Here is a 286,829-nt window from a genome sequence, read left to right as displayed (position 1 = left end):
GAACAACCACCTCTGGCCGTAATTACGGCCTTGATACGCCTGGGCATTGAGTCAAACAGAGCTTGGATGGCGTGTACAGGTACAGCTGCCCATGCAACTTCAACACGAAACCACAGTTCAAGAGTAGTGACTGGCGTATTCTGACGAGCCAGTTGCTCGGCCGCCATTGACCAGACGTTTTCAATTGGAGAGATATCTGGATTATGTGCTGGCCAGGGCAGCAGTCGAACATTTTCTGTATCCAGAAACGCCCGTACAGCACCTGCAACATGCGGTCGTGCATTATCCTGCTCAAATGTAGGGTTTCCCAGGGATCGAATGAAGGGTAGAGCCACGGGTCGTAACACATCTGAAATGTGACGTCCACTGTGCAAAGTGCCGTCAATGCGAACAAGACGTGTTCGAGACATGTAACCAATGGCACCCCATACCATCACGCCGGGTGATACGCCAGTATGGCGATGACGAATACACGCTTCCAATGTGCGTTCACCGCGATGTCGCCAAACAACGGATACGACCATCATGATGCTGTAAACAGAACCTGGATTCATCCGAAAAAATGACGTTTTGCCATTCGTGCACCCAGGTTCGTCGTTGAGTACTCCATCGCAGGCGCTCTTGTCTGTGATGCAGCGTCAAGGGTAACTGCAGCCATAGTCTCCGAGCTGATAGTCCATACTGCTGCAAACGTCGTCGAACTGTTCGTGCAGATGGTTGTTGTCTTGCAAACGTCCCCATCTGTTGACTCAGGGATCGAGACGTGGCTTCACGATCCGTTACAGCCATGCGGATAAGATGCCTGTTATCTCGACTGCTAGTGATACGAGGCCGTTGGGATCCAGCACGGCGTTCCGTATTACCCTCTTGAACCCACCGATTCCATATTCTGCTAACAGTCATTGGATCTCGACCAACGCGAGCAGCAGTGTCGTGATACGATAAACCGCAATCGCGATAGGCTACAATCCGACATTTATCAAAGTCGGAAACGGGATGGTGCGCATTTCCTCTCCTTACAGGAGGCATCACAACAACGTTTCACCAGGCAACGCCGGTCAACTGCTGTTTTGTGTATGAGAAATCGGTTGGAAACTTTCCTCATGTGAGCACGTTGTAGGTGTCGCCACCGGCACCAACCTTGTGTGAATGCTCTGAAAAGCTAACCATTTGCATATCACAGCATCTTCTTCCTGTCGGTTAAATTTCGCTTCTGTAGCACGTCGTCTTCGTGGTGTAGCAATTTTAATGGCCAGTAGTGTATTATATGTTTTGAAATAGATATGGTAAATGTATATTTCTTTGTTGGTGTTGATAGTTCATTGATACAATTTATAAAAGCTTTCATGTTCATGTACAGAGTTTTGTGGATAAAGAAATTCATAAAAATGCTTAATTTCATAATAAATACTTTGCAGCTTATTGAAATTGAGTGATATTTAACAATGTATTGAAATAATTTTTTGGCTTCTGCTGACATGTGGTGTTAGGTGTGATGAGGTGAGGTGGACCTACGGCGAGGGCTCGATGGTAATCGATCTCAGGACCCCCGATGGAAGGGCGTGGCTCTAGGCGATGCATACGCTAGTGGAGGACAGGGTTGTCGAAAATTCATAGTGACGTCAGGCAGCTCATCAGCATTGTACAGGAGAAATTTGTCCATCAATATCAGGGATGCAAAATATTTAGCTTAATGTAATTGGTTCTGAAATAAATATTTGTTATTATGTTTAACTTTCTATGAAATACATTAAAAATGACTGATTGATCATGCGTATTAGACACATCCTTGTTAGACTGGGGGACTTTATTTTCATTCCTACTTCATTGGCCAGGGTTTCTTATTGTGCGCCAGCTTTAAAATCGGACCAATCAGGTCCCCTCCTCCAAACCAACCAACCGTTAAATTTGATGAAGACGTGCGAATGGACTGGGTAATATGTCACAGAAGTGAAAGACAGTTACGTTGACATGTTACATCCGACACAGTTTACTGACTCATCTTACAGGAACGCTAATATTTAATCTGCCATTTCTTTCTCACTCAGCAAAATTCCTTGCGTTCCTTTCTGACGAAATGTCAACTTCGGCAACCGTTGTTGCTTTGTTTATAGTTGCCATTGCTCTGCTTTGAGTTGGGGCTGGGTTGTTTGGGGAAAGAGACCAAACAGCGAGGTCATCGGTCCCATCGATTTAGGAAAGGATGGGGAAGGAAGACTGCCATGTCCTTTCAAAGGAACCATCCCGGAATTTGTCTGAAGTGATTTAGGGAAATCACGGAAAACCTAAATCAGGATAGCCGGACGTGGGTTTGAACCGTCGTCCTCCCGAACGCGAGGCCAGTGTGCTTATCACTGCGCCACCTCGCTCGGTGAAATTAAATGCTCATTACACATGTCTCTGAAGAGATAGTCATTAATTGTTTCATCACACTTTTTGAAATTTTTGTGGAACACATGAATACAGTTTTTTTGGAGACGACAATTAAGTGTGATGCAGCTGGTATTGTCGCACACCAAAGGGATCAACTGCCGAATTCGTTCACTGTCCCGTGTGTACATACGCTCGTGTGTCATAGAGTATCCCGAGTTCATCCAAAGCAGAGGCTGTCATTGGATGAATCACACGACTACGCTGCAAGCGAAGCTTGAGTAAGGTAAATGACTTACTTTCTTATGTTCAAAGATTACGTATCACGTCTTGTTAATGTCGTTCGTGATACGACCTCCACTGTCCAGTTCAATAAACAGCGGTACTGTTACTTTAGCTGGTCCCGGCGGAGGTTCGAGCCCTCCCCCGGGCATGGGTGTGTGTGTGTGTCCTTAGGATAATTTAGGTTAAGTAGTGTGTAAGCTTAGGGACTAATGACCTTAGCAGTTAAGTCCCTTAAGATTTCACACAAATTTGAACATTTTGTTACTTTACCACTGGATTCTCATCGCACATATTTAGCGTTTTATTTCACGTCCCGCATTTTCATTTCACATGGGAACGAAAATTGTCTCTTCTGCCCCTACGGATCTTTTGTGAATAGATGTATTCACATTATTTGCAAAATTCCTTGTGAACAAAATATAATTTTTGATTTTCGATCTGTATGGCCCTGTGTCTTACCTTTATGAACACTACCCTAATACTTACAGATTTGACTACTGTTCTGGTCATTAAAAATGCATGTAGTAATACTTAGGACATCACTGTTTTCATCTCACCAGTAATATATTATGACACGTCCTACCGCTAACAAAGCATGAGATGAAAAATTCAAAACATATACGAAGAGATGCACCTGCAGGCTCAAGGAACGCCTGTACTGAGTATTACTCTGTCATATGTTCAAATGGCTCTGAGCACTATGGGACTTAACTTCTGAGGTCATCAGTCCCCTAGAACTTAGAACTACTTAAATATAACTGACCTACGGACATCACACACATCCATGCTCGAGGCAAGATTCGAACCTGCGACCGTAGTGGTCGAGCGGTTCCAGACTTTAGCGCCTAGAACCGCTCGGCCACCCAGACCGGCTCTGTTATCTGTTTATCAGTTACACTATGGATGATTCACGTCTCACATTGGCATGTTATTCTAACACGTTGAATCACCTACTGGTCACACGAAGAATTGTATAAGTACTATTGTTAGAACAATTATCACCATTTGAACTAATAAATGTAAATCTACACATACATATATACTGTCTGTTTTGCTGATGGCACCATGTAACACAGCGTATCATACCATATGTTACATAGAAGCTCATACGCTGTCCATATATTACGACATTATTTTATGAGTTTTCGCATGTCACTGCTTCAGTGGTAAATTCTATAGAATTTTTTAAGATTTCACTTATTAATTGGAAACTGTCTCTTGTTTAAGTAAAGAAATTAATCCTTGCTTTCATACATCTTCATACAGGCTACTAGACTGGAACCAAATAGACTACTTATACAGGGTGTTTATTTTAATTGAAGGCACTGAAAACTACACATCAGATCAAAAATAGTTATAATTTAATTTGTTTGTCTCGGAGGAGAAAATACGATACCACACTCGACCCACCCACCCAGCCCCGGGCGTGGTTGGAGGGGGGCAACTTTTAAATTCAATGAGAACCCCCGTTTTTTATTGCAGATTACGATTCTATGACAAAATGTACATGCATTTTGTCTGGAGCATTTTCTTCGTTACACCACAGATGGCGCTGTAATTAGAGGAAATGTGTACACAACAGTAATTTACGACATGCTACTCAATGGTCCTTCAATATCCAGTGGCACGAGGGACCCAACTGCCATGCTCCGAGGGTAGGACCGGATAATATTTCATAACTTCTAATTGAAAACCAAATTGGCAACATTGTAATGCTCCGGCATTTCAAACGGGGGACTACTCGACGCGCCACCGTGGCCATGTAATGAACTACGATGTAGTATTACCCTTTGAATATCCTCATACACTTTCTCTATCTCTTCATCTTCAGCTTGCGACGTCGGCGTATATACCTGAACTATCGTTGTCAGTATTGGTTTGCTGAACTGTTCACAGAAACACATTCTCTGACCTACCTTCCTATTCATAACGAATCTTACTCCTGTTACACCATTTTCTGCTGCTGTTGATATTACCCTATACTAATCTGACGAGAAATCCTTGTCTTCTTTCCACTTCACTGACCCCTACTATATCTAGGTTGAGTCTTTGCGTTTCCCTTCTCAGATTTTCTAGTTTCCCTACCACGTTCAAGCTCCCGTTGATTATTCAATATTTTTCTACATGGTAACCTCCTCCTTGGCAGTCCCCTCCCGGAGATCCGAATGGGGCACTACTCCGGAATCTTTTGCCAATGGAGAGAACATCATGACACTTCTTCTGTTGCAAGCCACATGTCCTGTGGATACACGTTACGTGTCTTTAATGCAGTGGTTTCCATTGCCTGCTGAATCCTCATGCCGTTGATCATTGTTGATTCTTTCGCCATTAGGGGCAGTTTCCCACCCATAGGACAAGAGAGTGCCCTGAACCCCTGTCCGCTTCTCCGCCCTCTTTGACAAGGCCGTTAACGGAGTGTGAGGGTGACTTCTTATTCCGGAAGTCTTCGGCCGCCAATGCTGATTATTAATCAAAATGTAAGCCCCTATGGGATTCGACCCGGGACCGAAGACGTTTTGATTATGAATCAAAGACGCTACCCCTTTTTTTCATCTCATTTTGTTCTAAATTGATCGTTGAATTCGTTCAGGGCGGACTTCCGATGACATCCGTTCAGGTTCTTCGTTGAGCCATTCACTCAGTCTTTTATTACAGGGGGTACCTAACCCTCTGAACACACTGAGCTACCGTGCCGGCTGTCCTAGACCACGTGTTTCCTACTGCTTCAACATCTTGTGTAACAGGTAAGAAGGCAAAACCTGCGAGGTGCCGGGGCTAGCAGTGTATTTAACACTAAATTCTTCTAGAATCTTCATATGGAAATGATGCTCTAAGCCCCCCCTTTTCTAACTCCGACTTTTGCTGTTGCACCTGGATTAAGAAGAAACGCGAACTGACTGTAATCGGCCCTGCAAGTGGAGTAGAAAAGGGTTTGTCACCTGCAGTAATTTAATTTGATAGAAATTAATTTGATAAATAAGTTTCATTAACGTGGTGAGAAATGAAAGGGTTGCTCTACCGATCTACAAAATGGAAGTTCTGTCCAACATAACAATTTGATTTATTATGACTAAACTCAAAGTAATAAACACAACACATGAAACATTTACAATACGTCAAATTGGATACTCAAATAAATCCTGTGAAGGTGAAATTGTCGGTAAACTAGCTTGTGACGTTTATGACCAAGTGGTATGTGGAGCCAATTCCTTGCAACTCAAATCTTAAGAGAAACTCCCAGCCAACCCAACATTAATTGCTGTTACAGTAGTGAGAACTCAGACAATGAACACCCAAGACAGAACCACGTAAGAAAAGATGGGAACAGGCACGCTCTGCTGAGCTCTGATTATCACAAAGCAAAATTCCCTAATCTGCCGGTGCTGCAGACATACATTACCAAGCTGTCTTCTTAACTGCAAGGACACGATCTGGCGTACCAGAAGCGATGGCTGGTTCCTTCGACGTCCAGTCGTGGTGATGATAATGTCACGAGTATAGCCTGAAACAAATTATCCAGACTAAAGACTTCCTTTCAATACAAATGCACCTCTGAGGGAGACGAAGAAGGCTCGCCACACAATCACTGACGGTACAGTGATTGATTTTAACAAGCGAAGTCACACAGTAACTCTGATACAGTCAACTTTAGCCAAAACTGCTCAAGACAGACAACATAGGCCGCTTGTACACAGAACACTCAATTGCCAACTGTACTCGGAAAGTTACGTTGAAGTCGAAACTTCAGCAACTCAGTCAAACAGTAACAATTAAATGAAAGTATATTAGACAGCCAACGGAAAGCAGGCTGTCCAGAGCAGTGAGAGCTGTCTTGTAACCTATTCTGACCGAAAGGCGAGAACCGACACCTTCAAGAGCACCCGTACAAGCTGAACACAGAACATTCCCGCCCCCACGACAGTGCCGTGGTTAAACGTTCCAATCAGCAATTCGAAAACCGGCGGAAAATTCCACTCTATTGCTGACGCACTACTATGCCACCAATGGAGATACTTGGCGCCAATTTCTGCGCCGATTTTGCTACGTCACGGAGCTATCCCCTGAGCAAGCCAATCACAGTCATGATTTTGCAGAAAACGCGGGAATTTGCCGGCCGAGACTGCCTGGGAACACAAGTCATTCCCACGCCTCGCTGGTAGCCCGCCAGAAAGTGTTTTCACTAAGTTTCTGCGAAGTAACGGAGTCTCTAACCCAGCCACTCCGTCAGGCATCTGTGGGCATGTCACCCCCGCTCTTATGACAATGTCAGCGTCTGGAAAGCATCCACCCGACTCCCTCACCCCTGTCGGCTTAACCCTTTCAAGATCAGCATAACCCGCCTGTCACCAGACCACCCGGGTAACGAGAGACGCTGTGTGGGAAGTCCGCGTGTGAAGGAATAGCAACTTTTCACCGCATGCATTTAGAGAGGAAAATCGAATTACTCAGAGTAAGATAGAAATATGAGAGGAGGCTCATGCCACCTCTCAAACCCTCTAGCAATAATCAGGGGAGCGCTGGCGGGGGCCTGCCGAGGAGCCAGTTGAGTTCGACGGAGCCTTCGCAGTGGTGTGTGTGGTAGGCCATCGACGTGTTGCCGTCTTTGAGAGTTGCTACAAGTGGTTTGGTTTTTTGGTTGATAGTCTTGAAGAACTGCGTAGTTACGAGATCGCTGACTGCCTTATTTAGCTTCCAGCCATTGAAGTTTGTGAGTTCAATGAACTTATGTTTTTCTGTTGGCGTTAGATGTTGTTCTAATAATTTGTCACTCTTGGTAATATGTTGTTGTGCTTGTGTATTTTTCCTTGAGAGGAATTCGTTTGTTATTTGTTAATATGTGGTTTGCATTAGTATAGTTGTTATTTAAATATTTATATAGTTTTAAGTACTGCACCGATTATCCTGGTACATATCAAGTGTGGTGTGCTGATGATACGTCATCATCATTTTACCATGTACGAGTCCATCTAGGTGTTAGAAATATTCATGAAAAGCGGGTTCAATTCCTGTATAAGTACATCCATTGAAGGGGTTTGCCTTTGGTCGCAAGTATTTTCTTAAATAGCATGTTAGTAAACATTAATGGGGTAACATTTCACTGTGTTATATTGCAGCACACTCAGAGTTGAGTGGGCTTAGTTCAACAAATTTTTCTAATACATCACTACGTTCAGCTGCTCATATTTATTGTTTTATCACTAAGTTGGAGTAATTATTTGTGCTTCAGTGGCTTTCCAATTAGTTTTATCTGGAGATCTCTAGTTTTCGAAGTTGTTAAGCAGGACAGTCACTGGTGTATCCAGCTAGAGATGACGTATGTTGTAGTGTTAGTATTGTTGCGCTTGCTTTTCGCTTTTTAACATAGCAGTGGTTGCGCACTTCATGTTTAAGGCCTTAAGGCAATTCTAAATTGAGGTGGAGCTAATGCCTGATACGTCCGGTGATGGTTAAAGCGGGTCACTTGCTGTATGTAGTTCTTGGTCTCCATATGAGGTTATACTTCAGCGTATTTGAAGTTGACCAGGGATGCATTTCTAAGTACGTGGTGAAACACGTATGATCTCAAGTTTTCCAGAACGGTAAAGGGTGAATGACTTATTTGGTATAGTTGATTGTTGGTTCTGGCCGCCGGCCGGAGTGGCCGAACGGTTATAGGCGCTACGTTCTGGAACCGCGCGACCGCTACGGTCGCAGGTTCGAATCCTGCCTCGAGCATGGATGTGTGTGATGTCCTTAGGTTAGCTAGGTTTACGTAGTTCTAAGTTCTAGGGGACTGATGACCTCAGATGTTAAGTCCTATAGTGCTCAGAGCCATTTTTTTTGGTTCTGGTCCCTGACTTGGGTGTTGCAATGAGAGATCCTTTAAGTGATGAACCCCAGCCTTCTACTCTAGTATTGCTCGTGGGGTCGAGCAGAGGTTTCATTATTTTGCGACTCTAAAACATCTTCATTTCCTCAATTTATGGACAATAATTTCAGCGACTGTATTCTTTTTCATTCTTCTGTTTTTACTATTATTTATTTAAAATCCACCCAGCTACTCCTTCCTTCTCTTTAACTTGTAAACAACCGATCTCACAGTTAATTTGTGCTTTGTACTGAGCATCCAGTTCTTTCCTAACGTAACATTCATATTCAACAGAGGGATGACTAAAAATTCACGCAAAAAACTCAGCTCTCCTAGTCCAAACTCCAGCAATATCTGTTCATAATGGGCTTACTCAATTTTCCTGTCACCCCCGTGACGATGATATTGATTACCAGCATTTCTGTTAAGTTTGCTTGGTCTTTCAAAATTTCATAGAGAGGTCCTGAATATTAGATATTTCACTAGCTTAGTCGACTAACTCATGGTCTGCTATGCTGTATACCTTTATATTAATTACGGGTTGACATATATTCAGCTCTTCCTCCATAATTTCCTCTTCTAGTAGACCATTTTCTAACATCTCATATCGATTACTTTCATTTATCTCTGCACTAGGGACATTTCCTCATGATTCCTTTGTACGACTTGATCTCTCAGTACTCTTGTTTGTTTGATAATTTCCAAACCTCTCCAATTTTTCCCTCTCATGGTGTCAACCAACGGTTACTTCAAGGACAGCTCCGAGCCAGACGCAACTGATCGAAAACCACCGCCTCTTGCAACTTCAGTGGAATCAAGCGAGAGTTCATTGGAGGGTGGAGCGGAGGTCTGTTGTGTTTTCGAATGAAAGTCAGCTCTGCCTCGGTGCCAGTGATGGTCGTGTGGTGGTGGGAAGGAGGCCAGGCGAGCGCGTGCGACAAACTTGTCGGCGGCCTAGACACATTGGGCCTACATCTGGAGCTGTGGTCTGGGATGCGATTTCGTATGACAGCAGGAGCACTCTCGTTGTTATCGCACGCACCCTGACAGCATATTTGTACGTCAATCTGGTGATTCTATCCATTGTGCTGCCATTCATGAACAGCTTTCCACATACCGCTGTTGTGTGTCAACATGCTCTACAGTGTGTCGACATGGTGCCTTGGCCTGATCGATCAGCAGATCTTTCTCCAATCAATCTCGTGTGGGACATCATCCGACGAACCTCAGGTCATCCACAAGCAGCATTGACCGTCCCTGTACTGACCGACCAAGTGCAACAGGCATGGAACGCCATCCCACAAACTAACATCCGGCACCTGTATGACATAATGCATGCACGTTTGCATTCTTGCATTCAACATATTGTCTTTTACACCTGTTATTAATATGTCACCATTTCACATTTGCAATGGATTTTCTCGCGCTTACATGAACCTGTGATCTTGCAGCGTAGATCACTTAAATATGTTGCGTAGACAAATGTATTCCTGAAATTTCATTACTCTACGTTAATTATTTCTTGGTGTTGGGATTTTTTAATCTGCTCCTTCTCCTTATCAGTAGACATTGGCTGTAAACGTTATTAGGCCGCTGGTGGATTTCTGCCCCAGTTGAGTCCCTTACCGATGAATTGTTTCTACATCTACATCTACATCTATACTCCGCGAGCCACCTTACGGTGTGTGGCGGAGGGTACTTATTGTACCACTATCTGATCCCCCCTTCCCTGTTCCATTCACGAATTGTGCGTGGAAAGAACGACTGCTTGTAAGTCTCCGTATTTGCTCTAATTTCTCGGATCTTTTCGTTGTGATCATTACGCGAGATATATGTGGGCGGTAGTAATATGTTGCCCATCTCTTCCCGGAATGTGCTCTCTCGTAATTTCGATAATAAACCTCTCCGTATTGCGTAACGCCTTTCTTGAAGTGTCCGCCACTGGAGCTTGTTCAGCATCTCCGTAACGCTCTCGCGCTGACTAAATGTCCCCATGACGAATCGCGCTGCTTTTCGCTGGATCATGTCTATCTCTTCTATTAATCCAACCTGGTAAGGGTCCCATACTGATGAGCAATACTCAAGAATGGGACGAACAAGCGTTTTGTAAGCTACTTCTTTCGTCGATGAGTCACATTTTCTTAGAATTCTTCCTATGAATCTCAACCTGGCGCCTGCTTTTCCCACTATTTGTTTTATGTGATCATTCCACTTCAGATCGCTCCGGATAGTAACTCCTAAGTATTTTACGGTCGTTACCGCTTCCAATGATTTACCACCTATGGCATAATCGTACTGGAATGGATTTCTGCCCCTATGTATGCGCATTATATTACATTTATCTACGTTTAGGGAAAGCTGCCAGCTGTCGCACCATGCATTAATCCTCTGCAGGTCCTCCTGGAGTACGTACGAGTCTTCTGATGTTGCTACTTTCTTGTAGACAACCGTGTCATCTGCAAATAGCCTCACGGAGCTACCGATGTTGTCAACTAAGTCATTTATGTATATTGTAAACAATAAAGGTCCTATCACGCTCCCCTGCGGTACTCCCGAAATTACCTCTACATCTGCAGATTTTGAACCGTTAAGAATGACATGTTGTGTTCTTTCTTCTAGGAAATCCTGAATCCAATCACAAACCTGGTCCGATATTCCGTAAGCTCGTATTTTTTTCACTAAACGTAAGTGCGGAACCGTATCAAATGCCTTCCTGAAGTCCAGGAATACGGCATCAATCTGCTCGCCAGTGTCTACGGCACTGTGAATTTCTTGGGCAAATAGGGCGAGCTGAGTTTCACATGATCTCTGTTTGCGGAATCCATGTTGGTTATGATGAAGGAGATTTGTATTATCTAAGAACGTCATAATACGAGAACACAAAACATGTTCCATTATTCTACAACAGATTGACGTAAGCGAAATAGGCCTATAATTATTCGCATCTGATTTATGACCCTTCTTGAAAATGGGAACGACCTGCGCTTTCTTCCAGCCGCTAGGTACTTTACGTTCTTCCAGCGATCTACGATAAATTGCTGATAGAAAGGGGGCAAGTTCTTTAGCATAATCACTGTAGAATCTTAAGGGTATCTCGTCTGGTCCGGATGCTTTTCCGCTACTAAGTGATAGCAGTTGTTTTTCAATTCCGATATAGTTTATTTCAATATTTTCCATTTTGGCGTCCGTGCGACGGCTGAAGTCAGGGACCGTGTTACGATTTTCCGCAGTGAAACAGTTTCGGAACACTGAATTCAGTATTTCTGCCTTTCTTCGGTCGTCCTCTGTTTCGGTTCCATCGTGGTCAACGAGTGACTGAATAGGGGATTTAGATCCGCTTACCGATTTTACATATGACCAAAACTTTTTAGGGTTCTTGTTTAGATTGTTTGCCAATGTTTTATGTTCGAATTCGTTGAATGCTTCTCTCATTGCTCTCTTTACGCTCTTTTTCGCTTCGTTCAGCTTTTCCTTATCAGCTATGATTCGACTACTCTTAAACCTATGATGAAGCTTTCTTTGTTTCCGTAGTACCTTTCGTACATGATTGTTATACCACGGTGGATCTTTCCCCTCGCTTTGGACCTTAGTCGGTACGAACTTATCTAAGGCGTACTGGACGATGTTTCTGAATTTTTTCCATTTTTGTTCCACATCCTCTTCCTCAGAAATGAACGTTTGATGGTGGTCACTCAGATATTCTGCGATTTGTGCCCTATCACTCTTGTTAAGCAAATATATTTTCCTTCCTTTCTTGGCATTTCTTATTACACTTGTAGTCATTGATGCAACCACTGACTTATGATCACTGATACCCTCTTCTACATTCACGGAGTCGAAAAGTTCCGGTCTATTTGTTGCTATGAGGTCTAAAACGTTAGCTTCACGAGTTGGTTCTCTAACTATCTGCTCGAAGTAATTCTCGGACAAGGCAGTCAGGATAATGTCGCAAGAGTCTCTGTCCCTGGCTACAGTTCTGATTGTGTGACTATCCCATTCTATACCTGGTAGATTGAAGTCTCCCCCTATTACAATAGTATGATCACGAAACTTCTTCACGACGTTCTGCAGGTTCTCTCTGAGGCGCTCAACTACTACGGTTGCTGATGCAGGTGGTCTATAGAAGCATCCGACTATCATATCTGACCCACCTTTGATACTTAACTTAACCCAGATTATTTCACATTCGCATTCGCTAATAACTTCACTGGATATTATTGAATTCTTTACTGCTATAAATACTCCTCCACCACTGGCGTTTATCCTATCCTTGCGGTATATATTCCATTCTGTGTCTAGGATTTCGTTACTGTTCACTTCCGGTTTTAACCAACTTTCCGTTCCTAATACTATATGCGCACTATTTCCTTCAATAAGAGATACTAATTCAGGAACCTTGCCCTGGATACTCCTGCAGTTTACCAATATTACGTTAACTTTTCCTGTTTTTGGTCTCTGAGGACGGACATTCTTTATCAACGATGATAATGTCCTCTCTGGTAAGCCGTCAGGTATTTTATCGTTTCGCCCAAGGGGGGGTCCCTCTAACCTAAAAAACCCCCGTGTGCACGCCACACGTACTCTGCTACCCTAGTAGCTGCTTCCGGTGTGTAGTGCACGCCTGACCTGTCTAGGGGGGCTCTACAGTTCTCCACCCAATAACGGAGGTCGATGAATTTGCAACCATTATAGTCGCAGAGTCGTCTGAGCCTCTGGTTTAGACCCTCCACACGGCTCCAAACCAGAGGACCGCGATCGACTCTGGGCACTATGCTGCAGATATTAAGCTCAGCTTGCACTCCGCGTGCGATGCTGGTTGTCTTCACCAAATCAGCCAGCCGCCGGAAGGAACCAAGGATGGCCTCAGAACCCAAGCGGCAGGCGTCATTCGTTCCGACATGTGCTACTATCTGCAGCCGGTCACACCCAGTGCGTTCAATAGCTGCCGGAAGGGCCTCCTCCACATTACGGACGAGACCCCCCGGCAAGCACACCGAGTGCACACTGGCATTCTTCCCCGACCTACCCGCTATTTTCCTGAGGGGCTCCATAACCCGTCTAACGTTGGAGCTCCCTATAACTAATAGGCCCGCCCTCTGTGACTGTCGGGACCTTGCCGGAGAATCGGCCACTGGCCCAACAGGCGAGGCACCCTGTGGTGGCTCGGAAACGATGTCATCACCACTAGGAAGCACCCCGTACCTGTTGGAAAGGGGTAAGGCAGCTGCCACGCGGCCAGATCCCACCTTCGGCTTTCGGCCAGGCACGCGCGAGCCCACCACTGTCCGCCATTCACCCTGGAGTGATGGCTGACCGGTAAGATGCTCACTGCCGGAAGACGCAGCGACATCAGGGGTTCCATGTGATTCCAAGGCCACCGAAGTAGGCATAGGTCTCACCACAGTTGCCCCAACGCCACTACGAGCCGACACCTGCGCCTCGAGCTCGATGAGCCTAACAGACAAAGCCTCCACCTGCCCCCGAAGAGTGGCCAATTCTCCTTGCGTCCGCTCACAACAACCACAGCCCCTACACATGACTATGTTTACCCTACTCTATACGGTGACAAATTCCCAAGATAATCTTCTGATGAGCTACTCTGATAATCAAGAAACACTCACTGAAATACGAGACGCGAAAACTACGCTAGGTTTTCCCAGAAAAACTATTTAAAAGCTAAGCGCACCAAATAAGTACAAAAACGCTTTATACAAACAGTATCCGCATTGTATTCTCTACCACCTCAGTCATATCCTCGATCTCTTCATCCTCTCATTTCTGTACAACACCCTCTAGTCATCTAAACTGATCTTATTCCAAACTCATTATCCTGTCTCCAGTCTCTATCTCTCGCTCCTTCCCAATAATGCCGGTTTTGTTCCTTACTATACCACGTATCTACCCCGTTTACTCGACTCAAAAACGGATCAAAGTCAATGTATGTTACACTAACGTGTTTTTGCATTTTCCTTGGTAACCTTTGGTGTATGGACCAAATTAAATCTTCCTCATACATCGGTGGGTCAATGAGATCCAAAATGCTAGTCAATCTAACACAATATTCCTTCGTGGAATCGCGAGAATTTCGTTGCTTTCCATTTCACATTTGCAATGGATTTTCTCGCGCTTACATGAACCTGTGATCTTGCAGCGTAGATCACTTAAATATGTTGCGTAGACAAATGTATTCCTGAAATTTCATTACTCTACGTTAATTATTTCTTGGTGTTGGGATTTTTTAATCTGCTCCTTCTCCTTATCAGTAGACATTGGCTGTAAACGTTATTAGGCCGCTGGTGGATTTCTGCCCCAGTTGAGTCCCTTACCGATGAATTGTTTTCCGCATTGTATTCTCTACCACCTCAGTCATATCCTCGATCTCTTCATCCTCTCATTTCTGTACAACACCCTCTAGTCATCTAAACTGATCTTATTCCAAACTCATTATCCTGTCTCCAGTCTCTATCTCTCGCTCCTTCCCAATAATGCCGGTTTTGTTCCTTACTATACCACGTATCTACCCCGTTTACTCGACTCAAAAACGGATCAAAGTCAATGTATGTTACACTAACGTGTTTTTGCATTTTCCTTGGTAACCTTTGGTGTATGGACCAAATTAAATCTTCCTCATACATCGGTGGGTCAATGAGATCCAAAATGCTAGTCAATCTAACACAATATTCCTTCGTGGAATCGCGAGAATTTCGTTGCTTTCTTTTTCGATCTTTCGACAAGTATTTAGGTTTAAACAGCTTAACTTACTCTTTGAAAGTATCGCATCCTTCCAGTGCTTTAACTGCCCAACCTCGAGCACCTCCAGCAAGACTCTGCTCAAACAGGCGAATTTTTTCCGATTCTGTATAATTACTTAGTACCCAACGCCTACATTTCTGTATGAATACCACTGGATTACGTTACCTTTAGGATCAAACTTCCCGTCGTTATTACCAACCCCATGATACCGATTTATGATATACAGCATATGACTCGTTCCCTTATTAGGAGAGAGTGTTGCACCTTGGTACACTTTTCAAACTTTCGCCTCTAGTCAGCCCTGAATAGAATTTTAATATATTTTCTTATTCCAGATTTACATGATGGAATTCCCTTTTTAGATGTTATGGTCTTTTCTGAAGTTACAAAAATTGTCTTGGAAAGTTAAGGTTTTTCCAAATATGAAAACAGATTCTTAGGTACAACATGGTAATGTAAAAGGAACAAATATTCGATTCTAATTCAAATGCGTTCCAACTGAGGAAATTGACTGATGTACATTAGATTCCTCTCATATGTTTCTGCCTTTGTTGACTGTTCATTTACTAATGCCTTTCGCTGCTAATTTGCGAGTGTTATCAGGCTCTCGAAGGAAGAATGTCATTGTATTCTTTAGGTTTTCACGATAAAGAAAGAATGATGGGAGCCCTTACTCCTTTCGCGAGCCAGCTAATAAGGAAATTCATTCGGAAAACAGATAAGAAAGATAAATAATTAATTAGGGGACAGAAAGATGCTGGAGTATGTCCCACAATTCCGAGTGACACTTACCCCTACTGTAATGAAAAGTTGTGTAATTTCCGCCAGTTTTTTCAACGTAAGTGTAAGTAGAGTAGAATTAACTGCAATCAGCCTAGTAGAAGTGCTAATAACGATGCCGCAGCGGAACACCGGTTCCCGTCAGATTACCGAAGTTAGGCGCTGTTGGGCTTGGCTAACACTTGTACGGGTCACTATGCGGGTCTGCCGAGTGCTGTTGTTAAGCGGGCTACACTCAGCCGTTATGAGGTCAATTGAGGAGCCACTTGAGTCAGAAGTGGTGGCTCCAGTCACGAAAAATAATAATGGCCGGGAGAGCGGTGTGCTGACCACATGCCCCTCCAGAACCGCATCCAGTGACTTCTATCGGCTGAGGATGACACATTGGTCGGTCGGTACCGTGTGGCCTTCCGCGGTTTCTTCGGACGGAGCTTAATCTAGTTTCAGTAGCTAGATCCCTTTTCAGCCCCATTTATATATCTAATTCGATGGTAATCTAAACATGGCAAGGAATAAACAGATCAGATTTTATTAAAATAATAGTATTTTCGTCTGGAGTAATGCTTCGCCTGATAAGATTCTCACTGGAGACGTGTGTCTCCTGGGCAGAACGGCCTGTGTGTTCCTCAGACAGTGGTGACTCCCTTCACATAGTGTATACAGGCAACACTGAGTCGGACGGTTGCTCGCGCACTCTTTTCAGGGATGGCAGTAGTCCGTCACGATAAAATGAGCTAGAGAAGACAGCCTTGCGATTGACGCTGGGATACCTCCCACGTCTGCCTCGGTGGTGGTTGTCTCTGACCCATGGGTATGCGCGCTCTTCTTCTTGACGCAGTTAAGATGTTTCGAAAATATTCCGAATGGAACTGGAAGTCGCGAGCATTTCCTCTTATCTCGTAAGCTAAAGACAAGACTAGAGCTCCGATTGATGGCTAGTATATTGCGAAGGACTTCTCTGGCACTCATCAGAAGAGAGGATGGGATTATTTTCCCTTCTCTGATAGTTCAAAAAATAACCATGAGCCCTGGTTGGCTGATGCGGGTTTTGGCGGTCGTCATTTTGGGGAGACTCCAGAATTAGAGAGCCGAAAAGTTCAGAAAGTGTTCAGGAACCGATTTTGATGGAGAAGACATTCGAGGTCGGAGGCTGCAGAGGTATAAATTAAGAAACTGAGGATGGTGAAGAGTGGATAGAGGCTCCGTCGTTGACAACATGCAGACTGATAAGAGACGCAGAGTTTTTGTGGTGATGGGGATCCGATTCCGGTGCTGTGTAGGCTGGTAAGTGTTCTCGCTTCAGTGTTTGAATTTAACCGAGATTGGCACTGTGTGAATTTTAGGAACGTCACGATAAAAACAGATGTGTGTTCCATTGTAAATGACCTTCTTCTGTTTACAAGGGACAAGATGGTGCACGACCGACGAAGTTAAGTGTTAACTGTCAACATGTTACATAAAGAGCTCTAAAGTACACACATCAAAAAAAGTTTTGCATTACCCAGTTCCCAGAACTCCTGAAGATAGACGTTGACTGTGGATATTGTATCACAGACACAGACCCTTTGAATGTTCAGAGATGTCACTAAACCCGTCCAAAGATGTAAACAACCAAGCATGAGCAGCGCCTATTAGGCGGAGGGGTCCGACAGCCGATCAGTTCCAGTCATTCCACCAGGAAGGAGGTACACGGCTCGTGTTGTCTGTAGTTCAATCATGCCAATATCGCGGTTTGATGGCATCCGCGTTGTTACTTTGTGCCAAGAAGGGCTCTCAACAAGGGAAGTGTCCATGCGTCTCGGAGTGAACCAAAGCGACCTTGTTCGGATATGGAGGAGATACAGAGAGACAGGAACTGTCGATGACATGTCTCGCTCAGGCTGCCCAAGAGCTACTACTGTAGTGGATGACCGCTATCTACGGATTATGTTACGGAGGAACCCTGACAGCAACGCCACCATGTTTAATAATGTTTTCGTGCAGCCACAGGACGTCGTGTTACGACTCAAACTGTGCACAATAGGCCGCATGACGCGCAACTTCACTCCCGACGTCCATGGCGAGGTCCATCTTTGCAACCACGACCCCATGCAGCGCGGCACAGATGGGCCAGACAACATGCCGAATGGTCCGCTCAGGAATGGCATCACGTTCTCTTCACCGATGAGTGTCACATATGCCATCAACCAGACAATCGTCGGAGATGTGTTTGGAGGCAACCTGGTCGGGCTGAACGCCTCAGACACACTGTCCAGCGAGTACAGCAAGGTGGAGATTCCTTGCTATTTTTTTTTTTGGGGGGGGGGGGCATTCTGTGGGGCCGACGTACGCCTCTGGTGGTCATGGTAGGCACCGTAACGGCTATACGATACGTGAATGCCATCCTCAGACCGATAGTGCGTCCATATCGGCAGCATATTGGCGAGGCATTCGTCTTCATAGACAACAATTCGCACCCCCATCGTGCACATCTTGTGAATGAGCTCCTTCAGAATAACGACATCACTCGACTAGAGTGGCCAGCATGTTCTTCAGACATGAACCCTATCGAACATGCCTGGGATAGATCGAAAAGGGCTGTTTATGGACGATGTGACCCATCAACCACTCTGAGGGATCTACGCCGAATGGCCGTTGAGGAGTGGGACAATCTGGACCAACAGCGCCTTGATGAGATTGTGGATAGTATGTCACGACGAATACAGGTATTTATCAATGCAAGAGGACGTGTTACTGGGTGTTAGAAGTACCGGTGTGTACAGCAATCTAGACCACCACCTCTGAAGGTCTCGCTGTATGGTGGTACAACATGCAATGTGTGATTTTCACGAGCAATAAAAAGGGCGGAAATGATGTTTAAGTTGATCTCTATTTCAGTTTTCTGTACAGGTTCCGGAACTCTCGGAACCGAGGTGATGCAAAACGTTTTTTGATGTGTGTATATAGCATTTTACTGCTCTGGGCCTGAAGGCTTAACAATATATTTCAACTACATTTAATATCCTGTATTACGTGACACTTAAATGTGCAAAACGCGAAATTTTTACAATTACTGCGCAAAACACAACCATACGACTAATAACAACAAAAACTGTAGAAAGTGGCGGAAACTGACGTAGTGACGTTTATGTGACACTAGAAGCAAAAGGCTGTTTACAACTTGTGCAGAAACCAGATGGCAGTTTGAAGAGTCGAGAGACACGAAAGGGAAGCACTGGTTGAGAAGGGGGCGAGACATGGTTGTAGCCTATCGCCGATGTTACTCAATCTGTATATTGAGCAAGTAGTAAAGGAAACAAAAGAAAAATTTGGAGCAGGAATTAAAATCCAGGACGAAGAAGTAAAAACTTTGAGGATTACCGATGACATGTTAATTCTGTCAGAGATAGCAAGCGACTTGCAAGAGCAGTTGCACGGGATGGACAGTGTCTTGAAAGGAGGATATCAGATGAACATTAACAAAAGCCAAATAGGGATAATGGAATGCTGTCGAATTAAATCAGGTAATGGTGAGGGAATTACGCTACTGGTCATTAAAATTGCAACACCAAAAAGAAATGCAGATGACAAACGGGTATTCATTGGACAAATATATTATACTAGAACTGACATGTGATTACATTTTCACGTAATTTTGGTGCATAGATGCTGAAAAATCAGTACCCAGAACAACCTCCTCTGGCCGTAATAACGGCCTCGATACGCCTGGGCATCGAGTCAAAAAAAGCTTGGATGGCGTGTACAGGTACAGCTGCCCATGCAGCTTCAACACGATACCACAGTTCATCAAGAGTAGTGACTGGCGTATTGTGACGAGCCAGTTGCTTGGCCACCATTGACCAGACGTTATCAATTGGTGAGAGATCTGGAGAATGTGCTGGCCAGGGCAGCAGTCGAACATTTTCTGTATCCAGAAAAGCCCGTACAGGACCTGCAGCATGCGCTGGTGCATTATCCTGATGAAATGTAGGGTTTCGCAGGGATCGAATTAAGGGTAGAGCCACGGGTCGTAGCACATCTGAAATGTAACGTCCACTGTTCAAAGTTCCATCAATATGAACAAGAGGTGACCGAGACGTGTAGCCATTGGCACCCCATACCATCACGCCGTGTGATACGCCAGTATGGCGATGAGGAATACACGCTTCTAATGTGCGTTCACCACGATGTCGCCAAACACGGATGCGACCATCATGATGCTGTAAGCAGAACCTGGGTTCTGCAGAAAAAATGACGTTTTGCCATTGGTGCACCCAGGTTCGTCGTTGAGTACTCCATCGCAGGCGCTCCTGTCTGTGATGCAGCGTCAAGGGTAACCGCAGTCATGGTCTCCGAGCTGATAGTCCATCCTGCTGTTAGAGCAGATGGTTGTTGTCTTCCAAACGTCCCCATCTGTTGACTCAGGGATCGAGACGTGGCTGCACGATCCGTTACAGCCATGCGGATAAGATGCCTGTCATCTCGACTGCTAGTGACACGGGCCGTTGGGATCCAGCACGGTGTTCCGTATTACCCTCCTGAACCCACCGATTCCATATTCTGCTAACAGTCATTGGATCTCGACCAACGCGAGCAGCAATGTCGCGATACGATAAACCGCAATCGCGATAGGCTACAATCCGACCTTTATCAGAGTCGGAAACGTGACCAGGCAACGTCGGTAAACTGCTGTTTTGTGTATGAGAAATCGGTTGGAAACTTTCCTCATGTGAGCACGTTGTAGGTGTCGCCACCGGCGCCAACCTTGTGCGAATGTTCTGAAAAGCTAATCATTTCCATATCACAACATCTTCTTCCTATCGGTTAAATTTCGCATCTGTAGCACGTCACCTTCGTGGTGTAGCAATTTTAATGGTCAGTAGTGTACTTTCCTGTAGACTACAGCATCATCGGCAAACAGTGTAATGCCGCTGTCAGTACCACTAACCAGATCGTTCATGTAAATCGTAGAAAGCAGCAGACCTATTACGCTGCCCTGGCGCTTGTTTCTGTTGAAGTCACTCCGTTCAGGACGACGTACTGCTACCTGTCTGTTAGAAAACTTTCTATATAACAGCATATGTCATCGGATAGACCGTAAGCGCGCACTTTTTGGAGCAAGTGACACAGTTACCGATATCCTTATCCAAAATACAAAATTTATCTCAAGAGAAAGAAGCGACGCGAAGAACAGAAAATTAGGAACACAAACATAGTAAAAAGAAGAAACACAAAGAACTGAAGACTAGATACCATTACACTTCTCTTAACAGACGCAGAAGGATTTTAGGTCACCTATAAAGATCCTACCTGACTGTACCTTCTTCATACCGTGTGCAAATTCGACGAAAACTTGGCTGCTTCAAAATATACACCCACTTACCTTGCTGTATATTCTGAGGATCTTCCACATCATCAACTCTGCGAGAGACTTGTAATCTGACGGGATCAACAATGGGCTGAGGGTCCAAAGACAGACTTGAAAAGCCACCATGACCGATCTCAAACAGTTTTTGAACCATTCTTCGCATCCTAAACTTCACAAAAAAACTGTAGCTTCCATCCCCGTACACAAATGAAGAAGAAAGTGTGTTGGGAAATTCGAATCAGTGTGTGACTCCGGGTATAAAAAAAAGCAGTATAATTTCATGAATACTGAAAAGTTACACCCACAAACAAACAGTTTCCGAAATATTTATCATTTTTGTAAAAATCTTGTACTTATGTGAGACCTGAGTTTCTCCTGGCGTATACAACTTTCAAATAACTTCCGGGAATTCAGCCAGGTAACACTTTCAGCGACCGCCGATATTTCGGCGGGAGAACACCCCGCCATTTTCAAGGCAAACTGCAACGGACAGGCGGCATACATGCAAATTTAAAACCTCGGTTCTCAGACTGAAGCAGGGAGGATAACACACATACTGAACACTAGTGCCACCAAAGATGACCAAAGTCAGAGCTATCGATAGTGAGACTATGAATTCGCAGGTGAGGTAGCATTGACTCTATGTCTCTCTGTTTTTTGACAAGGGAGAGAGCCGGAATCCAAACAGAATTTAAACGGAAACCTCCATCCATGTTAACGAGGTTGCTCCCTAATTTAATCTCAACTGCCTCCCTAATAACACTGTCCCAATAGCTGGACGTGCATGCCAATATCTCTGTGTTATTATACAACATGGGGTGACCAGTATCCAAGCAACGTTCGGTAATAGCATGTCTACTTGGCTGCCGTAATCGTGTGTGCCGTTTATGCTCAGTACATCGGTCCTCCACGGTCCTGATATTTTGACCAATATATGCCATGCCGCAGCTACAAGGAATACGATTACACCCGCCTTACGCAGTCCAAGATCATCCTTAACGGAACTCAAAAATTCTCTAATTTTAATGGAGGTCGGAAAACACATTTCACATCGTATTTCCGTAAAATACGACCGATCTTGTTGGACGTGTTTCTTACGTAAGGCAAAAAGGCAGTAGACTTAGGTGTTGATTCAGAATTATCATCAATCACCCGATGTACAGTTGGTCGATAGCGCAACGCACGTTCAATCTGTCTATCTCTATAACCATTTTGACGAAACGTAACTTCAAGATGGGACAGCTCAGCTGGCAAAGTCTCAGCGTCAGAAACGACATGTGCCCTGTGTACCAAGGTACGAAGTACCCCTTCACCGCCTGTCCGTTGCAGTTTGCCTTAAAAATGGCGGGGTGTTCTCCCGCCGAAATATCGGCGGTCGCTGAAAGTGTTACCTGGCTGAGTTCCCGGAAGTTATTTGAAAGTTGTATACGCCAGGAGAAACTCAGGAGACACATTGTTTACCTCTACGGGGAGGAAATGTATCGGTGTTTACGTAAGTTGGATAAACTTCGTAGCTGTCGAGTTAGACTGCAATGTGCTTTGTCGTTTTTATTGAGGTGTCGTGATGAAAATCATGTCCCAACATTTGCCAAGGTTGTGCACCATATTAATTCTCGTGCCGCCAGTCGCATCAAGCAACGTGCTGGCTTGGCTCTTGTTCGCGAAAGGATTCGTTTACCCGTCGACCTTTGGATTCTGTTTCCAAAGAGTTGTATCGTTTTCATTTAATGGCTGCATCTGAAGTGTCTGATTTCATTTGGGATTGGTTGGACGGTGCCTCATGGACTCAAGCTGACTGGGAATACAACTCCGTCACTTCCCGGCATTTGGCAAAGTTTGGACGTTTTCATCGCGCGGAGTCGGATGTTATATCTCGACGTTCGCCGGCCGAAGTGGCCGTGCGGTTAAAGGCGCTGCAGTCTGGAACCGCAAGACCGCTACGGTCGCAGGTTCGAATCCTGCCTCGGGCATGGATGTTTGTGATGTCCTTAGGTTAGTTAGGTTTAACTAGTTCTAAGTTCTAGGGGACTAATGACCTCAGCAGTTGAGTCCCATAGTGCTCAGAGCCATTTGAACCATTTGAACCATCTCGACGTTCTGTGATAAATCTCACAGAGAAATCTTTTGACGACGCAACCTTATCCGTGCTAGGGAAGGGTTTAAATTTTGCACCCACTCCGAAGAGTTTGGTTGGTTCAAATGGCTCTGAGCACTATGGGACTTAACATCTGAGGTCATCAGTCCCCTAGAGCTTAGAACTACTTAAACCTAAGTAACCTAAGGACACCACACACATCCATACCCGAGGCAGGATTCGAACCTGCGACCGTAGTGGTCGCGCGGTTCCAGACTGAAGCGCCTAGAACCGCTCGGCCACACCGGCCGGCCCGAAGAGTTTGCCGGTAGTTGATTTTATTAGTTCAATTGAACAGGCAGTTTGTAAACTACTTCCTGATGCTCCAGAGGAGGTTAGGAGTGAGGCATGCCGTGTTTTGACTAGAGCTCGTCCACCCAAGAGTAATGTAACAGCAGCAGAGAGGACTGCTTTACGCTCTCTCAAAGTTGATCCTGATATTGTTATTTTACCTGCGGACAAGGGCAATGCCACCGTTGTTTTAAATAAACATGATTATGTACAAAAGATGCAACGCTTACTATCTGATTCAGCGTATCGCAGAATCGATGCTGACCCCACAAAAAGTGTTCAGAGAAAGACCAACAGCCTCCTGAAGAAAAGTGGTTTGTCGCAGGACACTATTAACACCTATAGTGCTGTTCCCTCTAGGTTATATGGCCTTCCGAAGGTTCACAAAGAAGGGGTTCCTTTCCGTCCTACAGTGAGTAACATCGGCGATCCGACATATCGCGTAGCCAAGCATCTTGCTTCTCTGTTGAGTCCACGAGTAGGTCGGTGTGAACATCATATCAGGAACTCAGCTGATTTTTTACGTCGTTTGGGGGGACTGCGGTTGAATGACTCTGATATTTTAGTGAGTTTCGATGTGGTCTCTCTCTTCACTCGTGTTCCTCTGTCTGATTCGTTGCGGTTAATTGTGGCCAGGTTTGGTGCTGAATTAATTAATCTCTTTCGGCATGTGTTGACATCCACTTACTTTTAATTTAATGACCAGTATTACGAGCAGACAGATGGAGTTGCGATGGGTAGTCCGTTGTCTCCTGTGATGGCAAATTTGTTTATGGAAGACTTCGAGGAGCGTGGATTGGAGTCGACGCCTTTGAAACCCGCCTGTTTCGTTAGATACGTTGACGATACCTTCGTTGTTTGGCCTCATGGTAGGGAGAATTTGAATGTCTTTCTAGAACATCTGAACTCGATCCACCCGAACATTCGTTTTACGATGGAGGTGGAAGAGGATGGTTGCCTTCCCTTTCTTGACGTGTTGGTTAGGAGGAAGGATAATGGATCATTGGGACATGCTGTCTACAGGAAACGTACTCACACCGACTTGTACTTACAGGCTAATAGTTGTCACCATCGGGCTCAGCGTGAAGGGATACTTCGTACCTTGGTACACAGGGCACATGTCGTTCCTGACGCTGAGACTTCGCCAGCTGAGCTGTCCCATCTTGAAGTTACATTTCGTCAAAATGGTTATAGTGATAGACAGATTGAAGGGGCGTTGTGCTATCGACCAACTGCACATCGGGTGATTGATGATAATTCTGAGTCAACATCTAAGTCCACTGCCTTTTTGCCACACAGGGCACATGTCGTTCCTGACACTGAGACTTCGCCAGCTGAGCTGTCCCATCTTGAAGTTACATTTCGTCAAAATGGCTATAGTGATAGACAGACTGAACGTGCGTTGTGCTATCGACCAACTGTACATCGGGTGATTGATGACAATTCTGAGTCAACACCGAAGTCCACTGCCTTTTTGCCTTAGGTAGGAAACACGTCCAACAAGATCGGTCGTATTTTACGGAAATACGATGTGAAATGTGTTTACCGACCTCCATCTAACATTAGAGCAATTTTGAGTTCCTTTAAGGATGATCTTGGACTGCGTAAGGCGTGTGAATATTGTATTCCTTGCAGCTGCGGCATGGCATATATTGTTCAAACTATCAGGCCCGTGGAGGACCGATGTACTGAGCATAAACGGCACACACGATTACGGCAGCCAAGTAGAAATGCTATTGCCGAACATTGCTAGGATACTGGTCACCCCATGTTATATAATAACACAGAGATATTGGCATGCACGTCCAGCTATTGGGACAGTGTTACTAGTGAGGCAGTTGAGATTAAATTAGCGAGCAACCTCGTTAATAGGGATGGAGGTTTCTGTTTAAACTCTATTTGGAATCCGGCTCTCTCCCTTGTCAAAAAACAGAGAGACAGAGTCAATGCTACCTCGCCTGCGAATTCATAGTCTCACTATTGATAGCTCTGACTTTGGTCATCTTTGGTGGCACTAGTGTCCAGTGTGTGTGTTATCTTTCCTGCTTCAGTCCGAGAACCGAGGTTTTAAATTTGCATGTATGCCGCCTGTCCGTTGCAGTTTGCCTTGAAAATGGCGGGGTGTTCTCCCGCCGAAATATCGGCGGTCGCTGAAAGTGTTACCTGGCTGAATTCCCGGAAGTTATTTGAAAGTTGTATAACGCCAAGTTATTTGAGAATCTTGTACTTATTTTTCAGGGTAGTCTTAAAAAAATATTTGTGTATTTATGCATGTAAAATTATTGTTTGTCATTCTCTTTGATAATGATGCTATATGCTTCAAAGTTTCTAAATATTTGTGTATTTATTTTGTAAAATTATATTTTGTCATTTTCTTTGATAATGGTACTATGGGTTTTCAACGTTTTAATGTATTACATTTTTATACACTGTGAACAAGAAGATTAATTAAAATTGGTGGTCGATCCACACTATTGTTACAAAAATTTGTTGTCACAGCACAGTAAATGTAAATGCAGTCTGTCAAAGAACGCTCTGCAATATAAGATTTGTGAAATGTTTAAAGAGTAGAAACGTTGGGGAAACACTAAAAACACTAGACTCGGACAATCAGTTTTTTTTTTTTTTTTTTTTTTTTTTTTTTTTTTTTTTTTTTTTTTTTTTTTTTGCAAGCCAAGAGCATGAATATTTCTTGCCTCAACATATGTCTTAGGCTGTAAGACTAAAGATAGATGGGAACTCTCATTTTTGAAAGAACGTAAAAAAATCTGTAATGTTAGTTAACATGGGTTATTTTGCGTGTTATTGTGTATTACAACTGCCATGACTTGAAAAATTGTTCCAAACGTAAGGAGCAGACAGATTAAATAATAAACCTGTAGTACATAAATTTATGGCAGTAAGCACATGAATGAACGCAGAATGTAGAAGAACATATCATGATTCAATTGTTCCTTTGCTCTCGTTTTCTTATTACTTCACTTGTACAGACAATTGAACGTTATATTATTTTGTACTGCATGAGATAATACTATAAGAATTACCCTATCCTAGTAGAAAATAATTCATTAGGTGGGGGTATTGTAAGGTGGCTGTAATTTCGCACCTTACAAGCACTCATCTACATACTTTGCCGTGATTTACAACAGGAATTAGGTATCATTTTATAGGTTGTACATCGTGTATATGAATATTTAAAGAAGAATGACATTGTCACGTACACCTTGTAAATAGTTGTTTACGCATATTGCAAGAAAGGTGACGGAGTGTCTTTATTATCAAAACAGCATAATAAATTATGCCTATGAATGAGATTTTCACTCTGCAGCGGAGTGTGCGCTGATATGAAACTTCCTGGCAGATTAAAACTGTGTGCCCGACCGAGACTCGAACTCGGGACCTTTGCCTTTCGCGGGCAAGTGCTCTACCAACTGAGCTACCGAAGCACGACTCACGCCCGGTTCTCACAGCTTTACTTCTGCCAGTACCTCGTCTCCTACCTTCCAAACTTTACAGAAGCTCTCCTGCGAACCTTGCAGAACTAGCACTCCTGAAAGAAAGGATATTGCGGAGACATGGCTTAGCCACAGCCTGGGGGATGTTTCCAGAATGAGATTTTCACTCTGCAGCGGAGTGTGCGCTGATATGAAACTTCCTGGCAGATTAAAACTGTGTGCCCGACCGAGACTCGAACTCGGGACCTTTGCCTTTCGCGGGCAAGTGCTCTACCAACTGAGCTACCGAAGCACGACTCACGGCCGGTTCTCACAGCTTTACTTCTGCCAGTACCTCGTCTCCTACCTTCCAAACTTTACAGAAGCTCTCCTGCGAACCTTGCAGAACTAGCACTCCTGAAAGAAAGGATATTGCGGAGACATGGCTTAGCCACAGCCTGGGGGATGTTTCCAGAATGAGATTTTCACTCTGCAGCGGAGTGTGCGCTGATATGAAACTTCCTGGCTGATTTAAACTGTGTGCCCGACCGAGACTCGAACTCGGGACCTTTGCCTTTCGCGGGCAAGTGCTCTACCAACTGAGCTACCGAAGCACGACTCACGGCCGGTTCTCACAGCTTTACTTCTGCCAGTACCTCGTCTCCTACCTTCCAAACTTTACAGAAGCTCTCCTGCGAACCTTGCAGAACTAGCACTCCTGAAAGAAAGGATATTGCGGAGACATGGCTTAGCCACAGCCTGGGGGATGTTTCCAGAATGAGATTTTCACTCTGCAGCGGAGTGTGCGCTGATATGAAACTTCCTGGCTGATTTAAACTGTGTGCCCGACCGAGACTCGAACTCGGGACCTTTGCCGTGAGTCGTGCTTCGGTAGCTCAGTTGGTAGAGCACTTGCCCGCGAAAGGCAAAGGTCCCGAGTTCGAGTCTCGGTCGGGCACACAGTTTTAATCTGCCAGGAAGTTTCAATTATGCCTATACTAGTAGAGGTTGGAACGCCAATGGAAATGAAACGGCAGGTGTAACTCAGGCCCTGGGTGGAAAAACCCGCACAGGTGTGTTTGTCCTGCTTAACAGATGAAGTAGCCCTGGCCGAACGGTCGCGGCACCTGAGCGCTGAAGCACAATAGAGTGCTGGTATGGAGCTAGGCTGGAAGGATAACCGGAAACTCTGAAAATCTTGGACGCAGCAGAGCGAAACCAGGAAGCGTTACTTCAGAAATCACGCAGGCTGGGTTATTTCCGAGGCTTTTGACTCTGAGAAGCATCCCATTATATGAATTCATAATTAACGGGGATAGGTATTTCCTCACAAACTTTCCGCACTGGGCGAAAAAAGACTAAAATATGGTTGGGCGGCGTTTGGAAGAATCTGTAGAGAGGGAAAATATTCCGTGATTTCGAGCATATGATTCGTCTTCTGTAGTTAAGAGGGAGGGGAGCCAAGCTTTACTGGTGCCGGCCGAAGTGGCCGTGCGGTTAAAGGCGCTGCAGTCTGGAACCGCAAGACCGCTACGGTCGCAGGTTCGAATCCTGCCTCGGGCATGGATGTTTGTGATGTCCTTAGGTTAGTTAGGTTTAACTAGTTCTACGTTCTAGGGGACTAATGACCTCAGCAGTTGAGTCCCATAGTGCTCAGAGCCATTTGAACCAAGCTTTACTGGGAAGCCAGCGGTGGAGAGAAAGGGGTCTTCCGTTTTGAGCGCCCGTGTTTGACAGTCACGCAGTATCAGCTTTCTTTGGTACAGACGGACTTGCTGTCTATGCTCTCAGGAGATTTTATGGTTAGAGCGATTAGGTACTGTACTGTTGCCAACTTATACGATTCTGGACTTTGGCTCCGGGTAGGGAGTCGTCATTGAGTACGCAGTGTTCAGTGATTGAGAGCACTTCTTCTGTCTACACTCACGTAGAGATGTTATCTGAATTCCGTCCTTGTGGTTGGGAGTTCGTGTTTCTTGTCTGTAGAACACAGAGAGGAGAAGACAGTATTAAATAATACTAGTCAGAGGACCGCCTGCTGCCGGCCTAGTGTTTGAAAGAGTCGCAGATATGTACGAGAACCATCACTCCGACGCATCGGACACAGTACATACGGTTATATTGCTAATTGCTTTGGCTTATTGAGGCTATAAGGCTAAACAGCTGTGATCACGTAAGTTTTATTTCCACTGAGGTTGCACACCACTGTAGATCATCTTTGAGAATAGAGTCTTGGTACGTAGATGGTGTCAGTCATCTCGGGTTATTTATATTACACTACTGGCCATTAAAATTGCTACACCGTGTAGATGAGGTGCTACAGACGCGAAATTTAACCGACAGGAAGATCTTTGATAAAGGTCGGATTGTAACCTATCGCGATTGCGGTTTATCGTATCGCGACATTGCTGCTCGCGTTGGTCGAGGTCCAATGACTGTTAGCAGAATGTGGAATCGGTGGGTAAAGGAGGGTAATATGGAACGCCGTGCTGGATCCCAACGGTCTCGTATCACTAGCAGTCGAGATGACAGGCATCTTATCCGCATGGCTGTAACGGATCGTGCAGCCACGTCTCGATCCCTGAGTCAACAGATGGGGACGTTTGCAAGACAACAATCATCTGCACGAACAGTTCGACGACGTTTGCAGCAGCATGGACTATCAGCTCGGAGACCATGGCTGCGGTTACCCTTGACGCTGCATCACAGACAGGAGCGCCTGCGATGGTGTACTCAACGACGAACCTGGGTGCACCAATGGCAAAACGTGAGTTTTTCGGATGAATCCAGGTTCTGTTTACAGCATCATGATGGCCGCACCCGTGTTTGGCGACATCGCGGTAAACGCACATTGGAAGCGTGTATTCCTCATCGCCCTACTGGCGTATCACCCGGCGTGATGGTATAGGGTGCCATTGGTTACACGTCTCGGTCACCTCTTGTTCACATTGACGGCACTTTGAACAGTGGACGTTACATTTCAGATGTGTTACGACCCGTGGCTCTACCCTTCATTTGATCCCTGCGAAACCCTGCATTTCAATAGGATAAAGCACAACCGCATGTTGCAGGTCCTGTACGGGCTTTTCTAGATACAGAAAATGTTCGACTGCTGCCCTGGCCAGCACATACTCCAGATCTCTCTCCAATTGAATACGTCTGGTCAATGGTGGCCGAGCAACTGGCTCGTCACAATACGCCAGTCACTACTCTTGATGAACTGTGGTATCGTGTTGAAGCTGCATGGGCAGCTGTACCTGTACACGCCATCCAAGCTCTGTTTGACTCAATGCCCAGGCTTATCAAGGCCGTTATTACGGCCAGAGGTGGTTGTTCTGGGTACTGATTTTTCAGCATCTATGCACCAAAATTACGTGAAAATGTAATCACATGTCAGTTCTAGTATAATACATTTGTCCAATGAATACCCGTTTATCATCTGCATTTCTTCTTGGTGAAGCAATTTTAATGGCCAGTAGTGTAGATCGCGTAGCCATAAAAAGGGGCAGATTTGGGCAATCGATCAGTAATATTAGTTAGGTAATATGAACTTTGTTAGTATAAAGGGGTTTTTAATCTACAATAAATGTATAAGCAGAAACAACATTTGTCATTTAGTAGTTTCCTTAATCATTCATTTATGTTTAGGTTGTAATTTATATGTTAAAGAGCAAGAAGGAGGAAATAATATCACAATTAAGAGATCCTAAGATCTGCTTCAGGGGGTAGTCAGACATGGCATTCAGTATTTTCCGTTGTGTACATTCATTTTACACCCACCTGGAGTAGCATCTTGTAAGCTTCTTCAACACCACCCATAAAACTTATCAAAGCTAGTGCCCAATACAGACAGCATCACATCGTCCAAATTCTTCCCTGTCAAGTTGACAACGGAACGTCGTGCAGTAATTCTCTGTGGCGACGGCTGTTGTGGCACCAAACGATCAAATTTTGACATCTGCTGATAACTTGTATCCTTATATATCCAATCAAACTTGACTGTAGTCACTCGATCAACCCAATCCCATGATGCGGGAGATAGAAGGGCTACAACCTTCTGATGTAGGTGGAACATTTCTCCTGAAACGGCGTCCAATCTTCGTCCCGTATAACAAATCCTCTTCTTAACAATAGTATGACTGGCGCTTACAGCTAGTGCACTAGTTAATGGAGTTTTTACATAATTTTAACTCTATTCATGAGAAAATTCGATTTACTACGGAATTAGAGAAATATGGTTGTCTCTCATTTCTGGATGCTTTGATTAGATGGATGAGTGACGGCTCCCTGGGGCAATCTGTTTATCGTAAGCCCACTCACACTGATTTGTACTTACACTCTTCGAGGTCCCAATCCCATCCCTGGCCATGACTGTCTTAAAACCCTTGTACACAGAACCCGTACAGTGTCGGACGCAGATACACTGGTGTCCGAAATAGAAACAACAAACGGAAAATTTGCAAGGTTTCGTTTATTTTGCCACAACACAGTATAGACAGGTGACAGTAAAGTAGAAAAAAATGTAAAGAATACAGAACGTAATGAGCTGCAACAGGCATAACGGTAGACAAAAATGTTCTTCTTTTTTTTTCAACTTAACAGATTTCCAGACACATTCTGACAACTGGTCAGTGTGCTCAGTACGGAGTGTGATCACCTCAGGCACCAATAAAGCTCTGACAACGACGGGATGTGCTGTGAATGATGTCATCAATCTAATGTTGAGTCAATAACACCCATTCCTTCTGCAGAGCTGCTCACAACTCTTGGAGAGTGGTTGGTGGATGCTAATGTGACGCAACCCGTCTCCCTAGTGCATCCCAGATATGCTCTATGGGGTTCAAATCGGGAGATGAGCAGGCCACTCTACGTGTGAAATATCTTCCGTTTCCAAAGAAACATCAACCACCCGTGCTCTATGACGTCGAGCATTATCGTCCATCAGAACGAAGTTTCTCGCAACAATCGCTCATGAGATCCCAAGATCTCCTCACGGTATCTGACAGCTGTTAAATCCTGCTGCTTCACCCATACAATTTCATGAAGAGGTGTGAATTTTAAAATTTTCCCGGCGAATTGACTGTTCAAACAACTTGCAGCCGGTCGTCGTTCAATACTTCGCACGATATTTCAACTGGACACCTGCCAGTCATCTTCAGGTGAGCCGTCACTGACTGGCGAAAACGTCCTCCGTTCCGCAATATATAGCGTACTGTAACTATTCTGCGCATGCGTCGAAAACTTGATAGTTGAACCACACTGCCCACCGGCAGATTGTCCTTAACTGATCCCACAAGGTCCGCAATCTTCGATGATGGGCGGAAAACCACTTTTATCTGAAATTTTCGGAGGATTCTTGCTATTTTAAACGAAGTGTTGCCAACGAAAGGAACAAAAGCTAAAGATTGTTCCGGCATGTTCTCCTCTTTATTTATTTATTGAAGAGAGAGCGCTTGAATCAACTGCCCTGAAGCCAACAGTTTTTTGGCGGTATGTGGATGACACTTTTATAGTGTGGCCTCATGGAGAAGATAAATTAATGGAGTTTCTACATCACCTCAACTCCATTCATAGCAACATCCTGTTCACCATGGAAATAGAGGAAGATGGTTGTTTGCCTTTCTTGGATGTCCTGGTTCGAAGGAAGAATGATGGTTCTCTAGGGCATTCAGTTTACCAGAAACCCACTCATACTGATTGGTACCCGCAAGTATCGAGTTGCCATCACCCATCGCAAACCATGAGTTCGCTTAAAACACTTGTTCATAGAGCTCATACTGTCTCAGATCTAAATAGCTTACCTCAAGAACTCGCCCATCTAAAGACAGTATTCAGCGAAAATGGGTATTCCATCCGGCAGATTAACAGGGCACTAACAGTTAAAACTAAGAAGCAGGAAGTGAATAAAGAGGAGAACATGCCGGAACAATCTTTAGCTTTTCTTCCTTTCGTTGGCAACACTTCGTTTAAAATAGCAAGAATCCTCCGAAAATTTCAGGTAAAAGTGGTTTTCCGCCCACCATCGAAGATTGCGGACCTTGTGGGATCAGTTAAGGACAATCTGTTACTACGAAAGGCCGAAATTTACAAGATACCGTGCCAGTGTGGTATGGTTTACATAGGTCAAATCACACGCACCGTGAAAGAACGCTGCACTGAACATCAACGTTACACCCGCATTTTGCAGCCAAGCAAGTCCGCTATTGCTGAACATTGTATTTCTACTGGACATTCAATGGAGTATGGCAAAACAATGATTTTGTCCACAGCAACGTCTTTCTGGGACTCCATTATTAAAGAATCCGTAGAACTACGACTGGTGGAAAATCTATTAAACCGTGACAGCGGCTACCAGCTGGACAGTGCATGGAATCCCATCATCTCCACGATTTGCTCAAATCGAAGACGACAGAGTGCGTCGACGGCCGTGGCAAACAGCAACGCAGAGGGCGACTGAGTTCCGCTATTCCACCAGCGAGGGCGCTGCCGGCGGGCAGTGTGGTTCAACTATCAAGTTTTCGACGTATGCGCAGAATAGTTACAGTACGCTATCTATTGCGGAACGGAGGACGTTTTCGCCAGTCTGCGACGGCTCACCTGAAGATGACTGGCAGGTGTCCAGTTGAAATATCGTGCGAAGTATTGAACGACGACCGGCTGGAAGCCCGAAATTTGTTTGATCATGAAGAGGTGTTCGTGTGGTCAACATAATCCCTGCCCACACCATTAGGGATCCTCTTCGATATCGGTCTCTTTCCACAATGTTTGGGACTCGAAATCGTGTTCCACGTGCCCTCCAGATGCGAATCTGTCGAGAATCACTCTCCAGACAACATCGGGACTCGTCTGTGAAAAGAACATTGACCCACTGTTCGACTGTCTAGGTGGTATGTTGACGGTTCCACTCTAGACGTTCCCTTCCGTGAAGACACGCCGGAGGTAAACATCTCCAACATTAAAGGCCACTCTGCTGAAGGCTTCTATACATCGTTTGCCTCGATACAAGACGTTCAGGGGGTTCTGCGAGGTCAGATACCTGTTGTAGTGCAGTACTAAGGCTGTACCGTCGTGCCCTTAACGGTCCACCCTCTCTGATGTCACACGTGATTGGACCCGTCCTGGTCTCCAAGATACAGTTTCGGTCTCTATAAACTGTCGTCTCATCCGAGAAGTAATAGAACTATTCACATTAAGCCATCGGGCCATATCAGTTTACGACTCCCTTGCTTCCATTCTTCCTACGGCCCTCCACAGCAGAGAGTCTGTAGGGTCTTCTCTGTGCCATACTGCACCGCCTCTGACCGTGCACACGGCGATTGCTGATGTGGGACTACCCGGCAAAATACTACTCCTCTTGATAGGTGCCCTGACGTCACTGATGGCGTGGTTGTCCGTTGATCAGGGTGCTATCTTCCGTGTAGAACACGACCGTAACGGCATCTGTTGACAGTTTGTATGATTATACAGTGAATTAGACACAGGACGGGGAAACAGCAGTTTTTTGGTCTAATTTTTGACACCAGTGTAGTTTGCCTAAATAGATTTCTCATTTAAAGACAGTGTTCAGAGACAGTGGAACTCTACCTGGCAAATTGACAGAGCATTCTCAGCTAAATCCAAGAACTGGGACGTGGATAAAGAGGAGAACGCGCCAGCAAAGTCCCTACCTTAATTTCCTTCGTTGGAAATATTTCCGTCTAAGTAAAAAGAATCCTTAGTAATTTTCGGGTGAAAGGGGTTTTCCTCCCACCATCTAAGATTTCGGACCTGCTGGGATCAGTGAAGGATAATTTGTTATTGCAGAAGGTGGGAATTTAGAAAATACCTTGCCATTGTGGTATGACCTATGTAGAACAAACAATACGCACAGTGGAAGAACGCTGCACAGAACATAAACGTTTCACTATCCTTTTACAACCCAACAAGTCTGCAATTGTGGAACCTTATATCTCCAACGCACATAAGTTGAAGTATGACATAACATTAATTTTGGACAAAGCAACGCCTTTTTGGGACTTCATTGTAAGAGAATCTGTTGAAATGTAATGAACCGTGACAGCGGTTACCAACTGGATAATGTGTGCAATCCCGTCATCTCCGAGATTTGCTCAAGACGAAGACGCCAGGATACTCCGGTGGCTGCGGCGAGCGGCAACGCCGAAGACAGCACATATTCGCAGTTCCACCAGCGAGGGCGCTGCCACCGGGCGTTGTGGTCCATCAACATGACTGACGCATGCGCGGCAATACTCTCAGCGCCTTACATAGATGGGGCAGCTCACCTGAAGATGACTTTCAGGTGTCCAGTCGAAATATCATGTAGAGAGGTTTACCACGACCGGCTGCAATCCCACAGTCTGTTCTACCATTTAATTCGCCGGAAAAATTTTAAGTTTCACATTGTATGTCGTGCAAAGTTATTCAAAAATATTGAATTTTCCCTTAGTAATTTCATTAATAAGTCAAACATTACAGCAAACTTTCTTCAAATGTGTATTTCGTTCGTGGTTCGTAGTTAAAATTCCAAATATTTGGACAACGATCGCTTCCTGCGATTACTAGATATGACCTTGCCTCCTGTTTTCCTCCTCTCCCTCAGACGCGTTACGGAATTCGCTTGCCCTGTAAACTGCCAGCTAGCATTTGTGACCAGCATCAGCTGTTCTCAATGCGTCGCCAGAACAGGGTACAGTGAAGTGGAAGAAGCAAACGTTTCTACAGGGCAGCCAGAAAAAGATCCATCGGAAACAGAGTCGTGTGATGAGCGGTCGAATGGCAACATGATTTCTGCTAACTCCATAGGTATTGGAAATGCGATATCGAGCGAAATGGAAGATCAGTTCGCCGAAAGACGAGTCACAGCCACGGATGATTTAACGGATTTTGGTGCAAAAGACATATTGCAAGAATATGACGCCTTAAGTTCTACTTTTTTGTAGTTTTCTTTCCTCCGGATAAATTAAAAAACTTCGTCGCAGAAGAATTAGCACGAGAACCGGCGGATTATGCACATTTATCTAAGAAAACAAGCGTAGACACTAGCACAGCAGCTCATCCAAGATGATGCTCGAAGAGTCTGCAGTCATAGGGAGTCTCTCGATTGAAACACAAAGCAGTTCTCTATCAATGGAAAGATCATGTTAAACAAGGACGAACCCTGGAAAACTATTGATCGTAAGTCGTACGAACGATTTGTCGAAGATAGGCAGAATTTGCAGCAGGTAAATAATATTAACAATATAGTGTACTTCACACATACTGTAAAAAAGAGAATAGCTTGTGAAAATAGCATCAGTTTTTTCCATGATCAGGTAACAATGTGGACTCTGCAGTAATGGGCAATGAGTTCTGGTTCGCCATTTTCATTGGACAGTTTCAGTTTCGAGGCAATCTCGATCTGCGGTGAGCGATTAAAGAAAAAGTCATACAGTCACGCAGAGGAAAGTCACAAAATGTATCAGTTCCAAAGAATTCGCGACGATGGGCGAAGTAATAGCAGCTGTGGAAGGTTTCCAGATGCGGGTGAACAGCACTCAGTCCCGGCTTTGACCTCCATTATGCAATTAATACCGATCAGACTGGCTGCCAGTACCAATCGACGTACACTAGGTCCCTTGGGGAACAAGGATCGAAAACCGTTCCTGAGCGGAAAAGAGATTTTAACAAGATTAGTCATTCCTTCACACCGCAGTATACTATAACTGCATCAGGAAAGCTATTCTCTTACGTTTTCTTGTGTGAGCAAAAACCATTCGGGAAATTTGATCGAATTGTTCAGGAAAGAGTTGACTAGTTGACTCATCAATTGAAAAATGTGATTGTAACCTCCACGGAATCAGGGAGGTTCGCAAAAGTGCTGTACGAAGAGTTTTTAAATCCGTCATTCTTTCGCACGTGGGACAAGACATATTTCCTTACAATATTGATTCGTGGGGAGGGCAGACAGAACAGACACTTTACGATCAAATCTTTGTAGATGAAAAAAAGGATGCACCTGTACTGTAAAAATTATCCCACCAAAATGTACTCCACTTTGCCAACCATGTGGTGTTTATTTTTACAGGCTGGCTAAAATGTTCACGAAAAAAATTCAAAATGCTCCCGAGTTGCTAAAAAAGACTAACAGAGAAATCACTTCGAGGGAAGATTCGAGAAAGATATATTCTTTCATTCTGCATCGTTTTAGTGCTCCAGATTTCTCATGAATGACGAAATACGCGTGATTTGCATCAAAGTTGATCGCAGAAAGAACAATCTTTTTTCTCTTCAAACGAATTGTGTTTTCCACGGTCGCTTCTGAAAAATCGGTGTGCCTGCAAGGCAGTAGATTTCATTAAATGTGCGTGGTGCTCTACGAATGCGTATTTCGGTTGCTCCTACGATAAATACCATCCAGAATTCTGTTCTTGCACTGCAAACGATAACGAATAAGACGATCTGTAACGAACGGAATACATAGTTGAAGAAAGTTTGCTGTAATGATTGTTCTATTAATGAAATTACTACGGCAAAATGACTATTTTTGTCTGCCTCGTGATGACTGGGTGTTGTGTGCTGTCCTTAGGTTAGTTAGGTTTAAGTAGTTCTAAGTTCTAGGGCAGGGCTTTTACAACTGGCCGGTTTTGAGCGCGAGTACTCGCGTCTGCTCAGGCACGTGCTCGCGAGCAGGTGCAAGGTCGCGGAGTAGGGAGGGAGGGGAAATGCGCGCGCACGTATGAACAAGACCGCAGCGTGCCTATTGAATTCGCGCCGACTGTGTAACGTTAAAAGCACTACGATCAGCTCTAACAGTCGCTTCGCTGGTTAAGAATCATGTCAAGTCGCCGTTGTGTAACTCCAACCATGCTTTCGCAGCTCAACCCCCATTGGGAGGAATTGTATCTGTTTACAGAAAAAGATGGTGTTGCAAAATGTTTCGTATGTCACAAAACGATGAATTCTTTTAGGAAATTTAATTTGCAGCGACATTATATGTCGTACCACGCGAAAGACTACGGAAGTGGAAAATGTGATGGACCAGATCGTGCACAGGAAGTTATTAAACTTAAAAGGGAGCTATCGGAAGAAGATCTGGATGACGAAGAAAAATCAACTGAGGCAGCTCTCAGAGTGAGCTACAAAATTGCTTTGTTTTTAGCAAAATCCCTGCGCCCCTTCACTGATGGCGATTTAATAAAAGATGTTTGGTAGTTGCAGCGGAACATTTGTGTCCATCTCAAGTTGAACAGTTTCGGATTGTGCCATTATCTGACATGACCATTATGCGTCGCATACAGGACATGGCAGACAACGTCCAGAGCCAGCTTGCAAATATCTATAAAGATTTTATGGCGTATTCTCTAGCTCTGGACGAAAGTGTTGATATCACTGGAACAGCGCAGCTTTCCATATTTAACAGAGATCTTCAGGTGAGGGACGAGCTCCTCAATGTAGTAGCCATGAAGAACACTACAGCCGGAGGTGATATTTTAAGTAGTGTTGAAGAAAGTGTTGAAAATATAGGATTGTCGTGGAATTCTTTAGTTTCAGTGTCTACAGACGGTGCACCAGCGATGACAGGGAAAAAATTAGGTTTCGTTGCGCTGTTGAAGGAGAAAATGCAAAAACTGACCGTGCCGAATGAAATAAGGGGCGTTCACTGTGTGATCCACCAGGAAAACTTATGTGCAAAGAGTATCACTCTAAAAAATTTGATAAGTGTTGTTGTTCGTACAACCAATTATATAAGGAAGCATGTGCTACAACACAGACAATTTAAAAGCTTTCTTGAGGATGTAGAAAGCCAGTATGGTAGCCTGCCTTATTACAGTGAGGTCCGCTGGCTTAGTCGTGGCGAATTATTAAATCGAATTTTTGCCTATTAGATGAGATAAATATGTTCATGGAAATAAATAACATGTGTGTTCCTGAATTGAAAGAGCCTTCATGGAAATGTGATCTCGCGTTCTTAGCAGATTTAACTAGCCATCTGAATGCTTTGAACATTTAACTACAAGGTAAAGATCTGCTAATTACTCATTTCATAGATCGAGTACGAGCTTTTAAAATGAAACTGACACTTTGGGTGAGTCAGCTGGACACAGGAAATCTAGCTCATTTTCCTGAATTATCATCCATGCAAGATGTTCACAAAGACTGTGAACGTTATTCACGCAGTTTAGTTGCCCTTAAGGAAGAATTTGATCAACGCTTTCAAGATCTGACAGCACTAGACAGTGATTCTGGTCTGTTCTCCTCTCCATATTCAGCGAATATTGAAGAGATTCGTCCTGAGGTGCAACTTGAAATTATTGACCTGCAGTGTGACAGAGAATACAGATACAAATTTCAGAACAAGAAAAACATTTTGGAATTTTACTGACACTTCCCTCAGGATAGATTTCCTCATTTGCACAAACTGGCGGCTACAATAATATCAATGTTCGGTTCCATGTATGTTTGTGAATAACTGTTCTCTGCAATGAAATGTAACAAGACGCGCCTGAGAAACGCATCGTCTGATCGAAATTTAAACTGCACGCTGCGCCTACGATGCACAAGAATAATTACTCCGAACATAGACGCAATTGTAAAGGGCAAAAAGTACAAGATAACAGAGAATCCCACACTTCAGTGACACCTTTTATTGTGTAACAGTTCACAAATTAATACGAATGTAGAGGCATTCACTAAGCTAATAAAATTATGTGGCACGTGTACATTCTCCTTTATTTGTTTCATTTGTCACAGTAATAATTCGTGAGTGATATCCCTGCAGGTGGCCGCGGATTTACATTGACTGGCGGCAGCTGTTGTGTGCCCCACGTGACTCTCCGCACTCTCCGCTCTGGTCCGGTAGTGGGGGTAGCGTGCTCGCGCTGTTCCGTGCTCGCGCCTTGCTGCTCACAGCTTGCTCCGCGAGCACGTATATTGTGAAGCCCTGTTCTAGGGGACTGATGACCATAGGTGTTAAGTCCCATAGTGCTCAGAGCCATTTGAACCAAAATGACTATTTTTGACTAATTTTGTATGGCATATACTGTCTTATGATATTCTGTACGATGATATCAAATATGTATATATGCTCGGGAAGGAGGGTGTGGAGGGCAGAGTGGGCAGGGGTCGTAACCCGAGGGCTGGCCGCGGTGTCTCCCTCGCCGTCACGGGATTAGGAGTGCTGAGAAAAGATCAGACAGTGGGACCTTTCTTTTATTTTTCTTATTTTATTTTTTCTTTTATACCACACCTAGAATACGTAGAACTAGCACCGCATCCTGCACTAAGTAAACAAAACAAATAATCCCGGATTTTCCTAGGCCGAGGCATTATACAGGGTGATTTTTTCCACCGTGCAGCCAACTTTACCGATTGATCGATGACAGGATAAGGGACAAGAAAGGTCTAATGAACGTGTGTCTGCAAATGCATGGTTTCCATGCTAGAGACCATTTATTCAATCAAATCTTGTTACAGAGACTGCGGTCTAATAAGCGCTGTACCATGCAGCCACAGTTACAGAATGCATAATTTCCTCCTAGAGGGTGGAACTGTTTCTCATACGTCATACCTTAGCGCACTCTCCTGCCGTAGTAATTGTTAATGTTATATGCTGACTCACCATGTAGTGGATGTGATACAGCGTTGTATACAATGGTTCCGTATTCGAATCGAGAGCTTGCGAACATGGTGTTTACTTAACAGAAACGCAAAAGGCAACGGGCGGCGGGCAGCAGGGTTTAATCAGACCTATACCCGCCGACAACAACCACAGCATTCAATGTTTGCAACAGTGTTTCTCCGTTTGTCTTATCACTTACAGGGTGTGCAGGGTTTACTAGCGACATACTTTACATATCGGGAACAGCGTTGTCACTGGTTTCTTTACCAGGTAACCACAATTCCGGGATTTGTGTCATCCATCCTATACACAGATGAGGCCACCTTTACGCGGAGTGGTATTTTCAACTTTCGTAACCAGTCAGCATCGGAGCAGTCGGAAAATGTGGACCGGGATAATTGGCGACCGTACTTTGGGACCAGCCTTCCTTCCACGTCGCCTAACAGATCGTAACTATCGGCGTTTCTTGCGGGTGACTTTGCCTCACCTACTGGAAGAAGTGCCATTGATGATTCGAAGGGTAATGTGGCTGCTACATGATGGTACTCCAGCCCATTTCGCCGCTAATGTCCGGACGCATCTCACTTCTCTTTTCCCTGGTCAAAGAATCGGACGAGGGGATCCAGTTGCATCGCCTGTTCGTTCATCGGATGTCATCCCATGCGATTTCTGGTAATGGGCCATCTCAAAAGTACCTTGTGTGCAGAGCCCACTCCAGATGTGGAGACACTGGAGCAGGGGATTCATGCTGCCTTTGACACTGTTTGGGTGCAGCCAGGCCGATGTGAACGTGTGAGACATAACATGCTACGGTGCATACATGCATGGAAACCATTTTCAGAACATACTGTAACTGTGGCTGCATGGTACTGCACGTATTAGGCTGCAGTCTCTGTAACAATGTATGATTGAATAAATGGTCTCTAGCATGGAACCTATGAATTTGTGGACATAAGTTCATTAGGCCTTTTTTGTTCCGTATCCTCTGATCGATCAATCTCTATAGTTAGTACACATTTGTAAAAATCACTCTGTATATGGGGAGACAGAAAGTATGCTTCGTAGAACGATGCAGAAGAGTGCGCCGCTGCTCTCCTTACGCTTGAAAATCCATCTATGTCTTCACGCATGTCGTAGGTTATTCCACAGGTATCCGGTCGTGTTGTCGTCAGCTCAGTCAGTGGGTATCTCCTCCTACCGGTTGATGATCCAGCTGCGTGGAGGGTCACGTAGGGCATTACCTAAGGAATTACAAAAATATTGCCTGTACTTTGGGTTCCGGACAGTCTTACAATGACGTTCTTGTAGGTACTTCCAGAACTGCAATACATTTTTAGGTCCATCGTAAAATAAATTGTTCACCGCGTGCTCACAGACTCACATGACTGCATTTTTTTTTTTTTTTTTTTTTGGTGCGTGGGATACAGTTCATCCGGTAAAAGTAGGAGCCGACGTGCGATGTGTTCCGGGGTAACTCGTAGAAAGAACACAAAAATTTGTCACACCAAGCTTCATATGTCTTCTGTTTCGCCCGTGTCTGATACACCGCAGTACACACATAGAGGTGAGTCCGTCAAGTGTACCGTGCGAAGGCGTGATCAGACGACCTGTTTATCGTTGACTGTAATGTACGATATTGATCGGACGTCTGTATCCAGTGTAACTGCGAATATCGTCCGCCACACCACATTCAAACTAACGTGTGGTTCTTGGCCTCCACAACGTTTGGTGGACGCCTCCGTTGTAGGACGCGATATATCTCTCGTGCCGCCGCCTGTTTCGTCGTTGGTAGTGCGATACGGGCATAACTATATTTGAGTGAAAATTGACCAAAGTAGTAAAAGGCAGGTGCATGTCTTGCGTCGTCAGTGGTGGCGAAGGGGAGAGGGGAGCCAGGGACTACAGCAGCAAACCTGCCAAACTTTCAGGGTGGTGGAGCCACTGCTTGATATGCGAGAAGGCAAACAGGGCCACCGCTCTGTCGTGGTTTTGGACAGGCCAAGACCACCTCTGTCTGGGGTAAGGTTTAGCGATTCATAAATGATTTTCAGGAGCATGCCTGTACTGACGTAGTCTCCAAATGCCGCTAATATATGTTAAGCCATCAGTAACGGTACTGGAAGTACATGCACTGTGTATGGAATGCGTGATGCTAGGTAAATATTGACTAAGTGTGTTCTTTGAAAAATGTCGAGCGTCCGCAGACGAAGGTTGGTGACCTTGAATTGAATTTGCTCTAACAAGCGGCGGTAGTTAAGGGCTGTAGTGCGCCGTATGCCGCAATACCACATAGCTGACAATACCACATAGCTATAGCGGGTCGACACACGTTGGGGCCAAGCCGTCTTCTGTGTTAACGGCGACTGATTTGGTGACACTGAGGCATCTCCCGGAAGCCACAAAGTATGTGTCAGTCCGTTCTAGTGCTCTGGCTACATTGTCACCGCTGCGGAGCACGAGAACCAGGTCGTCTGAATATGCTGAGCAGCGAAGTGTGACGCCACGTAACGTCAGTCCGGTGAGGCGTTGACGGAGGCCGCAGAGGAGTGGTTCCAATGCCGGGGCGTAGAGTAAGGTCGCCGACGTTGACGCACCGATCAGAAAATCGGGAGGGATTGAGGCAGACGCCCGTTGACGAGCGCCTTGGAGATTGCCCCTCGGAGGTGGCGCATCACGATGTCTATAAATTGCTGTGGGTACTGCAAGTGTTGTAGAACGGACTTCAGGTACACGTGATCCACCCGATCAAAAGTTTGGCTAAAATCTAGTGATGCTAACGCCCCCAGGCTGCGGCATACCTTCGCTAGGGCTATTATGTCACGGTATCGACGCAGTGCTGTATGTATGTTATTGATCTCCTCCAGAGAAGCCTGATCTGGTGCGATGACTTGAGGCTTGGTCGGCCGTAGACGAGTCGGTAACAGTCTGGTGAATATCTTCATGTCGCAGCTGAGGAGTGTCAGTGGTCGGTAATCATGCAATCGAGCTCACCTCTCGCTTTGTCGAATGTCTAATAATTCCTTCGACGATGGCTATGGGGAGCGGCACCTCGGAAGACATAAACTCCCGACAGACGTCCGTCAACTTAGCAGCCAGTAAATACTGGAAAGTTTTATAAAACTCCACAGGGAGTCCGTTGGAACCGCGAGACGTGTTCGTTTCTCCTATACCTATGGCACCGGTAACATCTTGTTCCGTAATTTCGTCCAGTAATTCAGTTTGTAAGTCCTGGGGAACAGTGCCATAAACCAGTCGCGAAACTCGGGTCACAGTCGTCAGGTTGGAACACTGAACCGAATAAAGTAGTGTGTAATGGTCGAAGAAGGCTGCACCAACGCCGCGTTTCGTGATGAGGCGACGGCCGCCTGCAGTAGTGATGGCTTGTATCAGCGACCTTCGTCTTATTTTACGTTCTCGAACGATGCGGTTCATGGTGGGTCGTTCCGGTGCTATTCGCGTTCGGATGATCATTCTTTCGAGGTTTCGGCACATATGGGCTACGATCTGTGCCTTCGCTTGGTGTACTGTCGTCTGTCGTTCCGACTTCAGTGCTAGGGAGGTACATTCGCGAAGGACGGTGAAATAAAAATCTAGGGTGCGCCGTCACCAAGCAGCACTCAAGGTTCTTCGTAGTGCTGGTTTGGTGCAGTTTAACCACCAACTGATCGATTTAGGATACACTGGGGGTTGACGGATGCACGAACTCCGTGTGGCCTAGATGGCGCGCCCACAATCATGAGGAACGAGATGGGCGAGGTTTAACTTCTAGGCATTTCTCCTTCCCCACACCCATTGGGAACGAAAGGTGGCGGCACATAGGCTTATCTAGGCCGCGTGATTAGAGAAGGCTACAGGCGACACCCCCGAGTCGCTCGCTGTTGTCACGAGGTAATGGGAGACATAAATCCTGGCAATGAGATACAACGATTGACTCGTAAAATGATTCAATTCCGGCCGATTGACGTGGGCATGTTCCAATGTATCTACCAGCTGGAGATAGCTGCTAAGTGCCCCAAGTTTGGGGCACAGTGAATTGCGTGGCAGCTGATCGTGAGGCGCATGGACGGTATTGAAATCGCCCTCTAACACCAAGTCGACGTGCCTGCCCTGAAAGAGTGGTGCCACTCCTTCCGCGAATAAGAGCGATTGTTCGAGACGTAGATTCGTTCCGGTAGGAGTGTATACATTTATAAACTGGACGCCTACCACCGTTACAGCCATTCCTCTAGCGACGGGAGATACCGTACTTCGTCAGCTTCGGGGCTCTCCCTGACGAGAACTGCAATACTGCCGTTAGTTGGCGAGGCGTGGGACACACAACTGTACATACCCGGGAAATAGGTCGACGTACATCCCTTGGAGAAAGTCAATATCGATGTCTGCTGCAGTGAGCATGTCTTGGAGCAGCGACAACTTCGTACATGTCCGAAGAGTGTTAATGTTGATAGTCGCTAAGCGATATGTCTGTAGATCATCTCCTGTGATGGGGACCGCCGTCAGCGTCGCCGTAAATGATGTGGCCTGTCATCTGCACGTTGTGTCCGCTCCGTCCTCTGCTGCTACTCTGGAGGGACTGATGCATGTGAGGAGACACCTCTCTCCTCATCCACCACAGTGGGCATAGAATATTCTTCGATGTCGACCACCCTCAAGGTCCGTAAATTAACAGTGGCTGCGGTAGCGCACTTGCAAGTCAGGTGATCAAAGTTGAACCCACAGTCGTTTCCTGTTGTGTATCGGTGACGGGCGCTGTCCCCATTAAATGTTTGCCTGAGAGACTGGAAAGGGCTGTCAGGGAGAGCAACAAGTGAGAGCGATCCTGGGTCATCCATGTTTCCTGTGGAGTAGGGCGTCCAGTCGTCAACAGGGGAAGACGTCCGCAGGGTGTACGTCGTCGCTTTTTATGTTTCCTCAGCGATCTCTGTTTGCAGACGAGGGTTTCCGTGTTCGAATGAATCTGTGGTTCCTTCACAACAGCACCTTCAGGGAGAAAATCAGAGGTTGGTGCAACCTTAGTATCGAGTTCCCTTCTCTCATCTGAATCTCCCTGCGCAGTCGATGGGCGGCCGCCCCTCAATCTGTGACGACTCTGTCGTGATGTCAGTAAATCCCAAACTTGCTACGAGTGTGTGGTCTGGCGTTCCCTGTCTTCCACGTGGTCCTCCGACTGCCATAATGATCGACCATGTCACCCCTGCGTAATTGAGGGGGGTTAGCCGTTATCGTAGGGGGCGGTGCCGAGTCACTTAAAGGGATCTGTGTAAGTTGACATTGAATACATACTGAACGTACATGATCTTCTAGCCACAACTGGAACATGTATGTCGATATCCATTGTACGTCACGACTGCCTGGCATCCAAGTGTAATTAGGTAGGATGGCACGTGTTTTGTTAATTCAATTTTAACTTGTCATACGCCGTTGAGGATCGGGTACACCTCGAAGATGTTCCATTTTTCTGCCACATGGCTGATTACCGTCTCATACAGTTGGAAAGCCCCGTTCTGAGACTCGTAGAGTGCATAATACTAGTTCCCACATGGTCGACAATAACCGCCCCGATGTGGCCATCGGAATGTTTGAACTTACGAGTTTTTGCGCATCTGCTCACAACAGCCTTACATATCGCGTCATCGACCATCTTGACGTAGACGGCGCTACTTGTGACGGATAGGTGGATACTGACGATGGCTCAAAATGGTTCAAATGGCTCTGAACACTATGGGACTTAACATCTGAGGTCATCAGTCCCCTAGAACTTAGAACTACTTACACCTAACTAACCTAAGGACATCACACACATCCATGCCCGAGGCAGGATTCGAACCTGCGACCGTAGCAGCCGCGTGGTTGCGGTTCCGGGCTGAAGCGCCTAGAACCGCTCGGCAACCGCGGCCGGTTACTGACGATGCACTGTGGTTCTATTTGAACGTTGTCACAGATAAAGTATTTGATTTCGAAGGTTCATGGTCTTTTGTGGGTGGGATGAAGCTGATCTTGATTGTGGGTTTTCTGTAAGAATAAGCCATTGCGTCTCAATGTCAACGGACTCGAGTTCTTGCTGCGACGAGGAAGTAAACAGACTATGCGCGCTTGCGACTCTGCGCGTGGGACGCAAACAATACCTCCTGTCCGCTCTCCAGCCGAAGTCAGAGTTCACTTTAGCCGCTGTGTTACGTGACTAACGTTATGGGTATAGGAGGCACGAATAAAATTTACGTCGATTTTCACGGATACTAGGACCGTCGCACGAAAAGCCGCTAGCCAGGTACTCGCAACTGGTCCCTCTACAACACATCAAAATCCTTGATTAACAGGTCTGATGTTCCCCTTTTTAGAAGGGGCAAACCCATTAGTCTCTTGGTCACTTTGAATAAGCGTACACCGTGGCTGGAGACCAGTTCGTATACTGTAAATGCAGCACTCTGTAATGCGCCATTGTAGTATCGTGTTAATGACGTCTCTGTGGAATTGGATTTCTATGTGGATACAACTGGCACTGTTTCCTAATTGCTTACGACAGACTCGGCATTCGTTCTGAAATTTAACGGCTTGAAAATTGCAGGATTTGCCCTGGTCCATTTGTGAACGTGTTAGGCACCTGCCTGAACATTACTCCAAGCACCATGTAACTGGACTCGCCTATCGTGAGTGTAAATAATAATTTGTGTTTTTATCCAGTGGAGTACAATATCAAGGATCTTCTGGATTGTCAGAGTCATTCTGTATATACACAGAGGAGGATTCTGTATAGTATATAGTATAGTATGCTCTGCCATAGTACGCAGCTAAGTGTGCACGCGTGCACGCCCGTTCGCTAGGTAACTGTAAGCAATACGGATGCAGGCGTAGGACTACAGCGTCTCTTCGAGAAGGGCGAAGTGACTTTCACCACGTCTTGGTGGAAGCGTTTATTCTTGCGTATTTGTTGGGCCACATATGGGTCACCTACTCTTCTCCGCCGGCCGCGGTGGTCTCGCAGTTCTAGGCGCGCAGTCCAGAACCGCGCGACTGCTACGGTCGCAGGTTCGAATCCTGCCTCGGGCTTGGATGTGTGTGATGTCCTTAGGTTACTTAGGTTTAAGTAGTTCTAAGTTCTAGGGGACTGATGACCACAGCTGTTAAGTCCCATAATGCTCAGAGCCATTTGAACCATTTGAACCACTCTTCTCCCTATTCTTGTAAAATATTGTATCTCAGATACACCCGTAAGTCAGCTTCTGGGATTTGTATTAGCTAGTAGCAGATCCATCGTAAAGGATTCCTTAGGTAATGTATCAGCATGGTCATTGCCCTGAATGCCTATATGGATCTACGTCCAGAGGAATACCATGGAGGTTCCTGCATTGTTGAGGTTGTACAGGAGATCGTGAATACAAAGTATGTCGTGAATAATTTTCAGTCGCGTTCAGAGTCACAGAACAAGAGCATATTTCTGGCAGGTTGAGGTTTTCCGTTTGTGAGGGCTTCAGGCACTGCTCCTTATTCTGTCATGCAGGTGCTGCGTCGTGCGACGGGGCGGTAAATATAATGAAGAAGAAGTGCGGTTGCAGCGTTTTCACACGAATGCGCATATACAAATGCTGGTTAAAACAATGTTATTGCAAATTTTGGCTCTCACGTGAGTCTCAGAGGATGATTTCCACACTTGGTGCATTAGCACACTTCCACACTCACGTATTTGTTATACTTTTTGAATTAATTATTCACTCAGACATAAGTATAGTTTATGCTAGGGAACAAGAATTAGGCGATTATTATATTAAAATCAGTTTTTCACGACACAGTTCAATCACTATTTATTGGCGTTGTTCTTTTCTTTCACACAATAAAATTATCACTGGTGAGACGGTTTACAGTTTTACTTTAATAATAATTTGGCTCCGAGCCCCCAATAGCAGTAATGTAGGCTGCTATAATCGAAAGCTTTTCAGTCAATTCGAACAGAACCACAACTCCCACTGTCCTCTTTGTTCTAACAGTTTTGGCGCGAAATCACAGTTAGCCACATGTTCACTTACTCGTAAATCGTACTCACACAAATAATAGTAGCACTTCCAGTTCACCAAATATATGCTTGCACACTTGCATTGTTAAACAATACTCTTTGTCGAAATAAATCGGCGCCAAAAATTCTTACTTAAACGACCACATGGGCCACCCTCAAGTGGGGTTAGCTCGCCACTCACCCTTCAAAACGACTGACCAACGACTGACCCCTGGCCAAGATGGCCGCTAGCTTATATAAGCTCGGACGTCAACCCCCTGGTTATGCAAGTACCAGCCTCACCAGTTAAGGTTACAAATTTTGAAACATACATCCCTCGACAGAAATAAGTAAACCATCGGAACTGCGCTAAAACGTACATATCATATACTATTTTACATTAATTTCTAGGATTATTCTATTGCCCGTAAATCAAGTTTTAGTTTTTGCAAAATTTCACCACTTAGCGCAAATTTGTTTGTTGACATCTGTGCTGCAAAATTTTAACATAGAACTGCATATAACACCGTTTTTACACGTAATCTATAGCGATATACACATTGCGCTGCTCAAAATCTTCGTATCTATAATAATTAATTAATTATGGGCGATAAAACTTAATAATAATTTGCAAACAATGAAAACTATTGCAAGTTAAGTGTATAGCATAACTAAACTAGTTTAAAATACGTGTGATGCCACCCAAATACTATATAGTGCCTTTCTTTACGTCATGAGTTTTCTAGTGAATTTTATAAACAATTTTCCCTCAAACTTTGTTTATTGCTCTTTACGGGCTTAATTATTTATGAATCTTAACATATGACTACGGCACTCGATCCGCTATGACGAAACGTTTTTAATGAGTGCTCGCTCATCCCTGTAAGTTGGTATTTACTATTTTTATTAATCTTTCAGTATTCGTGATATTAACCGATTTTGAGGTTACTATAACTTTTGCGTCTCGTGACTTGAAATAAAGATCGATCTCTCAGAAGGTGCATATTGCTGACCACAATCCACTGCCGCATTGCTCTTCACCGTAAGTTACATAGTTTTCGCGTAATGCGCGAAAAACCAAACAATGCCCCAAGCTGCAGGCCACGTGGCCGCCCCCTGGGCGGAGACATCCCACCGACCGTTGCAAATCCCGCGCGGGCGCGCGACGCGCTTCCGCGAATCACGCATGTAGCGCGCTCGCTCTTCACAAAGCAATCCTTGCATACTAGAAATATTCATCTAGTAACTGGGGTTTGTACCGTCACAATCGGGACGGGAGTGTTGTTCATAAAAATTTTTGTCGATAAATGCTTAGTCGAATACTTCATTGTTCAATTCTTCATTTGTGTCGCCATAGTGTTCGTAGTTTCTTTATAATGCATGAGGGTATTTTTGATGCGTAATTGCAACTACAAAAATGAGTTATTTTTTCACCAGACGCGTTTCACTTTATTGAGGTAAAGCATCATCAGTGCTCTGTAATTAAGTTAATTTATATTTTGATTTGCTTTTTAGATCGAAAAACAGCTCGTTAAGAATAGGTTGGTTTGTACTTACGGTGATTTTTTGGCTGCTTTCTCGCTTACATCGGGAAATGCCGTCTGTTAGCACATCGTTGTTTTTCTGGGTTAGACATTGATAATTTTCGTCAACTTTTTAGATGTTCTGCAGCACTATGCATTTCTCACAACACACTTTTGTGAGAAATGCATAGTGCTGCAGAACATCTAAAGAGCAGACGAAAATTATTAGTGTCTAACACAGAAAAACAACGAAGAGCTAGCAGACGGCATTTACTGATGTAAGCGAGAAAGCAGCCGAAAAATCACCGTAAGTACAAACCAACCCATTCTTAACGAACTGTTCTTCGATCTAAAAGGCAAATCAAAATGTACATTAACTTAATTACAGGCCATTGATGATGCTTTACCTCAATAAAGCGAATCGCGTCTGGTGAAAAAATTATGCATTTTTGCAGTTGCAACGACGAATCAAAAATACCGTTAGGAACTTCATCGTTCTCTGGGCTGTTGCTATATATAGGACTAAATATTGCGTAATTATAGGGGACCGAACAGAACCTACCGGTACGAATATCAGGGTCTATGTGATCCTCGATGACTCACCGAAGATCCATTCGTATTACATGATGAGGAATACATTGTTGTGGGAACTCGATCTGTGGCGTAGGTGGGCAAGTAATTGGAAGGAAAAAACAGTTCTTGGTACTTGTCTTTTAGCCTGACTTCTGCTGTTCTTCGTGTTTTCAAATGATTCATAAGATGACGTCAGTTTTCTGGAGAAATGTTATGTAATAGGGATGTTCTGACCTACAATACGTCTTAACAGTGTTAAAAATGGTTCAAATGGCTCTAAGCACTATGGGACTTAACATCTGAGGTCATCAGTCAACTAGACGTAGAACTACTTAAACCTTACTAACCGAGTCAGGATTTGAATCGCCTAGAACCGCTCGGCCACAGTGGCCGGCCCAATGTAGTCGAAAGAAATGGACAGGCAAGTAAGATTATACGTAAAATCTGTGGCAAAATTCAAGATTTATGTGATTTAGCGGAAGAGCAAAACCTTTGATTAGTTGAGATATTACACTGTCCAGTCACGTTAATATGACTACAAGTCAAAGCCTGAATAACCATCTTTTGCAGCACGAGACGAGTAGGACGAGAGTGAATGAGGCTCTGGAAGGTACCGAGAGGGATGTGGAAACATGCCGACACCAGTGCCGTGCGCTAGGCCTCTCATCCATGGCGCGAACAGCCCTATCGAGGTTGTCCCACAGATTCTCGAATGGATTTCAATCCGGGGAGCTTGGTGGCTAGTGCAGTACGGTGAACTCATCCTCGTGCTCTCTGAACCACGCACATACAGTGCAAGCTGTGTGACACATTGGCCGGCCGCTGTGGCCGAGCGGGTGTAGGCGCTTCAGTCTGGAACCGCGCGACAGCTACGCTCGCAGGTTCGAATCCTGCCTCGTGCATGGGTGTGTGTGATGTCCTTAGGTTAGTTAGGTTTAAGCAGTTCTAAGTTCTAGGGGACTGATGACCTCAGATGTTAAGTCCCATAGTGCTCAGAGCCATTTGAACCATTTGTGACAGTTTGCATTGCCCCTCCTGGTACATGCCATCGTGCCGAGGTAAAACAATCTGCATGTTGGGGTGGACATGGCCCCCAAGGATACAAGCATACTTGTGTTGATCCATTGTGCCATCTTGAATGGCGAAATCACATTCCCCAGGCCATAACGCTCCCTCCTGGTTGGTGCGGTGATTTGCTTTCAGATGTTTCACGCCATACACACCAACAGCCATCTGTCCGATGGAGCATAAAACGTGAGTCATCTGAAAAGACCATCTGTCGTCACTCAGTGGACGTCCAGCTGCGATACTAGCGCGCAAGTTCCAGCCTTCGTCGCCGATGAACTGCAGTCAGCACGGGTGCATGAAAGAGGCGCATGCTACGAAGGCCCATACACAGCAAACGTTCGCTGAACGCCGGCCGGTGTGGCCGTGCAGTTCTAGGCGCTTCAGTTTGGAACCGCGTGACCGCTACCGTCGCAGGTTCGAATCCTGCCTCGGGCATGGATGTGTGTGATGTCCTTAGGTTAGTTAGGTTTAAGTAGTTCTAAGTTCTAGGGGACTGATGACCACAGATGTTAAGTCCCATAGTGCTCAGAGCCATTTGAACCACCGTTCGCTGAACGGTCGGTCGTTGAGGACACACTGTTGGTAGCGTCTTGGTTCATCCGGATGGTCAGTTGCTCAACAGTTGCACGTCAATTTGCCTGTACACATCTACGGGCCGTCGTTCACCTCTGTCAGCTATGGCCCGTGCTACACCACAGTTGCCTCGGCGCCGATTTTGGGTAGCGCAGTTTTAGCATGCGTGACACACTTTAACCAAGGCGGCACGCGAGCATTTTAAGAACTTTGCGATACCGGAAATTCGTCGACTGTTGGTCGAAAACCAATGATCATGTCCTTTTGGACTTCATATAAATCGCTCCGTTTCCATATTACGACAACAACTGCACTGTTTTCCGCGGCACCCTGACACGCTTTACATAAACTCCACTGCTAGTGTTGCCACCTGCCATCTGCGAGTGGTTGTTACATGTTGATGTCGAACACAGGCGGTGGTTAGTGTAATATAACTGTACCATGTAAAATAGTCATATGTTGTTTTTTTTAATAAAGCTGTGTTATTGAAGGACTGTGAATGCAAGTTACATATTAACGAGCATAAGCTACTCTTTTTTAGAAGGAGACCGTATATTACTTCTTCAGCATAACATGAAGTTGTGAATCAAGTAAATTAAAGGAATTCTGCAACTCTTTTCAAGATACGTTCGTCTTTATCCTTTGCGTAAACCTGTTAATGCTCAAAAATTAGAAAAATATTATTTCGTGCGTATTGTGGCAGACACCGTAGGCGCCGGTCCACAAGACTTCAAAACTGCGAAACACTGATGAACAGTTTAAGTCATGACAGCACCAGTATGCCACCATGCTCAGTTTTATTCAATCAAAGGAAATCAAGTATTTTCGAACATTACGTGACGTACCCACAAAAAATCGAAGTCTCACGTGATGAAATGTTGCATCAAGTGCTAGACCACATTAATAAGAAAGCTAATGTTGGCAAACAGAAGCGCGATAAATTAGTGAAGGCTTTAATATATGCGGTGAATGATAGGATTCCCGTCAAATCTCATAAGAAATCTTCTAAGGCCAAAAATGATATTGAGAAATTTAATCATTAATATGTTGGCCCCTTCAGAATTAGAAAGATTGTGCATCCTTATTGCATTGAAGTGCAATACATGAGCGCAGGTTAATGGTTCAAATGGCTCTGAGCACTATGGGACTCAACTGCTGTGGTCATAAGTCCCCTAGAACTCAGAACTACTTAAACCTAACGAACCTAAGGACATCACACACATCCATGCCGGAGGCAGGATTCGAACCTGCGACCGTAGCGGTCGTGCGGTTCCAGACTGTAGCGCCTTTAACCGCTCGGCCACTCCGGCCGGCCAGCGCAGGTTAATATTATGGATAACAGCATGCAGAGACTATTAAACTGTACCACAAAAGAGATTATTTGGAATCGCACGTGTAGAGTTTCTCGTATGAACAGACAGTTTCTCCGTTCTACAGACAGTGACTGACCTGACGGAGACATCGCAGCTGTGCAGTTTATATGAACTACATTTTTCTGCGTGAACTTACTAAAACAAGTGCTTTAGCAGGAAGAACTCTAAGGAAGAGAGACTCATTTAAATTATGTGACGGCATGTGTTTTCTTGTGTAAATTACTGCCGGTATCATTTTGTCTATTTTCATATATTTGAGCGCACACGCGTCCCCGAGAGCGACATACCAGAGATCTGATGCAACAGCGTCGTCGCGGAGGTATGCCGTAGCTGGTTCAGATTCCTTAAGTTCCAGTCCACTACGGAGTAAACAATAAACTGGGTCATTGTACCGCGCTGCCCTCTTCCCTTTGGTGGTGTCAGCGGTCGACAGCTACAAACATCCAACGACCTCGACCAGTCAACATCGCCACACTGCGCATGCTTCGCAGATCAGCTGTCAACGTATCGCTTCGTAAACCAACATGAATTTTGCGTGTGTCATTCATCTCAGAATATAGGTTGTGCAGTGATAATCAGAACGTGTGTCATTTATCTCAACAAATAAGTTGTCCAGTGATATAAAAAATGGTCTGCTCGAAAAAGATTGTTCACGAATGATTCAAGGCTTCGATAAAAATAAGTGCAAGAATTATTAATAAATTGTCCCAAGCATGTATGAAGGTGCTCTATAATAGAGAACCACAACGCTGTTGCTCAAATGGTACAAATGGCTCTAAGCACTATGGGAGTTAACATCTGAGGTCATCAGTCCTCTAGAATTAGAACTACTTAAACCTAAGGACATCACACACATCCATGCCCGAAGCAGGATTCGAACCTGCGAACATAGCAGCAGCAGGGTTCCGGACTGAAGCGCCTAGAACTGTCACAGCGGCCGGCTACTGTTGCTACGTATGTTTTTCTTTTTTAACTACGTATTCATGTTGACTACTGTAAACGCCATGTGTAATATAGATCATCTCTTCTACATCTACAGTACGTCGACACTCCGCAATCCAAGCGTGGTGGAGGGTACCCCTTACCACTACTAGTTATTTCCATTCCTGTTCCAATCGCAGCCAGAACGAGGGAAAAACGACTGTCCATATGCTTCCGTATGAGCCCTAATTTCGTGGTTCCTACTCGCAATGTGTGTTGGCGGCAGTAGATCGTTCGGCAGTCAGCTTCAAACGCCGGTTCTCTAAATTTTCTCAATAGTGTTCCTCGGAAAGAAAGTCGTCTTCCCACCAAGGATTCCCATTTGAGTTCCCCAAGCATCTCCGTTACGCTTGCGTGTTGTTAGAAACTATCGGCAACAAACGTAGCACCCCGCCTCTGCATTACTTCGGTGTCTTCCATTAATCCGACCTGGTACGGATCCGTAACACTGGAGCAGTGATCAAGAATAGTTCGCACTAGCGTCCTATATGCGGATCACCTTTACAGATGAACCACACTCTCCTAGCCGACCGGAGTGGCCGAGAGGTTCTAGGCGCTACAGTCTGGAACCGCGCGACCGCTACGGTCGCAGGTTCGAATCCTGCCTCGGGCATGTATGTGTGTGATGTCCTTAGGTTAGTTAGGTTTAAGTAGTTCTAAATTTTAGGGGACTGATGACTTCAGATGTTAAGTCCCATTGTGTTCAGAGCCATTTGAACCATTTGAACACTCTCCTAGAATTCTCCAAATAAACTGAAGTCGATCATTTGCCTTTCTTACCACAGTCCTCACGTGCTCGTTCCATTTCATATCGCTTTGCAACGTTACGCCCAGATATTTAAACGACGTGACTGTCAAGCAGGACTATAACAATGCTGTATTCGAACATTACGGTTTTGTTTTCCCTACTCATCCGCACTAGCTTACATTTTTTTCCCTACATTTAGAGCTAGCTGCCATTTATCACACCAACTATAAATTTTGTTTAAGTCATCTTGTATCCTCCTACAGTCACTGAACTTCGACACTTTACCATACATCTTAGCATCATCAGCAAACAACCGCAGGTTGCTACCCACCCTGTCCGCCAAATCATTTATGTATATTGAGAATAAGAGCGGTCCTATGACATTTCCCTGAGGCACTCCTGACGATACCCTTGTCTCTTATGAACACTCACCATCGACGACAACATGCTGGGTTCTAAAACTTAAGAAGTCTTCGAGCCACTCACATATCTGTGGACCTATTCCATACGCTCGTACCTTGTTTAACAGCTTGCAATGGGGCACCGTGTCAAACGCTTTCCGGAAATCTAGAAATATGGAATCTGCCTGTTGCCCTTCATCCATTGTTCGCAATATATCATGTGAGAAAAGGGCAAGCTGAATTTCGCACGGGCGATGCTTTCTAAAACCATGCTTACTCGTGGACATAAACTTCTCGATCTCAAGAAAATTTATTGTATTCGAACAGAGAATATTCTCAAGGATACTGGAGCAAACCGATGTTAGGGGTACTGGTCTGTAATTTTGCAAGTCAGCGTCTTTGCTCTTCTTATACACAGGAATCAGCTGCGCTTTTTTCCATTCGCTTGAGATTTTGTGCTAGGCTATGAAACGTCCCCTTTTAACAATTTATACAAGACTGTCCTTAAACTGACACACAATATTTTGTTAGCGCAACGCAATCTGACTTTCAAAATTCCCTACAAAAGAATGGCCCTGACTAACATTAAACTATACCTTTCACAAATCACTTACCTCACAAAAATCTTCGCTGCTCAAGCTACTGCAATACAGCGAGCGCCACTACTGCCAGCTAAATAAAAGATTCAAACTATGGAAGGCACTAACTACTGATAGGGATAGTTAGCAAATGAAAGATATTAATAGAGAACAAACAATGTATTTACCTTGATATCATCATATATAAATATAGCAGTTCATGACAAATTTCAAAACTCCGCCATCTCTCTCCCCACATCCACCACTGCTGGCGGCTCACCTCCAACTGCGCAACGCTACGCGCTGTTCGCATCCAGCTGCCGCTGCCCAACACTACAATGGCAGACAACAATGCAAACCAGCCACAGACTGCACACAGCACAGCCAGTGATTTTCAGAGCGCTACGTGGCGTTACCAATATAAGAACCTAAACAGCCTACTTACATAGCCCCCATGCTCCCCACAAAAAATTTTGCTAATTTTTTTGGGCACTGGCCAATACATATTTGTTAAAATTTTTTCACAATTACAATAACAAAGAAATCAAAGGCACACACTTATTGATACAATATTGGTCAAAAGCTAAAATTTTCTCACAGTCCATAAAGACAGTCCTGATTGTTCATTACGGTAAAATAGTAGTGTTTTTCTCAAAGTATGAGCAGTAGAAGAAAATGCACACGGAAGTAGTGGATTTCCATGCAGTCTTGAAGAAGTAGTGTTGTCCTTCCAACGGAAAGACAGTGCTGACTGTTGACATGCAGACAAGTAATGGGTCACAACAGAGCAAACCCACAGCAGAGTCATTCGAAGTTTTGAAGAATATTGGTAGGTAGGTCATCACAGAGCAGACCCGCTGTAGTCCTGGTAGAGAGTATGGTATTGGTGGGCCACCAGAGGTGCAGACCCACTGCAGTCCTTGTAGAAATAATGGTATTGGTGGGCCATCAAAGATGTAGACCCACTGTAGTCCTTGTGGAGATTACGGTATTGGTGGGCCACCAGAGGTGCAGACCCACTGCAGTCCTCGTAGAAATGTCCAGCAGCCATCTGTTGCGATTGTGCAGGTGCACATTCACCATCGAAGAGTCTTGCGGAGAACATAGCAAGTCCATAAACCACCACTTGTGCACTCACAAAGTTTTTGGAATTGTCCTTAGAACCAGCAATGCTGTTATCCAGTCCCTTGCTGAATTATTAACACACATGCAAACACTATCAGTCCCTACTTCTTACATATTGTCCATATACTATGACCAACAGAAACGTGTGCAGTGAAATGTAACTTACAAGTTAATAATAAGATGAACTGGTGTCAATTACAATTTTATAACATGAGAATACAATTACAAAGGTACAAAATACATCATTAAAGTACATAACAATACAGATAACATTAGTAGTACAGGCTTTACAAAAGAATAGAAATAAACATATACATCAGTGTTACAGGAATTATGACATGAGTACAAAAATAAAAGATCAGAATCACTTTCGAAACATCAACTTCACACATGAGCATTAAAACAAAACAGAATAAATAATGTGTAAGCATATTTATAAGGTAAATAACATATTATTAATGCCAATTATATTTGAGGATAACAGTATTCCTCATCATAGTGAATGTAGCTGAGTATTAGAAAAATTCTACAACATAAATCGTATCAGATAAACACATAAAGACAGGATGAACACAAATACACAAGGGTACACAAACATATAGCGGAATAATACAAAAGGAAAGGACAGGGTTTGTTTTACTGCAGTATTTTGCAAACAAAACTTTCTTTACTTCTTGGAGATCTCCCTTCGTTCTTCATTATTTCCAAAAGTTCTATCTATACCTGCTTTCTGTACTTTTCTCGTATAGCCTCTCAGTGCATTTCTTCAAATTCATCGCAACTCATTCTCTTAGAGGCTACCCCCTCTTAAGCTAACTTAAATCTACTGAGCTCAGATGCTAAACTAAGGGACGAGGCAATGCAGCAGCACATAAAACAATTATTATAAACAGCAATAAAAAAATGGAAAATCGCAAAGCAAGCTACAGTAAATCTAAATTACCAAGCAATGCAACATTACAACTAATATGAGCCAATGTGCAGCAACAATAAAAATAAATGAGTAGTAAAACTGGCTTAGCAGAGTAACACAAAGTCAAATTCAGTAACACTATGCCTGGCAAACAGCAGTAACTTATACCTAAACATGACATAGCTCAAGCAGAAAAAATAGTACACTAAAGATAACAATGCAGATAAGGGAAATGTATAATCACATCTTAATGTCTAACTAATTAAAGTGGTGCACCACAACAACTTATTGTAAAAGAAATATTACCATGTACTTGAAAAGAAAATTATGTGTCCAGTTACTGTTACGAGTCCCTTCTTATTGTTCTTTCCTTTCAAAGTGCTCCTTTTTTTAAAGAATGTGGATTACAAAATTATCATTTAATAGATCTGTTGACAGAAAGTGTTCACATTAGCAAATGCATCTAAGTTTATTTTATAAAACTAATGCTGTAACACAGCTGAAAAACAGGTATCAAATGAAATAAGCAATTACGCAAACCAAAGCATAAAAACATCATTCAGTAGCTATGTGGCATTTCGTAAGTCAGTAGCTCTCAACTCTCGTAGAAAGACGCTTATCGTAATCAGGTGTGCAGATGTAAAAATATTTCTCGTCATTTCATTAGGCATTTCAGTAAATATCATAAATTACGAGCTCCACAGTACCGAGGATAATGGCCTCCCCTTTCTTTTTTTTTTCTACCTGTGCTTCCGGAAAGGCACACCCTAATGGCTTGTTCTCCAGGTGTCTGACACAGCGGTGTGCCGACGACGCACGTGCAGGTGGTCACTTAACTTTCTTACGGAAATATTTACGACAGCAATTTTCGCTACAGTGACAGTCTCACATAAAAATATTTCACAGGTCAGGAATTAGCGTTGCAAATCTGTAGAAACAAAATCCTATAAATATAAGTGTCCAAATAAAATATTCGTCAGCATTGTGATACAGTCACGCATTTACGCACATTTCATAACTCTTAAAGTACGATTCTTGGTTTCCAACATACTTCTTATTCCTCATATACGGTAGCATCATCTTATTGATCATAAACATATCTCAACAGCATAGTACACATCGTCGTCGTAATAATAACATCATAACACCTCAGTCAAATCTCAAAATCGTCGTAGCTTCCTCCAATAATTTCAAAACCTAAAAAAATTCTCTGCTCATGTCAAAAGTGTCATCTGCCTCAAACGCACTTTAAAAATCATGATCCCATACCAAATATCTCAAAGCTCTCATAGTATCACAATGGTTCCGAAAAATGTGAGCATTTCTCAAAGTACAGACAAAATACAATTTCGTAAGTGTGAAGTTATCCAACTGTGTAATTACGTAAACATCTGTCACTGATGTAGTAAAAACGTTTGTCTGTCTCAGTTAAATGATCAGATAGCTGTGTAATTATGTGTTGGAGAAATATGGTACCGATGTGTAAAGTTGTATAAGCAAATACCATATTAGCTAGGGTTCCTTGTGGTTGCCACACACATGGTACACAAAGTAAGCGTGTACCCCCCTGAGGATTAATGTAATTATACTCTCAGGTGTTACAGATTACAGCAATGAAATGAAATGTATCACTGAAAACCTTTGTATCAATGTACTTCAAATATCTTTAAAAATAAATGTTTTAAGTACAAAATTAATCACTCAAATGCGTGTCCTGTAGCGCTAAATGTGCGTCTTGCTGTAAGATAATTCTGTGGAAGTGTCGTACTTATCGTCCTCCGAAAGCTAAGTTCTGCAGAAGTCAATGTACTTACCTCATGATAAACAAAAGTGAAATGCTTTATGTATAGATATCTTAGTTATTACGCTTATTGCCATGATGAAGAAAGTACTGTGCTGTAACGTATTGTTGTGCTATGGAAAAGGCAATCTCATTGTAGCTATACCACAAAAGTTACTACTAAAACATGTTTTACTTTGCAGAATAAAACAGAAAAACTGTGCAGAAATAAAACAGAAACACTACAAAAGCAACATTGTAAATTGTCACTCATTAGTAGCGTCGTGATAAAATCGTGTAACTGTCACATAAACTAACACTGTGTCATCTGGTATCTCACAGAAAGTACTTTAAATCCAGAATATATTTTCAGGTCAACCAAAATGTTGCATTAAAATCTCATTAGCAGTACTGGGAAATGTTCTAAGTATGTAAGCCTTATAGTCGTTCCATAATCGTGCAACTAACAAGCAAGAATATACACACACAATAACACTGCGGCGTCTGTTCACTATAACAATGCATTCGTCATTTCTGTTTAAATAAGTTCTCTTGGTTCTTGATTGGATATTTAACTTCAAACATTGTTGTATGTTAACAGATTCTAAGTCTGACAAAGCATATTAGAAATGTGAAGTGAAAAGTTTTATACCAAAGACTAAGTTAAAAAGCAGATTATCTCTCAATAAATGGTTTTACATGTGAAATGTGGTGTAAACCTTTACTCTTCCTAGTACGCAGAGTTTCAACTTCAACGCAATTATCATGTGGTATACGTCGGATTCTGTATGGTCCATTGTAAACGAGAAAGAATTTGTGACTCAAGTGTTTCTTCTTATGTGACAATGAATGAGCTTTAATGAGAACTTTCTGACCAATATACAATTTCTTTGCATTTGCTTTACCGTGTAGTTTTCTCCTTTTTTCTGCTGCAGATTTTATATTTTTAAGAGCCAAATCAATTATGTCTTTGTGTCGAAGTTTACGTGTATTCGGGAAAGGTACAAGCTCTCTGATTCTGTTCGGTGGTTCTTCATTCTTCAGTACAAGAGTAGGTGGTAAAGCAGTGGAATCATGAGGCATTTCATTCAGCACGTTTTGAAATAAGTGTAAATATCTGTCCCAATGCTGATACTTTCTGTGACAATAAAGCCTGCAAACCTTATTGATTTCTTTCATAATCCGTTCGGAGGGGTTACAATGTGGTGAGTACAATGAAATAAAAACAGGTTTGATTTTATGGTTGCGAAGCATGCGTGACCAAACAGCAGATCTGAATTGCGGTCCGTTATCTGAAATGACTTTACTAACGTGTCCAACTTCACGTAAGAAATTTTTAACAAAGGCGTTGGATACAGACCGTCCAGTGGCTTTACGTAACGGTGTGAAAGAAACAAATTTTGAAGTAAGTTCAACAGCGACTAGAAAGTACGAAAATCCATTAGATGTTCTGACAAGCGGTCCCAAGAGATCAACAGCAGCAAATTCTTTTAATTTAGAAGGAATGATAGGAAACAACGGAGCACGATGTGAGACAGTAGATGGTTTCGCCTTTTGACAAAGTTTACAAATAGACAAGACTCTTCGAATTCGCTTTTCCATATTGTTAAAATAACAAGTCGTTCGAAGAATATGATAACATTTTCGTGGACCAAAATGTGCGTAGCTGAAATGAATGTACCAAATGAGCTTATTAACAAAATCGTCTGGAATGCAAAGTACCCATAGCTTGTCATCAACAGTGCAGCGTTTGAAGAGTATGTTGTTTCTAACCAGGTAATAATGCCGAATCTGTGTGTGTGTCTTTTCATGCCATTTGCTCTTGATGTCTTTCCAAATCGGATCTTTATCTTGTTCATGAGCAATGTCCTTTAAAGATGTGGTGATGAAGTTTTCAAAGGCGACTTTCTGAATGTAAAGAATATTGAAATTTTTCTCGAGGTTGCCTTCTGTGGTACTTTTCTCAAGCCCAGCCGGTGCGCGTGACAGTGCGTCCGCAACAATGTTCTCCTTGCCGGGAATGTAGACTATTGTGGAGCGGAATTCTTGCAGAAACAATGCCCAACGTTTTAACCTGTCATGATTTAATTTTGAAGGCATAAGAAATTGTAATGCACGATGATCACTGTATACTTTTACGTGCTTACCAGAAAGAAAGAAACGGAATTTGTTAAATGCCCAAACGATAGCTAAAGCTTCTAATTCAGTAACGGAATAACTTTTTTCAGATTTTGTTAGCACTCGGCTAGCAAAAGCAATGGTTTTCTGAATGGTAGTGCCATTTTCTATGGCTTCTTGAAATAAATAGGCACCAAGACCGACTTTAGAAGAATCCGTGCTAAGGCAGAAATCTTGTGACAGATCTGGATGAGCTAAGATTGGCGCGTGAAGTAACGCTTCTTTCAGAGAATTGAATTCCAACTGTGCTTGTTCGTCCCAGTTCCAAATAGTATTTTTTCCAGTGAGAGAACAAAGTTTTGGTGTAACAAGAATTTGCATATTCAGAAAACGACGGTAAAAATTTACGAGACCTAGAAAACTGCGGACTTGTCTTTTTGTGGATGGAACTGGAATGGCTCTGATTGCTTCTAACTTTTCAGGATCCGGCTGAATGCCTTCAGAAGAAATAATATGCCCCAAAAACCTCACCTTTGACCTACCGAATTCAGACTTTTCCAAGTTAACTGTAATTCCAGATTCTGCAAAAATACGTAACAAACTGTTGAGGATGCGATTATGTAGTTCCCATGAGGCTTCTGCTATTAGAATATCGTCCACATATAAGGTGATGTGACGTTTTAAGAACTCAGGTAATATGGAATTTAGCCCACGAATGAATGCTGCTGAAGAAATGTTCAAACCAAAGGGAAGTTTCCGAAACTGATAACAAACGCCGAAACAAAGGAAAGCTGTGTATTTTCTACATTCTGGATGAAGTTCGATCTGATAAAAGCTGGATCTGAGATCAATGGAAGACAACACTTTTACACCATTAAAATTTTGAAGAAGTTCTTCTAACGTTTGCGGCCTGTCTGTTTCAGGAATAATGATCGTATTGATTTGTCTCGAATCTAAGACAAGCCTGATCGATCCATTTTTCTTCTCAACAACATGTAATGGATTGTTGTATGAGCTTACTGCAGGCTCAATAATGTCCTCGTAGAGCATAGATTGTATTTCTGTTCTAACACGGTCCCTATAATGTGCTGGAATTACATATGGTCTAACACAAAATTTAGTATGCTCACGAACACGAAATTGGTATTGAAATCCCTTGATTGTTCCTGTTTTATGAGTAAAAACTGTGGAATGTGCTTGTAAAATCTCAAAAAGGTCCTGCCTATGAGTGTCATTACAATTCTCAATTGTTTGAATTTTATTCTGAATTAACTTACTAGTGTCAAATGCGCCGTCGATATCATCCCTGTCAGTACTTGCAGAATGATTGTTAGCGTCAAGTTCCGTAGAAAAGTCCGAACTGTTGTCTAACAGAAGGTAAAGCCGATTAATTTCCTCGTCATGGTTTGAGAGCCAATCTTCAAATTTCAAAGCTATTGACTTACCTTCTTTCTCTAAACTTATTTCAGCATCGTGAAAGTTTAAGATTGCTTTGTATTGATTCAAAAAGTCTACTCCCAATATAATTTCCGTCGACAATAATGGAACAATGAGAAAGTTCATAGAGAAGCTGTGGCTTTGACAAAAGAATTCTAAGTTGGTTTGTTGGCGTACATCTACACTTTTTCCAAAGATTGCACCTTGTAATTTAATCTTACGTAACGGAAGTGTGGGGCAATCGTTCGATTTGTTGCATTTGCTAAAGGCTGTTTCACTGATTACTGAAATGGGACTGCCAGAGTCAAGTACTGCCGTAAATGTTATGTCATTTACTATAATGTGAACCACAGGATATGCAATGTTGTTATGTTTTACGTCGTGTTCTTGGAGTAAGATGTCCCTAATGTCTTCCATTTTTACGTAATTACTAGCTTCGGCAGCTGCGTCGTTAGTGTCATAAGAACGTTTTGTGGCTGCCAGCGGTGTGAGTCATTGCCTATTGTCTCTTTGTTGGCGAGCGTCGTTATTGGGATTTGGAGACCTAACTTCTACAAATTCACCGTGACGAGAGGGCCCTGCCCTGTTTAAATCCCGTCAGTTCTGATGCAATTCAGGTCTGTCGTTACGATCACATCGTCTGTCGTCATGTCGATAGTTCCTGTATTTTCTTTCTTGTCGGTTAAGTGGTGGAGAATTTCTCCCTGAATCGTAACTGCACGCTGGACCGTTGCATCTAAAGTTATTCTGTCTCCCTTGATAATAATTATTTTGGTTCCCAAATTGTCTGTTTCTCTGATTGTCTCTGTGATAGTCACTACTGCGGAGAGGTGATATTTCCCTGTAATTATTACTACTCTGCCAACGGTTGTAATACGGGTGGTGTCTGTTTCGGTCACGATTTGTGTTGTGAGAATAGCCTTGTCGCGTCCAGTTATTATTTCTTTCATCGCGGAATTGCGACTGATGTGATCTGTAATTGTTGTGCTCCTGCGTTCCGCGATTGTCACTGTCACTTTCCAGTTCTTGTAACAGTCCCTGAAAAGCTTCAATGTCGTCTTTGCAACGTCCTGCCAAAATAATATGTCGTAAATGTTCAGGTAATTTAATTAAGCAAATGCGGATGAGTTCTGAGGGGCTGTATGGGTTTGACAGGTACTGATTCTTGTGCAACATGTCTTCAAAATATTTCACAAGACTGGAGAATTCAGATTGTTCGAAATGTTTCATCATTATGATACCATGTTTTACTCGGTCTTGTGTGGCTTGAGACCAATATGCTGAGAGGAAGGCATGGTAAAGTTCTCCTTCACTGTGGCAATCGTGAATGACCGATCGCATTCTTACAGCTGGTTCATTCTCTAAGTAGCCACACATAAATTCTAATCTGTGTTCCAACGACCAGTTGGGAGGAAAACAATGAGAGAATTGATGGAGCCATGCTTGTGGATGAATGTCGTTGGCAGAATTCTTAAACGTTTTGAATTTACGTGTAGTAATGAACAGCTTATAGTCAAAATCATCATGTCGGCGAGTCGCATGTCGGTCATTGTTACATTGCTTCGGCGGTTCCAACTCAAAATTCGGTGCACCTTGCCAATTTCTTTCATAACTTCCGAAATGCCCTGTGTTATTATTTTGCGGCTTTTCCGTATTTCTAAGTCCCTCTTCCCGTGTTGGAGCGCGAGTGTCCTCTGAAATACGTAATTCTTGTATTACCTGTGTCAGCTGATCTTGTACTTCCCGGATTTCTCTTTGGTGTTGTGTATTAATTTGATTCTGATTTTGTTTGAATTTCCTAATTTGTTCGTACTCTTCTGTGTCATTAAAGACTACCGGTCTTGCGTCAATCAGATTATCATCTACCTTCGTAGATAAATTAGTGAACTGATCCAAAAGTTCGGCTACTTTCTCCGATAGTGTACTTATTTCCTCAGTGTGTTTTTCTGAACCAAGTTTCAGAGTATCTACTGTGTCCTTAAAGTTTTCCTGAGTTTTTGCAAGTTGCGTAACCGAATCGGTAGATGCAACTGAGTCAAATTTAGCTTGCAAGGTCTCATGATTTTCATGAACAATAATTTGCAGTTCTTTTATGGCTGCTTCGTGATTCTGTAATGCATTTTCATGCCGCGAAAAAATAGGTTGAAAATGCTCACAAATTTGAGTTTTTACATCATTACAGACTTTTTGATATTTCGATTCAATGTTATGTAACTCAGTAGTTAAATCTTCACGCGTTTGTTCAAGAGTTTGTTCCAATGAGTCTAACTTTTGAAGCTGTTGTTGTGTTTGTCTCTGATTTTGTTCCAGTGTGTCTAACTTTTCAAGCTTTTGTCCCATTTGTTGCATTAATTGTAATAACAATGCACTGGTGTCTGAAACATGTTCCTCAGTGCTTTTCGGCAGTGAAGTTGCACCGGCAACATTCACATTTTGACAAGCGGAAAATGTGTCTTGACTCATTTGAGAAAACGGTGAGAACCCAAAACCTGAGTCTGCAGTATTTGCAATATTGTGTTCTGTCATTCCCGATTCCTGAGGCGAGCTGTTGCCGACCAATCGATCGATAACGCTTCCCTGTTCACTACCTGTTTCACTGTCTACACCATTGTTTGCCGCCCGCTCCATTTCCCTATGCGCAATTACCAAATTACTACTTTGAACATTAGTTAATTCATTACTCTGCGGCGCTAACACACTGCTTTCGTCTTCACTGTCATTTCTCAGTTTACTTTGGAGCCTAGTATTACGTTTTTCACACGCCATAATTGTCACAATATTTCACACGATAACACAGAAAAGCGCAATTTGAAGAGCAAAATAAAATAACATAGCAATGGAAATAATGTCTACTAAATTGCCAGCGCAGCTGCGAAATACTTCGTGCAAATCTACATGCATGCCACAACTGTTTTACTGTACAACAATGAAAAACTACAACTACAAAGGAAATTCTCTCTATGATTACGCGCTATCAATAAACAATAGCTACACTAATTACACAAACTACAAGAAAAAAATCAGAAGATTCCAGTGAGGTATCCTGGCAGGGTCGCCATATGAAACGTCCCCTTTTAACAATTTATACAAGACTGTCCTTAAACTGACACACAATATTTTGTTAGCGCAACGCAATCTGACTTTCAAAATTCCCTACAAAAGAATGGCCCTGACTAACATTAAACTATACCTTTCACAAATCACTTACCTCACAAAAATCTTCGCTGCTCAAGCTACTGCAATACAGCGAGCGCCACTACTGCCAGCTAAATAAAAGATTCAAACTATGGAAGGCACTAACTACTGATAGGGATAGTTAGCAAATGAAAGATATTAATAGAGAACAAACAATGTATTTACCTTGATATCATCATATATAAATATAGCAGTTCATGACAAATTTCAAAACTCCGCCATCTCTCTCCCCACATCCACCACTGCTGGCGGCTCACCTCCAACTGCGCAACGCTACGCGCTGTTCGCATCCAGCTGCCGCTGCCCAACACTACAATGGCAGACAACAATGCAAACCAGCCACAGACTGCACACAGCACAGCCAGTGATTTTCAGAGCGCTACGTGGCGTTACCAATATAAGAACCTAAACAGCCTACTTACAGCTAGAGATTTACGATAAATGCAAGCTAAGTAAGAGGTCAGTGCCCTAGAGCTTTGAAACAGCGAATTGAGATTTCATCCGGACCTGGTGACATTTGTTTTCAACTCCTTCAGTTGTTTCCCTGCACCAGGGATGCTTATTACTATGTCGTTCGTATGTGAGTCTGTTCGATGGTCGAATGAAGATATATTTGTACGATTCTCCTGTGTGAACAATTTTTTGAACGTGAAATTTGTGGTGTCACCGCCAGACACCACACTTGCTAGGTGGTAGATTAAATCGGCCGCGGTCCATTTAGTACATGTCGGACCCGCGTGTCGCCACTCTGTGATCGCAGACCTAGCGCCACCACAAGGCAGGTCTCGTGATACGAACAAGCACTCGTCCCAGTTGTACGACGACAGTGCTAGCGACAATACGGACGAAGCCTTCCTCTCATTTCCCGAGAGACAGTAGAATAGCCTTCTGCTTAGTCCATGGCTACGACCTAGCAAGGTGCCATTAGCCTTACCTACTTTGAGAGTTATAGTATAAATGTCTCAAGAAGAATGCTGTAGTCATCAACTAATAAAGTTAAGTATAAAGCAGCTACGTACTTTTCTTGCTACCATTCAATAGTTATCCTGTTTCAGAATTCACGCCCGTCGGCGTGTGTGTACGCGTGCCTTTCTTACTTTCGGCTACTACCGTGTGGCGTAACAGTCTTGTTACGTCACTACAGATTGGCGACGAGTCTACAAAGGATCTTGTGTTTTACTTTGCCCTAATTTATTTGTGTCATGGCTTCGCCACATTCTCCAGATGTACTGTCCGAATTTTATCGCTTGCAGAATCAGCAGACGCAGGCGTTATTGGATGCCCTTGGACAGCTCGTCCAGGGTCAACGTGCCATTCAAACCGATGCGGCCGCAGCCGCTTCACCGGTACCGCAGCCACAACCTGCCGTTGCACCACCATTTCGAAGTTTTGACCAAACCCACGAGACTTGGCGGGTATGGTCCCGCCAGTTTGCCTTCCACCTCGCCGCCTACAGAATTCAAGGTAATGAGCGGCAGCCGTTTTTGCTTTCTTGTGTCGGTGTGTCCACATACCGTGTGATAGTGAAATTGTTTCCCCGACGCGACGTAGCAACTCTGTCCTACGAGGAAATTTTGTCTGCTTTAGATGCCTATTTCAAAGAAACAGTTAATGTGGTTGCAAAAAGGTATACGTTTTTTCGTACAAAACGTACGGCCGGTCAAACTAATAGGGAGTGGGTAGCAACATTGCAAGGACTTACTAGAGACTGTGCCTTTGACTGTGCCTGTGGTCTTTCTTATTCAGATACAATGGTACGTGATGCAATTGCACAGAACGTTTCTGATGTTCGCATACGGGAGCAAATTTTGAAACTAGTTCATCCCTCCCTTCAACAAGTGATAGACATATTGGATAGACAAGACACACTTGACTGTGCTCAGGAATCGTTTGAAACTTCGCCAGCAGTGTGTAACATTAACCGGCCCGCCGGGCGAGCTGCGCGGCCCGGTCAAGTGCCCTCGCGCAAACACACGCAGCTGCCGCCGCGCTCTAAGCCACGTGTGCCGCGCCCGCCCACAAATGCAGTGAAATCATGCCCGCGGTGTGCTACTAGACATTCACGTGAACATTGCCCGTCACGCCAAGCTATTTGCTTTTTCTGCAATAGGAAAGGACATGTTCAAAGTGTTTGCCAGAAAAAGCTCCGATCAGACAATCACAATCATTCCAGGCCCTTTGCTTCGCGCCGGACTCGAACCAAGGACACTCAGGCTCGTGGACCTTCGCCCATGGACATTCATGTCGTTAATTCCGATTCGTCCAGTGACGCTTTCTCTAACAGTGACTGTGATCGTCCCACAAAAACTGTGCGTCGATGTCGCCGGAAATCACGTCAATTAGCAAGTGATTCTGTACCAGTGTCTGTTCAAATTGCCCAAAACAGTCGCTCTTGTCGTCAGCAGGACAATAAACTTTTTGTGGACTTAGACTTTGAAGGCAAAGTGATACCATTCCAGCTCGATACCGGAGCTGCAGTTTCATTGCTCAATCACGACACGTACAAACAACTGGGCGCACCTCCGTTGCGTGCCGCAAATGTTAAGTTACATAGTTATTCAGGACAGACAATACCTGTGTTAGGACAGTGCACTCTTGGTGCAACATATAACGGACAAACAAAACTTGTGTCATTTTACGTTCTTCGTTCTTCTACTGCAGTGAACTTGTTTGGTTTAGATTTATTTCAGTTGTTTAACATGTCTATTGTAAATCAGGTGCTATCAGTGAATCAAACTGTGCCTACGGACAGTGTTTCTAGTGTATGTGAAGAATTTGCAGACATTATTGCCCCGGGCTTAGGTTGCGCTGAACACTGTGAAGCACAATTGGAACTGAAGGTCAACGCGCAACCGCACTTTTTCAGAGCGCGCAATGTTCCTCACGCATTGCGTCAGGAGGTCGCAAGAACATTGAACAATGTAGAATCACAAGGTGTGAGTGAATGTGCGCAATGCCTCTTCTCTTTCAGCTCCGCTTCATCGCTTACGCCGTACAGGTGTTCCGTTCGTCTGGACGACGGAATGCGAACGCGCCTTTCGCCAGTTGAAATCGGCGTTGCTTTCTAATACTTGCCTTACGCCATTCGATCCCCAGAAACCCCTTTTGTTGATGGTAGATGCATCGGATTTCGGGATCGGTGCTGTGCTTGCGCACAAAGTTGGCTCGCATGATCGCCCTATTGCCTTTGCGTCCAAATTGCTCTCGTCTGCGCAACGAAATTATTCACAGATAGAGAAAGAAGCTTTGGCTCTCGTGTTTGGTGTTACTAAGTTCCATGATTTCTTGTATGGTCGTCACTTTACCATCATCACAGACCACAAACCTTTGACATCGCTTTTTCATCCGAACAAGCCTGTACCTCCACGTACAGCGCAGAAATTCATTCGCTGGTCTATTTTTCTCTCGCAGTACCGCTACGATATCTTGTATCGGTCCACTGCTAAGCACGGCAACGCTAATGCGTTGTCCCGTTTGCCTGTTTCTGAGGATAAAGCATTCGATTCTTCCGAACTTGCTTGCCTGTTCATTGATTCGGAAACCGATGAAGTGGTCGAATCGTTTCCGATTGATTTTCGTCGTGTAGCTACAGCCACAGCTGCTGACCCTGTCCTTGCTACTGTTTTGCGTTTTGTTGCTACGCAATGGCCTTTGTCAAAGTCTCGGATCGAGGATCCGTTGGTTCGCCGATTTTTTGCTCACAAGGAGAGACTTTTTGTTCGACGTGGTGTTTTGTTGTTGCGTTCTGATAATGATCAGTCAAGAGTCGTGGTCCCACGTTCGTTACAGTCCTCTGTCTTACGGCTTCTTCACCAAGGACATTGGGGTATAGTGCGAACGAAACAACTTGCTCGTCAGCACTGTACTTGGTTCGGAATAGATGCTGCGATTATGAATATGTGTTCTTCTTGCCCGGCGTGTGCCGAACAACAATCCGCACCGCCGCGGAAAGTCTTTGCATGGCCAAAAGCCACTTCCCCTTGGCAACGCTTGCACATTGATTTTGCTGGTCCATTCTGGAATGCTCGATGGTTGGTTCTGGTCGATGCCTTCAGTAATTTTCCTTTTGTTGTCCGGATGTCTTCCACGACGTCCTCCGCCACCATCCAAGCGTTGTCTGCTATCTTTTGCATAGAAGGTCTTCCGCAGACTGTTGTTTCCGAGAATGGCCCACAATTCATGTCCGCAGAATTTCAGTCATTCTGCCAGGCCAATGGTATTCAACATCTGACATCCGCGCCGTTTTCGCCTCAGTCAAACGGTGCCGCTGAACGATTGGTCCGGACTTTCAAGTCACAGATGTTGAAATTGAAAGAGTCGCATTCTCGGGAGGACGCATTGTTGCTCTTTTTGTCCTCGTATCGCTCTCAGCCCCGAGATGGTCGCTCGCCGGCTGAGTTGCTCCACGGTCGTCCTCATCGCACCTTGATGTCTTTGCTGCATCCGCCGCATCAGGTTCCTGTGCAGCGGCAGACTCCTGCTTTTGCTCCAGACGACGTTGTATTTTATCGCAACTATCGAGGTTCACGGCGTTGGCTCGCAGGGCGCATTCTTCGCTGCCTCGGCCGCGCGATGTATTTGGTTTTGGGGGCCTCTGGTGAGGTGCGTCGGCATCTCAATCAGCTGCGCCTCTGTCGTCGCACGGGTTCTGCCGCTCCCCGTCTGCTTTCAGCGACGGTGCCGTCCGGTCAGCGCCCTGGGGACCCATCTACTGGCTCGCCTCATCCCCAGGTGTTACCGACGATGCCTTCCATTTTGCCCCATGGCGACGCGCCGCCGCAGCAGCCGCCGCCGCCGCCGCCTGTTCTCCCGCTGGCGCCGCCCGCATTCGACGCTTCGCTGCAGCCGCCACGCGCCTCCCTGGGTCACGTGCCGCCGATCGCTTCCCGTGACCAGCTGTCCTCCGCCATGGAACTCTTGCCCGCTCCGGACCACATGACGTCATCACGCGTCGGCTACCCCGACGCAATGGAGGTCGACCCTTCGGCCCCTCTTGTCTCATTACGGGCGCATACACCGCATGTTGACGTGCACTCTGGACTAGGTTTTCAGGCGTTTCCTAGATCCCCTCGGACCGAATGGCCGGGTGCGGGTGGCACAGCCTCGCCTGTTGTTAGTCTCCCTACCTCATCGCATACGTCAACATGGGGTCCTCCCCACTGCGGGCGGAAGCCTTATCACAAGACCGTTCGCCGATTTGCGGGGGAGGAATGTGGTGTCACCGCCAGACACCACACTTGCTAGGTGGTAGATTAAATCGGCCGCGGTCCATTTAGTACATGTCGGACCCGCGTGTCACCACTGTGTGATCGCAGACCTAGCGCCACCACAAGGCAGGTCTCGTGATACGAACAAGCACTCGTCCCAGTTGTACGACGACAGTGCTAGCGACAATACGGACGAAGCCTTCCTCTCATTTGCCAAGAGACAGTAGAATAGCCTTCTGCTTAGTCCATGGCTACGACCTAGCAAGGCGCCATTAGCCTTACCTACTTTGAGAGTTATAGTATAAATGTCTCAAGAAGAATGCTGTAGTCATCAACTAATAAAGTTAAGTATAAAGCAGCTACGTACTTTTCTTGCTATCATTCAATAGTTATCCTGTTTCAGAATTCACGCCCGTCGGCGTGTGTGTACGCGTGCCTTTCTTACTTTCGGCTACTACCGTGTGGCGTAACAGTCTTGTTACGTCACTACAAAATTTAAAACTTCGGCTTTCGTTTTGCTATCTTCACCTGCCACACACAACTGGTCAACAAGTGAGTGGATGGAAACCTTAACCCCACTCAGCGATTGTACATAGCCCATCTCGTTCTCTGCGAGATCTTTTGCTAAGGTACGACGGTGGTTAGTATGCTTCACGCATACATATTTTCATAGACGACCGAATCTCTACTAACCTTCGCTTGCGCGTTCTCTTTTGAACCGAGAGTGCAATAGCCTCCGCTTCCTCAGCATTTTCCGAATCTTGTTATCAAACCACGATAAATCTTTTCCGTCCTTAATCCGTTTACTAGGCACATAACTCTACAGACCAAGATTTACAATCTCCTTAAACTTTTCCCATAATTCCTCTACGTCCATCTTACTGAAACTAAGTAATGTCAGTTCACTGTCTAAATGAGATGCTAATAACTACTTATCTGTTCTTTCTAGCAGAAACACTCTCCTAGCCTTCTTAACTGATTTAGTAACCATAGTTGCTGTAATGATGTCATGATTGCTAATCCCCTTTTCTATACTGACGTTGTCGATAAGGTCCGATCTGTTTGTAGCTACAAGGTTTAAGATATTTCCTATGCACGTGGGCTATCGAACTAACTGCGCAAGACAGTTTTCAGAAAACGTGTTCAAAATTATTTTACATGAATGTCTGTCTGCACCCCCTGCAACGTTTCCATAGACATCTCAGTCCATACTCGGTAGGTCAGGTCGCGTCCAACTAGTAATGCATGATCTGGGTATTTACGCGCTACTGACCGCAGACGTTCTTTGGATGGGTCTAGAACTATTAGAGCAGGATCGGGCGGCCGGTAAAACATCCAACAATTAGCTCGGTTTCACCTAGACCTATTATCGGCGACCAGATAACTTCACTGTCACACTCAACTTCAACCTCAGTAGAGACAATATTTTTGTCAACTGCAATTAATACTCCCCCTCCTATGGCCTCTAATCTGTCCTTCCGATATACGTTCCACGACTCGCCAAATATCTCAGAGCTAATCACTTCAGCTTTCAGCCAGTTATCGGACCCGAGAATAATGTGAGGGCGAGAACTTTTCTGGAGAGCAGTAAATTCGGGAACTTTGTTGCCAATACTTCGACAGTTTACTGATGAAATTTTGACAGTCGAAGTGTCTTTATTCTGTACGCTGTCTAAAAAACTCCACAAGTACTCTGATAGCCGAGTAGCTGCTTCCTTTGTGTAGTGCACCCTTGATCTACCAACGGGAGTCCAAAAAATCCCCAAGCGATAACGCACTGATTAACATTTAACATTAACTTCACTATCATCATAAGCATTTTGCATTGTGTTTACGATATGAGCTTAATACTTACCAGTACTGTAAAGGGTAGATGATGCCTTGTGTTTCTTTGTCTTTATGTAGGACACTTTCATAATCGTTCGACTGCTATCATATGCGTGAATTACAGAATACTTCTCTTGTACAGTAGTTCTATGAGTATATTCCTCACATTTTCAGCCAGTTTTGCAAATATTTCTGTTATTTACAGTTATATATGTGAAATTATTTTCTTTATTGCTCAGATTACGTCATAATCTTTGATCACTCCAATATATGCTTTGCAAGTATTTTCGTTTTGCAGATGACATTTTACTAAATCAAACTGCCATTATTAAAACTATGTTTATTAACACTCACCAATAACAAGTTCACACGGCCTCTATCTTGTCTACTGATTTGTTAATAAATTTTGTACATGTATATTAAAATATACTCGTATTATTTGATTTCTGTAGACTGGTAAGGATGCTATTGAAGTTGCCATTCGTTTACGGTCATTGTTGGCTGTTTTAATTTGCATTAAAATGATGCATTTACATGCTGCTGGAATAGTAGATCTCAATAAGCAAAATTCAGTGATATAACTCTTTTATGAAACTAACAACAAGTCACGGAGTACAAATAAATTGCGCTACTGTTGCGACCGTTGAATGGCCCGCCGCCCGAAAGTTTACGCCACTCTCCAAGAAAACTCAATAGATGCAAAATTATAACAAGTTGCATGACAATATTTATTGTTTAAATAACATTTGAAAATGCATTAATTCACGGAATAATGTAGGTAAAGAAGTAAAAATGAACAGACATGCCTCAAATGACACGGGGTTCTATTGAAACCGAAAACGAATGTAAAAACTAGCCAACAAATGGTGCTGGACAGCAATACATCATTGAAGCCGCATGAGAATCTTGTATAAAATGAGCTGTAGTGAGAGAGGGAGTCAGATAATCTCTATGCTGGATTATAAACATTTGCTGAAAGATACGACTGTTATGCAGGTTGGCCTCCACCCCATATTCCTACACGTGTGAAAGATCTCTTGCACACATCATCTGGTGAGGATCGCGCGCTGAGCCTCCACGTCCATCGTGCTTGGCCTCCCATGTCCTGCGGTCGCAGGTTAGAATCCTGCCTCGGGTATGGATGTGTGTGCTGCCCTTAGGTTAGTTAGGTTTAAGTAGTTCTAAGTTCTAGGGGACTGATGACCTCAGCAGTTAAGTCCCATAGTGCTCAGAGCCATTTGAACCATTTTGCAAATAGGCAATTTCGGTTTTCCTTGAAAACAATCAAACTGTAACACCAGTGTATATTAGCATTGGTCGTAGAATATGGAGCGAGCGTTTTGGCTCATAGATTGCAGCTAGTGAAGCCAGTCTCATTAGTGCGAAGATTTCAACGAGGAGTGCTACCAAGATTTGAACCTCCCAGGTCCCTAGACCTCCGTCCGTGTGATTATTGGTTGTAGGGTTACCTGAAGTCGCAAGTCTACCATGATCGTGCGACCTCATTAGAACTGCAAAAAGACAATATCCAACGGCAAGGTCTCACCATACCTACTGATATGCTGTGCAGTGCTGTTCGCAACGTAGTCCCTCGACTACAGGTAATGTTGATGAATGACAGCCGACATGTTAAGCATTTGTTGTAAAGAACATCGTCTTTGGTAAAAATCAATTGTTATACTAATTATTGCTTTTGTATCATGTGAAGCGTCATCAATTGGTCATTTTGTGCGAATTTTTTGATTTAAATAAAAACCCATGTCATTTCAAGCAAGTGTGTCAATTTACTTCTCCACCTACATTATTCCATGAAGTATTGAATTTCCAAATGTTAACGGACTTCTTGTCACCCTGCTCTTGTGAACTGTTCCGTATCAAAGAAGATCTTATATAGCTGGTGAGTCTTTCAGACGGCATTAAGTCTAGATGATTGACGTTTTTACCACCACAGGATTCTAGAAAATGCCATATTCCATGAGAAAATCGTATGATCGCAAAGAAATATTTGTTAGATACAAAATTATAAGAAGTTGCAGAACAAAATATACTGTTTAAATAAATGTTAAATAATCTCTTCGATCTGTTTACATATGCTGTCATTTATACACCGTTAAAAAAGTCGTAGATTAAAATAATACCTAAAATGAAGTTTGGAAGGTAGAAGATGAGGTACTGGTGGAGTAAAGATGCGAGGGCGGATCGTGCGCGGATAGTTAAGTCGGGCACAGTCTGCTTGAGGCAGTGGTGAGGCGCACATCTGTCCGGTAGGGGGCAACCAGGACGGTCTGCGCACTGTGTTATGGAGAAGCCGGAAGCCGCCACAGCTCCCCTCAACTAACTAAATGGTTCCAATGGGTCTGAGCACTATAGGACTTAACTGATGTGGTCATCAGTCCTCAAGAACTTAGAACTACTTAAACCTAACTAACCTAAGGACATCACACACATCCATGCCCGAGGCAAGATTCGAACCTGCGACCGTAGCGGTCGCGCGGTTCCAGACTGTAGCGCCTAGAACCGCTCGGCCACTCGTGCCGGCCTCAACTAACTGACCTTACTATATGTATTACAGATATAGAAGTAATCAGAAAATGTCTGCTGTCAGTCGCGTAGATGCACTGCAGTGTAGCTTGACAGAAACCATCAACGTCTATCTGCTTTTGTAAATGGAAGGATCAGCAGCGAGCTAAAACTGTAGGAATCGGAGATATTTGAAAGTCAACTGGAGTTTGTAATTAGCTGTCTTTTTTGGAAAATGAGTAGTAGTGCTATATGCAAACGGAATGTATCAGACAGTGGGGACACTATAAAGTTGAAGTACAATGACGGAAGCGTCAGTGACGTAGTTACACATCAGGCTGGAAATGGTGTCAAGAATATTAAGATACATAATCTGACTTTTGAATTTTCAAATGATAAAAATTATTCGGACACAGCGTGGCTTAGGCAATGTATTGAGTGTGACAAATGACAAATGGTCCTCCACGTTCAGATTCTGCGTTGATTCGTGGGTAAGAACCGTTAGGATCGATTTGAAAAATCACTTGCCAACCTTCTCGATCATAGCAAGACACAGGGCTTTCGTCTCGTATAGCAGCCAGCCGCAGACCTGCTCTGTTTGTGAATAGCGCAACGGCTTGTGTAATAACTGCCCCTGTAAACAGCCGTTATAGCTCCCGACGGGAAGTGGCGTAAAGCTATGATGGCAGCACCGCTAGTGCAGTGGCCGCGGAGCCAGAAACCGCTGCGTCTGCGAATGCCTCTATGTTTGGACCTACGGCACTTACTAAAGAAACTGTTTTCAAAATGATACACAATAAACAAGCAGTAACGGACCGTAGACCCGTGGAAGCGTCCAATTCGAAAAAAAAAAAAACTGTTACAAGCACTGTTAATGCAGCACCAGACTGTAAGAAAAGTGAGGTCGAAAAGAGGGATGACAGTGTTCCTCTAAACAATGATAAATAATCGAACAGGAACAATATAAACAGATGTGAATCCACATGCAGCTGCCAGAAGTGACCGCATCAATAGAGGGGGAAAAAAATAACGTAACCCCGAGTGAAGTGAAACAAATGCATGTTGATCTCCTTGCGAATCAAACAGAAACGTTCAGGGTCCTGAACGCAAATACACAAAGAAGAAGCGTCTTCAGGATGAAAGGAACAGATGAAAAGCTTTGACAGGAAAGGTCGAAAACGACAGGGAGACCCCTCTCCCCCCACTCCATCCAGATCTTAGGATCTCTTAATTCCATAAATTACAATCTAAACATAAATGTATAATGAAGGCAACTAATGCTACTAAATGATAAACGTTGTTCCTGCTTATATATTTATTGTAAATTACAAAAAACTTTAGATTACAAAGTTTACATTTCCTAGGTAAAATTACTAATCGACTGCCCAACTCTGCCATTTATTATGACTGCACGGTCTAATATCAATGACGCGAAATGACTGACATCATCTACGTCTCAAACACTAGAAGACACTACTTTCAAAGATGATCTACGATGGTGTGGAACCTCAGTGGAAATAAACTAACGTGATCACAGCTGTTTGGCTTTTATAGCCCTAATAAGCCGAAGCAATTTGCGATATTGTTGTGTCGGTAGCTGGGCCGACACCGTGAAGTTGAGATGGCTGAAAAGGCAAGCTAGACTAACGCTGTAGCCGATAGGGCACGCAAGGCTAATGCCGACGGGCGTGAAGTCTGGAACATGAGAACTTATAAATGAATAAGAAGAAAAGTATGTAGATGCTTATTACTTATCTTTTAATTAGTCCTTGGAATACATCTCTCTTGAATACTCATAAGCTATAGGCACTGATACAAATGGCGCCTTGCTAGTTCGTAGCCATTAACTTAGCTGATGGCTATTCTGTCTCTCGGCTAATGAGAGAGAAAGGCTTCGTACATCTGGTCGGTAGCTAGGTTCTCGTACAACTGGGCGGTAGCTAGGTTCTCGTACAACTGGGCGAGTGCTCTCTCGTATCACGAGACCTGCCTTGGTGGTGGCGCTAGGTCTGCGATTACACAGTGGCGACACGCGGGTCCGACATGTACTAAATGGACCGCGGCCGATTTAAGCTACCTCCTAGCAAGTGTGGTGTCTGGCGGTGACACCACATTCCTCCCCCGCAAATCGGCGAACGGTCGTGTGATAAGGCTTCCGCCCGCCGTGGGGAGGACCACATGTTGACGTATGCGATGAGGTGGGGAGCCTAACAACAGGCGAGGCTGTGCCACCCGCACCCGGCCATTCGGTCCGAGGGGAGCTAGGAAACGCCTGAAAAACTAGTCCAGGGTGCACGTCAACATGCGGTGTATGCGCCCGTAAAGAGACAGGAGGGACCGAAGGGTCAACCTCCATAGCGTCGGGGTAGCCGACGCGCGATGACGTCATGTGGTCCGGAGCGGGCGGGAGGTCCATGGCGGAGGACAGCTGGTCACGGGAAGCGATCGGCGGCGCGTGACCCTGGGAGGCGCTGGGCGGCTGCAGCGAAGCGTCTAATGCGGGCGGCGCCGGCGGGAGAACAAACGGCGGCGTCGGCGGCTGCTGCTGCTGCGGCGGCGGCGGCGCGTCGCCATCGGGCAAAATGGAAGGCATCGTCGGTAACACCTGGGGATGAGGCGAGCCAGTAGATGGGTCCCCAGGGCGCTGACCGGACGGCACCGTCGCTGAAAGCAGACGGGGAGCGGCAGAACCCGAGCGACGACAGAGGCGCAGCTGATTGAGATGCCGACGCACCTCACCAGAGGCCCCCAAAACCAAATACATCGCGCGGCCGAGGCAGCGAAGAATGCGCCCTGCGAGCCAACGCCGTGAACCTCGATAGTTGCGATAAAATACAACGTCGCCTGGAGCAAAAGCAGGAGTCTGCCGCTGCACAGGAACCTGATGCGGCGGATGCAGCAAAGACATCAAGGTGCGTGTTAACCACCAATACGCGCTGGGATTCGTCGTCCACCGGTATTTGCAAGTACGCATCGGCGAGGTCCAACTTTGAAAAATATTTTCCCGGGCACAGTTTAGCAAAAAGATCTTCCGGGCGGGGCAAAGGAAAAGTAGCACTCACTAGCTGTGGATTCACTGTGGCCTTGAAGTCCACGCAAAGTCTCAATTTTCCGGAAGGTTTTGGCAAAATTACTAAGGGTGAGGCCCAGAGAGAAGCTTGCACACGTTCAATTACACCCTGTGATTCGAGATCGTGCAACGTTCGTGCGACCTCATCACGCAATGCGTGGGGAACATTGCGCGCCCTGAAAAATTTCGGTTGCGCGTTTACCTTCAGTTCTAAATGTGCTTCATAGTTTTTAGCGCAACCTAAGCCCGGTGCAAAAATGTCTGCAAATTCGTCACACAGCCGAGAAACACTGTCTGTAGGCACAGTCTGATTCACTGATAGCACCTGATTTACAATAGACATGTTAAACAACTGAAATAAATCTAGCCCAAACAAGTTCACCGCAGAAGAAGAACGAAGAACGTAAAATGACACAAGTTTTGTTTGTCCCTTGTATGTTGCAAGAAGGCTGCACTGTCCTAACACAGGAATTGTCTGTCCGGAATATGTAGTTAGCTTAACATTTGCGGAACGCAACGGAGGTTTGCCCAGTTGTTTGTACGTGTCGTGATTGAGCAATGAAACTGCAGCTCCGGTATCGAGCTGGAATGGTATCACTTTGCCTTCAAAGTCTAAGTCCACAAAAAGTTTATTGTTCTGCTGACGACAAGAGCGACTGTTTTGTGCAATTGGAACAGACACTGGTACAGAATCACTTGCTAATTGACGTGATTTCCGGCGACGTCGACGCACAGTTTTTGTGGGACGAACACAGTCACTGTTAGAGAAAGTGTCACTGGACGAAGCGGAATTAACGACATGAATGTCCATAGGCGAAGGTCCACGAGCCTGAGTGTCCTCGGTTCGATTCCGGCGCGAAGCAAAGGGCCTGGAATGATTGTGATTGTCTGATCTGAGCTTTTTCTGGCAAACACTTTGAACATGTCCTTTCTTATTGCAGAAAAAGCAAATAGCTTGGCGTGACGGGCAATGTTCACGCGAATGTCTAGTAGCACACCGCGGGCATGATTTCACTGCATTTGTGGGCTGGCGCGGCACACCTGGCTTAGCACGCGGCGGTCGCTGTGTCGACGTGCGCAAGGCCCGGTTACCGGGCCGCGCAGCGCGTCCAGCGGGCCGGTTAATGTTACACACGGCTGGCGAAGTTTCAAAAGATTCCTGAGCACAGTCAAGTGTGTCCTGTCTATCCAATATGTCTATCACTTGTTGAAGGGAGGGATTAACTAGTTTCAAAATTTGCTCCCGTATGCGAACATCAGAAACGTTCTGTGCAATTGCATCACGCACCATTGTATCTGAATAAGAAAGACCACAGTCACATTCAAAGGCACAGTCCCTAGTAAGTCCTTGCAATGTTGCCACCCACTCCCTATTAGTTTGACCGGCCGTACGTTTTGTACGAAAGAACGTATACCGTTTTGCAACCACATTAACTGTTTCTTTGAAATAGGCATCTAATGCAGACAAAATTTCCTCGTAGTACAGAGTTGCTACGTCGCGTCGGGGAAACAATTTCACTATCACACGGTATGTGGACACACCGACACAAGAAAGCAAAAACGGCTGCCGCTCTTTACCTTGAATTCTGTAGGCAGCGAGGTGAAAGTTGAACTGGCGCGACCACTCGTGCCAGGTCTCATCGGCTGCCACGTATGGTCGAAAGGGAGGTGCAACAGCGTTTAGTGGCAGCGGTAGCGAAGAAGCGGCGGCGGCCGCATCGGTTTGAATGGCACGTTGACCCTGGACGAGCTGTCCAAGGGCATCCAGTAACGCCTGCGTCTGCTGATTCTGCAAGCGATAAAATTCGGACAGTACATCTGGAGAATGTGGCGAAGCCATGACACAATTAAATGTAAGCAATCAGAAAACACTTTAAATCGTCGCCAATGTTGTAAACGAATTAATACAAACTCTTTTGCTCGTCGCCAATAAATGTTGTGTCGGTAGCTGGGCCGACACCGTGAAGTTGAGATGGCTGAAAAGGCAAGCTAGACTAACGCTGTAGCCGATAGGGCACGCAAGGCTAATGCCGACGGGCGTGAAGTCTGGAACATGAGAACTTATAAATGAATAAGAAGAAAAGTATGTAGATGCTTATTACTTATCTTTTAATTAGTCCTTGGAATACATCTCTCTTGAATACTCATAAGCTATAGGCACTGATACAAATGGCGCCTTGCTAGTTCGTAGCCATTAACTTAGCTGATGGCTATTCTGTCTCTCGGCTAATGAGAGAGAAAGGCTTCGTACATCTGGTCGGTAGCTAGGTTCTCGTACAACTGGGCGGTAGCTAGGTTCTCGTACAACTGGGCGAGTGCTCTCTCGTATCACGAGACCTGCCTTGGTGGTGGCGCTAGGTCTGCGATTACACAGTGGCGACACGCGGGTCCGACATGTACTAAATGGACCGCGGCCGATTTAAGCTACCTCCTAGCAAGTGTGGTGTCTGGCGGTGACACCACAGATATCACCGTATGTGCTGCGTCCGGTGCGTCGAAGTGATGGCTCTCGTACTCGTCTGCGACAATGGAAGAACTCCAGCCACAAATAAACTCTTTCAGGCACTAGGGCGGCTAATACTGTCTTCTCCTCTCTGTGTTCTACAGCCGACAAACGAGCGAGGTGGCGCAGTGGTTAGACACTGGACTCGCATTCGGGAGGACGACGGTTCAATCCCGCGTCCGGCCGTCCTGATTTAGGTTTTCCGTGATTTCCCTAAATCGCTCCAGGCAGATGCCGGGATGGTTCCTTTGAAAGGGCACGGCTGACTTCCTTCCCTAATCCGATGAGACCGATGACCTCGCTGTCTGGTCTTCTTCCCCAAAACAACCCAACCCAGCCGAGAAACGCGAACTCCCAGCTACAAGAACGGAGTTCAGATAACGTCTCAACGTAAGTATAGGCAGAGGAAGTGCTCTCACTTACTGAACGCTGCTTACTCAACGACGACTTCCAACCCGAAGGTGAAGTCCAGAATCGTATAGGTTCGCAACAGTACAGTGCCTAACTGTTCCAACTATAAACTCTCCTGAGAGCAAAGACAGCAAGTCCGTCCGTAGCAACAAAGTTGATATCGAGCAACCGTCACACACGGGCGCTCACAACGGAAGACCTCGTTTCTCCATCGCTGGCTTCCCAGCAAGGCTCGGCTCCTCACCATCGTAATTCCGAAAACGAATCATGTTGCCGAAACCAAGGAATATTCTCCTTCTCTACAGATTCTTCCGAACGCCGACCAACCGTATTTTAGTCTTTTGTCGTCCAGCGCGGAAAGTTTGCAAGGAAAACCCTATACTCGTGCAATGGTACGCTTCTGCGTAAAAATCCTTGGAAATAACCCAGCCTGCGTGGTTTCCGAGGTACCGCTTCTTCGTTCCTCTCATCTGCGTCCAAGATTTTCAGCGTTCGGAGGTATTATCCGGTTATCCTTACGGCCCCTACTACAATAGCGGCCGGCTGTCACCCTATTGTGCTCCAGAGCTCAGCTGCCACGACGTCTGTCTAGCTACTTCCTGTGTTTAAGCAGGACCAACACCTGTGCGTGTCTTCTACCCAGAGCTTGAGTTCTGCCTGCCGTTTCATCTCCACTGGCGTTCCAACCCCTACTAGTATAGCCAATCATTCATTACACCGTTTTTATAATAACGACACTCCGTCACCTTTCATGCAATAAGCGTTAACAATTGTTTACAAGACGTAAAAAAAATGGTTCAAATGGCTCTGAGCACTATGGGACTTAACTGCTGTGGTCATCAGTCCCCTAGAACTTAGAACTTCTTAAACCTAACTAACCTAAGGACATCACACACATCCATGCCCGAGGCAGGATTCGAACCTGCGACCGTAGCGGTCACGCGGTTCCAGACTGTAGCGCCCAGAACCGCACGGCCACTCCGGCCGGCTACAAGACGTACATGATAATGTCAGTCTCATTTATATATTCATATATACGATGTACAACCTGTTACATGATCCTAATTGTGTTTGTAGATCACGACAAAGTATGTGGATGAGTTCTTGTAGCCGACCGGGGTGGCCGAGCGGTTCTAGGCGCTACAGTCTGGAACCACGTGACCGCTACGGTCGCAGGTTTGAATCCTGCCTCGGGCAGGGATGTGTGTGATGTCCTTAGGTTAGTTAGGTTTAAGTAGTTCTACGTTCTAGGGGACTGATGACCTCAGCAGTTAAGTCCCATAGTGCTCAGAGCCATTTGAACCATTTTGAATTCTTGTAAGGTGCGAAATTATAGCCACCTTACAAATGAGACTAGCTGAAATGACACTTACATGCAAAGCAAATCACGTATCGATACCACCTCACGGGCGTCTTCAAGTTGGCAACAGAAGTGCAAGTTTCCATTAGACGCTAGTAGTGGCCTTGTGGGATCCGGCAGAACCAATGGTGGACGCCCACTGAACCACTCCTCCAGTGGCACTCGACTACTAGCGCCATCTGCCGCCGAAATATAGGATGGCCGGTAGCATCCACCTACCACATTCGCGTTTGGAACCCTTTCGCTACGTGACGCTACGCAGATGCTCCCTAGTCGCGGCTCCGACACCATCGTTCGTGGAAGTGTCTCACAGGTAGTGGAAGTGTTAGTTATCCAAGTGCGCGTTTCTCGAAGAGATATTGAGTGCAAGCAGGGTAGGGCGAGTGACTTAAAGTTTTAAGTGGGATAGGTCGCCGCCAGCGTGGAGGGATCGTCGCTCTCCCGTTGGTGCAGAATGCGTGTCGACGTTTGCGCTGCGTCAGCTGAGGAGAGGCACGCGGGCCATAGCACTGCATCACGCGGCCGCTGCCTACACTGCCGTCCCGACCAGCCGCGGTCGGCGCAAGGCGCGCGACACCCGACGCGTACCCCGCTGCTTCTGCCAACACAGCGGAAAGCGACGTAATAAGTCAGCGGTGCAACTCAAAGTAGAGGCACCGTGCACTGCAGCGTGTTCGACATAAAATGGGCAAACAGATGTAGTCAGGATGGCTACCCAGAAAGGAACAGTGGCGACTGGCGTAGCTAATTCAAATGAGAATGCCGAAGGGAAAACTGCAACAATTATAGAAGCAGTGAATACAAACAGCATTATGAAGACTTGACGACATTTAAAAAAATGAATATTCTGGGCAAAAGATGACACAGGCAAGAGAAAGCGAACCGAAAGTGGAATTAAAGGGGAGAATATCGCAATGGGCGATAGAGCGGGCGTTATTAATTAGCAGTTTGGAATAGCTACAAAAATAAAACGAAAGTTGTAGAGAAAAATCACAAAAACCAACGACAACATACGCAAGTGTAGTGCTAACTGTGCCACATAGTAGAGATGTATCCAAAACAGCTCCTGCAGCTAAAATCGTGGCAGTGCAAACAATGCAACAAAATACTTTGTTGCTAATGTCTAGAACAAATAAAGAGACTAAGGTAGTTCGACGAAAAATAACGACTTTAATAAACCCCACCAAAGAGAAAATTTGTATAAGGGAGATCAAGCAGACCAATAATGTTAGTCAGCCTGGAAACTGCTACATAAAGTGACAAGGAAAAGATAATGAACAACAAAATGGTACAAGAAACACTGATTTGTGAACAGCCTAAGAAAAAGAGACCTTTAATGATACTCCACGACATCCCAGACCACGCAGATGCAAAGACCCTAAAAGACACGATATACATGCAGAACCCTGAAGATGAACTGACTCAGGAAAGCTTCAAAAAAGTGGTTCAAATGGTTCTGAGCACTATGGAACTTAACTGCTGAGGTCATCAGTCCCCTAGAACTTAGAACTAATTAAACCTAACTAACCTAAGGACGCCACACACATCCATGCCCGAGGCAGGATTCGAACCTGCGACCGTAGCGGTCGCGCGGTTCCAGACTGTAGCGCCTAGAACCGCTCGGCCACCCCGGCCGGCAGGAAAGCTTCGAAAGCGGCTTTACAGTACGATTCAGGACAGGATCAGTGGGAAGGAAAATGATCCACCACGTTATTGAAGTGAGCCCTGAGGTTATAACAACTCTCATGAAGCGACAAAAATTATATCTTGGGTTTCATTCGGTTTAAGTGAAAGTCTATCTAGTAGTGAGACGGTGCGTTCAATGTCAAGACCTTGGTCATTTGACAAAACGTTGTGATAAACGAGTAGTAATTTGCGGACATTTTTGGGAAGAAGGCCGTATCAGAAAAGACTGCAATAAAATCAAACAATCGGCAGTATGTGTGCCATTTCAGTAAAGGATAAAAAGTGCACAGGGGACAGAGATGAATGTCACACGTATCAAGGCCTCCTAAGAAGGCAGATTTTAAGAATGGATTATGGGTTGTCGTCTCATAACACTAGAAAGCAATGAGGACTCTGATGACACCATCAAGTGTCATCCATGCAAGAAACATAAATCACCATCGAGGAGGAGGAGGAGGAGGAGGAGGAGGAGGAGGGACGCCGAAAGAGTGAAGAAGTCGTGGCAATAAGTGAACATTAAGCGCCATAGAAAAGAGCATGCGACACAGACCGAAGTAAAGCATCATGCATTTACAAAAAAGCAGGAAAGAAGTTTTTCGTGAAAATTTAGAACTACGTGGTATAACAGAGTAGCAAGATCAGAGACGGATGTAGGAGTGACATGTGATACAGGCGGTCAGGATTTGGTGACACAGACTGGGCAGTTGTACGTAGAATGCAACAGCACGCATTCTGAGGAAAACACAACTCTGCCTACAGAGGTAAAAGAAAATTTGCTAAGGCGGGATGAGAATCTGCAACAGAAACAGAACGAGACTCAGAGCTAGTTCGTACAGGAAACAAACACCTACTACAAAGAAGGATATAATAAAACACAGACCAGAACAGATACTTTTGAAAGCTTAGAAAACGGTATGCAACTCACTAGACTGAAAGAGCCGATGACGCTTACTACAGCGTTAAGACATCTAGTAAGGAATAACCATCCAGAAGGGGAGTGTATCACTTTTCCTGTACATGACTTCGTAGATAGAATCCATCTCTGAGAGAACAGTCTGCCAAGAGAAGTGAAAAACTGGAAAAGTTGCTGAAGCATGTTTCTGCTAGAAGAAATGAATCATTATCCTTAGGTACGTTGTACGTGCACTTCGCGATGATGCATGGTCGTGTAGCATGGGATTACAGGTGAGAAGGGCAAGATTGTCGTATGTATACTCATCACCCCTAATGCAGATAAAGAAGGACAGCTTAATCCCGTGAAAAGTGTCAGTTTATTGCAGTTAGATGTATTGTGCCTCCAACAACCGTATACGAAAGCAGGAAAGATCCCCTGTATCCCAATAACTACCCAGGTAGTCACAGAGGGGCAGCAATAATAGTATTTAGCAAGGTCATAACAGTGTTAAAAATAACGCAGTACTCTTCAGAACAAGTAATTTGCGTGGAAATGTTAACCGGAAGGGAGAGTTACATCCTGGTTTCCATCTAGTTTCAGTTTAATGATGAGATCGACGCGTATCTGCTAAGACTAAAGGATATTTGTCACCTAGGACGAACTATTTCTCTTGTGCACTCCACTAATGCAAATGGGAAGTCAGTACTGTGGCATGGCCGCCTGACTGTTGACTGTGGAAGACAACTAGAAGAAGCCATTATGGAACTCTACCTACAGGTATTGAATGCACCTCGCAACCCGCGAGTCTACGAAGGGAGGATCGGAGCAACGTCAAATACTGACGTCACTCTAGCAAATACGGCAGCGCCGCGCCGTGTGAAAGGCTGGAAGGTTGAGAATGGAACTGCATAGAGTGACCACAGTATCATACATTATACCATCACTGGAAGGGAAATCCAAGACGCCACAGAAAACGTGTGCATAAGACTCAAATACAACATCAACGACTCTAAATGGGAAGACCTAAGAAGGGTGTTTCAGTGTTCGGGAAGTCCATCGCTGGGTGATGATGTAGGTGTTAAAGCGCAAGAACTGACAGTGGCTATACGAGTACATAGTGCAATGTAGGCATCGCTACCTCTCAGCAGAAGTCGTTCTAAAGGAGAACCTTACATCTAGATCGACGCGCTGCAGAAATTAAGATGCGAAACAAGGAGAGCCAGGAAGCTATACCAGAACAGCATGACTCTATAAGAAAGAGTCCGAAGGTTGCATAGCTACAGGTATGTTAAACAACATTTTAAGGAGGGTTACGGAAAACAAAACTGGATCGATGGAAGCAATTCGTAGAGGCTAACTTAGAAACCAATCTCTGGGATGTACCACACAGAAAAGCCTGCGAGAAAATACGATCACCAACAGTCTAAACCACGCTCAAAAGGAATGATGAGACGGTAACAGAAAGTTGGGAACATTCAGCTGCCCTGCTAATGGAAACTCTACTTCCTTACGATGGAGAAGAAGGCGAGATAGATGATCAGCGTAGGTTACGAAAAATGCTATGGGAAGACTATAGAAACAACAAACTTTAGTACCCCTTCGCACAAGAAGAAATTAGGCAAATAATTTGAAGACTGAAAAAGGAAAAATCTCGAGGACTGGACGGGATCCCTACCGAAGTAATACAAGCCCTATGTGACCAATTATGTAGTTACTTGCACGAACTGTATAACGAGTGACTCTTGCAAGGAAGCGTTCCTACACCGTGGAAGAATGCTGGAGCGGCAATAATCAGTAAATGGCAAGATAAGGATCCAATGATACCCAGATCCTCAGACCAATTTGTCTTTTCAACTTTTTGACAAGATATTTGAAAAACTGTTACGCAAAAGATTACAAGATCGTAGACTGTTACAGGGGACAAGCCTCACCAGTATGAATTTAGAAGAGACAAGTCAGGTGAAGAAGCAATTAATAAGGCGATTTCGATAGCAACAGTTACTCAATCTAAGTAAGCCCTAGCGATGATGATCGATATGGCTGGCGCTTTAGATATCGTATGGTGGCCGTCTTCCTTTGGACGCCTTAGGGATTTTGAGTGTATAGAAGCACTGAACAACTATCTGAGAGATTATTGCACGAGCGATATGCTTCTTTAACATGCCCAGTAAAGAAAATAACAAAGGCTGTCCACAAGGATCAGTGTGTGGTCCAGCGTTCGGGATGTAGCACTGGAACCTATACTACAGAAGTTGCTTGGCGGCGGTACCATAAGCCGACTGGTAGCATTTGCATGTGACGAACTTGAGGGCTGGTTTCGAAATATTAGATTGTCACTACACCTCAAAAAACAACGTACGTCCTGTTGAAAGAGAACCTAGTAAGAAACCCTAAAATAAAATTAAATATTGGGACGATTAGGGTCCGCAGCTCGTGGTCGTGCGGTAGCGTTCTCGCTTCCCACGCCCGGGTTCCCGGGTTCGATTACCGGCGGGGTTAGGGATTTTCTCTGCCTCGTGATGACTGGGTGTTGTGTGATGTCCTTAGGTTAGTTAGGTTTAAGTAGTTCTAAGTTCTAGGGGACTGATGACCATAAATATTAAGTCACATAGTGCTCAGAGCCATTTTTTTTTGTGACGTTTAGGAGCAACACACTCAAAAATAAAGCTTTGTCAATTACCACAAAGATGAAGATATACAACACTATTATCTGCCCCATAGTACTGTACAGTTCAGAAAGCTGGACGCTTACAAAGAATGAAAGAGAAAATCTGAATGTTTTCAAAAGAAAAGTAATGGGAAAAACCTGGGGACCTGTGTTAGAGAATGGCGTATAGAGAATTCGAAAGAACAATGAAATTTATCAGTTAATGAAGCAACCCACTATCATCCAGAAATTAAAAAGTAGGAGACTGCAATGGGCTGGACATGTGGCCAGAATGGAAAACAACAGAATCACGAAGAAAGCATTTGAAGGAACTCTCCAGGCAACAAGACCATTGGGCTGACCTCGTACAAGGTGGAAAGATGACATAGAGAAGGACGTCGCAGCATTAGGAATTTCCGCAGGCTGGAGAGAGGCTGCGAGAGATTAAAGGCGGTGGAAGCAGATCGTTGATGTAGGGCGTGGTGTACAGGGCCTGTGATCTCTGAGAAGAGAGAGAGACGATTAGGAGAAGCGCAGTAACGAGATATAAGGGGTATTTATGGACGAATGTCGTAACTTTGGACATCATACAGAGGAGGTAGGCAAAAAAGGGACACACGTGATGGATAAAATTATAGCCATTGCAAACAGGCAATGTCGGCTTTCCTTGAAAACAATCAAACTGTAACACCAGTATATATTAGCATCGGTCGTAGAATATGGAGCCAGCGTTTCGGCTCATCGATTGCAGCTAGTGAAGCCAGTCTCATTAGTGAGAAGATTTCAACGAGGAGTGCTACTAAGATTAACAGGAGCCTACTGCACTACCCCCAAATGATGCTTTGTTAGTAATTCTAGGATTATGCCCACTCGACATGGAAATTAGGAAAAGGGAAGCAGAATGCGCGGCCCCTCCCGCCGGAGGTTCGAGTCCTCCCTTGGGCATGGGTGTGTGTGTTGTTCTAGCATAAGCTAGTTTAAGTAGTGTGTAAGTCTAGGGACCGATGACCACAGCAGTTTGGTCCCTTAGGAATTCACACACATTTGAACATTTTTTGAAAAGGGAAGCATTTTACTGGTTAAAATAAAGGCAATCAATTGGAAGTATGAACGGTGGTGCTTGAAACTGAGGCTAATTCGAAAAGGTAATAAAAGATCGCATATTAAACTGTAGCAAAATGAATGGGACTCATTGCAGAGGAACATACAAATTTTTCCCTAAAGTCAGGGAGAGATAAAAATGAGATTTCTTAACTCGTCGAGTGGATTGATACATTACCTGACTGGCCATGGCCCGTATGCTACGTGTATATACAAAATCAATCGACAAATGAATGATAGCTGCGCCCGCGGCAGTGTGGGGGCATCAAAACACACATTACGGGTCTGCGAGCTCTATGGAGATGCGGTGGGGTCGGCAGTTATTAAAGATGTTGGATTTCAAAGCAACACTAAGGAGCGGGTCGACCTGGCGCATCTTGGACGATACTGCAGCCGCAGTATTCAGGACGGCTAAGGCAGGCATCACGAGGCACTCAACTATAAGTCAGCAGGAAGACAACATACTCTGCATGTGGAGAGAATATAACTGAGTTCGGTGACCACCGAATGAAATAGTTTCCCAAGAACCTACACTGTGTTGGTGCAAGTGATCATGGAAGTGTGGACTTCAAGATGTAACACTGGTGGATGGAATTGCTTGCTATGGTGGGAACGCTGCTGACGTGCAGCCCGACGCCCAAGGAATCCAGCAGATAATGACTGTTGACCCGGTTAGTATGAGGGCGGATCCAATAGCGGAAACAAACATCTACAAGCTAAATGCACTAAAACAAATGACCAAACGGAGAACAGATTGTGTAGGGCTTATAGCAGTATTAGCAGTTGCGTAACTGGTTAAGGATTTTACTGTCGTTTTGTAGTAGTAGAAGTAGTATTTGGAAAGTTAAATAACAGAAATAAATAGTTAGTATATAAATTAATTACTATCCAAGGACATGTGATTTGTATGGCCTATTTCAGCTGTTCAGATAATATGTTGTAATTATGAAGAATAAATAAATAAATGCATAAACCATCATTCGTGCTGTAGTGCAGGGAGTCTTTTCCTTGTTGACATTGAGAGATGGATTCTGTATCTTGCTGCATTATTTGAAATGAGTCTTCATACACTTGGAGAAATACAGGTTAAGTAGATCCTCGGTTTAGCTTGTTTGCTAATTATTTCTGCTCCTGTCCAGCTTTCCTACGACAGTTGCCACACCAATCCGTAGCCCACCGCTCCTTAATGTTGTGTACGAAGCCGTCCACAACATGCCTGGCGACGAATCATCGTGGCTACGTGTGACAGTCACGTCTAGTTACTTTCTTTCTGTTCTTTTGTCTTTTGGCGCGGGATTAGTCGAGCGGTCTAAGGCGCTGCAGTCATGGACTGTGCGGCTGGTCCCGGCGGAGGTTCGAGTCCTTCTTCGGGCATGGGTATGTGTGTTTGTCCATAGGATAATTTAGGTTAAGTTGTGTGTAAGCTTAGGGACTGATGACCTTAGCAGCTAAGTCCCATAAGATTTCACATACATTTGAACACATTTTGTCTTTTTGATTGGTTTTTGCTGTTCTTGCTTGTCTTCTGGGTACCAAGTGTTTGCCTTGCTTGTGCTATTTATGTTCTAGATTCCGAGGTTGCAGCTTTTGCACCACCCGGTTTTCTGTCTCTGTGCTATTCTTTTCTTTTTGCTGCTTGCATTTGTGCTTTGGTTACTTGATAATGGCTACAGCGCCGCAATCGCCTTCTTCTACGCCGCCTGCAGTTGATCTCAGTTTATGGGGTTTCAGAACCAACAAGTGGTGCAACTACGCTTGAAGTGATGAATCGCTTCATGGCAGCGCAAGATGATTTCAATCAAGACGACGGACCTAAAGGAAGCACCACCACCCGCACTACCTGTGTATGTGCCACCATTTCGTGAGTTCGGCAAGGCAGAGGGAGACTGGAATGAGTACCTCTCACAGTTCAACGCAAACATCACAGTACATCACTTACAGGGTACTGACAAACATTCTTATTTCTTGGTTACAGCGGGAGTGACTATCAGTTTTACACGAAACTTTTTCCCCATGTTTCCCCCGGAAGTAGTACAATATGAGCAACCACTGCAGGCGCTTGCAAAGAATTGTGAGGACGGGGTACAAGTAGAGGTTGCCCGTTACACATTCCTTAAGTTGCGTAAAAAACAAGGACAGACACGTCGTCAGTGGCTGACTGAATTGCAAGGCCTTACTAGACAGCGTAGATTCAAATGTGACTGTGGCAAATACTACAGTGATGCAATGATTCATGATGACGTCACGCCCAACATAGCTGACTCTCGAATTCGGGAACAGATTCTTAAACACCCGGACCCTTACTTGCAACGAGTTCTGCAGATTATAGATATCACTATTCTTGCGAAAGTGCAGCAGGCAGTTTTGAGGTAGCTCCTGTTAGTTCTGCAGATACCTGCGACAAACAGCGTCCCCGCCGGCCACAGCCACAGCGCCCACGTAAACATGTGTCACATTTGGCACAAGGTGCGAAGTAGTGCCCTCTCTGTAATACGGCACGTGTTCGCTGATCTTGCACCTTGCGTGAAGCTACTTACCTTTTCTGCGGTAGACAGGGACATATACAGCCTGTGCGCTTACAAAACCGTAAGACAACCACTTCTCCTATTCCATCATGCAAGTCTAAAAAGGGGAGGCCGCTAATTGTGAAATTCAGATTCGATTCATACTGCGCATAATAAAAGCCCATGGCCAGAGGTGTAATGTGGCAAAGCACCAAGATGCACTTCTCAGCCGTTGTCGAGAAAATCGACAGTTAAAAGAAACCGTTGCAGTGAAATACTCTCTACGATTAATAATTTTTCTACATCGTCGTGGCGCAGCGGTAAGCGCTCGGGTTCATAATCCGAAGGTCGCCGGATCGAATCTCGCGCCATGCAACCTTTTTTTTTTTAGTATTTGTTTTTTGTAATTTTAATGTGTACACACACACACACACACACACACACACACACACACACACACACACACACACACATATATATATATATATATATATATATATATATATATAATTCCCGGCAATCAGTTGCAACAATTATGCATATAATAAGTTGTTGAAACTCGTTTCTCGTGGAAAAACTGGCGACTTCGAACATCATTATGTTTTCCGCAAACAAAGTTGTATTTCACAAATGTTATTAATTGTCTTCATAATGTTAACCACGTATAGTTAACGGAAGACGTAGAAACGATATTCCGAAACGAATACGTGTAGCGTAAGTCAAACGTTCGAATTAGAACAGAGACCCCACGAACACAAATTTGCTGTGGCAGGTATGAAATATAAACTCCGTTACTCGCTCGTTACACTTGAAGGACAGATGTTGAATGGGCCGAGAAGAGCAGCCGCATAACAGCGTAGTTGCCTGCTAACTTCGAAAGAAGGTAGATGCGGTCCCTAGCGCAACTTATAACATCGTCGAAAATCAGTGCGAACGGGAAAGCTTTGGTACACCCTGTTAAACTAACGGAAAAATGGAGGCGGTACAATTGGAGAGCGATCCGCCTTCACCAACATGCATAAGCAATTCATCAATAGTTTATAGTACAAAAAACTAATAAAAAAGTTGCATGGCGCGAGATTCGATCCGGCGACCTTCGGATTACGAACCCGAGCGCTTACCGCTTTTTTAAATTTTTTTTTCATCACTTTTTTTTAATCTCATTTTGTTCATTTTAGTTCGTTGTATCTGCTCGGCGCGGACATCGAAAGACACCCGTTTCAGTTCGTTGTTGATCCATTAACTCAGTTTTTTTATTACAGAGGGCAGCTAACCCGACCGTACATGCTGAGCCGTGCCGGCATCCGCTGAGCCACGACGCCGTAGAAAATTATTAATCGTAGAGAGTATTTCATCGCAACGGTTTCTTGTAACTCGATTTTCTCGATAACGGCTGAGAAGTGCATCTTGGTGCTTTGTCACATTACACCTCTGGCCATGGGCTTTTATTATGCGCAGTATGAATCGAATCTGAATTTCACAATTGGCGGCCTCCCCTTGTAAGTCACAAACAGTGTGCAGTGTGTTTCAAAGCCCCACAGTGTCGTTGGTGCAAAACAACGGTGTAATAACCTGCAGGAAAGGCTCACGACTCATTTGCAGTGCTATGTGGAGACGAATGCTTCTATTGTCTCTTACAACTGTTGGACAATCAGTCTGTTTGCAGCTTGACACTGGCGCAGCAGTGACTTTGCTCAACCGTAGCACTTACGAATTGGTTGGCAAACCTGAATTGTGCGCATCACGTCATACGTTGACGGCGTATAACGGCCAAGACATTCCTGTCTTAGACATTTGTAGCCTTTCTGCAACCTTCCGAAATTTGACGAAGACAGTGGCATTTACAGTGCTTTCCTCCCGAGACAGTGATAATATTTTTGTTCTAGACTATTTAGATTTGTTTGGGTTAAGTATTCAGAAGAACGTACTTTCCGTTTCTTCCATTGATCCTCGGGAATAAGTTATATGCAGAATTTCAGCATTTGTTTTCTGAGGGTTTAGGCATGTCACAACAAAGGACAATCCACAGCCACATCTTGTTAGAGCTTGTCCTGTCCCACAGGCTCTTCGAGAGCAGGTGGCTCAGGAACTTACTGCTCTGTAAGACAGTGGGGTTGTAGCACCCGTTACTGCCAATCAGTGGGCATACCCTCTTGTTATTCTAAGGAAACCCTCCGGCAGTCTCCGGCTGTGAGCGGATTAAAAAAAAAAACTCTGAATCCTCAAACAGTCGTTGACAGCTACCCCTTGCCGCGCCCGGAAGAACTGACGGATAAATTGGCGCCGGTCATTACTTTCCCAAAAGCAATTTGCGCGACGCTTACTTGCAAATACCTCTGAATGAGCAGTTGCAAGAGAGTCATCGACACCCATCTAGGTCTCTCGAAATTTTTACGACTGCCGTTTGGCAGCGCTTCTGCTCCCACCATATTTCTGCCGTTTCTATAGCAGCTGACTGCCAAAGTTCCTTTTCGCTCGACGTATTTAGATGACATTGTCGTCTCAGATCGCTCTCATGAAGAACACACTAGCAATCTTCGCACTCTGTTTCAAGTGTTGCCTTCAGCTGGTCTCAAATGTAACAGAAAAATGTATTTTTTTTTCGGACAGAACTTGAGTTCTTAAGATATGTCATCGACAGTCAGGGTGTTTAGCCATTGCAATCACATTCGCTTGCTATCCCAATAACAATGTGCGCGTATTGCAGTCTGTGTTACGGGAGCTCACGTATTACATCCGATTTATTTCTAACGCTGCTGAAATCGCTGCTCCCTTGCATCGCTTGCGCAGGAAGAATGTTTCTTTAGTTTGGTCGCAAGAGTATCAGTCTGCTTTCCAGAAGGTGAAGGATGTTTTCGTTGGTGATCGATGCCTTGTTCGTTTTGATCCAGCCAAACCTGTGGTCTTGGCTGTGGATGCTTTCTCTTACCGTACCTGTGCAGTTTTGTCGCATAAAATTGGTTGTGTTGACAGGCCGATTGCCTTTACTTCGAAGCTGTTAAACAAAGCTCAGCGCATGTATTCGTAGATTGAAAGTGAGTCTCTCGCCATTGTCTATGGTGTCACTAAGTTTCGCCAGTATCTTTTTGGCAGAAAATTTTACTTGGTGACTGTCCATAAACCTTTACAATCTTTGTTTAGCCCTTCTCAGTCAGTCCCAATGCGCACAGCGCAGAAGCTACAACGGTGGGTTCTTCGTTTGTGTAATTACCTATATGAGGCCGTGTATCAGCGCACTTCTAAGCGTGCCAACGCAGATGCACCTTCTTGCCCCCGTGTTATCACTGATCCAACATTCTAGTCCTCTGCTTCCTGTTGCTGCACTGATGCACAAGACACGCATGCTTTGCACAGCTTTCAGTTTATTCACTGGCAAATTGCCCAGGCCACAGCAACGGATCCTAATTTGTACATTCTGTTGCACTACATTCTCAGTGGTTGGCCGTGTTAACCAGACAGATTCATAGTTCGGTGGTTCGACGATATTTTGCCCGTCGGCACTCCCTTGCGGTTCACCAAGGTGTCATCCTACTTTGCACCGATAATAACGAGTCACGTGTTGAGGCTCCCCAGGCTCTCCAGCCCGTTTGCACCAAGCAGTTGACGCGACGCCATTATACTTGTCACGGTAGTCATGATTAAAATAATAATTTTGAAGCTCAGGGTTAATTTCGTATCGCGTGAGTTGTTATATAATTAAAAGGCGATCGTACAGTAAGGAATCGGGAATGGTAATCTCATATAAGTTCGTGATACGTAAGTGACTGTAACTGTAGTGTGAGTGCGATCACATCAAGTAGGGACATTATACATGAATTTAAGGAGAAATAAATCAACTGTGTCGTACGAAGGTGTTCATATATTACAACCTCTTCATTATTTTTAGAATAATTTGGAAGGCAAGGAGTTATAGAACAGTGTGGAGGAATAAATAGAGCGTGCTTCGTAAGTTCACAGTCAGAACTTTAGTTATCACGCATGTATCATGAGAGTAAATTAGCCTTCCAAAACTGGCTACTCACGAATGTCCAGTGCCTAATTTTCCAACCAGCCAGACTATAGCAAGTGATAATCAAGCGTAAACCAGTAAACAGTACGGAGTGGCGATCTACAAAATTCTGGTCGTGTGTAAAGGCTGCTGGTGGCACCAAAGTTAGTGTCCAGTCACTCGCTGATGAGACTGGAACTGAAACTGAGGGTAGCAAAGCAAAAGCAGAAATGCTTAACTTCATTTTCAAAAGTTTCTTTACAAAGGAAAACCCAGGAGAATCGCCCCAGTTTTATTCTCGTACCACTGAAAAGATGGGTGAAATACACTCCTGGAAATTGAAATAAGAACACCGTGAATTCATTGTCCCAGGAAGGGGAAACTTTTTTGACACATTCCTGGGGTCAGATACATCACATGATCACACTGACAGAACCACAGGCACATAGACACAGGCAACAGAGCATGCACAATGTAGGCACTAGTACAGTGTATATCCACCTTTCGCAGCAATGCAGGCTGCTATTCTCCCATGGAGACGATCGTAGAGATGCTGGATGTAGTCCTGTGGAACGGCTTGCCAATGCATTTCCACCTGGCGCCTCAGTTGGACCAGCGTTCGTGCTGGACGTGCAGACCGCGTGAGACGACGCTTCATCCAGTCCCAAACATGCTCAATGGGGGACAGATCCGGAGATCTTGCTGGCCAGGGTAGTTGACTTACACCTTCTAGAGCACGTTGGGTGGCACGGGATACATGCGGACGTGCATTGTCCTGTTGGAACAGCAAGTTCCCTTGCCGGTCTAGGAATGGTAGAACGATGGGTTCGATGACGGTTTGGATGTACCGTGCACTATTCAGTGTCCCCTCGACGATCACCAGTGGTGTACGGCCAGTGTAGGAGATCGCTCCCCACACCATGATGCCGGGAGTTGGCCCTGTGTGCCTCGGTCGTATGCAGTCCTGATTGTGGCGCTCACCTGCACGGCGCCAAACACGCATACGACCATCATTGGCACCAAGGCAGAAGCGACTCTCATCGCTGAAGACGACACGTCTCCATTCGTCCCTCCATTCACGCCTGTCGCGACACCACTGGAGGCGGGCTGCACGATGTTGGGGCGTGAGCGGAAGACGGCCTAACGGTGTGCGGGACCGTAGCCCAGCTTCATGGAGACGGTTGCGAATGGTCCTCGCCGATACCCCAGGAGCAACAGTGTCCCTAATTTGCTGGGAAGTGGCGGTGCGGTCCCCTACGGCACTGCGTAGGATCCTACGGTCTTGGCGTGCATCCGTGCGTCGCTGCGGTCCGGTCCCAGGTCGACGGGCACGTGCACCTTCCGCCGACCGCTGGCGACAACATCGATGTACTGTGGAGACCTCACGCCGCACGTGTTGAGCAATTCGGCGGTACGTCCACCCGGCCTCCCGCATGCCCACTATACGCCCTCGCTCAAAGTCCGTCAACTGCACATACGGTTCACGTCCACGCTGTCGCGGCATGCTACCAGTGTTAAAGACTGCGATGGAGCTCCGTATGCCACGGCAAACTGGCTGACACTGACGGCGGCGGTGCACAAATGCTGCGCAGCTAGCGCCATTCGACGGCCAACACCGCGGTTCCTGGTGTGTCCGCTGTGCTGTGCGTGTGATCATTGCTTGTACAGCCCTCTCGCAGTGTCCGGAGCAAGTATGGTGGGTCTGACACACCGGTGTCAATGTGTTCTTTTTTCCATTTCCAGGAGTGTAGATATTAGCGTCACCAGTGTTAAGAAACAGCCGAAATCGTTAAAACTGGAGAATACTACAAAGCTCCAGGGACCGGTAGAATCCCTACCAGATTCTACACTGAATTTGCTGGTGAGTTAGCCACTCTTTTAACTATAACTTATCGTAGATCCCTCGAACAGAAAACGGTACCCACTATCTGGAAGGAATCTCAAGTCACACCTGTTTACAAGAAGGATGGTAGAAGTGATCCACAGAACTATCCTCCAATATCCTTGTCATAGATTTGTTGTAGAATCTTACAAAATGTTCTGAACTCAAACATAATTAGGCATCTGGAACAGAATGACCTCCTACATGCCAATCAGCATGAATTCCGAAAACATTGCTCATGTGAAACCTAACTTGCACTTTTCCAATCAAGGCAGTCAGACAGATCCAGAATTTCTTGATTTCCCAAAAGCATTTGACTCAGTATCAGATCTACGCTTATTATAAAAAGTACGATGGCATGTGGTATCAAGTGAAATTTGCGATAGGATTAAGGGCTTTTTTATAAGGAGGACACAGCAAGTTATCTCGCATGGAGAGTCATCGGTAGATGTAGGAGTAACTTCAGATGTGCCCCAGGGAAGTTTGTTCGGACCCTTGCTGTTTATGTTGTACATTAATGACCTTGAACACAACATTAATAGTAATTTCAGACTTTTTGCAGATGATGCCGTTATCTATAATGAAGTTCTGTCTAAAAAAGCTGCATGAATATTCAGTCAGGTCTTGATAAAGGTTTCCGTTTGGCAACGTGCTTTAAATGTTTAGAAAAGTAAAATTGTGCGCTTCTCAAAACGAGAAAACGTAGTATCCTATAATACCACTGAGACATTGTTAGAATCGGTTAACTCATACACCATGGATGTAACACACTGGAAGGATAAGAAATGAAATGATCACATAGGCTCACTTGTGGGTAGAACACATGGTAGACTTCGGTTTATTGGAATACAATCATTCTAAAAAGGAGATAGCTTACAAACTACTCGTGTGACCCATTCTACAGGATTGTTCAAGTGTATGGGACCCATACCAAATAAAGGGGATATTTATTGACCGTACGCAGAGGAGGGCAGCGCGATAGTCACATGTTCGTATGATCCATGGGACAATGTCACAGAGACACTGCAAAACTGAAGTTGCAAGAAACGGCTTTAAATCATGATTCGAGGGATATAGTACAATCCCCTAAGTATCGTTCCCATAAGAATCGTCAGGACAATATAACAGGGTGGCGCACGAAATGTGTTACCAATTGTTTCTTTCACAATTTACGACGCACATTAGATATCCCGCTGGGATCTCTACAGCAGTACCAGCAGAGCTTGGAAAAACAAATGAGTTACGAAATGTCGTGTAATTCACGATACTGCCGCTAGGAGACTTGTAAGCAGCACTGGCTGACAATGGAAGACTGACGACACAGCAACGATCGGCAATTGTGCTACTTTGTCATGAAACGAAAAGCCTTGTTGTGACTCACAGGCGTTTCGACATCAGTTTATCACACGATGGGTCACTTTCAAGAAGACCATTCACAGGTTGTACGATGGAGCAAGGCCACATACTGCAAACACTGCGTTGGAGTTTTTACACGAGCATTTCGACATGCGGATCATTTCACTCAGGTTTCCAGGTCGCTTCAATGACAGACAAAATTGGCCCCCCAATAGTCCAGACCTCAATCCATGTGACTTTTTTCTTTGGGGGTACCTAAAGGAAAAAATTTTCCCGAAACGTCCACGTGATTTAATGGAGCTCAGAAGACTTATTCTTCAAGCTTGCAGTGAAATTACGGAAGACATGGGCCGTAGGGTAATCACTAACTTCTGTGTTCGTTTGAAGGAAGTTAGGAAACGAAATGGTGGACATATTGAGCATGTGCTGAGCTAGAACAAATCTCCATGGACGGCTCTTCATTGTAGTATATGTTCCTTTCAGATTGTATTGACAATAAAGTTTATAGTCAAAAACAAAATGGTAACACATTTCGTGCGCCACCCTGTAGATCAGTTAGGACACACACCGAGACATTTAAAATATATTTCTTCCCGCCCTCCATACGTGAGTGGAAGAGGAAAAAATCCTAATAACCGGTATCATGGGGCGTACGCTTTGCCATGTACTTAGTCATTCGGAGAGTATAGATGTGGACGTACAGTGTGAGCTAGAATTTACACAACTCTAAATTCAAATAAATTAAAATTCTTATTCATGTACTGATGCCGCGCGGGATTATCCGAGCGGTATAGGCGCTGCAGTCGTGGACTGTGCGGCTGGTCCCGGCGGAGGTTCGAGTCCTCCCTCCGGCATGGGTGTGTGTGTTTGTCCTTAGGATAATTTAGGTTAAGTGGTGTGTAAGCTTAGGGACTGATGACCTTAGCAGTTAAGTCCCATAAGATTTCACGCACATTGGAACATTTTTGAACATGTACTGATAATATACACACTCTCAGTATAATTATATTGACGCACAAAAGATGGTGGAAATGTACTCTATGTGGTACAACACACGCCTCAGCACGTTTCTTTATGTTAGCTGCTATTTTTTGAATAGCCGTTACACTTATGTTAGTTATTTCGTCTTCGATGTTGTGGTTCTGATGGTCGTTGGTGTGAGGTTATCAGTCAGACGCCCCCAAGGAAAAAGCCTGGGGGAGTTAAATCTAGGGGAACAGGTGGCCACAAGTCGCGTGAAGTGATGTGTTCCCTAAAGAACTCGCAACATTATCATGGTACCATTCGTCATGTGCACTGTTGCACCACTTTGCTGCAGTCAGTTGCATGACAACGTGCTGGTAATTTTCAGCTGTTATCGTTTTCGAGAAAATAATTGGGCCTAAAATTCTTTTGCGCGAAATTGTACACCGAACTCCAAACTTTTGTGAATGCAGTGGGGTCTCATGGAAAGCGTGAGGATTTTTTGAACTCCAATATCAGTCGTTCTGGCTGTTTACACAGCCACTTAGATGAAAGCGTGCTTTACCAGAGCAGATAACATAATCCAACACCGGAACAAGAATGAAACGTAAAAACGATTAACAGTAATACAGTCTTTTTCCTCTATCAGGTTATCGATGCTCATGCACCACGTGAATGCAATGTGGACTGAATTTCAGCTTTTTTGTGGCTCTGCAAACACTTCTGTAACACATTTTAGTTTGCTGACATAGTTTTCGTATCGACTTTCTTGGTGAAGGTAGCGAAGATTTGCGCATATTTTCCAATGTGGCTTCAGGTAACACGGTAGGCCAGCGGGGACATATACATTCATTCACACTACCAGTTTGTCTAACGCACGAAAGAGTTGATGTGTTAGGCACCTTGTTTCAGGAAAAGCTATCCTAAAGTCCTCTTGAGATTTGAAGAAAGATTGAGATTTGAAGTAACTTTCAAGAACGAACATACGTTTAGCCTGGAGAAACTCATGTTTGCTCGCTCATAGCTTACTCAATCTAACATCAAAAGGGCGAAACCTGATTGAATATCACGTTCTTTGCGTCTCCCACAAGATCATCCGTTGGCAACACAAACATTTCCGCCGGCAAGAAACTCAGTTTCCCACCATACTATTTTTTGGAATTTAGGACTGCGTAACTTCTGGCTCACCCTGTAGTTGGAACCTCCCTTGAACACCCCTTGCTTTAAATGGTCCCTGAATAAGAAGTCTATTGGCGTTAAGTCAGGCGATCATGCTGGGTACGTCTGAGTTGAACTGCCTCTTCCTATCCATCAGTTTGGATATAAGCGGTTCAATGCATCTCTTGGTACTAAAGAATTATGGACAGGACATCCATAATGTTTGGACATCATTTGACGAGTTTTAAAACGCTTATATTCCAATAACAAGGATAAATGGTTCAAATGGTTCTAAGCACTATGGAACTTAACATACGAGTTCAGCAGTCCCCTAGACTTAGAACTACTTAAACCTAACTAACCAAAGGACATCACACACATCCATGCCCGAGGCAGGATTCGAACTTGCAACCGTAGCAGCCGCGCGGTTCCGGACTGAAGCGCCTAGAACCGCTCACCCACAACGACCGGCCAACAAGGGTAATGTATTTAACAGAAAATGCATATATTTTTTACCTTCCAACACACCGTCAGGGAAATAAGGGATGATTACGTGTTGTCCGATTATGCTATACCATCCATGCACACTGCACTGTGTTTGGATGAACACCTGACGGAAACAATACGCGTTTTCCGTTAACTGTAACTGGTTGTTTCTCAGATGTACATTTCCGTGATTTGTAAAAGTGGCCTTATGAGTAAATAATAGTTTTTTCCACAAACTTGCTGCAGAACCCACTGAAAAAACTCAAAACGAGTTTGAAAATCCCTGCCATTAGCTTTTGATGTAGAAAAATAGCGAACGGGTGATATTTAAGTCTATGAAGGGCACGCAAAACGCTTCTTTGACTGATAGTAACCTCTCTTTGTAGTTGACGAGGACTGACATGCAGATTAATTGCTGCAGCTACAAGGTTAGGTTAGGTTAGTGTTGTTTAACATCCCGTCGACAACGAGGTCATTAGAGACGGAGCGCTAGCTCGGGTTAGGGAAGGATGGGGAAGGAAATCGGCCGTGCCCTTTGAAAGGAACCATCCCAGCATTTGCCTGAAATGATTTAGGGAAATCACGGAAAACCTAAATTATGATGGCTGGAGACGGGATTGAACCGTCGTCCTCCCGAATGCGAGTCCAGTGTGCTAACCACTGCGCCACCTCGCTCGGTGCAGCTACAAGAACCGCTAGTTATGCAGCTTCGTTGTTAGCAGTCTTCCGTTGTATACATTTTCTCTGGGTGAGACTTCCAGTCTCACAAAGTCGTTTTATGGTATTAACGAAAGTAGTGCATGTTGGACAGATGTACCTGTGAATCATGCTGTACACAGCTCTGCTGCTCTTGACATATTTTAGTGACATTCGCCATAAATTATGAGCACATCGACCAATTATCTGTAAGTAAATGAAACTGATTTTTTCTGGAAACTGTTAATGCCTTACCGCCGATGAGACTATGTGGATGTTTTACAAGCACCACACTGTAAATGAACTGCAGCACTACTCATTACAAACCTAAAATACGTACACAGTACTTTCAGTGCACTTCATTTAATTCCTCCGAAGGGCAAAACATAACTGACGACGACGCAGATTTCCATCGAGAGTTGCGTAAACATGACTTACCTGTTGCCTCGGCAATGCCCGTTTCCTTGGATGCGTGAACTTCCTGGTGGTGATCCATCCGATGGCGGCAACATCACAGAAACCCCTTTGTTCAATGTATTTTTAGCCCATGATTTATTATTAGATCTACAAAAGAGCTGTGTCACTGAATTTGTTTCGACGAGATCTGCTATTACGATGGCAAAAAACAGCACAATTCCATTTACAAAAATGTAGTTGATGCTGCATCACGGTTGTTAATGAAGTTGCGAAAACGCATTATTGTTTGTTTCATGAGTGCTTTTTCACTGTTAGTGTCGACAAAACCATATTATGTTCGTCTTTAACGGGTAAAAAGCAATTTGAGGTGAAAAAGTTAGGTGCCCCACTCTGTATATCCAACAGAAGTGTTTGGAATTGGCGAATACCTGGAGAACGTTATCAGCCATCATGTGTAGTGCCAACAGTGAGGCACGGAGGAGATGATGTTACAGAGCTTGGGGGTACCTTCGCGATTATGGTGCGGTGCCCTTATTGTTCTTAAGAAAACACTGAATGCGAAAGGATATGAGCACATTTCACACTGTTGTGTACTGTTTTGTAAAGCAGAGGATCAGTCTGTTAGTAGATGATGATGCTGTATGGCTTGTGGGGCGCTCACCTGCGCGGTTATCAGCACCCGTACAAATTCCCAATCTTTACTCAGTCCAGTCTCGCCACTTCCATGAATGATGATGAAATGATGAGGACAACGTAAACACCCAGTCCCCGAGAGGAGAAAATCCCCAACCTGGCTGGAAATCGAACCCGGGACCCCGTGATCCACAGGCAACAACGCTAGCCACTACACTAGCTGCGGACTTTACTAGTAGAGGAAACGAATTGCAGGAAGACCCGCAGAGTGTCGACGCATGGTCGAATGATTGCCGAACAACCAGTGGAAACGGTCACATCAGCTTAATATCCGCGCGTAGACATACGGAGTGATTTAAAGTGGTACGGACCACTTTTTAAACTTCTTTTTCTTGTACCTTTGTCTCAAACTGGCGCAGGGTTGGGGTGGTTATCAACGGATTTGGCGTGGTTAGTTTGAAGGCTAGCCGGATGTCCTTCCTATCGGCCGCCGTTACTCCCCAGGACGAAATATGTGTACCGCAGCTATCTGCATGCAGTGGTATTCTAGTGAAAGTGTGCAAAATTTTTCCGAATCGTTGGGACTTGGGTACCACCCCGATGTTCACCTAGTGGAATATGGAAAACTGCCTAAAAACGACGTCCAGGCTGGCCATCACATTACCCCGTCCTGGAAGCAGCGCTTTAACACGCACAGCTGTTAAGAAGGGAGGTGCGACAAGACTACATAAAACTAATTGTAGGAAAGAGGGATGCCAGACTGAAAAGTTCACATGAAGAATCTTTGGGTAGTGTAGTCCACTCACGAAGAAGGTAGCTTACAAAACCCTCGTTCGATGGAAACCTGAGTATTACTCGACAGTCTAAGACACTTACCACATGAGATTGATAGGTGAAATGGAGAAATGCCAAAGAAGAGCAGCCCGATTCGTCACAGGTTTTTTTGGTGAGCACAGTAGTCTCACAGAGATGATCACTGAACTACAGTGGCAGACGTTGAAAGAGAAGCATTGTGATTCAAAGTGTGGTTAACTGTTAAAATTTTGAGACCGTACACTATCTGATCAAAAGTCTTTGGACACCCACTAGTGGACATTAATATGCGTATTTATGACAGACTGAACTCTGCTAGCGACACTTTTAGTGAGTTTTCTGAATGTCTTTTGAGGAATGGCAATCCATTCTTAATCAAAGGGCCGAAACCAGTGATGTTGGACACTGTGAAATGGAGCGATGTCAACGTTCTAACTCATCCCAAAGATGTTCCATCAGACTCAGATTGAAAGTCTCTGAGGAGGACAGTCCATTCGGGAATGTTACTGTCCACAAGCCATGGCTTTCACAGATGATGCGTTACGACACGGTGATCGATTCTGCAGTCATAGTCCCTGAACTGTTCCCCTGCTGTACACAACAGTACACAGCGCTGTGAAATTTGTTCAGATCTTTCCACATTTTGTGTTTTATTAGGAACAATGAGGGGACCACACCATAATCACAAAAACGCCCCCATACTCTGTAAGACCATCTCCTCCGTTCTTCACTGTTGGCACTACACACTATGACAGGTAACGTTCTCCAGACGTTCGTCAATCCCAAATCCTCCTTTTGGATTGTCACAGGGTATAGCGTGATTCATCACTTCCAAACATTAATTTCGAATTATCCACTGCCGAGTGGCGTCTCTCTTTACACCAATTCAATTGTCCCGCAGTACTGACTACATAAACGTATGCCTTACGAGGGTCTGCTTGACCACTGTGTCCCATTCTTCTTACCTATCTACGCACAGTCATTGTGTTAGCTGGACTGCTAGTAGCATTTTGGAAATCACAAGTTATTCCTTCCTCTGATTTTATGCGGCTTTCTGCAACCGTCCTCCAGAATGCTCGATTTTCGCTGTCCGTCAATACACGAGGACTGCCCGATCTTGGTTTAGCTTTCGAGGTTCCTTCGCATATCCAGTTCACAATCATATATCACCAACAGCCGACATGAGCATGTTTAGAAGGGATGTCGCTGATGGATTTGCTACTCAGGGGACATTCGATGCCTACTCCACGTTCATAGTCAGTGACCTCTCCTGACCGACCCATTCTGCTGTTACTGCTTCTCTACTGACAACCCAATACTCCCCGACTAATTTTATACTGACTGGTCCGCCTATCGTATCATCTAGTGGTCAATTCCACATTACATAAGGGAGTCCGGATACTTTTAATCAGATAGTATACGGTTCTGAAAGAGTCAAATGGTTCAAATGACTCTGAGCACTATGGGACTTAACATCTGAGGTCATCAGTCCCATAGAACTTAGAACTACTTAAACCTAACTAACCTAAGGACATCACACACATCCATGCCCGAGGCAGGATTCGAACCTGCGACCGTAGCGGTCGCGCGATTCCGGATTACCGCACCTAGAACCGCATGGCCACCGCGGCCGGCTGAAAGAGTCATTCAGTATATTTTTTTCTTCCTCCGTATATCTCGAGAAAGGACTATGGAATAACGTTAGAGAGATTCGATCACATACGAAGTATTATCAGCAGTCTTTCTTTTCATTCACTACTCGAGCAGGGATGGGAGGAAGTGACAATGATATCTAAAATACCCTTCGCCACGCACCATAAATAAGCTTTCGGAGTGCAGATGTAGACGTATATGGAACCATCATTAAATAATTATCCGAGCAGATTGATTTAGACTTTAGTCGCTTTCGGTATAGCGTGGGAATGGTTCCTTAGAAATGCCAGATAAATTTGCTTTATCAAACTCGCTCGAATTGGTTCGTATTTAACGTCGAGAGGGCGCACTAAAATGCACAAAATAGGATATTCATTTTATTGTAAAGGACAAAGAAAAAGACGTTTGCATGAGAATACAGCTGGCCACAGCTCTTCCTACACATATACGACTCGAAAATGATGAGAAGAAGCGGTACTGTCTGTAAGCACCTCCTGCTGCTCACTGCACAGTAGCTTGGGAAGTACGTAATCAGATGCAAAAATACAGCCCGTATCCCGGTCTCTATTATGTTAAACCAGTAACGTATTTTTTCCCTGAAACAACAGTCCACATCTACTCTTTATTTTTCTAATTGTTTTGTTCTGTGCTATTTTCTGTGTTGCAGACCCATTACCGTTCAAATCAGCGAAGCTGTCTGACACAGAGCTTAAATTGCCGGAGAAGAGTGCAAGGTGTTCAAAGTGATTCAAATGGCTCTAAGCACTATGGGACTTAACATCTGAGTCCCCTAGACTTAGAACTACTTAAACCTATCTAAGGACATCACACACATCCATGCACGAGGCAGGATTCGAACCTTCGACCGTAGCAGTTGCGCAATTCCGGACTGAAGCGCCTAGAACCGCTCGGTCACATCGGCCGGAGTGCAAGTTGTTAACTGAAGCCCTGTTATCTGCTGTAACTCGGTATGATCCTCATTTTGAAAGTACTTTCTATCGTGTACTGTTTGAGGCCACCTATTTCATTCTTTAAAAAATCACTAATGAGAACCAATTTAACTATCGGCAAGTTATGCATTTTCAAGCATGAGCAACAACGTGTTTCTCACTGCAAATAAAATGACAAGAATTTAATGTAATCAGAGTAGCCTTTTGTGGAACGATGCTGTAAAATCAGCCCCTAGATGCTTACCAGAAGAATCACAGTATGTCATTCCCATTGGACACAGCATAAAGCTTTTCAATTGATCTTCATGTTCAGTTCATCTTGAGAATGCTCTGTAAGCTAAGAGAAATCTTTTATTACAAAATGATTTGTACTAAACAACTTCTATATACAGTTCGTTAATTGTGTAATACATTTACAACTTTTGTGTGATATTTTATACGGTACATAATTTGGGAATTTCTAGTCCATAAATAATTTTGAGATCGACATCAGTCAATAGTATGTGCAATTTCAAAGCTACGTGGTTAGTACTTGGGATCCTATCTGAGAAAACCAAACACTTTAGTTTTGAATAGAGTGACGGCGATAATTCCAATGGTGACCATTAAAGAACTCCATTTCTGGGAGGATTCGTTGTCAGTCTTCTCGGCAGGATCGTTTTCTGGCTTCAAGTCATCCGTTTCCGACAACTGAAATGATAAAAAGTGCATGATCGTTTATAAAACTGAGACTCACTTACGAATAACATCCATTTACATGTACTTCGAGATAAAAAAAAGTTTTGAGATAGATAGGGTGAAGTGGTACCATAAAATGAGATCACCAATGGACAGTTTGAGTGTACGCAAATGTCTCACGTAACTGTTTAAGGAAGACTCATACTAAACGTGCAAGTCCGCCTCGGTAGCTGCACGGTCAGCGCTGTGGATTCCTAACCTAAGGGCCCCGGGTTCGATTACCAGCCTTGGCGGGGATTTTTCTACGTTCGGGGATTTAGTGTAGTATTATCCTTACGTTCGTATCGTCAGAAATGACAGTACGCTGTTGAGATGCCTCAATGGGTACGTCGTGCAAGTCAATAAATTAAAAATAAAGTACTAAACGTGCATGGAACAGAAAGGCAGGCGATGGCACCGCAAATGGTGCTGTGTCTGCGCTAGACGGAACGTCAGTACAACGTCACTTCGCCCAGCCCAGCACTGATCGGTGAAAGTGAGGTAGTGAGATACCATTCGTGATACAAAAATTCGGAATATAGGATCAGAGTTAAGGAATTAGTAAAGGTAAACTTTATTGATCAAAAAAATGGCTCCAAGCACTATGGGACTTAACATCAGAGGTCATCAGTCACCTAGACTTAGAACTACTTAAACCTAACTAACCTAAGGACATCACACACATCCGTACGCGAGGCAGGATTCGAACCTGCGACCGTAGCAGCCACGTGGTTCCGGACTGAAGCGCCTAGAATCGCTCGGCCACAGCGGCCGGCTAGGCCCCAAAAACGCTTCTGTAAGTCTATACTTCCCGAGAAACCTTGACGCTGACGTCCTGTGCCGTTCCGTTGCGTTAACAGCCTCTGTGAATTTCGTCATTTGAAATACATTGTGAAATTGATGAAGTTCCGTTCCGATTCGTCAAATGTGAATCGACCGCTTAACTTAAGGGGACGTGGACGTGAACGGCCTGTGTTTTTATGCTTCGCTTTCGGTGCGCGTTACCCGTGACCCGAAATGCGGAGTAAGCTGCGGTTTTGTACCAACACTGAATGACATTAACTGAAGCTGTACAAGGAAAATTATTAAATTGTCAGTTATAGTTCAAGAATTACAACATTTCCTCTAATAAATGGTTTTCTAACACTCGTTTCATTTCTGGTACTATTTTCTGGTGCATCATCAGTCTAACAGCATTCATACTGTGGCAGGCTGCTGTCAACATTCATAGGAACACATTATGCCTCTCGTTTTGTAGTTTGTAGTGCACCTAAGGAAACACAAAAATCTTTATTACACCACATAATTATTTTGCTCAGAAATTACCGCTAAAATTATATGCAGAATGACAAACATAGAAATTTTCTGCAATGAGACTTGCAATGAGACTATACCATTCTTTACTTGGGAGAAATTTGGTGAACATAGCTGAAACCATAGTGAAGATATATGTACCTAAAGTTCGGAAAATGTAGTTTCGAGAAAATGAGAAAAGACAGTTCACAGTACTTTTGACTCACCAAATGCCTCTTTCAGAACATTCCAGCAGCATATTCTTGCTGGCCAGCTGTTTCTATATCCTCTACACTTTTTCAGGAGTCTTTTCCTTACTCTGAACTCTTCAGTAGTGGCCTCCGCAGCCTTTCAGCTTCAACTACTCGCTGACGATCTTTGGCAGTCGGAGGAACTATTATATTATTTCCTGGTTAGATGACCAATTTGTAAGTTATTTTTGTTCTGCTAATTGCAGCATCATTGAAACAGATGACAGCATCCATCACACCAATTTTGAGTACCATCCTTCCAACAAACACTGTTTTTGGTACTTGTTGCCACACACAACTGTTGAAACTCTTATTATGATTCTGTGTGTGGTCTTGTAGAGATCTGATAAATAATTTTGTATCTGCAATTCCTGTGTATTGACTTTACTGTTTGCAAGACTGTGGCAGTGCGACAGTGAACTGAAAGGGGACGTGGCTGCTGTACAGACTTTTGCTCAAAGAGCGTTTAAGAACAAATAAACAATTTGAAAGTTGATAATGCACACATTTTCGGAAACGGTAGAAATTGGTCTTTCAGATGAAGATAATTTTTTTTTCTATTTTTCAGTAATTTTCACGTCCAGGTCCCCTTAACACCGACTGAAGAGAAATAAGCAGCTAACGACAAGACGATGTGAAGTATAGAATTTTGCATGAAAGTTAGCAAGTGTGCTCAGACCAGGGCCGGTTCGAGAACATTTTTTTATTCAATCGAGTCATCATTTGGCACCCACCTCCTCCCTTTCTCCTTCTACACTTCCACCCGTGTCAGTGTTCACTAGTAATTGTGGTACGCACCGCATACAAATCTTGTAGTTGGGTACCTCGGGCGCCCATCTCCGCTTGTCGCCCCAAGCGGTGGCTCGGGTGGGTTGGGCCTCAAACCGGCCTTGCCTCCGACGCAGATGTCTGTTCGGAATTGTAAGTAGAGACGTTACCAGTGCCCCAAACCGGCAACATCTGATCTCGTGCAGAGGCACCAGCGGAGAACGCGGCCTCTAGTGAGATAACTTGTAGCATAGCGTATTATGTAAATGTTTGCCCTCTCCACGACTTGCTTAAATACTTTTCTTTAACATAACTTATTGATAATAATAATGTTTCTAAAGGCTTTGCCTAAGTTTAATACAGTAAGAATCCCGTCTCTCATAATGCGAAAATGATGAATGTTGTAGGATTATAGCTTAGTCTGTTTTCTTTCGCACCAAAGAGAGTTGTGCAGCGCACGGGGTACGAGTGATATAGGAATGTGTAGAAACTATACTTACAGGGGGCGGTAGGTTGCTCTGGGCAGCAAACCTACCATAAATACAAGTGGTGTTTTATTGTAGAAGGCTGGTTACACAACCATGGGCCACCCCGTGATCAGGAATATTAGCATCATTGTACTAACAGTGGAAGATTAAAAAAAAAAAAAAAAAAAGCTACGTTCCAAGCGTTAGGAGAGCTATAACCTCTGTGGAGCTGCTTTAGAAAGGAGGCGCGCTTCGTTACTGTAGTAAATGAAGCTCCTAGTAACACGATATCATGGTATCTGAGGTTGGATGTGGCTCTGTCATTTGATTTACACTTGTAGTTTTCTGTTCTGGTTCTACGAATATTGACTAACGATAGCTCTAGCTTGTTATCAGAATGGGTATTGTCGCATAGGACATACTGCATCTGAAATTGCGCTAACACTCGACATTCACTGAAGCATCCTGTCAATTGCTGCGGGAAGTAGTCTATGAATAAATTGTGATGCGCTGTGAATAGAGCAGCAGAAGTCCGGATCTCTTTCTGAACAAGACCAGTATCGGAATTGTAGGAACTATCCGAATCCATGGTTACGAATCCAGTTCCGTGTACTGACACTGACGGGTTATTTGGTACAGACCGGCCGACGTGTCATCCTCTGTCAATGCCGTCATTCGGATGCGGTAAAGAGAGGCACGCGGTAAGCACACCACTCTCCCGGCCGTCGTCAGTTTCTCAGACCTTGGAGCCGCTACTTCTCACTTAAGGAGCTCCTCAGTCGACACAACGAGGCTGATTGCTCCTCATTCCACTCGTCCCGTCAAAGAAAAATCCCTTGCAGTATCGGCAACTGGATATTCAGACACACAGAACACTTAGCTAAGGATGTGAACAATACTGACGAATGTGATATAAAAATTACAAGAGCTGTCATATGTGAATCCAACTGGATAGGAAGAACTATCGTCCATACAGTATGGGAACATTTTCACAATCATAATATTAAAGCAATACACTTTCACGCTAAAATGATTAATTTTGTCCACAAAACAGGGCGTTTCTCTGCCCCTCTACGCGAGGCCGTGACCGATACCCAGATTGTGCGAGTTTCGAGCATTACTCTAAATTTCTTGAGCGTTTAGGCCTCTTGTTGGCCTCCGTAGCTAATAGCCACTCTTCAGCTCGTGGCCAAATTTTGCAAATTTAATGTTCAGAAAAGATTCCACGGTCTCACAGGAAACTCTCAGAAACTTGTACAATGAAAGCTTTCCGTACTGTCTTTCGATACGACTTTACTTCTGCAGAATTGTGTAAGCTGTCCTTTCCTTGTAACTAAAAAAGAGTTATTTTCGAATATACACTCCCTAACAAAAAAAGTGAAGCACATAGAAGAAGAAGAAGAAGAAGAAGAAGAAGAAGAAGAAGAAACGGAAAGAAACTGCATAGCTGAAAGGGTGTGTGATGTTATTTCGGTGGTCATGAAACAGAATCACATTTACAAAGAACATGATAGTATTAGCCCACTTACTAGTATGACCTTACACTGATTCGATTGGGAAGGGTGTCATAAAGCCGTTGTATCCTCTCCCGAAGAAAATTGGTTCGCAAATGTTGTAACTGGTCCTTGATATCCTGGACACTGGCACTGGGACAGAGATTATGTTCGAGCTTCTCGCACACGTGTTCTATTGGGGACGGATCTGGAGGTCTTGATGGCCACAGGAGTCCCTCAACATCACACACACACTTCCTAGCCACACTTGCCATTCCATTGTAATCAGAATAGCACAGGCACTGCTATGATGTGTATATCTGCCGATACCGGGCATGTACAACGTCTGGCCTGTACTGGAATATACATAATGTATGTACGAATACAGATCGTAGACACATTGTTGACGACATATGGATGTTTGGGTCGTGCTATGAGTCGTGCACGGATAGCCAAATTGTAAGACGACCGCTCGCGATAAGCTGGAAATCCGGGTTCGAGTCCCGGTGCGGCACAAATTTTCATAGTCCTCATTCCAGTCTATAGCTGATGGTTGTTATTATTCGCAATTTCGGAAATGTACACGTGTCATTTGTGGACGTCCATGGCGCTTTTGAAAAATGGTAGTGCTATACTGCCGCATGAGAGGTTGCGATGTGCCAGGTGTACAGTAGGGCGATCCTCCTAGTAATGATCAGAAGTGGTCGATCAGAACTTTGAGGACGCAGGACGTCTGTGATGTGCCGCTGTGCCGTCATAATTCCCTCAAACACTACCGGCCATGATCTCCAATCGTAACCCAGATTATGATGCCTCTGAAAAACATTGTAAGACTATGACCTCTTCGCAGGTCGTCGTCATACGCGCTGACGATAATCATCGCTCACAGTGATCACTCAGCATCTGACACTCGTTATACAAATACCCTACCATGCCTGGTAACAACACCTAACACGAAAACATTAAGTACTCTCTGTCGCCAGTATAAGATAGCAACCTCAGTTTCAGTAAGTTATGGATTGTTTGTGAAACAAATGTAAGAAAAGTCTTGCTGGGGATACAATGCCCCATGACTGACCAACTGTAAGAGCTGTTTTGCAGTTCAGAGAGTAAGATTTTTGAACTTTCAGATTCTGTCACTTCCTTGCCGAGCTCTTGAGGGTGAAGACGTTCGGTCTGGCTGGTGTTCCCAGTGTGTATTAAGGGATCTATCGTAACTGGGGTTCCAAGATAATACTACCATCATAATTTACATGTACGTCTCCATATCTGAGCGGTCAACGCGCCAGACTGACGTGTGGAAGACTCAGGTTCAGTTACCGATGCTGCTAGATATTTTTCTTTTTGTAGATGACTGAAATGGAGTACTCTCAGCCTACTTAAATGGAAAGTAGCGGCTCTAAAGTCTGGAAAGCTACTAACGGCAAGGAGAGCGGTGTTCTGACTCTATGTCTCTCTGTACCATATCCAACGACGCCAATTGGCAGATGAAGATACATCGGCTGCTCAGCAACACCTGGTTCTCTGAACGTGATTGCGTACATACATTTTCAAGTTAATTTATAACACCACTCACATGTTTTTGGTACAACTGACTTTACAATCTATAAACTGTCTTTTTTTAGGCAAGTATTATTCTTACCTGAACTGTAAAGTGATGGAGAAACCTGAGGTTGTGATAAACACACTCAGCTGCCGTCATAGCCTCTCTAGCCTGTGTAGCCAACTTCTTTGTAATGGGCATTTTTGAAACGGGCTGATGCTGCTTTGGTACACTGTCTAGCCTCAACCGCAGATAGTAGATAGTTTCGTACTGCTGATAGAACCTCCTTTTCAGTTCTTCTATCTTGCTGAGGCCATCCTTCAGTCTGTAAAATTAGATACGTTTAGCATTCATCACTGTTAAGCTAAATGGCGATTTAGAACATCAGGAAAAAGAAATGACATAGTACTTCCTCCAGTGACGACGGAATTGCAGATACTGACGTTTTATGTAGGTATGATACTCATCCGGTCGCTTGTTGAACTTAATACGATTTATGGCGCTATTAACTAGTTCTCGAGCCACTGCAACCTCATCGTCAGATGAAGCTATTACAGGAATGTTATTATCTGAACTATGGGCGCTATTCAAGTGTATGGTAGAGGTATTACATACAATGTAATGGGGTTACTAAAATTTCTGACATCGATACTCATCGGCGAAAGACGCAGGAACCTAATCTCAAATAATGTTCATCCACTTGTTCACTTGAAGTATCTTACAGGCTATTGCCGCAACACAACAGACAGTCTTTTAACTCAGACCCTAATTTTAGAACTAAATGACTGTAACGCACTGTTTAACATTTGTTATTTAAATATATAAAATTTTAGTACACAGTTTATGTGTTAATAAACTGATGAAGTTAAAAAATTAACGAACCGGTATCATTAAGGTATTCAATATGATTTGTTAACATCATTATGAACAACTATACTTTTTTTTAAAGAAAATGTTGGGATTCATGTCCACCCAAAAATCGGTATTTCAGTTTAAAATAACATACTGTAATTATAAGCAAGCATGTTTGTTAGGCAAATGAAAGTTATCAGATGGACTATAACAACCAAGAATATTTTAATTATACTTACCTCAAATACAGTACTTTCCCAAACAATGAGCCCTAAAATGAAAGTTTCAAATAATCTTATTGGTTACTGCATATGCGCCTACATTTAATACTGATGAAGCTACTTATAACATCAAGGGACCGATGACCGTAGCAGTCTGGTCCCTTTAATCCCACAAACCAACCCAACTTACTTATAACATCTCCATAGCTTAGTTGGCTTAAAATATAACTATCGATTCTAAGCGAAGAAACAACATTGAGTCTATCTTCTGACATGGAGATTCGAAGTCTGTTTGTGATCAACTTTAATTCTGAAAATGGCTATTGACTGCTGTTTTTGACCTATGTCGCAGGCAAATTCTTAAAGCGGCTTCGATATTAGAGAAACAACATTAGACTTTTTCTTGTTGAGGAAGGGTTTGTACATCCACCTCTACTGACTAATTAGTTTTTCATTTTCCTCGTCGTATTTTTGAAATTTGTGGTAGAAAACCTTGAACTAAGTAAGTTATTTTCTATTTTATCGTCTAAGAAATTAATGCATTGTTATACATCTAGACTAAAATGTGAGCTACTGCAATGATTTCTTCGTTGTAGAGAAACCAAATATGGAAATCAAGTAGTTTGTATGCCCCAAGCCATTGTCACAGTGTAGGTGTAAACCGTTCTATGGCAGGAAGGAATGTCTTGGTTTGTAATTTTTCTTGTAAAGTCACTTCGAGTTCCAAGTACTCCGACACAAACATGAGCTGATAAACACACGTTTGTTTTGCACTTGCGTTGTGTTTCACTTTTCTACTAAGCCCAATGAGCTAACTCAGTAACTTTCACATCATGTAATTCAAAGTTATCCCTTTTTGATTCTAGGAGCCTTGTTATGGATGCCAGTGCTAAAGCAGCCGTGATCACGTCCAGTCGAGTATTCTGCAGAGTTTCACTAGTTTGTTTAATAGTCCCAAGATATCACCCCAATATTCCAAACAAAGCCACGTTTTCATTTTCGACATGTGGATAACAGTGAATCAGTGGTTAATACTTCCAACTGGTGCTAGAACACAGCAAACATGATCAGTATAACATCTCTGATACTTCGTTGCGCAAACTTAGAGAGGTAACACATGATTTCTCTAACTCTTCTATGTCGTCTAAAATTACAAAAAATGCGTTCTTTATTTCCCTATAGGCACGAGAATTGGTTTTTCAGTTCCTGCTTTTTCAAGCAATAGGTTAGAACTTTGTACCTGTTAGTTGAGGCTGTGATAAGTACATAAATTTCTTCCAAAAAGTCAAAAAACCTCATGGTACTTAGGCAGCACCTTGCTGCTGCGTGCACTACAAGGCTGAGTGAATCCCCAACGTAAGGCCCTCATATTGCCAAAATATTTTCTGCAGGAAATCTACTTCGCGCGAGTTGGAACTCATTTCATATCACAAAAATTCCGTTAGCCGTTCTCTCAAAAGTATTAGCAATTTTGCCTACTGCAGGGCCACGTGTCGGACATGGCGCCACTGGGGAGTTTGATGCGATGGAGCGCAGTGTTTCAGAGGCGAATGCTGACTTAACTCATATGAAACGTGAACTGAAAAATTCAGCGAAATAAGTCTATAAAAAATAATTACATCTACGGCTGTTATGATTACAGAAGGCCAACACCACACAATTAAGACTAAGTCTTCTTTACTTAAATTTTTGTGGTGTGGTCCTTAGACTTCAGCCTTGACACCCTGCGCTTACCTTGCCGTTGTTCCTGAATTATAACGGAATCATTTGAAATAAACTTTACAGGGGTGAGGGTACTTGTATGGCCGTTCATGTTACGTGGTGTAAATCGCAGTGAGCACATCTGAGATTCCATAAAACAGGAGCAGTCTAGTTTTGGATTGCATTGAACTGTCATCAGCCAGGGTGTTTCCTCAGTGCTTTCGGTATGCCACAAAATTCATGCGACGACGTGTTACTCCTGCGTGATACTGTATGAGTAAGTATCTCCAAGTCCATAGCTTGTGAGTTAATGCAACAACACTATAAAAATTGACAGCGAACGCTTGCAGCTATATACAGTAGAAACCCTATGGTGGATCAATATATTGATATTTATAACTGGTTATATAGAATGTGAAGTATCGACAGACGACGCTTCACACTTATACTTAGAGAAGGTGTAACTGTTGTGATTCGTGGCCAAGAGAAATGTTTTGAAAATTTAAGTAAAGTTGTCCGATAAGGCGTCAAGGGGCCAAAAACGAACGCCTTAGTTACTGTAGCATCGTGAAAGGCAGGGATGGGCGAGGGCCCCACCAACAAGCAAGAAGTCTGTCATTGGTAGCGAGCTAGCGAACGAGTTTCAAAGAGAATGTTTCTAAAGTAGCTAATAAACCTTGGAATGTTTAATTTAACACTGACAAAGAGGGGAAGGGTACACACGAATCTAAAATACTAACTATATTATTTTCTAAACCACGCGAAAGGTTAAATGTAGTAAAGAAACAGGAAGCCGAAAAAACTGACCAATGGGTGGTCCGCTGGTGCGAGAAGGCTTGGAGAAAGCGACGCTACGAAACAGCTGGGGAGACGCAGATGGACTGTTGACAGTGACATTTGCATGTCATGCCATCGTCAGCCACCACCAACGGCGAAACGTTGGCTACAGGTTTGGAGGCTCTGGCCAGAAACACGAGAGAAATCGGATTGTAGCATACAGTCTGCACAGGGAAGAGTCCCATCCACAAAACTGTCAGCAAGTTATTATAATATAACTTGCTGTCGCTGAGGAAAGGGCAGTAACTTCACAGAACTACTGGGAAATCATCTAATAGTGGCCATTAACGGTTTAACACTTTGGTTCAGAATTGTTTTACCAATTAATAAGGAATATAGTGTTCAGAAATGGTTTCTTGGACTGCTGACTTTTCTTTCACTGAATCTTTAAATTTAGCTGACACTGATATTAAATACCTATTTATGGAACTTTGCTTGGGGCATAAGATTTGGCCAGGTATGACGCAGCCTGATATTGCTGCAATGACAGCTGCATCGTCAAGCTGGCGAAAGGTGAGTAGACCTTACTTATAACTGCAGTCACGTTCTTGGAAGATTTCGTTACTGATGTGGCTTGTTTCTGGAGTCGTCGTTAAGCTGATTAGTCTTATCCTCATCATTAATAGTAGTGTAAAATCCAGTAGAATTTATTAGTAGTTTTGCTTCTTCGAGTATAAGTCGGGATGACTTCTTCTTTGGAGCAAGTTTGGTATTCCTGCGTTGATATTTTCTCAGTTGTGCACAGTATTATCGTTGAGAGTGAGAAGCGGCTGTACATAAGAAGTTGTTTTTCGAATGTTAGCAGTGACAGCGATGAAGAGTTCTGACGCCGTTAAGAGAGTGAGACTGGCTTGGTCGATCGGCTATTGGCGGGCCATGGGGTAACTTTCTCTTCTTTTTTGCGGGCTTTACGATGCTGAGTAGACGGGCCAGGCACACAACCATTTTTGGAGACTGCTGCTGAGAGTCGCAAAATAGGTGACGAACGTGCTAGAGTAAGTAAATGAAAGGGGGTTGAAACGTAACAAGAATTTGGGGTAAAGAACAATTTCCTTCAGGAAAGCTGATAGGATTCTGGTTGGTACGTCACCAAGACTTTAAAACGAGTCAGTGGATAAATATACAACGTTCCAGTGGATAGAGTGGTGAAACTCTAGCTTAAATAACAGAATGATGAAGTTTGATCGCAACAAAAGAAAGCCGGGAGATCAGTCACAAAGAGTGAACTTCATATTACATATTATGTAACTTCCATGTTACAGACATTCTGTACAAATGAAGTTGTATGTTGGTTGACGTTAAAATACTTTCTAATTATTCCCACACAGCTTAATTATTTTTAATAGACTTCTTGGACAACTTTTTAGGAAAGCTACCTTCATATATTGACACAAATTTGCTGTGGAATGTACTGAATTTCGTATTAGCATTTCATTCCATACTGGCTTGATCCCATTCCACCTATTTTAACTTGTTCTTAAAACACTGTACCTTGTTCTCATTAATAAGTCACTGTATGAACTTGCCTCAGAGATGTGAGGAGTTACATTGTTTATTTACGTTAATTGTCCATCATGATCAAATAGTCCATTTACAGTCTGGTACAAATTAATTGTTTCATCTAGAGCACTGTCTACAAAAATGTTATCAACTAGGGTCCTGCTATATTGCTGCACATGAGTTGGAAATGATCAGTTTCTCTTGTCAGAATCTTTTAAGAAATCTACCTTGAAATTTCTATACATACCAAATATTTCTTCTTATCTGACAGGGACCTCAACAATTAATCTACATTTCTCACATGCAACTGCCAACGTCCTTGCCACATAGAATACAACGGTTTTTCCTCGATCACTCAACCTACATTGAACCCAGTTGGTATTTAGATAGCTGACCACGTGCGTATGATGGGTGAAGTTGTTAGGTGGCCGTTTTAATCAAACTGTCCCGTAACTTGTTAAAAACCTGTAAGGGATAATCAAGTTAAATTGGAATAAATTAATCCCCACCAGGTAATAAAATCTGAATTAGTACTACTGCTTTCCAACACATGACCAATTGGATTTTGATTTCATACATTAACTTACATGCATAGCTATATAAAAGGCCACTGGAAAATCAAAATCAATGCTTGTAAGAAGGTCTAGGTCTTGAAACTCCCAGGGAGTCTACCCCCTTCGCCATTCGCAGAACCATCCGTTTGCCTCCCTGTGTGAAGAAAGACAAGAGACAGCTCTGAAAATGGTCAGAGTGGTGTTTTGTTTAGTTGGGAGAGAGAGAGGGAGAGAGAGAGTAGCCCCGAAGACAATGCGGAGCACATAATACATCACGGGAATGTGCAGGACAACAGCGTTTGTTTTTAACAGGCCATGTCCACAGGATGCATGTCGCCTAACGCCCAGGGACGTGGAAAAACTGCTTTTGTAGGAGCACTCAGCGGGAATTCCGTTAACATAGCATCTTAGAAAGTGGAACGGGAACAGAAAGTTGGGAGTTCCCTGTGGCGCATGAGACGCCGACACATAACCGGGCCACGCCAAACTACGTAAATGAATGTTTAAAGAAACGTAAAGGCAGCTCCTATTAGTTCACATGAACAATCAAGGAGAGGGAGAAGAGAGTGCAACTGTGCTTGCAGAGATGTAACCGTATTGGTCGGTGCACGAAGGAAGGCAGAGAGAGCGAGTAAAACACATATTTTTGGAGCTGCAAGAATAACAAGTTTTTTAACTGGTTAACCATGTGGAATACGAGTAAGGAAGGGAGGCCAGCGTCTTGTAAGGCATCTTACTGGTCGGCACTCACAACAATCAGTATTCTACCAATCAGAATTACACAATACTGAAAAACACAGAACTTAAAAGTTCTTTTTCGTTGGAAACAGTCTGTAGATCGTCACTTCACTTCCAAACTCACTTCTATGCTGCCTCTATGCCAGACCTCCTCTCCGCACATTCGAGGTGAGAGGATCTCACCGGGCTGCGGTTGTATTTAGACTTTGACAGAGACGAGTTATTGGAAAGGAGACAATGACTCATGTTTCAGCCACAGCAGCCGTCACTTGCAGACTCTAAATATGCTGAGGCCAGTCGCCACAGCGAAGCAAATTCCTGTGTATATCTTTGCTTGAAAGTTGTTGTGAGTGGAAGAGGCTATGTTTTAGTGCAGTCTGGGGTGTAATTTCATATGTCAAACACGGCTGCTATGCATTTGTCTATTTCCTCATAAGATGTAATTGTTCCTTACATTTTCCGTTTTTGACGATCATTTTATAGGACTGATGTGAGCACAGCATAATTTCTGAACCGCAATCGAATGTAAACAGTGGGCGCTATAGACCTCCGGAACCTACGAGTATATAGTCATGTATGACAAATAATCTATGTTTTTTTCTCTTTGGTGTAGACGATAGAATTTTGCCTCCATAGTGACTGGAATAGAAAAATTGCAGGGTGAATGTATGTCAGGTTTGGAAATATATTTCTTGCAGTGGGGTATTAACAGCATTGCATTCCACGGCTAATATATCGTAAACCACACTGCTTTAACATTATACCATGTTTAAGTGCAGAATTATGTAGCCTTGGGAGTGTGTGTTTGTGTTCTATGATCATTTCTCCCTTTCCAGTACGTTCTTGGTGTGGACTCCAAACACTAGAACAGTACTCCCGAATTGGTAGCATAAGTGATTTACGTAAAATGTTTCAAACTTCTTCTGTCTGGAGCTCCATCATGCATAAGCCATAAGTTTCTTCTTCTTAACCGTCTGTTATTATATCACCACAACACTCTCAAATGAATCAGGCTCGTATCCACAGTCTTTACAGAACAGCAGTCCCGGCACTAGAATGAGAATGCCAGTCTATGTGATTAGCGTCAGTCGGTTGTACAAGTTTGGAACACGTGTCATGCTCTTTCCGGAAGCAAAATATCGAAGTGTATTGATTATGTGGAACTCAGCTCATTCTGTTCCTTCGTGAGACGTCAAATGTAGCGGGTTGGCTCTGAGCACTATGCGACTTAACTTCTGAGGTCATCAGTCGCCTAGAACTAAGAACCAATTAAACCTAACTAACCTTAGGACATCACACACATCCATGCCCGAGGCCGGATTCGAACCGGCGACCGTAGGTCGCTCGGTTCCAGACTGTAGCGCCTAGAACCGCACCGCCACTCCGGCCGGCAAATGTAGCGGGTATAGTGCCCTCCTACTTCATGTCATTTCCAAATTAAATCGTAGACAATGTCGCAGGGAGGCTTGGTTAAAGACGTAGGAATAGTTACAAGATACATAGAGGCACCATCTAGAGTTTAGCTCAGGATACTTAGCCGATAGGTTCAACAAAGAGGCAGTTCGTTTTAAAATAGAGGGTAGAGTGCTGCCACATGTATATAGTACTCGCAAACTAATGGAGGGCTAGGTTTAGCAATGTACAGAAATTGAGAACCACGCTGCAATGTTATTGGCTGATAGCATTGTAAGATCGATGATATGACATATCTTGTTGACATGACAGCTCGTCGAGAGCAGTGGTGTGGAACTCGAGTAATCTAATAAAATGCGTCGAAATTACGGAAAACGAGATAAAATTATGAAAATTGATGGAAAATACGTTAAAGTGAGGAAAATACGACAAAAATGATTGTTATAGGGCTCTGGCATCGGCAGTTTGCTCATGAATTATCGACATCGTAGACTGGGTTCGTGGTCTTACTCAGCGGGATGTTACGGTATAACGAGAGGAAGGGGATGTGAATTATAGCTTGCTGTCGGGTCTAATAGTGACTATGTTTTTTTCCGACTTGGGAATAGAGAGCGAGAAAGCCGCTGTTCTGTATTGATATTTGTGAGTCTGAAATTTATGTAATATCCACATGCATGACAATTTGTTTACAAGACTGCCACAGACACTAATTTTGAGTTCTCTGATGCTAGAAGAGTGGACGGACTGAGGGAGGCTGCTGGAAGCGGCCGGCGGCAGCGTGGGTAGTGCAGAGTGACCGCCCGAGGCGACCACTACGGCCGTTTGTCAAGGCACTCATCCCGCTCGCGAGTGCAGTCCCTAGAGCTGCATTTTCCCACCGCGAAACATAGCCAAGGGCCGTAGCATGCTTCTTGTGGAGAGCTGTTCGTGACGAATGGTCGAGTAGTTCGGTATTGTTACAAGGAAAAGCATTTCCTAGAAATACCTTTAATTTCTGCAGACCTGAAATAGTGTGTCATTGTCAACCCAACACCGACAAAAGCAGAGCACTGCTAGCAGATGGATCTCTTTGAGTACTATCACCGATAGGTTAGAACATGCATGGAAAAGCAGTATCCCTACCTGTGGAGGAAGGAAAGGGAGGGAGGGGAGGAGATAGGAGGGTAGGTAAGGCTGGTCCTAAGTTACTTAGTCTGTATAAACACATCGAGGTGAAGACACACGCACTGTTTTGGTGGAAGTTTTTCTTCTTCGATAGTTGTGTGATGCTATTACATTCTTTCGTTTTCCTGTAGAACCAAGGCCGAGATGCATTCGTAGCATAAGATAGTCATTGCTATTGGTTTTTTTGTGTTTTTTTTATTTTTAATAGTTGCTCACTTTTAGGGTGATTATATCCCTCTCCTCCTACGACACACTTGTACCATTCACATTTGACCACAGCTGTGGTATCATCTTCATTTCCTCACATGTCTCTTCCCTCCCCCCCCCCCCCCCCCCACCGCCACTCACACCCCACCCTTTCTGCTCACACCATAGAGCCCGCATCCAGGTTGGAAGGGGGCCATCTCTCACGTTAAAATAGAGGGACATTCGCAATGTATTGACAAAATATGTTTCCGTGAGAAAGTCAGGTACCTAAGTGTCTGACTGGACTGGAAAAGGACTTGAGGGATCACCTACAATACGTCGCCAACCGAGCAAACACGATGCTCATAGAACTCTATTCAACGCTTAACAGGCAAAACACACTAAATACACTACTGGCCATTAAAATTTCTACACCACGAAGATGACGTGCTACAGACGCGAAATTTAACGGACAGGAAGAAGATGCTGTGATATGCAAATGATTAGCATTTCAGAGCATTCACACAAGGTTGGCGCCGGTGGCGACACCTACAACGTGCTGACATGAGGAAAGTTTCCAACCGATTTCTCATACACAAACAGCAGTTGACCGGCGTTGTCTGGTGAAACGTTGTTGCCATGCCTCGTGTAAGGAGGAGAAATGCGTACCACCACGTTTCCGACTTTGATAAAGGTCGGATTGTAGCCTATCGCGATTGCGGTTTATTTTATCGCGACATTGCTGCTCGCGTTGGTCGAGATCCAATGACTGTTAGCAGAATATGGAATCGGTGAGTTCAGGAGGGTAATACGGAACGCCGTGCTGGATCCCAACGGCCTCGTATCACTAGCATTCGAGATGATAGGCATCTTATCCGCATGGCTGTAACGGATCGTGCAGCCTCGTCTCGATCCTTGAGTCAACACATGGGGACGTTTGAAAGACAACAACCATCTGCACGAACAGCTCGACGACGTCTGCAGCAGCATGGACTATCAGCTCGGAGACCATGGCTGCGGTTACCCTTGACGCTGCCTCACAGACAGGAGCGCCTGCGATGGTGTACTCAACGACGAACCTGGGTGCACGAATGGCAAAACGTCAGTTTTTTGGATGAATCCAGGTTCTGTTTACAGCATCATGATGGTCGCATGCGTGTTTGGCGACATCGCGGTGAATGCACATTGGAAGCGTGTATTCGTCATCGCCATACTGGCGTATCACCCGGCCTGATGGTATGGTGTGCCATTGGTTACACGTCTCTGTTACCTCTTCTTCACATTGACGGCTCTTTGAACAGTGGACACTATATTTCAGATGTGTTACGACCCGTGGCTCTACCCTTCATTCGATCCCTGCGAAACCCTACATTTGAGCAGGATAATGCACGACCGCGTGTTGCAGGTCCTGTACAGGCCTTTCTGGATACAGAAAATGTTCTACTGCTGCTCTGGCCAGCACATTCTCCAAATCTCTCAGCAATTGAAAACTTCTGGTCAATGGTGGCCAAGCAACTGGCTCGTCACAATACGCCAGTCACTACTCTTGATGAACTGTGGTATCGTGTTGAAGCTGCGTGGGCAGCTGTACCTGTACACGCCATCCATTCTCTTTTTGACTCAATGCCCAGGCGTATCAAGGCCGTTATTACGGCCAGAGGAGATTGTTCTGGGTACTGATATCTCAGGATCTATGCACCCAAATTGCGTGAAAATGTAAACACATGTCACTTCTTGTATAATATATTTGTCCAATGAGTACGCGTTTATCATCTGCATTTCTTCTTGGTGTAGGAATTTTAATGGCCAGTAGTGTAGATGGGTAGCTAGGTCCATGTATATGACTCTTATTAAACCACTTATGACTTACTCATATAGATCCTCAATCTGAACGAGCAAGGTGACACGGAGATTAGCACACTGGGTAAGCATTTGGGAGGACAATGGTTCAAACCCACATTCAGCCATGCTGATTTAGGCTTTCCGTGATTTCCCTAAATCGCTTTAGGCAAATGCTGCGATGGTTCCTTTGAAAGGGCACAGCTGACTTCCTTCTCCATCCTTCCCTAATCCGAAGGGACCGATGACCTCACTGTCTGGTCCCCTCCCCCAAATCAGCCAACTAACCAATCCTCACTCTGGAGATATGCAGTGAAAACATTTTTGCGGCACATGCAAGTCATGCAGGACAAGGTACTATGAATCGTAAGCAGCGCTGCACAGTACACAAGCACTGTTCACATGCACAATGAATTTCGCCCTCAGTGCTACATGGAATTGGAGACATTCGATTAGATCACAACTATGGGTGGAAGTATGAGAAACGAAAAACATTCTTTCATAGGGAAAATGGATCACCTATGGAAGGCTGAAATATGCAACGTCTGAAAAAAAAAGTGAAGGCCTCAGAAGACATGGTCGGATTTCAATATATCTTCGGATGTGTGAACACCATTGGAGGGTATGTAAATGGTTAGAATTGCCATTCTCTGTGACAGGTTGTTCGCGTTTAGTCTTGTTATCAGGCCTGGTAGAGTATATAACGGACGTGAACAGCGTTAGATGTTGAGTGATTACTGTGAAGGACACGTAGATACTGCATAATCATGTGAGCTGGCGTTATCTGCACCTGACAGAATTTGAGAGTGGCCTCCATTTGGTCAGCTGGTCGAATCTGCAATATCCAGTTTTAAGGGGAATCCAGATCTGACAGTTGTCCGATGTTGGACTGTATGGGCACGTGAGAGTCGGTATACTCATTGTCTAGGTCCTGGTCGAACACGTTTGACCATCATCTACATGCACATATACATCTGTACACCACAAGGAAGGGTCGCTGTATTGTGCAAGAAGCATATCTCAGCTGCTTCACACTTGCAGCTGCAATCCGAGATCATGTAAAGGTATGCCTCCAACATTCTGTGACATCCTGCACCATTGGTCAGAGACTAGCAGCAGCCAGACTTAGGAATTACTGTCCCATGCGAAGACTGTCTTTGACAGCACTACACAAACGGCTGTGTTTGGAGTGGTGCTATGCTTGGGAAGCATGGAATGCTGATGAATAACGTCGCACTGTGTTCAGCGATGACTCACAGTTTTGCACTAACCTGGTGACCACATTGACGAGTATGCTGGTGACCTGGTGAGGGGCCTCGTTCTTCCAAAGTTTTAGAGGTGCACAGTGGTGTGACTCCTGGAATAATGGTGTGGGGGTCATTGCATATGACTTCAGCTCATGCCTGGTAGCGACTGAATAAACTTTGATGGCACAATGCTATCTCTTGGTCATCTTCGTGTGTAACCTCGTATGTGTCAGTAACGTGATGCCATTCTTCAAGAGCACAATGCTCGTCCACCGATGCGATAATTTACGCTGAGCGGCCGATATTTGTAATGCAACTGATCTCTCTGGTGAGGACTTTGACATTTTACAATGCAGAGACAGCTACGGATGGCGCAGGAGACGTTGACCGTGCCCAGCAACAACTGTAACTTACCCACTACTAACAATCCTTGTACCTTTGCATGAACATCGCTGGTGGTATCCTAATCCACCATAAGCCCTACCATCCGCCTACAGGCCTAAACCGTCGCAGAGGGTTTTTTGCAAAGGCGTGCTGTGCCACTATTTCCGTCTGCCCTATACTGCTAGCCTTCAAAGGTTTCTTTTTAATATATATCACATTGAACCATACTAATGAGTGATCGCATCCAGTAATGTGGGCTACATCTCAGACCTGCATCCTGTGAATTCCACAACAGCAAACTGACGCTTTCGCAGAGGCGCAGTACAACTTTTTGTGGTGGTCACCAGACTTCGCCAGAAGTTGACGAAAATGACACTGATTGAGATGTTGCAGTATTCCATCACTATCACCCAACTGGAAAGCCAACAGCTTGTCATCAGTGTTACACTCAGGTAAGTCTACATTCATACAGTTACTAGGTGGTTTAGTGTGCTATGGCTTGGCTAGCATCGAGAGGCAACCAAATCGCTCCTTGGGCCGGGTTTAGTTCTCCTACCTCCATTCTCACATATCTGAGATAATTTGAAGTTTATTCCTAAATTCTGTCCGTCATTTGTGCCTATATACACGTGAACTACTGTTTTTCACAAACAGAAATCGCATACTGTTCACCTCTTTAGAAGTTTTAGTTTCAGTAAATTGTAACAAAGTCACCATAAACCGTCAACGATTTGTAATGTTTAGAAATGTTAGCAAACTCAAGTGAATGTGAACACACTTTACAAGAGTACCAAAAAGCTGTTTCACTAATCATCAAACAATACTTACATCAAGTCAGTCAGATTCGTACTCCGACCTTTCACCAACGCCTCGTTACTTTCGAGGAAGGCCGGAAGCTCCTTATTGATTGTTACCAACCCATTTCGTTTGCTGCTCAGCTTTTTATTGTTGTTGTTGTTGGTGTCATTATGAAAGAATTTAACCATCTGTTGAAAGAAGATCTCAATTAATTCTTAAATTATTTTCAAATTTGCTCTATACAAGAAATGTACAAAATAAATAATCTATTTGTGATCATCGCTGCTACATTTTCTAAAATAATAGAGCGGACAACAAAGTAAGATTATCGTGATACTGCACTGCAAAAGAAATGAGTAAAATGAACTTAAAACACATATTCTATTTAGAACTTCGTCAGAACTCTGAACTTAGCCGTTATCGACTGATACGAAAAATTCTTCTGCATCTGTTTACATACACAATACACGATAAACTTCTGGAAATTAAGGTACATATGAAACTGCTGATTCCATGGTCATAGATTACCAGCACAGAAAATCTGACAAATAAGTAAAGATAGGAAGTTACCTGATGGGAAGGAGTGTGAGATAAATGAGTTGTCCATGAGGAACAAAACAACATTTGTAACGACAGAGCCAGAAAAAATTAGAGAAAATAGCATTATGAAAGATGCACTGATAAAGAATGGAGACAATCCTGCGGGTTACTAGCCACTAGCAATAAGTAGGGGGCTGCGGTATATTCCCAGATTTCTCACTTAATAGTGGTTCCTGAAACGCAAGATACTTGACGCTTATCTTCAAGAGTCTGCCATTCATCTTTTTCAGCATTTCTATCAAACTTTTAATCAATCGTGCTGCCTTTTTTTCGTCCGTTTGATATCCTCTGGTAGTCCTCTTTGGCATGAATTCCATGAGTGTTTTTTAAGCATTCTAGATGTTGTGGGTTGGCAGGAGAGCCAACACCGTGATATTAGAGGAAGCCGAAAGGCACGCGTTTTAGCTCACGCAGGCTGGCGTGAGGTCTGGAACAGGACAAGGAAATTAGAATTTAGAAAAACGGACGTAGCTGGTGGAATAATTAACATTAATCCATTAATGGTGAACGTCGCTCGTGATTGTACATGATTCACTATCAATAGTAACTGGTAATGGCGCCTTGCTAGGTCGTAGCAAATGACGTAGCTGAAGGCTATGCTAACTATCGTCTCGACAAATGCGAGCGTATTTTGTCAGTGAACCATCGCTAGCAAAGTTGGTTGCTAGAAAGTCTCTCTATACCTGTCGTGTGGCGGCGCTCGGTATGCAATCACTGATAGTGGCGACACGCGGGTCCGACGTATACTAAAGGACCGCGGCCGATTTAAAGGCTACCACCTAGCAAGTGTGGTGTCTGGCGGTGACACCACACTAGATCTCTTTTGCGAACTAATTGTATTTTCCCAGTATACTGCCAATGAAATGAAGTCTGCCATCTGCTTTGTCTACCACGTAGCCTATGTGATCACACATATGATACTCCAACAAATTATTGCAACTAAGTATTTGTGTGATTTGACTAACACCAACTTCGACTTATTGAAATTACAAGCATAGGATACTACGTTACTGCGTTTTGTGAAGACAACAATTTTACATATCTGATCATTTAAAGCAAGTTATCATGCTTTGCACCACTTCGAAATGTTGTCAAGATCTGACTGAATACTTGTGCAGCTTTCTTTCAGATAATACTTCATTACAGATCACCGCAACAACTGCAAAATGTCTGAGGTTACTATTATCTGCCAGCTAATTAATATTCAATGAACAGTTTCCTGCAGCTCATGCAATGGTAGTTCTTCGTTTGTCGATGACTCACTAGCCCCGATGCTGTGTTCTCCCTAGCAAGAAATCCTCAGTCCTGTCACTAATTTCATTTGATACTATGCAGGGTGATTCAGCTGTCCCTACCCATGGATTTTACGCAACCCACAACGCCTTTAAACACCACGTGCAAGAGTTTCATATTCTCTTACTCGCTACACGCGATTTATCAGTCCTACAGAAAAAATGCACAGGACATTTTTGTAGGAAAGTCAATGTAGAAAAATTTGCGCATAGCGAGCGACAGAATATGAAATCTCACGTATGGTTTCTGAAGGCGTTGCGGAATGTAACTGCGCTTTCATTAATACGTACACTACCGCCCATTAAAATTGCTAAACCACGAAAATGACGTGTTACAGACGCGAAATTTAACTGACAGGAATAAGATGCTGTGATATGCAAATGATTAGCTTTTCAGAGCATTCACACAAGTTTGGCGCAGGTGGCGACACCTACAACGTGCTGACATGAGGAAAGTTTCCAACCGATTTCTCATACACAAACAGCAGTTGACCGGCGTTGCCTGGTGAAACGTTGTTGTAATGCCTCGGGTAAGGAGGAGAAATGATTACCATCACGTTTCCGACTTTGATAAAGGTCGGACTGTAGCCTATCGCGATTACGGTTTATCGATCGCGACATTGCTGCTCGAGTTGGTCGAGATCCAATGACTGTTAGCAGAATATGGAATCGGTGGGTTCAGGAGGGTAATACGGAACGCCGTGCTGGATCCCAACGGCCTCGTATCACTAGCAGTCGAAATGACAGGAATCTTACCCGTATGGCTGTAACGGATCGTGCAGCCACGTCTCGATCCCTGAGTCAACAGATGGGGACGTTTCCAAGACAACAACCATCTGCAAGAACAGTTCGACGACGTTTGCAGCAGCATGGACTATCAGCTCGGAGACCATGGCTGCGGTTACCCTTGACGCTGCATCACAGACAGGAGCGCCTGCGATGGTGTACTCCACGACGAACCTGGGTACACGAATGGCAAAACGTCATTTTATCGGATGAATCCTGGTTTTGTTTACAGCATCATGATGGTCGCATCCGTGTTTGGCAACATCGCGGTGAACGCACATTGGAAACGTGTATTCGCCATCGCCATACTCACCCGGCGTGATGGTATGGGGTGCCATTGGTTACACGTCTCGGTCACCTCTTGTTTACATTGACGGCACTTTGAACAGTGGACTCACCCGGCGTGATGGTATGGGGTGCCATTGATTACACGTCTCGGTCATCTCTTGTTTGCATTGACGGCACTTTGAACAGTGGACTCACCCGGCGTGATGGTATGGGGTGCCATTGGTTACACGTCTCGGTCATCTCTTGTTCGCATTGACAGCACTTTGAACAGTGGACGTTACAATTCAGATGTGCTGCGACCCGTGGCTCTACCCTTCATTCGATCCCTGCGAAACCCTACATTTCAGCAGGATAATGCGCGACCGCATGTTGCAGGTCCTGTACGGGCCTTTCTGGATACAGAAAATGTTCGCCTGCTGCCCTGGCCAGCACATTCTCCAGATCTCTCACCAGTTGAAAACGTCTGGTCAATGGTGGCCGAGCAACTGGCTCGTCACAAGACGCCAATCACTACTCTTGATGAACTGTGGTATCGTGTTGAAGCTGCATGGGCAGCTGTATCTGTACACGCCATCCAAGCTCTGTTTGACTCAATGCCCAGGCGTATCAAGGCCGTTATTACGGTCAGAGGTGGTTGTTCTGGGTACTGATTTCTCAGGATCTATGCATCCAAATTGCGTGAAAATGTAATCACATGTCAGTTCTAGTATAATATATTTGTCCAATGAACAGCTATTTATCATCTGCATTTCTTCTTGGTGTATCAATTTTAATGGTCAGTAGTGTATTAGTGTGTTACCGAGTTAAACGTTTTTCAGAGCCAACAACTAGTATACACACGCGATTGGCTTGATCCGTGGTTTTCAGGGCATCATTTCAGAAAAAATGCAGCATTACTCCTACACGAACTCGTCAACGCGTCCGTAAAGTGTGCATTTCGACGAATACAATGTAGAGGGTGATGGTAGAGAATGGATGCACACCTGTCATAAACAACGTGTGGAAGCAGTAAAGGGATTTTTTTTTAACCCAGAGTTCAGTTATGTCAGTGGATTATCCAACGGAACACTGAAGTGTCTAGCTTCCTATAGTTTGCATTATTCACGGATAAGGCCTCTTTCAACTGTGATGCTTTTTTTCAACTGAAGCAATAGCCATGTCTGGAACGATGAAAATGGGTACTCCACTACAGTTTCAGATCGCCAGATAAGCAGTTATTCGAAACTACACCTCTTGTCTACCAGAGGATATAGTTTCAACATGTCGGTGCACCATCCCACTTCGATACTCTCGTCCGTGAGTACCTGATCAACATAACCTCATCATTAAATTAGAAGGAGGAGGCCCTGTACCATAACCAACAGGACTGCCGAATTTCACTGACATGAACTGGTTATTATGCTGTTACATTAAATCGCTGATAAGTGAAACCCAGATAAAAACTGAAGAAATTGTTTGTAGGGTTCTAACTGTCTGTCTCATTGTACAGCAGACAAAAGGGGTATTTGAGAGAGTGTGGACATTTTTATGCGTCATTATAATGCATGCATTGAGACTGGCAGTCGTTAGTTTGAACAGCTGCGATAAGTTTGAATTATTGCTGTAAGAAAGATCTTTATGTCAATAAAAATAAATACTCTTTTTTTGGCCATTTGTTCTTCATCTTGAAGTATTTAGTTTAAGGCGCTCAGCTAATTCTATAATTTTGACCGAAAAGCTTTGATACTCCCTTATACCCATCAAGCAGATGTTCAGGCTGGCTGTTATAACTTGATTGCTCTTTTGTTAGTTACTAACATTAAAAGAAGCTCTCCAACTTCAAAATTACACAAATAACTCCACATAAAATCCACAAATCCCTAATTCCACTCCCACCTGCTGTGCTGTCTCGCTGCCATCTCCTTTGGTTTCCACGCTTCCTTGCTCACTCTCGCACCTCCACATCCCAGACAACGCCAATCGCCTGCCGTCTGCCGACTCTCACTGCCATAATCAAAGGAGTTGACCAGCAAATCACGACAGAGGAGGTTTAGTGGTAACTGAACTGAAACCCAGACACCACAGTCAGAAAAGTTCTCCACATTCACAACAAATTCCGGGTCCATGTTTGATGTCCCCACTTTCCCGAAAACCCCATCATGAATTGACCACTTCATCAAACAAGGCTCCCTCACTTTCCGCTGCAGACACTGAGTTGAACCTTCCCTCTCTCAAGCCCATGTATATCAATGCCATAATTGCCTCACTTATGATAATCATCTGACCCTAAACTGTAAAAACAACCCACCTGCCTCCACTGCAAATCACATTATCACCTAAAACAATGCCCTAACCTACAATACCCACACAAATGCAATACCTGTGATCAACACAATCGTACCTACGCCTACAAGTGTGAGGCCAAACCCCCTTCCGCCAAACCCGAACTTTTACTGTCCTCATCCGCTCCATTGACGCATTGACTCGCCGCTCCACCCAAGCAACTCCCTATATTCCTCACTCACTGCCGAATATATCATCCAGTTTGTCACCACAGTCCTACTAACCATCCATTATTTCGAGCGCCCCCATATACTCCAACAAATCCAAATGATAGCCTGTCCCATCTTTCACCTCAGCGCCACAATCGTTCTCACTTAGTTTTCATCAACCTAAATAACGTCGTAAATTATTCTCTCACTTACGCCTGCGCTGTACTCGTACTTCCAGTCTTACTGTTGCTAATCTTCGCCAGTGTACAACAAATCCTATCTTTTAACACAACCTTCGCACTTTCACCTGTAAATGCTTTCTTCTACAACCAATACCCCAAAAACCAACTCCTTAACAAACTCTGTTCCACTTTCCTTATCACGATCCCTTTCCATACTCCTTCTTTATTCGGGGCTGATCCTCAAGTTACTGAAGACCACCCCTAGGCAACTCAACAGCACTAATCACTCTCGTCAGCAACAAAACTACAACGCCTCACCAAAATCATAAATTTTACTTTCATCATTTGCTTTTTCCATTTTAAAATTTTTAAATTTCCATTGTATAGTTTTAAATCTGTAAGGCTACAAAGCAGCCACAGTGCTGCCGCCACACATCCCTCCCTCATCCCCACAACTGGAAGAATGAAATGACAGTGTTGTTCTGTTGTTCCTTATTTAGAACCTGTAAATATCTGCTAGTGAGTAGCCTTTCATCTTTAGATAGATATAACGTGCGTTTTTACATATGTGTGAAACATTTCATGCTAATAGTCGTCTCGGTGTGTGGAAATGGGTAGTAAACATAATACGTTCTAAGACGAAAAACAGCTTTAAGGACAAATACGCTTGCAAGCTGTTCCTGTTAACAGAATTTGCATTTGAGCACAAGAAGATTTTTTCCATGCATATGATGTATGTTACCTAATAACAAGCAGTATGTTTTTGCGAAGACTTCCAACATATAAGCATTACATCTTCCACCACTTTATTTTACCTTTTGTTACATGTAAACTCCATGCTAAGCTCATGCTGACTGCCACATAGTGGCACTCATACACATATTTACGCAATAAAGAATAATAAAAACTGTTGTTATTATGTTTATGGAAAGCTAAAAGTTCCCCATTGTATTTGTAAACTGTTTCGTGCAAACTAAAGGCACTAAAATTCGTGCTGCAGTCTTGTATGTTGTTGTGGACTGCAGTCCAAACATTGGTTTGATGCAGATCTCCACGTTAGTTTATCCTGTGCAAGCCTCTTAATCTCTGCAAAAAGCAGCGGCTTCAGTTTTGACTACTTGGACCACGGGAGCGGCGCAATGCCAGGCTTACACGTGGTGTAATCCAGGCTACCATTGCGATAGCCTGGCTCCCGTGCTAAGATGCGTCGACAATGTCCCAGCCTCGAGCAGCAGCCAGCGAGGCTAGTCGTGTGACAACCAGACTCACTTTAGTGCCAGGCGGAGACTTTCGTCATGACAGCTCGTTCCCTTTCAGCTTCTGCTCACTTGTTCACAGGTGCCAGGATTGCATCACTAGAAGCAGGTTTCTCTACGATTTGAAAGGCAGAGGCGCTACAATAACTACTGAAACCTACATCCATTTTCACCTGCTTTTTGTAGTTATGCCTGGTCTCCTATAACTTGTTACGCATCACATTTCCCTCTATTATCAAATTGACAATTTCTTGATACCCCGTATACGTCTTATCAACTGACCCTTTCTTTTAGTCAAGTTATGCCATAAATTTCTGTTCTCCCGAATTATGCTCAGTATCCGATCTACCCCTCTAATCTTGAGCAGTCTTCTGGGGCACCACATTTTAAAACCTTTTCTGCTCTTCTTTTCTGAATTGTTTTAGTCCACATTTTGATTCCTTAAAAAATTAAATTACAGAAAAATAGCTTCTGAAATACTTCCTAACACTTAAATTTGTACGTGCTGTTAACAAATTTCTCTTTTTCAGAAAGGTTTTTACAGTCGTTGCCAGTCTGCATTTTATGTCCAGTCTGCTTAGGACATAGTCACTTATTTCGCTGTCCAAATAGCGAAACTCGTCTGGTTCTTTTAGTGTCTCATCTCCTAATCTAACTTTCTTAACATCATTTGATTTAATTCGAGTACATTCCATGATCCTTGTTTTAGTTTTGTTGATATTCATCTTATAACTTCTTTTCAAGACTATATTAATTCCGTTCAACTGATCTTTCGACACCTTTGCCGTCTCTGACAGAATTGCGATGTCATGGGCAAACCGTAAAGTTGCAGTGTCTTCTCCCTGAACTTTATTTCCTTTTCCAAATTCCTCTTTTATACCCTTTACTGCTTGCACAGTGTACAGATTGAATAATTTGGAAGACAGGATACAATACTGTCTCACTCCCTTCTCAACAACTGCTGTCTTCTATCTGTACGGTTACCCCAAACAATGACATTTGGATCCTCCTACATGCATTTGTTCTTCATAGCTGTATTTTCGCTACAACGTACGCTATGACGAACGTCTATTACATATTTTGAAGCACTGTTACGTGATCTTGTTTCCAAACTGACTCGTAACTGATGTAAAACCCAAAAGGAAAATCGGAATACATTTGTCTCCACCAGAATATGAAATATAAATCAGTACCAATGATTGCCAATATATAAATACCTAGATTACAATTTCCTTTGTTGAACTGCATGTACATTGAGATAATAAGCCATTTTGAAAGTAGACTGCACTACGCTGTGGGTGAGGGGACACTCTGTATGGCAATAAAACTGACAGGGAACCAGCCCTCAATGGTATTCATGGAAGTGCCACCTGCAGACGTGTGAACGGTCATGCCAGGCAGCCGAGCCCAACAGTGCTTTGAATGAAAGCCGCCTTGGCGCCGGGCACCCAAAGTCACATAATACAGATTATATCTCAAAGTTGTGCAGGGACAAAAAAGACTCCGTTTTAACAAGATATGAGTGGTCAGGGGATGCGGGCCGTTTTTGGCAGAGTACCGGAAGAACTGTTCTTATGGAACGAACTGCAGACAGGCAAAATTCACTGAAATACACGGACTGTTAAGGTAACATCTTCGAAAGTGGAATTGGGACAGAAAACTTAGGACTTCTTTTACGATCGTGAGACTCCGACACCCCAAAAACCTGAATGTCTAGGGGAATGTAAAAACGGATACCATTGGTTAACGTACATGAGTTAGAATTTGGCGTAAAGAGCATGGCTGTGCTTATGGAGATCCAACCTTAATGGCCAATATACACTACTGGCCATTAAAATTTCTACACCACGAAGATGACGTGCTACAGACGCGAAATTTAACCGACAGGAATAAGATGCTGTGATATGCAAATGATTAGCTTTTCAGAGCAATCACACAAGGTTGGCGCAGGTGGCGACACCTACAACGTGCTGACATGAGGAAAGTTTCCAACCGATTTCTCATACACAAACAGCAGTTGACCGGCGTTGTCTGGTGAAACGTTGTTGTGATGCCTCGTGTAAGGAGGAGAAATGCGTACCATCATGTTTCCGACTTTGATAAAGGTCGGATTGTAGTCTGTCGCGATTGCGGTTTATCGTATCGCGACATTGCTGCTCGCGTTGGTCGAGATCCAATGACTGTTAGCAGAAAATAGAATCGGTGGGTTCAGGAGGGTAATACGGAACGCCGTGCTGGATCCCAACGGCCTCGTATCACTAGCAGTCGAGATGACAGGCATCTTATCCGCATGGCTGTAACGGATCGTGCAGCCACGTCTCGATTCCTGAGTCAACAGATGGGGACGTTTGTAAGACAACAACCATCTGTACGAACAGTTCGACGACGTTTGCAGCAGCATGGACTATCAACTCGGAGACCATGGCTGAGGTTACCCTTGACATCTACATCTACACGATTACTCTGCAATTCACATTTAATTGCTTGGCAGAGGGTTCATCGAACCACAATCATACTATGTCTCTACCATTCCACTCCCGAACAGCGCGCGGGAAAAACAAACACCTAAACCTTTCTGTTCGAGCTCTGATTTCTCTTATTTTATTTTGATGATTATTCCTACCTATGTAGGTTGGGCTCAACAAAATATTTTCGTATTCGGCAGAGAAAGTTGGTGACTGAAATTTCGTAAATAGATCTCGCCGCGACGAAAAACGTCTTTGCTTTAATGACTTCCATCCCAACTCGCGTATCATATCTGCCACACTCTCTCCCCTATTACGTGATAATACAAAACGAGCTGCCCTTTTCTGCACCCTTTCGATGTCCTCCGTCAATCCCACCTGGTGAGGATCCCACACCGCGTAGCAATATTCTAACAGAGGAGGAACGAGTGTAGTGTAAGCTGTCTCTTTAGTGGACTTGTTGCATCTTTTACGTGTCCTGCCAATGAAACGCAACCTTCGGCTCGTGTTCCCCACAATATTATCTATGTGGTCTTTCCAACTGAAGTTGTTCGTAATTTTAATTCCCAGGTACTTAGTTGAATTGACAGTCTTGAGAATTGTACTATTTATCGAGTAATCGAATTCCAACGGATTTCTTTTGGAACTCATGTGGATCACCTCACACTTTTCGTTATTTAGCGCCAACTGCCACCTGCCACACCATACACCATACGCTGCATCACAGACAGGAGCGCCTGCGATGGTGTACTCAACGACGAACCTGGGTGCACGAATGGCAAAACGTCATTTTTTCGGATGAATCCAGGTTCTGTTTACAGAATCAGGATGGTTGCATCCGTGTTTGGCGACATCGCAGTGAACGCACATTGGAAGCGTGTATTCGTCATCGCCATACTGGCGTATCATCCGGCGTGATGGTATGGGGTGCCATTGGTTACACGTCTCGGTCACCTCTTGTTCGCACTGACGGCACTTTGAACAGTGGACGTTACATTTTAGATATGTTACGACCCGTGGCTCTACCCTTCATTCGATCCCTGCGAAACCCTACATTTGAGCAAATAATGCACGACCGCATGTTGCAGTTCCTGTTCGGGCCTTTCTGGATATAGAAAACGTTCAACTGCTGTCCTGGCCAGCACATTCTCCAGATCTCTCACCAATTGAAAACGTCTGGTCAATGGTGGCCGAGCAACTGGCTCGTCACAATACGCCAGTCACTACTCTTGATGAACTGTGGTATCGTGTTGAAGCTGCATGGGCAGCTGTACCTGTACACGCCATCCAAGCTCTGTTTGACTCAATACCCAGGCGTATCAAGGCCGTTATTATGGCCAGAGGTGGTTGTTGTGGGTACTGATTTCTCAGGATCTATGCACCCAAATTGCGTGAAAATGTAATCACATGTCAGTTCTAGTATAATATATTTGTCCAATAAATACCCGTTTATCATCTGCATTTGTTCTTGGTGTAGCAATTTTAATGGCCAGTAGTGTACGAAGGTAGACAGAGAGAGGGAGAGCGTAGGAGACAGATTAGTAGAGCCAAATGTAACGAATTTTGTAACTAGTTAACCAACTGAAATGCGAGTAAAGGAGGGAGACCAGCATCTTGTAAGAAAACATCTTACTAGTCGGCACTCACAATATTTGTCATTCAGCCAATCAAAATTATGCAACGCCAGAAAAACGCACAAAGCAGACTCTTCCTTGTCGGAAGTGCACAGTGGAAAGTTTCTTCTTAAGTCAGCATCTTAATGGGCAGACTTTACTTCTAGACGACTTCTTCAGGCTCATCTTAGACGAGAGGTTCTCACCGGGGTAAGCTGAACTTAGACGCAAGTTGCTGATAAACTGCCATTAACTGATGTAGTGTACACTTCAACCGTCACCTGAAGGTTATGAATATGCTTAGATCCAGCCGCAACAGCGAGGCCAACTGTAGGGAAAGTCGAATCATTTTTAAAGGTGTTAAGTAATTTCAGTCTTCATTCTGAAGACTTGTTTGCATTTGAGGGTCAACAAGTTTTCAACTCCGACCATAGGTGTATACGCACATCCGTATGTAATATTTCCTATCTCTATGCACTAACCCTAGGCAATCAGGGTAAGACTTGCGCAAATGTAAATGATTTATCCAGTACCCACATATTTGAATGACATTCTGGATTCCTTATCCAGGTTTATCAAGGCTTTAGTTTATTTATTTCAATGATTGTTAAACCATTTCTTTTCCACTTATATAACAAACTGAGTTAATTGTGATCTTTGTCTTATTTAGAAGTCAGATGAATTCTTATATCATTGTTTTGCTGGGTAATAACTCTTTTATGTTAGATGTACAGGACCACGTTTAAATATTCACTTAAACTTTCAATTGAAGCACCCCACGACACTTGCAGAAAATATATTATCTGCTTGTGTGCAAAATGGATTTACTAAAGAGTTATGTAGCTATAGGCCTTGTCACCAATTTAACAATAATTACGAATGAGTTCCAGCTGTCCTGAACTTGTGTGTGTTAGGTTGCTTCGATGTGTGTTTCCATTGTTATCAGTTTTGTGGAGTCATCTATTCGATGCTTGAAGGGTGTTGTTGGGAACCGTTTCAGCTCAAAACTTACGACTCGAGAGTTTTGGGATAAAGACCTATTTTTTATTTTTATTTTATTTCATTTTATTTATTTATCTATTTTTTTGCTTCCTGAGTTTCACATCACATCGCTTTGCTGTAAACACCTATATAAGGAAAATAAAACAACAAAGGAGAAATGTTACTCACATGACTAGACATGCGGCAAATATGATAGAGCGTTTGCTGTTCCCACAGTAGAAATAACAAACAGAAATAAATCTTATTTGAAGTGCTTTAAACACAGAACACAACTCACTTACCTTCTCTGTAGCAATGGCACTAAGATCGGCGGGCAAGAATTCCTTATCGCTGATGCTTTTCAGTGCACCAGCTTTAAGTAGAACTTTCACAACATCAGTATTCCCGTTGTTTATGGCCCAAAACAGTGCCTAAAATGGAAAATATTTGTAGAGCGAGTGTTATAAAAGACAAAAATCTTCGACTACTTAGAATATAATAATAACGAACGACTCGGTCATTTATCACTAAAGAATCATACAGACTGGTTACGTATACACAGAGCTAGGTGAAGAGATATTAAACTCATTCGGGAGGGCTGTGAAGTTCAGTTCCCCTTCTGTTTCTTAAATGCTGTGCGACGGCGAATTGTGGCACAATAAAAGCATACTTGGAAAACGAAGCTAGTGCCCAACAAATTATTTAATTTTCACGAACACAAATGTGTACCCACAAGAAAAATGTGACGGCAAGGATTGACCACAAAAAGGGAATCCCTTGTGAACGTAACATTTTTATTATTTATTGTAACGTGAAGCATAAGAGTCGTGGCGGCACTGATCATTTGAACACATTCGTACTACGCCCAAAATTAAACTAATTTATGGTCAGCGGGCTGAAGACATTATACAGGAAGCCGTAATCAGTACCGACCTTGGAGCCTCTCCGTTTAAAGTAGGTGTTGCAACGAAATTTTTACTGTGTCTACAATGAGTAGTGAATTTATTGTGCCGCAGAGTGGAGTTTTACTGACTTGTCCATTTGTTATCTGACTCTCCTCTTCTAATCTATTTTGATACGTCATTTGATTGAGGTTCTCTATCAGATACTATAGTGTTCATGTGGCTCAGCGAAAATAAAAATTGGATAATTTATCGCAGTATTCTGGTAGACAGAAGCAGCAAAGTTATTCCTGGAAACGTTTGAAGAGAGTTGTGCAGTCCAAAATTCGAAGCAAGGAAGCGTTACTGAACGAACATGTGAAAGAGCACCTTAATATGGAGAGGATGCCATCCAGAATAAATAGCTATGGGTATCCACCAAGAAATGGCTGCATAGACTCTCATAGAAACAAATACTATGTATCTGTTATTGGATGCGTGAAACACATGATATCATGCTGTGATTCACCCGTGGTTTAGCCTGTCAATCAGAGTGGTGGGAGTCTGCCGGTTACTCAGGACACTTTTCAAAAAAATATGAACAGTCTTGACTACTCTTGGGTTACGGATTACGCTTTATCTAACTTCGCGGGGTATGTTAGTTACAGAATTAAAGTATCTGAGACAACGAAAATCACAGCGAATGCATGAAGAACCCATTTATTTTTAGAACATTGTATGTTGGAATGGTGTATTTCAGCAGGACGAGATCACGTAGCGTTCTGTGTAGCATTACAATTTCTGCTTATATGAAGATACTGAACATATTTGCAAATCAAACGGACGACGGAAAAACCGTTGTCTGGATGTTTGCAGTATGATGAAGCCACGTATGACACGTCGCTGCCCAAATCCAGGCCTTCTTTGGCGAATGCTCAGTTTCGGAGAGACTTTGGGCATTGTGCTTATCCTTTCCGATAGTTCCCGATTATGTGGGTATCCAAACAGAAAGCTGAAAACAAAAATTATAGCCATTAGTGCCTTTCAACCACAGATCTGTGAGACTATTCAGGCAATGATTACAGTGGTTTTGGGAAAGGTAATGTAGTTAAGAATCGTTGAAAAATGGTTCAAATGGCTCTGAGCACTATGGGACTTAACATCTGTGGTCATCAGTCCCCTAGAACTTAGAACTACTTAAACCTAACTAACCTAAGGGCATCACACACATCCATGCCCGAGGCAGGATTCGAACCTGCGACCGTAGCAGTCGCGCGGTTCCAGACTGCGCGCCTAGAACCGCTAGACCACCGCGGCCGGCTAAGAATCGTTGAACATATTCGCAGTTATGAGGTTTGGAGTCAGTCACAACTTGAATTCCACAATGCTCTCTCCACTGAGCATACTATGTATCACTTTACCGGCAGTGTATTTCTTAGAAACAACAAAAATTCATCTCATGGAAATTTTTGTGATCGGTCTCTGGCAGTCTGTTGTGCGAATCACAATATTCCTCTGACATAACTTAGTTTACGGTTTTTGTGTTCAGTGAATGAGTGGTTCGCTTCACACTTAACTGATAGAAGCAGTGAAGTATCTTAAATAGCTCACGAACTTTCCTTGACGGTTTCTCTTTTAAATGGGAATAAATTACTATCGATGTTCCACAAGGTTGAACGTAGGGACCGCCCTTGTTATATCTATAACCGACCTTCCATCTCACACTGAGGAAACAGAATTAGCACTCTTTACTGATGAGGGAAGCAACAAGATCCAATCCAGAAAAGGAGTACCAAAAGAAAAGAAAACGGTAAATTAAAAATTCGTGGATTCTCGATAAATCGCATGCCATTTAACTTAGAAGAAAGTACAGTTCATTCAATTTTGTGCAAGTCTGGATACATCGTTATAAATAACAATAGAGTTTGGGGGGGGGGGGGACATAACATTTAAAACTGAACGTTCAGAGTTCTTATATATACTCGTGCTGTTACAACTTGAACTATAAATTACGAGCGTTGCCCAGAAAGTAATGCACCGCATTTTTTTCTCAGGCGGAAACAATGCTAATAATGCGAAACGTTACGTGTGTATTATTGGAAGTCCTGAGTGAGCGCACCAAGTTTCCGTCACTTCCGACAGATAGCGTAGCTGCAGGATAGTTTCAAAATGGTGTCTGTGGGTGATGTACGTTACAAGCAACGTGCTGTCATTGAATTTCTCACTGCAGAGAAAGAAACTGTGGGTAATATTCACAAACGCTTGTGCGAAGTCCATGGAGCATCTGCTGTCGACAGAAGTACAGTTAGTCGCTGGGCACGGAGGGTGAGGTCATCAGAAAGTGGTTCGGCGGAGCTCCACGATTTGCAGCGGTCGGGGAGAATATCCATGGGTGTCACACCTGACATGTTCACGATTTGCAGCGGTCGGGGAGAATATCCATGAGTGTCACACCTGACATGTTGCACCGAGCTGATGTCATTCGCGAGGACAGACGCATTACGATATTTTGAGGACGATGAGGTGATTCACACAGTGAAGCACTGGCTCCGTCACCAGGACAAGGATTGGCACCGAGAGGGCATACAAGCCTTTGTTTCGCGCTGGATGATGGCCATAGAAAGGGATGGCGATTGAACGGAAAAATGTGGTGTGTAGATAAAACTCCATTCGTTCGTGTGTGTAGTTCTCATTATATTCGATAAAGAATTGTTGAAGAAAAAAATTACGGTGCCTTACTTTCTGGGAAACGCTCGTACATTTTATAGATCTTCTCAAATGTTTGAGTACTGTAACATTTACTTTGTAGGTTGTTGTTGTCTTCAATTCAAGGACTGGTTTGAAGCACGGTTATCTCTCTCATACAAGAATCTTCATTTCTGCCTATTACAGCCCACATCGACTTAAACTTGCTTAATGTAGCTAAGCCTGCTACAATCCATCCCTCCACACAAACACACATACAGATTTTATTCCATTACCAAAACCGATTGCTCCACCATGCCTCAGGATGTGTCTTATCAAACGATCTCTTCTTTTAGTCAAGTTGTGCCATACATATCTTTCGAACCCTAATTTTTGCCTTTCGTGGATAGAGTGGATAGCTGACGAATTCCAAAAATGTGCTTACAAAATTCTGTCTGGGATTAAGTTTTAATTTTTCTTTATTCCGTGACTGTTATGTGATAGCTATTGGCCTAACACTATCATTTCGAGACTGCTGTAATGTAATGTTGTTGTAAGGACATTGCAACATATTATCCAAATGTTAAATGTAGCTTTTAAGATGAAGAAGAACGCTTTCCTCTTCGAGTATTTGAAAACATTTTTTTACTGCCTATATTGCTGCAGTCCTGTAGCTCTTCTTCACACGTATGAATTTTCTTAAACGGCTCCTTCTTGGTCCCAAAGCGTCCGCCCAATTACCTTATGAAATGACGTCGTAAATGTCCTCTGCATGAAGGCTACACTATCCCAGGGTTCTCTCAGTGAAATGCTGTTAAGTAATTTGCCTGACACACAATCTTCTTCGAGAATTCGTGCCCACCGTCTTGCGTCCCGATCGCTCGCTTTCAAATATCTAGCCACATTATCTGATTGGAGGAGCTTATCGCATACGTAGTTAAGAGGCAACGGAATTTCCCAGCTGCTTACGCAGATGATGCTCTCAGACCTGACACCTGTGCTACGACCGCTTGTCGTCCTCTTTCAGTATTTGACGCTGAATGTGATACACATGTCTAATTCAGTATTTTGAGATAGGGAACCAATGGTCTGAAATAAATATTTCAGATAGTACGAGGACTTGAATGACCAATACATGAGAGGTAAAAGAACATGTTTGTAATTTGCTTGTTTCCTAACAAACTGCCAGCCACATCGACATTAATAGCGCTGCCTTGAAAAATCAATACAAAGTCGTTTACGAAGTGTTTACGTCGGAGTTTGCTACTGATCGAGGTTATGAATGGCTGTCGAATGTGTAGTACAGCAGAATATAGTATCTAAAAATTCGAACAAATGAACAGAGGAAAGTTTCGGAACAGGTGATACACAAACTGAAAGAAAATAATAGTGCCCTGAATGGAAACGTACGAGAAGCTGGGTCTTTAAAATTACGGTCAAGAATCTCGACAATGGATTATTCGCGCAGCAGAATTTCGGAAGATTGTGTTTGTAAGAGTATCATAAACATTACTCTTATCATAGGCCGATATTAACAATGCATTACGGTGGCTACGATATCGTTCGAGTTAAGGAAGAGCAAAGAATAGGGGAAATAATTCGTTTAGCCGCAAGTTTTGTTCAGTGGTAGGACGGAGCGGCGTGAACAATGTACTAAAGGTCCTGACAGGTGAGGATGAGCGGCAGTTGGTGTGGTGCGTTTGAAGAACACTTTCTCTGCAACAACTCGAAAACCGTAGTCTCTAGCTAAAACGTCTCCGAGAACAAAAGTAATCTGCAAATTTTCTTAAAAAAAGGTCCTATTCATTTTTTCTAGAACTACTTTTTTGCCTGATGCAAGGGATTGAAAAAACACAGATTAATAAAAACAATGTTTCAATCGCATAAAATTAATGTTTATTGTTAAATGAAATCGATTAAGGCCAAATTACAAACGTCTGTACCGCATGTAAGAGCAGTAGAGTCGTGTTAAGGGATAAATGATGTTCCGTGGATGTGACAGCATGCAGAGAGGTGGGATGGAGGGTAGAAACGTGAGGGAAGGCTGGTCACCGGAATGTGGTCTAATGCTTTCTTCCTTTGTTCGACCCCCCTCCATCTCTATCTCCAGAGCATTTTCTGAACAGTTATTTTACCTGGGTAGACAAAATAACTTCACTAGGCTCGTGTTTGTACATGCAATGACTAAGAAGTATTCAATTTGTGAGTGTGATGTTGGCAGTGACCTTTGTAACCTTGGTCTGAAAGGGATACGTGGATTGGTAAGTGCAAGTTATCTGAGTCAAGATGCGAAAGTTGAAGATTTCAGGAAAAAATCCGGCGATGTTCATGCATCTTGCACAAAAGAATACACCAGAGCTGACGCTGAGAGAAGTTCTTGCTGAGGAACAGGCTTCAGCGTCAACAGTGTCCAAGGTCTGCGTTCAGGTGAGATGAAATTTGATTTTAAAACTAATTGTCTGCTTTGTGCAGAACCTGCTGACGACGAATTTCGTAACTGACAGTGGGAAAAACCCGAACAATTGTGGCGAAAGGGTTTCAATGCTCGATCCTTCAGTTACGACAGTATGATTACAGTTCGTGCATAGAAGGGTGAGAATGAGTGGAGCAACACCATCCGCAGACGCACGGCTCTGTTACGAATCTACACACTGCAGATGTAAAGTATCTCTACGACTGCTACAAAATGTTCTTTATAAGCTCGGTAGCTACATCGAGAAAAAGCGGACGCCCTGAAAATGAAGAAATTTCTCCATCAGTGGAGGAGATTGTCAGTTACATAGAGGGAAATAACAACCGCTAGTTCAGCTTACTTTACTGACAAGTTGTTTGAGCAGGTTTGGAGAACAATAGCTCATATAAAGGCAATCAACGATAGAATGAGAGAAAAATATTGGGACCTCATTGTTTTCAGTACAATTCGCACCAGAAAAACTGTTCTGTGCTTCCGTAGTTTAGGTGAAAAATTTTGAATGATGTGTGGTATTGTTCAAATTGCAAAAGACGAAAAAGGAGAACTGCAGAGAATTGTGAAGACAGCTGCTACGATAATCTTCGAAGAAACTGTGCCAACGTCGCTTGGAAATTCAGTTTTTATACTTTGACAAATTATGTAGTGAGGCTGAGGAAATGGTACCTCGTATGCTCCATGTATTCACGGAGTGCAGTTCATGGACAAAAAGGGCAAAACGGAAAACTGAAAATAAGCTGCTATCTGTATCTCATGCTGCCATTGCTGCAATTCGCCCTCGATCGTTCATATCACCTGTCCCATAAGCTGCGGCTCTCCTCGTTCACAGGTAGTTTGGATCAAAAAATTTGATCAATATACTTGCTGGTATGGGATTGAGTGTAACTTGACACGAAGCTCAACAGCTGCCGCTATCAGTTCCCTACAACTCTGAAGAGCCTGGCCCTAGAGTAACATTCTGCCAATATGTATTCAACAGTCTCGACTTCAGTGCCTCTACTATCGACGGCTGGAAGTGTTTTCACAGGGGGACGGGGGGAGGGGGGGGGGACGCACAAATGCATCACCCCGGCCTCAGATCTCTCGCCATCTAAAAGGGTTCAGGAGCTTAAATCGGCTCTCTCTACTACAGAAGTATGGCACGTAGGAGTTCTGGAACTTCAGATAATTGAACATCACGCACGCAATACATTACGGCACATTACTGTTCTTGAGCTGAAATTATCAGTCCCATTCCGTCTGACATATTGACATCTATCCTACAAGATATATTGTGAATGTATATTAAGTGACTCCACTCAGTGCAGCCCACTAACTTTCCTGCCACCAAGCGATTAACCACCGTATACCCGCTTTACACTACGCTGCCAACGATATGTAGCAGCTAGGGTCAGCAATTTACTAATTCTTTGCAGAGATTGGTTCAAATGGCTCTGAGCACTATGCGACTTATCTTCTGAGGTCATCAGTCGCCTAGAACTTAGAACTAATTAAACCTAACTAACCTAAGGACATCACACACATCCATGCCCGAGGCAGGATCCGAACCCGCGACCATAGCGATCGCTCGGTTCCAGACTGTAGCGCCTAGAACCGCACGGCCACTCCGGCCGGCCCTTGCAGAGAAGTTTGCTGTTAAAATTAAGAGACAGCACGTTCCAAGAAGGCCAGTAACATAATATTTACTAATAGATACTTCTCGCGAAATGATCACTACAGCTAAATTAGGGGAATTAGAGCTAATACGGAGGTTTATGGATTTTATCTGCCTGCGCACCATTGGTGAATGGAGATAGGCGGGGGAGGCGGTGGTGATATGATAAGCACCATCTGCTACATACCATTAGGTGACTTGTAGAGAGTACATGCTGGTGTAGACGAACCCCAAAGTATTTGCTGCGCTAGGTTTCCGAAAATACTACTTGGACTGAATTCTTTGGCGTCACCTCCTTGCTGCAATTATCTGGCACTAAGAACATCTGGCTCGCGCTGCCCCAGTATGAAGCCACATTACACAACTCATGCATTGAGAAATGCAGCGAAGTGAGGATTCACACTACATTTTACGAGTATTTTGGAATCCGCCACCAAAAATGCTTCTGGAAAACGAGACCAAGCTTAGAATTTCCGACTTTGTAACTGTAATTGTTTCCACTGGATAAGCGACTTCAATGAAAAACCAAATGCAGTTAAAAGTTACATAAAGTAAGTGAAACGAATGACTCTAAGTAGTTGATTTCTCTACGACACAAAAATAAACTGAAGGAAAAAAAATCGCATCACCAAAAATAACTAATGTAGAGTTACGAGACTTCGGGAATACATTTACCTATGTAAATGTGAAATTCTGGCACATTAATATCCGTTGTAATCACCAGAATGTTGAATGCAAGCATGAAAACGTGCATGTATTGTGTCGTACAGGTGACATATATCAGTTTATGGGATGTAGTTCCATGCCTGTTGCGCTTCATCGGTGGACACAGGGGCGGTTAACGCTGATTGTGGATGATGCTGGAGTTGTCGTCCGATGATGTCCCATAGCCGGCCGGAGTGGCCGAGAGGTTCTAGGCGCTACAGTCTGGAACCGCGCGACCGCTACGGTCGTAGGTTCGAATCCTGCCTCGAGCATGGATGTGTTCTAAGTTCTAGGGGCCTGATGACCTCAGAAGTTAAGTCCCATAGTGCTCAGAGCCGATCGAGCAGGCCAAGGCAATATGTTGACATTCTGTAGAGTATGTTGGCTTACAACAACGGTAAGTGGGCGAGCGTTGGAAAACAACCCATGCAATGCTGTTCATGAATGGCATTATAACAAGTCGAATCACCAGACTGACGTACAAATTTTCACTCAGGGTGCGTGGGACAACAACGAGAGTGCTCCTGCTGTCAGACGAAATCGCACCCCAGACCATAATTCCCAAGTGTATGTCCAGTGTTCGGAGTAGGTATTAAAATTCATGGAGAAGAAATAAAAACTTTGAGGTTCGCCGATGACATTGTAATTCTGTCAGAGACAGCAAAGGACTTGGAAGAGCAGTTGAATGGAATGGACAGTGTCTTGAAAGGAGGATATAAGATGAACATCAACAAAAGCAAAACAAGGATAATGGAATGTAGTCTAATTAAATCGGGTGATGCTGAGGGAATTAGATTAGGAAATGAGGCACTTAAAGTAGTAAAGGAGTTTTGCTATTTGGGGAGCAAAATAACTGATGATGGTCGAAGTAGAGAGGATATAAAATGTAGGCTGGCAATGGCAAGGAAAGCGTTTCTGAAGAAGAGAAATTTGTTAACATCCAGTATTGATTTAAGTGTCAGGAAGTCATTTCTGAAAGTATTCGTATGGAGGGTAGCCATATATGGAAGTGAAACATGGACGATAAATAGTTTGGACAAGAAGAGAATAGAAGCTTTCGAAATGTGGTGCTACAGAAGAATGCTGATGATTAGATGGGTAGATCACATAACTAATGAGGAAGTATTGAATAGGATTGGGGAGAAGAGAAGTTTGTGGCGCAACTTGACCAGAAGAAGGGATCGGTTGGTAGGACATGTTGTGAGGCATCAAGGGATCACCAATTTAGTATTGGAGGGCAGCGTGGAGGGTAAAAATCGTAGAGGGAGACCAAGAGATGAATACACTAAGCAGATTCAGAAGGATGTAGGTTGCAGTAGGTACTGGGAGATGCAAAAGCTTGCACAGGATAGAGTAGCATGGAGAGCTGCATCAAACCAGTCTCAGGACTGAAGACCACAACAACAACAACAAATGTCCAGTGTGTCTACGCCGGAGACAGGTTGGTTGCAGGTCCTCAACTAGCCTTCTTCTAACAAACAGACGGCCATCACTGGCACCAAGGCAGTACCAGCGTTCATCAGAAAACACAACACACCCCCACTCTACCCTCCAATGAGATCTCGCTTGACACTGCTGAAGTCGCCAAGGGCGTTGGTTTGGGGTCAGTGGTATGTACGATAGAGGGCGTCAGCCTCGGAGCTACCCCTGATGCAACCAAAAAAAAAAGTCAAATGTGTGTGAAATCTTATGGGACTTAACTACTCCGGCCGGGGTAGCCGAGCGTTTCTAGGTGCTACAGTCTGGAACCGCGCGACCGCTACGGTCGCAGGTTCGAATCCTGCCTCGGGCGTGGATGTGTGTGATGTCCTTAGGTTAGTTTGGTTTAAGTAGTTCTACGTTCTAGGGGACTGATGACCTCAGAAGTTAAGTCGCATAGTGCTAAGAGCCATTTGAACCATTTGACTTAACTGCTAAGGTCATCAGTCCCTAAGCTTACACACTACTTAAATTATCCTAAGGACTAACACACACACCCATGCCCAAGGGAGGACTCGAACCTCCGCCGGGACCAGCTGCACAGTCCATGATGGTAGCGCCTGAGACCGCTCGGCTAATCCCGCGCGGCCCTCAAGTAACCGATCTGTAACAGTTAGTTATGTCACTGTGGTGTCAACTGCTGCTCAAATTGCTGCTGCAGATGCAGTACGATGCGACAGAGCAATACGCCGAATCCCGATAATTTACCTTGTCAGTAGGCCATGAGGCTGTCGGCTGTCCGGAGCCCTGTCTTCTTGGGACCATACGTGCTCGTGACCACCGCTGTCAGCTATCATCTACAGTGGCTACATTCCTGCCAAGCTTTTCTGCAATATCGCAGAAGGAGCATCCAGCTTCTCGTTGCCCTATTACACGGCCTGGTTCAAACTCATTGAGGTGTTAATAATGTGGTGTTTGTCAACCTCAAGACGTTCTTGTCTACAACCAACTCACCACGTCTAATTTCATAGGTAACTAAAGATCACGACTATTACAGTCTGTATTTAAAGGAAACTTAATTTGCATCCTCATAGTGGCAGTAATTGCGCCACTCTTATGCGACTGGCAAGAAATCTGAATAGACACCATCTTCCAGAAGTAGAAAAATCCCTACCAACTTTCGTTTATGTCACATAACTCCTTCTTGGCGATGCGATTTTTTCCCGTCAGTTTAAGTTTGAAATAAAATAAAAGGGACACAAACAGATATCGTTTTAATCATTTACATTCGATGGAATTTCATAGTAGCTACTAATCACTTCTCAGCTGACAGTTACAATCTAGTTGTTTTTCGCATCGACTTGAACTAATATGAAGTACTTGAGATCTCAGTGGATGATTTAGTCGAAGTGACGTAACGTTTCGATTAATGTCATTTCTATCACAACCTTTGCCAGAAGATTTAATAAGTGTTTGTTCAATGGTTAATCATTCATAGCACATGATGACATTGGATTGCATTAGATTGCCCTATCGGCTTAATTACGTTCGACCAGGTCTTGATAATGTTATTTAAACTAGCCATTGAAGAAAGTCGTACTGCAGAATCCGAGCGGTTATATCTTCCTTACTAGAAGTCACTTCACCATTAAAAAAGAACGGCCGGCGTTTTCAGTGATGAAAAGATATTCTCGCCGGTAAGTCGATTTCATCCTATCAAACAAACAGAATACAGAGTACCAAATTATGAAACCCATGGAGAATACATAATGTAACACTTTCTTCATAAATCATTACAGCTGTGTCCGCAGCTCGTGGTCTAGTGGCTAGCGTTGCTGCCTCTGAATCACGGGTTCCCGGGCTCGATTCCCGGCCGGGTGGGGGATTTTCTCCCCTCGGGGACTGGGTGTTTGTGCTGTCCGTATGATTTCATCATCATTCGTGAAAGTGGCGAGTCTGGACTGTGTAAAGATTGAGAATTTGTAAGCACGCTGATAACCGCGGAGTTGTGCGCCCCACAAACCAAATACCATCATTATCATTACAGCTGTATCACAGAGATCGATACTGAATCCTTGATGTTCTTGTTACTTAGGGGAGAATATTGTTCCTTGGAACACTTTTCAGATTTTCGCCTCTAGTCAGCCCATTAATAGAAGTTTAATACTTTGCCTTATTCCATTTCGAAGTGATAGCATTTACTTTATGTGTGGTGCAGCTTTTTTCTTAAATTACAAAACCTGCTCCGGAAAAGTAATGTTTTTCCAATGTTCCAAGGTACAACATGGTCATGCACCTAGGAACAATTATTCTATTCAAATTTAGATGTGTTGTAATTCAGAAAATCTTGTCAATACAGTATTTAATTGTCTGTGTGTTAAATTATTACTGTTCTACACGTCAATAATTAGTAAGTGAAATAAAATTAAGAAGAAGCGTAATCAAAAACCAGTAACAATTTAGAAACATTTTGAAACTGCAACAAGTTTACATTTTCAGGGCTTGGAAAATTGTTAAGATATTAAAGAAAACCACTTTATTCGCAAATATGATGTGTTCCTTGGTAGAAGACATTCTGTTTGAAGGTCCAAGATAACGCACGACTAACGAAGTACGGCGTAAAGCTGTCGAGTTACGTAACTTGTTTTAAAAATAGACAGAATTACACTCCCCATAAAGCACCGTAACTGAAGACTTAACAATATCCACCAGATAGCTTTAATATATTATACAGTCCCTAAAGAGGTGGTACTCGTAATATTTATAAACGTTACACAAAACACAATCTCTTGTCTTACAACAACAAAACAGTAGAAAATGGAAGAAACTACTTATGGCGAACTCTTTTTCGTGTTCCTTCATGTGACTCTAAAATCAGCCATTACATTGAAACATCGACCAGAAAACACGTATTCGTAGATACACTAACCTGCAGATACAACACTTTCTCCTACAAAATGTATCTACCATAATACACCCAAGAAACAGAAATAGTTCTCTTCGCTAAAGGTGCAGCTATTATAATCAAACCTAAACACACAACGCAGTACATGCAATTCTGTACTTTACAAGACTATCCACACCATTAGAAACAATGTGCGAGAATAAATTAATAAACTAAACATATTATCCTAGATTCTTAGGTGTGTTGTCGATAAAAACTTGAACTGGAAGCCAAATTTATGTCGGGATCCATACGACTTCCGTGTACAGCGACGGCTGGATACACAAATGGAAGAGTGCTGCTATCAGTCGCGAATAATTTGAATTTATTGCAGATCTAGTTCGGCTATAGAACAGCAATCATCATTGCTAGAGGTAACAGAAAAGAATGAAATACAAGCATATACAATACGGTGTAATAAAATAAAATTACAAATGAGAAAAATATGTACCAGACATCACCTAATGTGGTAACATCAAACTTGTGCTTAAACACATATATCTTTCAATCTGCAATAAAGTCAGATTACTTGCGACTGATTTCTGCGTTCTGTTATTATCAGAAGGTCAAATGTTACATATTTTCTTAAAAGTCTAAGTTGTACTACTTTTGCATTACGGATAACAGAAAATTTGGAGACGAAAATCTCAATTTCACTTTTCCTATTTTCATTCACTAACCTCCTATAGTATTATATTCTGGAGCAACTGATCATTGCGGCAGAAAGTGTTTCTTGTGCAGAAACTTGTAATAAAGAGAATCCAAAATGAAACTCCGTCCGAACAGGTCTCGGAAGGCCTAACGGCACCGACCGACCGCCGTGTCATCCTCAGATGACAGGGGTCACTGGTTGCGGATATGGAGGGGCATGTGGTCAGCACACCGCCCTCTTGGCCGTTGCCAGTTTTCGTGGCCGGAGCTTAGACAAGTAGATCCTCAACTGCCCTCACAAAGGTGAATGGACCCTGCTTGCCGACAGCGCTCGGCAGACCCGGACGGTCACAATAAATGGAATCACATTGGAAAAAAATAGTCATCCTCAGGAGACATCAAGCTAATACCGGCTCTAGCCTTGATAATGACCTCAATTCGATGAAGAAGAGAGCCGAAAAGCTTCCTCAGGTATGTTACGTCTACCTGACGGCACCCGTTGGTGATTAGGTCCCTTAGAGCTAACAAATTGCGGTGATACTGACTGATACATTTCACCTTTTGTTCCAAATAGTACCAGACATTTACAATGGGATCAAGTGGCCAACGGAAGAGCGATACTGTGCTTGAGAGTTAGTCAAACCAGGAACGTGTGTATGGATGACATGGCTGTTGTCATCTTGGAGGACGAGAGTGTCGACAACGTACTTCCCATGAAAATGTGTAAGAAATGACAACACTTGGCCACCGAGAATGTTGAAATAGACATACTAATTCACGTTCACGGTAACATGATTGAGTTGGCCAAAGCCGTGTGACGAGAAACATCGTAGAACCACCTCAGACCTGAGCTACACACTTCGGGTTCAACGCCGCATTTGACCATCGGTGTGCTTGACACCATGCATCATTTGAAAAGAGGCAAAATCATTTCTCATCGGAACATACCACATACCTCCAGTCAGCTTCTGTCCAGTTTCTGTATTGCTTGGCGCAATGAAAACGTGAAATTGTGTATTCCACTATAAATATTGGTTTTTAAAAAGGTACCAGATATCAAATGAACACTGCATGCAGTTCCTACCGCAGTGTTCGCTCGGAACAGCCATTCACCGACAGCAGCAGTTTGTGTTTGATTTGAAACCGATTGTCATTAACAAGGGTTGACACTCATCTCGGGTCCTTTTGCAATCATTGTTCTACTCCACATTACATAGGGTTGAGTGGTACACCATTCCTAGTAGGCACGCTGTTCGTACGCTTTCATACACCCACCAACTAGGCAACTTCATTCACGGTGTGGCTATGGGTACGTCCAAACACGACAGTTCCTTTCTCCCATTCTGTCACGTCCACCTGTCCTTGTGTACTTATTCCATACGACCGACTGGCATATGTGCATACACAGACGGCAGTAGTATCGCGTACACAACGTATAAATGGGTAGTGCTTTGATGGAGCTGTCGTTTGTACTCAGGTGATTCATGTGAAAAGATTTCCCAAGTGATTATGGCCGCAGGACGGGAATTAACAGACTGAACGCGGAATGGCAGTTGGAGCAGAGGCATGGGACATCCATTTCGGAAATAGGTAGGGAATTTAATATTCCTAGATCCATAGTGCGAAAGGTGTGCCGAAAATACCAAATTTCAGTATCACCTCTCAACACGGACAATGCAGTTGCTGATGGCCTTCAGTTAATGACCGAAAGCAGCGGCGTTTGCGTATGATTGTCAGTGCTAACAGACAAGCAACACTGTGTGACGTAAGCGCAGAAATCAATGAAGGGACGAACGTATCCGTTAAGTCAGTGCAGTGATGTTTGGTTTTAACAGGCTATGGCAGCAGACGACCGACGCGAGCGCCCTTGCTCAGAGCTTGACTTGCTGGCTTTCACCTGTTCCCTCACGTAAATAAGTTGGTAGATGGAAAATGTTTTTTTTTGGGGGGGGGGGGGTTGAGGTAACCGTAGATCGGTATTTGCCTTCTTGTCAGAGGTATACGTGGGGGACATACAAGAGTTGAACAAAGAGCACTGACGTAGAAAGGGGTGATATCAAAATAAGCACATTTCTCTCCTAAAAACATAGTCGCTCACTGCAAGACCGGGAACTTTGCATATTGATCTCAAACGTATGTCGCACGTCAAGAATCAGTTTCTTACGATCTTTATCGCATTTTCTTTGTCAGTATCATGAAGTCTGTGGACTCTGGGGTAAAAAAGGCCAAGTCTTTGATCTGCGACTCTCATCACCAAATAACCATCAAGCACGTATGTATTTACTAGAAATTAATCCATCAGCCAAGACTCCGTAAGAAATGAAAAATTTTTGTCAGTACAGTGAACACTGGACTCTAAACTGACGATTCGCATCTCCTCGTGATTTAGATACTGTTGTTGACTGAAGCTGATTTAGGTTCGGAAGGGGTGACGGCTGTCTGCAAAAATGAAGGACGCGATGCCTATATTTGAACCAAACATGAACTTTTACAAGTTCACTACAAATCTATGCTGCCATACGTAAGGACTTGCAGGTATCACGTGACACGAATAAGTCAGTACCGTAGCTCCGACTCATGACGGTGACATCTGCTACGGAGAGAGACTAGGAGAGCCACATACAGCAGCGGAAAAAAAATTATAGAACCCTCACTACATTATTTTTGTTCCCTGAGTATTACAGAAGGATTCGAATTTTGGTAGTTTAATTACTCATACAGCACATCTCTATTTCCAACCTTCCTATACAGATGTATGTTACACCATCCTGTCACTTTTGGAAAATATATCCAAGGCCAATGCCTGTTTCTTCACATATTTTTTTCGTAATCTAAAATAAATACAGACATGAAATTACTCCTCTCTTATTCGTTTCATTATATCGGGTAAAGCTGGCGAGAAGAGCAACGCACACAGAACGTAGTATTAAGAAAGGAAAGAAGGACAAATACGGTCATTAGGCGCGGAGCACTGGTTTAAACTGATGAAAGATGGGGAAGGTAATTGACCGAACCATTTCAAAGGAACCAGCCAGGAATTTACGTTAGATAGTTAAAGGAAACCACGGAAAATCTAGATCTTGATGGCTGGAAGGGGACGTTAACCCCAGCCACCTTGGTGGGTGGCAGATTACGAGCGTATCCTCGACAAAACACTTACTGTTCTCCCTTGTTTATCTCTTGAGTGGACGTTGGCGTTCCTCTGGACGAGAAAATCTACTATCTCAGCATGGCCTTCCCTCGATGCGTACATGATGGGCGTGTGATGGAACTGGTCTATGGCGTTTACGTTTGCTCCGCTGTACACCAGTAGCTTCACACATTCTAAGAGCTTCTTCTCGTCTTTAGTAGAAGTGCAGGTAGCCATCAATGGTGTAAAGTGTCCTGAAACGTGACGCATAAATAAATGAAGAGAATGTCATCACAAGAGTAAATTAACAACATTATTTTTTTAAATGTAAGACTCAGCGCATGAACAAAATCTTGTCGAGAAAATTTTGTCTAAGTGAAAAATATTTATGTATGACGATACCTTTGTGGAAGTTGGGATTGGAGCCATATTGCAGTAGGCAGTCTACTATTTCTGCATGGCCTAAGGAGCATGCAAACATCAATGGGCTCCATTCTCCTTTCAGTCTTTCGTCGACATACACACCTGAATTACAAAAACCACAACAATTGTCATTCATACGAAGGAAACATAATCATTAAGTATCATTTACGATAACAGAACGTTAAGTGAGACTTCCTTCACGGAATGTATTATTCTCACTGCTATCTAATATACTGGAAACGTCTGCGGTAATAAATCTCGTTGGTCTTAGCAACATTCTAAACAAGTAGTTCTGTTGAGTGACTGTTTGCCATATTGCATACATCTAACGCTATGCCTAATGACATGAATTACTGCAGTCTTAATTCTAATAATTTGTTTGACAGGGGTTAGTGTGCGAGACCATCTTCGTTTTAGGCCGCCTACCATCGCCACTATCCTAGCGTAACAATGACGTGTGCTGGTAGTTGCTGACCTCCAGCACGCAGCTACAGATTCGGTGGTGAATAGTACACATTTCCCACCTTCCCTGGCTTTGAGAATACCGTTGTAGCTCATGTTCCGTTGTCTGCAAGTATTTACTAGTTTGCGATGAAATGTAGCATAATCGCAGTGAAGGACACAAGTATCCATTGTTTAAAGTTTGTAGAATTAAATACAATCCTGGATCGCAAGTTGTTTCCTTTTATTTTATAACCGTTTCCGATCTATATCACCATCATCAAATGTGTCTGTATGAAACAAAACTTTCTAGGCCAGATACGTCACAAGATTAAAAAAATGCAGTGAAAGAGTGGATTAAAGTCTACGGATTTTGCTTTTTACTGTTCAGAGAACTTCAGTTTTTGTCGATGGTAAGTGTGGAGTTGTCAATTTGGTATTGGAGGGAAAAATGTGAGATAATATTGGTAGATGGAGACCAAGGGATAAAAACTGTACGCACGATTAAATGGCTGTAGGTTACGGTAGTTATTCCGAGACGAAGATGCTCAGTTGCGCAGGACAGACTAACACGGAGAGGTGCATCATACCAGTCTTCGGAATGAAGACCACAGAAACAACCGGTTTCGATCTACGCGACCATTATCAGATGTGTGTCTTGCAGAAATAGAACAAAGAACTTGTAGCCAAGATACATTACAAAACAAAAGGAAAATGTTAGAACAAGGAGTTTTTAAATCCTATAAATTTTACTGTTTAATGACTAGACATTTCAGAGAACTTCAGCTTTTGTTGATCGTAAGTGTAGATCGCAACTCGTTAATACGATACAGCTCTCGTACTAAACAAGATAGTCTTGTGTGGTTTCTGTCTGCAATAACTGGTCGGTAAAGGTCGAGTCTTTCCCTCTTATTCAGCAGCCGAATGTGCGAGCTGCTGACCTCACCAGTGACATGCAATATCAGCTACTGGCTGAATCGCCAGGTGACTAGAAGCCAGTAACCTCTAACAGCGACAATAAAAGTGATGTAGTGGAACCGCAAAGTGCGATATTTTTTTTCTTCAGCGAAATTAATGCAGAAGATAGAACTGGTTTGAAAGAGTTCAGAGAACTTGTCATTGCGTGGCTTATTAGGGTATCAATGAGTTTGCCGTCAACAAGAACAAATAAACTACAAAAAATGGTTGAAATGGCTCTAAGCACTATGGGACTTAACATCTGAGGTCACCAGTCCACTAGACGCCGGCCGATGTGGCCGAGAGGTTCTAGGCGCTTCAGTCTGGAACCGCGCTGCTGCTACGGTCGCAGGTTCGAATCCTGCCTCGGGTATGGATGTGTGTGCTGTCCTTAGGTTAGTTAGGTTTAAGTAGTTCTAAGTCTAGGGGACTGATGACCTCAGATGTTACGTCCTATAGTGCTCAGAGCCATTTGAACAATTTGAATCCTGTAGACTTACAACTACGTAAACCTAAATAACCTAAGGACATCACACACACCCACGCCCGAGGCAGGATTCTAACCTGCGTCCGTAGCAGCAGCGCGGTTCCGGACTGAAGCGCCTAGAACCGGCCGGTGTGGCCGTGCGGTTCTAGGCGCTTCAGTCTGGAACCGCGTGACCGTTACGGTCGCAGGTTCGAATCCTGCCTGGGGCATGGATGTGTGTGATGTCCTTAGGTTAGTTAGGTTTAAGTGGTTCTAAGTTCTAGGGGACTGATGACTTCAGATGTTAAGTCCCATAGTGCTTAGAGCCATTTGAACCATTTGAAGCGCCTAGAAACACTCGGCAACAGCGGCCGGCGTTAAAGCACTACAACACGGGCTGTTACAGACCACACGTTCCATTAGGTAGATCGGTAAATGAAGCAGCACATATGCGTGCAAAGAGAGCATCAAGAAAGTGTGTCTTGTGTAGCACTGCTAGACGCACCCATTCTACAAAATAGATATCAACAACGTAGGAAAAGACAGATTGCTTCTTACCGTAAAGAAGCCACGACAAGTTGCAGACAGGCACGATTAAAAGACACTCACACATAGCTTTCGGCAACAGCCTTCGTCAGTAAAGAGAGACGCACACACACAAAATTCACACACACACACACACACACACACACACACACACACACACACACACACACACAACCAAGAGTGTGTGTATGTCTCCTTACTGACGAAGGCTGTGGCCGTAAGTTATATATGACTGCCTTTTTTGACATGCCTTCTTTACGGCAAATAGTCACTGTCTTTTCCTACATTCTTGATATTCCTACCTGGAGTTCCCACTGTTTGATTTTTGTACAAAATAGATATGCTAGACATATGGAGTTGGACACTGGGTGAGTAATAATAACTGTTAGACAGAATACCACAATAAGTGAACAATCTCTGGTTTACCGGCCGTTTCATTGTGAAATCACGTTCAAAAGAAATACTAGAACACACTTTTTTCCCAAGACACCCGTACATATATTAATTTGTCACGTGTTTTATCCATGATAAGAAAATATTAATTCTAACTAATTATTTCCGGTATATAGAGGATTAAACAACACCATAAACTTCAACGTCTGCTCCAACCGAGCGAGATGGCGCACTCAGGATGGTCTTGTTCTCGCATTCCGGAGTGATACCTGTCCACATCTGTATCTTAATCTGCACTTCACTTACTGCCTTATGATGTGTGGCGGAGAGTGCTATGATTTTTTTGGGTACTGCGGATACCACTATCACTTCTTCCCCTCCCTGTTCCATCCGTGAATGGTACACGGAAAGGACGACTGTCGATAAGCCTCTGTATCCCTACATATTATAAAAAGGCTTGTGTGTATTAATGTATGTATGCACATATGTTCCACATCTCCTCCTAAACCACTGGACCGATTTCAACCAAACTTGGTACACATATCCCTTATTGCGAGGAAACAGTCATTGTTGGAGTAAGAACCACGTAATAATTGTAGTTTAGGAGATATGACGTCATAAACAATGAGATGTGTGAAAAATGCAGCATCATGCGTGAAGTTTTAATATCTCCACCTACAGGAGTCGAAGAGGTTGCATAACGCTCAGGCGCTAGAGCAGCCTCGCAGCTGAACTGGTGTTGAAGTTGCTGACAGGTATAATTTTAACGCGCTCAACAAAGGTGTTTAGGTGGCACTGAGGGTGTAGCCGAACTGGGTGGTCTTAGAGGGGCACTTTGCCGTTTTATTCACGCACAGGCCAATGTCCATCTCTCCTGTGATCACGCGACAGGAGGGGGCATAAAAACACTCTTCTACTTCACATTACAAATTTCATCGAACTGTTTTGAACGGCCCCTAGTGGTTTCACCCTGTATGGCACAGCGAAACCGGCTGTCACGCTGCACTCCAAAGGGGTGCGATCACGTTCAGTGGGGTTCCAGCCCTTCAGTGTCCTTAGAGTAGGGATGAAATACACAGGGGTTAGCAGCAGTGGCCAAATTTGTCAAGAAAATCGTCCTGTTGCTCATAACACTGCGAGCTATTGTTTTCGAATGCGAAATGTTTGGTAATCAACACTTCAAGGAAAGACGTAGTTTCACTGACGCCCTTTACGTCACAACCTCTGACATTTTCGTGTCGATTCCGAGCGGTAGCGTGTTTGAAATGTTGTCCTCTGTCACCCATAAGAAAAGCGCGTGATTTGAATGCAGGGTGTTGCGGTTCTGACCTTCATACCAGAGGTGTCAAAAGAAAGGGGTGAAATGAGAGTAAGAGGGGGTGTGACGACCTTACTATCCTGTAACATGTCTATGGTGAGGATGAGCAGAATTGTCGTGAAATTTGGTGCCAATGTGACATCATTAACCAAATATTACAGCTCGCATGAAATTCTGACGTGTGGCCTTGTTTTCGCAAGTGTCGACATCTTTCTGTTTGAAGCGTCTCCGAGCCGGGGGGGATTGAAGTCGCAGGTCGCCACGTTTTTGCACCATTACAGAGGAATATTAGGCACATTTGAGCCAAAATTCAAACTTACGCATCACAGCTGGAGACAATTACTGGGTTTAGAAATAGTGATCCCTTAATTTTGTTGCACAGTGTACGGAAAATCATTTGTACATTTTAAAAGCCTAAACGTTGCAATACGTGTAGCTCATTTGGAAAGTTGAAAACTATGAATTCCAACTTCTCTCATTTATCTGTCAAGGTCATTTTGAGAGTTTTATGTGGGTAGGCATAACGAAGGTACTTGCAGTTCATTTGATTTCTTGCTCTTATTTATCTTCCCATCCGTATTGCACTGTAAATATCTGCACAACAGTTCAAATATTGATGGAAGGTATGCAGTGGTGTCTTGTGGGTAGTAAAATGGTTCCATTTACTCACGGTACATGCTGTCGACCACAGTAACGCCCACTTTACACTTTACCCTCAAGTTTGCTCGGTTCTGTCTGTGGCTTGTTTTTCAGGCAGTGTTGGTAGTACGTTAACAGTGATACACAGCTGTATGGAAAGATTTACTGATGAGCTGGCCTACATGCAGCATGTGTATGGGTTCAGTGTATGCAATGAAAGAGTGGCACGAAGACGCTATCCTAAAGTGTTCCCGCAGCTACTGTAGCCATATCAGAAAACGTTTTGCTTGTGTGAGTGTTTTTGCGTTACTCTGCGTTTTGTATTATGCATTTTGATGATTATATATTATACGATTTTTCACAGTTATGAAGGTATTGGCACAGGAACAAATGTAAGATGGATAACAATCCAAAGAATTCACAATTAAATTACTACTCTGTAATGACCCGTTGCGACGAACCCCTTGTTCGACAATACTAAGAAAACCTCCGAAGTTTTATGAGTCCACTCTACATATTGCTTGACTTTTCTTGACACATACGCTTTCCGGATTGTAACAGCAAACCTGTGTGTGACGCAGGACACCTCTCTTGTAATGTCATCTCAAATAACTGTTTTCATAACTGACAACAAAAGTTCAGAGCACTCGATCCTTTATCGATTAGCGCCAATGGTTGCTCTTTAGTCTAGAGCCACATGACCTACATTTCATCATATCATCGAAGATTCCTCTGATGATTTCTTGTGAATTGAGAAATCTACACGAGGCCCTTGATATTGTCGATCTACTTTACATTAACCCCTGTACTCCACAACTCACATTAGGGTGTGTGGCGGAGCGTACTTCTGGAATCACTGTCATTTTCCTTCTTCCCTGTTCCATTCGTGAATCGTGTGTGGAAAGAACGATTGTCGATAAGCTTCCGTATAAACTCTAATTTCTCCGATTTTGTCCGTTCAAACGTACGCTTTCGGAATATCAACAGTAATCCTCTCAGTCATACACAACGCCTCTCTCTTGCAGCTATTGCCACTGGAGATTTTTGATCATTTCCGTAAAGTTCTCGCACTTACGAAACGATCCCGTGAGGAAACGTACCGCTCTACCTTGTGTCTTATCCATCCTTTCTATTACTCTTACGTATTAAGAGTCCCAGACTGATGACAATATTCATGAATGCGTGCGACAAGTGTTTTGTAAGTCATTTCTTTCTTGGTTGAATTAAATTACCTTAAGGTTCTTCCAATGTATCTCGGCTTGGCGTCTGCTTTTCCTACAATTAGTTTTATGTTGTCATTCCACTGTAGGTGGTTTCGGATCGGTACTTCTCCGTATTGTACAGTTGCTATTGTTACCAATAACTGAACCTAAACTCTCGCATTTCGCTGTCAAATACGTTTATTGCGCAGTCACTAAATCCTTAAACTCCTTCATTTTGCTGTATTTCGGGACACAGTCCTTTCCTTTGGTCGACTACACGTGGTGACATAGTATCATACAAAAAATGGAAACTGATGCAGTGTTGAACAAAGAAATATAGCGATCACGTAAAAAATAAACACAAGCTTTGATGGGCAAATAAGTGGCAAGAAAATGAAAAAGTCATATTTCTGACCTGCCAAGAGCTGTTGATGGAATAAATCTTTATTCCTACCAGTTTCGAAGATCTAATCATGTTTAGGTATCATAAAATTATTTACAGCAACCTGCGTGGCAGCATTCTTACTGCGCCATGGAATGAAATGAAAACGATCCTTTGTCACTGCTTTCAATAATAAAATACAATATAAGCTGACAGTGAAATGCATCGCTATAGTTAACTGATCTTACATTGTCGTAACTACGATATATCGTTAAGTAAATGATTATAAATGTAACTAAGGCACTACTGTGAAGAGACAAAAATAAGAGAACGATACATTAGTCTTTTACTTCATACTAATAACATAAGGAGCCATGCTTGACACACTTAATCGTGAATTTACAACTTTTAATTAAAGCTGTGAAAAGACTTGCCCGAACACCTGTGATTTCCATACCATGAGCGGAGAGGTCTGACTTGCGTAAAACAATGTTAGTTTACCAAGGTGTTGAGTAGAACGACTGGTAGAGAAGTGAAGTGTCCAACTTGAATTGCGCACTGAAAGAAGAAAAAAAAAAGAAAAAAATCTACAGAGGCTGCGAAAAGTGTGACTTAACACCAGTTTTAAGATGTTAATCAGAGAGTATTTTATGAAACATATTGCTTTCACGATATCACGTACTTTTGACGTTTACTGCAACGCACTAACATCTGAAACTTGAGTTTGTCCCTGCGTATGAAATGATCGAACAACTTACGGGAATGCAGCCGGCTGATGTCTTAGACAACCGCCGATATTTCAAAATTTTCATTTCATTTGAAATGGCGAAAGATCGGCGGTTGTCGAAGTCATGACCCGGCTCCATTCCCGTATCAACAGTGAGGGAGAAAAAAATAAATAAGAAATAAAAAATAACCGCACCGCCAAGGAGTTATCGATCTCGGTCACAAAGTGATATTCATACAGTTATCGACGGAAAATGCAAAACTATAAACTTTAGCGGACGATGGGTGAATGCATGACGCTGCAGCGCTATTTCACCGCGCAGCTGACAAGGATAGTAAACAGGGGACATGCCGATACCAGGGCATAAAGTCTTTGCGAATTTCATTCCGTGTACTCATTTGAACGGTAACTACTCCTCGCAGAAAGCCATGCGAACGATATAGGCAGATTCAAGACAGGAGGAGGGCAGCATCGGTCCTAAATTTTAAATCTGTTTGATACATATAGATGTGAGCTATTGTGTATCTGTCTTTAGTGCAACTATAACCAAGTCACGATGAGTCATCGTAAATAAAATCGCACACGGTACCACCTTGCCATTATAGAGACTGTTATTTGTAATGGCAAAGTGATACCATGTGCGATTTTATTTACGATGAGTCATCATGACTTGGATATAATTGCGCTGAAGATAGCTACACAGTAGTTGAAAACGATCTGAGTTAAGCAGACTAAAAATTTACGACCGATGCTGTCCTTCCTGCTGCCTTGGATCTTATTAGCATGGTCGTGGAGGACTGCAGCTCCTGATGTTAACAAACCTGAATACAGGCAGATGTCTCTTATTAACATGGTCGTGGAGCACGCAGTTCCTGATGTTAACAAACCTCAATACAGGCAGGTGTCAACGTCTTATTAAAATGGTCGTGGAGCACGCAGTTCCTGATATTAACAAACCTGAACACACGTAGACGTCAACATTTGAGAGAGGACGCGTAGTTGAGCTCAAAGAAGCTGGTTGGAGTAATCGGCGAATCGCTCGACATCTGAATAGGAGCGATTCCACTATTTGACTATGTTGGCAGGAATGGGTGAAGCATGGCCGAACAGTGTAGACCCAGAGAGACGACAGAACAAGATGGCCGAGGAATCGTCAGAGAGGAACTCAGGGACCCGGATTCACCACTATCATCGATTCGACGTGCAACTGGTGCTTCAGTGACCACAAGGACCATTCATAGGAAGCTCAAAGAAAAGAGGCTGAGTTCATGGCACCCCTTGCGCCGTCTACCATTGACCTCTGTCACCAGCAAGCCTGTTTGCAGTGGCGTCGGGCACATTCGGCCTGGAACTCACTGACCGGAATAGAATTGTCTTCAGTGATGATTCCCGCTTTGAACTGAGCCACGATGACTAGCGAAGGCGTGTCTAGAGACGCCCTGGACAGCGGTGGGATACCAACCTGAATGTCGGCCACCATTCGGCCAAACAACCAGGAGTGATGAACTGAGTTGCCATTTAAATTCATAGTAGAACCCTTTGGGCGTCATCTGCCGTACACTTACAGCACAGCGGTATGTCGACGATATTCCACAACCTGTTTTGTAGCCTTTCATGGCAAGCACTCCTGGGGTTACATATCAGCAACATAATATCCTCCCGCACACTCTAAGAGTTTCTACTGCTTGCCAAATCCTACCTTCTCCAGCAAGGGCACCGGATCTCTCCCCAACTGAGGACTATTGGAGTATTATGGGTAGGGCCTTCCAAATGGCTCGGGATTTTGATGATCTAACGCGCCGATTGGACAAAATATGGCCCTATATTCCTTAGAAGGACATCCATCAACTCCATCAATCAATGTCAAGTCGAATAACTGCTTGCATAAGGGCCAGACATGGACCAACGCGTCATTGCCTTGCTCAATTTGGGAAGCTCATTCTCTTGAATAAATGATCCATTTTTTCTGAAATTGTGATCATTTGTTTGTAAATGTACACCATACCTACCGATTTCCGTACAATTTCGATAATTCCTTCGTGGTGGATTTTTTTTGTCTTAGATTGTATTTCGGTAGGTGAACACACCGTAAATGCATCTAGAGAGCGCTGTGCAAGGAAGTTTAAACCCTCGGTAGGAGGGGTCACCATGAGAACCATGATATGGCTTATGTAGAAAGACAACACGCACACCGTAAACAACTAGCGCCATCACACAGAAAAGACGACAACGTCGGAAGTGAATATTAATTATCAACGTGTGAGGAAGTAGCATTAACTCTGCCACTATGCTGTTTTACTAGGGAGAGAGTAGGATGCCAAGCAGAATGTATCAAAAACCTCCGTCTCTGCTTATGAGGTCACGTGCTAATACGAGGGGCGTTCAGAAAGTAAGCTCCGATCGGTCGCGAAATGGAAACGACTATGAAAATCCAATAAAGCTTTGCACAGATGTGTTGCGTAGTGTCTCTAGTATAACCCCAGTTAGCATCACGTCGCTCTTCTCATTTCTGAGCTCGCAGTGAGTGCGTAAAGATGTCTAGAAAATAGTGTCTGCCGCCAAGTACGAGGGCCTGGTGAGAAATTTCGCCTGAAGCTATGCAGCTAACATTACATAACTGTCGTGCTGTTTCTTCTTCAAGACAATTCTCAGCCGCATTCTGCAGGGGCAATGAAGATGCTCCTGCATCGTTTTCAAATGGAAATGTGAGATTATCCACAATACAGTCCGCAATTGTCTCCCCCTGAGTTTCATCTCTGGTCACATGAACCGCTGTCTTTGAAGACAACATTTTGACACAGACAACGAGGTGTAGGCCAGCGTGGAGAATTGGCGGAAAGAACTGGCGGCTGCCTTCTATGATGAGGCTATTGAAAAGTTGGTACAACGCTATGACAAAAGTCTAAGTCAGAACGGCGACTACGTAGAGAAGTAGCTGAAAGGTGTAGCTAATTGTTGCAAGTAAAACATTTCTGATGTTCACTGTGGTTTCAATTTGGCAATCAATCTGAGCTTACTTTCTGAACAGGCCTCGTATAATCTCAAATGAGTCCTTAACAGCAGTAAAGAATAGGTGGAAGCGCACGCCAGAATCTCTGTGTTGTTGTAGTCCAAGGTAATGTTCTGCAAAAGCAGACTTGCTCGCGTCTTCATGGTTCTGGTGGTCTGAACAGTATATGACATGCTAACACTGCACGGGATGCGACAGAAACGCGCATTACGCAACCGACGAGCATATTTCAAAGACCCTAAAAGAGCCTGGTCTTAGATAGTAGACGTAAAACACACTTCACATTGTATTTTTGCAGAATACGACTACCTAGGTAAGGCAAAAATGCCGTAGATTTATGTGCCATTTCCTTATTTTCATTACGGTTGATCGATAGTGAAACGCGCGTCTGACCTGCCTTTCTCTATAGCTACTCTAGCGAAAGGTGACTTCGAGATGCGCTAACTCAGCTGACAAACTTCAACGATATGAGATGACATGGACCTTATGGATCAAGGTCCGATGTACCCCTGCGCGATAAATCGGAAGATGACAACTATCAGCCTATACAAAGCACTGTGAGTTCGGTTTCCATTAACGGAATATCCCAATTTACGAGTACCATCAGCCTTTACCCTAACCAACATATCAAGGAAGGGAAAGCAGCCATGTTTTCCACCTCCATAGTAAAGCGAGAATTCTGTGTTGTTGTTGGTGTGTTTTTTGTTCCATAAACTGTTCTCACTCGTTCATGTTGCTATGAAAATGAACCAGGATATTACGACGACAGCCATTTTCACAAAGCAGTGCTCATAGTGCTCATACGGTCCAAGTCTGACGACTACAGAGGCAGTATATCAAACCTTGACTGGCCCATTAAACCACCCGATCGTAATCTCATAGAAAAGGTCCGAGACTATTTGGAACAGCGGGTGAAAAGAAGTGATCAGCAGCCCCGAGATGTGGTAACTTTTCGGCATCTAGTCATGAGTGCTTGGCTTTAGCTGCACATGCATACCTAAACGAAGTTCCGGACTGTATTCCTCGCCCAATTAAGCCCATTATCATCGCTAGATGCGGGGTTAAACCGTGTCAGCCCAATGCATCATGACCATCCTCAAGATACATTGGGCTTTTCTTTTTTGTTCTTATTACATTTATGCAGAGAACGCTCCACTTACAAACCCTTAGGATGTGCAGAGGGTGCTGAGCGGGTAGTTATGCGAATAGGAATCTATGGAGTCGTGGCGTTTCCGTGGTACAGAAACAAACATGAATAAAACAAGATGATAATGTTTGGTTTGTTGGGCGCTCAACTGCGCTGTGATCAGCGCCCATACACATTCCCAACCTGCACACAGCCCAATCTAGCCACTTTCATGAATGATGATGGAATGATGAGGGCAACACAAACACCCAGTCCCCGAGCAGAGAAAATCCCCAACCCGCCCGGGAATCGAACCCGGCACCCCGTAATCCAGAGGTAGCAACGCTAGCCACTAGACCACGAGCCGCGGACAATAAAACAAGAGCTCCGGCCGGTGTTCTTCACGGGGAGAAATCGTGTGGCAAGAAAGTAGCTACATGAAGATTTTTATGTATGGTGCTGCTGTATGTAGGTGGTGGAGAATTGTAAATTGAGTTCTTCGGGCCGGCCGAAGTGGCCGTGCGGTTAAAGGTGCTGCAGTCTGGAACCGCAAGACCGCTACGGTCGCAGGTTCGAATCCTGCCTCGGGCATGGATGTTTGTGATGTGCTTAGGTTAGTTAGGTTTACCTAGTTCTAAGTTCTAGGGGACTAATGACCTCAGCAGTTGAGTCCCATAGTGCTCAGAGCCATTTGAACCATTTGAGTTCTTCGGATCTTCTTCTTCTTCTTTCTTCTTCAAGTGTAGGCATTTGCCTGTTACATCCTTTTGTTCGGTTTCTCTTTCAACGGTGGTTGGTTTATATACGATTATTCCGCCTCTTTCTTCGTCTACCTATTGCTCTTTTCCCTATTGGTCAATCATTCATTATTATTTTATGTGTTTTATTTATTTTCTTTCTGTGACATGATCTCTCCATTAATTTCCATGCTCCTTGACATATTCATTTTAAGTCCTAGTTCTTATCTCATTGATGTATTTCTTATCAAATCAGGTAGTCCATGGCCAGCTTTTGTCCTTAAAAACCTCATTTCCGCATCGTGTGTTCTTCATCCATTTGCAGATATTGTTGTGCAAGTTTCACTACCATAAAATGTACGTTCTTTTGTAGGACTTTGTTAGGGTTTTTTTTGTCACGTTAATATAACTGGACACTTAAATTTTTACAGAGTATCTTTTTCGTTTGTAAAGGAGAAAGTGTTTCCAAAGAAGTTGAATTTATTCACTCTCTCTATTTTGTACTCATTTATTACAAATTTGGTTGGGACCGGGTATTGCCGGTGAAAAACCTTGATTTTCTTTTTAGTTAAGACTGTTAAGTTATATTCAATTTATAATGGCTCGAAGTTGGTCATCAGCAAGAGTGTTCTCATTAGAAAATTTTTTTACTTTAAGTTAAGAGCGTGAACTCAATTTCTTTCAGGCATCGATCTTTTTAGATAGAGAATTAATAGTCGCAAATGAGCAGTTAATTTTTTTATTATATTAATGAATGTTATGTTAGGACCGTCTGCATGCAACAGAATAAAGGCAATATTTGCTTTGCCAGAAGCGTTTCGCTTCACTTCATTAAGACAGCGTCAGTGGCTGTGTTTCTACAGTGTTCTACATTTGCTCTTGCTGTCCTTCTGGTGAAGCTGTTACCATGATGGAAGAGTGTGAGTGTGCCTCCAGTATGTCTCTTGTGCTGATAACAGAGTTAGTACAAAAATATCTCTCAAAACGTATTTGTCTTCGGACATAAGTTTCTTGGACTTCCTTTCTAGTGTTGTCCAACACTATCGCCTGTAAGAATACGGACACTAAAAAAACCACCATATATCTACCACAACGCAGGCGTGTCTGTTGAGAGACCAGATAAATGTGCGGTTCCTAAGAGGGGCAGCAGCCTTCTCAGTAGTTGCAGTGCGACGGTCCGAATAATTGTCTGATATGGTCCTGTAACATTAGCGAACAGGCCTTGTTGTGCTGGTACTGCGAACGGCAGAAAGCAAGGGGAAACTACAGCCATAATTTCTCACGGGGGCATACAGCTCTGTTATATGGTTAAATGATGATGGCACCCTCTTGGGTGAATCATTGCGGAGGTAAAATAGTCCCTCATTTGGATCTCCGAGAGGAGGGGATGGCTTCACCTTGGTAATCTATCGTTAACATTAAAACAGTCTCAGCAGAATTTTTACCGAGTAGAGAACAAAAGTTCACAGCTGCACGTTGTTCACTTAAATTTTCAATCATAAAAAGCGAAACAAGGACAGAAAAGAGCTAGCAAAAACTATAACCACAGATGAACACAACAAGCCAGGTCGACAACACAGGCGGCACTGAACTGGTAATGAGTTGCGCTAAACACGCCTAGCGGCAGAAATGTGTACTACACAAGTTCCGCCCACGGCATTGCTATTTCGGTGTTTTTTGGGCATCCCCTCTTATATGTAAAAGATCTTCCGTGTAATATATATAAAAGGAACATAGTTCTTTTGCAGATGACACTAATATTGCGATTAATCCAGACATACATACAGAAACAGAAGAAATGATAAACACGGTTCTTAAAAGTATCGTTGACAGCTTTTCTTTCGCGTAGAGTAATGAATGTCATTTTTCCTTCTGGCATTGTAGTTATATACATCATTGCGCCTTTTGAACTGTAGTGGATTATTTACAGTCGGCCGGTGTGACCGTGCGGTTCTAGGCGCTTCAGTCTGGGACCGCGTGACCGCTACGGTCGCAGGTTCGAATCCTGCCTCGGGCATGGATGTGTGTGATGCCCTTAGGTTAGTTAGGTTTAAGTAGTTCTAAGTTCTAGGGGACTGATGACCTCAGATGTTAAGTCCCATAGTGCTCAGAGCCATTTGAACCATTTTTGATTATTTACAACAAACTTCATGAGGGAACAAATATAATGTGAAGCAGTAGTCAGAAAGCCCAACTTCTTAAACAGATGGAGCACCACACACTATTCTTACATGTTTTTGAGCAATGAAGACTTTCTTTCTTAAAGATGAGTTACCCCAGAACGACATTATTGAATGAAAGTATGCAAAATATGTCAACTTATTGATATGTCTCTCCCCAAGATTTGCAATGATTCTAAATGCAAATGTGGTTGGAGTACGTTGTTTTAGGAGCTCCAAAATTCGCAGAAAAGCTGTCAACGATACTTTTAAGAACCGTGTTTACCATTTCTTCTGTTTCTGTATGTATGCCTGGATTAATCACAATATTAGTGTCATCTGCAAAAGAACTATGTTGCTTGTTATATATTAGACGGAAGATCTTTTACATATAAGAGGGGATGCCCAAAAAACACCGGAATAGCATTGCCGTGGGCGGAACTTGTGTAGTACACATTTCTGCCGCTAGGCGTGTTTAGCGCAACTCATTACCAGTTCAGTGCCGCCTGTGTTGTCGACCTGGCTTGTTGTGTTCATCTGTGGTTATAGTTTTTGCTAGCTCTTTTCTGTCCTTGTTTCGCTTTTTATGATTGAAAATTTAAGTGAACAACGTGCAGCTGTGAACTTTTGTTCTCTACTCGGTAAAAATGCTGCTGAGACTGTTTTAATGTTAACGATAGATTACCAAGGTGAAGCTATGGGAAAAACGCAAGTGTACGGGTGATTTGCTCGATTTAAAAATAGTGACATGTCGACTGATGACGAACCTCGTTCTGGATATGCGTCAATTGCCCGAATCGACGAAAATATTGAAAAAATTCTAGAGCTTGCGCTCACAGACCGTCGACAGACAATTGATCAGCTGTCATAGATTAGTGGGTTATCTTGGAGCTCGGTGTTCGTCAAAAAAGACCCGATTTGTGGCAGACAGGAAACTGGTTCTTCCACCACGACAAAGCACCTGCACACAGCCATCGCTGTTAGACAGTTTTGGGCTAAAATTGGTGTGGTTCTGCTGCCCCGCGCACTTTATTCGCCTGATCTGGCTCCATACGACTTTTTCTTATTTCCACGCATGAAAAGGGCAATGAAAGGACACCCATTTAACAACACTGAAGAAGTCAAGAAAAAACGAGGGAGGAGCTGGCAGTCATTTCTAAAGAAGATTACAAAAAATGATTCGAACGATGGAAGCACCAGTGGGACAAATGTATTACTTGAGATGGAGAGTATTTGAAGGAGATAAGGGTGTTTTGTAAGCTGTTTGAAAATATATAGCTTTAAAAAAGAATTCCTGTTTTTTTGGGTATGAGGAACAACAGTGGACCTAAGATTGGGCCTTGCGGAAACCAAGTCAGAATTACATCCCTGGACTATATTGGCTGAATTACTCAGTATAACATTCTGCATCGTTTGGTTGCATAAGATATTATCCATTGATTGGCTGTACCATCAGTCCTATAAAACTTCAATTTATCTTGGTGAATACTGTGATTCACGCAGTCAAATGCCTTATAGGTCGCAGAAAATACCATCCGGTATAATTTTATCATTTAATGCATCTAAAATTTTGCGAGTGAAAATATAAATGGCATTCTCGGTAAAGCAACTTTTCTGAAACCCAAACTGTGGTCTGCAGAGGTTAATATCACCTTTCCCAAAGAGGGGTTTAACAACGGCATATTTCAGTCTCTCTGGAAAAATGCCTTGAGTTAATAATGCATTAAGTATTTCAGATAAGACCAGTCTTATTATATGGGAACAAATCTAATATTTTATTGGAAACACCATCAAAACCATGGGAGAGTGAAATTCAGTGGCAAGTTCCAGTCAGATGAGTAGAGGTTTATATGAGGGCGTACTGAAAAGTAATGCCTCTGAGTTTTTAAGTGAAAACTCATAAAGCTTTTTAAACAAAATAGACGTTATTAACATTGTACATTTTTTCTTCATGTCTACTTGTTTATTTCTCAATACAGCCACCCTGGCGGCGAACGCATTTCTACCAACGAGAGACCAGTTTGTTGACACCGTCTTTGTGGAATGTTTGACTTCGTTGACCGAGCCACAGCCTTACCTCTACTTGTACTGCTTCATCAACGTCAAAGTGAAGTCCTCAAAGGTGTTTATTAAGTTTGGAAACAGTCGAAAATCGGATGGGGCCAAGTCGGGACTGTGTGGGGTATGATAGATGACTGTGAACTCAAGGCGTTGGTTGCAGATGTCGCAGCGCTCATGTGTAGTCTGGCATCGTTACGTTGAAGGAGAGGGTGCTCTATGTGTAGAAGAGTTCTTCATTTCAAAACTCGATTACAGCACTCCGTTACTCACGCACTGGTCTCCTTACGTTATACAACGCCATGTTACACGCTACGATTTAGAGCCCTACAGCGGCAGAGGACTGCAAATATGTAGACACGAAGAATTAGTACGTTCACTCTAAGACAGAAGAAACAAAACGACGCACCGCGAATGAATTATACAAATGGGACGGAAAGCGGTAGGTGTGATGTACACTACTGGCCATTAAAATTGCTACACCACGAAGATGACATGTTACAGACGCGAAATTTAACCGACAGGAAGAAGATGCTGTGATACGCAAATGATTACCTATTCAGAGCATTCACACAAGGTTGGCGCCGGTGGCGACACCTACAACGTGCTGACATGAGGAAAGTTTCCAACCGATTTCTCATACACAAACAGCAGTTGACCGGCGTTGCCTGGTGAAACGTTGTTGTGACGCCTCGTGTAAGGAGGAGAAATCGGTGGGTTCAGGAGGGTAATACGGAACGCCGTGCCGGATTCCAACGGCCTCGTATCACTAGCAGTCGAGATAACAGGCATCTTATCCGCATGGCTGTAACGGATCGTGCAGGAACGTCTAGATCCCTGTGTCAACAGATGAGGACGTTTGCAAGACAACAACCATCTGCACGAACAGCTCGACGACGTTTGCAGAAGCATGGACTATCAGCTCGGAGACCACGGCTGCGGTTGCCCTTGACGCTGCATCACAGACAGGAGCGCCTGCGATGGTGTACTCAACGACGAACCTGGGTGCACGAATGGCAAAACGTCATTTTTTCGGATGAATCCAGGTTCTGTTTACAGCATCATGATGGTCGCATCCGTGTTTGGCGACATCGCGGTGAACGCACATTGGAAGCGTGTATTCCTCATCGCCATACTGGCGTATCACCCGGCGTGATGGTATGGGGTGCCATTGGTTACACGTCTCGGTCACCTCTTGTTCGCATTGACGGCACTTTGAACAGTGGACGTTACATTTCAGATGTGTTACGACCCGTGGCTCTACCCTTCATTCGATCCCTACGAAACCCTTCATTTCAGCAGGATAATGCACGACCGAATGTTGCAGGTTCTGTACGGGCCTTTCTGGATACAGAAAATGTTGGACTGCTGCCCTGGCCAGCACATTTTCCAGATCTCTCACCAACTGAAAACGTCTGGTCAATGGTGGCCGAGCAACTGGCTCGTCACAATACGCCAGTCACTACTCTTGATGAACTGTGGTATCGTGTTGAAGCTGCATGGGCAGCTGTACGTGTACACGTCATCCAAACTCTTTTTGACTCAATGCCCAGGCGTATAAAGGCCGTTATTAAGGCCAGAGGTGGTTGTTCTGGGTACTGATTTCTCAGGATCTATGCACCCAAATTGCGTGAAAATGTAATCACATGTCAGTTCTAGTGTAATGTATTTGTCCAATGAATACCCGTTTATCATCTGCATTTCTTCTTGGTGTAGCAATTTTAATGGCAAGTTGTGTACATGTACAGACTAACAAATGATTACAATTCCAGAAAAAATTTGAATCTTTGTTCAAGAGAAAGAGCTTCTCAAATTGAGCCAGTCAATATCGCGTTAATCCACGTCTGGCCCTTATGAAAGTAGCTATTTGGATTGGCATTGACTAATAGATTTGTTGGAAGTCCTGAGGGATATCGTATCAAACTCTGTCCAGGTGGCGCATTAGATAGTCAAAATCCCGAGACTGTTGGAGGGCTCTGCCTATAATGCTCCAAACGCTCTCAATTGGTGAGAGGTACGACATCCTTGAGGACCAGGATAGGGTTTAGCAAGTACGAAAACAAGTATTAGAAACTCTTGCCGTGTGCGGGCGGACATTATCTTGCTGAAATATAAGCCCGAGATGGATTTCCAGGAAGGGCAACAAAACGGGGCGTAGAATATCGCAGACGTACTGCTGAACTGTAAGGGTGTCACGGATGACAACCAAAGGGGTCCTACTATGAAAAGAAATGGCACCTCAGATCATCACTCTTGGTTTTCAGGCCGCATGAGGGCGACAGTCAGGTTGGTATCTCAACGCTATCCAGGGCGTCTCCAGACACGTCCTCGGTCTGGAATCTCGCTGACTGGAGTAGAACTGTATTCAGTGATGAGTCCTGCATCGAACTGAGGCACGATGACCAGCGGAGACGTGTCTGGAGACGCCCCAGACAGCAGTGAGGTAATAAGTGGATAAGAAAATAGGAATGCTGGTAAGGTACTATGAAGAACATAGTGAACCATTCTCGTACCCATGATAGACGGCTCTGAGCACTATGGGACTTAACATCTATGGTCATCAGTCCCCTAGAACTTAGAACTACTTAAACCTAACTAACCTAAGGACATCACACAACACCCAGTCATCACGACCATGATAGACAGGAAGGCAACATACACGACAGTAAAATGCCAACTAACACCGCAGATAATGAAGAGACTGTAGAAATGTAGGGTGAGATAAAATAAATTATTCAGATGATTTAGGGAGACAAAAACTTCATTGAGTTTGTGATAGAATTCGATAAAAGGAATAGGAAGAAAAGGAAAAATAGTAGATGTATTTGGATCAGGGAAAGAAATGAGAGTAAGCCGTGTGGTAGAACTTTGCACAGATCATGATTTAGTCATTCCTAATACTTCGCTTACGAATCATGGTAAAACGTTGTATACGTGGAAGAGACCTGGAGACACCAAAATGATAGTATGTAGGAAGGAGCATATAAGACGAACATCAACAAAATCAAAACAAGAGTAATGGTACGTAGTCCAATTAAATAAGGCGATGCTAAGACAATTAGATTAAGAAACGAGATCCTGAAAGCGATAGAGAGTTTTGCTACTTGGGCAGTAAAATAACTGATGATAGTTGAAGTAGAGAGGATACAAAGTATAGAATGGCAACGGAAAGGAAAGCGTTTCTGAAGAAGAAAAAATTTTTTAACTGCGAATACACATTTATATGTTAGGAAATCTTTTCTGGAGGTATTTGTCTGGAGTATAGCCTTGTACGGAAGTGAAACGCGGACTATAAAAAGTTCAGGCAATAAGAGAATGGAAGAATGTTGAAGATTAGATGGTTAAATCATGTAACTAATGAGGAGTTATTGAATGGAACTAAGGAGAAAAGAAATTTGTGGCACACATTGACTAAAAGAAGGGATCAGTTGATAGGACACGTTCCCATCATCGATTTAGTATTGTGAGAAATCCGGAGTGTCAGAACTGTAGAGGGAGACCAAAAGATGAATACAGAAAGCAGTTTCAAAAGAATGTAAGTTGCAGTAAGTTATTTGGAGATGAAGAGGCTTGCGTATGACCAGACTTCGGACTGAAGGCCACAACAACAACACTCCACACGCACACACACAAAAACACACCCACCCACCCACCCACACAGATATATACACCGGTGTGTCAGACCCACCATACTTGCTCCGGACACTGCGAGAGGGCTGTACAAGCAATGATCACACGCACGGCACAGCGGACACACCAGGAACCGCGGTGTTGGCCGTCGAATGGCGCTAGCTGCGCAGCATTTGTGCACCGCCGCCGTCAGTGTCAGCCAGTTTGCCGTGGCATACGGAGCTCCATCGCAGTCTTTAACACTGGTAGAATGCCGCGACAGCGTGGACGTGAACCGTATGTGCAGTTGACGGACTTTGAGCGAGGGCGTATAGTGGGCATGCGGGAGGCCGGGTGGACGTACCGCCGAATTGCTCAACACGTGGGGCGTGAGGTCTCCACAGTACATCGATGTTGTCGCCAGTGGTCGGGGGAAGGTGCACGTGCCCGTCGACCTGGGACCGGACCGCAGCGACGCACGGATGCACGCCAAGACCGTAGGATCCTACGCAGTGCCGTAGGGGACCGCACCGCCACTTCCCAGCAAATTAGGGGCACCGTTGCTCCTGGGGTATCGGCGAGGACCATTCGCAACCGTCTCCATGAAGCTGGGCTACGGTCCCGCACACCGTTAGGCCGTCTTCCGCTCACGCCCCAACATCGTGCAGCCCGCCTCCAGTGGTGTCGCGACAGGCGTGAATGGAGGGACGAATGGAGACGTGTCGTCTTCAGCGATGAGAGTCGCTTCTGCCTTGGTGCCAATGATGGTCGTATGCGTGTTTGGCGCCGTGCAGGTGAGCGCCACAATCAGGACTGCATACGACCGAGGCACACAGGGCCAACACCCGGCATCATGGTGTGGCGAGCGATCTCCTACACTGGCCGTACACCACTGGTGATCGTCGAGGGGACACTGAATAGTGCACGGTACATCCAAACCGTCATCGAACCCATCGTTCTACCATTCCTAGACCGGCAAGGGAACTTGCTGTTCCAACAGGACAATGCACGTCCGCATGTATCCCGTGCCAGCCAACGTGCTCTAGAAGGTGTAAGTCAACTACCCTGGCCAGCAAGATCTCCGGATCTGTCCCCCATTGAGCATGTTTGGGACTGGATGAAGCGTCGTCTCATGCGGTCTGCACGTCCAGCACGAACGCTGGTCCAACTGAGGCGCCAGGTGGAAATGGCATGGCAAGCCGTTCCACAGGACTACATCCAGCATCTCTACGATCGTCTCCATGGGAGAATAGCAGCCTGCATTGCTGCGAAAGGTGGATATACACTGTACTAGTGCCTACATTGTGCATGCTCTGTTGCCTGTGTCTATGTGCCTGTGGTTCTGTCAGTGTGATCATGTGATGTATCTGACCCCAGGAATGTGTCAATAAAGTTTCCCCTTCCTGGGACAATGAATTCACGGTGTTCTTATTTCAATTTCCAGGAGTGTATATATATTAGTTTACTCATACTGAGTATGAAGGGGCGATCTGTATTTACTTTCTTAGCAGAAGAGAAACTTCTGAGCCAAGTACGGTTTGGCTGTTGATATACTTTCCGGGATGTGAGGTCGTGGTCCAAGAACTTTTCTGCTCCTTACGTTTCGTCCAGAACTGCGCTGGACTTCCTCAGAGGCGCTGCTCCGCTGAGTCTTGCCGACTCAGCGGAGCAGCGCCTCTGAGGAAGTCCAGCGCAGTTCTGGACGAAACGTAAGTCTTGCCGACTCAGCGGAGCAGCGCCTCTGAGGAAGTCCAGCGCAGTTCTGGACGAAACGTAAGGAGCAGAAAAGTTCTTGGACCACGACCTCACATCCCGGAAAGTATATCAACAGACATGTCACCCGGTCGTGAAAGCCTTCATTCTACAAGTACGGTTTGAACGGAGTCCTCAGGTTACGAAGGGGTATATAAGTCGCATGAACGATGATATATTTCATAACTAGGTATCTAGCAAATTTATAGCCTTCTACTCTTCGGGTAGAAAGCAGTTTTGCCTTGCTGCAAGCAGGCGCCGAGTATTTGGTGTGGTTAGCTCTTTAGTACCTGCGCCTATATGCTGACGCACGTGGACTTCGAGCTACAATGGCGTAATAGAACGATTTATTAAGGATAGTCTCCAAGTATTCTAGTATTAATTATTTGAGCCCATGCTGGATCTCTGGCGAATCATGTGAGTTATTCAAAGTTCCATCCACAATGGATTACCTTGTGTACGTTGATGGATGAAGGCAGACAGTTGGCTTCATGACAATGTTCGTAGGCATCGTTATATATTAGTTCGTCATTTATTTTCATACAACAAAATGAATGAGCTTTCATAAGGTTGTGATTCAGGATCAAGTTTTGTTTTTTGTTCAGTATCATTTGGCTACAGACGTTCATGTCTTCAATCTAAGAAGCAGGCTGTAACCATTTTTGATCGCTTTCTGTTGGCATGCCTCGTAGTAATTATAGTTTTGATATAGGCAATCACATCGCCAAATGTTTTCGTGCTCTAAGCATGGTGTGTTTCACAATAATAGTGAAATTTTAAGGTTATTTGCGCTAGCTCCAGACTTTGGGTTGAACACTTTTGATAATTTCCTAAAAGTTTTTTTGGCATTCAGCCTAATTTCTTTCTGTAATGTTTAAAAAATTTTAATTTTCCTTAGTATTTATGTTTGCACTTACTTAGCTATGCTGTCATAAAGGTACTTGCTGTTTTGTTATGATATAATGCATTTATCGTAAATATGATGCATAAGATGTCGTAACTATGTTTTGTCAGGAAGAAATCATCAAGAAGTTCTTTTAGCATTTTAGAACTTTTATATTTGGAATCATGGTTGGTTTTCAATTCCGTATTTGACTTTTAATGGCAGAAACTATGCACGCCTGTCGTACTTGTTATCAGTTCATCTCATGCATTGGCTGTTGTCTTGTGGCGCCCTGGTAGGCATGACGTGTGATCGTATGGATGCAATATTGTGGCAAATAAATGGAAATGTCGTGTGGCTAGGGCCTCCCGTCGGGTAGACCGTTCGCCTGGTGCAGGTCTTTCGATTTGACGCCACTTCGGCGACCTGCGCGTCGATGGGGATGAAATGATGATGATTAGGACAACACAACACCCAGTCCCTGAGAGGAGAAAATTTCCGACCCAGCCGGGAATCGAACCCAGGCCCTTAGGATTGACAGTCTGTCACGCTGACCACTCAGCTACCAGGGCGGACAATGTTGTGGCGAATTGCGTACATAGTAATTTTAACTTTTACTTTTGACGTGCCAACACATCATTCATGTCATATGTTGTGTATCTGATGATTTAATGGAAAGATTTTGTGTGCATCTGGCACAAGATATAATAACCTGTACGAAGGTATGTTGCCACTGATTCCTCTATGGGTTAATCTGGCGTTATTTGTTAAACAGTTTGTAGTACCTTTTGTAATGGAATTACAGATCTTGATGGTAACATAGTTTACCGAAACTGGTTGTCCACAATACAGTGTTTTATTGCCATCTTTTACCAGATAGAATAAATGGATAATATCCAAAGAAGGGCAGTGTATTTTGTCACAGGTTCATTTAGTAAGCGCGAAAGCGTCACAGAGGTGCTCATCCAACTCTAGTGGCTGGCGTTACAAGAGAGACGTTGTGCATCATATTGTAGTATACTGTCAAATTTTCGAGAGCGGACGTTTCCAGAAAAGTCAAACAATAATTGCTTCCTCCTACGTACACCTCGCGAAAAGACGATAAAGATGAAAGCTTTCAACAGTCTTTCTTTTTACGTGGACCATTCGTGACAAACTAAAACGTGGTAACTAACAGTGGTATACAAAGTACCCTCTGTCTCACATCATAACGTGGCTGATACAAAATAGCCGTAGATGTGGCTGTGCAATTCGGGCTCAAACAGAGGGCTACCGACATTATCCTTCCAGCTTACCATCAGCGAATGGAGGAGGGAAATCACACTGTGTACCCACCGCCACACATCGTACGATAGCTACTGGAGTACTGATGTACCAGAAGTAGGGTGATTAGGATTTAACGTCTCGCTATGACATAGTCATTAGAGACTAGGCACTTGTTCGTTTTGGACACTTCGATTTAAGGAAACAAACGAAAACCTGAATTTCGATTACCAAATGTCGATTTGCAAAAAGCTCCTCCCGAATCCGGGTCCACTGTATTAACAACGGTGCTACCTAACACATGTACCAATAAAGGCGTCTTCAGATTTTCTGCTGAACCAAAACGTTATGACCACCTGCTTCGTAGCGAGTTGGTCCACCTTTGGGATTCAGTAGCGATTACACGTGGCATGGATTCGACAAGTCCTTAGTCGGATTCTGGAGGCATGTAGCACCAGACGCCTACGCACAGATCTCGAAGTTCCACTAAGTTACAGGCCGGCGATTCGTGGGCGCGGAGCTAACGTCCTATAGCATCCCAGATGTGTTCGATCTGGTTCCAATTTGGCGAGCTTGATGGGTAAGACGTCAACGTGAGTTTACTACCATGATCCTCAAATCACTGGAGCTCAATTCTAGCCTTGTGAAATTGACAATTATCCGGCTGGAAGATACCATTGCCCTTAGGGAAGGCGACACGATGAAGGGATACAGGTGGTCCGCAATAATATTCACGTAGTCCACAGATGTCATTGGTGCCTTCGATTACTACCGCAGATCTCATGGAAACCAGGTGAATGTCCACCATCATATACTATTGTCCCCAACGGGATGCGTCTGTAATGCAGCGCAGGTTTCAAGCAGACATTCGCCTGAATGTCGGCGTATCCGGACACGATCGTCGACCGTATGTACCAAGAAACGTGATTCACTCGACCAGGCGACACGTCATCATACAATTTGACTCGTAGGGCTTATATTTAGGGAATATTTCAAATACAGAAGAGTGGCCGTTAAAGACATGTATCTTTTTATCTTTTTTGGAGGGGGGAGGGAGAGGACGAATGTAGCTGTTTTCGTTGATTGAAGTTCCTTTCTGTCAATTCCTGTACTGAATAGCCATCTTGTAAGAGTGCCATGCTGAAAGTAATGAGCAATCCATTGTTATGGATATTAATTTTTAGAAACAAGGTACATACGGTATGTGAAAATTGAGTTTCTCATGGCGCATAAGATTTGAAACAACTTACAAGAATGTAACCAGGTGACGCATTTCACGCCTGTCGATATTTCGAAAGCTGTACACCCTGCCCATTTTTGAGGCACAAGCGTAACGAGAAAGCAGTCTTCTAGGAAATTTCCTTGCACAGCATTTTCTCGTTGCATTTTTGCCTTTAAAATGACAGGGTGTGCGCCTTTTGAATTATCGGAGGGTGTCAAAGGCGTCAACTGGCTGCATTTGCGTAAGTTATTTGAACCTATACAATACATTATCAGACTTTTTATCACTTTGACATTTGTTCGCCATTTCTTTGTACACATTTTTTTCATTGTTGTGTAAGTTTGAAAATTTTATTGCTATCGAAGTCCGTTCTTGCTGCCCAAAGACACTGACACACCCCACTTTCCGGATCCCTTCCGGCGTCTTAAAGCGTTGGCATCGCATTTGCCGTTGCACAGAACCCAAAAGATGGTAGTAGAAGGTACCAGGCCGAGACCGTAGAGAAGGTTACGATGACTTTCCCGACGAAATACAAGCAGTGTGAGGCACCGCGTTATTACGCTGCATTACGATATTCCTAGGGCGTCTGTCGTGCAATGGACTACGCAGCTTCAAAAATGTCTGGATGTAGCGGGTAACTACACTGTCCAGTCACATTAACATGACGAGCAGTCAAAAGCCTGAATAGCCCCCTTTTGCGGCGCGGACCGCTACCCTACCTGCAGTAAGAGAATCAATGAGGTGCTGGAAGGTACCGACGGGGATGTGGAGCCACGCCGTGCTCATCTACGCTACGTGTCTCGGTTGAGGCTCCATGACGCGAACAGCTCGATCGACGTGGTCACAGATTCTCGAATGGGTTTAAATCCGGGGAGTTTGGTGACCAGGTGAGTATCACACTGCAACGCTCCCTCCTCCGGTCTGGACCCTCCCGACGATTGTTGCAAGGTGTTTGCTTTCAGATGGTTCACGCTGATGGAGCATAAAACGAGATTCATCTGAAAAGGCCACCTGCCGCCCCTCATCGGACGTCCAGTTGCGGTACTGGCGTGCTAATTCCAGCCTTCGTCGCCGATGAACAGGAGTCAGCATATGTACATGAATCAGGCGCCTCCTGCATATGCAGCGACGTTCGCTGAACGGTCCTTAAATAGACGCATATGCAGCGACGTTCGCTGAACGGTCCTTAAACAGGCGCTATTGGTAGCCCCTTGGTTCATCTGAGCAGTCAGTTGCTCAACAGTTGAACGTCTCTTGGCTCGTACATATCTCCGCAGTTGTCGTTCACCTCTGTCATCTATGGCCCATGGTGTACCACAGTTGCCTCGGTGCCGGTTTTCGAGCCATTTTGACATGCACGGTATACTTTAACCACAGCGGCATACGAACAGTTAACAAATTTAACCATTTCGGAAATGCTTCCAACCTTTTCCGAAAGCCAATGATCACCCCCTTTTGGACGTCGGATAAATCACCGCCTTTGCCGCATTACGACAACGATTGCACAGTTTTCCCGTGTCCCCTAGACACGCTTCATATATTCTCCATTGCTAGTGCTGCCACCCACCGCCTGTCACTCTTTACAGCACGTTGACATTGAACACAGGTGGTGGTAACATTAATATGACTGGACCGTGTATTATGGCCTGTCCAAGTTTGAGAAAATCAACCAGAATGAAATACATGTACATCCCATAATTTTCTCAGTATCTCGTACTGCCCTTGCTTTATTTTTGATGATGAATTCAATTGTGCCACGTCGTAGGTATCATGCTCGTAACGATGGACCCAGCTGTCATCACGTGTCACAATACTCGTCGAAAAACGTCTTCTCCATTTCGAAAGCTCACTTCTCTCAACTTTGTGTCCGGTCAATTAGCGTTTGACCCAAAGAGTAGAAAAATTTCGATAGCCCAAGTTAGAATAAATTTCCTGTATCGCATGAAGTCCTATTGCAAGTAGTTAGAAATTCATCCACATTGATACGATTGATTTCTCTTATGAACTCCTCAGCTATTTCTCCAGTAACGCAATACTCAGACGATGGAATGCAACGAGTCGGTTTCTCTAAAACCAATGAATGGCCGAGAGGACCGAGAGGTCGACGGCAAAACTATACAAATACGACAGGCAAAACGAAGGTAATCCGAAAGGTGAAATCCAAGAACCGTTAGCAGTGTACAGATGAAGCCACAAATAGGAAGCCCAGAGAAAAACGAAGAGCAAGCGAGCGCACTCTTTCCTCCTAGGTTACGCCGCCATAGTGTCTTTCCAACTGACGGGCAGTGTATTTTGCCCGCAGAGAAGAAGTGAAGCCGAACAACTCTGGAAGGCCAAAGCTGGGGCATCATCTCGATCCGATGTACGAGTCCAGCAAGAATATTAAAGTTTTCTTGTTGCGTACTATGGAGGCAGCTCGAGGACGAACATTATGAGGCTCATCTAGAACATATTAGTGTTCTCATCTATCAAGTGTTTGCACCATATCGCGCCCAGTCATTCATCTCACTGCATGCTGAATTTTAATACGAATTTCAGCTCCAGATTTTCTCTTTAGCAAGGAATACTGTCGAAACGAAACATCGAGGCCGGCAATCCTGCAGTAGTCTGCCAGTTAGTTAACTGCTTATCCTTTTTTCATACAGTGACATATACTTAAGGACTTTCAAATCTCTCTCTCTCTCCAATACACAGACACACACATACACGCTCCAGTTTCTTACACGTTCAGAAATTCTTGAGTAGCAGATTTGATTTCAGTTTATTAGAAGATAATTTTGTTAGCTTTTAAATTCTGTACATCACTGGCTGTGTGATAGTAATAATGACGTTCCACCGTGTCGACACACAGTGTAAAGTCTTTAAATTATGGTAATGTAGATCTTTTTATTAAATATACTGTGTTCCAACATTAGAAATACCTCGAGGAAAACGATCTGTTGACACACAACCAGCACGGGTTCAGAAAACATCGTTCTTGTGGAACATAACTGCTGCTTCTTCCGCACGAAGCAATGATCGTTATCGACAGGGGATCGCAAGTTGATTCCATATTTAAAGATATCCAGCAGGCTTTTGAAACCGTTCCTCACAATCGGCATCTAATCAAATTGCTTGCTTGTCGAGTATCATCTCAGCTGTGCGACTGCATTCGTGATTTCCTGTCAGAAAGATCAAAGATTGTGGAAACTGCCAAGAAGTCATCTGGTGAAACCGAAGATAAACCTGGTGTTGCCCAAGGAGGCGTTACAGGCTGACTGTTGTTCTTAATCTATCGAAAATACTTAGAAGACAATCTGTGCAGCTCTCTTTGATTGTTTGCTGATGATGCTGTCGTTAGCCGTCTTGTAAAGTCGTGAGAATATCTAAACACAGAATGATCCAGGCAAGATATTCGGAGGTGCAAAAAGTAGCAGTTGTTCCTGAACAAGAAAAAAAAAGTTAAGTCCTCCACATGAGCACTAAAAATATTTAGGTTAAATTTCGGTTACAGGATAAATCGTACAAATTTAAAGGTTTTCGTTTCCACTAAGCATCTAGGCGTTAAAATACGAACAACTCAAACTGGAGAGCGTAGTTTTTCGTTGTGACATTCTTGAATAAATGCTTCAGGGATTTCTTGCCGCGTTAGATTCGTCCGTTTCCTTTATCATCATTGTCAGGAGATCTCTCAATAGACCATTAGGTGCTTTATTTGGTCGAATTATTTCATGGAGACGTCACGGACTCGTGGAACTTCCATATGCTGCCAGAGATAATGTAGGTTTTTGTGGCTAAAGAACACTGGTAGTGATGCTGATTTCGGTAGATTGCGGATGATTCCGCTGATTTTTATGTTGCCTTGCAGCATTAAGTGCCCGTTTTCATACATCACTAAGGGCGTAGGCACTACCTCGGTAAAGTATGTTGTTACAAATTCTGATTTGAACGGCTCCTTTGATGACAGAAGTACAGTAGGTAGATGCATGGGATAATATTTCCGTTTCGTAAAACACAATCCTATGTTTGTTCAAGAGGCTGTGGTAGGCAACAGCAGATATTTAATACGGCGTCGGTGCTAAGTGCAGCGTTCTGATGTTGTTACTGATCGGCCAATGTAACTGCTACCAATTCACAAGATATTCAAACCATTTTCCGACTACCTAGCAGAATTAGAGAGATGCTGGATCCTGTATAAGACAGCCTAGGACTCGGTGTACCTGGAATATATATGAGGGTGTGCTGGGAAGTAATGCCACCGAATATTTTATGCGAAAACTCGTAAGGCTTTCTAAATAAAAGAAACGTTATTAACATTCTAGATTTTTGTTCTTCATGCCTACAAATTCATTTCTCAACATAGTCACCCTGGCGACGTACGCAGGCCTCCCAAAGAGAGAACAATTTGTTGATACCGTCACTATGGAATGTTTGACTTTGCTGAAGGAGACACATCACATTCGCTTACACAGCTTCATCACTATCGAAATGAAGTCCTCTAAGGTGTTCTTTAAGTTTTGGAAACGGATGAAAATCGGATGTGGCCAAGTCGGCACTGTACGGAGGATGATCGATTACAGTGAACCCAAAGCGTCGGATTGTTGCAGACGTCGCAGAGCTTGTGTGCGGTCTGGCATTGTTATGCTGAAAGAGAGGGTGCTCCATTTGTGGACGTACGCTCCGAATTCGAAACTCGATTGAAGCTCACTCTTTCTCACGCACTGACGTATTTATGTTAAACACCGCCATGTTACATGCTAGAATTCGGTGTCCTCTAGCCGCAGAGGACTGCAAATATGTAGACATGAGGAATGTAGACATGAAAAATAAAGATGTAGAATGTTCGTAAAGTTTGTTTTATTGAAAAGGCTTTGAGGGTTTTCACATTGAAAATTCGGAGGCATTACTTTTCAGCACGACCTCGCAAAATACCTTGTGAATATGGTACCAGGTATGTTGGTCAGTCAATAGAACGATTTCAGAACGCTGCACACATTAGCAACGCCGCATTAAAGATCGCGATTTCGACGAACCTGCTGTTGCCGAACACAACCTCATGAAGAAACGTACGATTATGTCTGCTGAATCGCAAATATGATACCATGCATTCACCTACTTGGTTCTATCATCAAAGAAGCCTTTGAAATCGGAAAGCGTAAGAGCAACTTTAACTGAGACAGTGGCTACATCCTTAGTGGTACATGGAAACGGGCATTTGATGCTGAAAGGCAGCAGAGAAATCATCTGAATCATCCACTATCTAACGAAATCAGCAGCACTACCACTATTCTTCAGTCACAGACATCGACATTACCTTTGGTGGGGTATGGAATTTACATACATCTTTGAAGTCTCCATGACATAACTGTGCCAACTAAAGTACTGAACGGCCTACTGAAATACACTGAAGAGCCAAAGAAACTGGTACACCTGCCTAATATCGTGTAGGGCTCCCGCTAGCACGCAGAAGTGCCGCAACACGACGTGGCACGGACTCGACTAATGTCTGAAGTTGTGCTGGAGGAAAATGGCACCATGAATCCTGCAGGGCTGTCCATATCTCCGTAAGAGTACAAGGGGCTGGAGACCTCTTATGAACAGCACACTGCAAGGCATCACAGTTATGCTCAATAACGTTCATGTGTAGGGAGTTATGTGGCCAGCGGAAGTGTTTAAACTCAGAAGTATGTTCCTGGAGACATTATGTAGCAATTATGGACGTATGGGATGTCGTCTTGTCCTGCTGGAATTGCCCAAGTCCGTTGGAATGCACAGTGGACAGGAATGGGTGCAGGTGATCAGGCAGGATGCTTACGTACGTGTCATCTGTCAGAATTGTATCTAGACACTCCAGGGGTTCCATATCACTCCAACTGCACACGGGCCACACCGTTACAGAACCTCCACCAACTTGAACACTCCCTCGCAGACATGCAGGGTCCATCGATTCACGAGCTTGTCTCCATACCCGTACACGTCCATCCGTTCGATACAGTTTGAAACGAGACTCATTCGACCAGGCAACATGTCTCCAGTCGTCAACAGTCCAATGTCGGTGTTGACGGGCCCAGGCGAAGCGTAAAGCTTTGTGTCGTACAGTCATCAAGAGTACACGAGTGGGCCCTCGCCTCCGAAAGCCCATAGCGATGATGTTTCGTTGAATGGTTCGTACGCTGACACTTGTTGATGACCCAGCACTGAAATCTGCAGCAATTTGCGGGAAGATTGCACTTCGGTCACGTTGAACGATTCTCTTCAGCCGTCGTTGCTCCCGTTCTTGCAGGATCTTTTTCCGGCCGCAACGATTTCGGAGATTTGATGTTTTACCGGATTCGTCATATTCACGGTACACTCGTGAAATGGTCGTACGGGAAAATCCCCACTTCACCGCTACCTCGGAGATGATGCGTCCCACCGCTTGTGCGCCGAGTATAACATCACGTTGAAACTCACTTAAATCTTGATAACCAGCCACTGTAGCAGCAGTAACCGATCTAACAACTGGGCCAGATACTTGCTCTCTTATATAGGGGTTGTCGAGCTCTGCCTTTTCTGCCTGTTTACATACCTCTGTATTTCAATAGGCATGTCTATAGCCGTTTCTTTGGCGCTTCATTGTATCTCCTGACAATGATATCGGAGGAAGTTGTGGAAAGCTCGAGAGTGTCGAATCTAACGCGAAGTATTTATTCAACTTAAATTGAAGCTGTCGCATAGAAACTGTCATGGGGAAGGCGAACCAGTGCTTGCACTTTATTGGCGGAAAGCTTGGATGGTGCAATAAATCTGCCACCAAAGGGACTGCTTACACTAAGCTTGTCCGTAGTCTTCTATCGTATTCCTGCATGGCATGAAATCTTTACCAGGTAGGACTGACGGGATACATAAAAAAAAAGTTCAGTGAGGGGCAGCTCCTTTTGTACTGTCACGAAACAGGAAAGACAGTGTCACGGATATGATAATCGATTCGGGGTGAATATCATTAAAAGGAAGGTTTTTTTCCGTTGAGGCGAGATGATCTTGTCACGAAATTGCAGTCACCAAATGTCTCCGCCAAATGCCTAAATACTTTAATGATTCCCACCCATATAGTGAGAGAGGCGATCGTGATAATGTAAGAGAAACCAGAGCTCGCACGGAATGACTTAGATATTTATTTTTCGACCTTTTCGAGAGTGGAACGACAGAGAAACAGTCAAAGAGTGTTTTTATGCACTTTTTGTCAGTCACGTAAGTGTGAAATGCGGAGTAATCGTGTAGATGTAGATATATATTGTTGAAACTACAGTTGTAACAAAAGTTCGCTCATGGTTTTCGTGCAATTTCTGTTATTCGGGTATTTGTACCTTCCGAGTTGCCCTGAGCTGCCTCGCTGTCTGTCACTTTTACAGTCGTAGCTCCCTTTGTGCGACGGCCGAGGCGAGAGCTGTGGTGATGGCAGCTGGCGGAGTGCGCTACTTGACACGGCAGGCCTCTCCAGATATTCTCGTCTGCGCAGCCGGCTCTCCGAACTTGACCTCGGGAAGTTATCGCCTCTGAAATTCCAGGCCATCTGGCAGCTACAGACGGCTGCAGTGGCGCGTAAACTTCATTCCACATTACTCTGCAGACGTAAAAGTAGGCACGGGCGTAACCCAAGGAAGTGTTACAGAGCCATTACTACTCACAATATGCAGTTTGTAAATGAACTAATGGATCACGTCGGAAGTTCCATGAAGTTGTTCGCGGATAATATTGTTGTGTTTAAAGACGTCGTAACGCTAAAAAAACAGTAGCGAAATGCAGAGAGACATTCAGAGTCGACGCTTTCTGCAGGAATTGGCAGTTGGCTCACAACATAAACATATGAAACGTATTGCGCATAAACAAGAAGAAAGACCCACCATTGTATAACTACTCGATTGCAAAACAATAGCTGGAAGCAATAACTGGGAATATGCTTACGGAATACTTAACAGTGGAACGATCACATACAACTAATCGCAAGAAAAGCACATGTGAGACAAAGGATGGATCCTCAGGAAATGTAGACCACTCATGAAGGAGGTGACATTCAAAGCCGGCGGTTCTAGGCGCTACAGTCTGGAACCGCGCGACCGCTACGGTCGCAGTTTCGAGTCCTGCCTCGGGCATGGATGTGTGTGATGTCCTTTGGTTAGTCAGGTTTAAGTAGTTCTAAGTTCTAGGGGACTGATGACCACAGCAGTTAAGTCCCGTAGTGCTCAGAGCCATTTGAACCATTTTTGACATTCAAAGCGCTCGTTCGACCGATACTTAAATACTGCCCTTTTCTGAGACCCGTTCCATAAAGAACTGACAGAGGAAATAGAGAAGTCCAAAAAAGAGTAGCGCGTTTCGTCAAGGTTCGTTCAGAAAGTGCGAAAACGTCAAGGATATGCTCGTGCAACTCCAATGGCAGACATAGCAAGAGATGCGCTGCGCATCTTGTCGTTTACTTTTAAAAATCAGTGAACGTAAGTTCGTAGACGAATCAACCAGTATATTACTTGCTCCTACGTTTACCTCACGAAATCTCCATGAAGGTAAAATCAGAAAGATTCAAGCTCACACGGAAACTTACCAACATTCGTTTTTCTCGCCTACCGTTAGTGACGGGAAAAGGAAATGATGTAGTTGACAATTATACACAAACTTCAGGCTGTGGACAAAAATATGGAAACACCACGAAATCAAAGCATAATATCAGGCCTAACACGGCGGGGGAAAACCGTTGGCGTTCAAAACAGAGTCCGGTCATCTCGGAATGGATAAATACAAATCCTGTATGGTTTCCAAGAGAATCTTATACCTATCGCATGCGCCTTGTCCCGCGGTTACGCATGGTCAGCCATGGTTAATCGGATTTGGCATGTTTATTTTAAGGGGTGGCCGGATGCCCTTCCTGCCGCCACCCTGTACCCCCCCCCCCCCCCCCCAGGACGGAATGAGTGTACCCCAAGTGTCTGCGTCTAGTGGAATCCATGAAATAGCGTGAATGTGTTCAGATGTCTGCCAGCTGTGTAGCTGAGGCGGATCGTGGGGACCAGCCCAGTATTCACCTAGCGGGATGTGGAAAACCGCCTAAGAACCACATCCAGGCTGGCCGGCACACCAGCCCTCGTCGTCAATCCGCCGGGCGGATTCCATCTGGGGCCGGCGCGCCTACCTGAGTCCAGGAAGCAGCGCGTTAGCGCTCTCGGCTACCCTGGCGGGTTAAGAGAATCTTATACCATTCTCCATGAAAAATAGTGACAAGTTCAGGTAATGATAATGGAGACGGATAGCGATCACGCACCTTTCTCTCCAAAGTAGACCAGAAAGGTTCAATAATGAAGAAATCTGGTGACTGTGGTGACCAGGGAAGATGCGACAATTCATCCTCGTGCTCACAAAACCTGTCCTGGACGATGTGAGCTGCCGCTCGCTGTGGCCGAATGGTTCTAGGCGCTTCAGATCGGAACCGCGCTGCTGCTACGGTCGCAGGTTCGAATCCTGCCTCGGGCATGGATGTGTGTGATGTCGTTAGGTAAGTTAGGTTTAAGTAGTTCTAATTCTAGGGGACTGATGACCTCAGATGTTAAGTCCCATAGTGCATAGAGCCATTTGAACGACGTGAGCTGTGTGAACAGGGACCCTGTCCTCTTGCAACACAGCATCAGCGTTGGGGAACAAACATTGGATCATGGGATGGACCTGATCAGACTAAACTGTCATAGAATCCTTGGCACTAATGTGACCTTGCAGGATAACCATGGGCCTACGGAATCCCACGAAATGTCTGCCTAAATTTTCACCGAACTCCGGCTATGTTTCACTCTTGGCAGAAGTTGGAAGTCGTGTGAAACAAGACTCATCCGACCAAATGACTTTCTTCCATTGCTCCATAGTCTAGGTTTTATGACGTATGCACCACGTTTTCCTGTTACGGGAATTGGTATCACTGATGAGTGGTTTTGGAATTCCAGCTTGCCCTGCAATTATCTGCTTCTGGAGCGCCTTTCGTGTTCTTTCGGTGCTGGCAGGGCTCACGAGTGCATCATTCAGTTCTTTAGTGACGATTACGGCTGTCGTCCTCATATTTTTCTCCACAATCTTCTTCAATGACCGTCTGTCACGATCACTTAGCACACACTTTCATCCGCGTTGTGACTTAGCGGATGATGTTTTTCCGCTTTCCCTGTATGCGGTATAAGTATTAGATACGGCGCTTCTTGAAATATCACACACTTCTGCTCCGTTGGCTAAGGAAGCACGCTCCATAAGAGCACCAACAATTTGTCCACGTTCGAATTCAGTTAGCTCCGACACAGTGCACTCACAACTACACAGAGCAGTGATCTGACTACGACTGACTGTTGACCAGAAAGCGTCATTAATAGTCTGGTACATAATGGTCTTCAGTACGGCTTGTAGACAAAACACAGAACAGAGCGTTCAAATCACTATGCCTTTCGTCTTCAGAGCTAATGTACTACGTGTTGCGCTCCGTGCATAAGTAATTTCTTTGGAAACTACAAGTTAATAACGAAAATTACAGAGACAAATTATGCACATTGTAGGACATTTCTTGATACGGAGCATCGAAGATAGTCACGAAGGTTAAGTATCTCCTCGAAATGAAAAGCGTCAAGCAATTCCCAGCCTGACAGTTTTCATTTTTCTGATTTGCAAGTCACATATGATACTGATTAAATACATGTGTAGACCAAGCAACTCATAATTTTTGTGACGAGGATTGCGACAGTGATTTTATAGTTAAAGGAATCTTTATTAATCTCTTTTTTATCTGGTAACTGGGAATACGTCCATGAATGTAGTATTTTCTCTTACAGGCCGACGCGATAATCAGCCAGAATTAACAGAAAGCCAAGGCAGTGACCGGCACGTCCTAACGTGTCGCTCCCGTGGGACACTTTGTAACGTTACGTGTATGTAAGTCAGATAAACGGTTGCCTAGAATTGGTACGAGGTGAGGTGAATTTGCTCGTGAGGCTAAACGCTGGTGGACAGCCCCAGGGCCGCCAAAGAGGTTCAAATGGTTCAAATGGCTCTGAGCACTATGGGATTTAGCATCTGAGGCCATCAGTCCCCTAGAACTTAGAACTACTTAAACCTAGCTAACCTAAGGACATCACACACATCTATGCCCGATGCAGGATTCGAACCTGCGACCGTAGCGGTCGCGCGGTTCCAGACTGAAACGCCTAGAACCGCTCGGCCACACCGGACGGCCCGCCAAAGAGCCGCAGCCTGTCCAGCCGCAGCGAACGTTGCTGGCGAGCCTAAGTACGGGTACAAAGGCTTGGGAAAAGGGGGAAAATCCTGGTACGGGGTATTTGGCGAAGTATCAGACAAACTGAAAGATGAGTTCTTACAGCTCTTCGAAATTCGACGATAAATCACAGTCAAATATTAAAGCAAATCTGAATGCATCTGAGATCTCAGATAAATGAGATACATTCAATAACACAACGATGTTTTCAACATCTTTTATAGTACAGACGTTAACATGTTACAGTGACTAAACATTTACACTGTGGACCTCTCAACTAACAACTTTTAAACAATTCATGCAATTTCATCAAACGATGTCTCAGATGATAGCATTGCACTACAGCTATCATGCCTGAAAGCCACTCACATGTATCTACAATGAAGCACCAAAGAAAGGCATGCGTAGATATGCAAGAAGGCAGAAAACGGCGCTGTGGACAAGTGTCTGGCGCAGTTGATAGATCGGTTACTGCTGCTACAGTGGCATGTTATCAAGATTTAAGTGAGTTTGAATGTGGTGTTACAGTCGGCGCACGAGCGATGGGACTCAGCATCTCCCAGTTAGTTATGAAGTGGGAACTTTCCAGTTCGACCATTTCACGAGAGCATCGTGAATATCACGAATCCGGTAAAACATCAAATCTCCGACATAGTTGCGGCCGGAAAAAGATCCTGCAAGAACGAGACCAACGACGACTGAAGAGAATAGTTCAGCGTGGCAGAAGTGCAACCCTTCCGCAAATTGCTGCAGATTTCAGTGCTGGGTCATCAGTAAATGTCAGCTTACGAACCATTCAACGAAATATCATCGATATGGGCTTTCGGAGCCGAAGGTCCACACGTGTGCCCTTGATGACTGCACCACACAGAGCTTTACGTCTCGCCTGGGACCAATTTAGGTTAAGTAGTGTGTAAGCTTAGGGACTAATGACCTTAGCAGTTAAGTCCAATAACATTTCACACACATTTGAACATTTTGATGATGACAGCAACGGACCCTGCATGTCAGCAGGGGACTGTTCCAGCTGGTGGAGGCTCTGTAATTGTGTGGGACGTGTGCAGTTGGAGTTATATGGGAACCCTGATACGTCTAGATACGACTCTGACAGGTGACACGTACGTAAGCAACATGTCTGACCACCTGCATCTATTCATGTCCATCGTATATTCAAAATGTTCAAATGTGTGTGAAATCTTATGGGACTTAACTGCTAAGGTCATCAGTCCCTAAGCTTACACACTACTTAACCTAAATTATCCTAAGGACAAACACACACACCCATGCCCGAGGGAGGACTCGAACCTCCGCCGGGATCAGCCGCACAGTCCATGGCTGCAGCGCCTAGACCGCTCGGCTAATCCCGCGCGGACATCGTTTATTCCAGCAGGACAATGCGACACCCCGCACGTCTAGAATTGCTGCAGAGTGGCTCCAGTAACACTCTTCTGAGTTTAAACAATTCTGCTGATCATCAAACTCCCCAGAAATGAACATTATTGAACATATTTTGGACGCCTTGCAGTGTGCTGTTCAGAAGAGTTCTCCACCTTCTCGTACTCTTGTTCACATGTTCAAATGTGTGTGAATTCCTAAGGGACGAAACTGCTGAGGTGATCGGTCCCTTGACTGACACACTACTTGAACTAACTTATGCTGAGAACAACACACAAAACCACGCCCGAGGCAGGAGTCGAACCTCCGGCGGGAGGGGTCGCGCAATCCGTGACACGGCGCCTCTAACCGCGTGGCCATCCTGCGCGGCCCTTGTACTCTTACAGATTGATGGACAGCCCTGCAGGGTTCATGGTGTCAGTTCCCTCCAGCACTACTTCAGGCATTAGTCGAGTCCATGTCACGTCGTGCTGCGGCACTTCTGCGTGCTCGCGGGGGGCCCTACACGACTTTAGGAAGGTGTACCAGTTTCTTTGATTCTTCAGCGTATTTCGTTAATTGAGTTACGACGTCTTTCATATCTTTTTATTACGCAAATGATTTCCACGATGTCGCAGCAAATGATTGCAGCATGAATACCTCATATCTGTTCATACTTGGGTATTTACTTAATGATTACTTTACTATTTTGTCAGTACCTTTATTTAAATATTGATTACAATTGCTAATACAAAATCATGAAAATTTTTGAAGGGGTTAATGGCTTGTGTTAGCTGACACCACTACTGTAAAGAGTGCCAAAAGGCGCTTCTGTCAAGTAGGCCTGATTAGTTGTTTAAACAATATTTAGCGACAATCTTTTGCCATTAAATGTGAGTGAACTTGCGCAAGAATACTTATGAATAAATCTTTATTTATATTTAGTGTGCATGACCGAAGTGTAACCGAATGTTTATAACGTTCCTTTGGTTAAATGTTGTTGTAATATATTAGTTTAGTGCGGAAGGTGGTCAAGTTGAGTCGAGTCATGTCTGTAGAATTTAAGAACAATGCAGTTTTATTGCAGATAGCCTTTAATCAATGAGAGCTGGACAGTGGCGGAAGACTGCAGAAGTTAAGTGGAGACAGATACTTTTCCGAGTGAAGAACTCAAAATGGTTCAAATGGCTCTGAGCACTATGGGACTCAACATCTTAGGTCATAAGTCCCCTAGAACTTAGAACTACTTAAACCTAACTAACCTAAGGACATCACACACACCCATGCCCGAGGCAGGATTAGAACCTGCGACCGTAGCAGTCCCGCGGTTCCGGACTGCAGCGCCAGAACCGCACGGCCACCGCGGCCGGCTGAAGAACTCAAGGGAGGAATTCTGGGGACTTCGCTTGGAGATCTGGTGGGAGGCAGACATGTCTGCGGTATCATGTGGAACTTGGCAGTGTAGGTGATAGATTCTGGGCAGTGAACGGCCGGTACAAGACTTGAATTTTCAATACACTGTACGGTTAGACCTTGAAGAAGGAGGACAATTTAGACTGACCAGGGGAAGGCCTCAGACACGGCCAACCGATTCGGCTCAAATTTGGCAGGTCGCTTGTGTATAAACTGAAATGAAGGACTCTAAGATATTTTGGGTCAACACCCCCGCGTTTTTGAGAAAATCACCCCTAAAGGTTATGACGAGCAATTGACTCAAAATTGGAGGGATCGATAGATAATTGTAAATAGAGCATTTTTCATCATCAGGTATGGGGTCCACAAATGCATACCTTTCCTGAAATCGAGGAATGAAACTTTTACAACTGCCCCTTCTGTACCCACATGGTGAAAGCTTTCCGCCGACAGAGCCGATAGCGCAACGGCCACGGTAACTGGCTCGGATTCGGAAAACCCGGGTTCGAATCTCGAAGAAACCTAGCGGATGTTATTCTTTTCGTTTGTATTTTTCCATATCTCAATTGATAGGGATAGGAGGGTTAATAAGGTAAGTAAATCAATAAGGAATGATAATAATAAGGTAGGGAAACTAATTTCCCAAACGCAGTAAGTTAGTAAAGTATTAAACTTTTAAGCTTTGTCACATGAAAACAATTCCGAGTAAGAGTGCTGCGAATTCCTCACGGAGGATCTCAGATAGCCAACCGCGCGACGCTTGTTTACAGCGAGGCACGGGACAGAACGCACGCGGGGAGAGTTATGTTGTCCCGGTTGCCTCTTCGTCATATCATAGTTGTGAACCTGGAAGAGTGAAGGTGTCCAGCACAAGCCTTATAGAAGTCAATCGGAAAGAGTTGTTTTCCGTCATTGGGCTGCCGCGAACCTCGCGGATACGTGTAGTGATTTTTCCATCGTTAATGCGCCGAATTAAATACGTTTTGTGAATGAATACGGTGTTCTTCCGTAAATAATATATGACGAGTACTGTATGTAGTTTGTAGTAATTTGCTCGTCTGTTTATGCCGTAGTAACTAGTTATTGTTTGTTGTTTCATATCTTTCAGGTGCATAATCTGAATAATGGAAGATGTACACCCTTCGATTAGCGCTGTAATATATAGTTGGGAGCCTGTCACAGACGGTGGCAAGCGGGAAGTTACCGACGCTGTGTTTTGGTTTGTAAAAGTGTTGAAAGACAGATGTATTATCAATGCTCTACCGGAAGCAGGCAGTTCTGTTTCTCGGCGTTCCAGATTGATAGGAGCGGCTATCGTCGAGCGATTTTTGGAGCTGACGAACGAAATGACTTTTGTTGATACTGAAGTACTATACCATGAAGACGAAGCAGAAGGTGATTCAGTGGAAGATATCCCGATTAGTGAATCGCAAAATGGTCATAACACTTTGGAAATCTCCACGTCACTGGGAATATATGCTTCATCTGTTGCCGATGAGTACTACGAACAGGTTACTAAACGACTGAACTACGGCGCTATACCCATTGAAGTAAAAGTAAAGGCGGTAGCGCTAGCCAGGAATCATCCAAATTGGAACTTACAAACACTGCCAGGAATCATCCAAATTGGAACTTACAAACACTGCAAAAGAATGGAGCAACAAGAGCCCCGAAAAGGAAGAAGGACTTGAAATTATGGGAAAGTGATATCGTTAAAGGAGGGACAAGCTACAGCAAATATCAGGCGATAAATAAGTGATTTTTCCATCGTTAATGCGCCGAATTAAATACGTTTTGTGAATGAATACGGTGTTCTTCCGATTTGTCGAATCTCGTTGTAACGAGAATGCAACGACGAGAATACTTCAGGAGTGGGCCGCAGGTGCAGCGCTTCAATACACGGCCAACAAGGATTTTACGTTTGCTGCGTCATTATCTTTGGCAAGAAATTTCAAATCGGAGTATAAAATTCGTCAACGGCAGGTCACTAAATACGTCTCTCATAAGGAGGTACAAAATATAGAAGATATACAGAAAGTGGCGGCTCTTTTCAGCACGCAAACGGCGTCGCTTATGACCGGTTTTAATCGTGATTACGTGATCAACACCGATCAAACAGGATGCGAGTATCGGGTGAACATTCGACGCATGTTATCGCAGAAGGGAGAAAAACGAACCCTTGTCGCAGTTGGTAGTGAAAACAAAATATACATTCGTACACGGCGCAATATGCCATCACAGCCTCTGGAAAAGTGTTGCCTAAGGTTTTCCTGTGTTTACAAGAAACGAATGTTACATTTGGTCCTCGGGTTATAGAAGAGGTCAATGGTTTAACCTACTCGTTGAAAAATGTTTACATTACCTGCTCCAAATCCGGGACACTGACGAATGTGATTTACAGAACATTTCTTTAGAATGTTTTAAAACCATACGTTTCTGATAACAAGTTTTGTCTAATATTCTATTACTGGAGTGGACAAATTAATACTACAATGTATGACACAATGTTTCTAGATGACGAGGGTCAGCCGACGTGCACAGTAAAAGTAATATCGCCAAATTTTACACCATGTGCCAGCCGTGTGATGTTTATTTCTATCGCCAGGTTAAAAACTTTATTTCCAGACATCAGAATGGCAGTGTGCTTCTGGAAACCCAGCGGGAATTGCACAACCGCACGGATGCAATAACTATTCACGGTATAATTCATAACGAACTTTCAGCACCGATTTTTCAGGCAATGATACCGTATGCGTGGTATGTATCAAAATTAATTCCCGAAAAAGACATTTTTAAATGTAAACCAAGTTTGTTTTCCGCAGACTCTTCGGGAGAAACAGTGTAGCTGTCGAAAGACTGCATTCATTAGATGTTCTTGGTGCCGTGAGTATATTTGTTTTGAATGTTTATATGACAAGTACCATACATCTAGCTGTTCGAAGAAAAATGACACGTAACGGTGACTGGAAGAGCCATTGTAAAGTGACCTGGAGTAACATTTTAGTTGTTTACTATCCCAAGAGGTTAGAGAAATTTATTTGCCTACCTTATTCATATCATTCCTTATTGATTTACTTACATTACTAACCCTCCTATTCCTTTCAATTGACGTATGGAAAAATACAAAGGAAAACAAGAACACCCGCTAGGTTTCTTCGAGATTCTAACCCGAGTTCTACAATTCCCCGCCAGCTACCTTGGCCGATGCGCTATCGGTGCTGGCGGCGAAATGCGTTTACCATGTGGGTACAGAAGTGGCAGTTGGAAAAGTTTCTTTCCTCGAATTCTGGAAAAGTATGCGTTTTAGGACCCCAAACCCGATGATGAAAAATGTTCTATTTACAATTATCTATCAATCCCGCCAATTTTAAGTCGATTGCTCGTCATAAACTTTAGGGGTGATTTTCTCAAAAACGTGGGGGTGTTAACCCAAAATATCTTAGAGTCCTTCGTTTTAGGTTGTACACAAGCGACCTGCCAAATATGAGCCGAATCGGTTGGCCGTGTCTGAGGCCTTCCCCTTGTGAGATATGGTGGAAGGCAGACCTGCCTGTGGTGACGTGTGATATTCAATTGTGTTGGTGATACAGTCTGGGCGATTAACGGCAACTATGATACTCTAACTTTTTCTGTTTGCATTACGGAATTGAGGATACACAGAGTATTAGTTTCCACTCTTTATCTCGCATGTGTTACTTTAAAAATAATTATGTTTAATCTAAATTGTTTTGAGCTGGTGCATATTGATTGTGATCACGAAATGGACTTAGTTTTCATGTATCTTTGATGGCTATTTAGTTGGGGATTTTGTTACCTTTCTCGTAACGCTCTCAATGTAACAACTTTGTTGTATTTGATAGGGGTATTTACTGTCCGAATTGGATATTGTAGGCCCACGTTCCATTTATCTGAGATGTTCTTTCTTGAATAAACATTATTCAACATAATTCTCTATCGTCTACACCAATTATAGGTTTTAGAATAGAACCCTTGTGACTGAATCATTCATTTATTCTTTATCTACTTTTTGTGTGTAGTTTATGAATACAGCCAAGGAATAGGCTATTTGACTGCAGGATCACATCTACAAATTATTGTTAGTAGCGAGCTAGCTGGTGGGGATGAAATCAGACATGTGTGGCTCGACCCTATGACTACATCGACCTATTCTTTTTTAAACAGAGCCGTGAGTAGGCCAACTACTTAAGGTGCGAGCAACCCCAGGTAAAATCGCAGCAGGATTGCTCATATGGGATGCTGTTTAGAGAGCAACTACTCAGGCTAAAACCATCAGGCTGCACCTTAGAGTATTGAGGGCATAGGCGCCCAAGGAAGGGTGTCTCTGCAACTGCATTGTCCTTCTGGAGCGCCTTAAGCAGAGAACAGCTCGTAGACTCAGTGTATACGCTAAAAAGATATTTCGTGGCGACTCACCTCCCGTAATAATGGAAATTTAACGACATGGCACTTCCGACAATGCGCTTTCTGCAGAGGGCACTGTGCATTGTCCGCAGAAGAAAGGAGGGATGAGCCGGCCGCTGGTGGCCGAGCGGTTCTAGGAGCTTCAGTCTGGAACCACGCGACCGCTACGGTCGCAGGTTCGAATCCTGCCTCGGGCATGGATGTGTGTGGTGTCCTTAGGTTAGTTAGGTTTAAGTAGTTCTAAGTTCTAGGGGACTGATAACCTGAGATGTTAAGTCCCATAGCGCTCAGAGCCATTTGAACCATTTGAAGGAGGGATGAGAGGAAATTTTGCTATTGCACGACCATAAAAAGCTACGACTTGGCGTTCTGAAGAAGAAAGCTAAGAACTGAAAGTCACTGACCTCTTTCAAAATATTTTCGAGACGAGATTCGAGGCTCTGACTTAGACTTGTAATTCTCGGGACGAGAGAGCGATTTTTATTCAGTTCCTAGTAGGAGACATTAACAACATAAAAATTGCACTACTGGCTAGCACCAAGCGAGCTTTTTGCTCATTTCGGGGTGATGTTTTTCGAAGGAGACTCTGAAAAGAGCAAGACAGGAGACTTATGCTCTTTTCACTGTCGTTGAAGATATCACAATAGTGGCAGATATCTTTCTGGTAGCAGATGGCAGTTGGACGAAAGACTCAGAAATAGACAAATGGAGTTCACTCGCAGAGCAGGATGCGGTGAGACTTAAACGGAGTCAGATGGCACTCAGATTTCTTCTGCTGGCGAGGAGGTTGATTTGGCGGGCGAGCTTTGTCGACATCCATCTGCAGTACTCTATCTACTCGACAACACGTACATAATGGTGAAAATATCTAGCGGCATCAGTTGGTTAGGGCGGAACGGAGTTATGTGTTTGTTAATATTTCAATAAATTCACGTTCGCTTTTCGTGACTAGGCGGGCACGATCAGACACATATAATCTCATTTTCTCTTTCTGAAATGACCATACAATCGCTGGTTTCATTTCGAAGCCACGCATTAATACGACCCGCTGCTAAATTATCTTAGCCAACCGTACCACTGCCTATTATTACTGTTATTAGTCTCATGAACCATGGACCTTGCCGTTGGTGGAGAGGCTTGCGTGCCTCAGCGATACAGATAGCCGTACCGTAGGTGCAACCACAACGGAGGGGTATCTGTTGAGAGGCCAGACAAACGCTTGGTTGCTGAAGAGGGGCAGCAGCCATTTCAGTAGTTGCAGGGGCAACAGTCTGGATGATTGACTGATCTGGCCTTGTAACACTAACCAAAACAGCCTCGCTGTGTTGGTACTGCGAACGGTTAAAAGCAAGGGGAAACTACAGCCGTAATTTTTCCCGAGGGCATGCAGCTCTACTGTATGGTTAATGATGATGGCGTCCTCTTGGGTAAAATATTCCGGAGGTAAAATAGTCCCCCATTCGGATCTCCGGGCGGGGACTACTCAGGAGGACGTCGTTATCAGGAGAAAGAAAACTGGTGTTCTACGGATCGGAGCGTGGAATGTCAGATCCCTTAATCGGGCAGGTAGGTTAGAAAATTTAAAAAGGGAAATGGATAGGTTAAAGTTAGATATGGTGGGAATTAGTGAAGTTCGGTGGCAGGAGGAACAAGACTTTTGGTCAGGCGAATACAGGATTATAAATACAAAGTCAAATAGGGGTAATGCAGGAGTAAGTTTAATAATGAATAAAAAAATAGGAATGCGGGTAAGCTACTACAAACAGCATAGTGAATGCATTATTGTCGCCAAGATAGACACGAAGCCCGCGCCTACTACAGTAGTACAAGTTTATATGCCAACTAGCTCTGCAGATGACGAAGAAATTGAAGAAATGTATGACGAAATAAAAGAAATTATTCAGATAGTGAAGGGAGACGACAATTTAATAGTCATGGGTGACTGGAATTCGTCAGTAGGAAAAGGGAGAGAAGGAAACGTAGTAGGTGAATATGGATTGGGGCTAAGAAATGAAAGAGGAAGCCGCCTTGTAGAATTTTGCACAGAGCACAACTTAATCATAGCTAACACTTGGTTCAAGAATCATAAAAGAAGGTTCTATACATGGAAGAAGCCTGGAGATACTGGCAGATTTCAGGTAGATTATATAATGGTAAGACGGAGATTTAGGAACCAGGTTTTAAATTGTAAGACATTTCCAGGGGCAGATGTGGATTCTGACCACAATCTATTGGTTATGAACTGTAGATTAAAACTGAAGAAATTGCAAAAAGGTGGGAATTTAAGGAGATGGGACCTGGGTAAACTGACTAAACCAGAGGTTGTACAGAGTTTCAGGGAGAGCGTAAGAGAACAAATGGCGGGAATGGGGGAAAGAAATACAGTAGAAGAAGAATGGGTAGCTTTGAGGGATGAAGTAGTGAAGGCAGCAGAGGATGAGTAGGTAAAAAGACGAGGGCTAGTAGAAATCCTTGGGTAACAGAAGAAATATTGAATTTAATTGATGAAAGGAGAAAATATAAAAATGCAGTAAATGAAGCAGGCAAAAAGGAATACAAACGTCTCAAAAATGAGATCGACAGGAAGTGCAAAATGGATAAGCAGGGATGGCTAGAGGACAAATGTAAGGATGTAGAGGCTTGTCTCACTAGGGGTAAGACAGATACTGCGTACAGGAAAATTAAAGAGACCTTTGGAGAAAAGAGAACCACTTGTATGAATATTAAGAGCTCAGATGGCAACCCAGTTCTAAGCAAAGAAGGGAAAGCAGAAAGGTGGAAGGAGCATATAGAGGGTCTGTACAAGGGTGATGTACTTGAGGACAATATTATGGAAATGTAAGAGGATGTAGATGAAGATGAAATGGGAGATATGATACTGCGTGAAGAGTTTGACAGAGCACTGACAGACCTGAGTCGAAACAAGGCCCCGGGAGTAGACAACATTCCATTAGAACTACTGACAGCCTTGGGAGAGCCAATCCTGACAAAACTCTACAATCAGGTGAGCAAGATGTATGAAACAGGCGAAATACCCTCAGACTTCAAGAAGAATGTAATAATTCCAATCCCAAAGAAAGCAGGTGTTGACAGTTGTGAGAATTACCCTACTATCACTTTAGTAAGTCACAGCTGCAAAATACTAACGCAAATTCTTTACAGACGAATGGAAAAACTAGTAGAAGCCGACCTAGGGGAAGATCAGTTTGATTCCGTAGAAATATTGGAACACGTGAAGCAATACTGACCCTACGACTTATCTTAGAAGCTAGATTAAGGAAACCAGAATGAGATTTTCACTCTGCAGCGGAGTGCGCGATGATATGAAACTTCTTGGCAGATTAAAACTGTGTGCCGGACCGAGACTCGAAAGGCAAACCTACGTTTCTAGCATTTGTAGACTTAGAGAAAGCTTTTGACAATGTTGACTGGAATACTCTCTTTCAAATTCTGAAGGTGGCAGGGGTAAAATACAGGTAGAGAAAGGCTATTTACAATTTGTATAGAAACCAAATGGCAGTTATAAGAGTTGAGGGGCATGAAAGGGAAGCAGTGGTTGAGAAGGGAGTGAGACAGGGTTGTAGCCTCTCCCCGATGTTATTCAATCTGTATATTGAGCAAGCAGTGAAGGAAACAAAAGAAAAATTCGGAGTAGGTATTAAAATCTATGAAGAAGAAATAAAAACTTTGAGGTTCGCCGATGAGATTGTAATTCTGTCAGAGACAGCAAAGGACTTGGAAGAGCAGTTGAACGGAATGGATAGTGTCATGAAAGGAGGATATAAGATGAACATCAACAAAAGCAAAACGAGGATAATGGAATGTAGTCGAATTACGTCTGGTGATGCTGAGGGTATTAGATTAGGAAATGAGACACTCAAAGTAGTAAAGGAGTTTTGCTATTTGGGGAGCAAAATAACTGATGACGGTCGAAGTAGAGAGGAAATAAAATGTAGACTGGCAATGGGAAGGAAAGCGTTTCTGAAGAAGAGAAATTTGTTAACATCGAGTATAGATTTAAGTGTCAGGAAGTCGTTTATGAAAGTATTTGTGTGGAGTGTAGCCATGTATGGAAGTGAAACATGGACGATAAATAGTTTAAACAAGAAGAGAATAGAAGCTTTCGAAATGTGGTGCTACAGAAGAATGCTGAAGATTAGATGGGTAGATCACATAACTAACGAGGAGGTGTTGAATAGGATTGGGGAGAAGAGAAGTTTGAGGCACAACTTGACTAGAAGAAGGGATCGGTTGGTAGGACATGTTCTGAGGCATCAAGGGATCACCAATTTAGTACTGGAGGGCAGCGTAGAGGGTGAAAATCGTAGAGGGAGACCAAGAGATGAATACACCAAGCAGATTCAGAAGGATGTAGGTTGCAGTAGGTACTGGGAGATGAACAAGCTTGCACAGGATAGAGTAGCATGGAGAGTTGCATCAAACCAGTCTCAGGACTGAAGACCACAACAACAACAACAACAAGTCTCATGTCTCATTTTGATGTTCTTGTTGTGTTCTCCATTAAAAGTCTTGTAATGTCCTTTATCAGACGAATAATTTTTAGTAATATTGGGATTTACCTGTGCTTTTCATTTCGTTTCTAGTAAATCCCTTTGTTGAAGTCAGTTAACAGTAAATTATGGGAATAACGGTTCCTGGTATTCAATGTTAAGGCTACCTTTCATTAACTGCATTACTTAGACCCACTGCATGACTTTTATTAAGCATTTGAGCTGTCGCTCAGCAGGCTCAACCGATGCAGATCAACTTTGGCCTCACACTGGTGTATCGCATAAAATCGCGACGCTGCCAGGATAATTATTATTAGGGCATTCTGTGCTGCAGTATGTAAACTTTCGTTTTCATGCAGACTTTGATCACGTTTTTTAAAACTGAGGCTTAACATCGAGAATTATATGTAATCAGAAGTTTAAGTTAAGTTGCTGGAACGAATATTTAATACGTATTTTTATTTTCCGGGTTTCACAATGGTTTTGTGGATTCTCCTCCACTTGATGTTGATCTAACGGTCTGACATCGGCGTTGAAAATCTTGGAGGGCTTCTTATATCTGTGAAAGTGGGATATTGTATCTTTAGTTGCTATTTTTTAATTAGTTTCGACGTAAAAAATTTTATGTGTTCGGTCTTTTGTCAGCGAATGGAAACTAGAAGTCAGGCCGGATTACAAAAAATACTAGCGAGAAAGAATAAGTTAGCAATTATGGAGGCAGATCAGGGTAGAGAAGAGATTGCAGTAGACAGAGAGCAGGTGATGTTTCTTACTGACCAGGTATCCTTTAGTGACAGAGTGTCCGAGACAGAATTAGCAGACTGTGTAGAAACAGACAGAGGTAGAGGTAGCGTTAATGAGGAATGGGATCACAACATGTTGAAGCGACAGTCACAAAGTGGACAGTCACAAGTGGAGATTAGCGTCAGAATGAACAAACCGTAGACAGTTTCTCAGTTGAGTGTGGCCACCCCATCGGCATGTTGACCATAGGAACTGAAGAATATTAACATCACAATTCTAAAAATTTTTAAAAAGATAAATGACGAGGAAGAAAAGCTAGGGAAGAAACGAAGATTGATGAGAACGCAGAACAGGATGGGCAGAAACGAAGAAATGTCTAAAAGATATGGATCAGGAAATAAGAGACACAAGGAAGGAAGCAAGAGAGGCAATGAAGCAAACACATTAAAGATTTGTAGAAATTAACAACACAGGTAGGTGAAATAACAGCACAGTTAGAACAAATTCCTGTTTTGCGGAAAGGTGGCAGAAAGTTCCAAAAGAGACCAGTAGAGCTGCAAAAACGAGCTGAGAAGGTAGAAAGAGGTGTCAGTGAGATCGAGGAAGGAGTCCTGAAGCTGCCAGAATAAATAGAAATGCAACTATGCGAAGCCACAAAACATTAACAATTAGCAACTGTACAATAATTGTGGAGGAAGACGCCAGGAAAATACGTGAGGGTTCAGATGGAACGTGTCCTGTACTGACTGCGGAATCCTCAGAAGTACAGGAGCTGTTTACATTTAAAGAAAAGCAGGCGGTGCGAAATAATCATAAAAAACAGAAGAATGAAACTTTATCAATAGATAACGGTGAGTTAGAAGAAAAAGTGGAGTAAGTGTTAGGATGGCAGGAAGAGGCAAATGGCGAGTTCCATTGCACTCCACCGAGAAGAAGTAATGTACGTGAGATATATACACTCCTGGAAATTGAAATAAGAACACCGTGAATTCATTGTCCCAGGAAGGGGAAACTTTATTGACACATTCCTGGGGTCAGATACATCACATGATCACACTGACAGAACCGCAGGCACATAGACACAGGCAACAGAGCATGCACAATGTCGGCACTAGTACAGTGTATATCCACCTTTCGCAGCAATGCAGGCTGCTATTCTCCCATGGAGACGATCGTAGAGATGCTGGATGTAGTCCTGTGGAACGGCTTGCCATGCCATTTCCACCTGGCGCCTCAGTTGGACCAGCATTCGTGCTGGACGTGCAGACCGCGTGAGACGACGCTTCATCCAGTCCCAAACATGCTCAATGGGGGACAGATCCGGAGATCTTGCTGGCCAGGGTAGTTGACTTACACCTTCTAGAGCACGTTGGCTGGCACGGGATACATGCGGACGTGCATTGTCCTGTTGGAACAGCAAGTTCCCTTGCCGGTCTAGGAATGGTAGAACGATGGGTTCGATGACGGTTTGGATGTACCGTGCACTATTCAGTGTCCCCTCGACGATCACCAGTAGTGTACGGCCAGTGTAGGAGATCGCTCCCCACACCATGATGCCGGGTGTTGGCCCTGTGTGCCTCGGTCGTATGCAGTCCTGATTGGGGCGCCCACCTGCACGGCGCCAAACACGCATACGACCATCATTGGCACCAAAGCAGAAGCGACTCTCATCGCTGAAGACGACACGTCTCCATTCGTCCCTCCATTCACGCCTGTCGCGACACCACTGGAGGCGGGCTGCACGATGTTGGGGCGTGAGCGGAAGACGGCCTAACGGTGTGCGGGACCGTAGCCCAGCTTCATGGAGACGGTTGCGAATGGTCCTCGCCGATACCCCCGGAGCAACAGTGTCCCTAATTTGCTGGGAAGTGGCGGTGCGGTCCCCTACGGCACTGCGTAGGATCCTACGGTCTTGGCGTGCATCCGTGCGTCGCTGCGGTCCGGTCCCAGGTCGACGGGCACGTGCACCTTCCGCCGACCACTGGCGACAACATCGATGTACTGTGGAGACCTCACGCCCCACGTGTTGAGCAATTCGGCGGTACGTCCACCCGGCCTCCCGCATGCCCACTATACGCCCTCGCTCAAAGTCCGTCAACTGCACATACGGTTCACGTCCACGCTGTCGCGGCATGCTACCAGTGTTAAAGACTGCGATGGAGCTCCGTATGCCACGGCAAACTGGCTGACACTGACGGCGGCGGTGCACAAATGCTGCGCAGCTAGCGTCATTCGACGGCCAACACCGCGGTTCCTGGTGTGTCCGCTGTGCCGTGTGTGTGATCATTGCTTGTACAGCCCTCTCGCAGTGTCCGGAGCAAGTATGGTGGGTCTGACACACCGGTGTCAATGTGTTCTTTTTTCCATTTCCAGGAGTGTAGTAGGAATTCTGGAAAGCACTTTGGACAAGAATTTTCAATCAGTTCGCAAGGCATAGATGGAAGTAGAAGCCCATCATCAGAAGCCACGCTGAGAGGGCGAAAGGAACAAGAATTTAATTATAAAAACCTTCTCTCAATTTGCAATTCCAATCTTACAGACACAATGGAAACTCCTTGCACCAAAGGTTTGGATTGGGCAATTCAACCAATCACTTTGAATGCCATGATCATTAAGGTAAAAGGTGGAATTTCTCTACAGCTACCTTGAGGGCGAATCTGCAGCAAGAATGAGATCAATGCATTAAACTGCACGTCACGTGAAGAGTTTAGAGGGACATCCATAACTAGTTATTGGTCAAAGGCAATGCAAGAACGAATTAAACAAGAGATCATAATGAGTAGAAATTTAGATTCATTTGAATTCTGAAGTTCTGTGTAGCTATTTGAAGCAATGGTCAAGAAAATCAAATTTCTCGATGCACTATGCAGTGTATCTGAGGTTACTGGGTTCTCTTGTCTGAAACTGCACAGATGGTACCCCCAAATCCTTGTGGGACATTGTGGTGCGGACATAAAAGCATTTAAGAGTGTGTTATAGAAATCGGAGCTTGCTTCAAAAGAGAAAAATCCATATGAAAGAAGAAGAGAACAGGAGAATCATTTATTGGGCAGCAACATTATTCTAATGGGCGCAGAAATAACAGATTTCAGACCTCGAGCAACAGGAAATTTCGAGCATATCTGCGAAATCGAGGAGGCTGGAACTATTATAGAAATGACTGTGGAAATAGATACAGGCACAACTGGGACGAACCAGAGACGAGTAGGTCACAGGCTGAAATTATTGAAATTCTACCTCTTGATCCAAGAAGGAATGGAAATGCAGGAAATGGCACGTCGCAATAAATGATGCATAACAGAAATAGTGCAGAGACGATGAGACAATGTGGATTTTTTTAAAGATGCAATGCTAGTTTAACTTCTGGTATGTTTGTTTCTCGGTATTTTGTGTCTGCTTAGAATAATGAGTGTCAATTGTTGTTTGAATTGCTGGCATTGTACACTGCATTAGAAACAAAGAGAGGGAACTGATAGGTTGTTGAATCGTAACTGTTGATCAGTAGACCCTAGCAGTTTTCTACTACTCACATTTAGGTTATTTTATCTTACATAAAATGGAGCATACGTTCTGGCAACAGATTGTCCATAGATAATTGTGCAAAGATAATTAATAAAAATAAAAGCAGTAGTGAGAGGAGTATAATTATGTAACATGCTGTTGTGGCAAAATGTCTGCCAATCAAGTGAATGATATAAGAGATCTTAGAAGCAAGATGAAGGTCCATATATGAGTGTTGTGGACGACAGCCATAATGACAGAATAAGAGTTGGTCTTCACGTGAGTTATTTGAGTTGTGAAGAAGGTTTTATTTTTAAAGAATAGAGTATAGAGACAGGTATTTGAATTGTGCTTGAGTCTGTAGTTGTCTTTAGTTGGTGGAAGGAGTTACAGTGATGTAGTATACAGTTTTACCACGCAGAAGAACTTCAGGAACCTTGGTAGTTAATGTTAGCACCAAGGAAACGACACGACCAAGTTGAGAAGTGAGTTGAGGTGTTGTGAATTTGTCCAACATCTAGAGTACGCCGGGGCTCTGTGCTAAGTTAGTTGGGGAATTTTTTTATTTACGTTTTTGGCTTTTAACCCAGACTGTGTGGGTACTGCAGTTTTAGTAAGTATGGTTCGAAGGGGCAATTGCTAATTGAAATTATCGAGTACCCATATATTGCATTAAGACAACCAATCATCCACAACGAACCTTACTACACTCCTGGAAATGGAAAAAAGAACACATTGACACCAGTGTGTCAGACCCACCATACTTGCTCCGGACACTGCGAGAGGGCTGTACAAGCAATGATCACACGCACGGCACAGTGGACACACCAGGAACCGCGGTGTTGGCCGTCGAATGGCGCTAGCTGCGCAGCATTTGTGCACCGCCGCCGTCAGTGTCAGCCAGTTTGCCGTGGCATACGGAGCTCCATCGCAGTCTTTAACACTGGTAGCATGCCGCGACAGCGTGGACGTGAACCGTATGTGCAGTTGACGGACTTTGAGCGAGGGCGTATAGTGGGCATGCGGGAGGCCGGGTGGACGTACCGCCGAATTGCTCAACACGTGGGGCGTGAGGTCTCCACAGTACATCGATGTTGTCGCCAGTGGTCGGCGGAAGGTGCACGTGCCCGTCGACCTGGGACCGGACTGCAGCGACGCACGGATGCACGCCAAGACCGTAGGATCCTACGCAGTGCCGTAGGGGACCGCACCGCCACTTCCCAGCAAATTAGGGACACTGTTGCTCCTGGGGTATCGGCGAGGACCATTCGCAACCGTCTCCATGAAGCTGGGCTACGGTCCCGCACACCGATAGGCCGTCTTCCGCTCACGCCCCAACATCGTGCAGCCCGCCTCCAGTGGTGTCGCGACAGGCGTGAATGGAGGGACGAATGGAGACGTGTCGTCTTCAGCGATGGGAGTCGCTTCTGCCTTGGTGCCAATGATGGTCGTATGCGTGTTTGGCGCCGTGCAGGTGAGCGCCACAATCAGGACAGCATACGACCGAGGCACACAGGGCCAATACCCGGCATCATGGTGTGGGGAGCGATCTCCTACACTGGCCGTACACCACTGGTGATCGTCGAGGGGACACTGAATAGTGCACGGTACATCCAAACCGTCATCGAACCCATCGTTCTACCATTCCTAGACCGGCAAGGGAACTTGCTGTTCCAACAGGACAATGCACGTCCGCATGTATCCCGTGCCAGCCAACGTGCTCTAGAAGGTGTAAGTCAACTACCCTGGCCAGCAAGATCTCCGGATCTGTCCCCCATTGAGCATGTTTGGGACTGGATGAAGCGTCGTCTCACGCGGTCTGCACGTCCAGCACGAACGCTGGTCCAACTGAGGCGCCAGGTGGAAATGGCATGGCAAGCCGTTCCACAGGACTACATCCAGCATCTCTACGATCGTCTCCATGGGAGAATAGCAGCCTGCATTGCTGCGAAAGGTGGATATACACTGTACTAGTGCCGACATTGTGCATGCTCTGTTGCCTGTGTCTATGTGCCTGTGGGTCTGTCAGTGTGATCATGTGCTGTATCTGACCCCAGGAATGTGTCAATAAAGTTTCCCCTTCCTGGGACAATGAATTCACGGTGTTCTTATTTCAATTTCCAGGAGTGTAGTAACCATGAAACTTATGTCTTGAGTGGAAGGCCAACTGAAACTTAATGTTTGTGTTTTTTCTGTTTAAATAGTAGAAATTGATCTAATGGAGGTCGAGAAAATAGGAAGGAAGGTAGAATCATATAGATTGCAGGAACACGTCAGAAGAAAACATTGGCTATAAACCGGAGTGCTGGCCACTGTGGCCGAGCTGTTCAAGGCGCTTCAGTCTGGAACCGCGCTGCTTCTACGATCGCAGGTTCGAATCCTGCCTCGGGCGTGTATGTGTATGATGTCCTTAGGTTAGTTAGGTTTAAGTAGTTCTAAGTCTAGGGGACTGATGACCTCAGATGTTAAGTCCCACAGGGCTTAGAGCCATTTGAACCATAAACCGGAGTCTTGAATAAAAAATGAGAATGTACAGAAAGAAATCTGTATTGTAATACGAAAAACCCCCCCATGAACCATGGACCTTGCCGTTGGTGGGTAGGCTTGCCTGCCTCACCGATACAGATAGCCGTACCGTAGGTGCAACCACAACGGAGGGGTATCTGTTGAGAGGCCAGACAAACGCTTGGTTCCTGAAGAGGGGCAGCAGCCTTTTCAGTAGTTGCAGGGGCAACAGTCTGGATGATTGACTGATCTGGCCTTGTAACATTAACCAAAACAGCCTTGCTGTGCTGGTACTGCGAACGGCTGAAAGCAAGGGGAAACGACAGCCGTATTTTTTCCCGAGGAATGCAGCTTTACTGTATGATTAAATGATGATGGCGTCCGCTTGGGTAAAATATTCCGGATGTAAAATAGTCCTCCATTCGGATCTCCGGGCGGGGACTACTCAAGAGGACGTCGTTATCCGGAGAAAGAAAACTGGTGTTCTATGGATCGGAGCGTGGAATGTCAGATCCCTTAATCGGGCAGGTAGGTTAGAAAATTTAAAAAGGGAAATGGATAGGTTAAAGTTAGATATAGTGGGAATTAGTGAAGTTCGGTGACAGGAGGAACAAGACTTTTGGTCTGGTGATTACAGGGTTATAAATACAAAATCAAATAGAGGTTATGCAGGAGTAAGTTTAATAATGAATAAAAAAAATAGGAGTGCGGGTTAGCTACTACAAACAGCATAGTGAACGCATTATTGTGGCCAAGATAGACACAAAGCCCATGCCTACTATAGTAGTACAAGTTTATATGCCAACTAGCTCTGCAGATGATGAAGAAATAGGTGAAATGTATGACGAGATAAAAGAAATTATTCAGGTAGTGAAGGGAGACGAAAATTTAATAGTCATGGGTGACTGGAATTCGTCAGTAGGAAAAGGGAGAGAAGGAAACATAGTAGGTGAATATGGATTGGGGGGAAGAAATGAAAGAGGAAGCCGCCTTGTAGAATTTTGCACAGAGCATAACTTAATCATAACTAACACTTGGTTCAAGAATCATAAAAGAAGGTTATATACCTGGAAGAATCCTGGAGATACTAAAAGGTATCAGATAGATTACATAATGGTAAGACAGAGAGTTAGGAACCAGGTTTTAAATTGTAAGACATTTCCAGGGGCAGATGTGGATTCTGACCACAATCTACTGGTTATGAACTGCAGATTGAATCTGAAGAAACTGCAAAAAGGTGGGAATTTAAGGAGATGGGACCTGGATAAACTGAAAGAACCAGAGGTTGCGGAGAGTTTCAGGGAGAGCATAAGGCAACAATTGACAAGAATGGGGGAAAGAAATACAGTAGAAGAAGAATGGGTAGCTCTGAGGGATGAAGTAGTGAAGGCAGCAGACGATCAAGTAGGTAAAAAGACGAGGGCTAATAGAAATCCTTGGGTAACAGAAGAAATATTGAATTTAATTGATGAAAGGAGAAAATATAAAAATGCAGTAAATGAAGCAGGCAAAAAGGAATACAAACGTCTCAAAAATGAGTTCGACAGGAAGTGCAAAATGGCTAAGCAGGGATGGCTAGAGGACAAATGTAAGGATGTAGAGGCTTGTCTCACTAGGGGTAAGATAGATACTGCCTACAGGAAAATTAAAGAGACCTTTGGAGAGGAGAGAACCACTTGTATGAATATCAAGAGCTCAGATGGCAACCCAGTTCTAAGCAAAGAAGGGAAGGCAGAAAGGTGGAAGGAGTATATAGAGGGTTTATACAAGGGCAATGCACTTGAGGACAATATTATGGAAATGGAAGAGGATGTAGATGAAGACGAAATGGGAGATAAAATACTGCGTGAAGAGTTTGACAGAGCACTGAAAGACCTGAGTCGAAATAAGGCCCCGGGAGTAGACAACATTCCATTAGAATTACTGATGACCTTGGGAGAGCCAGTCATGACAAAACTCTACCATCTGGTGAGCAAGATGTATGAGACAGGCGAAATACCCTCAGACTTCAAGAAGAATGTAATAATTCCAATCCCAAAGAAAGCAGGTGTTGACAGATGTGAAAATTACCGAACTATCAGTTTAATAAGTCACAGCTGCAAAATACTAATGCGAATTCCTTACAGACGAATGGAAAAACTGGTAGAAGCGGACCTCGGGGAAGATCAGTTTGGATTCCGTAGAAATGTTGGAACACTTGAGGCAATACTAACCATACGGCTTATCTTAGAAGAAAGGTTAAGAAAAGGCAAACCTACGTTTCTAGCATTTTTAGACTTAGAAAAAGCTTTTGACAATGTTAACTGGAATACTCTCTTTCAAATTCTGAAGGTGGCAGGGGTAAAATACAGGGAGCGTAAGGCTATTTACAATTTGTACAGAAACCAGATGGCAGTTACAAGAGTCGAGGGACATGAAAGGGATGCAGTGGGACAGGGTTGTAGCCTCTCCCAGATGTTATTCAATCTGTATATTGAGCAAGCAGTAAAGGAAACAAAAGAAAAATTCGGAGTAGGTATTAAAATTCATGGAGAAGAAGTAAAAATTTTGAGGTTCGCCGATGACATTGTAATTCTGTCAGAGACAGCAAAGGACTGGGAAGAGCAGTTGAACGGAATGGACAGTGTCTTGAAAGGAGGATATAAGATGAACATCAACAAAAGCAAAACGAGGATAATGGAATGTAGTCAAATTAAATCGGGTGATGCTGAGGGAATTAGATTAGGAAATGAGACACTTAAAGTAGTAAAGGAGTTTTGCTATTTAGGGAGTAAAATAACTGATGATGGTCGAAGTAGAGAGGATATAAAATGTAGACTGGCAATGGGAAGGAAATCGTTCCTGAAGAAGATAAATTTGTTAACATCGAGTATAGATTTAAGCATCAGGAAGTCGTTTCTGAAAGTATTTGTATGGAGTGTAGCCATGTATGGAAGTGAAACATGGACGATAACTAGTTTGGACAAGAAGAGAATAGAAGCTTTTGAAATGTGGTGCTACAGAAGAATGCTGAAGATAAGGTGGGTAGATCACGTAACTAATGAGGAGGTATTGAATAGGATTGGGGAGAAGAGAAGTTTGAGGCACAACTTGACTAGAAGAAGGGATCGGTTGGTAGGACATGTTTTGAGGCATCAAGGAATCACTAATTTAGCACTGGAGGGCAGCGTGGAGGGTAAAAATCGTAGAGGGAGACCAAGAGATGAATACACTAAGCAGATTCAGAAGGATGTAGGTTGCAGTAAGTACTGGGAGATGAAGAAGCTTGCACAGGATAGAGTAGCATGGAGAGCTGCATCAAACCAGTCTCAGGACTGAAGACCATAACAACAACAATACGAAAAAAACAAGGAAAAGTGGTGGAAGCGCTCTAATAAAAATGTAGATATGATTATAGTTTCTATGACTTTTTTGTTGCCCTCATTCCTATACTGAAAAGAGAAGGAGTTGTGTGTAAATTTCTGCGTAAAGTTAATGTTCACAGATGAACTACTTGCTGTATGTGCACGCCATCCAAATGTAAAAGACAAAAGAGTAATGTGAATAATCAATGAGACTTGACGAATAAGAGAGATGACAGGGAGTGGAAGAAGGGAGGAATACACAAGGAAGTAAAGAGAGATGACAGTGAATGGGTGATGGTTTCATGTTCATCTTCACTTTGTTAATAGCATTAGGATGTGTTGAAAATAACATGCGGTATTATTACTTTAAGACATGTACATAAACTAAGAGTTGCATGGATGAAAGGAGGAGAGATACACGTGTTCAGTAATGATCAATGAATCTAACAAACTACTCTGTATATGAAGGTCAATTTATGATGTGAATATAGTGCTACTTTAAACTTATGGAGCATGATGAGTTAAAATGAAGGGGTAAGAGATAACTAATTTATTAATAAGAGGATTATTGTAAAATAGATCGATCAGGATACTTTTGCAAGTTTTTGATTAAATTGTATATTGCAAGCAAATGTAATTAGAGAACAAATCATTCTAAGGGCAGCTAATTTTGAAAGTATTAATAACTAAGTTAAGATAACATTGTAATTCCTGGACTCTGAGTTCTGTGCAGGAGGCCAATGGCAAATGCAAGCGAAAGGTATGGACATTGGTCGGCAGCTGTAGGTGAACGGAGAGTTCTATGTGATGATGTGGCCCTCCCTGGAAACCAGCTGGCAGCGGTGTGCAGACACACCAAAGGGATGGAGGCAGAAGAGAAAGAGTTAGCAGTATACTGGGTGTACAATAACGAGTTCCGCTCACGCTTCTGGTGGAGTGAGTGAGCCGCCTCAGCGCTGGGCGGTCTGGTGAGACAACCTTGAAGGAAGGTAGTTGGGGCACCCACCAACTGATGGCGAGCCGTTGCACGAGGGGCCGTCATGGAAATCAGCAGGCGTCTGACGCCTATAATGCTAACTTTATCAACACATGCAACTGCAACACGTAATTTTGTTCACATTATCACACCGCAGCAGCAGAGAAGAGACATTCAACTGCAGCTCTGCACATATTGAAGTATGAAGGCAATGCAGAATCAAACGCCACACATGTTCCATTTTCTGACAACGAGACTGGCCAGTCCGTCATGCGGGGCAGTACTGTGCCGTAAACCTTTCCACAAGTTTTTCTCTTTGAGAGAATTCTCATGTGCTCAGAGCCATTTGAGCCAGAATTCTCATGTGCTATCACACTGCTCAAGCAGTGTGAAAAGCACTCCTGAATCAAGCAGTTGGATAGTAATATAATGTACTGTAGCAGTACTCTATAGACAACTCTTTCCTTTGCTCTGTTGAGCGACTCGTTTTGCATCTCGCTTTTATCAGTGCAATGGAGAATCACAAACTAAGACGTAAATTCTTGTATGTGGTCTTCTGCACCATGCAGAGCCGGTAAAAAACAAAGCTTTGCTCTCTTCCTGAACAATGAAGAAACCCAGATGAAACCCAGAGATGTTCAGAAGAGGAAGTCTGTATCTTGTTCCCACCTTGATGGAAGCCACCATACTTCGCCGTGGACCTTGCCAGGACCTCTCCTCCCCAGAGAGAGGGAGGTCTAATCAATGACAGGACATTCTGATCAGATTACCTACCACTACGCATGCTACCGCCATGCACCTGTATCATAGTGAATGCTCCTTCAACTGAACACCTTTTTGTGTTGTGTTTTTTCTGATACTGATGTGGTAATGTCCACATACACATACCTTGTGTGGCGAACGCAAATGTATTACATTTCTCAGAGCAAGTAGGGTTCTTTTGTATAACGCTTTTCAGTGGATCTGTCCATGATAGGCAAAACATACACCACATACACCATAATCTTTAGTGTAACACCAAATGCACAACTTTTTTAAGACGGTCTGGATTCGATGAAAAGTGTCAAGTCATTTCCAGGCTGAAACTTTCCATTTTAGTAATACGCAAATCACATCTGACACCGATTAAAGTCATGTGTAGCATGCCCTGTTCATTACGTTTTGTGTAAATAATGAGGATTATGACAGTGATAGTACAGGTCAAGCCATCTTTATCAATCTCTTTTCTGTCTGGTAATTGGGAATCGGTGCATGAATGTAGTATTTTTGCTTACAAGCCGAGGCCTTGAACAGCCAGCGTTAACAGAAAGCCAGGACAGTGACCGGCACACCCTACCGTGCTGCTCCCATGGGACCCTTTGGGCATCTTAAAAGCCGGACGCCGACTGAGGGCAGAGATGCTCCACGTCGCCCAAGGCAGGTTCTCTGGGACCTTGAGCAGAGGTCAGCACGTGAACCCAGTGTATATGCTAAAAAGATACCCTATGGCGACTCACCTCCTACAATAATGGACGGTTCACGACGTGTGCCTCCTGGCAATTATCTGTCTTCAAAGGGCATTGTGCAATGGTCAGCAAATTAGCGGAAGGCAGATGGGACAAGGGAAAATTTTCTATCCTATGGTTATAAAAGCTACGACTTGAGTAGAACCAACTGGTGCGGATCAACTTAGGGTTACACTGGCATTTCGCAGAAAAAAATAAAGTTATGTAATTCATTTTTCCTTTGAGGGTAGGTACGTGTTTGTAGTCCCAGGACACACTTAAATCCCACACCACAGAACGGTACAGTAGCACGGCGCAAGAGGGGACCAAAACAAGTAACAGACCACTGATAAAGTGGAGTATCTAGCAGTAATTCATTTGCATTTGAAGTGGAACAACGCTGCAACAATACTTTCTTAGCTGGTGAAAGTACTCAGCACTAACGGCGCATCGTATGACACAGTGAGGTCAGACAAGTCTGATTAATGAAAAGGGAAGTGGCAGACCATCTCTCTGTCAAGAATTGGGAATCGCAAGAGAAGATGAGACCGTGGTGCTCGAAGATCAGTGTATCGAAATCAAGGCGATACTGTCAAATCTTTTTACATTTCTGGATCAAAAATGATAGTCATTCACTTATGTTTCTTTTCTGCTGAAGGCTAATCTCAAGGGAAGGAAGTGAGGGAATAAAATATGTAAGCTACAGGTGTTTCATGCTATGTGAACTCTGCCCCTGATGTTGGATTCTCTGTTATAAAACTCATTAATTACCTTCGGATATAGATTCATCTGGAGCTGTAGGTATTTCTAAAATAAATATGACGCATTCCTGTCACCCAAAACATTCCTTGCTCTTCTCGTCTTTTGCACTCAGTATTTCACAGTTAGAGGGTCTGTTCACAAAACACAAAAATTCTATAAAACGCGAGAGGTGGTCCAACTTCCTGTTTTCGTCTGTTGTGGAGCTCCTAAAGCTGTTTAGTGGGCACTCAACACACGGACGCTATGTCACTCTGTAATTTACATCATTTGAGTTTTCTCTCTTAATAACTGGTATAAGGTGTTCATCAGATATATTTTATGATTATGGAAATGAAACGGACGGCACGAAAAACTTTGAAGATTCCACAAGTAGTTCAAAATGGTTCAGATGGCTCTAAGCACTATGGGACATAACATCTGAGGTCACCAGTCCCCTAGACGTAGAACTACTTAAACCTAACTAACCTAAGGACATCACTCACATCCCTGCCCGAGGCAGGATCCGAACCTGCGACCGTAGCAGCAGCGCGGTTCCAGATTGAAGCGCCTAGAACCGATCGTCCACAGCGGCCGGCCCACAAGTAGTACTGACGAAAGTATACCAGTAAACCGTAAGGGAATGCTCCTGATTTGACTTTAATAAAGGAGACGTATATAATTTAGTAGAACTCATTTTAAAACTATAAAACATTGACCGAGTTAGAAATCAGGAAGAACGCTGTGCGACGATGACCAAAAATTTATTGTTTTTTCCCAATGGACTGCAACGACAAATATTACATGATGAATAAGCTGAACTATAATACATTAGGGACTTACACCTGATTATAAGATGCATGGTGTCTGTTCTTTCGGACATGTCCGATAAATATTATATAACTGAAGGTGGAGGAGTAAGAAAAGAAAAGAGAAGGAACCAACGATATCAACTGTTTCACGACTTCGTGCGGAGTCAACAGCGACGAGTGAAATTGTGTGCTGCACCGGGACTCGAACTTGTGATTTCCTGCTTACTTGGAAATTTAGTGTCATTCGGACACAGTATTTATCGCAAAATGGAGGACATGGATGGGGACTGCAGATAGGTGGTGTTCGGCGGGAATGTGGGTCGGCCGTGGATCATGCCGAGATAGTGCGCGCATTTGACCTAAGCACTCTCTCCGGATGGCGCTGTGGTTAACGCAGCTGCCTAGTAAGCAGGAAATCCCATGTTCGAGTCCTGGTCCGGCACACATTTTCGCTCGTCGCCGCTGACTCCACACGAAGCCCCGATACAACTGTTGTCATTAGTTCCTTTCCTTTCTTCCCACTCCACATTCAGGTGTTTAATACTTAGATCTAATGTAAACGCTTAGTTGTTGTATATGAACACGCAGTGACCTGGGTCTTACTTCTCTGAAAATAAATTCAAAATATTTCAGGAAACCTATGATTCACTAGAAATAATGTATGTCTTCCATTAATGGGTTTCTAAAAACGTTTCTTAAAATCCACTTCAGTCGTCACTATTTGGAACAATTACTTAGTAGCCGGCCGCTGTGAACGAGCAGTTCTAGGCGCTTCAGTCCGGAACCGCGCGACTGCTACGGTCGCAGGTTATAATCCTGCCTCGGGCTTGGATGTGTGTGATGTCCTTAGGTTAGTTAGGTTTAAGTAGTTCTGAGTCTAGGGGACTGATGACGTCAGATGTTAAGTCCCATTGTGCTTAGAGCCATTTGAACCAGTTACTTAGTATTTTTCTTTTAACTGGGAGAAAGCTCTTCATTAACTGACTAGTTCTGTTATGTGATTACTATATCTAGCTATGGAACACATTAACTGGCTTACAAAAATAATACGTTTTCTCAGTGAAAATACACTCCTGGAAATTGAAATAAGAACACCGTGAATTCATTGTCCCAGGAAGGGGAAACTTTATTGACACATTCCTGGGGTCAGATACATCACATGATCACACTGACAGAACCACAGGCACATAGACACAGGCAACAGAGCATGCACAATGTCGGCACTAGTACAGTGTATATCCACCTTTCGCAGCAATGCAGGCTGCTATTCTCCCATGGAGACGATCGTAGAGATGCTGGATGTAGTCCTGTGGAACGGCTTGCCATGCCATTTCCACCTGGCGCCTCAGTTGGACCAGCGTTCGTGCTGGACGTGCAGACCGCGTGAGACGACGCTTCATCCAGTCCCAAACATGCTCAATGGGGGACAGATCCGGAGATCTTGCTGGCCAGGGTAGTTGACGTACACCTTCTAGAGCACGTTGGGTGGCAGGGGATACATGCGGACGTGCACTGTCCTGTTGGAACAGCAAGTTCCCTTGCCGGTCTAGGAATGGTAGAACGATGGGTTCGATGACGGTTTGGATGTACCGTGCACTATTCAGTGTCCCCTCGACGATCACCAGTGGTGTACGGCCAGTGTAGAGATCGCTCCCCACACCATGATGCCGGGTGTTGGCCCTGTGTGCCTCGGTCGTATGCAGTCCTGATTGTGGCGCTCACCTGCACGGCGCCAAACACGCATACGATCATCATTGGCACCAAGGCAGAAGCGACTCTCATCGCTGAAGACGACACGTCTCCATTCGTCCCTCCATTCACGCCTGTCGCGACACCACTGGAGGCGGGCTGCACGATGTTGGGGCGTGAGCGGAAGACGGCCTAACGGTGTGCGGGACCGTAGCCCAGCTTCATGGAGACGGTTGCGAATGGTCCTCGCCGATACCCCAGGAGCAACAGTGTCCCTAATTTGCTGGGAAGTGGCGGTGCGGTCCCCTACGGCACTGCGTAGGATCCTACGGTCTTGGCGTGCATCCGTGCGTCGCTGCGGTCCTGTCCCAGGTCGACGGGCACGTGCACCTTCCGCCGACCACTGGCGACAACATCGATGTACTGTGGAGACCTCACTCCCCACGTGTTGAGCAATTCGGCGGTACGTCCAACCGGCCTCCCGCATGCCCACTATACGCCCTCGCTCAAAGTCCGTCAACTGCACTTACGGTTCACGTCCACGCTGTCGCGGCATGCTACCAGTGTTAAAGACTGCGATGGAGCTCCGTATGCCACGGCAAACTGGCTGACACTGACGGCGGCGGTGCACAAATGCTGCGCAGCTAGCACCATTCGACGGCCAACACCGCGGTTCCTGGTGTGTCCGCTGTGCCGTGCGTGTGATCATTGCTAGCACCATTCGACGGTCAACACCGCGGTTCCTGGTGTGTCCGCTGTGCCGTGCGTGTGATCATTGCTTGTACAGCCCTCTCGCAGTGTCCGGAGCAAGTATGGTGGGTCTGACACACCGGTGTCAATGTGTTCTTTTTTCCATTTCCAGGAGTGTATATACACATAATAAATCTGTGATTCCAGTGATCTGCAGATTTTAATTTCTTCTTTAAGCAATTGGGGAGCTGATAAACTACATTATTCTCCATAACTGATTAATCACATATCAGTATCCTCACAGAATTAAGATTTTCATAGATGGGCAAAGAGGAGTCGAAGTTGCATCCATTTTCTGATTGTGGGAGTTATTTTTTGTTTTTGGAAATTTGTGGTAAGCTTCTATGGGACCAAACTGCTGAGGTCCCTGGACTTACAAACCACTTAATCTAAATTAAACTAACTTACGCTAAGGACAACATACACACACCCATGCCCGAGGGAGGACTCGAACCTCCGACTGGGGGAGCCGCGCGAACCGTGACAAGACGCCTCACATCGCGCGGCTACTTCACGCGGCGGAGTTATTTCGTATTAGAAAGTACGTACTAGTTAATTCAGTCTATATATTTTATAATTTGCGTTACGTTGACTGAAATACCGTTTCTAGTGAGAAGAAATCAAACTGGAGCCATGAGGCAGTTTAGAATTTTGCAGTATGAATCACGTAGCATCGCAACTTTCTTCTCTAGTAGCTGTTATTGAAATGTCACTATTTATGGTAGATAACTGGAGGAATATATTGATAGTACATGCTTGTTTTGAAATTTGACTGTCCGTCTTTCTATTTCTGAACTCAAACAAATCTTTATACATTACAGATGAAGTCTGTGTTATCGTCAACTCATCTACTTTGCCTCCATTAGTTTTTCAGTGTGACACATATCTGGGCTAGATATAAGTCTCTTGTCCTCTGATATGCTCAGATTTCTTTCCTACATCATGAGGACATGCCCACAGAAGGATATGTGGGATCAATATTGTTTAGTTGAGTAAATATTTGGAAATGTTTAGTTAGCAGTTATAGAGGAATGAAATGTGCTGCTATCGATTAATCACATTTACCTCTCTTTTATTCACTGTAACTAAGAAACAGTACGGTTTCTATTTCGTGTACGGAAGTTGTGTTAGCTAGCCTCTCGCGGGTTAAAGAAAATGTATCGAGCGAATACTGAAATCACAATGAATCCACAAGAATGGGCATTCCAAGTACACAGTTCTAAGTCTATCTTACTACAGCTAGAGATTCCATGATGAGCTAAGCATTTCCTCTATCACCAAGGCCTCCACAAGAATTATGTTGGATAATATTTTTAGTACCATGAAGAGGCATTCAGCAATGGATTATTTTCGCTGTCTAGCTATTCTGTCATAATTATCATTATCATCATCTATATCTTCATCTGCAATTACATAATTTTACTCCGCATTTCTCAGTTAAATGTTTGGCAACATTTCATATAACCAGTTTAAGACTATTTCTCTACCATCTTACTCTTGAATATCGCGTGGGAAGAATGAACACCCAAATCTTTCCGGGCGAGCTTTGAGTTCTCTTATTTTACTGCAATGATTATTTCTCCCTTTGTAGGTAGAAATCAACAAAATATTTTACCATTATTAGGAGAAAGTTGGTAATTCTAATTTCGTGGAAAGATCTCGCTGCGACAAAAAACGCCCTTGTTTTATTGAGAGTCACCTCACGCTTATGCAAAACGAACTGCTCTTTGAACATTTTGAATGTTCTTTGTCAATTATAAATGGTAAGGAATCCATACCGCTCAGCAGGACTGCAAAGGAGGGCGGACAATCGTAGCGCAGACAGTCTCTTCAGTAGGTGTGGTGCGCCTTTTAAGCATTCTGGCAATAAAAAACAGTCTATAATTCTCCTTTTATTTGATGGCTCCGATTTATTCTTGGTTGGGGGGTTGGGTTGTTCGGAGAAGGAGACCAGACAGCGAGGTCATCGGTCTCATCGGATTAGGGAAGGACGGGGAAGGAAGTCGGCCGTGCCCTTTGAAAGGAACCATCCCAGCATTTGCCTGGAGCGATTTAGGGAAATCACGGAAAACCTAAATCAGGATGGCCGGACGCGGGATTGAACCGTCGTCCTCCCGAATGCGCGTCCAGTGTCTAACCACTATTGTTGGTAGTTGTAATCCATAGGTATTTAGTCGACTAGATAACGCTTAAATTTGAGCGATTTCTTGTGCAGCCGAGGATTACCAGTATACTTTGAGTGCACACGTAGAAGAACTCACGTTTTTATTATTCAGGAGAAATTGCCACTTTTGGCACCCCGCAAACATCTTGTCAAAATCATTTTGGGACTGATTTTATTTTTATGTTCTGATGGCTTTATAGACGGTAAAACACAGTATCTTTTGCAAACACTCTAGAAAGAGCAGTTCACATTGTCTACTAAATCTTTAAATAGAGGGCCTATAACGCTTCTTTGGGGAACCCGAGATATAACTTAGGTTTCAGTAGATGACTTCCCCTCAGTTACTACCAGCTGTAATCTATCTGATTGGAAATCGCGAATCCAGTCGCACAGCTAACACGATACTCGATAGGCAAGCAATTGTGATGAACAGTGTCAAAAGCCTTCTGGAAATCTAGAAATATCTGTGGATGTCACTCATTACTTTCAATAAAGTGCCAATTGTGTTTGACAAGAATATTTTCTGAATCTATGTTGGTTATGTTTCAATAGATCATCGTCATCAACAACAACAACAACCAATATTAGACACCCACTGCTGGATAAACGGCTCTCTACTTATTATTGGTTCTTGAATTGCGAGATATTGTGGATCTGTCTTCAGGTGCCTGCCAGTTCAGATTTTTCAGTATTTCCGTGACACTCTCCCGAAGGTCAAACAAAAGTTCCATCATTCGCACTGTCTTTCCCTGCATACGTTCTCGTTTCGCAGTTAGATCTATTTGATGTGGGACCCAAACACTTGAGCAATGTTCTAGGATGAACTGCACAAGAGTTGAAGTTTCTCAGTACCCTAACATGAAGCGAAATTTACCACCTAATTTACCTACGATCGTTTCACAGCACATCGCTACAAATTGTTACGCCCAGGTATTTGTATGTGTTTACTGATCCCAACTGAAACGCACTGATACTACAGTCAGAAGAGACATGATTTTACGTTTAGTGAAATGCAAAATTTTACGTTTCTGAACATTGAATGCAAGCTGACAACCTTTGGACTACTTTGAAAACTTATCGAGATCTGCCTGAATATTTGATCAGCTATTTTCAGGTGGCACTTCATTACAGATAAGTGCATCATTTGTATAAAGTCTGAGGTTACTATTAATGTCTGCTAAGTCATATGTCCATATAGGATGTCCCTCCTAAGAGTCCTGCTTTGAAACTAATTCGTTTGTAGTGGGAAACGAACCGATGCTTTCTGTCTATACCGATAGTTGCATGAAAGACGTGATCAGCAGTATCTGTTCGGGCTGACTCCAGCAACACATCCAAATAACGTAATTGTACATATCTGCAAAACACCAAAGAAAATGAGCTGGACGACATATCCCAGTTTTTCACGGGTAACACTAAGTATCTACGGCCGGAGGACTTTTCTGGTGTAACGGTAATAAATTATGTGCACAAACTAACCTCGTAAATCAGTCTCTCTGTGAGAGAAAAACTTATCAAAATCCCTACAGAAGTTCCTAAGATTAGCCTTCACAAAAAGACAGAAAAACGCGGCAGTAGAACTAATATATATATTATATACGGTGAACATTAGTAAAACCGACAAACTACAGGGAAGGATTCCTGACTGTAAGTGGAGGAAACAAGATCCTATGAACATATGTCCGAAAATGCATCGCCGCCACGGTAGATGGCGCTGACGAATGGATGTTCCTCTCCCCATGTGTTCCCTGTGTGCTACAGGCTGTGTGATTGACGCATAGTACTGTAAACAGCAGAATGATCTGGCGTTCATGTCGGGAACAAGCGAAGAGGGTGTTTATGTACAGCTAAGCAGATGGAAATGGTCGAGAGATAGAACCAGATCCCCCAGATCTGGTGTAGGCACAGTCCGCCACCTCCCTGCATGTCCGTTTGTCTGAAATGGCCCATGATCACACGAACCCCCCAAAAAGGGCTTGAAGTGTTGTGTGCTGTGGTTGGTGTCTGTGACGCTATTTGTTTTGGTATAGCCGTGCTGCCTCTTGACCGTTTCCATCTGCTTGGCCGTATACACACATGAACAGCAAGGGTCCCAACATATGTTCCTAGGGCAGGCGTAAAGTTACTTCTAGTACATCTGTCCATGACTCTACATCGAAGACAACAAGCTACTTTGTCCCAGTCAAGCAATGCCTCAGTCCAGTCAAAAATTTTGTTTGATATCCCATATGAACTTATTTTCGTTACCAAACATTGGTGTCATACTGAGTCAGATGATTTTGGGAATTCAAGTAATATGCCCCTGCCTGATGGTCTTTATCCAGGACTTTCAGAATGTCACGCGAGAAAAGCACGAATTGGGTTTCACGTCAGCGATGTTTTCAGTTTCAAAGCTCATTGACAGTTCTTCTTCTTTAACGAGTTTGTTATCAATGTGCACATCGATTCTGATCATTTTTCCTGTACAGAGCGAAAGAAGGGCAGGCTGGATGATCATACCTTTGTTTGACTCACATAAATGAGGCAGGCACTCGGTGAACGATCCTTATTTTTTCTCGATATCTATGTACAGACTTCGAAAACAAAATTTCAGAATGCAGTTTGAGGAAATTAGTTTTCCTTCTTACGTACCAGTCCCATCAGGAACTGTGCATTACAAAAAAAGACTAATACTCATTTGCTCAGAGACATACTGGGTGAATGAGAACAGTCTACTGAACAACATTATGTCAGTGTTTACTTCGTTTACAGACTAATAATTGTAGCTATTAGGAGCGATATGTTTTAGGTTGGTCATGACCTCCACATACATGTGGCAAAAGCAAGCCATTAAAGCTTATTTTCCCCTGGGCAGCAGGTCAAGTGTTGAAGCGTGGGCATGTGAACGACAAACGGTTAGTCTTGGTGGTGCATTTACGACTGTGCAGAAAACATCAGGTAGTAAATTATGTAACACCCTTGTGGAAAGACTGTTAGTTGGTTCAAATGGCTCTGAGCACTATGGGACTTAACATCTATGGTCATCAGTCCGCTAGAACTTAGAACTACTTAAACCTAACTAACCTAAGGATATCACACAACACCCAGTCACCACGAGGCAGAGAAAATCCCTGACCCGACTGTTAGTTGCAGAGATAAAACAACTAATATACTGAAGTGAATACATATTAAGGCACCAGTGATCACAATATCTGCACTTATACTACTAACACCTTTTATAGCACTGGCTTACTATTCATGAATGCGATGGGCAGAAGCCTTACTTAAGACACAATAGAAAGAATGCTTGTCACGCTGTTCGCAGTGATAGACAGTAAATGGCTCCAGATTTTCTGCAGATCAAAACAGCTAACCAAAGTGAATAAATGTCTCCAACTCACCGGATTTCAGGCAGTCTTTAACATTCTGGATATTTCCCCGTACCACGCTGAGATGTAGATTTTCGATGGCTTCGGACGTAATTTTTTTTCGTAACGCTGCTACATCTTCAGACTGAAACAGAACAAGTACAACATAACGGAAACGTCATCCATGAATATTTGATGAATTGCAGTTCAGCATTTGATCTCTATCTCTCTATCTCTCTTCTCTCTCTCTCTCTCTCTCTCTCTCTCTCTCTCTCTCTCTCTCTCTCTCCTACACACACACACACACACACACACACACACACACACACACTCCATACACGGATCTGTATAGCATATTGACTGTAATAATTTCAATGTGGTCTATCAAGGAAATTCGGTAGTGATTCCCTCGAGACAGTGAGCATATAACCACACCAGACAAAAAATGAGTCACCTCCTGGAGACATGACGATGCAAATACCATGTAATGGTCTGAATTCGGTGAGAAAGAGAGAGTATACGTTTCTTCAGGCATGCCATTTTTAGCTGAAGCCACTCATTGATGATTAAATCCTGAACAGCTACCAAACTGACGGCATGATGACTGCTGCGTTCCAATTAGAGCCAGATACTTTCTATAGGATTACGGTAGGGTAACTTAGTGGGGAAGCCAAGGAGCGATAAGGCGCCAGAGTTTTCGTCAAACCAGGAAAGTATACATGGAGTTCTGTGAACATGGCTGTTGAAATCCTGGAAGACGGGAGTGGCCACTGCATGCTTATCATGATGTTGGAGAAATGTCAACACTTGGTCTCCGATAGTGTTGATATACACATTCTGTTGACATTCTTAGTAACTTCAATGAGAGTGCCCAAGTCATGGTACAAAAAACACCGCCAACACGTCGAGGATTACTTCTGGGTTGAACTACATCTGTCACATGCTGTGGGTTAAATACGTCATTGGGCATTCGGTGCACTCAATGATTTACCTAATTTGAAAAGAGACACTACGCACTATCAATCAGCTACTACCTCCAGTTTCTGTGTTGTTTCTACCATTGAAGACGGGCAGCTTTAACACACTGGAGACTGGCTCAGTCACCCTGAATGGGACAGCTGGACTGCTGTTTTTAACAGATATTTTGAAAATAATAGATTTTAACAGTGAATGCAATAAGTCTGTGTGACGTTTCATTTGCAACAATGGAACCCGGTTTGTCTTTTCTTAAAAGCCTTGTTATGTGCTATTAACATTAGGATATATACATTTTTTTACTGAATCATATTTTTATTCTGTAAAATAGCTTGTATACGCCGTTTTTACAAATAATTTGCCCGAATATGGTATGTTTTGAAAAGCTCAAGCATACAAAGAGCTACATTACAATCTGGGTATTTTTTCCTACTGACTTTTACTTTGCAAAAACTTGTGAGATCGATTTTTTCTTACTGGATGGTATCTTTTCGGGAAAATGTCGCCCAATTCTGCACGGTCCAAGAACTGGTGAAAGACTCGGCCACCGTTCGCTTGACTAACTACCGCTGTCCGAGCCCTAGTTTTGTCCGAAATGTGTTAAGTAGCGCTTTGAGAAATGGTCTTTTGCGAGCAACCGTATCGCACATGTTCACGGCAAGCAGAGTTCGAAAACTGAATGGAAACGACCTCCAGTCACCGACAGCACTAATTCGTTTTGGTTTGGAAATCGGTTTTCATTGACAAGGCGTGATACGCGTCGCCAGTCCCTGCTCTTATTCCGTGTTACATGACTGCTAATGGAGCAACATTCCTTACAGAAACGTGCGACAGCCCATCTGGATGCACAGCGAAACGTTGACATCCTGGAAGACGGGGGTGCCCACTGCGTACTTATCATGATGCTGGAGAAATGGCAACACTTGGTCTCCGAGAGTGTTGATATACACATTCTGTTGACATTCAGCCGTTCTGTCACGTCTCAAAGTTGAGCCATCTAACGGCGCTCATTCCATACAAAAGACTCGCATGTACCCACCACAATGTTGTTAAGACTTACGTCTGTGGTGGCGGGACACATGACCGCCTGATACCATTGCAACGCCATCTACAGCGATCCAAAGCTGTGAGCTTTGATAAGGAGGTAACTAATATTCTGTCCGATAAGCTTGAAAGAGTTAACAGGGCAAAATTATCAGTCTCTGGGAAACTGGTTTCTCATATCGTGGCCGACCGGAGTGACCGAGCGGTTCTAGGCGCTACAGTCTGAAACCGCGAGACTGCTACAGTCGCAGGTTCGAATCTTGCCTCGGGCATGGATGTGTGTGATGTCCATATGTTAGTTAGGTTTAAGTAGTTCTAAGTTCTAGGAGACTGATGACCTCAGATGTTAGGCCGGCCGAAGTGGCCGTGCGGGTAAGGGCGCTGCAGTCTGGAACCGCAAGACCGCTACGGTCGCAGGTTCGAATCCTGCCTCGGGCATGGATGTTTGTGATGTCCTTAGGTTAGTTAGGTTTAACTAGTTCTAAGTTCTAGGGGACTAATGACCTCAGCAGTTGAGTCTCATAGTGCTCAGAGCCATTTTTGAACCTCAGATGTTAAGTCCCATAGTGCTCAGAGCCATTTGAACCATTTTTTTCTCATATCGTGAGATTTCGTGATGTACAAAGAATGCTGTTTAAGGAGAAACAAACGAATGTCGAATTGAAGATAGGTTTCACCATAGTGACGAGCGGATATTGGGCCATCTTGCCCACATGGTCGCTATGAACGGGTGAGGAACTTCTTGTAACATGTCAATCCAGACCATAGTGTAGTTCGTCCTCTCGGTTGTTAGGGGCACACAGGCAGCTTCCGGTGGCTTTGTAATTTTTATGGTTTGGAGTTGATGGGTTGATTTTTGTTAATCACAACCTAATCTTTCGATCTTCTGATGGCTGGATGGCGAACGACAGTAGGATCTGTAAAAATCTGAGAGGGCTGCTCAGATTGTCACAAAATACTGACCTCTCTGGCAGGAAATCACAAGTTCAGACCAATGGCCGTATACTGCTAGGCTGGCTGTTGAGTTCCCAATAACAGCAGATGTTTCGCAGCACATGTTGAAAATAAACTTGCGAAAAGTCCCTACTGAGCGAGGTGGCGCAGTGGTTAGCACATTGGACTCGCACTCGAAACGACGACAGTTCCAACCCGCGTCTGGCATCCTGATTTAGGTTTTCCGTGATTTCCCTAAATCGCTTTAGGCAAATGCCGGTATGGTTCTATTGAAAGGGCACTGCCGACTTCCTTCCTCATCCTTCACCGTCGACCTCGCTGTTTGGTCCCCTCCCCCAAATCATCCAACCAACCAAACACACAAAAGTAGCACTTTACAAAGAAACGATATTAGTGGGAGAAGAAATGACCAGTTACAATGTACGCATTCTGCTCCTGAGGCTGATGGGCCACAGTTGTTCAGTTACCAATCCTTATGCTTTGTGCATTCGTATATAAAATTCTTGGTGGGAGATTCGTCACGAATATCAACCGACCCTCTGATACCATGCTACAGCGTTTAGAGTTTTTATTACACCACCTGATGGGTTCATACCACACTGTTATTGTTGTTGTGGTCTTCAGTCCTGAGACTGGTTAAATGCACCTCTCCATGCTACGCTATCCTGTGCAAGCTGCTTCATCTCCCATTACGTACTGCAGCCTACATCCTTCTGAATCTGCTTAGTGTATTTATCTCTTGGTCTCCTTCTACGATTTTTTTCCCTCCACGCTGCCCTCCAATACTAAATTGGTGATCCCTTGATGCCTCAGAACATGTCCTACCAACCGACCCCTTCTTCTAGTCAAGTTGTGCCACAAACTCCTCTTCTCCCCAACTCCCATTAGTTATGTGATCTACCCATCTAATCTTCAGCATTCTTCTGTAGCAACACATTTCGAAAGCTTCTATTCTCTTCTTGTCCAAACTATTTATCGTCCATGTTTCACTTCCATACATGGCTACACTCCATACAAATACTTTCATAAACGACTTCCTGACACTTAAATCTATACTCGATGTTAACAAATTTCTCTTCTTCAGAAACGCTTTCCTTCCCATTGCCAGTCTACATTTTATATCCACTCTACTTCGACCATCATCAATTATTTTGCTCTCCAAATAGCAAAACTCCTTTACACTAAACTCTCCAATTCATATTCCATGTAGTGTAAGGTGGCTATAATTTCGCACCTTACAACCTCACATCTACATACTTTGCCGTGATTTACAACCGGAATTAGATAGCATTTGATAGGTTGTACATCGTATATATAAATATTTAAAGAAGACTGACATTGTCAAGTACACTCTGTAAATAGTTGCTAACGCTTATTGCATGAAAGATGATGGAGTGTCTTTATTATCAAAAGGGCATAATGAATGATTGCCTATACTAGTAGAGGTTGGAACGCCAGTGGAAATGAAACGCCAGGCGTAACTTCGGCCCTGTGTGGAAAAGCCCGCACAAGTGTGTTGGTCCTGCTTAACAGAGGAAGTAGCCCTAGCCGGGCGGTCGGGGCACCTGAGCGCTGAAGCACAATAGAGTGGCGGTTGGCCGGTTGTGTAGCTAGGGCCGGAAGGATAGTCGGAAACTTTGAAAATTTTGGACGCAGCAAAGAGGAACAAGTAAGCGTTACTTCGGAAATCACGCAGGTTGGGTTATTTCCGAGGATTTTTACTCTGAGAAGCGTGCCATTGTATGAATTCTTAACTAACGGGGATAGGTATTTCCTTGCAAACTTCCCGCGTTGGACGACAAAGGACTAAAATATGTTTGGTCGGCGTTCGGAAGAATCTGTAGAGAGGGAGAATATTCCGTGGTTTCGAGAATATGATTCGCCTTCTGCAGTTACGAGGGAGGGGAGCCGGGCTTTGCTGGGTAGCTAGCGGTGGAAAAAAGGTCTTCCGTTTCGAGCGCCCGTGTTTGACGGTCGCTCAATATCAGCATTGTTGGTACAGACCGACTTGCTGCCTTTGCTCTCAGGAAATTTTATAGTTAGAACACTTAGGCAATATACAGTTGCGAACTTATACGATTCTGGACTTCGCCTCCGGTGTGGAAGTCGTCGTTGAGTACGCAGCGTTCAGTGATTGAGAGCACTTCTGTCTATACTCACGTAGAGACGTTATCTGCATTCCGTCAGCTGGCCGGAGTGGCCGAGCGGTTCTAGGCGCTACAGTCTGGAACCGCGCGACCGCTACGGTCGCAGGTTCGAATCCTGCCTCGGGCATGGATGTGTGTGATGTCCTTAGGTTAGTTAGGTTTAAGTAGTTCTAAGTTCTAGGGGACTGTTGACCTCAGAAGTTAAGTACCATAGCGCTCAGAGCCATTTGAAACATTTTTTTGAATTCCGTCTTTGTGGCTGGGAGTTCGCGTTTCTTGTCTGTAGAACAATGAGAGGAGATGACAGTATTAGATTATATTAATCAGAGGAGCCCTTCTGCCGTCCTAGTGTTTGAAAGAGTTTATTTTGTGGCTGGAATTTTTCCATCGTCGCAGACATGTACGAGAACCATCACTCCGACGCACCGGATGCAGTACATACGGTGATATTGCTAATTGCTTCGGTTTGTTAGGGCTATAAGGCTAAACAGCTGTGATCACGTAAGTTCTATTTCCACTGAGGTTGCACACCACTGTAGTTCATCTTTGAAAGTAGTGCCTTCTAGTGTTTGGTACGTACGTGTAGATGATGTCAATCATCTCGCGTTATTTATATTAGATCGCGTAGCCATAAAAAGGGGCAGATTTGGGGAGTTGATCAATAATATTAGTTAGGAAATGCAAAAATTTTTAATAGAAAGGGGTTTTTAATCTACAATAAATGTGTAAGCAGAAAGAACATTTATCATTTAGTATTTACTAGTTCCCTTAATTATTCATTTGTGGTTAGGGTTAGGTTTTGTAAGAGAAAGAAGTAGGAAATAATATCACAATTAAGAGATCCTAAGATCTGCTTCAGGGGGTAGTCAGACAGGGCCAAATCTTGATTTTCGCGTTCAGTATTTTCCGTTGCGCACATTCATTTTATACCCGCCTAGAGTAGCATCTTGGAGTAGAATTCTGTAGTGCAAATCATTTCCATATTTTGATCTACGTAATCTGTAGTAATTATCATCATCAGCATCACCTACTTCACGTGTTAAGCCTAGAGTCCTGTTCCAGTCATCAGCCCAGCTCTTCCTTTGTCTTCGCAAACATCTTTTGCCCATCGGTCGGTGTTCAATAGACTACCCGTCCGAAGGACACGTTTGAGCCATTTTTCCCTGTATTCTTCAACAATTTATATCCCCTTCTGTTGTCTTCACTACGAATGTGAGTCAGTTTACTGAACCTTTTGATTCATCTCAAAGACTTCATTTCTGTGTCTTGAATTCTGCTTTTGTGATTGACCATAGTAATCCATACTTTGATGCCCTAAAAAAAGAAAGGATAAAAGGAAGATTAGGAATCTACATCCTAACGACGATGAGGTCGTTATATACGAGGCACAAGATGCGATAGGCAATGGCTGGCGAAGCATGTCTCCCGCTCCCTTTTAAAGGAACTATCTCTGCATTCTTCCCGAATGAGAGTTCAGTATCTTATAACGGTATTAATTTGCTTCTTTTACCCAGTACTGTACGAAGATGACGTCTTCAGCAGTATAAATCAGTTTAAGTCCTCTGTTTTCCTAGATGTCTTTCAACAACTCTAGAAATACATGATCCAGTCTCATTAATGTGACCACCGCCAATGCTCGACGTCAACGTACAGTAACATTCACAGACGTCAAGTGGAAGCACTAGTAGTGGAGGGTACATAAAGCGCGTCGGGGGGACGCGGAAAACAATGCAGACGTTGTCGTAACGAGGAAACGGAGCGATTTATCTGATGTCCAAAAGGGCATGACCATATCATGGCTATATGAGACCAGCGCCGAGGCAACTGTTCACCAGGGGCCACAGATGACAGGGGTGAACGATGGCTGCCGAGATGTGTACGGACGAATAGACGCGCACTGTTGAGCAGCTGACCGCCCAGATGAACCAATGGGCTACCAACAGTGTCTCCTCAAAGACCGTTCAGCGACTGTTGCTGTGTATGGGCCTCCACAGCAGGCGCCTGACAGAGCAAGGTGGCGCAGTGGTTAGCACACTGAATTCGCATGCGGGTGGACGACGGTTTAAACCCGTGTCCGACAATTCTGATTTACGTTTTCAGTTATTTCCCTAATTCGCTTCAGGTAAATGCTTGGATGGTTCCTTTGAAAGGGCACAGCCGACTTCTTTCCCCATCCTTCCTAATCCAATGGTATCGATGATCTCGCTGTTTGGTCCCCTCCCCCAAATCAATAAACCAACCAGCAGGCGCCCGGCTCATGCACCCATGCTAACTGCTGTTCATCGGCGACGAAGGCTTGAATTGGCACGCATATACCGCAATTGGACGTTCACTGAGTGTAGGCGTATAACGCCCTGCAACAACCGCCCTAATCCGGGCCGCAGGAGCCAGTATTGGTCTGTGGAAGGTTTTCTTGGGTGTTCTTGTCATTCTGGAAGGCGCAGTAGATCAACACACGTATACATCTGTCCTTGGGGACCATGTCCATCCATACATGCAGTTCGCTTTTTCCTCGGCACATTGGAATCGCCCAGCAGGATAATACAACGTGTCACACAGCTCGCAGTGTACACGCGTGTTTCGAAGAGCACCAGGTTTAGTTTACCGTACTCCCCTAGTCACCAAACTCCCCCGATTTAAACCCAATAGAGAATCGATGAGACCACTTCGTCTGGGCTGTTGGTGCCATGGATCCTCAACTGAGAAACCTAGGGCAGTTGGCCACCACACTGGAGTCATGCGGCTGCACATCCCTGTCACTACTTTCCAGAACCTCACTGACCCTCTCCCTGCCTGTATGCACTGCAAAAGGTGTTTGTTCAGGCTTTTGACAGGTGGTCACATTAATGCGACTGTTATGGTTCATAAATTCATCAGACACTTCATTAAGTAACCTTCGATCTTGTGTGAAGATTACATTCCTCATTCAAAAGCTTCATTAAATACCGGAATGTTCGCTAATTTTGCCCCTACTAATATTGGAATTATCTACTGAACCGCGACTCGAACTCGCTTCGTAGTTTATACCTTAATCTTACACTTCAGAGTCTTTTCATGACCAAATTTAGGGTTTCAATCTTGCAATAAATTAAAGGTCTATTGAGACATCTTCCAGCTGATTAAGTTACATCCCTAACATTAACAATGTGGCATACAGGATAAGGTAGCTGATATTTATTTAGTCATCGACTACACGCCTGGCAAGGTGGTCGCTAGAAATGGTTCCGTCCCGAAGCTGGAAAGCAGTTCTCGTAAGTAACACGCAAAATGGCACGGAAAATGTCTAATCCCTGTTATAGGTTGCGCTTCCTTCACTTCATCCGTGTAAAATGTCTTATTATACCTCATATTTCGGCAACCAGCTGTAGATGACAATTCGATGGTAAATCTATGGTATAATTTCAAAAATTATTTTAAGACGACAGTTTACAGCGACAGCCAAACGGCTGGCTAGTTTTGTCCTGCATTAAAACTACAATACGGTTGCTGAACCTCAGCCCTGTTCAACATTGTAATAATTTTCTTTATTGTTCTAAGTCGTAGATAGCTAAAGGTTTCAAAAGGACTCAGGCTGAAAACACACGAGTAGCTGCCGTTGTTGCATAGGCGTGTTTACGTCTGAGAAAGCTTCCTAATTTTTTCGTCACTTGCCCTTTTCGTTCAGCTGCCAAAACAAATACCCTGTGTCTGGGGAAAGTGTCAGTTATGCACAACGTGTTATTTTTTCTCGATATAAATAGCTAATGAGCGCGGCTATTTAAATAATACCTTTGCACGAGTAACCTTTTCTTTCCCTTACGTTCTCATATAATTAATTCCTCTGTTTTCAAATTGAGATGTGTTCGTTACTAACTGGTCATTTCGATTTCACATTAATATATCTTTATTTTATGCTGACGTGTTGATCGCTGTAGAGAATAGTAATCCAAACTGAAGAAAGTTTGCGCTGGGAACAGAACTTTCCGTTTGAAATGTTTGCCACTATCTCTTAAACACAAACATATTTTGTGTTGATAAAATACAAGTCCGAGTCGAGTGAGCAATATTGATTTTCGTATTTTAGGAACGACTCTGTACATCGAAGCGAAGTCCGCAATAGGGAAACAATAGTATGGAAAGAGCTGATTTTGGCTTTATAATTAATAACTAGAATAACTTTTTATTTGTACACATGTTTTATAAAGTTCGTTTTGAAAAGAATTATATAAATTATGTACGTTTAACAGCTTTCGACGGGTAATGAAAAGAGGGCAATGTGAACGTTTCAAGTGAAATTTTTCACGAAAATAGCCGGGATATGGTCTGAAAGTGAAAGCCAATAGCGCCGGCACCGTTTCGCCTCCATTCACATGTAAACATGACATGTAAAGCCGTAGCAGCACTGCGTGTGCTGACTTCACACATGACACATTCCCCCGACTACTTTCGTGGAAGGTCTCAGCGCAGTCTCAAACAAGCACTACGTCACCATATTTTATTTTTCAAGAGCCAGAATGTGCTTCATTACGTTACAGTAAATGGTAATCACTTTAACACACTGGTACATAAAAAGTTAAGGATTTCGGACATGACTGCAACCAGTCGCATTTCGTCATGGTGGAGTTTCTGTTTTCCCGTTACCGGTTTCATGTCATCTAACGACTCATCATCAGTTGTTATATTTCTCAGTGACCATTCATAGCATTGTGGGGATCATTGTGTAGCTGTGGAAAGACAAAACATGATGGTAACGAGTAAACACAGTATGTGGCGAACTATCTAGAGTTATTTACATCATAAATTATAAAGGCGACTTGATAATGATTGGAACGATTACATAGACGTTGTTGTGGGAAGGGCAAACCAAAGATCGTATTTTATTGGCAGACCACCTAGAAGATGCAACAGATCTATTGAAGAGACTGCTTATACTAACTACGCTTGTCCGTAGGCTACTAGAGTACTGCTGTGCAGTACGGGATCTTTACCAGACGGGACTCATGGAGGACATCGAAAAAGTCCAGATAAGGGCAGTTCGTTTTGTATTATCGCCTAATACGGGAGAGAGTATCACTTACGGGTATGAAAGGAAGTTGGGGTGGCTATAATTAAAACAAAGGCGTTTTTCGTTGCGGCGTGATCCTTTCACAAAATTTCACGAACACACTTTCTTCCCTCACTGTCAAAATAATTTATTATCGCCAACCGGTATATGGAGAAATGATCATCGTGATAAAACAAAACAAATCAGAGCTCGTAGACACAGATTTAAGTGTTCATTTTTCCCACGCGGCCGGCCGCTGTGACCGAACGGTTCTAGGCACTTCAGTCTGGAACCGCGCGACCGCTACGGTCGTAGGTTCGAATCCTGCCTCGGGCATGGATGTGTGTTTGTCCTTGTGTTAGTTAAGTTTAAGTAGTTCTAAGTTCCAGGGGACTGATGACCTCAGATTTTAAGTCCCATAGTGCTCAGAGCCATTTGAACCATTTCCCACGCGCTGTTAGAGAGTGATCATCGTGATAAAACAAAACAAATCAGAGCTCGTAGACACAGATTTAAGTGTTCATTTTTCCCACGCGGCCGGCCGCTGTGACCGAACGGTTCTAGGCACTTCAGTCTGGAACCGCGCGACCGCTACGGTCGCAGGTTCGAATCCTGCCTCGGGCAGGAAGGTGATTCGAAGAACCGTCAGTCAGGGACTTAAGTGTGACTTGCAGACTAGTCATGTAGATGAGAACAGCGTCACTTACCGTAATGATCACTTTATGTAAATAACTTCAGATAACTTGCCATATTCAGTGCACACTTGTTTGGATTTTTCTCTGTTCTGCCACAGCTACACAACGACCTCCGCAATCCTCTATGAACTGTACCATACGATGATGAGTCACTAGGTGACTTGAACCCGATAACAGGTAAATAAAAAATCCCACTATCATGAATGGCGACTGATCGCGGTCATTTCTGAAAATCTTTATTCAACACAATTGTAGTATTTCACAGCCATAATCGATAAAAGTTTTAAAACTTACGGATTGTCAAGCATACCCATTACGGATATTCTAGAACCCGTGACTGTGTACTGAACATAAACATATAAAACTGCAAACAGTATTTTTTTTAAATATTCGTCATTCTCACAAACTAATTTTCGAAAGTTTTGATTTGTCTTTTTATACTGCACATGGAAGTTACTTGTTTATTTTCGTAGCATTATGCTAGATACTGGCCCTGTGACAAGAAGATAAATAAAAAGGCTTTAATGTAGTGCCATGAGTAGTAGTTATACGCCGAGTTGCATCGAGAAACGAAATCTATTACATAGATTATTAACCAAGTTGCAAAATACTAATCCCTTTGCCTGCTAACATCTGCGAAACGTTTTATTGCCCTGATTTTGTGTTTATAAAATACGATGTTTTCCACGTTATGCAGCACACACTGTACGCAGACATTGGGTTCATGTCTACTGAGTCATTAAATACGATGATAACGCTGCCATTAGACACAGCGCCTGGTGAGTTCAGTTTCTGCAACGGAAGAAAATGTCAACAGCGATACTTCGTCAGCAGAATAGGTAAACATCCTCGTGCGTTTCACGCACTCCATCACCCCATGACCACTTGAAGAGGAAGCAATTAATACTTCGTACGTTCAAGATAGAGAAACTAGGTTCCTGGCAAGGTGTTCTATGCGAATAGAAGATCATTTCAAGGTACAATGAATGTTAGTAGCTTTTATATCTACTGGATTATTTAATCAGCGCCGGCCGGTGTGGCCGAGCGGTTCTAGGCGCTATAGTCTGGAACCGCGCGACCGCTACGGTCACAGGTTCGAATCCTGCCTCGGACATGGATGTTTGTGATGTCCGTAGGTTAGTTAGGTTTAAGTAGTTCTAAGTTCTAGGGGACTGATGACCTTAGCAGTTAAGTCCCATAGTGCTCAGAGCCATTTAATCAGCTATGGTTGTTTCAAATCGTATATATACTTTCTTAACGGCATTCAGCTGTTCGAGGATGTTATATGTGTCAGTGATAAGAGTGAAACTTAACATAAGAATGAGGGTGCAGTTTATAAAGGCTGTAAAGGCAGATAAAGACTGGCGGTACAGCGCAGTTCCACTTCCTGTGATAGGTAAACACTGCATAGGGTTGTAGCGGTGTTGTACCACCAGGAATCAGCTTCTCTTTTAGTATGCTGCCCTGTTAATTTCACCGAAAAGTTTCACAGTAAAAATTAAGAAAACTTACATCACTGCATTTCTCGCTGTACAAACTATAGAACTTCGTTAAATATGTACGCGTTGCACTTAAGAAAACTTATTATCGTTACGTCCAAGTGATCAAAATAACGACTGGTAAGAAAACTGCAGAATAATGGCCCCCTCCCGTTGTCATGGTTTGCGTACACATTCTTTCGTTACGTTGATTTACTTATGAAAGATTACATATATCTGTATCAGGTAGGACTCAATTCAAACATTTCTAGACACGAAATAAGTTTTATCACAGTGAAGCAGTATTGTATCAACGTTCGTTGCTTACACCAATCAAATCACTAAAAATTAAAAAAAAAAAGAATCGTAAATAGTAACTTCAGTTGATGGAAAAATTGACAGTATATGAAAGTTTGAGGAGAAGGAGGAGGAGATTAGTGTTTAACGTGATATTTTATATACGTATATATCCCGCTGATATTTTGTATATCAAGGAATAATAAAGAGTTGTAATGGAAACTGCAGTAATTTCATAATGTACGTATAGGGTGAACTAAACTCCACCAACAAAATTTCAGAGGTTGTTCAATGATATTCTTTGAGTATTTTGCTTTAATGGACCACTGGACTCCGGTGGTTGGTTACAGAGTAATAACGTGATAAGTTATTTTGTTTGATAGCTCAATTAGCTTTTTTTCTCTGAAAATACCTCCAAAACAGTGCAACAGTGACAATGCCAATAGTATGCCATCACCAAACACGAAGTATTGCATTAACACTCAGACGAAACACGAAGCTTTTCATCGCAGCGGATTCTGCTGCTGTACGTATTGGCCAACTATTCATCGGTAAACGTATGCATACTGCCGTGTAATAATATTAACATGCAATTAACAATGCCGGAAAAACAAAACCGAGACAGAACAGAGCAGTACTGAATGATAACTCGTGAGCGAAGAGTAAAGACGACAGTTAGTACCATGAGTAGATGGAACAAAATTGTTTCCAGACAATATACACAGCGCATATCGTCAACATTTCTTCTGTCTGCAGATATTTTCAGTGCAATGCGGATAAAAAGGTTAATGGTGATAAGAAATCAAAATAAATGTGACGAGCCGCTGGTGACCACGGGTCCCTTATACCATTATAGTCAGAGAACATCGCCGAAAAACCTTCGAGATTTTGTCGATGGAGTTAGAGTTCAGCCTGTAAAATAAAATAATTTGTGTTGCGAACATAGCCAATAGAACAGCAAACGCTGGGGGACCTAAGCGTAAAGTACAACAATATGATGTAAACTATTTTACATTTCAACTCCTTTGCAAGCGTTGTAATTGTTGAAAAGAGAAAATATAAAAATTCAGCAAATCAAGTATAAAAGGGAATATAGACGTCTGAAAATGAGACTGAGGCCAAGTACAAAATGGCGAAGCAGTAATGGCTAGACGTGAAATCCAAGGCTGTAGAAATATGGGTGTGTACAGGAAAGACATACGCCGCCTATAGGAAAATTAAAGAGGCCTTTGGAGAAAGAAAAAATACCGGTATGAATATTAAGAGCTGAGATGATAAACCCGTGCTAAGAAATTAAGGGAAGGCTGAAATGTGGAAGACAAATATAAAGGGCTTTTACAAAGGAAACAAACTTGATGACAATATTAGAAAAATGGAAGGGTAACTAGAGGAAGATGAAATGGAGACACATTACTGTGAGAAGAATTTCAAAGACTTAGGCCTACATTAGGAAAAGAATTAAAGTTGAGAGAGACGAAATAAAAACTTTGATGTTCACCGATAATATTGTAATTCTGTCAGAGGCGACGACGGACTTGCAAGATCAGTTGATTGGCATGTGTAATGTCGAGAAAAGAGATTGAAAGATGAATATCAACAAGTGTAAAACGAGAGGAATGGGAAGTAGCTGAATTAAATCAGTTGATTCTAATTAGAAATGAGACACCACAAGTATTCGATGAGTTTTGGTATTTGGGCAACAAAATAACTGACGCTGGTGGAGGTAGAGAGGATACGAAATGCAGGCAGGCACTTGCAAGAAAAGCGTGTCTGAAAATGAAATATATGTTAACATCTAATATAATCTAACTGTTAAGAAGTCTTTTTTCTGAAGGTGTTTATATGGATTGAAACGTGGGCGATAAACAGCACAAAAAAGAAGACAATGGAAGCTTTTGAGGTGTGCTGCTACAGGAGATGCCAAAAATTAGATATGTAAATCTAATAAGTAATGAGGAGGTGCTGACTGGAATCTGGAAAAAGGAAATTTGTGACTCAAAAAAATGTTCAAATGTGTGTGAAATCTTATGGGACTTAACTGCTTAGGTCATCAGTCCCTAATCTTACACACTACTTAACCTAAATTATCGTAAGGACAAACACACACACCCATGCCCGAGGGAGGACTCGAACCTCCGCCGGGATCAGCCGCATTTGTGGCTCAACTTGATTTAAAGAATAGATCGGTTGATAGAACACATCCTGAGGCATCATGAGATCGTGAGTTTAGTAATGGTAGGAAATGGGAGTAGAGGGGGGAGGGGGAAGGCGGTAAAATTGTAGAAGTAGACAGCAAGCAGGTTCAAATGGATGGAGATTGCAGTAGTTATGCAGAGATGAACAGCCTTGCAATGGATAGACTAGCCTGCAGAGTGCAGAGTTGCTTCAAACCTGTCTTCGGACTGTGGACAACAACAACAACAACAACAACAACAACAACAATCACCTCAAAATGTAAGAGTTAAAATGAAGCAAGATGTAGAAAGAGATTAATGGAGCGATACTCGTCCGCGATGTGTTACCGATGCGCTCTGCTGTGGGTGCGGTGAGAGAGCAAGGCAGGGAGCTGGCGACTTACGGCGTGCAGCATGTTGCGAGGAGCCGTGTGCGACCAGCCGGCGTGCTCATCCGGCGCACCTCCGCAGCCCGCGCGCGCGACGCCCACTAAAATTAGCGGTCGCGGCTCTGCGCTTGTGCTCGTGCGTCCGCCGGCGCTTGGCGGGCCTCCAGTCGCACCGCTGAGGGAATCAATTGGAATAGCCGACACGGGGCGCGCGGTCACCGCCTGACCGGCTGACCGCCCGGAATAACAGACCGCGCAGCTCCACAGGTAGCCGCCTCGCTGCCCTCACGTTCGCCCCGCGCGCTCCCAGAGCGTACATTGTCTTTACGTAAATAAGTGTAGCCACTCATCACACAACACGTGCTTTTACCCGCTCGCAGTGTTTACACTGGGAGAGTCTAAACGTCACGGCAGTCCGCATAACAGCATACTGGCCCAGCTTTCGAAACTAATACACCAGCGATTCTGGGTACCATGGATTCGACGAGTTCTTAGTAGGTTTCTGCAGATATGTGGCACTAGATCTCTAGGCACAGATCACGCAGTTCCCATAAATTACGAGTTGGTTGTTTGCGGGCACGGAGCTGGCGCCCAATAACATTTTATATGTGTTCATTCAGGATAAGATCAGGTGAATTTGGCCGGCCGGAGTGGCCGAGCGGTTCTAGGGGCTCCAGTCAGGAACCGCGCGACAGCTACGGTCGCAGGTTCGAATCCTGCCTCTGGCATGGGTGTGTGTGATGTCCTTAGGTTAGTTAGGTTTAAGTAGTTCTAAGTTCTAAGGGACTGATGACCTCAGAAGTTAAGTCCCATAGTGCTCAGAGCCATTTTTTTTTTCAGGTTAATTTGGCGGCCGAGATATCAACTTAGGTTCATTACCATGCTTCTCAAACCACTGTAGCATAATTCTAGCCTTGTCACACGGGTAGTTATCCTGTTGGAAGATACCATCGCCATCAGGGAAGCCATTAAACATGGCGGATTGCAAGTGGACCTCAGAGATGTTCAAGTAATTCACGGCTGTCATGATGTCTTCAATTATCATCATTCGTCCCTTGGAATGGCAGATGGATGTCCACCATAGGGTAATACTGCCACCAGCGACCTAGGTCCGTGGTGTGTTGCAAGTCTCGAGAAACCGTTCCCCTGGATGACGGCATATCCAGACACGTTCATCGACCTTACATAAACATGGAACTTGCTTCATCAGAACAGGTGCCCGCAACCGGTAGCTGAGTGGTCAGTGCTACAGAATGTCATTCCTAAGGGACCGGGTTCGATTCCCGGCTGGGTCGGAGATTTTCTCCGCTCAGGGACTGGGTGTTGTGTTGTCCTAATCATCATCATTTCATCCCCATCGACGCGCAAGTCGCCAAAGTGGCGTCAAATCGAAAGACTTGCAGCCGGCAAACGGTCTACCCGGCGGGAGGCCTTAGGCACATGACATTAATTATTATCAGAACAGGTGACACGATTACTTTGGTCCATGTTTCAATCTCGATGACTCCGTGCCCACTGCAGTCGTAGTTGACGATGTCGTTGGATCAGCATTGTGACACGTAGGTGTCGTCTGCTTTGGGGAGCTCTATGTTCAGCAATGTGCGCTGAACGATGTGGTTCGAAACATCTGTGATTGCACCAGCATTATACTCCGACGTCAGATGTGCCACAGATGGCCGTCTATCTTGCGTCACAGGACGATCAAGCCTCCGAACTCACGTTGTGAATGAGGCGCGGATGTCCAGCCAATACCTTGTTGCCTAGCCATCGTTTCACAGTCTTTGAATCACTTTGCATAGACATTCAGGCGAGTAGCTTGCAGACTTCCGGCCAGCTTCGCGATTACCGAGATGCTCGTTCCGAGGCATCGGGTTATAACAATCAGCTGTTTGTCAAAGCCCCTTATGTTACTGGATTTCCTCATCTGCGACCCGTATATTCACTAGAATTAATCCCTATCCGTTTCTGTTCAACTTACCCACTTTTGCCGGCCGCGGTGGCCGTGCGGTTCTAGGCTCTGCAGTCCGGAACCGCGGGACTGCTACGGTCGGAGGTTCGAATCCTGCCTCGGGCATGGATGTGTGTGATGTACTTAGGTTAGTTAGGTTTAAGTAGTTCCAAGTTCTAGGGGACTGATGACCTAAGATGTTAAGTCCCATAGTGCTCAGAGCCATTTTTATTTATACACTTTTCTTGCCGCGGTACGTGCCCACAACGCCACCAGAAGCATTCAGTCTCACGGAGTTTATTGATTAGAATGTTCTGCCTCATCTCTTATACAGGAGTGTATAAGCCGCCATGTTTACCAATCTATTGTCCCAGATCTGAGAACGTGCTCCACTCCACCACTGTGAGGGGAAAAACGAAAAAAATAATATAATGTAATGCCACGTTGACGTCATTAGAGACGGAACGTAAGCTTGTATTTTGAAAGAGTGGCGAAAAAAATAGGATTTGTCTATCCCTACTTGGCATTTGCCTTAAACGAGTTAGGAAACCGTGGAAAACCTTAATTTAGATGGTCAGTCGATGACGTGAACCACCGTCGTCTCCAATGAGAATGGAGTCTCACCAATGCTTCACCACTCGGGTGACTTCGGGGTGTACTCGGTGTGAAATTTAGTACATCTCTGGCAACAATGGCTTCAATCGGGCTCGGCAGCAAGCCAGACTGAGCTTGGATGACAGACAGGGATACGCCATTCCATCCTCATTCCACTCTGTACCATAGTTCGGCATAATGGCTGGCGAGTGGTGGTGGCAACGTATAACAAGATACACTACTGGCCATTAAAACTGCTACACCAAGAAGAAATGCAGATGATGAACGGGTATTCATTGGAAAAATATATTATACCAAAACTAATATGTGATTACATTTTCACGCGATTTGGGTGCATAGATCCTGAGAAATCAGTACCCAGAACTACCACCTCTGGCCGTAATAACGGCCTTGATACGCCTGGGCATTGAGTCAAACAGAGCTTGGATGGCGTGTACAGGTACAACTGCTCATGCAGCTTCAACACGATACCACAGTTCATCAAGAGTACTGACTGGCGTATTGTGACGAGCCAGTTGCTCGGTCACCATTGACCAGACGTTTTAAATTGGTGAGAGATCTGGAGAACGTGCTGGCCAGGACAGCAGTCGAACGTTTTCTGTATCCAGAAAGACCCATACAGGACCTGCTACATGCGGTCGTGCATTATCCTGTTGAAATGTAGGGTTTCGCAGGGATCGAATGAAGGGTAGAGCCACTGGTCGTAACACATCTAAAATGTAACGTCCACTGTTCAAAGTGCCGTCAGTGCGAACAAGAGGTGATCGAGACGTGTAACCAATGGCACCCCACACCATCACGCCGGATGATAGGCCAGTACGGCGATGACGAATACACGCTTCCAATGTGCGTTCATCGCGATGTCGCCAAATACGGATGCGATCATCATGATGCTGTAAACAGAACCTGGAATCATCCGAAAAGATGACGTTTTGCCATTCGTACACCCAGGTCCGTCGTTGAGTACACCATCGCTGGTGCTCCTGTCTGTGATGCAGCGTCAAGGGTCTCCGAGCTGATAGTCCATGCTGCTGCAAACGTCGTCGAACTGTTCGTGCAGATGGTTGTTGTCTTGCAAACGTCCCCATCTCTTGACTCAGGGATCGAGACGTGGCTGCACGATCCATTACGGCCATGCGGATAAGATGCCTGTCATCTCGACTGCTAGTGATACGAGGCCGTTGGGATCCAGCACGGCGTTCCGTATTACCCTCCTGAACCCACCGATTCCGTATTCTGCTAACAGTCATTGGATCTCGACCAACGCGAGCAGGAATGTCGAGATACGATAAACCTCAATCGCGATAGGCTACAATCCGACCTTTATCAAAGTCGGAAACGTGATGGTACGCATTTCTTCTCCTTACACGGGGCATCACAACAACGTTTCACCAGGCAACGCCGGTCAACTGCTGTTTGTGTATGAGAAATCGGTTGGAAACGTTCCTCATGTCAGCACGTTGTAGGTGTCGCCTCCGGCGCCAACCTTGTGTGAATGCTCTGAAAAGCTAATCATTTGCATATCACAGCATCTTCTTCCTGTCGGTTAAATTTCGCGGCTGTAGCAAGTCATATTCGTGGTGAAGCAATTTTAATGGCCAGTAGTGTATTTTCAATGGATGGGAGATGTAAAACATGCAGGCCATAGCAATAGTCGAATACCGTTTGTGTCGAAGTAAGCCAGGAGAGAATGGACAAGATGCAGTCTTGTGGTATCTTGTTGAAAGATGTCACAAAGACTTCGAAGAAAGGAGACAGCCACCAGTCTTAACGCACCAGATATGTAGCGGCTTCTGCCCAAATTACCTGCTATGCGAACTGCAGGTGATCGTATTATGTACCCAATGGCATCCAGTAAAATCATGGCAGGTGGTGGGCCCATATGACGATGAAGAACGCAATCAAGAGACGTTCGTTCTCCTCGGAGCCTCCATAAATGGATGTGTCCGCCATGATCTAAGCGAAGAACTAGGAGTCGTGTGAAAAGAGTGGCAAGTGGTTATATATTAGACTCTTGGTAACCCATGACCAGAAAATTTCTATGGGTGGGAGATCTGGATAATGTGTTGGCCAGGGAAACATTAGAACCCCCTCTGTATCGAGTTATGTTAGGCGACACCAACCATCATGAGATTTCGCGTTATCTTGTTTAAAGATAATGCCACGGAGGCCTAAGGATATGGTTTCGCCACTGGTTTTAAGACGTCGTTAGTGTAACTGCCACTGTTCAAATTAGCGGCTGTGTCAACCAGAGCTGATCATATTCTGTATCTAATGGCGCCCCAAACCAATCACGCCACGCGTGCTGGCCCATATGACAATAAGGAATGAAATCTGGCACCATTTGTTCTCTTTGAAGCCTTCAGACACGGAGAAGTCCATTGTGATGCTATACGCAAAAGCGGGACTCATTCTAAAATATTACGTGATGCCACTATAGTGTACAGTGGTTGGTCCAGGGCACGCGCCTGCTTCCGTGTCAAAGGAAGCCGCAACAACGGTGACAATGATGACTGTCCGTTACACTCCGGGCGTCGTCGCATTGTCTGTGTGAATACTTATCTTGCTGCAAATAACTTATTTCCAGTCTCAAAATACAGATACTAGTCGTGTGGAGCCACTGACATTCTGCACGGTGTTTAGCATGGCCCTCCCGAATCAGTCGACTCTATATTCGTATGACAGTCGTAGGATGTCATCCAACTCGAGTAATAATACTGAGGAACAATAAACCAATCTCGACAGGCCGCAGACTTGAGGCTGTGGAATTGCAACAGGTGCTGCATATTTTCTTCTTACGCGAGGCAAAGCACGACATTAAAAAAAGGACTTTCAGATGCGATTTTCGAATGACAAACCAGTCCTATGATCTTCTCCTCCATGCCAAATGTACATGGCCTTACTCATACCTTATGTATACGTTTGCACTGACATGCTGATCATTTGTCTAACCAAGCATGTAGTACAGTTCATGCCAGTCTGGAGTTTGTTGCATGCCATTTGTATGATGTTGCAATATGAATGGCTAGGAGTGTTAGAAAATGAGTTTTTTTTTTACTAAATGTCACCCCAAAAGAGACGACGCATAGTGGCAAGGACTCCGCGAGACGCCGTTCAGCTGCTGCTCATGTACTGATAGCCAAAACATTATCATCACCGCCCACAACGAGCTTCAGTGTTGTCTGGTGGCACTGTCACTTATTCAGTGGCGCCTCTTCTAGAAGAACTGATAGAACGTTCGTAAGAAAGTGTGCATGTGTATTTCCATTTAATATCTCCGGAATGAAGTAAGGTCCAGCAGTCAAACTTCCTATGACGCCACACCATCGGTTTATGGTTCAAGGTCGTTGTTGTTGTACCTGGTGAAGGCATCGTAGATTTTCAGCTGCCCAGTAGTACTTGCAACTCAAATTTACTTTAACATGGTTCTGCACGTTGCTTCGGCGGTAAAGAGCACGCGTTGGAAAAGTGTAGTGTTGTCTCCCAAGCAATGCAGAGCAAGCCAACAAAATGCTATAGGGGTTTTGAAATCACGTTCTCCGAGTGCCTGACGCAGTGACAGATGATAAGGGTGGAATTTATGTCGATGCAAGATGCGAATGGCACTCCTTTGGCTGACCCCACATTCCTTGGCAATGCGTCTCGTGCCACTGAACGCTGTATAAAAGGAGCGTGTCTAACTTCTCCTCATTGATGTTCACGTCTGCATGCAAAGAATCTTGAATCAGAAATGACCTGCCGATGGACGACACAATTATTGCTAGTTCTGCAGTATAGACAAGTAAAGTCTTATGTCTTGATGGAATGACGTACCCTGGCATGAGCATATTTACAACGCAGTAGCTGATTCCAGCTGACTTTTTTTATCAATTTTAGAAAATTTCTCATTTTTTCTCCAAGAGTTTAAACCTCAACATTAACAAGCGCACTCGGATACCATTAGAAATACATCATGCATTAAAAAGAAAAAAATACCTGTGTCGATAACCCGATAGATACAAAAGTTAAGACTGTGTGTGTGACACCAAAGACGTGTCCCTTATGGTACTATCGTTTGCCGAAAAGCTCGTTTCGGTATCTGGAACCGTTCACGCAAGAAAAGGCGTGTTATGTCTTACGTGACTGTATAAGCGGAGCAGAAACGAATAGACATTCATTCTAGAGAAACATACGCTCCACAAATAGTGAAATACACTGACATAAGCGACTTCGACAAAGAGCTGGTCGTTATGGCCCGGTGGCTGGAAAACGACGTCTCGAGAATGGCGTGTATGGTCGGTCGGCTGTTAGCGTGCTACTGTCGTGATCATCTATGGAAAGTGGTTCAATGAGGGTGAAACGACGCGATGGCGAGAAGGTGTTGGTTGGACATCCGCGACTTATTTAAAACGTAGAATTCGGAGGCTGTTTAGCCCTGTTAAGCAAGATTGGTAGTAATCTGTGACACATTTGACGGCAAAGTACGACGCTGGCGCTCGCACGAGTGTTTCGGATCCCACCGTTCACCGTTCGTTGTTGAACATGGAGTACCGTAGCGGACGGTCCCTATTTATTCCCGTGTTGACACAATGACGTCGATGGTTACAGTTGCAGTGGACGTGGAATCATCGAGAATGGACCGTGGATCAAAGGAATCGGGTCACCTAGTGTTATGAATTATGTTTCTTCTTACACTATGTCAACGGCCGCGTTCAGATACACCATCACCCAGGGAAACTGTTCGAAAAATGTACCACGAAACGGACGCAGGCCGGCGAAGACGGTACAATGCTATGAATGACGTTCACGTGGGTTTCAATGGGACCTGTGATAGTAGTCAAAGGCACCATGACAGCTGTGGACCACGTGAACAGTATTGTGAACCACCTGCATACACTTATGTTTGATGTCTTTCCTGATGGCATTTTCCAGCAGGATAAACGCCCATGTCACAACACCAGAATCGTAGTACAGTGGCTCGAGAAGCATGACAGTGAAATGACGTTGATAACTTGGCCACGAAGTTCGCCTGATCTGAACCCAATGGAATACATCTGGGATTCTACTGCGTGTCATCTCCGTCTTCGCAAACCACCAGCCTGTGACCCGTGCATATGCGCAGACATCTGGTGCCAACAGAATAGTTGCTGTGTGGCCGTGCGGTTAAAGGCGCTGCAGTCTGGAACCGCAAGACCGCTACGGTCGCAGGTTCGAATCCTGCCTCGGGCATGGATGTTTGTGATGTCCTTAGGTTAATTAGGTTTAACTAGTTCTAAGTTCTAGGGGACTAATGACCTCAGCAGTTGAGTCCCATAGTGCTCAGAGCCATTTGAACCAATAGTTGCTGTACTGCATTCTAACGTTGGACCAACTGGCTCCTGAGCATTTGGTCATAATGTTTTGTCTCATCATAGTATTACGAAGCAACCTTAAACGAAGACTCATTCATGCTCTACTGAAAATGTCTATCCAGTCGAAAGTGGTATTCGAACAAAAATGCCGACACGAGTTCTGATTATAATACACTTTAAGGATAAAATTGTAGTAACTGCTCGACTCTAGTTAACATGGCAAACACGAAAATACGTCAAAGGAAGGTGTTCCATTAGTTTCTTTCAGGGATGTCGAACGATTGTGTGTTGCCGTTCAGGGACCAAAGCCAGCGGCAAGGATTATGAGCGTGAAATGAATGCTAGAATTGTTTAACACATCGCTGGTGTTCCAGCTTAACGACCTGTCCAGCGGCTGTTGAACCCATCGAAACTACGTGTTTTCTAGTATAAAATCAGCCTTTGCTGGCACATGATCCTGGAAGAGAACTTTCACATCGCTGCAGGTGGTTCCTCAGCCATAGATCCTCTTCTTTCATTTTCTTAACAGTTTCTACTCAACGCAATAATTTGTTCTGAAAACTAGGTGAAATCAGGGTCACCTTCTCCATGCCTAGGGGGGCAGCTTATCAGTTTGACATTTCGTGGGGTGTCGTAACAATGACCGTTCTGGAAAATGCCTATTGGATTCTATCAGAAAAAAGATCTCTTTTTAAGGACAGCAGTGTTTGAGAGGACGTTCTCAGTCAGTCGGGTGCATGAACGTCTATTTAAAATTGTATCATTCTTCCAGTAACAACTATATTTACTTCAGAGTGTATGGAATATCTGAGTCAGAAGCAAGGAGAAAAACCACAGATTGTATGCTTCTGTTAATTTCTTGCCTATTTGCTATTGACACCCCTTCTTGCGTATGGGGAACATTAGTCAAAAAAGTAATGGAAGTAGAGCACGACAGCCGTATTTTCAAAGTGTTTGTTATTCATGACTAATTTCAACGTCACAGTTGCGTCATCTTCAGGTCGTACTATAAACCAAATAAATACTTACAGTCATTGGCTCTTGCGTCATAGAACTCATACAATAACTAGGTGCCGTAGACCGCTATTCTTCAGGAGTGTATATTTCGAACGTGTAGTCACAACTAAGACCACATGGGCAAATCACATGAGCCATTGACTGGAAGTACTTATTTGTTTTATAGTAGGACCTGAACATGACGCAAATGTACCGTTCAAACTAGTCCACTGAATAATAAATACTTCGAAAATACGGCTGTGGTGTTCCACTTCCATTACTTATATTGTCAGCCGCTGTCCTACGTCCACCAGAATAATGGACTTTCATAAGTTTAGTCGAAAACGTAGCGTGCTTCCATTAGTCTCAGAAACTTGAAATTTGGTCATCACGTAGATTCTGAGCGACAAATGAAGGAAGTATTTGTTTTATCGCTCAAGGTATAATGATAATAGCTTTCCGTGATTACCAAAACCTCAAATAATAAACAATGACATTTCAAAATCAGATTAGTGTGATACGTTATCCTTTCAGTAACACTTTCGAAACAGATCTTTATCTTACTTCCAAGAATGTAATGTAAAAACTGTAGGTCAACAAAACTAAGGCAATTTTATCGTGTTTGAGATCAAGCAAGAATAATCAGTATCTTGTGCATAATAGCATATGTTTTGCCGCAAAAGCTCTTCTCTTTGTTGAAAGAATATTAAGATTAAATTTAATGTTATAGCCACTGCACTTGTTTTAAAAAACTTATTTGAAAATAAAACAGAAGTGTAGTTTAAGATCTTCCTGCAAAAGACACTGATGTCCACCCGACAAAAGAAAATTGTGTCGTATAACAGGCTGTCTCAAACGTATAAAACCTTCTACACGATTTTCTCTCTTTTATTTCCATTTTTCCTTGTATCGAATTCAAGAATATATGTATTCTTTTCAGAAAATAATTTGTTTGGTTACATGTTCTATAGATCATATTCGAGCTGATTTTTATAATGGTAGAACATTTCATTTGTTCAAACGTTACGAACATAGTATAACGTTAGGTTGTATTCCAGAAAATAGAGGGTATGATTTCATTACTTACTCCTGAAGAGACTGTTAGAGTATAACATCAAGGTCATCAGAGATGAAGCACATACCTAGACGGGACAAGACGTGAAAGGAAATGGGTTGAGGTCCCATGTAAGGTACTATCGAGGTATTCGCCTCATTTGATTTAAGGCAACTGCTGAAAACACCAGTAAGGATGCGGACGGGATCAAGAATTTGGCCCTTCCAGAGCAATGGTCGAGGGTAATCACTACTTACTTCTGCTGGAGGACTCATGTATAAGAGCTATTATGTTGAAAACTGAGATAAGCTCCATGTGCTTAATACGACTCTGATATTCATATCTTTCAAGGCATTAAGATTAAGACTATCCTAAGAGGCCTCTGACGCCATAGGAATCGCTGTACGATAGTCGTTTGCTAAATTCGCTTATCAATAAAGTCAGCTTTATCCAGGATACGCTGCGACTCTTGAGAAACCTACATTTATCAGACAGTATGACGTCCTAAGTCATTACGTCTGTTATTTACGACTGAGAAATTACCGCCAGGGATTCTCACATGATTATCTCATGTGCACGATCAGATACAAGTGATTCTGCATGCCACAACATTTTAGGTCGCTACAGCTCAAGAGTTAGGCAACTGCTGTTGGGATTTATGGCCTACGAAGGACAGAATTTCTTTCGTCCCCACGTGGCTGTCCAATCGATATTGCCTGAAATCAAAATTAATGACAGGATTTCTTGAAAGGTCTGGTGAGCAACATACCTCATAATTTACATAAACAGAGATACTTACCTTTCTTAATTATGCATGTTCTATTGCTTAAGAGATCTTTCTAGGAAGAAATGGTAAGAAACTGCAATGGGATTTGGATGGCTTGAATGTTTATTGTCCTCGTTGCAGATTGCGATGATGATGGAGGATATCTGGTGGGTCAGCAGGTGCGTAGAGCCAGATGGATGGCCGTCATAAAGTCATAGAAGGGGTGAGGAAACAAGAGCGAGTTTTGTTGATTACAAGCAGCACAGTAGTCAGAGCATCGTCTTGCTGCGATCAGTGTGCAGTGGAGTAGGCTGGCCCAGGACGGTGGTACGTGCTTAGCTCAGCACGTGGCCAGCAGACTACATCTCCGCACAAACAGGTGGCAGCAGTCAAAAAGTTACATTGTCAGTGGGCCAACGAGAAATACAGGTCACCACAAGGAACTTGTGACATCACACTAGCCGCCTTGCCGCCATACTTCGCGAACGCTCAACTCCGTGCAGGACCCATTGGAAATCAATATGTCAGTGGAAAGGTAACCACTAAAGGTATTGCCGGCTGGAGTGGCCGTGCGGTTCTAGGCGGTACAGTCTGGAGACGAGCGACCGATACGGTCGCAGGTTGAATCCTGCCTCGGGCATGGATGTGTGTGATGTCCTTAGGTTAGTTAGGTTTAATTAGTTCTAAATTCTAGGCGACTGATGACCTGAGAAGTTAAGTCGCATAGTGCTCAGAGCCATTTGAACCATTTTGAACCACTAAAGGTATTAACATTGTCGTGTGCTATCGACAGCTTGCATGCATTTGAATTCGCAGTTAAGAATTATTAAACTCGTCTGAAACAGTTATTCGCTCTCCGTCGGAGACGACTGCTAGCACTCGTAGTACCTGCGGTGTCACGTGCTGTGATGTACGCACTGTGTCCTGACTTTCTCGCGGGCTCAGTGGTCAGTACCTTGGCGAGTGCAGGGCGGCGTCAATCCGGGCAAGCGGCAAGCGCAGCGACAACAGACTCCGTAGTAAGTCAGTCACGGCGTTTGGCGGAGAAGTTTCCTGTGCAGGGAGCACGTGAGCGCGGTGGCAAACCAAGGGCCCCAGCGTAGAAAACAGCATCAGCGGCCATGGGCGCAAGTCAGTTGTAGCAGCCTGCATTTACACAGGGTAGGCGGCGGCTCAGCAGCAAGTCAGGTGCAGATGCAAACCGTGGGTTCCTGGAAAGGCGCCCCGAGTCGTTTGAAGTCAGCCACAAGATGGCTTCCAGCTGGAAGGCAGCTGTTCAGCTGCAGTTAGCGTCAGGACTAAGTGCAGCTCATTGACCTGCAGTTAGCAGAGGCGACGTCTAGTACCGAGCGACGCGGCGCAGCGGCTAGCCCACCTGACTTGCATTTGGCAGGACGACGGTTAAAATCTGCGTCTGGGCGTCTAGATTTCTGTTTTTCGTGATGTCCCTAAATCGCTCCAGGCAAAATGCCGGGATGGTTCCTTTGAAAGGGCACAGGTGAATTCCTTCCCAATCCTTGACACAGTCTCTAATGAACTCGATGTATGACGACAGACACTGCATAATGGGGGCGGGCGGTGCGGTTGCTGGGCGCCACCACGTGGTGTCAGGAGATCATTTCTGATCAAGTAGATCCCGGAAGAGACACAGTACCCTGCTCAGATGTAATGGTCACCACTGCAACAGTCTGGCCCCTTTCTACATTGTGTCAACAGTGTTCCAGCTCCATTATCAGCAATGGAGGTTGGACCCATGGTAAGCAGTCTCACAGTAGGGCAAGGACAGAGATTCCTGTCGTGTCAGCGCAGAATCTCTACAGATTCTTGCATCAGAATACAATGACAGCTTTCTGTTTGCTTGGTCACAGGCTACAGCCACCAAGCCGACAGACAATGGCGCAACAATATCATTCCTGATCGCATCTGTGGACTCATTCTTCAGGCAATCGTTGACGTTACAGTTCGTTCCCAATATCTAGGGTTCAAATGGCTCTGAGCACTATGGGACTTAACTTCTGAGGTCATCAGTCCCCTAGAACTTAGAACTACTTAAACCTAACTAACCTAAGGACATCACACACATCCACGCCCGAGGCAGGATTCGAACCTGCGACCGGAGCGGTCGCGCGGTTCCAGACTGTAGCGCCTAGAACCGCTCGGCCATAATGGCCGGCAATATCTAGGGAAAGGGGGCTTTGTCCACCCTGGAGATGATGGGCTGGTCTTTCAACAATCATTCTAAATGGGTTTTCGTTGAGGCCTACTTGCTTAAGGCTAGCAATTTCCCATTATACCAGGTGTTTTCCAATCCAAGTTGAAATTAAAGTTTTGAAAAGACCTGGGAGGAAGCAGCATTTTGTAGAGGAGTATAATTAATGGAAGCAGGAAATGGCCAATGAAAATACTTACACCTCGCCTCTGACGTTGATTGGCTGGAAGGCTTGGACGTTAAAACCGTTTTGTGGAGTGACTGGGGGATCGAAATTCGAGAGCAAGCTGCAAGCCTCGCGTGTGTAGAATGCAAGTCGTGGGAGCTGTGGGATGGAAGTATTGTTTTAGGACAGGACGAAGTCGGGAGAGTGTTATCCTCTAAGGTCAATAAAGTTATTCTGCTCGTACGGAAAGCGAACAAGAACTTGCAAATGTTTTCGTATGCGTTGGCATGGAATTTAGCTTAATCGTTTCCCAGTTACCGCGACGAGTGATGAGGTTTAGTGAGTGTTCGTGTGCTCGGCGGGAAAATTAGAGTGCGAAGCTGTTGGATGGACCTGCATTTGCTGACAACAGCAATTCCTGTCTAGTTTGAAACCGAATGTCATTCACAAAGCGTGAATCTCGACTCTGGTCCATGTCGGTTAGGATCTTTTGCGACCACTGTTTTTACGCTGTGTTACAGGGCTGCGAGTGGTATACCAGTCCATGTCCTTGTAGACACAATGGACAGTCCACATTCATACACCAAGATACCAGGCAATGTATTCACTGTGTCAAGGAACAAAGGAATTAATGACATTAGCTGCCGGAGGGCTTTGATTTAAATCGATGGGGAAGTTGAAAATTTGTGCCGGACTGGGGTTCGAACCAAGACTGATTACTAGGCAGATGCGATGCGTTGACCACTGCATCATCCAGACACTGTGGTCATCGCAGCTGCACGAACTACCCTAGCACGCCTCCCATATGACCCCAATTCTCAACTTATCCACACACTGCTAATGTAGTGCCCCTTCTCCATTAACCTCGTCACTCGCGGCATTTCGCTGATTTCCTTAAGAGTTCGAGTGTGGTATGCGTTCACCCTGAAGTGATCATTGACCGTTCTTGTCTTAATTATATGTATGATGTCTGTTCTTTCACACATGTCCGAAACAACAGACACCACATATATGTTCACGGTGTGGTGATGAACATGTCTAAATATGATAGGTCCTTTCTGTTGTTATATCACATCTCTATGTCGACCCATCTTCTTGTGCTGATACCATATAAGTGACTGGTCTATTCATATCATTTCATGATTACGAGTTACGCTAGCAGCGGAGAGTCACGTCACATGATCGTCTGTTTCCAGTTATACCATGTATAGCACTCCAAAACGAGCCGAGTGCGCTTTTATTACGGTGACTTGTATTTTATTCGCCAACGGCCTTGCCGCAGTGGTAATACCGGTTCCCTTCAGATAAATGATGTGGAGCGCTGTCGGACTTGGCTAGCACTTGGATGGGTGACTGCCTGCGTCTGCCCAGCGCTGTTGGCCAGCCGGGAGCACTCACCCCTCGTAATGCCAATTGCATGAGTTACTTGATTTAGAAGTAGCCGGTCTGGTCAAGAAAACTGACAACGGCCGGGAGAGCAGTGTGCTGATCCCTTATGTCCCTCTATATCCGCATCCAGTGACACCTATCGACTGAAGATGACCCTGCTGTCGGTTAGTACCGTTGGGCATCCCGAAGCCTATTCTGACGGACGTTTATATTTTATCCAGAGAACTTATATTTTGTACGCATTTCATGATTAGCAACATTGGTTCCATTACACTCCTAATTTTGGACCACAGTGTTAAAGAAATGTTTGCTAATAAGGCAGGAAAGTTTGATGGTGGTGTTTAATTGCGGCAAACTCTAAAATTCCAATTATTCTGTCGTGGGAAGAGGAAAGAATCTCAGTTCCTAGCTTATGACAGATAAATAAACAGTAAATATCTCTGATGCAACCAAAGTATGTGAAATTCAGTAACAGTCATTTCGAGGGCGAAATTATCAAACTTACGAGCATTGGTTGAATAAGTCACAACACTGGTATCCTTGACACAGGACAGTTTGTAGTAGCCGAGCGGTCTAAAGCGCTGCAGTCATGGACTGTGCGGCTGGTCCCGGCGGAGGTTCGAGTCCTCCCTCGGGCATGGGTGTGTGTGTTTGTCCTTAGGATAATTTAGGTTAAGTAGTGTGTAAGTTTAGGGACTGATGACCTTAGCAGTTAAGTCCCATAAGATTTCACATATATTTGAACGGTTTGCAGTGAACTGAAGGCACTGGCTTTCACCAGGATGCGCCACTGTTGAAGCAAATGTGTAAACATAAATGGAGTGCTACCGTGTTAACTACTACACAGCGCATGAGGCAGTTCAAAAGGAGCCGCCTTCTGCTGTACGATCTATAGTCAGCAAGTCACCCTAAGGTCTGCGGCACATGGTTCAAATGGTTCAAATGGCTCTGAGCACTAACTGCTGTGGTCATCCTAGAACTTAGAACTACTTAAACCTAACTAACCTAAAGACATCACACACATCCATGCCCGAGGCAGGATTCGAACCTGAGACCGTAGCGATCGTGCGGTTCCGGACTGAAGCGCCTAGAACCGCTCGGCTACTACGGCCGGCCGCGGCACATGTGGTACCACTTTCAAACGCCCCCTCCCCTTTCACTGTCCCATTTGCGGATAGTGGATGGAAAGAAAGACTGTTAATAAACCTCCGCATGAGATCTAGTACCTCTGATTTTATGTTTGATTTCTCTATCTCTTCTACTAATACAATTTATAAAGGGTCACAGATTGATGAGCTGTACTGTAGAATATGACGAACAAGTGTTCTGTAAACCACTTCTTCCACGCATGAATTGCATTTCCAACCAGTGAGTCTGAACCTGGTACCTCCCTTTCCTGTAACTTATTTCATATGATCATTGCACTTTAGATCGCTTCAGACTCTTATTCCTAAGTAGTATACGGTTTGTCCTGTTTCCGGTGGTATATCAGCATTAGTGTAATCTAACGGTAATGGATTACCCGTCTATTTCTGCGCAATAGTCTTCATTTATTTATGTTGAGGATCAACCGCCAGTCTTTGCACCAGTCATCAATCCCCTGCATGACTTCTTGCATTTCGCTACAGTTTCCTAGAGTTGGAACTTTCCAGCAGATAGCAGCAACGTCTGAGAACTGCTTCATGGGGCTTCCAACGTTATCCCCATATACAGAATTTATTGTTACATACGAGGGTCATTCAAGAAGTAATGCAACATATTTTTCTTTCTGAACGCAGACTGATTTTATGCAGGATTCCAATGCACCATATTATTCCCCAACTCTTTTGATTACAAAACCCTATTTTTCAACACAATTTCCGTTCCATGAGACGGCCTTACGCCATCTTACTGGAAGGCCCTGTATGCCTGCGTGGTACCACTGTACTGGTCGACGTCGGAGCCAACGTCTTGCTGCATCAACAACCCCTTCAGAGTCCCAGAAGACCGTTGTTATGACTTTACGGGCTGAGGGTGTGGCTTTGAAATTTTTCTTCGGAGAAGAGGTGGTGTGGCGCCACTCCATGTATTGCCGTTTGGTTTGCGTTTCGAAGTGATGAAACCGTTTCATCGCCAGCGATGATGTTCGACAAAAAAATGTCACGATTGGCCTCGTAGCGCGCAGTCAGTTCCGCACAAATGGTCTTTCGTTGCTCCTTACGATCTTCTGTTAGGCGGCTAGGAACCCAGCGGGCACACACCTTTGAGTACCCAACTGGAGGAAGTGTGTATCAGCACTACAAACAGAGACGTCCAGTTGTGCAGCGAGGTGTCTGATTGTGACTTGTCGATCACCTCGAATGACAGTGTCCGCAAGTACCAACATTGCAGAAGTCAGCTGCGTGCGGCCGGCCGGTGCGCGAGGTGTCTGACAGGTTTGCGCGACCTTGTTGCAATGCTGACAGACGCCTCGTCAAACTACTCGCCGAGCTTTTGTTCACTGTCCGGTCTCCGTAGCCATTGTACAAGAGCCTATGAATATCTGCGATGCTGCCGGCCTCTGTGGCCGAGCGGTTCTAGGCGCTTCAGTCTGGAACCGCGCTGCTGCTACGATTGTAGGCTCGAATCCTGCCTCGGGCATAGATGTGTGTGATTTCTTTAGGTTAGTTAGGTCTAAGTAGTTCTAAGTCTAGGTGACTGATGACCTCAGACCCATAGTGCTTAGAGCCATTTGAACCATTTTATCTGCGATGCTCTAGTTTTCCGCCAAAAGAAACTCAATGACACCACTCTTTTTGGAACGCACCTCCATTACAGAAGCCATTTTGAACCGTACGTGTATCGCTGCCACTGCCGGAACTTTATGAAACTATATGGGTTTGGTTGATTGATTCGGGGGAGGGGACCAAACAGCGAGCTCATCGGTCCTATCGGACTGTCGAAGGATGGGGAAGGAAGTTGGCCGCGCCCTTTCGAAGGAACCATCCCGGCATTTGCCTGAAGTGATTTAGGGAAATCACGGAGAACCTAAATCAGGATGGTCGGCGTGGGTTTTAACCATCGTCCTCCCGAATGCGAGTCTAGTGGGCTAACCACTGCGCCACCTCGTTCGATAAACTCTTACGACGCTGAAACGTAAGTATTCAACTATCTCCCACAACAAATTTCGCATTTTTTCACCAGAAACTGGATGAAAAAAAGTGTTGCATTACTTATTGAACCCCCTCGTATATCGAATTAGGCAGGTGAAGAACAACGTGTTCAATTATATCTCCTAAGAAGTTCTGAATCCAGGCAAAATCCGTAATGAATAGTTTTGTTTTTATACAATGTCAGTTAACGCACTTTGCACAAGACGTTGAAAAGAGTAGATTAAAACCCATCAATAAAGACTACATCTACATCAATGCTCTGTTAATCCTGCTGAAGTACGTGGCAGAGTGTACTTTTCACTATAAAAATACAAGTGTTTCTTTCCATGTCATTCACAGATAGAGGATGGAAAGACTGACTGTGTGCCACTGAGCGAGATGATGTCTAATTGTATCAGCACTATCTCTGGGACATGCAAGGAGTCTTTCTTCGAGTGTCCGTGGGTTAGGATTTTCCAGCGTTTCCGTTACTCTCTTTTGCCATTCAAACAAGACTGTGAGCGTGCCTACCATACTTCTTTGAGCCTGTTGATGTGAACTGATATATATCCCATTAACTTGAGAAGTATTTGAGTAAGGGTCGTACAAGTGTTTTATTTATAATCTCTTTTGTAGTTTCCAATTACTCTACTGATAAATAATAACTTTGCAAAAGCATTACCTTTCTAACCTCCGTAGCTAAGTGGCCTTCTTGTCTAGCCTCTGTATGGAGGAACCGGGTTCGATTCCTGAGACTGCCAGGTATTTTTTTTTTTCGTTGTTGGGAGGACTGGAACAGAGTGCACTCAACGTCGTGATGCCAACTGAGAAACGTTTGAGTGAGAGGTAGATCCCCATGATCATTTATCTACAGTTGAGCCTATGTGATCGTTGCACTTCATATCTCTACATATTGGTACCCTAAAATATTTATAAAACATGGGTGACTGTAATTGCGACTCATTAGTCTATAGCCAAAGGATGCCATACTTTTACATTTGCTAAAGCGCACAATTTGGTATTTCTCTACGTTAAAAGCTAGTTGCTGATCATTGTGCAAATATTATGTTTTGTGGACATCTAACTGGATATTACTACAATTTTTAGTGGATGGCATTTCGTCGTAGATATCTGACTTGCCGGTGCAAAGCATCACGTTGTACTCAATAGTACCTGCTAAGTCGTTAAGGTATAACAAGAACAGCAACAGTGCTGTTACAGGACAGTAGGGAACATTAGATAGTATTTCAGTGTCTATAGATGTCTCTCCATTCACTTTAATGCGCAGCTTCCAGCCCGTCTCGAAGGTTTCATTCCTGTCGCAAACCTGGTTAAGTATGCAAATAAATCGGCTAGGCAGAGAAAAATTCAGATCTTCGAGCAGTGTCAGTATTCAGGCACAGACTGGAATCGCTTACTAAGACACTAATACGAGAAGCCAATGAATTACTCCCATATCCCCCAGCTGTTCTACGTCTCCGTAAACATAGCACTGTGCAGTGAAACTCCTGAAACAAATTTATTGTCTTTGGCAAAGTGACAGAGTTCGTGGATAAAGCGTGAGATCTGCGACCTGATTCTGCATGCCGGAGTATTTGGGTCGAGAGGCCAGCAGATGTCAGAACTTCAGCACGAGCTTCGACACTAAATATATCTCCCACACACAAGCTTAGAACTGAGCTTAATGCAGCCCAAGACGTCAGGTTCGTAAAAAGCTGCCAGCATACAGAAAACAAAGGAAATTCATAAATTTTCCTAATCACTCCTGTCACTAAACCTGACTGACATTTGATTTTGTGGTTAGTTGTGCATCTATGTAAATGTGTATTCATCCATCCGTCTCTAACGATCTAGTCGTCGACGTGACGTTAAAACAAAATCTTCTTTCTCTTGTGTACTATCTTTTGAAGCTGCCTTCAAAAAAACGCACAACTTCTTCTTTTTCGAAATACGTCTGATCGAAATTAAGTTTTGTTTGAAACTGGTCAATTCGCCGCTCGCATATTTAAGTACGACAGTGTAGCAGAATATGCTGCTCCATGTGTTTGTCAGTTAATATAATGAATTAATGAACAAGTGAGACACCCACCCGGATAGCAGCGTTCGTTAGCACGCCCTTCCGCCATTCGGAAAGGCGCGCCGGCACCAGATCGGATCATCCCACCGGATTAAAGGTGAGGGCTGGCGTGCCGATCGGCCTATAGTTGAGTTGTTTGGGGGAAGAGACCAAACAGCGAGGTCATCGGTCTCATTGGATTAAGGGAGGATGGGGAAGGAAGTCGGCCGTGTCCTTTCAAAGGAACCGTCCCGGCATTTTCCTCGAACAATTTAGGGAAATCACGGAAAACCCAAATCAGGATGGCCGGACGCGGGATTGAACCGTCGTCCTCCCGAATGCGAGTCCAATGTGCTAACCACTGCGCCACCTCGCTCGGTGGTCGGCCTATATGTCGTTTTTAGGCGATTTCCTACATCCGAATAGGTTGTTTACCGGGCTGGTACCCACGTCTCGCCTCAGTTACAGGATCCGCAAAAGTTTCTGAAACTTTCGCACACTTCCACATGGTACAACACTAAACACAGACGCGTGGGGTACACAAATTCCGCGCCTGGAGGAGGAGGGAGGGTAGATACGGGTGTGGAAGGGGAGAGATGGAGGGAAGAGGGAGAGATGGAGGCGGTGGGGGGGGGGGGGGGAGGAGGAGACAGGAAGGGCATCTGGCTGCCCTCTAGCATTCTACATCTACATACATACTCCGCAATCCACCATACGGTGCGTGGCGGAGGGTACCTCGTACCACAACTAGCATCGTCTCTCCCTATTCCACCCCCAAACAGAACGAGGGAAAAATGACTGCCTATATGCCTCTGTAAGAGCCCTAATCTCTCTTATCTTATCTTTGTGGTCTTTCTGCGAAATATAAGTTGGCGGCAGTAAAATTGTACTGCAGTCAGCCTCAAATGCTGGTTCTCTAAATTTCCTCAGCAGCGAATCACGAAAAGAACGCCTCCTTTCCTCCTCCCACCCGAGTTCCTGAAGCAGTTCCGTAACACTAGCGTGATGATCAAACCTGCCAGTAACAAATCTAGGGGCCCGCCTCTGAATTGCTTCTACGTCCTCCCTTAATCCGAGCTGATAGGGATCCCAAACGCTCGAGCAGTAATCAAGAATAGGTCATATTAGTGTTTTATAAACGGTCTCCTTTACAAATGAACCACATCTTCCCAAAATTCTACCAATGAACCGAAGACGACTATCCGCCTTCCCCACAACTGCCATTACATGCTTGTCCCACTTCATATCGCTCTGCAATATTAAGCCCAAATACACTCCTGGAAATGGAAAAAAGAACACATTGACACCGGTGTGTCAGACCCACCATACTTACTCCGGACACTGCGAGAGGGCTGTACAAGCAATGATCACATGCACGGCACAGCGGACACACCAGGAACCGCGGTGTTGGCCGTCGAATGGCGCTAGCTGCGCAGCATTTGTGCACCGCCGCCGTCAGTGTCAGCCAGTTTGCCGTGGCATACGGAACTCCATCGCAGTCTTTAACACTGGTAGCATGCCGCGACAGCGTGGACGTGAACCGTATGTGCAGTTGACGGACTTTGAGCGAGGGCGTATAGTGGCCATGCGGGAGGCCGGGTGGACGTACCGCCGAATTGCTCAACACGTGGGGCGTGAGGTCTCCACAGTACATCGATGTTGTCGCCAGTGGTCGGCGGAAGGTGCACGTGCCCGTCGACCTGGGACCGGACCGCAGCGACGCACGGATGCACGCCAAGACCGTAGGATCCTACGCAGTGCCGTAGGGGACCGCACCGCCACTTCCCAGCAAATTAGGGACACTGTTGCTCCTGGGGTATCGGCGAGGACCATTCGCAACCGTCTCCATGAAGCTGGGCTACGGTCCCGCACACCGTTAGGCCGTCTTCCGCTCACGCCCCAACATCGTGCAGCCCGCCTCCAGTGGTGTCGCGACAGGCGTGAATGGAGGGACAAATGGAGACGTGTCGTCTTCAGCGATGAGAGTCGCTTCTGCCTTGGTGCCAATGATGGTCGTATGCGTGTTTGGCGCCATGCAGGTGAGCGCCACAATCAGGACTGCATACGACCGAGGCACACAGGGCCAACACCCGGCATCATGGTGTGGGGAGCGATCTCCTACACTGGCCGTACACCACTGGTGATCGTCGAGGGGACACTGAATAGTGCACGGTACATCCAAACCGTCATCGAACCCATCGTTCTACCATTCCTAGACCGGCAAGGGAACTTGCTGTTCCAACAGGACAATGCACGTCCGCATGTATCCCGTGCCACCCAACGTGCTCTAGAAGGTGTAAGTCAACTACCCTGGCCAGCAAGATCTCCGGATCTGTCCCCCATTGAGCATGTTTGGGACTGGATGAAGCGTCGTCTCACGCGGTCTGCACGTCCAGCACGAACGCTGGTCCAACTGAGGCGCCAGGTGGAAATGGCATGGCAAGCCGTTCCACAGGACTACATCCAGCATCTCTACGATCGTCTCCATGGGAGAATAGCAGCCTGCATTGCTGCGAAAGGTGGATATACACTGTACTAGTGCCGACATTGTGCATGCTATGTTGCCTGTGTCTATGTGCCTGTGGTTCTGTCAGTGTGATCATGTGATGTATCTGACCCCAGGAATGTGTCAATAAAGTTTCCCCTTCCTGGGACAATGAATTCACGGTGTTCTTATTTCAATTTCCAGGAGTGTATTTAATCGACGTGACTGTGTCAACCGCTACACTACTAATGGAGTATTCAACATTATGGGATTCTTTTTCCTATTCACTAACATTGCCAAAATCCAGAATAAAATGTCGACATCGTGAAGACACGGAATAAGGTGAGGAAATAGAAGGGTGAATATGCGAAGCAAGTTTCAGTGTAGAAACAGACTTGAATCGAGCTGTCATCTAGTAGAACTGGTAACTTAATTTAGACAACGGCTGCACGAACAGAAATAGCACTAATAAAACAATGAATGTTCTTAAGGAAAGTGTTAAGATTTCAGAGCTGAGAGGCTGAGGTCGACATATTTACTGTTGTTCCGTCACAGTCTGCAAGAGACATCTTCTGAGTTGATACCGGCAGTTTAATTAAATCAGGATGCCAACTTTCCACTGAGGGAATAATTCTTACAATCGATAACTTTTAATCAAGAATTTTGGCACTTGTAAGAGATATTTACGTATTCTGTAACACGAATGGTGGTACCCTATATAGAGACCTTAATGCTTCTTTGAATTTGGCATCCTTTGAGCTTTCAGTGCAGCTGCCATTCTTATCTCAGAAGTTGTTTCTCGCAGCTGAAGACGATGGCAGATTAAAACTGTGTGTCAGACCGAGACTCAAACTCGGGACCTATGCCTTTCGCCGGCAGATGCTCTACCAACTGAGCTACCCAAGCACGACTCATGCCCCGTCCTCACAGCTTTACTTCTGTCAGTGTCTCGTCTCCTACTTTCCAAACTTTACAGAAACTCTTCTGCGAAACTTGCAGAACTAGCACTCCTGAAAGAAAGGATATTGAGGAGACATGGCTTAGCCACAGCCTGGTGGATGTTTCCAGAAGCGGAGTGTTTCGAACACCCCGCTGTAGAGTGAAAATCTCATTCTGGAAACATCCCCCAGGCTGTGGCTAAGCCATGTCTCCTCAATATCCTTTCTTTCAGGAGTGCTAGTTCTGCAAGTTTCGCAGAAGAGCTTCTGTTAAGTTTGGAAAGTAGGAGACGAGGCACTGACAGAAGTAAAGCTGTGTGGAGGGGGCGTGAGTCGTGCTTGGGTAGCTCAGTTGGTAGAGCACTTGCCCACGAAAGGCAAAGGTCCCGAGTTCGAGTCTCGGTCCGGCACACAGTTTTAATCTGCCAGGAAGTTTCAGTAAATAGTTGTTTGCATCGTCCAAGATCTCCCAGGCGGAAGTTCTAAGAGAAGAGATAGCCGCGTTGAAAGTGTTTGAAAGATATGAGACGGGAAATTTCAGCATCCTCAACAGCTGTAAACTTAAGTTTTATTATATACAAGAAATGTATTAGCAGTTGCGATTATGGAAAACCATCAGCTCTGTAATGGAACGAGGACAATGGAAATTTGTGCAGGACGGGGACTCGGACCCGGATTTCCCACTTACCTTGAGCGGTCGCATTACCATTAGGCTATCCGAGCACGACTAACCACCGGACCCAATCTTGCATATGTTGAACCACGTATCTACAACCTGTACTCGTACATCCGTTACGTATATATCCATAAAGGGGAGACATTTTACTTGAAAGTCGCTTGCCCGGTGTCGAAGGATAAATGATTTCGAATTACAATGCAGCGTTCTTTCGGACATACATGTCCGAAAGAATATTACATCGTAATTCGGAATAACACAGGCACTGCAATATCGCATTGAGTGTTATTTTCCAGGCGGGCGAGCATGAACAACAAATATTTGATCTCTGGTTGCTTCTACAGCTATATAAACGAGAAGGTACCAACATGAACACAGAATATTGTTATTACGTAAATATAAATTATATTTTTGCAGTGCACATGTTATGTCTTCAAAATCTTTATACTCTAGAGCAATTCATCAGCTCAGGTTTTGTACCAAAATTCAAATGTTATCAAATGTGTGATTCGCCTTGACGGACAAAAAAATAGTTCCAAGTCAGATTATAAAGGGAATTAATGTTCGTATATATTCTGCAAATTCCTTCATATTCGCTCATTGCTATTGAATTAGATACAATTGCAGAACACAATGTAGGTTGATGACATCGTTAGGCGTTGCGGCTGGACACCACGAGAGACCCCAAGCACTGAAACGCCAACATGGTTCAAAACGGGTCAAACGCCACCCAAAGGCTTGCTCCAAAATTACGCTATCTCGCTCAGTGATGACGCAAATAAGCTTGGTAGAAATGAGCTGCGCGGCTATGCAAGCATTCTCAAAACTGTGAAATATTCCTGAAATCATTATTACACAGTGGGTCAAGGATGGGGTAGTGCGTGTTCATTTTGACATTGCAGGTCACCTGCGATCTGCTGTAGGCGATGAAACGGGCACGCGTAGTCGGACAGTAGTTTCATCTAGCGTCACCTACTGAGAAACGATAACAAATTTATGAGGGACTCCATTTCATCTCGTTATGAAGACCAACTTACTTTGTTCATTCACAAGACCAACACGTCAGGCAGATGGCGCGTTCCTTGATTTCCAGAAGGCGTCCGAAACAGTTCCTCACTACCTCCTAACGAACAACTTCTAGAGTATGGAATGTCAGACTGGCTGTGTGACTGGAATGAAGAGATTCCAGTAAACGAAAGACGGCACATGATTCTTAACGGAGAGAAATCTTCAGAATTAAAATTAACTTCAAGTGTACCATAAAGGAGTGATACGCGACCATTTACTTTTCACAATATACACTGAGGTGACGAAAGTCATAGCATAGCGATATGTACATATACAGCTGGCTGTAGTATCGCGTACACAAGGTATAAAAGGACAGTTAATTGGCAGAGCTGTCATTTGTACTCAAGTGATTCATGTGGAAACGTTTCCGACGTGACTGTGGCCACATGACGGGAGTTAACAGACTGAACGCAGAGTGGTAGTTGAAGCTAGATGAACGGGACATTCCATTTCAGATATCGTTAGGGAATTCAATATTCCGAGATCTACAGCGTCAAGAGTGTGCCGAGAATACAAGATTTCAGGTATTACCTCTCACCACGGACAGCGCAGTGACCGACGGCCTTCGAGAGCAGTGGTGTTTGCGTAGAGTTGTCGGTTCTAACAGAAAAGCAACACTGCCTGAAATAGCCGCAGAAATCAATGTGGGACGTACGGTGAACGTGTCCGTTAGGGCAGTGCAAAAAATTTTGCGTTAATTGATTGTGGCAGTAGATGACCGACGCGAGTGCCTTTGATAACAGCAGCAGCACGACATCGCCTACAACGCCCCACCTGGGATCGTGACAATATCGATTGGACTCTAGACGACTGTAAAGCCGTGGTTTTGTCATATGAGTCCCGATTTCAGTTGGTAAGAGCTGATGGTAGTTTTCGCGTGTGGTGCAGCCCCCACTTATCCATGGACCCATGTGGTGGTGGCTCCATAATGGTGTGTGGTGTGTACTTGGAGTGTACTGGGTCCTCTGATCCAACTGAACCGACCACTGAATGTAAATGGTTATGTTCAGCTACTTGGAGACCGCTCGCAGCAGTCCATGTACCTCGTGTTTCTAAGAAACGATGCCATGTCACTGGGCCACAACGGTTTACGATTGATTTGAAGAACATTCTGGACAATTCGAGCGATTGATTTGGTCACCCTGATGGCTCGACGTGAGTAGGACGTAACTGAGAGGTCAGTTCGTGCACAGAATCCTGCACCGGCAACACTTTCGCAATTATGAACAGCTATAGAGGCAGCATGGCTCAATATTCGTGCAGGGGACCTCCAACGACTTGTTGAGTTAATGCCATGTCGAGTTGCTGCACTAAGCCGGGCAAAAGGAGGTCCGACACGATATTAGGAAGTATACCATGACTTCTGTCACCTCAGTGTATATATAAATGATCAAGTGGGTAACACTGGAAGTTCCATGAGGCTTTTCACGGACGATGCTGTTATAATAAAGAGAAGACGTGAAGCTGTAAAATTCTAGCGAGGCGTAGGAAAAAAAACCTGTTGAGGTTGGACGCTTTGTGTTGGGGTATGGAGTTGATCCTCAACAGAAATAAATATTAAGTTATGCACATCCATCCATTATTATATGATGACACGATGGCATAACTATTGCTGGAGGCAGACGCATCCATTAAATACATCGGAATATGCGTACGGAGCGTTTTAGATTGGAAAGACCAGAAAAATTAATCGGAAGTATTGTAGGTGCGACTCTGAGATTCACTGGAAGAATGCTCGGGAAGTGCAGTTCTCTCACGAAGGTGGCAACTTAAAAAAACATTTTTCGCCCAGTACTTGAATACTGCTTGTCAGTCTGGGCTCCATACTAGATAGAACTAATAGAAGAAATAGAGAGTATCCACGAAGAGAGGCGCGTTTCGTCAGAAATTCATCTAGTAAGCCCGAAAGCGTCACCGAGATGCTCATTCAACTCTAGTGGCAAATGCTACAAGAGGAGCGATGCGTATCACGGTGTAGTTTACTGTTAAAATTCGGAAACTGTGCGTTTCTAGAACAGTCAACCGATATATGGCTTCCTCCTACGACAGCGGTACACAAACAACCCTCCGCCACACTTCATAAGGTGGCTTGCGAAGTACAGATGCATATGTAGATCTAAACATCCACCAAAACACCCACGTGAACAGTGCCTTGTTTTCAAGAGGACTGCATCACCTTATGTACATTTCCTCATACCGTCGTACTGACGTCCGCGTATAGCTACCTGCAGCACAACTGTGTTCCAGTGCCCATACCAATCTCTATGCTTTGCAGCGTGCGGAGAGCAGATGTACACTTGCTTGTGTTATGTGGCCGGTTACTGTTATTGTTGTCTAGTATTGTATTGACTTCTGATTTGCTCCATTGTACCTTTATCAATACACCTTTGTAAGTAACGATAGTCGATAGCTATCCTTGCCATTTACTCCTATTTATCCATGGTGGCTTATTCTACAAATAAAAGTTCTTCCGGAATCGAATACTCACGGTGTAGCCCTGATACGGTGGTACGTGAAGAGTATAAAAGCTCAGTGTCCACACAGCTACTGGGAGGAACTGTCAACATGCACTGAACAGAACAACTATTACCTTTAATTTAAATGGTCATATGGGGTTTCTCCTAGAATGTTACACCTTTAAAAATGTAAACTGTTCAAATGAAGTTTTTCTCATATCTTAGAATGTGTATGGGCTTAGATTCAAGGGAATATGGAATGAAAGAATGAACTTCATGGAACTAGAAAACAGTAACGTTACTATGAAATAAAAGCTGAACAATAACCAAAAATGAACAGTCTGTTCAAATGGGCACATCTTGAAAATCTGCTTGTGGGTAGCATTCAATATCGTGTTCCTCCACTCCATAAAATGTAATGTGTTTGGATCCTACCTACCATCGTCCACATGATGGTGCTCAAGCATGTCCAACTATTCGATAGCAGCCCTCCCGAGGTCACCCATTCTCTGAGGATCCCGCTAGGACACACTACAAGTTTCAGCTGATCCCAAGCATGCTCAGTCGCGATGAAGACATTAGATAGACCATTGCTTACATTTGAATCATGCAATTTGGAGAAGAGGTTCATGAGATGGGTGTGGTGTGCTCGTGCAGTATTGTCTTGATAGACCTCATCGCCAAGATGTTGCTAGACAACAGGGGGGAGGGGGAGCCTGTCCTGATAACTTCACAGGCTTAAAATTATCCATTATATCGATGGGAAGCGTCCGACATCCGTGCATGATATGGCGAAATCATGACTAACTCACCTCCCTACTGAACCCATGAAACTGCATGCCTGGGACGTGAATTGGTAGCTGGCTGCTTCCATGCTCTTCTATGGCGATCCTCAGTGGTTAGATAACTCCTGTACTATTTGGTGAAGTGAACCAGCGTCAATGATCCAGGTCCTATCTTCTTCGTGATCCCCACTGTTGTGGATGTGGAGTTTGAAATGTTGTTCGTATCGAGAGCATAGAGGCCAAACTGATCATATGGGGATGAATGTATGACTTCTAGGTCGACTCAGTTCTACTGTTTCCCCTAAAAATTGCTGAATGACGTAGCTGTGGCCAATGCCAATTTGTTGGGCTCTTTCTGTGCTGACAACCCGTCTTACTGTAAAGTGACAGTCTGCCCATAATCTATGCTTGAAATTACTCTTTGAGACATGCTGTCACAATGAACAATGTCCGCAGTCTGCACTGCACCGTTCATGACTGGAGACGAGTGCACTCTGCTGAAATGCACTAAGAACACAGGTTTACTTTTACATACATTAAAGAGGTTGTAGTAAGTAGCGATTTGTTGTGTTAAAAAGCTTATTGAGAACGAAGTTCACAATAAATAAAAAGAAATAAAAGCAACGGAGAAATACAGACTATTCAAGTCATGAGGGGGACACTATTTTTTTTGTAAAGTTTATCCAATTGTCTTATCATACGTTTAGTTTCTTCTTTGTCCAGTAAGTGCATTAATTGATTTACATGATCTCCACAAAGAGTTCAGTACAGTTGTCACCTGATTTCGATGTGCATGGAATCGCAACATTCAGTAATTCCTCTGCTACTGAATGGGTCACAATGTCTCACTTACGAAAATTTTGTTATTTAGATGTACACTATAAGTGTAACAGTACTCGAGATGTTCCTTGTATGTGTAATTATGTATAACATATTAAGTCTGTTTTTCTTTCTTACCTAGATGATGCTTCAGGACCGAAACAGGATGTAATAAAGAAGGAAAATAGTACAACACGGTGTTGTACGTTTCTCAGAATATATTTCTGTTGTTTACAGTTGCCTGAAAAAAAGTTTAAATGTAGGTAAATCTCACAGCTGATTCAATGAATATTTCTATAGATCTGTACCAAATTATTAAATATGCGGATGCAACACACGAAACTGACACACAATCTTGAAAGTAAAGCAACAGACAGGCTGGGAAAGTAATACATGTATAGCAAAAATGGATAATAATGCCATTATGCAATACACTAATGGCAAATTCAAACACATGTCACTTGATAGGGAGAACAGACAGAACAAATTGCATTAAATGTCACAGCAGTGCCTACACAGATGTAACATACGGAATTAGCATGGAAGAACTACATTTGTTGAGTGCATTACTTATAAGTGTAACGAAGCACACAATACGGAATGGGAATAGAGAATTTGAGAGAACATCTGGTTTACTGAATACAATGTTCTTATATATGTATATATTTTATGATGAGCCCAAGGAATTAACAGAATATTTAAGACTGGCCACAGCATCCACATAGGGAATACAAGGCTTGAATGACTTATGGCAAGATGATCTTATAGGTATGGAGCAATATTCATGGGATAATAATGGTTTCAAATATATTTTAATGGTCATTGATACGTATTCCAAATTCACTTGGGTTTTACCTGCAAAAACAAAGATGGAGAAGGCTGCTGGCCAGACAGTGGACCAACTGCTGATGATGGGGTTGAATTGCTCTCCAGTAAGCCTTCAAACCGATCATGGCAATGAGTTGTAAAATAGATATTTTAGGGCAGTACTGGGTTGATATGTTATACATCACTGTTCACCGTTCTCCCAGATGAAAACAAGTATCATGGAACGTTGGAACAGAATGCTAAAAATCTTTCAGGATTATACAAATGGATAACTATACTTTCACAGATAACTGAGTAGTATAACCAAACATTTCACTAAACAGTGAACATGAACCAATTAATGTCTATGGTAATGAGCTTCTAAATACTGTAAACACTCACTTTGAAATGCTGGAGCTACACAAACAGGATTTAAATGTAGGTGATTTGGCACATATCTCAAAATAAAATATTGCATTCATGAAGTCATACCTACCAAGCTGATCAACACATATATTTGCAGTATCCAAGGTGCAGCAGACAAATCCAGGAACATACATTCTAAAGAACAACAGAGGTAATGAAGTAGCAGGAAGTTTCCAAACTGAAGAATTACAGAGAAGCATAGAACCCGATGTGTTCCTCATAAAGCGTGTCGCAGGGTGTCGAGGGAACAAGGTGTTGGTTCAGTTGCTTTGTTTCCCTTCATCACACAACAGATGTGTGGATGTCAAAGATGTGGTATATAGCATGGCTCACTAATCCTCAAATCATCTAGTAGCATAGCATCCAAGATAGGAAGTGCATCATACATAGTTATGAGTTTGCAAAAAAAAAAAAAAACATTTTGAAACCACAGTGTAACCCTGCATGCTAAGCAACTGGTCACACTACATCTCAGCGTTCGTATTCCATTGAGTATGCTCCAGTTCGAGTAAAACATTGCATTCTCTACCAGGTGCCAGATCAACCCTCATATGTTTCGAACAGAAGTCAACTTCTACACAGCAGCAAACAAAAGAAGTGATGCTAAAAGTTGTGTGTGTGTGTGTGTGTGTGTGTGTGTGTGTGTGTGTGTGTGTGTGTTGTTGTTGTTGTTGTTGTTATGTAAAGAAGCACAGATTACTCTCAAAGTAGTGAAAAATAAGCCCTAATAGTTTGAAGACATGCAGAATATAAATTTCTAATGCCCAAAAGAACAAATTTAGTAACGTGATCTGACTCGAAAACAAGTAAAAAGAATCACACAGCATACACTTTCATAAATTCGGCGGAACAAAAAGAAATGAGGGTCTCAGTATCTAAGATGTGTATGTAACACATGAATGAATAGGTTCGTGAATACAATAGATTACTTTGAAGATGTGATAGCTTTCCACTTACAGCATCCAGTTGTGTAGTGGGGCAGTCTCCCCTATTGTGTACACATAAATTCAGAGTACAGAAAATTGTTAGTTGTCAGTGCGGGCACTTGCAACCCAAATTCGTTTCGTACATATCAGGTCATTATATGAATGAGATGACACAATACAATGTCTCACTGTACATTTTTAATCAACACTTGAAACCAAATTAGCATTCAGAGAGTTATAATAATTATTATTACTTATAATTCTCAGTTACCACTCTGCAGTTGAGTGGTGATTCATCAGAGTGAAAAAAAAAGGTTCAAATGGCTCTGAGCACTATGGGACTTAACATTTATGGTCATCAGTCCCCTAGAACTTAGAACTACTTAAACCTAACTAACCTAAGGACATCACACAACACCCAGTCATCACGAGGCAGAGAAAATCCCTGACCCCGCCGGGAATCGAACCCGGGAACCCGGGCGAGGGAAGCGAGAACCATCAGAGTGACTACGACTGGGTATTTGACTTTCTTAGCATGACAAGATGGCAGCCCACCAGTATGGCACACTCAAATAGATCAAGTACAAAGAAATGGTGTGCATCTGGAAAATGATTTCATAAGACGTGAATGTAACAAAGAGTATATTGACTGTAAAGGCAAGAGAACAAATTAGTACCTTGCAGGGATATTCTAAACTAATTCAACTTTACAAACGGAGATAACATCATCTAAAATACGTAGTCCTCATTCCTTAATCAAAATAATTAATATTGCACTCCATGAACAGTTAACATAAATGAATTTACAGTAGCACGGAATTGAATAAAGTAATAAGTGATCCAATAACCAGCTCCCAAGTATTTAGACACAGCTACCTTTGGGCGCCTATTGCTCTGAGTGGAATCACAGAATCGGTGACCAACATACGAAGTAATACCAGACGATTGTAATTAAACTGATGGTGTTCCGAGTGCTGAAGTGTTGGCTGCATACATCGCAGTACGCTGAAATACCATAGGTATCTTCATTAACTGGTGCATGCGCGCACCTATTATTGTACATACCTAAGATGTTTCAGCATCGCATGATGTATACAGTCTGCACTGCAGCACTCAGAACACCGTCAGTTTAATTATAACCATCTGCTCCAAACAAGCATTCCAAGGCTAATCTCACCACCTAAAGCTAACCTTCATAACAGAAAAATAAATTGGATTGGTCTCACACAATCCTTATGCACTGCAGTGTCTGCTCAATGATGGCCGACAAAAATGGCTATCTTCTTAACATCAGAAACGCAGGACAAAGTGCCTCTTCATTTATCCAGTAGCAACTCCAGATCACGAGTAATAGGGAACAACTGTCAGACAAACAAGATCATATGTTGCACATTTGTGAATGCATTGTATTGGTCAAGAACAAAGCCGACTTTCCAAAGACTTAATTTTGTCACAGTGATCATGCAAAGAGGCTGCTGGAGAGTTAGTATCGATATATCGAAGCTGGTTAGAGCAAGATTATAACAAACATAAGCAGCACGACGCACGAAAGACAAAATATACTGTGGGGAAGTCAAACTGCTGAGTAGCAGGCAAATTCTGAAACAAATTAGATAGATGGGCTACTGAATTCGCTGCAAATAGGCCCCACCAGTAGTAGGAGACCTTCGGTATCCCTACTCATGTGGTCAGCCGGCTGGGCTGCCTAAGGCATGTCATGGGCCTTCAGTCAACATCTATCTCCAGGTTTGTGCGCTTCATGGGTAGAGACTGACTGCTCCAGCGTCATAATTTATAAATAAATAATAATAAACGGTAGAGTTCACCATCTATTTCAGCTGTCTTAATTTTTTTGAAGTTGCACAAGGAGGCTAGATCAGCAGTCTTAGATTTATGCTGCATGGGGGGATAGAGGGTGGGGAGGGAGAAGGTGATGGAATGGGGGAGGGAGGAGGTATGGGAAGTGGGAGGAGAGGGAAGGTAGCGACAAGGGGGTGCAGGTGACCTTCAGGCGGAGAAGTCAGACTCTTATGAAACTGGCGTTGATGGGCCCAAAAGTAGGTTCATACCCTCCTTCATCCATTAAAGTCAGATGTATACCCATGAGCCAAAAGATTATGACTACCTGCTTAATAGCGTGATGGTCCACCTTTAGAACGCATTACAGCACTGATTTTTTGTCGCACGGATTTGGCAAGCATTTGGTAGATTTCTGGAGGTCTGTGGCAATAGATGACTATGCGGGGGTCACGCAATTCGCGTAAATTTTGGGCCGGTGGTTTGTGGGCACGTAGTGGTGCACAATAACGTCCCAGGTATGTTCCATAGGACGCAGATCAGGTGAAGTTGGTACCCAAGACATCTACGTGGGTGCACTATCGTGCTCTGCAAACAACTGTGGCTTGCTTCTGGCTTTGTTACATTTATTCTACTAGAAGATGCTATCGCCATCAGGGCAGACATCAACGATAATGTTCATGTTGTCCACAGCTGTCATGGTGCCTTCGATTGCTACCACAGATCCCTTGGAAACACAGGTGAATGTCTCCAATCACATAATACTGCCTCCACCGGACCGTGTTCATAGCGTGGTGAATGTTTCGAGCAGTCGTTCTCTTGGATAATGGCGTATCCAGGCTAAACAAAAGATTTGAGTTTTGTATACTCGCTTTAAACTCACGATGTCATCTGCAAACTTGCCTTCTCCATATGATCCGGAAGATTTGCACATCACGTAAGTGTTACAGAGATGCTTTGTGGACTCAAATGGGACTCCCTGGATGGAAGGCGACTTTCTTTTCGAGATACACTATTGAGAAATTTAGAGAACCGGCACTTGGAACTGACTGCCGAATGATTCTACTGCCACCAACATACAGGACACGTAAGGCCCACGAAGATAAGATATGAGAAATTAGGGCTCATGTGGAGACATATAGGCAGTCGTTTTTCCCTAGCTCTATTTGATAGTGGAACAGGAAAGGAAGTGAGAAGTAGTGGTACAGGGTACCCTCCACCACGCTCCATTCGGTGGCTTGCAGATGATGTAGATGTAGATGTACCAGTCTCCGCCACTGTCAGTTAAACTAAAAACTCATGGCTCCACTTGTTCTGCACAAGTAGACTTTACCAGCTTAGCAAGGAGAGTGAGTAAACCGAGCATAACCGAGGCCTCATGGCATTACCGTGTAAACATAACTACTGGATACATCGATTGCTACTTACCTATACAATGACTAGCAGAATAAATTTCTGCAACTTTTTCGAAGTCTGCTGTATATTTATTTTAATATTTAAAACTATTCAGGGAATGTCTAACAATTATGTTGACACACACACACATTCGACATGTTACTAAAAATGTGACGATGGAATAAGAAAATAGGACATGAGGATGAACTGTAGTGAACTTTTGCTAAACATCACTCTCCCCCTTTTGGAACATATTTGCAGTTGTATTCATCACCACTCCACAGTTTCACAAAACACTGCTTCGTTAGAGCCCATCTGTTCCCGCGAGTCAGTCATTTTCACCCTGTCACTGCTATACTAACTAATGTTGAGCATATGTAGGAGAGTTATTCGACTATCTAGAATTGGTAGAAGGTAAGGGGAATATTTGTTTGTGCAGCTAAACACTAGTCGGCGTGGCCTGGCCCAGCCGAAGCGACAGGTACAGTCCCGGCCACGTGCGAAGTCAGGCAGTGCTTGGGCATAAACAGGTAAAACCCGGCGCAAGGAATTTGGACAACAATTGCTCACTTTGTAAAAGAATACATGATAGGCCAGAAATTGTGGAGTGTAAGGGTGTCTGAAATATGGCTACTTACAGTTCTTAGAAATTGTGAATACATCTGTGATCTTAGAAAAATGAGAGCCATCTAACGAAACAATGATAATTTCAATATCTTACAAACTACAGAAGTTAATATTTTACAGTGCTTAAATATTTTCACAATGAACCTCATAATTAACAACTTATTAAGGCTTTATGCAGTTTTAACAAACGATATGTTAGATGATAGCATTGCACTACAACTATCATCCTTGAAAGCTCTGTATCTGTAACTATTTTAACTATGGTTCGAATGGCTCTGAGCACTGTGGGACTTAACATCTGAGGTCATCAGTCGCCTAGAACCTAAAACTACTTAAACCTAACTAACCTAAGGACACCACACACATCCATGCCCGAGGCAAGATTCGAACGTGCGACCGTAGCGGTCGCGCGGTTCCAGACTGAAGCGCCTAGAACCGCTCGGCCATACTGGCTGGCTTTTATCTATAGATTTCGTACATTTTTATTTCCTTTTCATAATGCAAATGTTTGACAGAACATTGCATCCTCCACAATAACACAGCAATTGAATGAAGCATAAAAACTTCATATCTTATCATCCTGATGGAGTTATATGATGGATATTTTTCTATTTCGCCAGTAACATTATTTATAAATGTTAAAAATCAATGTTAAAAAGCCATGGTAATTGAAGAAGTGGTCAATTGCAAGTGTTAGCTGACACCACTACTGAAAAGAGTGTCAAAGGACACTTCTGTTGAGCAGGCCTAAATAATTGGTTCAATTGGCTCTGAGCACTATGGGACTTAACATCTGAGGCCATCAGTCCCCTAGAACGTAGAACTACTTAAACCTAACTAACCTAAGGACATCACACACACCCATGCCCGAGGCAGGATTCGAACCTGCGACCGTAGCAGTCGCGCGGTTCCAAACTGAAGCGCCTAGAACCGCTCGGCCACACCGGCCGGCCCTAAATAATTATTACACAATATTAAACGACGCTCTGTTGCCATTTAATATGAACACGCTTGCGCAAAAATGATGGCTTATTTACGAAGGTTGAACTTTAATAGTGGCAAATATTTATTTACAGCTCGTACAAAATACATACGTGTTTCAAAGTTTTACTGGCCTTCAAAGTAGTCACCAGCATTGTGTTTAACCCGTTGCCAGCGATGTGGAAGTCGTAGGATACTCTTAGCAGTGCCAGTTGTGTTGACAGTTCGAGTGGCGCGGTCTATTGCCCGACGAATTTGTAGCAGTTCTGAAGCGAATGCCGGGAAGTGTTTCCTTCAGTTTAGAAATCGAATGAAACTCACGAGGGCTCAAGTCAGGGGAGTGCAGTAGGTGGTATAGCACTTCGCAGCCCCATCAGTCAAACAAATCAGTAACAGCTTGCAATGTACGTGCTTGAGCAGTGTCCTGCAAAATGATGGTTAGGTCCTGCAGAAACTACTTTGACAGTCAGTAAAGCTTTGAAACACGTATCTATTTTGTACGAGCTATAAATAAATGTTTGCCACTATTAAAGTTCAACCCTCGTATTTATGAATAAACCTTTATTTTATATATCGTAAATGGCCTTAGTGCGACAGGATTTTTATTTCTTAATTTAAATTTTGGTAAAATATATTAGTTTAGTGTGGGAAGTGGTAATGTTAAGTCAGAATCATATCTGTAGTACATAAGAACGATGTGTTTTTGGTGGGGACGGACTTCAGCCAATCAAGAAGTAGGCAATGGCAGAATACTGTTGGAGTCAAGTGGAGACAGACATTTTTGGAGTGGTGTGCTCAAGGGAGCGATTCTGGGCACTTTACGTTGAGATCTGGTGGAAGTCAGACCTATCTCAGGTAATGAGAATTATTCAGTTGTGTGGGTGACTGATTCTGGGCAGTGAATGGCCGCTACAATACTTTAATTTTTGCAGGGACTTTAACTTTCGTGAGGTCTGGATGTGATCCACTGCAGAGCTTAAACTTCCTGCTTGCATTATGGAACTGTGAATAGACAGAGTATGAGATTCTACTCGTTATCGCCGGCCGGTGTGGCCGAGCGGTTCTAGGCGCTTCAGTCTGGAACCGCGCGACCGCTACGGTCGCAGGTTCGAATCCTGCCTCGGGCATGGATGTGTGTGATGTCCTTAGGTTAGTTAGGTTTAAGTAGTTCTAAGTTCTAGGGGACTGATGACCTCAGATGTTAAGTCCCATAGTACTCAGAGCCATTTGAACCATTTTTTCTACTCGTTATCACTCGTATGTTATTGTGTAGATTGTCATACTGAACTCTGAATTATTTGAACTGGCGGATATTTTGTGTATTGTGATCACGAAATGCATTTCGTTTTCGCGCGTCTTGGATAACTGTTTAGCTTGGAGATTCTGCCAGAATTCCTGTAACACTTTCGAAGCAACTTTATTGCATTTTATAAGGTCGACATTCTGTCCTTATAACAGGTGGTCATCGTAGGACCGCATTCCGTTTGTTTAAGATTACTTTTTGGATAAACACTATTCAATATAATTTTCTCGTGTCGTCTACATCATTAAAAACTTTAGAGTAGAATCATTTTTAATAATTATTCATCGAACTTTTATTTACTATTTCTATTTATTTTATTAATTCGCATTTCTAGCCAGCGTGTAGACTATTTGACTGTAGGTTATTAATTGCATCGAGTTAGCTGCTGGGCGTGACTGTAGAAATGCGCAGCTCGGTTCTAGACATCATCGAGCTGCTTTTTTAAAACAAAGCCGTGCATAGTCTGGTTACTTAAGGTATGAGCAACGTCAGGGAAAGTAGCATTAGGCTTGCTCGTATGGGATGCTGACGAGAGAATCTATTACACAGTAGAATATCCATTAGGTAATGTCGCAACTACGACACTGAGAATGTGCGTTCGAACTTCAGTAGTAAGTTACGGCTAGCCTTACACTCACGCACGCTGCAATAAGAGAGAACGGGTCGATGAGTAGGAAGACAACCTCAGCGCCTCCGTTCTGATACAAACTCGTGGAACTACAGTGGCAAGGAAGGAAGCTCGCTCTGTTTCTGAAATCCAGTTCACACGTCGGATAACAACAGATGGTCCAAAAGCCTCTGAGTATCCTTAATCGAGTCAGGCCTAACTGGAGGTGTGAGAACTAGATACAGAGCTCACAGAAAGTCTGTTATCTTATTTCCACGCCACAGTATAATGTTAACATTAACACACCGCTGATAATGAAAAGAACTGACATTAGTAATAGGGAGCGACCATCACCGAATGTAAACGAAGATGTGCGAACTGTTGTTCAAAGTGTGAGGTACTGACAAGGTTAACCACCTTTGCAGAGAGATGGTCCTGACAACTCGACCGCGACAAGGCGAGCTTTATATTACAGTGCCATTCAGAGAAGACCTAACAGTTAGTGCTCAAGTAAGTAACGATTCAAGTGTCAGAGTCAGGTCTGAATGAACAGTTAATTGTGAATGAATGGGAATGCCAGTGTTTGGACTTTATGGAGATTCTCTCAGGACCTGGTGCTGAGTAATTGCAGTTGTCACTGATCAATTTACATGATTCGTGTGATAGTTTACCGCTGCTCTGGCTAAGGCCACAAATTTGTTTTTTCCTGTGATCAGCGCAGCTGCCCAGAGCGACAAAGCTGATACCGTCCGGTAAGAGGAATGGTTCAAATGGCTCTGAGCACTATGGGACTTAACATCTGAGGTTATTAGTCCCCTAGAACTTAGAACTAACTTACCTAGGGACATCACACACATCCATGCCAGAGGTAGGATTCGAACCTGCGACCGTAGCGGTCAGCGGTTCCAGACTGAAGCGCCTAGAATCGCTCGGCCACACCGGCCGGGCCGGTAAGAGGAAAGAAAGAGTTTGTGCACCGACTCAGTGAGGAAGATCTAACGGTTCTTCCTCAAGCACGACTTCCTTCTGTGGCACTAAATCATCCAATGATGTGTAATGAGTAAGATTTAAAACTGTAAGGAGCTTGCAAGCGGACTAGACAGTCACATAGCTACCTCCATGTTAAACGACAGGAAGAATATAGTTCAGGTTCCATTCAAAGTCGGTTATGCACTTTATAGACCCTCGTCTGTCGGTTGGAAACGTGGCGAAGGATTATTCAGTGAACCATGTTTCACTCTTGTAATCATCTTTTGTCCATGCTGAGTAGTCTTGGACCCTTTTATTTCATGGTGATGATAAGAACCTCAACTTGTAACTGTGCGGGGTACACGACGGTTAAGTCACTGGATTCGCATTCAGGAGGCGTGTACTTCAAATCTCCTGCCGGCCATCCAGATTTAAGATTCCTTTGGTTTCCATAAATCCTCTACGGCGAATGTCTGGATGTTTCTTTTGAGAAGTACACCGCCGATTCCCTTTCCTGTCCGTGTCCTATTTGAACTTGTGTTTCCCCTCTAATGACCTTGTCATCTCCTTTCCTTTCCTCAGTTTGTTCTGCTCGTATCGGATTGTGTTCGTAGACGTGCTGTCGACGACGACTTCATTAGATTCGAGCACTGAATCGGACCAGACAGGTACAGGGTAGGAAATCGGCAGTGGACATTTTGAAAGAGCCGTCCTACCAAGATGCTGATGTTACCTGTTACGGTTTAGCTCCATGCTTTATGGCATCCATCATTTTCAGTTTTCCACTACTTTGATTATTGAAGAACGATTTTCGTTCAATATTACTCTTCATTGACAATATCTGGCAACGCATCAGCGTGCTGTCAACACCTTGACGCAGTTTCTTTTGGAACTCGTAGCAGACTGGCAGTATTCGATATACTTGCTCCAATTTGGCTCGCTGCAACACTTTGTCTTCCTTACAGGTCAGAAGGCACTCCCATTTGTCACACCTGCAGCTGGCCAATTGCCCGGCCAGATTCACAACACTTTCCCTATTGTTTTACAAGCTCTCATGCCGATAACAACGAGTGTGGTAGCTACAAATGTGTATCAATTATTTTTATAACTATCTATATAAAACGCTGACATTCCATCCTGTATGTCGTACGTAGTTTAGCCCCTATTGTTTACTGTATAAGCCTGTTTTTCTTCTGCAGAGAATTCTTTGTAGCGGATGTGTCCTTCGCAGATCAGTAAAGGAAGGGTTAATGACGTCGGACATTCAATTTCAATTACAAACAACGCCTCATTAGATGACGGTCGTCACATTGTATTATTTGTGATAGGCAGAGACGGCAGGTAGGAAATTAAATACTTAAACGCGTTGTGATGTATGAATATCGTGAATCTTTTGCCTCATACGCAGTATTACTGCAAGCTTTTGCAAACACAAAAAACTAATCCTAACATGAGCTATTTTTTGCTAAAAACTCAACAGTTAAAAAAAAAATCATAGACTTGCTAGCAATCAAGCAAAGTTTTATACCCTACATTTACAGAGTACTTAGACTTTCCGTGTTTTGCTGTTCAGAGGAAAGAGCTAGTGTAGAAAGTTTGCCATGGGATTCACTAGATCCGAGAACGATTTTTAGCTGTATCTATAAAGGACTTAAATACTTGCTCGGGCAATGTATAGTACCACGTTTTATTCTGTATCAGACGAAACCATCATACCTAGGAAGGAATACAATCTGTCCACTCGACAAACAGCAATGCAACCTTTATGTCTAACTCTTTACAAGTGGCACTGATGTGAGGCATGGCATTCATCAAGGCATTAGCGGACCATCTAGCCATCGGGTATTATGCCATCTCACCGCAGATGTGAAAATTTCTTGTACCTGTGAGTTTCGAACCAACAGTTTGTATACAGGACCCTTCACGTCACTAGGTTTTGTAGTCTCTTACTAGGACAGCAGGTCATATGACTGAACATTTAAACAAGAGCCAGACTTCCTCAAAACAAAAACTTTGAACAAAATTACTAGAGGCAGTTTTAGTCATTCGACACTTCCATTTATTACTCGCCTGTTACATCTTTACTGATGACTGCAAAACGAACGGAGAACTCGAGCTGAGTTCTTTAGATGTACAGGGTAGTCCACTGGTAAAGAACGACCCTTCTATGACATAAACAGGTGAGTAAACAGAAATTTAAGTCTGATACTATTGGAGAGGGTATGAACCTATGAGCCTGTGTTACGAACATGGTGGCCGTTTTGGAAACCTCCATCTTGGATGGTGACACATCAAATAGGTAGAGAATTACACAATTTAAATAACTGTGTCTTTCTTTTGTGCATAGTCTTATTCAGTTTAGAGATGTGTCACATTCTGTGTAACCACAGATCACATACAATGCTGACCCCACTTGCATGTGTGATGCGACAACTACTGCAATCTGAGCTCTTACTGAACGATGCCAGAACGGCGATTTATGTTGCTTCAGCCGTGGTCAGTTTAGACTGTTCGCTGCAGCACAGCACTTTGCGTAATAGTTGGTCTGAAATCCCCTGTGGTAGCAAGGGTGCTTGTCTTTCCAATCATCAGTATGATCTCAGCGCGTTCAGCTTCAGTTAACGTCATCAGCTTTCACGTCATCTTGAAGGAAGAAACATCAGTGACAGATCGAGAGATCATCTGAAAATTATGAGTTGCATCAGAGTTCTCAGCTCTCAAAATGCCCATCATGTTTGAAACTGGAAATTTGTGGTAAGTTCCTATGGGACCAAACTGCTGAGGTCATCGGTCCTTAGGCTTACACACTACTTAACCTAACTTACGCTAAGGACAACGCACACAACCATGCCCGAGGGAGGACTCGAACCTCCGACGGTGGGAGCCGCGTGAACCGTCACAAGGCGCCCCAGACCACGCGGCATCCCATCATGTTGGTAACATAGCCCCGTAGATTTCCACCCTCTTCCAGGTCATATTACTTGACATAAATTTCTGTTTATCCAATTGTTTTTGTTTGAGGACCTGTTATTTCACTCAGCTTTCCGGTGTAACGACTACTTGCATTCATTAGCGATCGTATTACATGTAGTTGCTGAGTTGGGGAGAGCAGATGTATGCAGCGACGGCAGATGCGATAGAACTATTTGTTGGAGGACTAGAATGTCGGCGCTGTCAGCGCATTTGATCGCACCCGTATCTCCAAGTTCTTGTAGCCACTGTACGTCACACATGCCACCGTGTCAAGGGTGTAGTATGAGCGCCTCGATACGGGTGTCGATGACAGCTGTTACCGATGAACACCACAGATAATAGCCGTTGATAGCAGCAGCAATAGACATGCCTTAGTGCCACAAATCATTCGCCAGTCCAATGCTAACAACTAAGGCCAGTGCGCAGCCTTATGAATCACTTCCACGCTACAGACACAGAAATCATGTCTGCTCACTGCACAGAGGTAAGCATAGCTACAGGAATGCAATCATTACATACTCCAAGCATGGGGAAGGTCGCCACGACATCACCCAATGACATCGCGCAACACTGCCAGATTCCTCCCCCCCCCCCCCCTCAGTTGCCAGCCCCCTCGTACTATGCTGATATTTAATGTTTTAACAGTTTTCCACAACTTTTTTGCCATAAGTTTAACGCCCACTTGTGCTGTTTAATGTTTAAACAATTACCTCTGTGAGGGTAGGATAGCGACATTAAACAGTTAAGCAGAAGTAGATCACCTGGGCTAAGGTTTCGAATCCAAGATGGGTGATTCATCCCACGTTATCTAAGTTTAAAATCTAGGAATAGTCAAACAATCAAAAGACCACTTACCGTAAGTTTAAAATGGCAGAAAACTCGCTGATGCATCTGCATGTTTGTCAGAACAAGACCACTTGTCCTAAGTTTAAATCTGTGTAACCAAAACAATTGCCATTGCTTTGTGCATGTAGTAGGATAAGACAGGGACAGTTATTTGTCGAAACATTCATGTAAGGCTACCGTGGTCGTGGCGCCAGATGCCATCCGCTGGATGGTTACTTAGAACTCGTCACGACACCCGAGCGCTTCTGCAACTGTCGGCCAGCTCTGGCTCTCAGCCTCCTTCGAGCGACTGATATCATACACTGAGGTGACAAAAGTCATGGGATACCTTCTGACATCGTGTCGGACCATCTTTGTGCCCGGCATAGTGCAACAACTGTATGTGGCATGGACTCAACAAGTTGTTAGAAGTCTCCTGCAGAAATTTTGGGCCATACTGCTATACTGCCACAGCAGTCCATAACTGCAAAAGCGCTGCCAGTGCACGATTTTGTGCACAAACTGGCCTCTCGATTATGCCCCATAAATGTTCAGTGGGATTCACGTCGTGCGATGTGGGTGGCCAAATCGATCGCTCGAATTGTCCAGAATGTTCTTCAAATCAGTTGCTGTGGACCAGTGACATGGCGCATCGTCGTCCATAAAAATTCAATCGTTGTTTGGGAGCTTAAAGTCCATGAATGGCTGAAGAGGTCTCAAGGTAGCCGAACATAACCATTTCCAGTCAACGGTCGATTTAGTTGGACCAGGAGACCCAGTCCATGCAAATGCAGCCCACACCATTGTAGAGCCACCACCATCTTGCACAGTGCCTTGTTGACAAATTGGGTCCAAGGCTTCGTGGGGTCTGTACAACACTCGAACCATACAATCAGCTCTTAGCAACTGAAATCTGGACTCATCTGACCAGGCCAAGGTTTTCCAATCGTCTAGGATCCAACCGATATGGCAACAAGCCCACGAGAGGCGCTGTGGGGGATGTCTTGCAGTTAGAAAAGGCACTCGCGTTGGTCGTCTGCTGCCATAGCCCATTAACGCCGAATTTGGCATCAGTGTCCTAACAGACACGTTTGTCGCACGTCCCATATTGATATCTGCAGTTACTTCATGCACTGTTGCTTGACTGTTAGCCCTGACAACTCTACGCAAACGCTCTCGGTCGTTAAGTGAAGGCCATCGACCACTTTACTGTCCGTGTTGAGAGTTAATGCCTGAAATTTGCTAGTCTCGGCATTCTCTTGACACTGTAGACCTCGGAATATTGGATTACCTAACGATTTCCGAAATGGAACGTCCCATGCATCTATCTCCAACTACCATTCCGAGTTCAAAGTCTTTTTAATTCCCGTCGTGCGCCCACAATCACGTCGGACTCGTTGTCACATGCACCACCTGAGTACAAATGACAGCCCCGCTAATGCACTGCACTTATATCTTGTGTGCGCCATGCTACCGTCATCTGTTCATGGGCATATCACTATCCCATGACTTCTGTCAACTCAGTGTACAATGCACTGTTAGATGAAGGCGAATGGAGCGGTTTATAATGTCCGGTATGCGCTGACGTATCATGCGAGTTGGGCAGCTCTTAGCAGCTCCAGCCCAGTGTAGGAGCCATTGTGACATCACAGTGGTTGCACTTCCCGCTGTTCGCCACGGCAAAGTCACTACGACCACATGATTACAGTGACTGGGATAACTAATTCTGCCGGGCGGTGTGACCGAGCGGTTCTAGGCGCTTCAGTCTGGAACCGCACGACCGCTACGGTCGCAGGTTCGAATTATGCCTCGGGCATAGATGTGTGTGATGTCCTTAGGTTAGTTAGGTTTAAGTAGTTCTAAGTTCTAGGGGACTGATGACCTCAGACGTTGAGTCCCATAGTGCTCAGAGCCATTTGAACCATTTTATCTAACTCTGCAGGGTATTTTTATGCTGTTTATGCACATGCCAACATAGAAAACCACTGCACAGTTTTAGCATAACACTATTTCTATGGTTGACAGCAGTCTACTGTGCTGGACGATTGTAAAATAAATTGTATACGATTATGTGTCTCTAATTGTTGTGGGACTATTTTTAGCAACACTCAGTGCCAAGCAGTCGATGACAAGTGTGAAGTGCAGACTCTTTTTCAACTTTCAGTGTATGTGCATTTGATGTGAACGAAATGAAATATTGTTCGATACTAGAACTCTTCTACATATTCTAGAGCATTTGCAGTAATATAATTGTTTGTTAATGGTTTTACAATGGAAGTTCTCCGGAAAAAAGGCGAGAATTGACAAAATGTGACGGCCCAGATTGTAGACGCTTTATTACTTCAAGAGAAATGGACAATAAACATAGCGATGTTTCTACCCCTTTTAGATTAATATCTACTGCAAATAGCACGTTTTCCTGCTAATATCAGATAC

The 286,829-nt window shown here is 44.0% G+C and overlaps 1 protein-coding gene and 1 non-coding gene across 2 annotated transcripts; both read right to left on the bottom strand.

The window, feature by feature from the left end:
• Window positions 1-53,789: 53,789 nt before the first annotated feature.
• On the bottom strand, window positions 53,790-53,873 carry Trnas-gga (transfer RNA serine (anticodon GGA)). Its single transcript is given in 2 exon segments — window positions 53,790-53,824; window positions 53,834-53,873. It is a non-coding gene; the product is annotated as a tRNA-Ser (tRNA).
• Window positions 53,874-108,271: 54,398 nt separating this feature from the next.
• Window positions 108,272-252,149, bottom strand: LOC126471013 (inversin-like). Its single transcript, XM_050099073.1, has 9 exons — window positions 252,092-252,149; window positions 241,907-242,121; window positions 226,749-226,860; window positions 156,780-156,902; window positions 156,408-156,631; window positions 140,141-140,269; window positions 127,935-128,092; window positions 114,570-114,795; window positions 108,272-108,628 (listed from the first exon to the last, which is right to left on the bottom strand). Exons 1-9 carry the CDS (start codon window positions 252,147-252,149, stop codon window positions 108,479-108,481), a joined length of 1,395 nt encoding a protein of 464 aa, XP_049955030.1. The 3' UTR covers window positions 108,272-108,478.
• Window positions 252,150-286,829: the final 34,680 nt, after the last annotated feature.

The sequence above is a fragment of the Schistocerca serialis genome, chromosome 3, assembly GCF_023864345.2.
Source record: "Schistocerca serialis cubense isolate TAMUIC-IGC-003099 chromosome 3, iqSchSeri2.2, whole genome shotgun sequence".
In the NCBI taxonomy this organism is placed as follows: domain Eukaryota; kingdom Metazoa; phylum Arthropoda; class Insecta; order Orthoptera; family Acrididae; genus Schistocerca; species Schistocerca serialis.
This window is presented reverse-complemented; position numbering and strand designations above follow the sequence as displayed.

Bases quoted from the DNA above. Each gene is read 5' to 3' on its own strand.
- LOC126471013 (XM_050099073.1), bottom strand. From the start codon at position 252,149: ATGGAGCTTATCTCAGTTTTCAACATAATAGCTCTTATACATGAGTCC. The intron at 226,861-241,906 runs GTAAGTCGCCAG...GTTCTGTTTCAG, and splicing joins CTCGCAACATGCTGCACGCC to TCTGAAGATGTAGCAGCGTT. The intron at 156,903-226,748 runs GTGAGTTGGAGA...TTTGTAATTCAG, and splicing joins TAAAGACTGCCTGAAATCCG to GTGTGTATGTCGACGAAAGA.